The sequence below is a fragment of the Trichosurus vulpecula genome, chromosome 4 (assembly GCF_011100635.1).
Source record: "Trichosurus vulpecula isolate mTriVul1 chromosome 4, mTriVul1.pri, whole genome shotgun sequence".
Classification (NCBI taxonomy): Eukaryota; Metazoa; Chordata; class Mammalia; order Diprotodontia; family Phalangeridae; genus Trichosurus; species Trichosurus vulpecula.
In genome coordinates, this window is record NC_050576.1 from 251,153,766 (window position 1) to 251,442,123 (window position 288,358).

At 40.5% G+C, this 288,358-nt stretch overlaps 1 protein-coding gene across 3 annotated transcripts; it reads right to left on the bottom strand.

The window, feature by feature from the left end:
- Positions 1-79,139: 79,139 nt before the first annotated feature.
- Positions 79,140-236,473, bottom strand: TBL1XR1 (TBL1X receptor 1). Of its 3 annotated transcripts, XM_036753643.1 has the most exons (17): positions 236,350-236,473; positions 170,883-170,948; positions 139,958-140,026; positions 119,232-119,334; positions 107,578-107,723; positions 104,526-104,751; positions 102,010-102,142; positions 101,614-101,755; positions 99,535-99,598; positions 99,331-99,428; positions 94,859-94,919; positions 93,488-93,609; positions 93,264-93,338; positions 91,736-91,863; positions 90,738-90,903; positions 84,779-84,880; positions 79,140-84,037 (listed from the first exon to the last, which is right to left on the bottom strand). In XM_036753643.1, exons 4-17 carry the CDS (start codon positions 119,287-119,289, stop codon positions 84,011-84,013), a joined length of 1,548 nt encoding a protein of 515 aa, XP_036609538.1. In that variant the 5' UTR covers positions 119,290-119,334; positions 139,958-140,026; positions 170,883-170,948; positions 236,350-236,473; the 3' UTR covers positions 79,140-84,010. The 3 variants fall into 3 exon arrangements, with proteins under 3 accessions (XP_036609538.1, XP_036609537.1, XP_036609539.1); XM_036753642.1 differs by lacking the exon at positions 139,958-140,026; XM_036753644.1 differs by lacking the exons at positions 119,232-119,334; positions 139,958-140,026; positions 236,350-236,473 and having other exon boundaries at positions 170,883-170,909.
- Between the last annotated feature and the right edge of the window lie 51,885 nt (positions 236,474-288,358).

Below are 288,358 nucleotides of genomic sequence, written 5' to 3' on the forward strand. Positions count from 1 at the left end.
TACATGCTGTCTTGGGTGGGAAGGGAGATTAGAGGGAGGGAGTGAAAATTTGGAACCCAACAACTTATGGAACTGAGTGTTATAAACTAGAAATAAAAAATAAATTTATTATCAAAAAATAAGTACCTACTACATGCCAGTCTGCACTAAGTGCTGGGGATAGAAAGAAGGCAAAAGAACAGTCCCCGTTTTCAAGGAGCTCATAGGAGACAACATGCAAACAGCTATGTAGAAACAAAATATAGCTAGATAAATAGATATACATACATATGCAATTTATCATATAAGTGCATGTATAAACTTATGATAAATGATGTGTGTTATTTATTGCATCACATAAGTACATATATAAATGTATATATACACATATGTGATAAAATGAAAATAATCACAAAAAGAAGGCATGGAGATTAAGAATCACTGGCAAAGGCTTTTTGCAGAAGGTGAGATTTAACTGGAACTTGATGGAAGCCAAGGAAGCCAAGAGGCAGACACAAGGAGTGAGGGATGGGATTAGCCAGTGACAATGTTTGTATTCAGGAGATGGGGTATCTTATAGGAGAAACATCAAGGAGGCCAGTACCACTGAATGATAGAAGATGTGGAGAGTGAGGTGTAAGAGGAATGGAAAGGCAGGAAGTGACCAGGTGACAGATTTCATCCTGGAGATTATACAGAACCACTGAAATTAAGTGAAGAGAGGTGGTGACATGCATCTTAGGAAGATCACTGACAGCTGAGTAGAGGATGGCCTAAAGTAAGGAGAAACCTAAAGTATGGAGGCTAACTAGTAGTCCATTGCAATAACCAAGGTGACAAGGGCCTCATCAGGGTGGTAGCAGTGTCAGAAGAGAAGGGGGCACACACCAGAGAGGTTACAAGGGTAGATTTGTCAGGACCTAGCAACTAATTACACATTGGGGGGGGGGTATCAAGGATGACACCTAGATCATGAACCTGGGTGATTGGTGATAATTCCCTTGACAGTAACAGGTAAATTGGGAAGTGGGGAAGATTTGGAGGGGGGGAGAGAAAACTGAATCATTTATCTTCCCAGTGTCTCAGCCAACTCTTTAAGACTCTAAGTTGCAAAAGAGCTATTGTTCTGCTTTGGTAAAAGGAGCTTCCTCACTGGAAGCTCCCTATGCCAGTGAAATCAGATGTCTGATCCAAAAATGATCATCATCATCATCATCATCAACGTCATCGTCATCATCTTTATCCTTACAACTATTATCTCTGCTATCGCCACTCTTGTTCTCATACTTGTTCCATAATTTCAGAGGGGTTTGTTAGAACATCCTTGTGACTTTATGGAAATAAAAGGCTATTTTTGGTATGAAGAGAGTTAAACGAAGTAGAAAGGCTAATCATCTTGATTATGAAAGGGCACAGAAAATGAGGTGACTCTCATCTCCATCACCAAAAGGGAAAAAAAAGAAATTCACACATTTTAAAGATGATGGAATGAAACTTTGAACGAAAAGGGAACTGACTCTGGCATGTTGGGGATGCTTAGGCTTTTAGTCAACTGAGGGAGGGAGAGAGACCCTGAAGTCTGGAAGATGAACATTAGGTATACCCCAAAAGGTCATATGGGGGTCTGCTGTCTAATATAACTAACTACATTTGGTCCTTAAAATAATAGACAGTGGGATCACAGTTAATAAGCTTCATATTTTGGGGTGGAGTGGGGGGGAGAGAATCACATTAAAGCAACCTGAGAGTTTCTTTGCGACTGTGCCAAAATTCACAAATGGAGCACAGTAGGTGTTGATTTTATCCTATTTTAAGTTAAGCCTTTTGTTTGCAGGCAGGGAATGAAAAATAAATATCAAACCAGCCTGACCCTATCCTCTGATTTAATACTTGAATTTCGTGAAATGCCAGGGGAGAAAAACCTGCACAAATGTTTGGCCAGGCCCATTTCTCTTTGTTATACTTCCCCGTTTGTCCCTTTTTCATCACAAGAAAAACAGCACCTAATGAGACTTCATTAAGTTTATATTTGAGAGCAGGAGCACATGTTTGTTACCTTAGCTGAGAAATCTTTTTGCCAAGAAAGGGCAAAAGAGGAGAAGTGGACAAGAGGCAGATTGAGGCTTTTTACTGCTATCAAGAGGAATCTGGGTAGCCTGTGTCCAGCTGTATGGAATCAGGATGGTAAACAGCTTTTAGAAATGTCTTATGAGGATTGATTGGTGGAACCAATGAGGAAATTCTCTTTGGAAAAGCTGGAGTTCTGGGAAGGATTTTGTTAGAACAAGTAAGAAAATCCATCTCACTTCTCTGGAGAAATTAGGAGACCCATTTTTCTGGTCCTATAAACAGGTTCCTCCTGGAGAATCTTTGGAAAGCCATAATTTTCAGAACTCTATCCCACCGGAGCTTCCCCCTTATTAGAGTCTAATTTGGATTTTTTTCCATTCCTCTCTCCTCTATCCAAGATGCACGTCACCACCATTTCCTCTTCTATAATATGAGGGTGGTTGTATTAGAAGTTCCTTTGAGCTCTAACTCTATGATCTTGTGACCCAACATTTATCCTGCAGAAGAGTCCAGGAACACATGATAGCTATCTTTAAGCACTTGAAGGATGAGACTTATCATGACATTATAGACCCAAAGATGGAAGAGAACTTTAAAGCCACCAAGTTTGGGGTTTTTCTTGGCAAAGATACCGAAATTGTTTGCCATTTCCTTTTCCAGCTCATTTTACAAATGAGCAAATTGAGGTAAACAGGATTGAGTGACTTGCTCAAGATCACACAGCTAGCGTCTGAAACAAGACTTGAACTCAGGTCTTCCTGACTCCAGGCCCAGCATTCTATCTACTGTACCACCTACCTGCTCCCAAACCTGTCCAAAAGTGAAACAACCTTCTTAGAGATCATAGATTCCCACTCACAAGAGGTCTTCAAGTAAAAGCTAGGTGATTTCTTTTCAGGTATATTGTGGTGGGGATTTTTTTTCAGGTATAAGTTTAATTACATAACATCTGAGCTTGCTTCCAACACTAAGATTCCATGATCAAAAATTTCTTTAATATCCATTGCTAATGCATTTCTAAATTTGCATGAGAGCTCCAAGTCATTTTATGGCTGATGGATAAATGTATCAAAGAGGGCTTTTGTTTTTTTCATATGTATGATCAAACTATGAGTTGAAACTAAGGTAAATTTGAAGTGGAAATAATTTATCTGTGTTCTCAAGTATTTCAATTAAAATTGCTAGTGGTTCCATAAGATCATGGGCTCTTAAATGTAGAGCTGGAAAGAACCTCACAGGCCATCTGGTCCAATTAACTCACTAAATATGAGGAAAATTAGGCCCAGGGAGGTTATATGATTTGCCTAAGATCATGCAGGTAGTGTCAAAGATGAATTCATCTGTAGTTATGATGACAATTTCCTACTAGCATATGCATGGAATATATACATATATGTATATGTGTGTGCATACATACATTCATACATACATCCATATGTGTGTGTACACGCACACACACGTACACACACACACGTATAAGTAATAAGTTATCTCCACCCCAAAAGGAGTAGTGGGGTTTGTTTTTGTCTTCTTTTTAACATTGCTGAAAGTGTCATGTGTCATGGAACTCCTTCAAGGTAAGAAATGCAGAAAATGAAATTTTATTCCATCAGAGCAGGTAGTTCAAGGCATCAGCAATTCAGTCATGATAACAATGGTACACATTCACTAATATTTTTCAAGTGCATTGTCCTGACCACAGTAAAGTGACCATATCCCTGTCTGAGCAACATGTAATACCCTCGTTCAAGGGCAGATTCATGTCAGGCACTTAATTCAATTGGGAATAACAGCAGGAAGTATTATTTTGATTGGCAGGAAGGGAGGGACAAGGGCACAGATTCCTTTTTTCCCCTTCCCTTTTTGTGGAGCCTAACGGTAACACCATGAAAACGTACCCATGCTCTCCACAGTCATAAGCATATGTTAAAAAATAGCTATTACTTGTGAGTTAAAGCATCACCTTTCATAGCAGTCTTCAGGGCTCTAGACAACAACACATGAGAGCTAAGAGAGACCTAGAGAACTCTATTAATCTTCTTGACTTTCTAGGAATAGCTAAACATATTCAGGTCATTGGATGGCATTGAGAAACTACCTTCCATTCAACAAAAAGGGACCAAGCCAAATATATAGTACATATATATATGTACTATATATGTATGTACATATATGTAGTACAGAAACCTCAATTCAACTCAATTCACCAAACAATGATTAAGTCATCCATTATGCATAAAACACTCTGGGGGGCTATGAATACAAAGAAAAAATTATACAGTCCTTGCCCTCAAAAAGATTACATTTTACTGGGGAGAGACAACATGTGGACAGAGAAATAAAGACAAAATATATGCAAATAATTTGGGGGAAGACTAAAAATTCCAAGGGAATCAATCAAGGATGATTTCATCAGAAGATCTCCCTTGAGGTGAGTTTTGGTGTGCTGGGGATTCTAAAAGAATGGGGTGCCTTTCAGGCATGTGAGACTGCCTATGCAAAGATAGAGGCCGGATACAGTATGTCAGGTGGAAAAATAAGTAGCATCTTCATCAAGGGTTCAGACCAACTTCCTGGATTCTCCTCTTTTACCACTGAGGAAAGTGTATTGGAAAATTTTTAAGTCATTTTTTTCAGGGTCATTATAGAGAATCAGGAGTAGTTAAGATACAAAAATTTCCAACATCCTAGGTCCTCCCACTTGTGATTTCCCCATAGACTCTTACCTCTACCTAATCCTAATAATGCCCATTATGATGAAGAGACATTTAGAGAACCTTTGAACTACTGGATGGTCAGTGTGGTCACTTAGTGAACTAACACCTCTAGGATTTGTCATTTCTATCCCCCATCTTTCTAATAAAGGCAAGCCCTGACCTGGCCAGCTAGCTAGCTTCATGAACAAGTCCCTTGTGCTTTGGTTTCTTCATCTATAAAAGAAATAAATTAACATCTTTCCTCCCTATGATGATAATAGCCTTTGATATAGCAATTCATGCTTACAAAGCTCTTTAAAAATATATCTTATTGGATCTTCGCAAGCATCCTGTGAGGAAGGTGCTCTTATTATCCCCATTTTTACGGATGAATAAATCGAGGTAATACAAATTTAGTAGTATAATAGCTAGCATTTACATAGCACTTTAAGGTTTGCAAAGGACTTTACGAATATGATTTCATATGATCCTCGCAACAATCCCGGGAGGTAGGTGTTAATATTAACTCCATTTTAATGAGGAAACTGAGGCAGATAGTAATTAAGTAACCCTTGCCTAGGGTCATATAGCTAGTAAATACCTAAGACTGAAATTGCACTCAGATTCCCAACTCCAGGTCTAGAAAATTATCCACTGGAATGCCTACCTCCCTCACCTGTTTGCATGCTTTAACCCCTCTCCCAAATGAGAAGTAAGTTCCTTGAGAGTAGGACATAGTTTTCATCTCTTTCTGCATCTCTTTAAAAAATAAACCTTTAATAAATGCTGATTGGATTGAATGATATCACCCCCTCTCCTTGGCCCCTCCCTGTTTAGCGTTTTTTTTTTTTAATCAGTGTCTTCAATGAAGGCATAAATGGCATGCTCATCCCATTTTCTGAAGGAACTAATTGGGAGGGAAAACAAATGTGGTGAGTAGCAAAACTGTGATACAAAAATCTCTAGGTAAGCTAGAAAACAAATAGTCAAATTCATTCTTAATTTTATTAATATATTTTGCTTAGACATAATGTTGTGAGAAAAAACATAATGTTATGAGATCATAAGATTGAGATCCAGAATTGAAAGGAACCTTAGCAGTCAACAAGTCCAACGCTCTCATTTAGAGATGAGAAAACTGAGGTTGGGAAGAGTTAAGTGAAAAGACCATGGTTAGACAGCTAGTGAGTGTCTGAAGCAGGATTTGAACCCAGGTCTTCCTAATTCCAAATCCAATACTATGTCCACTATACCACACTGAGGCTCACAGACCTCATCTTGAAAATGGAGATGATGATGATGATGATGATGATGATGATGATGATGATGGAGAAAGAGAAGGAGAAGGAGAAGGAGGAGGAGGAGGAGGAGGAGAACAAGAACAAGAGCAAGAACAAGAAGAATAGCATTACCTACCAAAGTTGTTGTGAGGACCAAATGAGATAATGTATTTGTAAACTTTAAGACATTACACAGATGTGAGCTATTATTATTATTATTAATGTGATATCTTTTATGCAACTTCTTATGCATAACTCATCAGGACATTGCAGAGCCTTTGAAAGAAGCTTCCTCATCACTCAAGAGAGTTTAACCTAACAATCAAAACCATTACTCACATTTATTGCCCTTTAAAGTTTGCAAAAAGTGAAAAAGCAAGTGGATGGAATGTGCCATTGTCCAAACTGTGCCATAGAGCTAGGGATACAAGCCATAGAGTTGCTCCATCCTAGAAGCCTGCATTTAGAGCTGGAAGAGTCCCTAGAGGTCAAGTCCAACTGCCTTACTTTACAAATGAAGGAACTAAGGCCTAGAGAGCTTAAGTGACTTGCCCAAGTTCACATAGGTCATGTCAAAGGCGGGATTTGAACCCAGGTCCTTTGACTCCAAAACCAGTGTGCTTGCTACTGCCCCCCGAGGTATCCTCACATATCCTGAGCAGACACTGTAGATGAACGGTGATCCAAGCTTGGAATTGAATGGAAGAAGCACATCTGGGAAACTTTACAACACTATCAATCAGTTGTTGGGATCTTTGAGGTGGGGTGGGGGCAGAGAAATTAACAAATTCTAGGGTGTTTAGATCAGTTATCTGATGCTGGATCATCCAATAGGACAGAGGTACTCTTAACTTATTTTCATCATAATGGGCATATGAGTTAGGCAGCTACAGATAGGTTTTGATCTATATCCTTGGAAAGAATGTCCACACCGTTGAGTTCCCAGGTCCATTGGAGAATTCTCTCATATTATTATAACTGCAAGTCATGGAATACTAGTCTCCAAAGAATCAAAATTTCAGGTCATCCAAAAGGGAATATGATATATATATATATATATATAGATAGATAGATAGATAGATAGATATAGATATAGATATAGATATATATATACAAAATAGCACAAGTATACAAGACAGAAGCAAGCCAAGTGTTCTTGAGTGTGTGGTATAGTGGAAAGTATGCAGAATTTGAAGCTAAAGAACCCAACTTCAAATTCCAGCTATGCCACTTCCTAGCTGTGTAACCTTGGGCAAATCATTTAATGTCTCTGGACCTCAGTTTCCTCATCAATAACATAAGGAATGTGGCACAAGAAGGCTCCCTTTCAAACTAACAATCTATGCTCTTCTGGCTATATGGGAGCAATGTCACCATGATGGGAAGGGCTTTCTGGACATGAGATGATCCCAGAAAGGTAGTACACCATGACTTATTGTTAGAATGTCAGCTCTATGAGGACAAGGACTGGTTTTGCCTTTCTTTGTTTTCTCAGAACTTGGCACATAGTAAGAGCTTAATAACTGACAGTTAATTGATTGATTGATGACTGGTGGTAGAGGTAATAGTTTAGCAATAAGAAGTCCACAGCTCATATTCTATAAGTGGCCATCTCTTCCTCCTTATAAAGCCAGCTTTCCTGGAGGTCTTTAGAGTCATGACAGAAAAACCAGCTTGTGTGCCCCAGAGTGACTGACCACCTCAAGGATTTTCTTTGCCTGGCCTAGGCTCCTCCTTCCTTCTCTCCCGTCACTGGGAGACTGACCCTGCTCTGAGAAATGACACAGCAATTGTACTTAAAGTAGCCAGGCAAAGGAAATGGTAATTAGTCACAATTGACCAGGAGATTTTGCAGATCTCCAGGTCATTACCAGAGTCAGACACTTCAGGTTGGCAGTTTCCTTATTAAGCGGCTTCTCAGCAGTTTGAAGCGGCAGGAGAGATACCAAATTACTGGGTGATGTGGCAGGAATTCCTGGCTCTTCTCCTTGTATTGGAATTTAATTTCTGTCTTAAACAAATCTCACTCTCTAAAGGGGTTTGACAGGACCTGGGCCATTAAATGAGGGGGAAAAAACCAGGAAATCTAATTATCAGCTCAAAAGATATGCAGGGACAGCTCTGGCTGGCAAAGAAGGTGTGAGATCTGTCTGGAGGAGATTTCTGTACTCTGGCTGTGTCTGAGGCAGCAGTTAATGCAATTATTTTCCTCCAAGCATCGTGTCTTCAAAGAGTGGCATTTAAAGTGGCCAGGGAGTGAATTAGAGAAAAGAAGTTGCAAGTTTTACACAGACATCATCAAAAAGAGATCAGGGTGTGCTTATAAAGAGGTCAGTCCTTAGAACCCAGTTGTTGGTTACTCAGAGACACGTGACCTTTGTGGAGAAGGACACAGATAGCCCTTCCACAGGAGGGTGTGGGGAGGAGGATGCTGGCAGTAATAAGATTCTCCAACTCAATTACATTGGCTCTTCTGCTGAAATAAAGGTTTCCACTGACATGAAGCAGCTTTCTGAAAGATGCGGGTTACTAGTCCTTTTATCCACAGGTTCTTGTCTATAAGAGCCATTTCATTCTCTATTGTAGCAGTAACCAGGGTGGGGAGATCTGATCTTTGCCCTGGTGTGTGGATATGGAGAGGGTAATGACAGCACTTGGATTCCCTCAGCAGCTAGAAACCACTGAGCTTAGCTTCAAGTTAAAAAGCATAGCAAGTTAACATGAGGAGTTCCCAAATGCTGACTTCCTCTCCATCTCAGGGAGGTGCATGCCAGGTGAATGCCTTTCTGGCCTGTCTCCATGCTGGCCCCTCTTCTCCTATCAGAGCCTCATTCTTTCCTTCTTCTTTCTTCCCTCTTCCTCCTTTTTTCTTCCTTTCTTTTTGTTTATTCCTTCCTTATTTCTTTCTTCCTTTTCTTCTTCCTTTCTTTTTTCTTTCTTTCTTTATTTCTTCCTTCTTTCCTTATTTCTTCCTTCCTCTTTCTTCCTTCCTTTCTTTCTTCCTTTCTCTTTCTTTTTTTCTTTCTTTCTTTCTTCTTGCCTTCCTTCCTTATTAAGTATTGGTACTATGAAGCAGTTATAATTCTAGGTCCTGGAGATAAAAAGATAAAATCCAAGTAGCTTTTGCTCTAGAGGAGCTTACTTTCTTTTCAACAGAAGCAATAATCTCCTGTTGTCCCAAGGTCTCCATTTACAGAGACCAATGTCTCAAGATTTCTGCCTTCCTCCAAGGAATCTTGGGATGTGTTCTGGGGTCTCTTCCTTACATATGGAGCCTGATGGAGCCCAGGGTCCCTCCCATCCTGGCTTGACAGAATTTGTCTTCAAAAGCTGCTTTAAAGGACTGTTTTGTCCCTCTTGCACTGAGAACCAAGATTGCTAGTTGAACTGCTTCCTACTGTGAAGAAGAAAGAGCTCTGGCTTAAAAGTCAAGCTCTGAGTTCAAGTCCTGGTTATCCAACTTATTAGCTGACATTGGACAAGTCATTGGGGCTCATTGTCCCCAACTATAAAACAAGGTGGTTAGACTATATGACTTCTAATATCTCTTCCATTTCTGAAGGCCTATGATCTTAATCTACGGGGATTGCTGTGTAATTAGACATTCCTTTTGTGGGGCCTTTTTTCTGAATCGTCTTTGACAAGCTCTCCTCAGATCACTGAATAATACAAGTATTTTGCAGAAAGAATCCAGCCCAGAGACAGACCTGAAAAGACCTGCTTGTAGGAATGTCGCCATCAGCCTTCATAATGAGGATGAAGCTACAAAAGACCCTTCAGAGCCTCTGGTTGTCCCTTACTCTTGAATGATTTTTGCTGGCCATGTCTATGTAGACCAGCACATATGGGTGGAAAGTCAAAAGCCCAGCTGGTCATCCAGAGAGTTGGTTGTTTCCATGATTTCAAACCTCCATGGAAATGTCTGGATGATTATGGGCAAAGCCCAGTTGAGTTCCAAAGGCTCATTGCTGGAAGACTGGCCACAATGTAAGGAATTCCTTTAACTATGGCATCCCTCAAAGGTCTTCTAGAATTAGAAACTGACACTGGATAGTCATTAGTTATGTGATCCTGAGCAAATCATTTAACTTTTCTGTGTCTGTTTCCTCATCTATAAAGTGAAGTTATGGGACTCTATGTTCCCTTTGAGTTATAAATCTATGACTGTATGCTCTGCTAAAACATGGAAGGGCTGCAATTGACCTTGATGCAAGCAATGGCAACATTCTCACAAATCCTTGAAGCAGAGGAGAAAGTTTGGTGACCTTTTCCTTCTAATGTCCCACCATGGCTCACTTTTTCTCTAGTAAGCAATATGGAAAATCATGGGCTTCCATCGTCCTATAGAACATTCTGTACAAATAGTCAGATCCATACCTAGCATTTGGGCATAGAACCCAAGTAAAATCCTCGTATTTATGCTAGAAGAACTACCCTTCCAGGGGCTTGACTCAAGCAATGTGAAGGAGTATAGTTGAAGTCACCTACTTCTACAAGAGAGGAACCAGTCACTCACTCCACCATTCAGCCAATGTTTCCTGAGGGCTCCATGAACTGAGTGCCAGACATTGGGGAGGGGAAGAAGGGTGTTACAAAGATGAAGAAAATTCAATTCCTTCCTAACAGGTACTTAACATTTAAAGTATCATCTACTGAGATACAGCTAAAATGAGAACCATGAGAAAAGTGAATGGGTCATAGGATCTGAGATTCAACTGAAAGGGACCCCAGATGTCCTCTGGTCCAACCCCCTCACTTCACAGATGAGGAAATTGAGTCTCCAGAGGAGCAAAACCACCAACTAAGTGGCAGAGCTGACTTGGATCCTAAATGCAGTCTTTTTTTCACTAGGTCGCTGAAAAATTGACAATTATCTAGGACATTAAGGTCAGAAATGACAATAAAATTTGAGCTGGAAAGAATTGTAGAGGTCAACTAGGCCCACAGGTGTGATGGCTCCCTCAAAGTCAGCCATCTAGTCAGTGGCAGAGCAAGGTTCTGAAGCCAGGTGGTCTGAATGCAAACCTATCATTCTTTTCACTGTTTATTTGCAAGTACCTTATTTCATTTAGTTCTTACTACAACCCTGAGGGGTATTATTCCCTTCATTTTACGTATGAGGAAACTGAGGCTCAGAGAGGAGCTGTGACTCCAAACCCAATGTTGTTTCCACATTTGCAAGGTGACTTATGTATATTACCTTATTCAATTCTCACTACAGTCGTAGGAGGAGAGTATTATCATCCCTCATTTTACAGATGAGAAATTGAGACCCAGAGAGAAGTAACTTGCAAACAGTAAATATCAAAGGTAAAATTCAATCCCAGTTCCCTGGACTTGTCCAAGATGCCACATGTACCAGTGAGTGAAAACACTCAGAAGTCCTAAAAGCTTGTGTTCTTGGTATAGTGGTATAGGGGCTTAAAGATACCACTGGGGCACCATGAAAGGAAGTTGTACACAAGAGGCAGGTGGATGGCAAGGCACTACATGTTCCTACTCTGCTCTCAGAAGAAACATTTATCTTTTATGATCTTAAACCTGCCAATCTATCACAGTTCAAACTGATGGATGCCTCCTGGCAGTTCTGCAAAGCCGCCTGTATTTCCCACTCCCACCCCCAAGATATCCCACCATGTCCTCCTTCAGTGAGAAACAAAGGACAAGGGAGCTAGCTTTGCGTAGGACATCACCAGTTCCAGTTTGCTTCTTCTCTGTCCTTTTTCTTCCAATACACTCAGCCCTTATATATTTCCCATTCCTCAACAGAAAACTTCAAGTCAAAGCCGCCCTTCAGTATGTTCTGTACAAGGAGCTGTGTGGGTGGGGAAGGAACATTTCTTGTAAAGAAAGCTCTCCCTTGTCAGTAAATGGATGCTAATAGTACCTCCCTATCCAACTATCCTCCCTTTAGAAAACTTTCATCCCTCCCATAGATAATTTTTGATGAAAGTTTTGCTATTTAAGTGACTGCCAGCAGGTTACAAGCTGGTATGATTGCAATTTACAGGATTCCATAAATCACTCGGAGATTGAAAAGCTTTGTAATGGAAAAGGTTTAAATTGACATCCTGTCTTTTGATGGGGAGTGGAAAACTTGATCTCATGACATGCTCCCCAGTTGTATCCTGAGGCCTCAGGCAAACATCCTTGCACTATAGGACAACAGAGAGGCACAGCCATCTTAAAAGATGACCAGCAGCCTTCCACACTAATGGCAGAGAAAGGGTGAGGGGGCCCAAAGTACTGTGAATTAGTTTGAAGGGTAGGATTCATAAATACCAGCAGAGAAAGCTTCCATTTCTCCTCCAATGTGAGCTTGGAGATGACGGGTATTCTATGAAGCCTTAGAAAGCCCAAATCTGTCCAAGACTTTGAAGGAGAATCCTAGCCAGAAGATTCAGTGCTACAATACCCAGCAGGGGTCTAACAATAGTTCTACTAATCAAAATCCTAATGAACTGGCTGCAGTCCATATGTTAATGGCTCTAATACAGGAATTCTTAACCTGGGGTCTACAGACCCTAAAGGGATCTGTAAATAGACCAGAGCGTTCATGAACTTGAATAGGAAAAAATTACATCTTTATTCCAAAGCAATTGGTTTCCTTTGTAATCCTGTGTATTTTTTCTTTTACAAAATATTTAAATGTTTTAAAATAAATTTAAAAATATTATCCTGAGAAGAGGTCCATTGGTCCAAAGGTCCATGACACAGGCAGAGTTAAGATGCCCTGACCTACTGAGAGCCGTGTTTCAAGCTAACTTCTTGAGTTCATTCCAATCATGGAATGTTTTTTGAGCTAGAAGAGGCCTTAGAGATCACAGAATGAGAGTGAGAAGTGGTGGTCATCCAACCAACTTATACACCAAATGAATCCCCGTGATAAGATGTCAGACAAGTTTTCATTCACTCTGCTTAAGGAAGTCCAAGCAAGGGGAACCTACCACTTCTCATGCTTTCTTTCCTCTATGTTCCTCTATGGAACAAGGTCACTGAGTCCAACTCCTTTGTTTTTTACCAATGAGGAAAGGGGAGCTCAGAATAGTAAATTCTCTTGCCAAAGATGACCCAGCCACTTTCAATTTAAGCTAGAACCTGAATTTCTATCTCCCTGGCTCCCAAACTAAGTCCACTTCCAATGAACATATGTAATAATATTCCCTTTGTTCTGTGTTTATGTTTGCAAAATCCTACAGTTGAAAGGTCCCTCAGAGGTCATATAGTCCAACCTAAACAAACAAACATCACCTGTACGTCATTCCTGACAAGCTTCCATTCCACCTTTGCTGGAAGACCTCCAGTGGGGTTTTATATGAGATCCATCTCCTTCAGACCACTGAATCCATGGAGAGTCCTTATAGACTTGTCATCTCTTGCAAAACTAGGGAAAGCCAGACTTTTTGAAAAAGGGTCCCATTCATCCTTGTGAGGATGAGGGTTGGGGCCTAATCTTTTAAAGACGAGGGAGAGAAAAGAAAGAGTACAGCTGGAAAAGCCCTGCATTTGAAGCCAGAGGACCTAACTTCAAAACCCTGTCACTTGTTTACTGTCTGTGGGACCTTGGGCAAGTCACTTAATTGCTCTCTAACTCAGTTTCCTCATCTGTAAAATGAGTGTTTTGGACCAGCAGTTCTCAAATTTTTTGGTCTCAGGACCTATTTATACTATTAAAAACTGTTGAAGACCTTGCAAAAAGCTTCTGTGTATGTGGACTATATAAATAGTTGCCATATTAGCAATTAAAATATCTTAGTATTACTATAAAACTAGCTTTGACCTCACAACCCCCTTTCCCCAAACCATACATTGTGAACCACTGGATTTGCTGAAATAGCATCTGAGGCCCTTTCCAGTTCTAAGCTCTAAGTTCCAGTTCTTGCTCTGTGGAGTCAGAAACCAAGCTGATAATGGGATAATGAGAAGCATGAAGTTATTGCCTTAAAATGCACAATAAATAACATCGTAAGATGTATGAAAAGCTCAACTCAATTTGTGAATAACTGGCTACATTTGAGGCACTCTGCTCGGTGCTGGACATGCCACATAAAGCATATAGGATCATAGGCCTGGAGCTGGAGGGGACCTCAAGGGTCATTAAGTCTAACACCTTCATTTTACAGGTGAGGAAACTGATACAGGGATGTGCTGGTAAATGTTTAGTGACTTGCTCTCTTTTTTCAAAAAATGTATTGTGACACTTTTAAATTGAGCAACAACAATCAAAATTTTCTACAATACTCTCTTAAGGCAAGACAATCGACAAAACAATAAATCAAGCCTTCATTGAGAATGTTTGCTGATTTGCAAGATATATATGCTAATACTGACCATTTAAAGATGGCTCCAACAACACCCTCGAAACGGAGAACCTAAGAGGTTATGACTGGCCACACTCCAAAAATAAAAACCGGACTCATCTTCAAAGAGTTTACATTCTACAACCAGTAACTCTCAGAATTCAAGTTGTAAAGACCAGACAATTCATCTTCTCCTCTTACTACATGCTCGCTGTAAAACAGGGACCATTAAGCTAACTTAGGGGCTGCCCTACAAACATCCTCACTAGGACTCCAGTAGGTATCAACTCTACTTGATTTAGGGGCTCAGGATATTCAAGGGTATAATCTTATTTGAATGGTGGAAGAGAGAGTAATGGACTACAGGCTCATATCACTAGAATGTACCTTAGATACCATTTAGTTACATATAAGAAAACTGAGGCACAAAGAAGTTCAGTGACTTGCCCAAGGTCACACAGATAGTAAGAGTCCTAGGCAGGACCTGAATCCAGATCTTCCTGACTCCAAGGACAGTAGTACCCTATCATTTAAGCCATGCTTCCTGCTTTTCAAAACATGGAGTATTGGGACAGCAAATTAACATAGCCAAGAAAGGGAAAGAAAGGAATATTCTCACTCCATCTCAAGCTGTAGCAGGAAGGCATATCAGGGGAAGCAGCTGGTCCAAAGTGGAGAAGAAACCCAAATCTCATACTTGTCATTAACAGGCAGAGAAAGGTCATGGAAAGCACTGTCCTCTCCTCCTCTTCTTGTATTGCAGCTTGTTAGGGAGGAATAAAGGGGGGAAAAGCAGAAACTGATACGCTCAATTTATGGTGGCCCCCCTGTTATGTCATCATACATCTCAGGTCTACTCCCTAATATCTAAGCTCTTTGGATTCCAAGCATCATAGATTTAGAACTGGAAGGAACCTCTGAAGACACATAATACAATTCCCTTCCTTTTACAGATGAGGATACTGAGTCCCCGAGCAATCAAAAAACATTTATTATGCTCCTACTGTGTGCTATGGACTGGGAGTAGTTAAGTACCTTGCTCGTAGCAAGTAGAAGAGTTGGGGTTTGATCTCTGCTCTCCACCAGATTAATGGAAAAGTATAATAGTGGCACCCACAAATAATATCTTCTTGTTTAAGAAGTATTAGTTCAAGCACATGACAAGTCACCCAAAACCTCTGCTGCCCACTTCCCTATTTTTATACACTGAGTTGAGTTTTCTCAGATACCGCAGGACTAGTTAAGTGGCATCCCTCCAGGTGAATAACCCATTTCAAACCTATGGGCTCAATATTGATTCCCCCAGCATTAATATATGACTGTAACTTGGGCATCATTCACTCTAAGCCTTCACTTGACTTTGGTATCACAGAATAGGGCATTCTGGTTCATTTTTTCTGACCATTGACAGTGGTAATTGACCCAAGATAGAAGTGCCAGGAAAGAAAGAAGGGAAGTGTCCTCTGCCCCTTCATCTGACAATAAAACTGCCACCAACACTAATTATGACTCCCAGGTGAGGGTGTGTGCAGATCCATTTTCTCTAGGAATTAATTTAAAGTGGTCTAATTTCTACATACTTATTTCTGTTGCTAGTTTATCAATTCTGAGGCAGTTTTGCTTTGTGGGGAATGGGCAAACAATGGAATGAAATTTCTCTCACCGGAACCTCCAACCACATCACAGAATCTAAATTTGTTTCGTTTATATCAAAAGTCAAGGTAGGAAATGTTTTGATTCTGTACAAGTCATGCTAATCAGGTAGAGGTAATTTCATCAAGATTAACAGAGAAGAAAATACATAGACTTTATAATTCAGATGGAACAAGATGGAAACTATTGCTAGTTTGTTAAATCTATTTGGCCATAATGTACAAGCCAGAAGATGAATTTATTACAAGAAAAATGTATTACATGGAAGGAAGAGGGGACAATATTAACCTTAGAACACCAAGTACATTTTCTATCTATGCCCCCGGTCCCATTTTTTTGTTTGCATTATGTCATTTACTTTCATCACACCTCACATTGTTATTTTTCATATGATGGCCATAAGATTTTATTTCAGGAAATTCGAATGCATTTTTAATAAAAATCTGTAATTGAAAACAAAATTATTCAATTCGTGGATATGACTTATTTTACACAAATCGATGAATGTGTTTTCAAGGACATTTTAAGGTAATTGTACCAAAGTAACCATACCACACTTTTTCAGTGCACACTATCAAAAAAAATGATAATAACCAACATTCACACAATGATTTAAGACTTGCAAAGCACTTCAGAGATTCTATCCCATTTGAGCATCCCAATAATCTTGTGAGAGCACATGCTATAGGGATCATCAACCCCATGTGTATGTGAAGTGCCTTGTAAATTTTAAAATGTTCTATAAATATTGTCTGTCATATTATCAATATGCTGCATGGTGTCAAACTCAAATATAAACAGAGACCACTAATCCCTACATAATGATCTCTGTGGACCTCAAATTGACTTAGAAAACCACACATTAACATTATGTTCTATTGTGTATTTGTTTGTTAAAGCTTTCCCCGTTACATTTTAATTTGGTTCCTGACACCCTCAGGAGTGTTGTGTGTTTGACACCTCTGACACACTATAACCTAACTATACTCACTCTAGATCTCTCTGTTGTCCTTTGATCCTCCCTGCCAAATGAAAATGAACAATGTAAGATATTGCAACTCCAAGAAAACTAGTACTGGAAGGGACCTTTGAAGACATCTAATACAACTTCCCTCATTTTGTGGATGAGGTTACTGAGTCCCTGAGCCATCAAAAAAACATTTATTATGCTCCTACTGTATGCCATGTACTGGGAGTAGTTAAGTACCTTGCTTTTAGCAAGTAGAAGAGTTGGGGTTTGATCCCTGCTCTCCTGACTCCAAGTCCACCAGATTAATGGAAAAGTATAATCATGACACCCACAAATAGTATCTTCTTCTTGCTTAACAAGTGTTAGTTCAAGCGCCTGAAAGTCACCCAATACCTCTGCTGCCTGGGCCAGAGAAATGGAGCCTAAGAGAGCTAAGTTATTTTCCCAAAAATGCACACCTAATAACTGCCGATGGAGGGATATGAACCCACGGCTTCTTGACTCTGAGGCCAATGTTCTATATGCTCTGCCACATTGTCTCTGTATGATCTAGAGAGAAGAGGGTCTATATATGTGGTTACTGTAATGCCTAAGGTCTTTGCCACCCAACTAGGAATACAAATGAGTTATTTCCATTAAAGCACAAAATTTTTAGTTGAAATAATGTTTGATTCTACATACCAAAGAGCTACATTTCTATCATAGTTTAATCCAACAAGCACTTCACCTATAACCCTCTGTGTGCAGAGCACTGTTCTAGGCACTGGTGATACAAGTTTTAACGAGTCCTGGTTCCTGCTCTCATGGAACCTATATTTTGTAAGAGAATGTGACCAAATAGAGATAACTATAACATATCATCTTGCATGATATATACATCAGAGGAGTGCAAAACAAAAGAGTTTGTGGGATCCAGGGAAAAGATTTGTACCAATTAATGGAATAGATAAGGCTCCCTCCAAGCACTAGCATTCCAGCTGGGCTATGAAGGAAGGCTTAGAATACAACACCTGAGGAAAGGCAGAAGTGGCATTTCAAGCACAGCATGAACAAAAGCGTGGAAGCCAGAAAGCACAAAGCATGTTTGGAGAACTGAGACTGTGGTTCCAGTTTGGCTGGAGCATATAGTATTCAGTGGAGAGTAATATTAAAAGAAAACTGGAAAAGCAGGGTGGTGCAGTTTGGGGAAGGCCTTGAATGCCTAGCAAAGGAGTAAAGTTGTCTGTTTATTCCATCAAGTTTCCCCGAGGGGCCTAAGGATGGACGCAATTAGGATGAATAAGACCTGAGGATGGAGAGAACAAAATGGCACTTGTAACAAAAGACAGTACCATCATTGTGCCCATCTTCCTTACCCCCAAGTGGGGTGTGAAATGACCTAAAGAAGTCTCCCAGCTTTTGATTTCTTTAGGTCATTTAACATCCCATGGGTAGTAGTGTCAGATGCCAGATGTCCCTGTAAGTCATTGCTCTTGTAGGGCAGGCCCACCTCTTGTCCATAACACATTTATTGATCTCTTTTAAATCACTCCTTACGTGCAACAGAGTAGTAATAAAAACGGCTAGTATTTTTATACCATTTTAAGGTCTATAAAGCATTTTATATATGTTATCTCAATTGATCCTCACAATAGTCCTGGGAGGTGGGTATTATTTTTACCTCCATTATATAGAGGGAAAAACTGAGGCTATATTGGTTAATTGACTTGCCCAGGACCACACAGCTAGTGTCCGAGGCAGGATTCAAGCATATCTTTCTGACTCCAATTCTGGGGTTGTACCTACTATGCCACCTAACTACCTCAAAGTCTCAGCAGTCTTCAAGTCCTGAAGGCTTGGATTCAAATCAAGCTTTAAGTATATACTTGCTTTGTGACCCTTGTCTAGTCAATAAACATCTCTGAACTCCAGTACAATCATTGGTAAAATAGAGACAATACCTCAGGCATCTGTTTCACAGGATGTTCAAATAACTGTGTAAGTAAAGCACTTTGCAAAATTTAAGGTTCTAGGTAAATAGCAGCAGTTATGTATTTCAGGACAATACCTGGCACATCGTAGGTGTTTAATAAATGTAGTTGATCGGTTGACTGGATGGACGAGGTTCCTGCAGCCTAAGTACACTCACCATACATCTCTCCACTGTCTTTGGACAGCCCAAAATATTAAAATGGACAACAACAGGTTATGACAACTCCACTGAACTGAAGTGGAGGCTGCTCGCTAATCTAGAAAAAAAAATGCTACCAGTCTTTTTTCAGAATATGAAGCCAATCCATTGACACTCACAGCAGTTTCTGCAAAGTTTTCTCAACACTTGTACAAAGTCACACTTACTCCTCACCATGACGTGGAAGTGACCTTGAGTTCTCCAAGGCTATTCCAGTGGATGCATGGTGGGAATAATTTCTTAACCTTCCCTGCACCCCCATGCAATTTATGCTAGTTTTTCCTTAAAGGCTTGAAGCCATTCTTGAGACTTAATTGGCTTGGGGAACCAAAGACTAGGACTATTGGCACTACTTCCAAGTCACTGCAGTATAAAAAATGGACAAGGATTTCCAGGCACTCTCTGATGTTGGGCTAGAAGCCCACCATGGGTGTTTCAGGAAGGGGAGCTTAGGTCAGCTAAATTACCTCACAGTCTCCGCTGTGGGTAACTCTCGTTGAATATTCTTCCCTAGTTATGGCTAAGTAATCTGTTGGCAGCTGTTGGATGACCTACAAGCATTTCACTTCCAATATTGGATTTAAACTCTAAGCGGATAGACCTGAGTAAAGCCCCAACCAGAATACAAACTAAGGCAGATTCTACCATGCTAGAAAAGTTTTGAGTACAGTCTCAGCTGCAGTATCTTTTCTGAAGACCAGCCTGATTAAGAATAGAGATTCACTTGTCTATAGAAAATGCTACAGATCATGTTCAGGGTTTGAAACTGACCCCCTTGCTCAGATCAATTTCTGGAAAGTTGTCTCCACACAGTTTTGTTGGTGGTAGGTTTTTTTAAAGTCTAAATGACAAGGCTAAGAAAAAAATGGGTGGAACCAATCTTCATGATAAAGCACTGCTGCCCTCAACTGGTTTATTCCTTCTTTTTGTTATACAAACCCCAACTTCCCCAGTGAGGATTCCTCAGCTAAGTGTTTTTGTTTTCTTTTCAAGCAAAAACATTTCTCCTTTTAGCCAACTGAGCTCAAGACAATGTGAAAATCAGTTCAAGTCAAGTGGATGCAATTATAAGTACTTATTTCCAGTTTGCAATACTTCAAATGCTATGATCATTATAATGGATTTTTCCACGTGGTTTACAGAGCTTGAGACGGACACTATTCTCTCCTCTCCCCACCCTTCCAAGAAATGACAATCAACTAGGTAGATGAAATGGACTGATACACAGATGAGATCATAATCATGTGTTTAAGTGTTTCCTACTGAGTTTAATTTGTCCTCATTTAGACAATGATCAAAATACTACAATAGGAAGCATAAGTGACATTTATATACCACGCAGTCAAAGTATCTATTCATGAAGACAAAAAAATGCCCTAGCATTTGCAGAGTAGAATTGAAAACCAAGGTACAACAGCATTGGAGAGAAAGATGGAAGGACAGAACATTTTCCCTAAATGAATGAAAGCCCCTGGGAGTCAGGACTATTTTGTTCTCATCTTTGAATCTCTACCATTCAGCACAATGTCTGGCACATAGTAGGTATTCAATAAATGCTTACTTGGCTAACTAAATAGACAACTTTAAAAGACATTCCCAGTAAAGAGGTGCCAAAGTAAGATCAATTCCATTTATTCAACCATGCCTAGAGAATTAGGGTAACCCAAAGGGGTAAAACAATTCTAGGGGCACCTTCTAAAGAAGGACAACACAAGAATGTAAACACTTTGAGCAAAGGGACTGATTACATTTTTATCTTTGTATTCCAGCACCTAACACAGTTCCTGGCTCATAGTAGGTACTTAATAAATGTTTACTGATTGATTGACTGAAGAAATCTAGAAATATTCATCTTTTCTCCTTTTTACAACCTCACTCTAAAGTTTAGTTGGACCGGGAGATTTCTAAAATGTTATGGTTAGACCAACCAACCAAATTTTATTATGGGTTAAGACTATCTGTTTCAGGACATGAAAGTTTAAGCACTATGACCAAGATTTGAATTAGATAGCATTAGTCATTCACTGTGAATCAAGGCCACAGAGCAAAAGAGAAACTTAAAGTTTAGTCTGAGATCTAAAGTGGTATGTAGGGAGTTCACCAGGTAAGGTTAGTGAGCATTTATTGAGGGCCTACTCCATGTAAGGTAATTTGCTAAGTGGTGCATAAGTGGTGAATCAGAAGGGATTAGTATCAAAAGGTTAAAGCATCAAGACTGTCTGGAGCCTGTAGCCACAGCCTCCAAGAGAGATCCATAGCAATAGTTACCAGGACAGCTGCCAAGGGGCCTGTTGCTGCCTTTTAAGGCAGAGCCATTCAGGCCTCTCTGTTTATCCCTCTCTTGCCTATTCAGCCAGTATGGATTTAAAGGGTTCTTTCCAGTTTCTGAACAGGGCTCCCTTATTCATTTTTCTCTGGCAAGAATTTCTTCTTTGAAAAGGGTGAGATAAGAATAGAGGGAAAGTTGTAAGCAGGCAAAGTTGGGTTTGAGGTCAGGAAAACCTTCCTAACAAGGAGAGCTGTCCCACAGTGAACTTGGATGCTTGAAGACGTGATAGGTCCCCCATCTTGGAAATCTTCAAATGGAGCCTGGATGGCCATTTGGGATTACTGTCAGGCACAAGGTTGACTAGATGTAAGGATGTGCTGAAGCCAGTTTGAGCTGACTCAAGGAAGCAAATTATTAAATGTTCCGTATGAGCCTTTAAACCTTAGAAATTGGCAAATTCTATAAACCAAGGCTTGATTTATTCATTTGCTGATTGTCTAGACTTAAGAAAGTGATGCAGAAAATGTTATTAATGCAGATTAAATTTAAAAGTGTTCCATGGATACTTCTTTTTGGATTTCTGGTTGTTAAACATTTACCAGCACACTGCTGAATAGATGGCTGTTGGTGTCCCTTCAAGTTCTGAAATTCTGTGATCCACCAACTCTGTGATTGGATTAGAGTTGACTCAACTCTTCTGGAGGACAAAGAGAGAGGCAGGACTTCCTTGGCTCTTCTCCCAGAAGTCTGATGGCAGCTTGATTTAAAATTACAGAGAAGAATAAAAAACACAGTTTCACTCCTCTTTTCCTTGCCTTCCAATTGCTCTCCTTCTTTTCTGTCACTGTCCTGGCACCCTACCTGAGGTGTCACCTTTTGCTCTTCCTGTCCTCCAATTACCAGAACAATTAGCTAGATGTGATTATCTCCGTCCAAAAGTCTCTAAAATATTTCAAGCCCCAGACACTCACTAATATTAGTAACAGATTTAATCTCAAGTATCCTTTTGTATTTTCATAGATTATAAAAAGGAATTTATACAGGATGAGACAGGGTGCTTCTTTTCCCATTAAAATGAGTATAAATAGCTTATGAAAGATTGTTCTCTATAACAATTTGCATAACAAATACACTTCATAAGGAACTGCATAATATACACCCAGTATTATAAACTCATGAATACTTTGGATAATTAAGTAGAGTACAGAATATAAATAGACCCAGAAAATTTAAATAATTTTGCTGAAGCTTATCTATAAATTGAAGCTTGAGAATTAGGGGGAGGAAGGGGTGGGTGTTATTGTTTTATTATCCATAGGACAAGAGGTAGATGTAAAGCTGGAAGAGACCTCAGAAGCCATCTAGTCCAGCCCATTCAGTTTATAGATGGGGGAAACAGAGACCTAGGAAGGTTAAATGACTTACCTATGGTCACCCAGGGTTCCATGTATCCAGGATTTAAACCTGAGTACTATGATTCAATTAGAGTATGTTGAATCACTTAAAGATGTGTTTGCTTGAAGTTTTAGAGCAATTTAAAAAATAATTAATGGCAATCAATAGTCTATTTTACCAGGTTATTTAGTATTCTAGGCAATTCAGTTCAATTTAACCAACATTTGTTGAGTATCTTCTGCTCAAAATTTTGTGCCAGAGGCTGAGTATACAAGAGACAAAAACAAAACAATCCCGGCTCCTACTGAGCCTACATCTGACTGGAGTGATCAAATATGTGCCCAAATAACTTTGGGTTTTTTAAAGTATTTACAAATTGTGCAAAGTTCTTTCCAAACAGAGAGGGTTCTATTAACAGAAGGGTTCAGGAAAGACCTATATGAAGTGGCATCGGAGCTATCATATCCTTTGAAGGAATGGTGGGAGAGAATCAAAGAGACAGAAATAAAGATGGAAAGCCTTCCAGGCCTGGCCACTTGTGCAAAAAAAAAAAAAAGGCACGGAAACAAAAGATGAAATGTCATAGAAATCAGCTAGTTTCACCACCCTATACTGCCAGGAGACTGGGCGATATTTCACTCACCTTTTTTCTATGCCTGTGTTATCACAAAAATCATAAATCTAGCAGGATGCCTGGATTTGATTTGATTCGATTCAAATGTTTTATTGATGCCTTTTGGCTTTTTTCTTCACTATCACTTTGGGATATACTTCCCTCCCTTCTCCCCCCACCCCACACAATACACACATACTACAATCCTCCTTCATAATAAAGAAAAAGAGTTCAGCAAAAACAACCTCTACGATGATCCCAACTCACAATGCATGGAACATTCTGTCCTCCTAGTCGGCTATCTCTCTGCTAGTGCTCATCTATCTTTTGCAAATTCCTGGAGACACTGTGCTATGTCATGGAAGGAACCATGGTGAAAGTGACAGATATAAAATTAATCAGTCACACTTCTAACTGGTTTATCTGCCCCAATATACATGAGCAAAATGCAATTTTGTCTAAAGAACAATAGAAGTTTTCAAGATTTCATATGCGAATCCAATTCGAAATCACCCTCAGTGCATGGAATTACAATCAAAACATGCAAAACTGTCCATAATTTCCCTTTCTTTTCTTCCCAATACAGAGCCTTTCCTCACTAAAGATCTAGAGAAATATACAAACAGCTGCATTATGTTTCTGCAAACCACAAATAGTCTCCTGCCAGTAGCCCTGGAGGGCAAGGATTCTTGCATTTTTTGCCTTTGCACCCCAGCAACAAGCATAGTGGTTCATAGATCATAGACCTTCAAAAATGTTCATAGAGTTGAATTGACGGTTAGAATTTATGGAAGGGTGTGTCAAATGTCATGAGGACAGGGGTTAGAGGCACAGCTCATGCTGTCTCTCATTGCCTATGTGTCTCGAGGACAAGGCACTTCTTTCACCACATGTATAAGATGATAGTGCTGTGATAACTGCTTCTTGCTGCTGAAACCTTAGTCAGTTTCCCAATGATCCAAGAAACTTCCTCCTGCTTTAGTCAGCGATTACACCCTGAAGCCCAGCCAGTCATCCTGTAAAAATGAGGTAGTGGGGGTGAATCTGAGAAAACATTAAAATCCGTTCATTAAGTGCCTACTGCATGCTGGTCTGTGCTAGGCCTGCAAGAAATACAAAAATAAATGACACTTCTTGTGTCTTAGCTGAGGCAGGGTCCACCCTAGTGTGGGCACACACAGTGTGTGCAGATAAGGGAGAGGGAAGGAAAAGATACAGGGTCCAAATGAAGAGATAGCAAAAGTCAGGTTGAATTGGTAGCAGGATATCTTCAGGATGCCAAAACGAAGAAGAAAGCAGCACAGGCACAGGAACAGGCCAAGAGGCGAGTATGAGCTCAGCAAGCATGCTCTAAGGAAAGCCATAGAGCTAGCCATTGGTCTGAACCAGGCTGTGTCCCCAAAGCTTTGGTCTTTTTCAGGTGATGGCTTTCATTTCCTGTCCCTGCTCCACATATTTCAAAAGTAGGTTTTGCCCCCTCCTGCCATAACCATCCCTATCCTCCTGGGGGCTCATACAATGCCATCCTTCACCTTGAGATCTCTCATGGGAGATCAGATCTTTCTGATCCTACCCATCTCCAAACAACGTTGCCATCATCCAACCCTGTTCCTAACTCTAGCTCTATATATGCTTCTCCTTCAAAACATAAGCTCCATGAAGGAAGGAACGTGTATCCCCCAGTGCTTAGCGTAGTTCTTGATATTTAATGCTTTTCTTCATTGATTCACTTAAAAATATTAATACAGAGAATAATATGGCACAGGCATAAGTAAGTTTTATAGTGCAATGAGGTTTCTGAGCTGAGGAAGACGTCTTAGAGGATCATCACCACTAGAAAAAAAAACAAACAACCTCCTTATAGTTACTCAGACGTGCTGGAAAGTATTGAGTTCACTTGTTTTTATGAGCTTTGTAGCATGCTATTCAGGTGGTACAATGGATAGAGGACCAGGCCTGGAGTTAGAAAGACCTGACTTTAAATCCAGCCTCAGGCACTTACTAGCTGTATGACCCTGGGCAAGTCACTTAACCTTGTTTGCCTCAGTTTCTTCATCTGTAAAATGAGCTGGAGAAAGAAATGGCATATTATTCTAGTATCTTTGCCAAGAAAACTACAAATGGAATTATGAAAAGTCAGACACGACTGAGCAACAGTAACAACATTCTGATTATTACATATAGTTTATAGGATCAGATCAGAGAGGTAGAATTGGTAGGAATTCTAGAATTCAACTATTCCAATCTCTTTTTACAGCTGAGAAAACTGGGATTTCAGAGGGAAATAACTTCTCATCGGCCATATGGGTAACAGGTAGCAGAGCTAAAATTTGAACCCAAATGAAAGATGCTAGATAACAGAGCTGGAAAAAAGCTCAGAAGCCATCTCATCTAACCTTTACATTTTACAAATAAGGAAACGGAGCCTCAGAGAGTTTAAGTGCCTTGCCCAACGTCACAATGGGAAATAAGTGGTAGAAGCAGTCTCTTCATACATGTATCTTGGGCTGACTCTGAGCATGGATGAGGAGCAGGCTCTTGACAAATAGGAGGAAGAACGCTGATTAGATGACCTTTAGCAAATTGCAATGATCCCTAGCTTTTCTCTGGAACAAAGGTCCCACCCTTTTAATGGTAATATTCTCATGATGCACTGGAATATTTCTGTGTTATAAGAAAAAAATGAATGTGATAAAACAGAAAAGCCTAGAAGACATATAAACTGCGACAAAGTGAAGTAAGCAGAACCAGGAAAACAACATACACCAGCATTGCAACACTGGAAATGAAATGAACAACAAAACAATAGAAACTGAATCTTGAGAAATTAGAATGATGAAATCTGGTCCCAAAGAAGATATGTAGGAAAACCCTCCCTATTATACACACACACACACACACACACACACACACACACACACACACACCCTTGTGCAGAAGTAGGGGCCCATGAGTAAGGAAAATTAATACAATGTCGGATTTTTCTTAATATGTTGGTTTTAATTAGCTCTTTCTGTTTTTCTTACTCATTCTTTGTTGTAAAAGATGGCTTTCTTGGAAGGGGAAAAGAAAGAGAAATATTGAGAAATTCAGGTGATATCAACAAAATATGTAAATAAAAATGTACTTTTGATATGTATGCATTCTTTGAGTATTTTGGTGTGGCTTTAGAGGATACCATACCACAGTTGCCAAAGGTGTAAAATTGCAAGGGGCCCAAAGAGAAATGGAGAAGTGATGGGGAGGGCTGAGTAGATTGCAGTATTTTACCAACAAGATTGCATAAAATAAGTGGCATGCAAGGTATCAGTGGGATGAATGACCAGGAAAAAAATCATCAAGCACCAAAAGTAACATACAAGCAATGAACAGTGGTATCTACACAATGTCAGCAACTCTAAAGAAAAGCCTCTACCACACTAGCATACTTCAAGGGATTTATGGGAACACATAAACAAGAGTCAACCGAAAAGAGAAGGCATGCCGTGGATGGGCCATGACCACCATCATTGGAAGGAGTACCTCCATTGAGGAGATCATGGATCTCACTGATGAGTCCACCAAGCAGTTAGTGTGTTAGGACTAGTATTGATTTCCATCTCTACCTTTGCATCACTTCATCACTGTTTCCTTTCAACAAATTAAAAAAAAAACCTCTACTTGCTATTCATTGGTTCACTTCTTAGTTGCCTTTCTAGAGTTGAGTATTTTTTTTAATACATAAAAGCTGTGCCTGTGACCCAGCAGACAGGCATTAAAGGTGGCATTTGCAAACTTCATTGTTTCACTCCCCAGTTCATGGGCTTTTTGACAAGTGAAAATATGAACTTTCAGTCATTTCAGGGCAAACATTCCAAAACTAAATGGTTGACACAGTAACAGCCAAAGGTTAAATTCACATATTTCATAGCCATCTTGATGAATCTTAACCTTTGAAGTTTTCTTATGGAAATCTTTAGCCTTTCCATACAAAATACATACACATAAAAGAGTGTTGTGAGGCTCATCTTACCAGTCAGGGGGCTACCAAGGGATGAATGATTTCAAGCACAGAACTCATGAGGATTGTCTGGTGAGGTGGAGCAAGCTTGACAGCTGCATCAGTTGAGGAATTATTCATACTAATCATATCATCGGCACTTTAAGGATTAAAGTGTGTGCAAGTGTGTGTGTGAGTGTGTGTGTGAGTATCAGCACTAGAGCCTTAAGTATATCCTAGAACCTTCCCACTCCTACTCCAGGTAAAGCCCAGGACTATCCTTTCCCTGTTCTTGGTCAGTGAGATCCTGAGCCTTTCCTTATTAGGATTTTCAGAGTAATTTAAAGTCCATGACCCAGGTGTTTCCCATTAAGCCTGAAAGGCTCACCAGGATGGAATCCTCCTTTACCCTGGAATGGAAGGTATGCAAAGGCTACCTCCATCCCTAATATATTTATCATTATTATTTTCATGTGATGATTCTAATAGTAATAAAAAAATTATATAGTGCTGTAAGGATTGCAATGGCATATTACATAAATTATCTCATTTAAGTTTCAAAACAATACAGATGAGGAAACTGAGGCTAAAAGAAATTAAATGACCTGCCCAGGGTCAACCAGGTAGTAAGTGTCTGAGGCAGGATTTGAATTAAGGAATTAGTGACATCATGTTCAGAAATCTAGCTTCTATACCACCTAAGAAATAACATATTTATTGATTCCAAAACCCCTGCACTCTCCAAGCCCCTTGAGGAGGTAACTAAAGGGATCTCTGATGGAAGTGTTCCTACTATTTCTTTCTTTGAAAGATCAAGAACCTTAACAACAAAAATTCTCGATTTATCCTGCTTCAGAAGGAATACATTTGCAAAATTATCTTTTAGGAAAAAAAAGAGTTGATTAGTTACATTAGCTATTCTGTCAACAAATCCAACTCCTCCTAATCAGTCATAATTAGCTCTGATGTGATGATGAGAGCTATAAGTGGAGAGTAAGTTGATGTTCTGGACATCTCCCCTGGGGAGCTGGGTAAAGTCGATTGTGATCGCCAATTTGGAAAGGGAGTGGGCTTGCCTTGGCCAAATTGGCAAAAGAAATGTGTGCCTAAGATCAACTAGACATTAGAATATTTGGATACATTTTGCAAACTTGGCATCCAGTGCCTGAATTTCCCTAAGAATAAGTTTTTAGATCCTAGAATCCAGACACTTTTAGGACAGTCACACACAAACCATATTCAGAATTTCCTTTGTGTTCTCCCACAGACAGGGGAAAATATGAATATGAAAAAACCAAGACACTGATGGGAAGACATATGAACTGATGCAGAATATAGTAAGTAGAACCAGAAAAACACTATATACACAATGATTACAATGGTATAATTTTTTTTAAAACCCTGAAAACTATGTAGTTATAACAACAAAAAAAATAGTGATTTTTTTCTGTACTTACTCTGCATTTTAAGTACAAGCCTGCCAGAAGCAACTATATTTAATTTAACATCAATCTATCTCCAAGCCATTTCTAGCATACTGGCATAGTTACTCCATGCCTTCAGGTAACAGAATTAGTTGAGGTAGAGAAGAGGACAGGGAGGAGGAAGTTCACCCAGCCTTGTATTTGGCAGCTTTATATTTTAACTAGTTGTTTTGGCTATCTAGGTTCAAATGTCTGTGGTTTTTATTATAGGACTTCTGTCAGCACCCTCTAAATTTGGTACCTTGGGACCAAGCACTGATTGTCCCACCATAGTTACAGCTCTGAATTTAGACATAAAAGCAGATAGAGTAAAACTTTTATAGGAGGTAGTTAATTCCACAATAATAGTGTTACAAACATCATAACTGGGTAATAGATTAACCTAATTATTTCTTATGTCCACCTATATTCTTAAACATTCTTAGAAGAGGAGAACACAAAGGAAAACCTGAATGTGGTTTGTGTTTGACTGCCCTAAAAGTGTCTGGATTCCAGGATTTGAAAACGTATTTGTTGGTTTGAATGTTGATGGGTTCTGTTACGATGTTTTATCATTAGGCCAAGGCAACCTCATGTGTGCTTATGCCATTACCACTAAGGCCAGAACTAATGAAGACAACTTACCTATGAGTGACCTGTGAACATGATGTCATTGGATAAATCTGGAGTGAGCAAGAAGCAGACTGTATAGTAACACAGGTCTGGGAGGGAGAGGAAGGAAATGAAAAATGTACCAGGCCATCCAAGAAGACAAGAGGCCTTCTAGAGCTAACTCCTCTCTCCATGTAATACTATTCCCTTCACCCCTGCTTCATCCTGTGATATTAACAGAGATCCTTTATTCTTAACCATTGCATTCGGCCTAATGCCTTTACACTCTCCAAGAAGATAAAATACAGATAGCAGGGACAATACTTTTTTACCATCCAGAGATTGAAATATAATACTCAGACCCTCAGTCACACTCTCAGCGTTTACCGAAACTCTTGTGTTTCTATAGATCATTTTTTTTCAAAACCCACACCTGTGAGCATTCACAAATTCCTGGCAAGTGTCAACATCATCTTTCTTGTATGGGAAGAAACTAAATTAAGCTTTCACCAGTTAACTCTCCGAAAATCTGGAGGAACAATACCTTTGTCCTTAAATTCCACCTGCTCTTTTGTTTCCAGGAAGGTTCTGCTCCATCAGCTTTATGTACGACAGGGCATCCTTGCTGAAGCAGATAAAGGTCTAATTTCATCTTAACTGCCGCCTTTTCCAAGTCACCTCATGGCCACTGAGACCCTTAAGCCTATTGGATTTCCATATATGTGTGTTTCTTTGCTTCTGTGTGATCTCAGCAGGGATAAATGAACCCAGGATATTAAAATGTAATTTGTTCAGATCTTTGCCTTCGGGGTGAGCATAAAGATGCTGCTATCAGCCAGAAAATTTGTGATCTAATTTAGAAGCAGTGAAGCATGCTCTCTTTTCTTAGAGACTCCAGAAAGCTGAACTCAGTTCCCACTTTTATGCAGTTTTGTTAAGAGGCTCGCTTTTAAGCAGTAAACAGTGGATGTCTCTCCCATCCCCCAAGGTGACATGTGCCCATTCATAGGAATACTCACTCATTCAGTGGCAGCTGCTAGTGGAAACCATATCCTTTCATTATTGGCCTATTGAAATACCATATTGTATGTAGGACCTGTATTTACAAAGGCTCTTCCCAAGCCATTCTGCATGGGAATTACAACCAGGAACTATTTTGGTTACACCCAGTCTATTCCGGTTCTTCAACCAGCAATCATACTTAGCCTGCAAAGCAGTGGTCATAGAGCAAAAAGAGACTGGATTACAAAGAGGAAAATGTAGACTTAATGTCAGAAAAAGCTTTTTAGGGGGAAGGCTTAAGGCCTTCCAGAGAGCCTCTCATGTGCCAGGCATTGTGCTCAGAGCTGTTTACAAATATTCTCTCATTTGATCCTCACAACGACCTTGAAAGGTAGATGCTATTAGTGTCCTCATTTTATGATCGAGTACAGAGGCAAACTGAAATTAATTGACTTCCTCAGGATCACACAGATAGTGTTTGAGGCTAGATTTGAATGTGTCTTCCTGGCTCCAGGCCTCAGTCTCTATCCACCATGCCACCAGCTGTCACCTAACATATAGGGCTGCCTCAAAGTGGAATGAACTGTATCAGGACCCATACTCACTGGAGAGCTTTAAGCAAGAGTTGGATGACACAGTCTTAGAGCTGGAAGGGAAGTCAGTGGCTATGTACTCTAAGCAAAACCCCCAAGGGACTCTCCTCTACAGTATACTCAAGCAGCTTTCATCAAGCCTCTGCTTGAAGACCGCCAGTAAGACTTTGTTTCAGAGGACATTCCTGTTCACATGTGGATTGGATGAGATGTCCAGTAAGGTTGCTTCCAACTCTGAAATTTTGTGATTCTGTGACACCCAAAAAGTAGTTATCCAACTTTTGCTTGCAGACTTCCATTAAGGGGAAACAAACTGCCTCCTAAGGCACCCCATTCAATTTTTAGAGTGCACCAATTTTTAGGAAGGTTTTCCTGACATCAAACCTAAACTTGACTCCTTAGAATTTCCACCCATTGCCCCTGGCTCTCCTTAATGAGGCTAAATAGAGTATGCCTAATCTATGTGGCCTGTAATGGGGGGTGACTCTCATGTCCCTTCTAAGTCTTCCCATCCCCAGTTCTTTCAACCCATCCTCAAATGACATGTATTCAAGATCTGTCACCACTCTAGCTGTTCATCCTGTGGATACAATCTAGGTTATCAAAGCCTTTCTTAAAATGTAGCACCCAGCATGCTCCCCACAAGTAGAATGAGCAGGACAGTGTACAAAGGGACCATCACCACCTTATTCTAGAAAGTGGTATCTCTTTTGCTACAGCCTAAGATTGCACAAGCTTTCTTGATTGCTAAATTGACAGATCTCACAATGATTTAAGGAAAGCAATTTATTCACAGTTAAAAGCTCCAGGGGGTATACCCTAAACCCAAATCCAAAGAGCAATCTTTATTGAACATTTGGAATTTTACAGTACTTAATCCACATGCTTTCTTCTATCTGCGCATATGAGGAGCTGACATAGTATAGTAGAAAGTATGCTAGCCTTGGATCCAGGAGAAGCCTGAGTCTAAATCTCAGCCTCTGATGAAATGCTCTAAATCACTACTGATTAGAGAAATGCAAATCAAAACAACTCTTAGGTACCACATCTCTCCTGCCAGATTGGCTAAAATGACAAAACAGGAAAATGATAAATGCTGGAGAGGATGCGGGAAAATTGGAACATCGTTACATTGCTGGTAGAGTTGTGAACTGATCCAGCCATTCTGGAGAGCAATTTGGAAGTATGCCCAAGGGGCTATAAAAATGTTCATACCCTTTGACCCAGCAATACCACTTCTAGGGTTGTATCCCAAAGAGATCACACAAGTGGGAAAAGGACCCATGTATACAAAAATATTTATAGCGGCTCTTTTTGTAGTAGCAAAGAATTGGAAATCAAAGGGATGCCCATCAATTGGGGAATGGCTGAACAAGTTGTGGTATATGAAGGTAATGGAATATTATTGTGTTTTAAGAAATGGGGATGATATGGACTTCATAATAACCTGGAAAAACCTACATGATATAATGTTTAGTGAGCACAGCAGAGCCAGGGGATCATTATACACAACCACAGATATATGGATTCTGTGATGACTAACCCTGAAAGACTTCACTCTTCTCAGCAATACAAGGTTTAAAGATAACTCCAAAGGACTCACGATGGAGAGAGCTATCTACATCCAGAGAAAGAACTGTGGAGTCAGAATGCAGATTGAGGCACACTTTATGCTTGCCTTTTTTTCCCTTTGTTTTTTTTTTTCTCTTTTGTTTTGGTTTTGGTTTTGGTTCTGTATCTTCTTTCTCATGATTCATTCCATTGGTCATAATTCTTCTTTACAACATGACTATTGTGTAAATAAGTTCAATACGAAGTTATATATGAAGACATATCAGATTCCATGCTGTCTTAGGAAGGGAGAGGGGAGGGAAGAAAGTCTGGAACTCAAAATTATGTAGAGCTGAGTGTTGTAAACTAAAAATAAAAAATCTCAAAAAAAAAGTTCCTTGGGCTTGGATGAGCCTAATACTTCTCAGAGTATCAGTTCTTTTATCTATAAAATAGGAATAAAAATCTTGGAATTCTTGTATCACATGACTGCTTTGAGGAATACATTAAATATATTCAAAACACTTTGAAAACCTGAAGGTGCTCAAGATGCTTTTATGGTTGTTGTACTTTATCCATTTTCATCCCAGGCTAAAGATACCTTGCTAAAAGTTGGACTTGGTCCACTGACTGTCAAGCTTTTTTTCTTCTATATTACAGATGAATTTGTCTGTAAATGTTTGACCCAATGGTTTAATCGAGGCATATGCTCTGAGACCTTTCAGAACTAATTATGGAGGAGACTGGATTCTGGTGTTTCTTTTAGCTTCTGATGAGCTAACAAGAATGGAAGTAGGTGATAATAGGAGTCAACAGGAGTCAATTAAAGAAATCTAGAGAAGATAGCTTCATAAAAACACAAAGAAAAGCAACAGGGATTTGAGGTAGATGGGTGTCTGTCAATGAGTAGGAAGAAGACCTCTCATTCCGAAGGAACCCAGAAAAGCCCCAAATTGCTTACAGAGAAACTCTTAAAAATAAGCAACAGTAATCTCAACAGGATTGTTTATTTTTATAAGCTGTCACCCTGAAAAGAAAATGAGAGCAGTACCTTAGAATCTAAATCTGTCTTTAATACTGTGGTTTTCAAATACACAGTCAGTTCCAAGAGACATCATGGCTTTTTAGAAAGTGTATAGGTTTTAGAATCAAATAAATGAGTGAATGAATGAACAGATGAATGGAAAAGCATGAAGTCCTACATGCCAATTACTGTGCTGGACATACAAATACAAGCTAACATGGTTCCCACCCTCAGGAAACTTACAGTATAATAGGAAGAACCAAAACATAAAGGTAGCCAAAAAGAAGTGTTTCATCTTATAAAGTTGCAGGGATGTCGAGCAGAAGTATCGGGAAGTGTCAGATTCTTTCCTACAACAATGCTAGAATTGATCTGATTACCTCTTCAGGATTGGAAATGGGCTGAGGGAAGCATAAGGCCCAAATCCAGTGCCAAGAAAACTGAAGAATAAAGTGAAATATAGCTGCAACTAACCTATCATTTTCATATCAGGTCATGTGAGGCACTCACCAATCAGAAAAGAAAGACCCCAGAACTAAAGTTATGCAGATTAAAGAGTTGAGTATGCCAGTGCATGATCTTTGATCCTCTTAGTAAGGCAGATGACCCGTGTTCAAGTCCTGACTTTGATATTTACTACCTGAGTGATCATGAGCAAATTAGTTTATTTCTTTGAGCTTTAGTTTCCTCAGTTGTAAAATCAAGACATATATACTCGTTTCTTCCAAGGGTTACGAGGAAAGCGCATTGTAAAACAAAGTTTTGTCAATGTGAATTATCATCATCTTCATTACCATCATAATTGAACATTAAGAATAAGACATCTCCTTCCTGAACTGATCACCAAACTCCAAATGGAAGTTGGATAGTATTTTAATTCCAATTTCTTACATTTTGAGAGGCTGATATACAGGGAGTTCTAATAAATCAAGGAAAAATATGAAAGACAACTCTAATGTGACAGCATTTGGCCTAGTAATCATGTTTAGAGCTGATCTGGACCTTCGAGGCTATTTTATCCAACCCCCTCATTTCAAAGATGAACAAAGTGAGGCCCATAAAAATTAAGTGACTTTCCTGTGGTCACATAGGTAGTAAGTGAGCGACCAGATTAAGTCTAGTGATACAGTGGGTAGCAGAGTGGCCATAGAATCAGAAATACTTGGGTTCAGTTTCTACCTTGGACACATAGTAGTTGTGGGACCTTGGGCAATTCGCTTAATATCTGAGTGCCCCAGGCATTCAGAAATGCTAAACTACAGATTAGTTGCTGAAGAGTAGAAGAAATTCCCCACACCAATGAAATCATAGGTCAGGGTCAAAAATTATTTATTCCCAGTACGCATACATAGGTATATACAAGCACACACTCACAAAGTAGTTGGAAAGAAGAAAAAAGAATCAATATTTCTGAATTAACTCCTGAGTAATCCAATAAGAAAATGCTAGGCCAGCAGCTGATATTCATAAGAGGTCAGCATTTCATTTACAAAAGTCTAGTAACTGTCATAAAAAACAACTTTTTCCCAAATTAGATACAGACTAACCAAGAGAGCTGGAAGTGCCATGTTTTCAAGTTTAAAAGTACATAAGTCAGAGATTCATTGGATTTGGTAGACGACTGAATCCTATAGCTGAATACTAATTTCCTAAGAGATTCTTAATGATACAATAAAAAAGAGCCTTGAGGCTTTTTTATATTCTCCCCTGCAATTCAGCCATGATGCCGGTAGGAAGGTAAATAAAATTCCGGGCAAATGTATTGTGGTAATGTATTAACAAGTGAGAAATAAGTGTTGCCTATTTGTGTGGCAGACAACGTCTGCACCTTCAGACACCCTCGGCAGTGACAACAGGAATCCATCAGAACACATCTTAGAATTCTGTTCACCTAGGACCCAAGTTCTGTCTTGATTAAACTCTCTCTCCCTCCCTCCTCCCCTTCTTTTTCTTCTTTCCTCTACCCCCTACTTCCCTCCCTCTCCTCCTCTTCCCTTTCTTCTCTTGTTCTCCCCCTCCTTCCCTCCTTCTCTCTTCAATACTCTCCTCTCCTTTCCTCTTTTCTTCCCTTCCCTTCTTTTCTCTTCTCCTCTGTCTCTCTGTTTCTCTGTGTCTATCTCAGTCTGTCTATCTATGTCTCGGCATGTCTCCGTGTCTGTATCTCTGTCTCTGTTTCCCTTTACCTTTGACAGCAGGCACAAAATCCTTCCAGTGAACATTTACATGTCTTATCCCTCTTAAATAAGATTTACAAAAGAGTGATTCTTTGGGAGATCTTGGCAAGATCATAGCTTGAGCCAAGAAGAGAAGACCCCACGCGCCCCAGTAATTTTGATATGAAATGTTCATGATGAAATCTCCTTTTCTTTTCATGGAATCATGGAATTTAGACAATTCCTAAGAAGACACCTTGATGTCATAGATTTAAAGCTTAAAGGGGCCATTTTATAAATTAGGAAAGTGAGGCCCAGCTACCCACTTAGAAAATGGCAGAGTTAATACTCTAAAAGGCCTTAAGATTATATTTAAAGAAACATCAGACATTGTATTGCCCAATTTCTTCACCTTCCAGATAAAAAGCATAGGATCTTACACAGATTAGACCGACCTGGAAGAGACTGCCCAGACCATGTAACAGGAGTTCTTAACCTAGGGGTCCACAAACTATGATGGGGTTCATGGATGGATTTCAAGAGGTCAATGGACTTACATATGAAAAATAATTACATCCTAATTTTACTAATCCTCTAACTGAAATTCAATATTTCTTTCTATTAAAATGTAAATAACATCATGTAGGGGTCCAGAGGCTGCAGTAGACTGCCGCAGGGGTCTATAACACAAAAAAAACATGAAGAACCCCTATTCTAGACCAAACCACTCATTTTACAGATAAGGGAACGCAGGCAAACTGGCCTCCTGAAAATCAACTAGTGGCAGGCAGGCAGTCAACACTTATTAAGTGCCTACTATGTGCCAAACACTGTGCTAATCACTAGAGATACAAAGAGAGGTCAAAGTCCTTGCTCTCAGGGAGCTCACAGTCTAGTGGAGGAGATAAAATGCAAGCAACTATGAGCAAACAAGTTAGGAGAAGAATAAATTCAAGATAATCAATAGAGTGAAGGTCCTATGGATAAGGAGAGCAGGAAAAACTATCTGTAGAAGGTAGAATTTTAGCTGGGACTTGAAGGAATCCTGGGAAACCAGGAGGTAGAGAGAAAGAGGAAAAGCAATCCAGGCATGAGGTATACCCAGTGAGAAGGCTTGGAGTCAAGAGATGATCTTTTGTTCAAAGAAAAGCAAGAAGGCCAGATGAAAGCTTATCTGGGAAGGGGGCGTTGTAAAGCATTAGAAGACTAGAAGAGGGGCAGATTTTGAAGGGTTTTGAATTCCAAGCAGAGGATTTTATATTTGATACTAAAAGTAATAAGGAACTACTGGAGTTTATGGGAGGTGGGGGCAGTGCTGACATGGTCAGACTTCTAGAGTGGGGAGAGACTTGTGGAAGGGATACCAACCAACAAGTTATTGCACTTGTCTAGGCATGAGGTGATAAGAGTCTGGACTAATGTGATAACAGTGTCAGAGGATAGAAGGGAATTATTCCAATGATATTACATCTAGGCTCTTTTTTTGATCATGGCTTTCAGGTAGTCCAATAATTTTTAAATTATCTCTCCTGGATCTATTTTCCAGGTCAGTGGTTTTTCCAATGAGATATTCCACATTATCTTCCATTTTTTCATTCCTTTGGTTCTGTTTTATAATATCTTGATTTCTCATAAAATCACTAGCTTCCACTTGCTCCAATCTAATTTTTAAAGTAGTATTTTCTTCAGTGGTCTTTTGGACCTCCTTTTCCATTTGGCTAATTCTGCCTTTCAAGGCATTCTTCTCCTCATTGGCTTTTTGGAGCTCTTTTGCCATTTGAGTTAGTCTGTTTTTTAAGGTGTTGTTTTCTTCAGTGTATTTTTCGGTATTTTTTTGGGTCTCCTTTAGCAAGTCATTGACTTGTTTTTCATGGTTTTCTCGCATCCTTCTAATTTCTCTTCCCAATTTTTCCTCTACTTCTCTAACTTGCTTTTCCAAATCCTTTTTGAGCTCTTCCATGGCCTGGGATCAGTTCATGTTTTTCTTGGAGGCTTTTGGTGTAGGCTCTTGCACTTTATTGACTTCTTTAGGCTGTATGTTTTGGTCTTCTTTGTCAGCAAAGAAAGAATGCAAAGTCTGAGACTGAATCTCGGTGCGTTTTCGCTGCCTGGCCATATTCCCAGCCAACTAACTTGACCTTTGAGTTTTTCAGTGGAGTATGACTGCTTGTAGACTAACGAGTTCTATGTTCCACGTTTGGGGGGGAGGTGCCAGCTCTGCCACACCAGCACTGCTCCTTCCCCAAGAACCCCCAACCCGAACTGGGCTTAGATCTTCAGCAGGCTGTGCACCCCTGCTCTGATCCGCCACTTAATTCCTCCCACCAGGTGGGCCTGGAGCCGGAAGTAACAACAGCTGTAGCTGCCCCACCTCCGCTGCCCCCGGGGCTGGAAGCTGAACCGCGAACTCCTTCTACTCCCGCAGCTTTTCCCACTAACCTTCTCCGCAGTCTTTGGTGTTTGTAGGTTAAGGAGTCTGGTAACTGCCGCAGCTCACTGATTCAGGGCGCTAGGGCCCCCTCCACCCGGCTTCTGGTCTGGATGGTCTACGCCTTTCAGGCTGGGTTCTGCTCCACTCCATTCCCAGCTCCCAGCTCCGTGTGCAATAGACCTCACCCAGAGACCATCCAGGCTGTCCTGGGCTGGAGCCCTGCTTCCCTCTGCTGTTTGGTGGGTTCTGCCATTCTAGAATTGGTTCAGAGTCATTTTTATAGGTTTTTGGAGGGACTCGGTAGGGAGCTCACACTAGTCCCTGCTTACCAGCCGCCATCTGTAGCCAGAATGGCCTTTGTTTTCTTTGAATGACTCAGCTTACCTCATTGAGCCTCTGGACACTGTGGCTTGCTCTTCCGGGGCAGGACCAGACAACTTCCTGTGTGATGAGTCATGGGGCTGGCTGAGGGGAGGTGTTAACGGCTACGCTAGGGGGAGGGGCCAAGTCAAGAACCAATCGGCCCTGGTCGTTCAGGCGGTGCTTGATGATGTCAAAAACTCTATAAGAGGGGAGAGGACAGCTTGAAGATCCTTTTTTCCTTTTCCGGTTGGAGCCAGAGACAGTTACAGCGACAGTTACAGAGGCAGTTACGACAGTTACGTCAGTTACAGTTACAGACACAGACACAGCTGAAGCAGGAGCTGCCAGTAGCAGAGCTGACCTACGGGAGAAAGCTGAACAAAGACTTCAGGCCAGTGGGTAATCTTATTACCATAGAGGGGGAAACATGATTTTGCTTTACGCAATCATGCTTCTCTGTAGCCTCCTGGTTACTCTTTCAAGGCGTACTTATTGGGCCTGGAAGCTTTTGATCAATATATCAAAATGGGGTTGCTGGTTCATGGGTTGGTTACTGTGGAGCCTAAATAAATGTTTTGATTCTTCTGCCTTCTACTTTGAGAGTTTCTTATATCCGGCGGTTCCGAACGTTTCAGACATGTTTATGATCCTCTTTGAGATTATAAACTCTGCCCTCCTAATACATTTGGCGACGAGGATGGGATCGCTAGGTATAAGATCTCTATTTAGAAGCAGAACAATTCCAGAGGAAGAGATGAATATCCCAGGATGGGAGGATCCATTTTATTCCTCCCTAGCAAAAGAATTGGCTAAAAAAGCTGGACCCTGTGAAAACTGGGAACCAAGGCTACGGAGAGGAGATCCTAGGGATTTGGAAAAGTGTTTACGAGAAGTTGGGATTCAGTCAGGGGCATCACTATCTAGGCAAAGCTGGATAGTGTTATCAGCCTACCGGCTAGTATATGAAAGATTGAGATTAAGTGAAAGACATGGGGGCACTCCTACCCCACAGGAAGAAGGGGAATCTCAGATAGCAGGAGACCAAACTGACTCAAATGAGAACTTTTCTATTAATGTGGCTAAGAGCAACAGGAGACCAAAAAAGCCCAGAGTGCATTTCAACCCAGCCCAGAAAGAGCCTGACTGCCTGCTTCGTCCTAGCCATGGTGGCAGAGGAAGTGAGTGGGGGGAGAATGAGACAATGTTAGGGGCTGAGGCACAAAACACTACTGGGGTTCAGGATGTGCCTCACACAGAGAATAGGAGATGGTTAAATGATCAGACAAGGGCTCGACCCATACAAAGGAGGAAGACAGAAACCCGAGGTGAAGATTCAGTTACAAGGGAAATTCAGGAAGATTTCTCACCGCAAGAGGTCACAGATATTTTGAGTAGATTCAGCCAAAGAATAGGAGAACCATTGATATCTTGGATGGTAAGACTCAGTGATCAAGGGGCCAGTGGAATATCAGTAGATGGGACAGACTGCATGAGATTCATAGGTATCAGCCATGATCCTCTAGTTCAACAAGCTTTTAGGGAACATCATCAGCAAGGAGATGGTGATAGCAGGACTACTCTGTTGGCATTAGCCGCTGTGGGATGCAATAAGAGATATGCTACTGATTCTATGTGGCCCACTGAGCACAGACCCTGGTATTCACTTAGAGATTGTATCATGAGACTAAAGGAGGAGGTAATGAAGACTGCCATTATGACAGGAACTGCAGACAAATATTACAATGATCCAATGGGACTGCCTCATAGGAATTTAATAATTAGGACAGCTCCCCCTGCTTATAAACAACTAATTTTGAATTTATTACTTGGAGAAGTAGGGAGCCGTCTTACAACAGTGATAAATAAGATTTTACAGTTACATGACTTAGGTGACTGGGGAAGGGATAGATCTCCTCGAGAGAGAAGGGTGAATAACCAGCAAACTTGGCGCCAAAGGAGAGTAACAAGGAAAGAAATGTTTACTGCTTTATTGAGAGCAGGGGTAGGTTTTGAAATGATAGATGGAATTCCAACCAATGAATTATACAGAATGTATAGAGGACTTGATAACACAAGAAATAGGGAAATAAGAACTGCTCCTGCAAGCCCACAAGCCACTCAGACTGAAGGTGACCTTGTGTGATTAACGGATGAAAACTTGTACATTTGGGGAAAGGCTGGGAGGACAATCTTAGTCTCTATCTAGGGTGGGATCCTCTTGGCTTCCTCATTATGTTCCTTTTGAAAAGAAACATTTCCCACCTGAGTTTGGCTCTGATGTTGGATCTTTGCATAACTGAAATCTCAACCAAACTTGAGATGATTTTATTTGAAGAATTATAGTCCATACTTGTCTATTCTTTTTGGCCTTTGTTTTGGCTAACCTTGTTGCTAGTTTTGTTTCCTTCAGGCTTAAGCACCCTGCACTTTCCGGTGACTGCCTAAGCATGTAGCATTCTTGGAATTCCTGCCAGCTTGTTAAAGAAATGACCTCTGGAATGGGACTTTTTGGGGGCAGGGCCATCTCTACATCCAATTTCAGCATGAAGAAGCTATGGAAAATGAGACCTTCACCCCTCACCCCAAGATTTTGAGCCCCAATCGTTCAAGGGGGGTGGAAATGATGATAGTGTTCTGTTTACTTATTTTGTGTTATCCTTGCTGTGTTGTTTTATTGTTATGATATTATTGATCCTATGTAATGGATACAAGGATTTAGGGGTGGACATTTGAATTATTAATAATTATTTTGGGGATGATTGATTGAAGAGATTATCTTGCTGGGACCTAGGGGTGGATCACATTTGAATCGTAAACCAATATTTAGGAATGTCACCAAATGATATGTTTTGCTTTATAATGAATGATATGTTTTGCTTTTCCTTTGTAATTGGATCACAATGTATGTTCTAGGATACATGGCTGATTAGATTATGTATCCTATAACAAGGGGTGGAGTGTAGCCAGAATGGCCTTTGTTTTCTTTGAATGACTCAGCTTACCTCATTGAGCCTCTGGACACTGTGGCTTGCTCTTCCGGGGCAGGACCAGACAACTTCCTGTGTGATGAGTCATGGGGCTGGCTGAGGGGAGGTGTTAACGGCTACGCTAGGGGGAGGGGCCAAGTCAAGAACCAATCGGCCCTGGTCGTTCAGGCGGTGCTTGATGATGTCAAAAACTCTATAAGAGGGGAGAGGACAGCTTGAAGATCCTTTTTTCCTTTTCCGGTTGGAGCCAGAGACAGTTACAGCGACAGTTACAGCGACAGTTACAGAGGCAGTTACGACAGTTACGTCAGTTACAGTTACAGACACAGACACAGCTGAAGCAGGAGCTGCCAGTAGCAGAGCTGACCTATGGGAGAAAGCTGAACAAAGACTTCAGGCCAGTGGGTAATCTTATTACCATAGAGGGGGAAACATGATTTTGCTTTACGCAATCATGCTTCTCTGTAGCCTCCTGGTTACTCTTTCAAGGCGTACTTATTGGGCCTGGAAGCTTTTGATCAATATATCAAAATGGGGTTGCTGGTTCATGGGTTGGTTACTGTGGAGCCTAAATAAATGTTTTGATTCTTCTGCCTTCTACTTTGAGAGTTTCTTATATCCGGCGGTTCCGAACGTTTCAGACATGTTTATGATCCTCTTTGAGATTATAAACTCTGCCCTCCTAATACACCATCTTGGCTCCACCCCCATCCAATGATATTACAGAGATAGAATCGATAGGCCTTAGCAACAGTATTGATATGGGGAATGAGAAAGAGGAGTCAAGAATAACACCTAGGTTGGGAGTCTCTGTGACTGAGACCATAGAGACTCAACAGTAGAAGGGATATTTAGAAGGGGAAGGTGTTGGGAGAGAAAGATATTCAGTTTTATTCAGCTATATTAAGTTTAAGATGTCTACAAAACATGAAATTTGAGATGAGAGACTGGAGGTCAGCAGAGTAGTTAGGGCTGGATAAGGGAATTTCAGAATCATTGGTACAGAGATGCTAATTGAATCTATGGGAACTGATAAGATTACCAAATGAAATAGTATAGAAGCAAAAGAGAAGAAAGCCCAGGACAGAGTCCTATAGGAAAGCCAGTGCTAGTGGGCATGACTTGGATGAATATCTAGCAAAGGAGACTGAGTAGTGGTCAGATAGGCAAGAGAACTAGGGGAGAATATTATCACAAAAACACAGAGGGAAGAGAGAATCAAGGAGAAGAGGATGAATAACAGTGTCAAACACTGAACAGAGGTCGAGAAGATAAGTACTAAGAAAATATCATTAGATTTGACAATTAAGGGAAAATTAACAACTTTGGAGAAAGCAATTTCAGTTGAATGATGAGGTTGGAAGCCAGTATGGTTAGAGGTAAGAAGAGAGTGAGGGGAAAGGAAATGGAGACCTTCTCAAGGAGTTTAGTCTCAAAAAGGAGAAAAGATTTAGGATGATAGCTAGTGGGGAATGAATAAAACAAATGCAGGTTTAGAGGGGGAGGAGAGAAGAAAGAGATCTGAGCAAAGGCCTCAATTTTTGCAGTAAAACATGAGGCAAGGTTCTCATTTGGGGGGAAGTGGAATCATGGAAAGTTTGAGGAGGGTTGAAAAAGGTTTGGAAGAATTGCTGTAGTGAATGGGATGGTGAGCTCATTAGGGAGGTGTCAAAGGATTACCTTGCAACAGTGAGCTCCCAGTTGAGTTTAGGCAACATAAATTTATTGTGGACCCAGTCAGAACAATTTGATGATTTTTCTCCAGCTTTGTTCAGAAGCCTATGTAAGAGCAATGTCTGCATGTAGTGGGAGTGATCCAAGGCCAAGGCTTGACAGGTCAAGATCAATGGTATGACAAGGGAACAAGGGACTCAAGTGAACTGGTTCATCAAGGGGTCAAGATGGGGAAAGGAGGAAAGTGTCACTGGTAATCCCTAGAGTCCAGGGCCTTTCCTTCTCTACTACTTTGTTTCTTTTTCCTTCCCAGAAAAAAACAACAGAATATATATATACATTTTCTCCCTTCTTGAAAATAGCAAAAGTTCTCTAGTTATTAGAATCAATTTCTAGGAGCAGGTTTTATTTTTCATTTTTATTTTCCTCTGCAAAAACTCTATTAGGTTCTCAACTCAAAATACGTCCTGACCATATAATTTAGCCGAATACTGTACTTCCAGAAGCCTATTTTCATCGTGGAGTCAATTGTTCATCATGAATATAAATATAAGCCATATGCCCCAACTAGAAGTGCTATATCTTCAAGCTTGCATTAAAATCAAAGTTGCATACATCGGACCTGGAAATTATACAGCCCCATTACCCGAATTCGAAATGGTACTGATTAAGTCCTTTCTAGGCCCAGCCCATTTCTGTGGAGATAATTAACTAACAGAGGAAGCTCTAACATTATAATGTCAAAAACTTCAGTATCGTTGTGAACTCTAACTGCCAATCAGGCTGACTGCAAGGAGGTTTGCAAGACGGCAGTGCCACCTACTGGCCAGGCTGTAGAGTGCATGATCGCTGACCACGGTGCTGAAGGACAGATTCAGGAGTTATTTTGCATTGATTTGGCCTTTGCAGGATGGTGATTATGTCTTTGCTTAGCCCTGCCCTAAGATTGAGCACCCTGAGAAGGGGGAATAGAACTGTTTTGCTCTCTAGATTCAATAACACGTGGGAAGATTACACGGGAGAAGGAACACACAATCCTCAAATTTTATTATCTCTTCCTTACTCTCCACTCAACCAGGCAATTTAATCAAAACCTGATCAGGACATTTAAGTAGTTTTATCTTTCATTGCATGACTCAAAGCTAAGAATAACTCTTTTCCCATTACCCTTTCCTTGACTCCAGTCTTCATATGGAATGGAAAAATCCTGGATGTGTGGAAATCTTTGTGTCAATTTGACATATGCCCTACTGAACAAATCTGAAGGTCTGACAGCATACCCCAAATTCAACTATAACATAATGTTTCAACATACAACATCACATGAGGATCATTATTCCAGTGAGCTCATCCACATGAGCAATTCTGTAGTACTTAAATTGGTCAGGATTCCTGGAAAGTTCTTAGATAGATAGCTATTTTGTACTTAGTCTGAATAAGATCTGCATATATCCCCACTAAGATGTCAGCTCCTTGAAAGCAGGGATTCTCTCACTTTTTTGTCTCTGTATCCCCAGCATTTGGCACAATCCTGGCACACAGTAGGCATTAAATACTTGTCAACTGACTTAGTTGAACAGAAATTTGAAGTAGAACTATAATGACCACTCAGAAATAATATTGTTGCTTTTATATTTCCATTTTTTTCAGCTGCTAAGAAGCATTGTTTGCAGAGAGAAGCATCACATTAGCACACACCTGTATACTGCTGATTTCTTTAAAAACAACATATCTGAGCATGCTAAGGAGCTCCCATTCTGACCCTCCTGACTTTCTAGCTAAGAAATTTTGGATGAATTAATTCAAATGCTTGACTGCAGGAACAGATATACCTTAAACTGACCATATTATGACTTCCTACCTCTCTGATGCCTATAAATTTGCAGAATTAAAACTATTGTATTTGAAGAATTAATGCAGTGGATCATCCAAAGAGCAATGAAAAGGTACATGGTAGGCATGAACTGGCTACAACCCATCACTAACAAAGAACTGAGAAAGAAGACAAGAGTAAGAGGGAAAGGGCAAGAATTATACAAAGATAACAAACTCATAGTGCATAATAAGACATATTTTGCACATGGCCAATGTGGGAATTTGTTTTGCTTCATTCTTCATATTTGTTACTAGACTTCTGGCCTTTTTTAAAAGGGGGACTAGGGGAAAAGAATACAGATTTTTGTTCATTGGAAAAATAAGTTAAATTTTTTAAAGAATCATGCCAAGAAGTCACTGGACCATACATATTGTTTCACCTAGACCTGGATTCAACTTCCACTTCTGCAACACACCTAGGCCAGCTCACTTAACCTCAGGTAACTCTTTAAGCCTATATATGTCAGAGAATGTATTAATCTGCATCAATAGATGAAGCTACTCACTGGGAGCTCCTTAAACTGATAAAAAAATCACCATCCTGTCCCCCCCCCCAAAAAAGCAATTTTGTCATAGCAAAATAACTGGGGAAAAGTGGGTGCCTATTGTTAAACATGTATAAAAATGTGTATGTAATGGAACATTATTATGTCATATAAAATTATGACTACAAAGAATTCAGAGAAACATAAGAAGACTTGTATGTACTGATGCAGAAGAAAGTAAGCAGGAGCAAGAAAACAATTAGCACAATGCTACAATAATGTAGGGCAGCTAGGTGGTGCAGTGGATAGAGCACTGGGCTTGGAATCAAGAATATTCATCTTCCTGAATTAAAATCTGGCCTCAGACACCGAATAGCTGTATGATCCTGGGTAAGTCACTTGACCCTGTTTGCCTTTTTTTCATGGCTTTTCACAAGTTGTCCCCACACATTAAATGCATTTCCTTTTCATCTCTATCTCGCAGAATCTCTGGTTTCCTTCACAGGTGAGCTGAGTTCTAAAGCAATCTCCTGCGTGAGGCTTTTCTTGATTACCTCAGGATGCTATCTCCTCCCCACCCCCACCCCCACCCCCCTAAAAATTTACCTTGGGCTAATTGTTTATGTGTCTTTTGTTGTGCCTTTTCTCTTCCCCCAATAGAATGCAAGGTCCTCGAAAGAAGGAATAGTTTTGTTTTTCTTTCCATCCTCAGTACTTAATCCAATGTCTCATATATAGTACATGATTAATAAAATCTTACTGATTAATTGATGTGCCAGATGCTGGAAATGAAAACAAAGAGTCTTAGACAAGAATCACATGGGTAGATAGGGTGCAGTTGGGTTGTGATCTACACCAATAGAGGGAGGGAGAGAGGGAGGAGTGAAGGAAGGGAAGGAGGGAAAAAGGCAAAGAGGAAAGAGAGAGGGAGAAAAAGAGGATGAGACAGAGACAGGGACAGAGAGACAGAGAAAGAGATGAGTGACAACAAGATACAGAAAAAGAAATGGACAGAAAGAGAGGAGGGAAGAAAGAAGGAGGAGCAGAAGAAAGAAGAAAGGAGAGATAGAATTGGCAGTGCAATGTTGTAATCAAAGATCTATGTGGCCAGAAAAAAATCGAAAGTCATTTTGCAAAAGCATGAGGTTGCCACTGGAGAATGTACAACCTCTACTGGGGCCCACAATATGTCCATAGAATTAGAAAATGACCCCCAAACATACTGAATGGACCCTTTGTAGAATATTTATTGTAGGACATGGGCAAGCACCCCAGAGGAGGAAATAACATGAATGTATCTTAATATTTATCATCAGAGAGAATGCTCTCAATGACAATAATTGCAGATCATGTTTATATAGTACATTAAGGTTTACAATACACATTCAACCTTCGTGAGGTTAAGTGACTTGTCAACTCAGCTACTGTCAGAAGTAAGATTTGAACCTAGGTATTTTGGACTCCAGATTCCTTTCTCTATCCATGACACCAGGCTTCAATGGATCACAAATATAATGACAAATCTAACTGTCCTTATAACGATCATATCATGTGTTGAAAACCTCCAAAAGAATATCAGACTGCCTCTCACACACATTGTTTCTAACCTTAATTACTCGAAATTTTTAAAATACTTTCAATTGTTAATTCTGCCCCCCAAATTCATACCAGTTTATACAATAGTGCTGGTAAACATCCTTCGGTAGACACTTTCCCCACCCTTCCAATTACCAAAGTGCCTTTTGATCTGTGACCTCCATTTATAAACTGACATCTGGTGGTTAGTGAGGCAATTAGACATCATTTATATATTATTTCTGCCTTGTTAACTGAGTTACTGTGTGATCAAATTATGGGATAATTTCAAGGAACTCAGACACATTTATGGTATAATCTATAATGTGTGTAATTAATAAGTACCCCCCTCCTGAGCTCTGTCGAAGAGACACTTTAGCTTCTATTTAGAGAAATTAGACACACAGGAGATGCTTTCCCATTACCACCTGTGAATAAAAGTTATCATGTAGGATAGGGGGGCAGAGCCAAGATGGTGGCTAGAAAGCATGAACTTGCTTAAGCTCTCCCCCAAATCCCCCCAAACACCTGTAAAAAATGGCTCTGAACAAATTCTAGAGTTGTAGAACCCATGAAATAGCAGAGGGAAACAGGTCTCCAGCCCAGGAGAGCCTGGATGGTCACTGGGAAGGGTCTATTGCATGGTGCTGAGAGCAGAGGGCAGTCCGGCATGAGCCCCACCAGGACAGACCAGATCCAGAATTAGCCAGTTGGAACAGGCCTTGGGGTCATGAAACCGTGATCTGTGGGAGTTACCAGGCTTCTCAACCCACAGATGCCAAAGAGCAGGTTAGGGGGAAACTGCGGAATCAAGTTCAGAGCAGTCTGATCACCAGCCCAAGGGGTGGCAGTGGCAGCAGCAGGAAAATCCTGAGGCTGCTTCCAGAGCTACAGTGTCAGCTGCTTCCTGAGTCCCTGGCTCACATGGTGGGGGGATTCTAGCCGCAGATCAGAGTAGGAGTGCAAGGAGCGCTTTGTCAGCACAAAGGCAGATTCTCTTGCTGTGCCCTGCTTGGATCTGGACTGCGGTCCTGGTTGGCGGTTCTTGGAGAAGGAAGAGTGCTGCAGTGACAGAGCCTGGTGTGGTGGTGGAGTAGAAGTAGCTCTGAAAACAGCAGTGCTTAGACCCTAAAGCTTGGGACAAAGTGCTCTCTATCCTACAAGCAGTCATATCCTGACAAAAAGCTCAAGGGTCAAGTAATTGTCTGGGAACATGAACAGGCAGCAAAAATTAACTCAGACTCAAATGCAGACACAAATTCAAACTCTGGATTCCTTTTTTGGTGACAAAGATCTAAACATACAGCCACAAGAAGTCATCAAAGTCAAAGAGCCTACATCAAAAGCCTCCAAGAAAAATACAAATTGGTCTCAGGCCGTGGAAGAGCTCAAAAAGGATTTGGAAAAGCAAGTTAGAGAAGTGGAGGAAAAATTCGGACCAGAAATGAGAGTGATGCAAGAACACCATGAAAACCAAGTCAACAACTTGCTAAAGAAGACCCAAAAAAATACTGAAGAAAATAACACCTTAGAGAACAGACTAACCCAAATGTCAAAAGAGCTCCAAAAAGCCAATAGGAGAAGAATACCCTGAAAGGCAGAATTGGCCAAATGGAAAAGGAGGTCCAAAAGACCATTGAAGAAAATACTACCTTAAAAATTAGATTAGGGGCAGCTAGGTGGCGCAGTGAGTAGAGCACTGGCCCTGGAGTCAGGAGGACCTGAGTTCAAATCCGGCCTCAGACACTTGACACATGTACTAGCTGTGTGACCTTGGGCAAGTCACTTAACCCCAACTGCCCTGCCAAAAAGCAAAAAAAAAAAAAAATTAGATTGGAGCAAGTGGAAGCTAGTGACTTTATGAGAAATCAAGATAGTATAAAACAGAACCAAAGGAATGAAAAAATGGAAGACAATATGAAATATCTCATTGGAAAAATCAATGATCTGGAGAATAGATCCAGGAGAGATAATTTAAAAATTATTGGACTACCTGAAAGCCATGATCAAAAAAAAAGCCTAGATTTCATCTTTCAAGAAATTATCAAAGAAAACTGCCCTGATATTCTAGAACCAGAGAGTAAAATAGAAATTGAAAGAATCCACCGATCACCTCTTGAAAAAGATCCCAAAAAGAAAACTCCTAGGAATATTGTCACCAAATTCCAGAGTTCCTAGGCAAAGGAAAAAATACTACAAGCAGCCAGAAAGAAACAATTTGAATATTGTGGAAACACAATGAGGATAACACAAGATCTAGCAGCTTCTACATTAAGGGATCGAAGGGACTTACTAAAGTTGAACTGTCATGTTTACATTCCTACATGGAAAGATGATGTGTGTGATTCATGAGACCTTTATCAGTATTAGGGGAGTTGAAGGGAATATAGACAGAGGGCATAGGATGAGTTGAATATGAAGGAATGATATCAAAAAAATGAAATAAATGAAATGAAATAAATTTAAGGGGTGAGAGAGGAACTTATTGAAAGGAGAAATGGAGAGATAGAATGGGGCAAATTATCTCACATAGAAGTGGCAAGAAAAAGCAGTTCTTTTGGAAGGGAAGAGGGGGCAGGTGAGGGGGAATGAGTGAATTTTACTCTCATGAGATTCAACTTGAGGAGGAAATTACATACACATTCAGTTGGGTATCTTACTCCACAGGAAAGTAAAGGGAAGGGGACAAAAAGGGGTGGATGATAAAAGGGAGGGCAGATAGTGGGAGGAGGTAATCAAAAGCAAACACTTTTGAAAAGGGACAGGGTCAAGAGAGAAAATTGAATAAAGGGGGACAGGATAGAATGGAAGGAAATATAGTTAGCCTTTTACAACATAAGCATTGTGGAAGTGTTTTGCATAATGACACATGTGTGATCTATGTTGAATTGCTTGCCTTCCTAGGGAGGGTGGGTGGGAAGGGAAGAAAGGAGAGAATTTGGAACTCAAAGTTTTAAAAGCAGATGCTTAAAAAAAAAGTTGTTTTTTGCATACAGCTGGGAAACAAGATATATAGGGAAGGGGCATAGAAATCTATCCTGCCCTACAAGAAAATAAGGGGAAAGGGAATGGGGGGGAAGTGGGGTGAAAGAAGGGAGGGCTAACTGGGGAATGAGGCAATAAGAATATATGTCATCTTGGAATGGGGGGAGGGTAGAAATGGGGAGAAAATTTGTAACTCTAAATCTTATGGAAATAAATGTCAAAAACTAAAATATTAAATAAAAATGATAAAATTAAGGGAAAAAGTTATCATGTAGGATTATAGACCTAGAGCTGGAAGGAACCATTGGTAACATTTTGTCCAGCTCATTCATTTCACGAATGAGGAAATTAGAGCCAAGAATGGTTAAATGATGTGCTCGAGGTTACACAGGTAGGAAGAGAGCTGAGATTTGAACCCCTATCTTCTTCATTCCAAGTCCAGCATTCTAACTTATCATACATACAAATGCATCGATTGTGCAGATCCCAGATTTTAGAGGTGGAAGAGATCAGAATTATGGTCTAATCCAACAACTTCATTTAACAATTGGAGAAACTGAGCCCTAGAGAGGCAAAATGGCATGTCCACAGTCACATAGTTTGATTGAATGAGAACTAGAATCAGTTCTCTTGAGTTCCTCAGTGAGGGCTTTCCCATCGTGTCACTATACTCGTTCTATCATTCTTTGGTTTACATTTTTTCTGCCCCACAGAAGCCAGAATTTTGAGAGATCATAGGCATCTGCTTGGCCACAAGACCATTAACCAATTAGAATTTGAAGCTTAGTGTATTAGAATAAAATTTCAAATGATACACGAAAACTCTTAGACCAAGTCCTATTTGGTGGGATTTCTAAAAGAGGACATCATTAATCCCCTAACAATCTACAATTAAGGCCTTCAGCTGAAAAAAAATGGGCTTTCCATGCCCAAAGTAAAAAGGCTGCTAAATAACGTATGCTCATTTTAAAAGCTTTTTTTTTCACCTTCACATCAATATCTTCTGTCGATTCAAAAGCCATTTCTTCTATCTATGAAAAACTAACTAAACTTTCTTTTGGGCTGTGTGTCTGGCAAGAATAATCTTCTCAAGAAGGATGAATAACAACATTCCTACCCTAGAATATACTGGCTAATACAGGCATGGGAAGACATCCTTTGCTAAATATCCACTCTTGCTAAATAGCCAGTTGGACAATGAAAAAGTCCAGCTGTGTCTAAGAATTAGCTAGATAGCATAAGGTGTGAGCTAGGGCACCCCAAGCTCTAAGTTTACACAGACCAGGCCCAATATCAGCATGGTACTAAAAAGTGAAGTCAACAAGTACATATTAAGAAGCCACTAAGTGTCAGGCACCATGCTAAACTCTCAGGATACAAAGCAGGGGGAAAAGAATAGCCCTGCTCACAAAGAGTTCATAGTCTAATGAGAGAAACAATATTCAAACAACTATGTGCAAACAAGCTATACACAAGATTAATCAGGGATAATCTCAGAGGGAAGGACCAACAACAACAGAGGGAAGGCACTAAGATTAAGGAGAGCTGAGAAAGACTTCTTGGAGAAGGCAGTCAGGGAAGCCAGGTCAAGATACATTTTCCTTGACTTGTTTTGCCCTCACTCAGAGTTTGCTCTGGGACATATCTAAGATTCTAGACCTCCACAAATGATGGTTAATAGTGTACTTTAGATTCTGGAGAAGCATTCAAGGTGACAGTTTTGTGGGGCACAGAACAGCCATTATTTCAAAAGAAAATTCAAAGACAAAAAAGGCTCAGAGACCATAAAAATGCAGAAATCATATGAAAGAATTCTCCACAGCCTATAAAGATTCAAAATAATTCTCCTTCCTCTGTAGCGAATTCTGCTTTTCCATAAAGTCCTAATGCCTTTCCAACTCAGTACCCTGTGATTTAGACACTTTTGAAAAGGGAATGATCTTGGGGTTGCCGCCTAGTCAACATTCTGACTTCCAGGGAATTCTTCTTTACCATAGGGTCCCCACCCAATCCTATTTCCCCAAAGAAAACTTCTATGAACTGATACAGAAGAAGGTTGGCAGAACCAAAAGTTATACAATGACTACAATGGTATAACAAAAAACAATTTAGAAAGACTTAAGATGTAAGGTGGGTCAATGCAATGATCCACAGCTCCAGAGAACCAATGATGGAGCATGCTACCCACCCCTAGATAAAGAGGTTACATGCTAGAGGTGCAGGATGAGCTCTACAATGTCAAGCATGGCCAAAGAGTGGATTTGTTTTGCCTGACTCTACTAACTTACTACAAAAGAGGACTCTTTGGGGAAGAAGGGGGGACAATTGGAGTGGTAGTGATGCCCCCCAAAAGGAAAGAGTATTAATGAAGTATTTAAAGAAATGCAAAGAAGAGATCTAAGGGTTCAGAGGGCAGTACAATCAGAAAGATTTTGAACTAATGTGCTAAACTGAGTACATACTTCATAGAAAACAAGCCACATGTAATGAAATTGTGGTTTCATATAAAATCCTCTTTTTCTGTTCTCTTTTTGTATGTAGAAATATTCATTTTTGTTGATGTCACATTCAGATTAACAAAAAAAATTAAGCACACCTTAATCCCCTTATTTTAAAAATTCTATTCTATGTTCAGCACAGAAAAGACCTCTAACAAAAGGAATGATTCTGAAGTTGCTACCAAGCTATAAAGGCTTCTGATATAAGCTCAGATAAAGATTGTGTATCTGTCTTCTAATCAGCTAGCTGTGTGGAAAGACAATAAGTAAAGGCTAGGAATCAGGGGATGGAATATTTTTGGCCCATTCAATTCATGAAGCTCTGTGCTAAGCTCTTTACAATGAAAAAGTCTTTTGTAATTGCTCCTGAAGAACTTTTAAGTCCTGTGATTCCTAAGAAAATATTAACTTTTGTATTTGGGTCATCATCTAAAATTCTGGAAAAATCTTGAAATTTTCTTAGGTGAAAATATTCACTGGCAAATAACTTGCCACTTCCTGATCCACTTTAGGAAGAAGGAAATAAATAAATGGGAAAAAACTAAATTCCAAAGCCTTCTGAATTCAGAGAGAGAGTTTGCCACTGAAATGATCAGCACAAGAGTATACTGCCTACACAGAGGAGGTGTTGGGTAGATGCCTTACTGTAAACTTGGTAGCATAACAAAAAACATTTCTCTATAAAGAACTTTGTGCCCCCAAATACTGAGTATGAAATGGATAGAAATGGGTTTTTCTTTCTTTCTTTTCTTTTCTTCCTTCCTTCCTTTCTTTCTCTCTCTTCTTTTCTTTCTTTCCTTGTATTTGTATTCCCAGAGGTTCACACATTACTTGGCACTTGGTAAGTGTGTAATAATTGCTTGTTGACTGGCATCTCCAATACTTTACCCACCAGATTCTCCTCTTAGCTATAGACCAGAAGTTGAATGCTGAGTTCAAGAGCTGAACTCCAGAGGAATACGGGAAAGCTCATATGAAGAGACAAAGAAGAAAGTGCGCTCAGAAGAACAATCTGCCACCAGACTATATGCATAAAACCTACATAGAAAGTACATTCAAAAGGCGATATGGAACCAGCATGATGACTTTGTTACTTCTATGGTCATTGTAACATACATTTTATTTAAATAACCAGCAAATAACAGTTACATGTATAATCATTTACAATCCTTTTTTTTTGTCTTTTGCTTTTTTTCTATTTTTTCTTGATTTCCCTTGTTGAATTCCCATTTGAATACTTGTACTCATCACCGGGAGTTCAAATAAACTGTATTTTAAATACAATAAAATAAGGCTCAGTAGAGAACAAAATATGACCTTACCTAGCCACTGAACCTTCTAGCCAAGCCAGACTATTTTCTGTCCCTTAAACCTACTTTGCTCTTTCCTTCTTCCAAGCTTTGGTTTATCCTGTTCCTGACACCCAACATTCCCTCTCCCTTTCCCTCTTCAACTGTTGAATTCTTGATCAATCTGAAAACCCAAATCAAATGCTAGCTTCTCTGGAAAGCCTGTCCTGAGAGTTTATAGCAAAATAACAATCTTTTCCCCACTGAGCTTTATATGGTACTTAATCCTGTGACTATTCCATTGATTTCATAAAATTGCCTCATTGTCTGCAATGATGGCTCATTCCCTTGCTATACTGTAAGCTCCATGTGGGCAGGAACCATGTCTCATCCGCGGTTTGTAGTGCTCCCAGTTCTTGGCCCACAGTAAGCAACTAATAAATATTTCTTGAATTTAATTTCTTAAATTGAATCAATTTGTCCTAAAACCAAGGAAAGATTGAGTGTAAAATGCTAAATCTTCCTTATTGGCAATTTTAGAAACATGTGTGGTACATAGTAAGTGCTAATAAACATTTCTTCTGTCTATACCAATTTAGTACATAACTTGCCAATCCCTTCCTAATACATTTTAAATGGCCATATTATAATTGTTTATAATAACTTAATAATCAGCAATAAAACAATCATTCAGATACAAGAGCAAGAAAAATTTTGCGTGAAACTCTAATCATCCTTTTTTCCAGTTTTTATAATATTGCTAACTTTTAATGTGTTAATTTTAACAAGATGGTAATAGATACGTACATTGTCTGCCCCCTCATCAAAATTGTTTCTTTTGTGTATTTTTTCTGGATTTTGTTACTGTGGTTTAATTACTACATAGGGATGATAACAATAATAATAAATAACTAGTTAGGGTTTTAAAATTTGCAAAGTCCTTCATATATATAATCTCATTTTAGGCTCATGAGAACCTTTCAAGGTAAGAACTACTAATATTATCCCCATTTGACAGATACAGAAACTGAGGCTTAGAGAGGTTAAGTGATCAGGATCCATGATCACACAGGCTAGTGCCTGAGGCAGGCTTTTAACCTAAATCTGTTTCTGCTTTCTCTACACTGCATCACTTCAAGTAAAGTTTCTCAAATTTTTTTGTATTCTTCATATGTATCATTGGGGGTGAGGGGATTATATTCTATCACATTTCTATGCTACCATGCCCCAACTGTTGAATACAGGGATTACTTCCAGTGTTTTGCCATCATAAATAGTTCTCCAAAAAAATATTTTTGTACAGCTAGGTCTTTCTCCCTCTCTTCACCCCCCCCCCAACCCACTCAATAGTATTCTTGATGCATAATTCACGTAATGAGTTCACTGGGCGAAAAAAAGTGGGAACAAAGTTCTGGCCCCTATTTTACTAAGTCATATATTGCTTTACAAAAAGATTACACAAAGTCACTGTTCCAGCATTATTACAATAACTTGGGTTGTTCCCTTACTGTCCCGCTAACATCGAGTTATATCATTTTAACTATCTTTGCCAGCCTAGTGGGTATAAGATGGCATCATAGAGTTGTTTTAATATGCATTTCTCTTATTACTGGAGAGTCTGAATAATTTTTCAGGTGATTATTATTTCACTTATTCTTTCTGGAACTGCTTTCTAATATCTGTCGATTATCTATTGGGTAATAGATCTGATTCATAAATTCCTTAGAGTGACATATATAAGCAAAGGGCTTTTTTGTTTATTTGTATTAATTTTTTTGCCCATCCTGTTTCTTTTTTATTCCAAGTGAATTGTTTTTTGTAGTGCAGAGATGTTTCATTTTATGTAATCAAATCTGTCTATTTTATATTCTGCATTTCCTTTCTTTTTGTTAGATACTGAAAATATTCCTTCACTTCATATTTGTGCAGTAGGTTGGATTGACAGTAACACCTTGTGTGTTGCTCAGGTTCCAAATGTCTTAACAATTTGCATACACCTCACAGAAAGAAAGAATCATGGGCCTCAAAGAGTAAATGAGAAGTTTAGCCCCTTCCTGCTGTTAGGAAGAGCAATATTCAAATCATTTGAAAATTATGTGGGATTTTACTTTATTTGAATGTAAAATCTGTCATTTGGGTTCTAAAAAATCACTAATACAGGATGGGCCAGGATGCCTAAATAACAATTCTAAAGAAACAAAGCTAGGGTTTTAATGGACTGCAAATAGTCCCAAAGGTTAGTGTAATCTTAAGGCAATCTAAGAAAGTCATAACTCCCAGGGATAAGGAGCTGACAGTCCTACTAAGTGCTTGCTTTGGTCACATCCTAATTTTGTGCTTGGTTCTAGATGCCACAATTTATGAAGAATTGTATTTAGAGAATATTCAGGGTAAAGCAATGAGAACCATACAGAAGCTGGATAGCATTTCACATAAGGATCATTTGAAAGCCCTGGGATGTTTAACTTTGGAGAAGAGAAGACGCCAGAGGGACATGATAGCTTCCTGCAAGTATGTGAAGAAAGGTTGTCATATGGAAAAAGGATTAGATACGTTCTGTTTGGCCCTAGACAGCAGAACTGGGAGCACTAGGCAAAGAATTCAGCAGGGCAGATTTAGACTTGGTGTCAGGAAAAAAACTTTCTAATGATTAGAGATATCCCAGGATATCATCAGTTGCCTCTGGAGACCTCCACATCATAGGGACATAGATCTTTGGATCATAAGTTAAGAGCTAAACCTTAGAAATTGTTCTAGAGATGAGGATATTGAGATACACAGAAGTAAGTGCCTTTGCCAAGGTCATACAGACGGTAAATGCAGAGCCAGGATTTGAACCTGGTTCTCTGATTCCAAATGGAGCACTCCTTCTACTACCCTGCGCTTTCTTCTTAACATCACTAGAAGTCACATAGTGGAGGAGGGACAACTGGAGACATAATAAAGTGTGTTCCTACTTAGGAAGAGACTGGACAACAGAGCCTCTCAGGTCCCATTCAACTCTGAAATCCCACAGTTCTATGATTAGTGTTGAATAATCACCTAGAATCAGGGTGTCTTATTATTTCTCATTCCTTTGCCTATGGCAGCATTGTACATAGATTACTAGTTTCCTCATCAAATTATCATTCAGTTAGGAGTACTGACAAGAAATGTATTTAACAATTAAAATTCCATGGTAATTTCACACTCAACAATGTCTTGTGTTCATAATTTCATTATTAAATCTGATTGAATATGATTAAATATGGCCTCTACTTTCCAAAACGGGTTGCATGATGGATTTAAATGAACTCATTAGTGGTTAATGCCGCAGAGCTCTTTCTAAATGCTAATGTTTAGCAGCCTTTGGCTCATTAATTAATTTAAAGATGGTGCCATAATCAGAGCTTTCAGTCAATGCCCATCTACTATTTTTTATTATTGGATAATGCTTGTTTGCATGTGAAGGGAAGAAAATAAATTAACTCAATAATAGAAATGTGACACAAAAATGTTCCCCAACTATCAGACAGAATGTGGGAAAAGCATTTTGTTTTTTATAAAGGGGATGAGGGTAGGGAAAAGACAGGAGAAATAGTCAAGTAAGCAATAGCTTTAGAAATTACATAGCCTACAATATTCTCTTGGTCTTATTCAGTTACACAATATAATAAATATTTATTAGGCACCTCCTATATGCCAGGCACTGTGCTAAGGTACTGGGAATACAAATAAGAAAAAGCAGGGCAGACCCTGCCCTCAGACAATTTACAATCTAATGGGGGAAAATAACACACAAAAGGAAGCTCAAAAGGGAGGTAGTAGTGAAGGGTACCTGGAGTAGGGATATGATGATGCTAAGTGGAAACCAAGTAATGCACTTGGTCCAGTGACCTCCAGAGCAAAGCATTTCAAACCAAACAATAAGATGGCATATGGTAATCATCCAATATTGAGGAGCTATGAAACTGTTAGAGCAGGTTATCCTAGAACATTGTTTCCTACCTTGTGGGTCACATTCCCCAGGAGGTGGAATAATCCTAGCAAAACAGAATCATTAATTTAGAGCTGGTAGGAATAATAAAGGTTACCTAATCTAAGCCTCTCATTTTATAGTCACCACTGAGGCTCAGTCAAGTGACTCATCCAAGGTCACACAGGAAGTCAATAGCAATGTCAGGACTCAAACCCCAGGCCCCCGACTCGAAATCCGGCACCCTCTACTGTGAATCCATTAATAAGCCAACTTATCTTCTGTAGACTAAATAATGTGACTCATACATATGTATTTCTATTTTTAATGCATGTAGAAGTTGCTGTAGTGAACAAAATACAATTCCACTTAAAAACAGAGCTGAATTCCTAGTAGCTTTCAATCGTTCATGTGCTCAGTCAACAGAAAATAATAGAAAAGCTCCAATCCACTAGGGGTCTGTGAAATCCCTTGATGTAATAGAGTTTCTCAGACTTAGAAAGGTTGGAAACCATTAGCCTATTGCTCTTATGGCCAAAAGCTTTGATCCAATTAAAATTTTCCTTTTCCAGCCAGGGCCAAGCTATAGATAGTCATCATACTGTGGAATCTGAGGAATATCCTGTCCCTAAGTCAATCAACAAGCATTTATTAAGTGCTCGCTATGTCCCAGGCATCAGGGACACAACTACAAAAACCAAAGTCCCTGCATTCAAGGAGTTTGCATTCTAGGAAAAGGAACAAAAAGTGTGCATATTAATAAATAAAAATGGGGGGGGGATTGGTTGAACCATTATTGAAAGTAATGATGAGATTCTAGGCCCCAAACCTCAGGGAAGACAATCCATCAATCAATGAGAAGTGCAAACAAAGTCTAGACACCTCTTGTCAATAACGGTCAATAATCAATAAACATGTATTAAGCATCTAATATGTGCCAGGCATTGTGCTAAACTAGGGATGTAAATAAGAAAAAGACAGCCCCTGCCTCCAAGGAGACTGCAATCAGATGCGGCAAGACAATGCCCAAAAAGAAACTGAAAGGGGAGGGGGAGCCAGGAGGTACCCAAAGTGGGGACATGATGTTCATGGAGAGGCACTGATGGAAAAAATGATTGTTTTGGATCAATTAATATATCATAGACATAATGTGGGAGACTGTCTTGCTTGACTATGTATATTTGGCGCACAGAATTTTCTTTATTTTTAATAGGAATGGGAGTGAGAGAAAATAAATGGTAATTGAAAAAACATTTAAATTTTTAAAATATATAGGTATATATATTATATATACAAATATGTATGTGAATATATATATTGTATGTATGTATATATACAAATATACACATATTATATATTCATATGGTATCCCAAAAATCTTAGTAAAGACTTTTAAAACTGTACCAAAACTTTTGGGACAAGATAGATAGATAGATAGATAGATAGATCAATCTATCAGTCTGTCAGTGGATAGAGCACTTCTTCCTGAATTCAAATCCACTTTCAGACACTTACTAGCTGTGTTACCTTGGGCAAGTCAATTAACCCTATTTGCCTCAGTTTCTCCATCTGTCAAATGAGCTGGAGAAGAAAATGGCAAACCATTCTAGTACCTTTACCAAAAAAAAAAAAAACAACCCAATTGGGGTCATGGAGAATCAGACATGACTGAAACAACTCAAGATAGATAGATAGATAGATAAGAGAGAGGGAGAGAAAAAGAGAGAGAAGGAGAGGGAGAGAGGGAGAGAGAGGGAGAGGGAGAGGGAGAGAGGGAGAGAGGAAGAGAGAGGGAGAGCGAGCCTTTAGAAAAGTCCTTGATTGATTTCAAAGGATCTGAAAGCCATTAAAGGACATGAAATTGTACCACACAGAGAAAGTGTTCAGGATGGTTGAGAAGACTGGTTATGTTCTGTGGGTTTTGTATAAAGTAACAAGCCAACTCAAGAACCAAGGATTGCAAGTGCTTGGCAGCTCGGGGTGGAAATCTCACCCCCAAGCTCCTAAGCCAGAAGCAGTCGGGGACAGGTGAGAAAGTGCTCTTTGCTGGACCTGCGATGTCAGGGATAAAGAAACCCAACAGCACCTGACTCCAAGCAGGAACTTCTCAGACTTAGAAAATTCTGTTTCTATTTTCATTTAGTTTACGTGATTTGTTTTCCCCTCAAATTCCTGAATTCACATAAATCTTTCCAACATTGAACAGGAAACCTATTTGTCTTCAATATCTCATTTCTACCAAATACCGGATTTATGGGAGCAATCATCAGAAGCCGGCATCTGCACACGGAAGGGGGCTGCAGTGGTCCAGTCTCATGCTCAAGAACACAATCTGAGGCCTCCTCCAAAAGGGTCCTGGAGCAAACAGCTGTGAGCAGGAAGCTGTGCCAATATTCTGAGGGAAAAATGAGGCCCATTAAGAGATTATTGCATTTCTAGAGAGATTGGAGATCTTACTGTGTGCCAATATTGGACTTGATAATTAAAAACAACAAAGTGTGTAATTTACAAAGCAATGAAATTCCACTCTTAAAGGTCATATTATAATTTATGACTGTGCTTAATTTTTCCCTTTCATTTTAAGAAAAGGGTGAAAATAAACAACCCTAAATTAGGACACAAAAATCCATCTTTTGATTTTCTATTTAATGTGAGTGGCAGTTTGGCGCTAAAAGAGACTTCCTCTATCCTTGCTGAGCAATCCTGAGTAAGTTACTGAACTTGTCAGTGCTCTAAACATGCGGAAGGTAGGGTAAACTTGGTTTCTGTTTATAAACAAAGATGGAAGGAGCTGGTAGCTAGAGAAAGATTGAAGATTACAGGCAGTTCTTACTTGCTGTGTAAGCTTGGGCAAATCATGTTACTCCTCTGATACGGTTTTCTTATCTGTAAAATGAGAGCATTGGCCTAGATGATCTCCAAGGTACCTTCCAACCCTAATGGTCTATGCTGATTGATTTGATCCACAAGAAAAGCTGGGGATTGAAATCTATTGGCACAGTTATCCCAGCCCACTAATCTAATCGGCACCCTTCCCATTCTCCCTCAGTCCTCAAATTCCACAATCTTGACACTTCATATTTATTGGTAATTTTAAATATTTATGTAAAATGTATTTTTAATTTCATTCTTAATATATCATCATTATTTTGCAATTCACTGCTCTTATTGTCTTTGAAAACTACTAAGCAGCAATTGGCCTAAATCCCACAAGTAATTAGGTTAATGTGCCTTGATGACTTACAGGATTCACTCAGTCCATCCCAGGAATTTAAAAGAAGAATAAAAAGTATCAAAGTGTTTACAAGCCCACGCTTGGACTTGAACAATGCACAGTTCCATTGCATTTCTATTGGGAAAATTCTCTTAGAAATTGCACCCAAGCATAATGAGATATGTGTGTCATTCCTTCTGGATGTGGGGGATGGGGAGAGGGATTTAGCTTCATGCCCCCAGGTTATAGTTACTCTCAAAAATTGTTGATATTTTTTGTTTTCTATCATCCTTTTCAAATATATCCCCTCCCCTTTTCCTACTCTTGCAGCCATCCCTTGTTAGTAAAAAGTAAAATAAAGAAAAAAATTCAGCAAAACCAACCAACACATCAACTGAATTTGATAGTATATTCACTTTTCCACATCCCTAGTTCCTCACCTCTGTAAGAAGGGAGGTCTATTTTCTCATCTCTTCTTGAGCCAAGGTTAGTCATTATAATTATATAAACATATATAATTATAATTGCAGAACTTTTATTTTCATTTTGTCGCTGCAGTTCTACTCATTTACATTGCCATAGTCACTGTATAAAGGCAGCTGGGGGTGGCTCAGCGGATAGAGGACTGGTTCTGGAGTCAGGAAGACCTAAGTTCAAATCCATCCTCGGACACTTCCTAGTTATGTGACCCCGAACAAGTCATTTAACCTCTCCTTGTCTGACAAAATGGATCTACTGGAGAAAGAAATGGCAGACCACTCCAGAATCTTTGCCGAGAAAACCTCAAATGGGATCACGAAGAGCTGGACATCACTAAAATGACTCAACAACATTAAGTCATCGTATTTGCTGATTTCCTGATTCTGCTAACTTTATCAGGTCTTCCCATGTTTCTTCATATTCGTGGTTTCTTAGGGCTAGACACTCTTATTTGCTTGTTAGACCCATCCCACTGGAAATCCCCCGTTCCTCTTAGATCTAGATGTGATAACAAATTACTTGGATCTCAGATCAGTAGTAAAGATCAAAAGCAATTTACCTAAAAGAGTGGGCATCATGATATCAACCATTTCTTAAGCACCTACTATGTGGCAAGCACTGTGCCAGGTCCTGGAGCCATGTAGGAAATACAATAGCAATACTCTTCACATGTGTAGTTCAGGCAAACCTCCTCCCACCCTCCCTAGGCATGGAAAGTTGCAAGTCCTGTCCTAAGCCCATCTGGGGGTCTTGAGGCAAAGGGAAAAAGAAGACAGTGACTTCTCGTAAAACCATTAGAAATAGGAGATTGCTAAGTCATTCAGTGTACTTTCTAGGAAAGATGAGGACCACTGCTTGGGGGACAAGGAGCTTGACTTGGGAATTAGATGATCACAGTTACTCTGTTTAGGAGTAGGTTCAGCATCAACGAGATGGAAGGATGCTGAGCAGAAGCCGTTTGGCTCCGTACACAAATTAGCCTTTTCGCCTCCCACTCCACATTCCTACCATACATCTCTACCATCACCAGCTTCCCCTCAAGGCACTTCCTCCAAATCAGAGGACTTTTCCCCATTTTACAGATGAGGACACTGAGGCTGAGAGGAGTTAAATTACTTGCCCAAAGTCACCCAGACCTCTTTTGGGGCAGTAAGCCCTTTGGCACCATAAAGCGATGGGGCACTCACCAGAGGAGTGGTGCCCTGAGTATGCCTACATCAACACGTCCTGCCCTGTACCACAGAAAGCCAGCAGCTGAGGGGCAGCATGGACCCTGGACTTGGAGAGAGGAGGACCTGTGTTCAAATTCCACCTCAGTTACAGACTGGCTATGTGAATATGGGCAAGTCATTGTGTGCATCAGCTTCTCCACCTATTAAATATGGAGGTTGGACTTAATGGCTATTATTTATCGTTCAGTCATGTCCACCTCTTCATGACCCCGTGGACCATACTGTCCATGGGTTTGGGGGGATATTTTTGACAAAGACACGAGAGTGGTTTGCCATTTTCTTCTCTAACGAATTAAGGCAAAAAGAGGTTAAGTGACTTGCCCAGGGCCACACAGCTAGTAAGTGTCTGAGGTCAGATTTGAACTTAGGTCATCCTGACTCTATCCACTGAGCCACCTAGCTGCACCCTAATGGTTGCTAAGGTCCCTTCCAACTCTACATTCCCATGAGTGAGGACAGAGATTGGGTTTTTTTTTTATTTTGTTTTGGTTTGTTTGTTTTGCTCTTCTTTGTATCCTCAGCACACAGTAGGCCTGGCTTATAGTAAGTGCTTAATAAATAAATAATTATTATTTCATGGCCTACTGTGATTATACTGCTGATAGGCTCTTCATTTGTGTGTCTTTGAAGTGTCTCTTCCCTCTTTATCCTTAAGTCTCTTAGGTAGCCTGTTCTCACACCCAATTGAAACCCTAGCTCTGGTTGGCTGTTCTGTCAAGCTAACAAAATATTGTATGTCAAAGCAATACATGATGTGACAGCACATTTGGGGTGTGCTTATTTCCCAAGGATTGTCTTTAACAAAATGCACATGCTCATGCCCCAAAGAATTTCACAGAATAACAACATGTCCGGGTTAAAAGGGACCCCAGCAACTGTCTAAGATAATCCAGAGGTTCTTACCTTGGCTCTGTGAATTCGGTTTTTATTGTCTATAATTGTGCTTCAATATAATTTGTTTCCTTTGTAATCTCACATATTTTATTTATGCTTTTAAAGACATGATTCTGAAAAGTGGTCCACAGGCTTCCTTCATCAAACTACCAAAGGGGTCCATGCCACAAAAAAAGGTTAAAAGCCCAATCCAGTTGGAGCCATATCCCAAAATGAATCCTCACTACATTCCTCTAGCAAGTGGTCATTCAGCCTTTGTTTAAAGATTTTCCATAAGAGGGAATCCATTTTCTCCAAAGGCAGCTCAATCGACTAAATGACTCAAACTAACATGTTGTACAAGTCCGCCGTCTCTAGCTGTTTCATGATCTTAATGGTTTTTTTTTAAATCATACATTTCTTGCCCCAAATAGGGATTCTCCAACCCTTTGATTCAGACTCATGGCTATATTTTCTGCTTTTACTCAACTTAAATAGGGAGAATTTAGAGTTCATCCCTTCTTTAAAGACCTCTCTAATTTTAGTCCTAGAGTTCAGAGACAAAACAAGCTGGCATCATTACACTGTTAGTCTAAAACACCATCATTAACTGACAAGAAGGCATCTTGAGGAATTGTGGATGTGTATATATATTTTGTCAAATACAGTCAAGTAGGAAATTCATCAAATTTTGACCTTCTTGACATCAGCCTGTGTTTTTTTGCTAAAATTTTAGTCTGAAAATCAACTGTCTCCAAATGCAAAGTGCATGTTTGTACACAGTAAGTTAGGGGAAAGAGCACTGGAAGTAGCCTAGGAAGAACTGAGTTCAAATTATGCATCCGAATCTCTGTAAATTTTGAAACTGTAGGCAAATCACTTCACGTGGCAGGGTCCCAATTTTTCTGGGTCTATTAAAAATTATTAATCTCTTTTGTGTTTAATATCACTTTTATTTCTCATTATATCTTTCCCTCCTCCCCCACCCAGAAAGCCAGTGCTTGGAATAAAAAAAGAGGGAGAGAAAAGCAGTTCAGCAAAGCTAATTTACACATTGACTCAATTTGGTCGTATATGCAGTATATATCCAACATCAGGAGTATCAAACTCAAGTGGAAATAGGGACCAAGAAATTATTTACAAGGATCCCTATCGGTCACATATTGATTTGGGAAACCACACATGTTTATATATTCTTTTATTATTTACATCAACACATTAAAATCAAATAAAAACTATCTTTTGGTTTGGGCCACACGTAGGAGTGTTGTTAGCTACATCTGGCCTATTTACACTGTTTCTGACCCCTCTGTGCACCCATAAGCTCCCACGTCTGCGAAAAACAGAAATAATTTATCATATGGCATGACCTTTTCCCCTTGTAGTTTGCAGTTGTTAAAAGTATAGATTAAATTTAACAGCAGTAGCAACAACATTGTCCAGGTGTCTACTTCCAGACTTTATCTTTTCTTTGGAGTATTTTTTTATTTTATGAATACCTTTTTGTTTTTTTTTCCTTGTATCCTTATCACTAGTCACTAACTCCCTCCCCAACTCCAAAAGAACCCTTCCCTTTCAACCAATAAAAATAGCTATCTTTCATATTGTTCTTTAAGGTTTGTGAAGCTCTTTGTGAACATCATCTAACTGATCTTCATAACAATCTTATTAGGTAAGTGCAAGTATTATGCTCATTTTAAAGATTAAGAAACTGAGACTGAGACAAGTTAAATGACACAACCAAGGTCACCCAGTTCTGAAGTAAGCTTTGAATTTAGTTCTTCCTGACTCTAAAGTCCAGTAGTCTAGCCTACACGCCATCTAGCAGCTTCTTAAATTGAGTCAATGAAAATAACTCAACGCATTGACCAGGTCTGAAAATGCACGTCTCTTTTCACATCTCTAGTCCATGGCATCTCTGCCAAAAGGAGGGTCCCTCATCATCAGTCTTCCAAAGTCAGGATTGAGGCATGATTTATCCTTGACAAAGCTACATGACTACCGTTTCCTTTTCTAGGTCTTCACTCACCATCCCTCTAAATCATGCCCTTCCTAAGTCATTTCTAGCTTGGATGTTGCCATTTTCTTTTGAAGTTAGGGATTTTAAGGAGGGCTCAGTTCTTTGGGGGAGTTGGACAAAAGAGGATTTTTTTCCACTTGATCTGTGATTTCACTGATGTAGGGAGTTCCTAACGAGACAGGTGCTCCACCAATGCAGATGACTTTTCCACTTATATCTTAGAGAGCTGCCATAGAGCTATTAAGAACTTAAGTGACTTAGCCAGCCAGGAGGTATCAAAGGAGGAACTTCAGATCTTCCTGAATCTGAGACCAGCTACATATCCACTCCACTGTGCTACCAATGGAGATCAATATGTATAATTAAATTTGAGGGACAGGGATTCATGCTCAACAGCTCTCAGCATTCATTGAGAATTCACTTGTCCTGTTAACTCTGTCAGCACTGAGTCACATAAAATGTAAACTATCCAATATTTTGAATTTATACTAGTTGGGTGGAACATCCTGGATCCTTAGATTCCGCCCCCCACCCACCTGCCCCAGAGGCTCTTAAAAATAGCTGAGTTTATTTACATTTTTGGATAATGACTGTGTCAGAAACATACAGAGGTTTATAAAACAACAACCACCACCCTGTAATTTGAGGGCAGGGAACAGAATGATTCTCCCAATCTGCCTCTTTTTTTTTTTTAAATTATGCCCTTCTTTATAGTTGAGCATTTGAATTATCTGCAATCTTTTGGAGGCATCTTTGTCTGAATAGGACTGTGGGCTGCTATTTTACACTGTGAAGATTAGATGGAAGCATGAAAATTGACTTTAAAAGGAAAGAAAAATACTGCTTTTACACTCAATCTGCCAGCGTTTACTTTCGATTTCCAATGTGTATTTCCTTTTCCAGTTTATTGCCAGCTTCATCTTAAAGTATGTGTTTTGTTTGTTTGAGGAGTAACTGTAGAATGCTTGGAGAAGCCATTGCCTTCTGCATGGGCATAAGTGGGGGGGGGGGGTGCGGTACCCAAAGGTCTGTCCTCACCTCCTCTCCACACTCTACCTTGTCCCCAATCTCAATCATATCCATGGTTTCACCTAACATAGTTAGGCAGGTGATTCCCAACTCTACAAATCCAGCCCTGATCTTTCTTCTGAGCTTCAGATCTACATCTTCAAAAGAATACAAAGCTCTAAGATTTAAATGTTTCATCGATACCTCAAACTCAGCATGCCAGAAGCTGAGTTTATCTTTTCTGCCAAATCTCTTCCTGACTTCACTATTTCTAACATTGGCATTACTTGTTTCTCAGTCCGGCTCACTGGTCTTGTTTACCTCCTATATCTAGTGACCAAGACTTATTGATTCTGTATTTGCTTCCCTCTGTTCTTATTGCCACCATTCCAATGCAACCTCCAATGACCATTAGCCAAGATGGTTTCAATAGCTCCATAACTGGCCTTCTTTCCTACAAACTATGTCCCTCCAATTCATCCTTCACAAATGCCATTGGATCATAGGATCATAGATGTAGAGCTGGGAGAGACCTTAGAGACAATCTCATTCAACTGCCAAAGTTTATCAATGAGAACTCTACGGATCAAGGCAGTGACTTGCCCGAGGTCACACAGGTACTAACGTACAAATCTGAAATGCTTATACTTTTGTTCTTATGTCTAGTTGTGAGCCCAAAACAGGGTTAGCGATCTAATTTGTCATCTTGAATAATGGAAAATTATCAATATTAAGCTTAACATCCTCTATGCAGACTGATCTGATTAGTTTAATTAGGACTGAATTCATTCTGATATTAATTAATAATAGTAGTCATCATAATAATATTAGCCAGCATTCATACAGCACTTACTGTATACCAAGCACTTTACAGATATTATCTCATTTGCTCCTCACAGCAACCCTGTGAAGTAGGGTTATGCTGTTATTACCTTCATGTTGTATTTGTGGATACTGAGGCAAATAGAGGTTAAATGATTTGCCCAGGGTCATTCAACTATTAAATGTCTGAGGCTAGATTTGAACTCAGGCCTTCCTAACTTCAAGACTATCTGTTTCAGCTTTATTTCCAATAATTTAGTTTTTTGACAGAGGAAATTTTAAAATGGCAAAATTCTGAAGTCCTGAAAATCCTCCTTCCAAATGGGGTAAGGAAGGGGTCCTCTACCCTTCCCCCTGTTCTGAAGGGCAGACATGGCTGTTCACATTACTTAGATGAGCTGGAAATCACCACCTACAGTCCTTCTGGGAAGATGATCACTTACCATCTACCTCGCCCCTGCATTCTGAAGTCCTTCCAGCACTTACTGCAGTGCCTGATGCATGGTAGATGTTAACTAGGCATTTATTGACTGACTCTAGGTCTCCTCTACCCACCTCCTCGGCCCTCCTGACTCCTAGGCACTGCCATTTGACATACGCCAGTGTACCCTAAGGATCCCCTGGACCTTACCATCCTCCCCATTGCTGGACTCTCAGGACTCCCAGCCTTTCTCATTTGACCTTCAGCGCCACCTTTCTACGTGTATTAATGTGTGAGTTCCTTGAAAACCAGGCTATCTTATTTTTCTATGTGTAACCCCAGAGCTCAGCACAGTGCTTGGTACATAGACAGTCCTTTGTAAATGCTTTTCAATTCATTCATTCATTCATTCAAAACATCCTCATTTTCTCCTCTGAGATTCCCTAATTCTCTCCAAAGCTCAATTCAAGGGCTGCCTCCTAAATGAGGTTCCTCCAGGTCTACCCCCTCCAAATCCCTCAAATTATTTTCTTTTTAATTTGTACACATTGTGCGCATGTCACCTCCCTCTCGAAAGAAGGTAAAGTCCCTGAGGGAAAGGGAGGGCTTTGGTTTTGCTAGTGGATGGCCACTAGCATGGTGTGTGGCCCCCACTAGGTACTTAATAACTGCTCACTGATTGACTGAACTCAGGTCTTGTGACCCCAAGTTTTGTTTTCCTATCTACTGCACTCTGACGTGCAGATCTGGTCATGCCACCATTGTAGGACATTTGGATTTAAAAGAGACATCCTCCCCCATCACAAGGGAAGAAAATACTCCAGTGGATCTGCATCCCCCTGCAGTGATGAAGGCAGCAACCCAGCCATGCCAACCCAGCCATGCCAACCCATCCTGATGGTTGTCCTTGTTCTCCCATTGGTTCACCACAGGTTCTACCACGGCCACCCAACCCAGGGAAGTTGCCTGGCTATAACGTATTAACCTACATAGGAAGAGCTGGTACCAGCCAGCAACTCCAGTCACCTCGAGTTGCTTTTTTGTGCTGATTTGGGATACACCTAAACTTAGTCAATGGAGATCCCATGGAGTTGGGCTCCAAAGGCTCTGTGAATGTTGTTGCTTTCAACTGAAGAAGTAAAAATGACCATATAAACCTCTTTGTTATGAACCACAATAACTAAGTATGCATCAGTTCACATTATCTAGCTCTCTGTGGAGATGTCTTATCATCCTACTCAACTACGTGGTCCTGGATCTGAGTCTTCTCTAAAAAGTTGTAACTCTCCCAATGCCTAGCACAGTACCCTGCACATAGGAGGCGTCCAATAAAAATGTTGATTGACTTTTTTAAAGGATCATAGAGCTAGATCTGCAAAGGATCTTAGAAAGATTCTACTCCCGTTCTTTATCTTACAAAAAAAAATCTGGGGCCCAGTTGACCAAAATCACACAGGAAGAATTGAATTCAAATAAACCCAGGTCACCAAATAACAGAATCTTAGAATTAGAAGGGACCTCTGAAATGATTCCGTACAACCTACAGCTGAACAGGAGCACATAACATCATGGTCAGGTTCTCACTAAGCCCTCCCCCTTGTGTGGAATGCTCTCCCTCCTCCCTTCTGTGTCCTGGCTTCCCTTTCATATCTCACCTTCAACAAGATCACCTTCCTATTCCATCACTTCCCTTTCCCCACCCTTTCCCTCTGAGATTCCCTTTCATTTACACTAAATATATTATTATCTATATTATTTTTATGTTATCCTATTAGAACATAATCCTCTTGAGAGGAGGGATTACATTTTTAACTTCTCTTTACCCCAACACTTAGCCCTGCTATATTTAAAAAGTTTGAGAGATAATTTCTGGGCACTCATTTTATTAATAATGCTAGTATTTTATTAATAAAAGGAATGATCATTCGGCCATCTCTCTTGGACCAAAGACAATCATGGTGGGGTTCATGGCTTAAATGCCTTATGGAAAAGATGGTGTTCCAGAGGGTGGCAATCCTCTAATTAGTTAAAAATTAATTATAGGTGGCTCGGAAAATAGACCACCCACAGCCTTGAGCAACCTAGACAGAGGATCTACCTCTGCCCAAAGCAGCTAGAGTGTAACACAACGGGCAGGAATTAATTTTCGATTAGAAATCTGATCTAGTTCAGTGGAGTTGCTGTTTGTCCTTCATTCTGGAAAAAAGAGGATCATGACATCGGGGAGGTGATGCCATGACATGCAAGTGAAGGGAGGGCTGTACAAAGTCACCAGCCTCACTTTCTACTCTGGAGCCATCTGGGTCCAGTGGCAAGACGTAGATTAGGAAGACTGGAGATGGCCCCAGATGTTGTGGGAAAACTTGCCCTTTTTAAGATAAGGTCTTTAACAGGTCTCAGTTTGACTGAGGCAAAGCCCTTTCAGTGATTAAGGCTAGGTAAGAAATGAGGCAGAGAATGGCCTTTTTTACCAAGTCAAAAAAAAAAATCAATCTGGAAGGGGAAGATCCTCAGGGTTTCCACCCCAACCAATGACTAAGTGGGGCTTGGCCTGGGACCTATTGTTGGCCAGTCTATGAGAGGCAGAGTGATTTGATTTTAAGGCATGGTCCTTAAGAAAGAAATCTAGCACATAAACTCCAGGTAATCAAAATTTACATTCCTTTGGGGAGAGACACAGAGAGAAAGAGACAGAGAGAGAGGGGTGGGGGGAGGGAAGGCTGGCCAGTTCCAGGTCTCACAAAGGTGGCTGTTGTTTGTCCTTCATTCTCCAAGAGGACAATGACATCAGGGAGGTGATACCAAGACATGCAAGTGAATTGGATTTAAATGAGGGAGGGCTGTGCAAAGTCACCAGCCTTGCTTTCTCCAGAATGAGAATGTTAATCCTATCTCTCCTATCAGCCCTGTCCTTGAAAGACTAGACTTTGAAGGTGGAAATGGGACAGGGAAAAAAGCTTGGGCATCCCCAGTTTTAATAATTGGCTATTAATACAAGAGAGAAGTAATCACTTCTCTCAGTCCCATGGCTAGAATGTAGGAAGGGTTTAATAGATGCTTGTTGAGTGATCACATCTCTGGCTTGAAGATATTCAGTAGGAGATTCACTACCTTCCAAGGCAGCCATTTTTTGATAACTAGTTGTTAGGGAGATTTTTCTAACTTTGCTTCAAGTCAGTCTCTCCTTCACTTCCATCCAATGGTCGGATTTCTTTTCTCTGCAGCAGAACAGAACAAGTCTATTCAAAGAGATGACAAGACGGGACAGCACTATATGCTCATTCTTCAAAAGTAACTATAAGACTTTACTGCTATTACTCAAATTCAAAGTGACGCTGTCTATAATATAAACAACAAAACCGATTTTTAAAGTCTGAATATAGTTTTGTGATATTATGCTAAAATTCAAACAACTGCTCCACATAATAGGTATTCTAACCTCTAATTATACAGCATTGGAAACATATTAGTCTGACTTTAAAAAAATTATGGTTTTTTTCATCCAGTCAACTAGCACTTTATTAAACACTTACTATGTAGCTAAGTGCTGGGGATACAAAAACAAGTAGAAAGATAGAAATACAGAACCCTTTTATCATATAAGCATAGTCAAGCAAAACAAATTCCCACATTGGACACTTCCAAAACAATGTGTTTCTCATTTTGCCCATCATCTCTTTGTCACAAAGTGGTCGGCTGGACTCGGGTTAGGAAGACCTGAGTTCACATCCTGCCTCTGACACTTACCAGTTGTGTGACCCTCGGCAGGTCACTTACCTCAGCCTCAGTTTCATGCTCTGTAAGATGGCAAAATAATGGCATCTACCCCTGAAGTTAGTGGTGAGAAACAAATGAGATAACATAAGTAAAGTGCTTTGTAAACCTTAAAGTGCATATAAATACTAGCTAATGTCCTGAGGCTAGTTAGATTAAAATTTGGATTAAATTGTTAGCTGATTTTTAAATCCTGGTCTTCAAGGGAAACAAGCTAGTAATAATCCATGTCGATTTACCAAAAAAAAAAAACAAAAAAAAAAAACTCCACGAGCTATCAATTCATCATTTTTGTTGATTTCATTCAGTTGCTTTCTTGGATGTTAATGACTATGAGGCATCGAGGTGGCATAGTTAAAAAAGACAGCAGGATTTGGAGTCTGGAAGACCCCAGTTCGAATCCTATCTCAGACCCCTAGTACCCCTGAGACCCAGGGCAAGTCATACCCTCTCATTCTGTTTTTTCATTTGCAAAATGTGGATAATTGCTCCTGAAGATCACAAGAGAGAATGTGTATAAATCTGTACAGTTAAAGCTCCAAGATAATTATTATGCAAGCAACAGATGCACGTATCACCTCAGGCATCCAAGAATCTGATAAAATAGAGATCCGTTAAAAAGGAAATCAATCAGAAATTAGGTATTTATTAAAGACCTATCTGCCAAGCATTGGATAAAGGCACAAAAATAAATCACCCCAGAGCTCTGGGTTGTCATCTCACAGGAGAAAGGAGGTGGAAGGTTTGCACCCCTCAGTACAGAGTGTAGATTCAGAACCTGATTGGGTCAAACCCCGACTCTGCTACTGAATATCTCTGTAGGGGCAGAGGGGGAAGCAGGCTAGTCCATCTCTGGGTCAATCTGCAGTAGGAGGGAGTTAACCTAGACGGATCCATTCTATCTTCAAGTAATAAGGCGTAAGTTGGGAGAGAAAACAAAGAATGGCCTGGTCCCTCCTATTTAACTAGACCAAGACAAAAGGAGACCCAGAAGCATCAGATACAAACTGTATTCTTGGAATTCTAGATAATGAGAAACCAAGTGAGACAAGGAGATCAGTTGATGATGACAATTATTTTAATTAAAACCAGCGGTTTCTGTATCTCCTACCTTTTTATGGCAGTTGACATAATTGGTGTCTGGTAGGACTCCATGTGGAGAGGAAAGGCTCTGGCCAGTTGATCATAGATTGGGTCTAATTGGTCATCATTTTCTGGGGTCAGATAGCCCATGATGGTGGTCATAGGATTAGTGGATCTTCTCTTCAACCCACCTGACAAGTGGTCATCCTCCTTTCCATGTCAGCTTGAAAAAGTTTTCTATGTGTAATACCCCAGTGTGCAAGGCCATGGACCATGGCCAACATATTTGCCCTATCAATTATTTGGTTAAGGATATAAATGATGGGGCTATCAAACTGGTTGTTGGCACAAAGCTAAGAGGGATAGTTAACACACTTCATAATTCATGATCCACAAACCTCAATAGGCTAGAATAGACGGTTGAATCAAATGAGATTTAGGTATAAATCTAAACTCCTATGCTTGGGTTCAAAGAATTAACTTCTAAAGTAGAAGGTCCAGGGGAATGGTAGTAAGTTAAAGGTTTGTCAAGAGAGGAAAAAAAAGGATATGGGGTCCTTAGTGAACACCAAGCCCAATGTGTCCAAGATGTGATAAGGCAGCTAAAAATGCTAACAAATAATAAAATAGTTGGCTACATTTAAGGGCATGGTGTCCAGGATCAAAAGGGGGATAACTCCAAGGTATACATAAGGTCAGGACATTTCTAAAGAATCAGTTTGGAACACTATATATCAGGAAAGAGTTGGTAAGCTGGAGATGACTCAGGGATGGGGCAATAAAACATAGTGAGGAGCTTTGAGTCGATGGGGTATAAGGTGAAGATACTCAGGCTGTTCCATCCAGAGGATAGAAGACTTGGGGACAGGGCAGGAGGTCACAATCACTTAAGAATTAGAAGAGCTATCATGTGGAAGATGGTTTAGACATGTCCTGCCTGACCATGGAGAGCTCAAGGATGAACTTCCAAAGGCAGATTTAGACTCATCAAGAAATTCTTTCAAACCGCTATCCCCAAATGGGATTGGTTGCTCCAAGAGGTAGTGAATTCCTATTTTACTGGAGGTCTTCAAGGAAATGCTGGACAGAACATAATTCTCACCCTTGCCCCCATCCATTTTAGGGGTTTGTAAGAAGTATTTCATGTCCTATTAGTTGTCTTTGAAGTGCCTTCCAAATCCTGCTGGGGAAAAGAATGCTATGGCTGACAAATCATCAAGAAGACTGCCTGATAGGAAGGTGGACTGAGAAGTGGGACACGTGTGGTCCAGTGGAAAGAGCATTGCGTGGACCTCAGGAGACTTCAGGTCAAATCCTGGCTCTGCCACTTACTCAATGTGATCTTGTTCAGTCCCTTCCTTTGAAAAATCGCATAAAGACTGGATGACTGTTTAGATTTCCTGTAGCTGGCGGAGCCAAGATGGTGGCTGGAAAGCAGAGACTTGCTTAAGCTCTCCCCCAAAACCCTCCAAACACCTGTAAAAAATGGCTCTGAACAAATTCTAGAGCTGCAGGACCCATGAAATAGCAGAGCGAAACAAGTCTCCAGCCCAGGAGAGCCTGGATGGTCACCGGGAAGGGTCTATCGCACAGTGATGGGAACAGAGCACAGCCCCATGTGGGCTGCGCCAGGACAGACCAGACCTGGAGTCAGCCGGCAGAACAGGCCCTAGGGCCATGAATCATTCATCTGTGGCAGTTACCAGACTTCTCAACCCACAGATGCCAAAGAGCAGGTTGGGGAAAACTGTGGGATCAAGTTCAAAGTGGTCAGGCTGCCAGCCCTGGGGGTGGCGGAGGTGGTGCAGCAGTGGCAGTGGCAGCAGCAGGAAGCTCCTGAGGCTGCTTCCCGAGTCCCTGGCTCACACAGTGAGAGGACTCTAGCAGCAGATCACAGCAGGAATGCAAGGAGCGCTTTGTCAGCACAAAGGCAGATTCTCTTGCTGTACCTTGCTTGGATCTGTGTTGCAGTCCTGGTTGGCAGCTCATGGGGGAGGAGGAGCGCTGCAGTGACAGAGCCTGGGGTGATGGTGGAGTAGAAGTAGCCCTGAAAACAGCAGTGCTTGGACCCTAAAGCTTGGGACAAAGTACTCTCTACTCTACAAGCATTCATACACCGACAAAAAGCTCAAGGGTCAAGTAGTTGGCTGGGAACATGAACAGGCAGCGAAAACGAATTCAGACTCAAACTCAAACTCTAGATTTCTTGTAGCTATGTGAGTCTCTTTGTTCAACTCAGAACTCATATGCATGAATGAATGAATCGTCGGGGCAGTGAGGGCCATCTAATGCATATCCTTGGTTTCTTCATTTGTCCAAATGATTTGTTCCAAATCCGGATAATGTCTTAAATTGGTTGTAATTACCTGTCCTAGTGCCCACAGAAGGTTAAAAGCATTTGAACTGTACAAGCTCTTCCTTAAAGTTGTTGGCAAAAATCACTGCCTCTTTGTGTAAGGTCAGTATCAAGATGACAAGACAGGTTGAGGTTTAGCATTGAAGTACCTGCTGACTTTCTCTGGTTGGCTCCTAGATGGCAAGTGAGACATGAGTCCACCTCAAAGTCTGCTAAGGCAGTTAAGACCCCAGAATGTGACCCAAAGACTCACAACACAAAGACAAAATTGTTTCATTTTGATTTCTATTAAGGTGGCTAATATTTACGTTCTCAGTGAAGGAAATTCCCCATCAACATCCTATGATTTTGAGTCTTCTCTCCAACTCGTAGATCTCACCCTGTCTATAACTTGGTGGATTAGAAAACCGTCACAGGCTCAGGGAGGTTTAACATCTTGGCCAAGCTATACAAGTGTCAGGGGCCAACTCTGAACTTATGTGTTCCTGACTCCCAAGTCTAGCACCTCTGCACACAAACACTAAGCTGTGTGCCACAAAGGGCATGCCAGAGTGAAGTGGTTAGATGGCTGATGTTGGTAAGAACTGAGGCCTACACAAAGGACGATGTGATTAGTCACCTTCCCCAATAACGGATAGCAGAATTGAATTGATGCTATTGGAGCTGTAAACAAGACATTTTCCAATCTTAGATGACATCCAGGAAGAGCACAGAGAGACAAAAATAATCACGAAAAAGAACAATCTTTTGCCCTAAATACAATAGGTTTAACAACAGTCCTGGATAACAAATTCTACATTCTGGTCAAGCTGAGTTAATTGCTGTCCACTGCTCCATTCTCCTCTCTTTTTCTGACCTACTCTGCCTTTTCAAACAAACACTTCCCATCTCCAAGGCCCAGCAGCTCAGAAGAAAACACTCCCTAAAATTTCTCTGAGCACCTTGCACAGGTACTTTTATCTCCCCTTACTAGACAGTCTTGGGGGCAAGGGCAGTCTCACAGCATTTTGTAAACTTTAACAAACCATATAATTGGGCATAATTTCATCTTTGCCTCCCCAGTGATCCTACAAAGCAGGAGCCAATGGAATGCAAGATTAATTGAGGGTAGACATGCACTTAGCATAATGCCTTGTATATGGCAGGTAATAACAAATATACCTGAAGGATTGGATAGTAGGTACTTGCTGAAGGGCATCCAGTGATAGTGCCTTATTAAAGTGGCTGTGAATAAATTTTCTTCAACAATGGGGCCTAACACCTTTCCGCATACCTGTTCTAAATCACCCTATAAAAGCTCCCAAATGAGTGTGTGCACGTCACATAATCTAAATAAAACCCACCTAGATCACTCACGTAAACAGCATGCAAGAAGTTTGGATAAAGCGAGGAAGAAACAGGGGCTACTGATAAATAACAGACAGGACCACTCCTTCCTTTACTTGAGGGGTTTGAAGGTTCTCTCTCATTGGTGGTCATCTCTATAGACTAGGAATCTAATTTAGGATCTGCGGGTGCCTTAAGAGACTTTCTACTTCAGGCTTCTTACGTTTTTGTTTTTGCATCATGGACCCCTTTGGCAGTCCGATAATGTCTATGGACCCCTTCTCACAAGGTTTTTAAATGCATAAAATGAAGTACGTAGAATTATAAAAGAAACTAGTTATAGTGGAATGTAGTTATCAAAACCTAAAAGAAGTTCACAGATTCTTAGTTAAGGACCCCTCCTCCCCTGCCCAGCTAGTCCAACTCCATTTTACAGATAAACTACAATATCTTCCTGACCATTCAATTTATTAAGTGCCTGCTATCTGCCAGACACCGTGTCAGGTGCAAGACAGACTGTGCCCTCAAGGACCTCTTCTTCTGACAAACATGGCATCACTCGATTTATCTAGCAAATAACACTTAAGTACAACTTACATATGTATGTCTGTGTATATACGACAAATCTCCTCAAAACATGCTACATATTTTGCCTGGCCTCTAAAACAGAGGACTGGATAGGATTTAACCCTTTCTTGATGACCGAGCATCTTCATCACAACCTTGTCTTCCTGGGGTGTAATCCAATTCTGCCCTGTTGGACCCCGGTCTCAAGATGTCAGAAGGCCTATCTCTCTGGCAGTTCCTCTGCATTCTGCAACCTGTTTTGCTATTTTTTAATGTGCCGTGGACTAAGAAATTAACTAACCAAGCTTATTAAACCTGGCCATCAGGTAAGTCAAGCAGGTGGATGAGGGCCTAAGAAGCCAAGAGCACACTTTTGCTGGAAGATGTGGGCTTTGTGGCTTCCAGGCATAGGAAACTGTTCTGGTGAGATGGTTATTTTGAGTAGAGGCTGCAGCTAAGTGATGGCATCGTTATGTTTCTCTTGCTTTCTTCCTTCCTTCTTTCTTTCTTATATTGATATTGCCTGCCTACAGAACTCTGCCAGTGGCCAAAAAAAACCCCAGGATTTCTGTTTCCGACACGCTATCAAATACTTTGTTGAATGTATTTTAAAAGATAAAGAAATTTCAAGGAATTCCTATAAAAATTTTAATACAAAATATTACAAGCTAGAACAAATCAGCGTGGAGATATGACATTTGATAAGAAGCACAGAAACACAAGTAGAGGGTTAACATTTCATTAATGACTTGGAGATACTAATAATAAGCCTAGATACTGCAGTGAGAGGCACCATAAAACTTATTTGCACACAAATATACTGGGAAAATAGTAAAAACCTAATCGACATATAAGAACTATGATTTATAATAGGGAGGAAACCAAAAATATCCCTATCTTTGCTTATGATTGGAAGCAATTAGTTGTACCATGTGTATATGTGGACTTCTCCACTAGTGATCCTCAGTTCCATTTCGAAGGCTTAATATGTAATGGATTGGCTACAGTCTGTGTCATGCAATCAAAGGTAAGCCACTGATTGAGAAGGGCTGCCTGGAAAAAAATAACTGTAGTTTTCCTAACATAGGCTAAGGTTATGGTCAAGTAATAGCTGTAAACAGTTATGCTTTTATTAGAGTACTGAATGAATTCAACTGAAAAGTCTTAAGGGAAAGGATGATTACGTAAACATTCACATGCACGCAAGGACCAATGGTATGGAAATACCTCCATGGGAGAGTTAAAAAGGTTTCGATTAACTTCAATGGAAAATCAGAAACTAATGACTGATGGATGACGTCTTCAGACACAGTGCTGAATCATCATTTAGTATGTTTTAAAGGGAACAGTACACCTAGCCAGTGGAAGATGGCGCCAAAAGATGGTATTGATTTTAAACTTTCACAGGGAGTTGAGCCAAAGAAGCTGTAAGGGGGAACACAACATCTTGAACACAAGAAAGGTCCTTTCTTGTAAATCTAGTAGAGCTCGGGAAGATTGAGCCCAAGGACCCTTCAGTGCTACATGACACAGTTAAGAGCTCATTAACGTAACACTGAAAATAATTCATAGCAACTAACTGTTCCTCAAATGACTAGATGCTCTCTTTAGTTTTATAGTACAAAAGAAAGTGAAATCCAGATTAAGATACTTTCTCTTAATCCTCAGCGGTTCAAAAATACTAATTGTATCGTAGGAAATGGAAAAGTGTCAATTTGCAATTTGATCTAAGGGGTTGGATTGTTTTGAAATTGTGCTCATGCATCTTGAAAAAACACCATGACAGTTTCTAATTTCTTGGTGGAAGTTCTTATCTATTTTACATGGGTACATGTGAGACAATCGACATGCTTTGTTATGATAGCTAACTTAGAGCAAAATAAGTTTATTCTACAATAGAACATTAAAGGAATAAAAATCAAGTCAAATGTAAACAAGAAAGTGTAAACAAGAAAAAATTATAACACCCCTCTCTCTTGACCAGTAAATATTCTATACAAACTACATATGTATCAAAAATTTTATATTTATATTTATATTTTATATATATATGTATATATATACACAGCCAACATAATATCAAAATATATTTTATTCTGGACCTCTTTCAGATCTGATTCAAATTACAGTTGTCAGAGCAATACAATGCAAATGGAAACTGCAACAGGGACATATGCCTCCGAGGGATGGGGGCATGGGGGGTAAGCCATTGTGATGGAGAACCCAAATACATCCTAAGTGTAATTCACATGAGCCAGGACAGCCTAGAACATCTCTATCAGTCTTCCTTAGACAATAATCATGAAAACTGAATAAAAGTCTTTTGACAAGTACAAAAAACTGTCATGGGCTGGTTTACACTTGACAACAGTTGTAAGTTAACTGGATAACTAAAGAAATGATGCAGACGTTCGAATCCAGTGCTACAGGCAAGCTCACAGAATTAGACGCAAAGGATTTGTAAAACCAAAATTAAACCATTACAACTACAATGTCAAAGTCAGGAGAGAAAAAAAAATTACTTCTGTATTCAAGGATTATAAAGCCACAGAATGCAGCCTTAAAAAAAAAGAAAAAGAAAAAGAAAGAACTGAATAAGTAGTACACGGGACTAGATACAACATGCAGAGTGTTTTCCTGAACTTATCCGCAAATTCCAAAAAAAATTATGAAATAGCTTACTAGGTAAAAAGGCATGCCCTAAGTCATCACCCTGCATCAACACTGTAAACTTAGAGGCGGAAACAGAATGGGAAACCTCCTCAGACTACTGATCTAAGATGCTCTATCTCTAAATCAGTGTATGGAAAAAAAAAACAGAACAAAAACCCAACGTAACTTGAACTTCTCCTCACTTAAAAAATTCTCTTTTCTACCTTTAACCAGATTTATGTTTAAGAAAGAAACTCTTGATACTGAATTGTGATACTTGAGAGCTATCACTGGAAGAAAAGGTCATTTTTCACTTCCCTCCCCCACCTTCCACCCCTTTTGACCCAAGAGAAAACTTTCAGGGTCTCTTGTTGATTTGCTGCTGTTCCCTAAATATGGGCATTTGCTGCCGTGCCACAATGTTGGTCCGCCAAAAAGAGGGTTTCCTGGGAACTTTCAGATGTGATCTACTAGCACGTATCTGTCACCTAAGTACTGTCTGCTACACACGAGAGCGGAACACAGGATATGCAGAGAAACACGACGTGCCCTGAGCTGAGGAAAATGAGCATCGCTCCTGAGTAAATGGCACTGAGCAACAACTGAGACACCGTTTCTGCTCATCTAGTGAAACCCCAATCCCCCCGTGCCCGCATCAGCTCCATGTGATTCACACAGAATCCCTCTGCAGAGCCCTTCAGGACTGTCTATTCCACAACTATAATTATACCCTCAACCAAACCATTCTACCTAAACAAAGCTAGCTCCTTAAAAATAGTCATCTCTCATTAAATAATCTATTTGGACATAAAGCAGGGAAAGGAAAAAAGGAGTGCTTTACAAGTGAAGGTAAATCAGCACAAATCTTTGGCCTTTCTCTTGACATTTGTACATGCCAAAAAGCAAGAAACCTTCCTGTACTTCTTCTATCTGGTGATTCCTGCATTTTGCACCATAATTAGTTGTTAAACCACAAAGGGAGGCACTTTTAGTATTTGTAAAAGATGTTTCATCCTAAATCACATCTAACACTAGAGAATTGCTCATCACAACTGGATTATCAATAATAACCTAAGACCTACTTAAAATTTATCATGGCCTAAAATACATCAGAAAGTCAAGGATGGGACCTGATCCATATTAATAGAAAAGGGAACAAACACATGAAAACGTGGCTTCCTTCCCTACATGGATATGAACAATGAGATTCCTGCATAAGCTTTAGGAATGAATGGGAAATATGACGGCTCCTCTGACTTTACTTTCTCCATAAACCGATGAGTCCCCCAAGTTTTCAGCTCCTTCTTCCCCATGGTAACAAATTCATCAGCGTGGCTTATACTAAAATGATCAGAGTGTAAATCCTACTCAGGTCACAGTATGATCATAACCTCCTAGAAGAACTACCAACATTTCAATTACCAGCCCTTGGGAAAAACAGGGGGGAAGGGAGAGGGGGAGAAAACAAACAAACCAGGAACTCCATAAATACAGTACTTCACAAGGCTGTGAACTTAGTCTCTGGCCAGTACATTTATGCTCTAGACTCTTTTTTTTTTTTAAACAGCTTAGGAGCAGCATCGTGGCACATCAGCAGGCAATGATGATATTGAGAACAGCAGCAAAAAATAAATAAATAGTCCAATGTTCCTTAAGAGCCCAGGCCTACTATGTGGATACCTCCCAGTAAGACGAGACTTCAGGGTAACAAAGCTCTGTATTTATAACTGTGTAGGGTTCCTATTATGGATGGTTTTTTTTGTAAGGAAAATAGCCAAAGATCAAAAAAGGAAAACTAACAATGGCATAAAAATGTAGCTGTCTATTCTGGCAGCCATATTGCAGAATTCCTTGACTATCTTTTTATAATCAGCTGAAAAAACCAGTCAATAACTGTATGCAAATGAATAAACTGTCCATATCAAAATACAAAAGTACTATCGATAATCACCTCTGACTTTCAGATTTAAATTCAGTGCAATTGACAAATGCATCGCTAAAGGAAAACGCAGCTTAAACATATTCAAAACATTTGTGTCTATTCCTGGGAGCACATTTAAAAATTATTGCACAGATTTTTTTTATTTTTTACTTTTTTTTTTTTAAACAACAACAGAGGTCAGCCATGGACACAGACCTCCACCAATAAAAGCAGGATGTCCAAGTGCCAGATACTCAGTCTATGGTTTCCTACGTGACTCACAAGGTAATTGTTCTAGACATCTGTCATATGTTCCAAAACCCTAAAAAGAGCTGGCACGGAACCATCACGAATGACTGCCTTTCTGGATGTGAATTAAAAAAAAAATTCTGTGATTTAGAATGGATTCCCCACTCATAATTGGGGTACATAGAACAATGAATATGGAATTAAGTGTATTCTCTTTACCAAGGGCCAATGCTATCCTACCTCAGCAAAATGAAGACTTGCTTCAAGTCACATTAGTTTGTAAAAATAGCAGAAAATCAATGGCAAAAAAGCTGCATTATTTGGGTTAAATCAATTTATGCCTAAACTAAGAACAGAGTAGATTAACTTTTTTTTAAAGCAATAATAGTCACAAAATTATTAGTGATTGAAATAGTGTTATAAAATGGTTAACTTTGCAAAGCTCTGTGATAGAAGCCATTCCTTAATTAAAACATCTGTGACATAAATTTAACAACTAACTCTTTGAAATTTATAGTCTTGGAATCTGGCACAAAACATGAAGTGACCCCCTTTTTCAACAGCACACACAAACAAGATGTGCATAATTTACAAAGGAAATTTCGGTGTACCCTCGTCACGTGAGCGTGACAAAAGCTTGCTATCTGTTGAGAAAAGTACTTGATACTGTAAACAGACTAAAGGACAATGTGGTAGTGATTAATAAAATAGCAGCTCACGCCTACTTATGCTTGAAAAAAACCGCCATAAGTTACAACAAACTGCAGAATCGGAGCAGCAGAGACATTAGTGCAAGTATCACTATTCTTGAACAAGCCGAATCGCTGCTATTTACACACACCTTAAAGCAAGTCTTCTGTTCTCAAGATCTCTTTTGAAACTAAGGTAGCAAACATTTTGCCACATAATGGCAGTGTTATCAAATATATGCCAAAGGTATTATGATTTCTATAAAGAAAACTGACTTGAGTTTTTTTTTAATACTGGAATTTTGGTTACATTATATATCAGAGCTCCTACACATATGATGGATACTCATGGTAGAAGCTAATAAACCCTTGTCCAGAAAGATTTTTATCTCTTAAAAACAAAACAAAAAAAAACCCAGAATGCTACTTTGCTCCTTTTCACAATAGTGCACAACTAAACCATAATTACCTATGGTCTTGAAGCAACAAGAATTTTTTTTTAATGCAGCTCTTGTATTTGTAAATTTAAAAAAAAAATTTTTTTTGTGCCCTTCGATTCTTAAGTTTGGCAGAAATATGTCCCAAATAAGAAACTTCTGCATTTCAGCCACACCACCAGAAAAACCAGAGCAGAATACCCTTTACAAATAATGTCCTTTCTTGATTAACATGACCAATGTCACATTTTAGATACAGTTTTCTAAAATCACCCCTCACCCCAACACAACCAATGGAAAATGTGCTCTGAGAGCCACAGAATGGACCAAACATCACTTGGCCTCTTTAAAAGAATGCATTAAAATATTTTTTAAAAGATTTTTTTTATATTTAAAAGGTGAAAAAATAAAAACAAGAAACAGATGTACTCCCTTACTTCCTGCATCCATAAAAACAAACAAACAAAAACAAAACAAAAAGAATGTTTGAAAAGCAAGAAACAACCCATGGCGGCACGTTTATATATGTCCATTTTCTCTGTACACATTAAACTGCTCGACTATTGAGGGAAATTAAAAAAAAAATAAGGAATATGATCCATCATATTGATTAGATGGGGGAGGGTAGGGGGAGGACAGGGAGGGAAGGCTGCCATTTGTCTCCCGATTTGGTGCACGTATGGTCTGCTTCTGTACAGTCTCGTTCCTTTCTTCTTCTGCTTTTCATATCCCAAGCTTCTAAATGCTATTTGGGGGCACAGCAGATAAGATGCCAGCACTTGGTGAACAGGATTCACAAGCTGTGACAAAACTCTGTCATCCTCTTCAGGGTGTAATTTTGCTTTGTTTCTATACAGTGTAAATGGAGATTTCTTTTCGGTTTGGCTGTAGTGGACTGGCCATGGTTCCAGTGGGACTAGAGCAGTACATGGGTCAGGGACAGTCATTTTGGCTATGTACACATTCATAGTCGGTCCATGGCTTCCAACTAGTAGCACTATTTCCGTAGGTCTAGTACACAAACCTGTAACAAACAAAGTTTTTTACAAGTTAAATTGACCTGGGTATTTTAGAGAACCTTATGTCCCCATGACTTATTTGAGTGTGACAATTCCAAAACCACGGTTGAGTTCTAAACCAATCCTGGCCACACGTACTGGCCAGTGCTGGGAGGTACCTAATGCCTGAGAAGAGGCAGGAGGGTACAAGTGATCACTGCAGAAGGCTAGGGGCCTCAGGCTTGCTGAACCAGGGACAAGTGAAGCTGGATTCAGAGTTGGGCTCGAGCAGCGAGTCCTGCAGGACCAGTGCGGGCGTTACGTGACTGCCCAGGAGCTACAGGCTACTATCATCCACCCTATGAGACACACAAGGCAGCAACATCCGCCCCTCCAGCCTAACACCATTTTTTGAAAACTGGGAGTAGTAAATAAACGCATTTTACCAGCAGAGTTGCTATGCAGTAAATGTTCAACTCACTGTTTGCTCTCTCACATTAAAAGACCATTTAACTAGTGAAGCTTTAGGTCAGATTAACAGTCAATCGCTTGATCATAAAGAATAACTAAGGCACACAAAAGCACCTCATTTGCAGTATTGTAGTATACTGCCCACAAAGACAACACAGTCCTTAGGAAAAGGCCAAAGACACATTTTAAAAGTAATGACTTTCAACACTGCAACAAGACCCATTTCCGCACCCCCTTCCTCCCCCCACCACCCCCGTGCATGGAAGTTGCCCTCTCACAAACGCTGTCATACTTACTGAACCATCTGATGCACTGGCTCCAACTTTGTCTCCTGCTGCATTCCAGCAAACCTCAAATATTCCACCTGTTCCCCTATAGCTATGAACTAGGGCACCCGTCTAAAAAGAAAGAGACCATCAAAAAAATAATGATATCTATGAGTTAAAGTACAGCACCATAAATGCATACATAAAGGCAAAGAAGGGTTACAGTATTTCATTGCAGTCACAGAAATTAATTAAGACAGCTAGAAACTGAGCACTCGGAGCCTCAGCAAATTACCTGAAACATATCAATAGGAACCTATGAAAGAACTGCAAAGGAGCCTGTAGCGCTCACGACCAAATGCTGGAAATGTATTTCCTGCGGCTCATCTAAGATAACCCCACTAACAGAACACACATAGCTTCTCCAGTACTGGGGAAGGAGCCCTCACTGCTATACCCAACTCCTGGTGTGAAGAGCAGAAGACAACTCTGAGAAAGCAAGGGTCTGAGACAGGCGAACATCAGCAGCTGTGGGTAAAACCACCCGGGCCTCAGAGATCTCAAATGAAGACCAGTGGTCTTAGAATAGATCTTAGAGTTCTAGTCCAACCCCCTCATTTTGCGGAAGAAGAAACTGAGCCACACAAAGAGGTCAAATGATTTGCCCAAGGTCACTCCATTAAAAAAGAGGCAGAGTTGGGATTTTAACTCAGATCCTCTCATGTCAAACGATCCACTCCAAGTTATCTGGAGTCTTTAAGGCTTCATTAGGTGGACACATGATAAAAAAGAATAAAGTAATTCTTAACAAAGCAAGAAAGGTGTAACAAGGGAAAATAAAGAGTATGAAAAAAATGTTAATTCAAGTCAATGAGTTACTTCACCACATCTCCCAGTACTCCCTCTGCTACGGTAATTACCAAGGAAGTAAAGCATGGTCATTATCCCTGAGAAGCTTACAGTGAAACAATAAAGGACAATACAGAACACTAAGCATCAAAGGGGAAAATTCCGGGGAGATCCCATTTATTTTAAAATGAACATTGAGAAAGACTGAGTCTGACAGAGATAGGAATAAACAGTTTGTGCCTATTCCAGGGACACTTCCTATACTATCTCCCCTAAAGAAAACTTCCCACATGCCTACATCAAATGGGGCCACAGCAGGAAGGCAGGAGTCACAGACTGGTGAAGATGAGATAGAGTGCTGGACCTGAAGACACGAATTTGAATCCTGAGAGGAACACAATGATCCATAAGGTCTTTCTTAACTTTAAATCTGTAACCCTATGAAGTGCATTATAATTTTCCCTCTACAAACATCAAATAATGCTAAGGCAAATTCAAACCAACTGCCACAGAAGTATCATTTATCACTGATGATTGACTCACTACCAGGCTGCATGGCCAGAGATAGAATGTGGTATTTCCTATGGTGTCAGCCACAAAACCACCTTCTGAAGGATTAGAAGCCCTGCTCAGAAACCAGGAGCAATGTTCTTCCAGCATCAGGCCCTGGGAAGTCACATCTGATTGCTTCATGGGGGATGGAAGGAAGGTCTAGGTTTGCCAGTGACAATATTAGGGCAGCCAAGGGGGCTTTGCTGCCTGCCCCACTGCCCCACAGAGCACACTCAAAAGAGAGCTTCCCCTATTTTTCCTTTCCCTCTTCTCATTTTCCAACATCCAGCTTCAATAATCTCCGTTGGAACAACAGCCCTACTCCTGCTAGCAAGGCAGCTGCCAGGGTTGAACAACTATCCTCCTCTCTATTGCCCGGAAATTCAGCAATTCATCAATCATGAGGAGAATATCAAGCACCCACTGCAAACTTGTTACAAAACCCAAAATGGGCTTTCCTTCCTACAAGGCGAATCCCTTTACATTTCCCTGAATGGCTCACTACCATACCCATCTTCTGAGCCTCCTCCTTTCTCAAACCTCCCATGAGTCCCTTCCTACACTGAGCTGAGAACCTTGCCTCATGTTCTACCGAAAAAATCAAGGCCATTAGCCAAGAGTCGCCTCTCCTCCTCATCTCCTGTCACCCAGATGCCTTGTGCCATCCTCTCCTCCTTTATTTCCCCCTTCCTAGAATGAGGTGGCCCTTTCTCCTTGGCAAGACAAACTCCTCTACATGTCCCATCTTCTCCAAAAGATTGGCCCCTCTCTCATCCCTATTTTCTCATTTATCTTTAATCTCTCCCTGTCTCCTGGCTGCTTCCCTACAGAGGAGAAATATGCCTGTGGCTCCCCCTTCCTCCACTTGGTCCCCACAGCCTTGCTCAGCAGCACTCCATACATCTCCTCCCTTTTGTGACCAAACTCCTAGAGAAGGCCATCTACAACAGGAGCCTCTGCTTCCTCTCTCTGTAACTCTCACCATTCCACTAAAACTGCTCTCTCCAAGTTGACCCATGACCTCTTAATTGCCAACAGCCTTCTCTTCATATTCATCTTTCTTCATCTCTCTACAGTCTTTAACAATGTTGATCATGTGACACTCTTGGAAATGCTCTTCTCTCTAAACTTTCCTGACACAGTCTCACCAGGTTCTACTCCTACCTAGGTGGCACCATGGTGCACAGACCATCCTTCGGGCATCAGAAAGACCTCATTTCAAATCTGGGCTGAGACATTTACAGGCTATGTTACTTAACCCGTTTGCCTTAATTTCCTCACCTGTAAAATGGGGTAGCAACAGCATCTCTTTCCAGGGTTGTTGTGAGGATCAAATGAGATAAATATTTACAAAGCACTCAGCACAGTGCTTGGCACATGTTAGCTATTATGACCTATCTTCTTCTCAGTCCCCTCTGCTGGATTTTCATTCACATCATCCCACAGGGTCCTATCCTGGGACCCTTTTGTATTCACTAGATCCCATCACCTCCTACGAATTCAACTATTATCTATAACTTGATTATTTTCAAGTCTCCTTATTCAGCACTAATCTCTCTGCTGACCTCCAGACTCAAATCGCCAATTATTTATTATACCTCTTGAAATAGCTGTCCTGTAGACATTTCAACTCCATGTGACTAGAATTGAATTCATTATCTTTCCCCCATACCCTCCCCCCTCTCCCTAACATTGCCATTCCTCTCCCAGCCCCCAAACTGAGAACCTAGGTGTCATCTTCAACTCCTCTCTATCCCTCAAACCGCGCCCCCCAATATCTAATCAAGTCTATGATTTCACCTTTGCAACATCCCCAGAATATGTTCCCCTTTCTCTCCTGATACAGCCATCACTCTGATCCAGGCTTTCATCATCTCATGTCAGGATTACTGCAATAGCCTGACTGGTCTCCCTGCCACAAATCTTTTCTCCTTCAATTCAGCTACCAAAGTCTAGATCTGACCATGTAATCCCAATACTCCAGTGGCTCCCCGGCAATAACCAGTATAAAACATAAAATTCTCTGGCACTCAAAGCCCTTTATCACCCATCCTCCCACTTCCGGTCTTTTGATACCTTATATTCCCTCCCCCCTGCCAGGGGATATGAAGCCTTCGGGGAGGAACAGCACCACTGGTGTGAGGGCTTATGGAGCCCTGCTCATCTACTCTTTGGTGTCCACCTTCCCCCAACTCTCATCTGTGGCTCCCAGAAGCTGTAGCATGTGCAGTGGCCACCTCCCAGTAAACCATCTCAGTAGATGAGCTAAACGAGGTTGAGGACAACCAAAAGGCCTCAAACCTGTGAGTTAGGAGGGGTGACTACCCCAAGCATGTAAAAACCTTCCCCGGCAGAATGGGAAGATGAGAACAATTTGATATAACAGCCATGAAGGCAGCTGAAGCAGGTGCTGTGGAGCGCTCAGAGGTTGGTCAGACATCAAAGATGCCAAGGTCAGCCACTGCATCCTGGGCCATCACTAGTTTCTTGATTTTTGTCCTGCCACTGGACTTTGATGACGCAGGAAGAGAAAATGAAGTTGATGACTTTGCACAGCTCTGTCTCACTTAATCCCATTTCACATGTGAGTCAAGCAAGATGTGACCTGTGATGTCATTAGTCCTTTTCAAAAAGTGAAGGTCAAACAGCAATGCCCTCCCTCACCTCAAACCTCCCTGAAATCCATCCCCAGACTCCAAAGGACTTCAAATTAAGGGCATGTACTCTCTATCCTATTTCTTGCCTTCTCTCTCTCCTTTTTAATTGAACTTTATAATGAAACAATTTTAACATTCTTGTTTCAAATTCTCACTCCTCCTTTCTTTCCCTTGAGACTGCCTTCTCTCTTTTAAAAAAAGATCATTATTTTTTATTTTCAGTTCCAAATTCTCTTTCTCCTTCTACCCCCCCCCACCCACTGAGAAGGCAAGAAATACAATATCTATTACACATACGAAGTCATGCAAAGCCATTTCCACATTAGTTATATTGGATGGGGGGGAAGCGATTTCTTGCTTGTGGCAAGGGGATAGGTTTGAGAGAATTTGGAACTGAAAAAAATCAAATTAAAAAAACAAGCAAATAAAGAATATCTCCCCTAAGCAGGATGAAAATTCCTTGGAGGGCAGGTACTATCTCACTTTTGTATCTGCATACTGAGAACCTTATTTATTCAGAAGGTGCCTAATAAATTCTGATGGATAGTGATTTCCAGTGAAAACAAGCAAATTTCTGGCTGTTTATGTATGTGGATAGCTTAAGGTAAAAGGAAAGAATGGCAATCACAAATTCTAACCAGCAGAGGTAGGAAAAGTAGCTAAAAACTGACGGGAAGTCATTTTTTGAAAATCAAATTCCAAGTCTATATTAGAGAGTTGGGAGTTACTTCAGAACTGCTCCCTAAGGCAAGAGTCTTCAACCTAAGATCCACTGGTGCCATAGATCTAGTTCACATTATTAACTGATTTGTGAAATTTGGGGGAAAACACACTAAATGTGCAAGGAAAGAGAAAAATTAGCTGTATGTCAAATACAAACTGTACAATGACCTACTTACATCTCCAAATGTCATCTTATTAGAAAGTGATGGTGGATTGTTTTCAGTAACAACTACTCCTATTTAGGCAGTGGATGGAAATGGATAACATATTTCCCCATCACAACAATGTTGTGGAGGATGTAGCTGTCAATAAGTTGTGTGGGACTCATCCAATCATCTGAGCATTAGCTCAATAGCATTTATAGTCTGGTAATCTAGATGGTTTTTCATTACCAGGTAAGACACTTAACAGCTGATTAAGCCTGATTTAATCATAACGGAATCAGTCAAGGGAAAATCTAAAGGGGGTATAAGCTAGGTGCAGGTTAAATGCCAAGGATATTCATCAGACATAAATATAGAAATGATCTAGAATTTCTTTAGCATAGAGAATCCCCATTACGGGAACTTCTTTCATTAAAGCAGATGGAAACCTATCACTTAGTAGGTTAAGTACCGAGGAGGTGGCCACCTGTTCTAGGATACTACAACTACTAAAGTGCCCCACAACAGATTTAAATTATGGTCTTCCTGCTCCAACTCTCCCAGCATTTATGGACATTCATTACACACCAAGCCTGGGAATGAAAAGACAAACACAAAACATTCCCTACCCTTAAGGAGTTTATATTTTTTTAAGGGACATTATTCCCCCTGATGCATTCATTCATAATCAAAAACAGACTAGAAAAATGGGGTCCCAGAAGGAAGGAAAAGATTCATAATTGCTGGGCCACTGTTCTGAAGTAGCATGGGTCTAACTGGGACTTTGAATCCTGAATTAATAACAATTTGTGAGCAAACTTTTTCACGGTGCCCGTGCCTTCAGTTATTAAAAGGGAAAAGTCACAAACAGTAGCCAAAGCCCATACAACCACCAAGATGAGCAGTAGCAACACGTCTTTACTCTATGACTAGATACTGTCTCATCTGTTATCTGAAAAAAGAATTTTAATTCTAACTACTGCTCTTAATGGGTTTATCCCACAGACATGTTCAATATTAGTGTAGTTAGGCATTTAAATCCAAGGCCAAGATACGAAAGCTTACCTGAGTGTTCCAGATGTGCACACATTTGTCAAAGGAGCCGCTCGCCAGGTACCTGCCATCAGGACTGAAAGCCACACTGTACACAGGCTCTTGGTGTTTTGTCAAAGTGTGGATGCAGATGCCCCGGTCCACATCCCATAACCGAACAGTAGAATCAAAGGATGCACTGTCAGGGTCAGAAAGAGGAAGAGAGAGAAAGAAGGTTTCACCACAAAGGTAAAATGATATTTCTCTTTACTCCTGCCATGTCCAGGAAACATGTGCCTTAGTGACTAGGGGAGATAAGTGGCCTCCTTGCAGCTCGGCTCCAGGAGTGAGCGGCCTACTCAGGATTCAAGGAAACGACCAAGAGGCTCCCTGGAGAAAGCACATGGCCCCTGAGTGCTGGGAGCTAAGGGAGCCTGTGGGGCCCTGGGCTCTGTAGAGGCTGGGGTTCAGATTACAATAACATCAATTCTACTCCCTTAAAATCCCAGAGAATGGCCCCAAGGAATCATTCCAACTGAGGCCAGTCATGCTGGTGTTGTTGAGAAAAAAGTGCCTTCAACTAGGACCATGATATCTATATTTTAATAATTATTCTATACAACTTGAGAAATAAAACAGTATCCCTCAATTTCCATAAGGATGCTTTCTTAAAATACATTTTGAAAAGTATACAACTCTCGAAGTTTTCCTGCATGGTGAGGCAGATAATATACTGAAGTCTCTCTCTAATTCTCCATTTCCTTATTATAGACTTTAGAGCTAGAATAGACCTTAGAGAACACCTAAGCTAACACACTCATTTTGCAAAGAAATTGAGGAGGAAGGAGAGAGCCTGGATCACCAGCCAGCTCTTCTTGTCTTGAAACTCAAGCTGGTGTGCTGTCTCTGCAGACAGAGAATGCTGAATTCTGGAATTTTATATGAAGGAACCACATTTGGAAAAAAAAAAAACAAGAACAGCAACAACAAGCACCAAAAACCCCACTGTTTTGCAGTTCATGAAATCTCACCTGGCTAGCATGAGGTTGGCATTTGGATTGTTTGTTCCTGGTCCTGTTGGACTCCATTTGATAGTATAAATTTCTTTATTATGTGCTTGCAAATCATGGACACAACTCTCTTGTTTCATACTCCATATCTAAAAGGGGAAAAAAGAAGATGAACTCTCTTCCAGTACCAGATTGTTAGAGGGATGGAGTTGAAAGGTCACCGAGGGTGACACCCTCACATTTTACAGATGAGAGAACTGAGGCCTATGGCCCTGAAGGCAGCCAAATGGCTGAGCACAGGCTACAAAGGCCACGTTTAAATACCCGGTTGGTTCAAAGCTGTGAGTGAGCATAGATGAAAAATGATTGAATCTCTGGGGCTGGGAGTTGGGTGAAGACCTCCAGCTTTCCAGCTGGCTGGTGCCCAGAGAGCAGGAGAGGTTCTCCCATGTGCAATGCCCAGCTCTTTCCAACCGGGCCTACCTCCAGGTGCTGGGATGGAGGGAGAAGTTGAGACAGGATGGGCAGAATGAAAGGTAATAGCCCTTCTGCCCCACACCAGTTATGGGCCTTAAACCCTTTTAACTTGACTGTTGGATGTGGTACATTTCTGCTTCCCCTGCATAAGTGCCCAGAACTCTTCACCCCCGAAGGTAGTCAAGCACAGTTTGAGAGATTTCATTTCTTCACTGCAAATACAGGTCAATAATCACGGGCAGGCACCAAACAAGGCAGATACACTGCTCCTTTCCTGTCTTTCCACATATTTCACAGCTCAAGGCAGAGAAGGAAAGGCCAAGAGCTCAGTTTTTATGGTGATGACTAATGGTGATGGTAACATGAGAAAGCCCTGTTTGCAGTCAGGATGAGGATGCTCTAAAGTGACTTCAGTCAGGTGACTTAACCAGCCAGAGTACCAGCCAGACATGAAGAAAATATTGGTGTGATCCACAGCTCAGTAAATCTATGACTTGAAGAAGTAGGGATTTAAAATGCCCTTTCTCAAAAGGTGAGTGTCTATATGGCTATAAAATGTGGTAGGAGAAAACAAAGATCGCTAAGTACTGGTAAACCTTTACCAATGCAGCTTTTATCTTAGCCTATATATTAAAACATTCTCAAAAATATTCTGACATTTCAGTGTTATATTTAGAAGCCAAAAATATTAACAGTGCCAATCAACTTCTGTAGTAGTGCAAAGACAATCTCAAAACTGTTCTATAACCAATCATCATTTTGCACACTGTCATATGCTTGTCACAAAGTCACAAGGTGAAGTGACTTCCAGTGAGACAAGGAGCCCTTCTACTGAAAGGGTGACTGAAATCAATAACCTTTACATATACTTCAGCAAGAGAAATGTGGAAGAGATAAAACAGAAAAGACTAAACTACCCAAGAGGAAAGCAGATCCTAATGGCTAGGCTTGAAAACACCACATCGGAAATTCTCAAATCTGAGAACTTTAGAATAATCTCCATGGTCATATCTCCCCACCTCCACGCACCCCCAAAGAAACAAACAAAAATAAAATCCTACATTTAAATTACCTTTAAAGTCATGTCATCAGAACAGGAGGCCAGAAGGTTACCAGTTGGGTCCCATTTGATAGCATTTACTTCATTCTAAAAATAATTATTCATACTTAATTTTTCATCATATGCATAAATACAAAGTTCAGTTTAACTTCCTTAACTTTCCCAAACATTGACAACCATACATCTAAAAACATCTATGTCCAAATCCCATGAAGAAAGACAAAAGGGTTTCTTACTGTGTGTCCCTGGAATGTTTTAATAGGCCTGTCTTGTCCTAATTTACAGACATGAATGCACATGTCAGTGCTGCAAGAGGCAAAGGTGTTGTTGCTCTGCCAGTCCACGTCCAGTGCCGGCGCTGGGAAGCATAGGGACAAAGTGTTATTGCACAGGTATGGTTCTCAAAAACAAGAGACTAAAAAGACAACAAAAAGGTCAACTCTTCATAATTCATTTTACAGTTTTTAAGGTGTTCAGAAGAGGAGATGTTTTTCAAGGTATCCACCTGCTGCTCTAAAAAATTACCTCCACTCAGTCTGTGCTTATCATCCATACAGGACAGATGGCACATGATAGGGTCAATACCTTATTAGTCTAAATAAAAGATAGTTTTCTCTATGCTGAAATACAAGAAAAGGCTATGATGAAGACAGCTATGTACTTTACCAGTACATAGTACATACTCCCTAAAAATGGGGGCATTGTAGCAACCCAGCTAAATCATGCGGAAAATACCACACAAGTGGCCCAGGACCTAAGCTACAGGTTTTGAAAAAGAAGCTGTGAGGTCTTTAGGCTTAGAGACAGAAAGCTGCCCTCAATGGAATTTTGGAAAACACAGACCACTATGCCCAGGCTGTCAGTATCTCCTCCTGTAGCTGGCATGTAAAAAAAAAAAAATCTTCAAAGATACATGTTCTTCTCCTGAACTATCTGGCAAAACTTCCTAGCATTTGCCATTATGATCAACCAACATTCATAGTGACTGTAGAGCTAAGGGCCCACAGCACACCTTGATTATTAGCAGGTGTTTGTATAATCTGAGTTCTATTGGGGGAAAACAAACCCATCAACCACATGTTCCCTGTTTCTCATTTCTTTGTGTTCAGAGCAATGAAACACCTACTGAGTTTCCAACAAAATGCTTACGAACCATGTGCCACACATGAAGTATCCAGGCAACATCACATGAATGGACTGTCCATTTGGTTGATATGCTCTGAGATAGTGAAAGTGAGTCACACTAAAGGTCAGTGTCATGATTTCTGTGTGGGTATTATGTGTTGAGTACCAAATAGTCTTATGATAGAAATATATAGACAGATAGGTAGAAAGACATACTTGTTTTAAACCATATACAATGCTATTCAGGAACGTATCCAAGGGGAAAAGTTTGGGCTGTTGGTCCTGGACATTATAAGAAATTTTCTGTTATTATTTTCCGTATTTCAGGTAGCAAGGAAGAAATAACCCTTTGAGAGTCTAGGTTTTGGATTCTAAAATGTTCATGATAAATTAAAGGTGGGAGGGGAGGGGGGAGGAGGGAGAGACAGAGACAGACAGACAGAAAACAAAAAGGTCCATGTGAGTTATAAAGGAAATTTTACCTGAATGAAAAGGGAACTGCTGCTTGGCTTCACCGGTATGTGCATCCCAGATAATCGTGGTCTATATTTTTTATTTTCAAAATAAAAAAAAAATTAATGGAATTACAAAATTGAAAAGTGAAAAACTGCAATATTGATGTCCCCTCCAAAGTACACAGCAAACTTTACTCACATGATATAAAACAACTACAAATTCTATTTGTAAACTTTTAACTTATTGTAAAGAAGACAATCATTCCAAGTACTTTTGGAAAGAAGTCTAATATTTGGGGACCACTTTTTTCCTATGTAATGTGTAAGCTTCAGACTCAATGGTCAAGACACACAGTGGGTCACTAGGCTGCAATATGTCTATTCTGGACTGCGTGGCTCCAGGAGCAGGCTCGTCCCCATCTCTGACTCCTCATCCCTACCCCCAAGCTCTCCCTCTAAAAAAACTGCGATAATCAAGTTTCAAAAGCTAGGAACTGCTGAAAAATCACCTCTTCTCTAGGAAACCTTCCAGACTCAAGTCTCCCTAGATCCTTCCCTTTTCCCCTCTGCTGGGCCTTCCCACAGTACTTTGCTTCTATCTCCTCTGAACTTCTGGATTATTCTCAATATATCCCTTGCTAGACTAAAAATCAGAGTAGGCCCTGTTACCTTCAACACTCTACTTAAGACACACCTACATGGAGCCTTTCCCAAAGGAGACCTTATTATCTCCCTATTTATTTCTGTAGATGCTGCTTCTCATTCACCCTCCCAATAGAATGACAGCCTGTCAGAGGCAGGCAGGAACTGTTTCAAATCTTTGTCTCTATATGCCCAGTGCTTGGCCCAAAAGGTAGTACAAAGTAGGCCCTTGAAGAATGCTTGATCCCTTCTAGTGATAAACAGAATATTCTATGCGTAACTTATACTTAATAAACACTTGCTGAATAATCATTACAAAAGGCTGACCTGCATAAACAAACAAAAAAAAAAAAACACCATGGTTTTAATACATTTCTTCAATATCTGAATTCACTCACACAACAGCATTTAAAAAAAAAAACAAATCTTCACTCTACTACCATTCATCTGGTAGCCTGAGGTGTCAACCAGATGACCTGCAGAGACCTCTGGTGACTGTTTTAAGTTCTTGTAGAACCTATTTCTGAGTAGTGTGTGATGATATTTCAAGGTGGACACACTTATGATGGGGCTAGACTAACACAGGCCACTCTGACTCATGAGGGACATGGGCCAAACATGTGTTGGGCAAACACTAAAGTCTGTTTTCCAAAGTGCTGTCCCAGGGGCTGAGGGAGAGACAAGGAGGAAGAAGGAACTGAGAATCTGGTAAGGGAAATAACGTGCACTCAAAGAATCGCCACCCCCTCAAAAAGATCCAAAAAGAAAACTCCTAGGAATGTTATTGCCAAATTCCAGAGCTGCCAGATCAAGGAGAAAATGATGCAAGCAGCCAGAAGTAAACAATTTGAGTACTGTGGAAACACAATCAGAATAACACAAGATCTACCAGCTTCTACATTAAGGGATCGAAGGGCTTGGAATACAATATTCCAGAGATCAATGGAGCTAGGATTAAAACCAAGAATCACCTACCCAGCAAAACTGAGTATCATGCTCCAAGGTAAAACATGGACTTTCAGTAAAATAGAGGACTTTCAAGTTTCTCAGTGAAAAGACCAGAGCTGAATAGAAAATTTGACTTTCAAACACAAGAATCAAGAGAAGCATGAGAAGGTAAACAAGAAAGAGAAATCACAAGGGACTCACTAAAGTTGATGATGTATATGATTCATGAGACCTCAGTATTAGGGTAGCTGAAGGGAATATACATATATGTGTATGTATGTGTGTGTGTGTATACATATACACACACACGTACATGTTACATACGTGTATGTATTTGTATATGCGTGTGTATATATATAGACAGAGGGCACAGGGTGAGTTGAATATGAAGGGATGATATCTAAAAAAATCAAATTCAGAGATGAGAGAGGAATATATTGAGAAAGGGAGAGATAGAATGAGGTAAATTATTTTGCATAAAAGTGGCAAGAAAAAGCAGTTCTGTAGGAAGGGAAGAGGGGGCAGGTTGGGGGGGAACGAGTGAATCTTGCTCTCATCGGCTTTGACCTGAGGAGGGAATAACATACACACTCAATTGGGTTTCTTACCCCACGGGAAAGAAGGAGGAAGAAGATAAAAGAGGGGGGATGATAGAAGAGAGAACAGATAGAGGGAGGAGGTAATCAAAAACAAACACTTTTGAAAAGGGACAGAGTCACGGAAGAAAATTCAATAAAAGGCATAGGTTAGGAAAGAGCAAAATATAGTCAGTCTTTTACAACATGAGTATTGTGGAAGGGTTTTACATGACAGGCATGTGGCCTATGTTGAATTGCCTGCCTTCTTAGGGAGGGTGGGTGGGGAGGGAAGAGGGGAGAGAATTTAGAACTCAAAATTTTAAAAGCAGATGTTCAAAAAAAGTTTTTGCACGCTACTAGGAAATCAGATATACAGGCAATGGGGCATAGAAATTTATCTTGCCCTACAAGAAAGTAAGGGAAAAGGGGATGGGAGGGGAGTGGGGTGACAGAAGGGAGGGCTGACCAGGGAACGGCACAACCAGAATATATGTCACCTTGGAGTGGGTGGGAGGGTAGAAATGGGGAGAAAATTCGTAATTCAAACTCTCGTGAAAATCAGTGCTGAAAACTTAATATATTAAATAAATTTAAAAAATATGCTTTAAAAGAATAAAAATTAAAAAAAAAAAAGAACCACCACCCACAGAAGGACGGAAGAACAGGATAGCTGGCCCACAATAAGCAGTCATTGTGCTTTCCAGTTACCAAGCACTTTGTAGATACAAGTGATACCTCATGACTCAATCAACAGGCAAAGCAGGTATCATTATCCCCATTTGTAAAATAGAGAAATGGAAGAACTGGGAATGGCAGTGACTTGCCCAAGGCCTCAAAACTACTAAGTGGCAGAGGAAGAATTTTAAATCAGGTCAGCCCCAACAACTTAAACCTAACAACTCAAAACTCAATCTATTTTCTATTGCTGCATAGTAAAAGCTATACTATAAAACAAATCACTTTTAAAAAATATAAGTACAAATACTGAGGTACTTATGAAAACATCCTTTCATTCCAGGTCAAAATATAAGAATATAAATGTTTTCCTGTGTGCTTGTGTCTGGCATGTTGTTTGTTTGTTTCCCTTTGCATACTGAACTCAAGGTGAGAGAATTCCTTCTACCAGTGCAAATCAGAAGCTACCTTGGAGCACCAAGTCTCAGAGAGGTGCTGAGCTGAGAGGTCAAGTAACACAAGCCCGGGGTCACAAAGTCAGTGTATATCACAGGGGGGCAGCTTGAATCCAGGTCTTTCTAACTCCAAAAAGAGCTCTCTGTTTCCTGTGGCACACTTCCTTCATTTCAAAAAAAGGAGCAAAACTTGAAAAAAAAAAAAAAAAGGTGACCAAAGGAAAAAGTGACCTGTGATAAGGAGACTGGCTAGGCTGGGATTTCTCGAAACCCCATTTTAAAGAGGAGCTGAGTGGTCCGTGGAGGCCTGAGCTATGAAGGCTCATGTCAGTTCTTGGCCTACCCTTCTGAACCACATGCCACTTTTCCTTCATTTCTCTGCTGGCATGGTCCCCAGAGAAGATAATCACCACTTCCACTCACTAACGTCACACCGAGATGACTTCTTATTGAATCCCCACCCCCAGGAGAGGCTAAGCTCTTTGAAGGCACACACTGTTTTTGTGCCTAGGACAGTGGCTGCCACAAAGGAGCTCTGTAATAAATGTCTATTTAATTGAAGGAGCCTGCCTCTGTTAACCCCAGATTTAAAGGACCTAGCCTTCTCCTTTTACAAGAGAAATTCTACCATGTTTCTATCACTGCCTCCTCCACAGCTGAGGGAGGGTAAGAGGAAATTTGGGGGATAAGGAAAAAGTTAATTATAGGCTGAAACTACTCCAGATTAATTGGCCTTGCTGAAGTTAGAATACACTGAATCTACTATTGCATCAGAAAAGGGCTTAGTTATTTTTAGCCATGGTACTGGCAAGTAGCTGAGAGGCATGACCCCCCAGGAGCCTTCATAGCAAGCACTCAGGGTGCCTCTAGGCTTTGTCTAAGGGGTCATCCCAGATAGGTTATAAGAGAGGAAGTGGGACCCACCCCCTCCTGCTCACATTGCAACCAGAGTAAAACATGTCCCTAAAGATTAAAGGTGAAGGATGGTCTGCATAGAAGTATTTCTGGGGATAGGTCCATGGATAATTAAAAATATCTTCACCTATGCTATCAGGCTGCATAAAATACTTGTTTTTCACAAATATAAACTACTTTGCATCCTAACCATTTATTATTTGCAATGTCATTGACAGGATAGGAAAAAAAACTTTCACTAATCCTTCACAGATATTAACCTCCACAGAATCTAATTTTCTCTTACCTTGTCCACTCCTGCACTCAGAATGAAATTTCCTTTCTTGTTCCATTTTAATGCAAAAATAGGACCTTTATGTTGCCCCAAGGTGCTAGCAAGATTACCTGATGTTTAAGCAGACAAAAACATTTTAACTATTTGGAAGCGTGTAATGCACAATAGGAAAAATGAACAGAAAATATAACTTTTTTGTTCGTTTATTTGTTTTACCATCTTTAGTCCATATTCTGGCAAATCCATCATATGACCCAGTGGCGAGCAGTGTGCCTTCACTCTGTTAGGAAAAAAAGGATTACGTTCTTCACTGATGGAATCCCAAACCGGTATGCACATTTTTAAAGTGACTATGCTTACATCATGCCAAGGTATTCAAATGTTTTATAGGATACCCTTATTTTATTTTTTTCTTCAGGTTCTGTGGGTATGGGGCCCTCACCTCCTGCCACATATATACAAACACGAAACTTTTCTTAAAAGCACAAGTATGTAATGGCAAAAAGACAAAACTTGTGAAGTGAACAATGCTGGATACAGTAAAGGAAGAAAATTAAACTAATTCCATTACTGTTGAAAGAAAAAAAAACTTCAGAAGAAAACACTTCAAGGTGAAGAGAAACAACAAACTGTCCTTCATTAGTTCTTTCCACTGCTATTGAAATCAGAAAGAATAAAAACATGGGAGAAAAAAGAAAAAGAAAAGCTGGCAGCTGATTTTATCACTACTAAAATGAATAAACCAAGATTTTTAGAGTGGGAGAACAGCAGGTGAAATCTTTTCTAGGCGTAGAGAGCTTAACTCTGCCCTCACAGGTGCAGCCTGCAAAAAGAGAACCAACCAGCCTGATGTGTGAGCTGAAACTCTGAAGCCACAATGTGTCCTGGGACTCCACTGAATAAACTTGGGGAGAGAGAATGAATGTTAAACCACATCTTTCAGTGGACCCTTCTCAAAACTCCGGGAAAGTAATGAGTAATTTGGGACCTCAAAAGATCACCTAGCTCTGAAGTCTGGTCCAAGGACCCTGGGCTCTTCCATACTATGTGATCAGGAAGACCATTTGTTTGTCTAGAAACCAATACATCAATACTTACAGGAGCCAGATCTAAAGGCAGAAGGGCTTTCAGAGGCTATCTAATGCAAACACTCATTTTATAAAGGAGGAGACTGGAAGCCAGGCCTGTTAAGTGACCTGCTCAAGGAGCTGCCAGCAAAAAGTGGCAGGGCTAGAGTTCAAGGTCAGAGCTTGTGACTACTCGGCGAGCACTCTGCCCCACATGTTTCTGCTTGAAGCACCTTTCTCTAAACTAAATACTTAAAATCCTTTTCCTAGCCATCTCCCTAATAGGCTTGATTTCCATCACACACACAAAAACTAAAACAAAACCAAAAACCCACTGGTTTGTAAAACTTTGGCCAGGGCAAAGACCCTATTGCTTTGAGCAGATGTCTGTCCTTTTGGAGGTGGATCCAAATATACAGCCAAAGATACACTTTATGATACTAGGCCCCCATCTCAGTTTGCATATTCTTGCATTTTTGAACAGCTGGTGGACTGCCTAGTGAAATGCTTCAGTATCATGTCCTAAAAGTTCTAAAAGGCTGCTCTCTCTCTCTAGGTCCTAGGGAATCAGTTTTAAAGCAGATGTCAATGTATTACCCCCTTGAAGTAAGCTCAGGAAGATGCTGTAGGGAAACCTGAGAAAGCTGTTGCAAAAAGTCAAGAGTTCAGAAAAAGATTGGATGGTCACATGCTGAAGAAATGGCATGGATATTTAGACAACAGTCATAATCTAAGTCTGGGGAACTCCCTTCTCCCCTCCCTCCCCCTTCTCCCAAGGATAACAGTCTTCTGAGAAAGCCTTCTGGGGATGTGCAGCCTGTTGGAGTTGACACAAAAATAAAGACAAACACAGCAGTGGGCCATGTGTGAAAATCTATATTCTACAGACTTTAAATTACTGCAGTTTTCAACATAACCTAGCCAGGAATCAACAGTTCAAAAATGAGGAATTAGATAAGGGAGTTCCTATTTTCCCATGAAAATTTTACCCTCTTGCTCTTCTAACCTGACGTAGCAAAGACTTCTTAGCACAAAGAAGATAACTATGACCCTGACGGGGACAGTCAAAGAATGCTAAAGCTGGACCTCCAAAATCCACTCAGTCCATTTGACCTTTTATTTTACCAAGAAATTAGGCAAATAACCTATGGTTAGCAAATCTGGGTAATTTTAGGAAGCACTTCTAGCTTATCTGTTCCGATGTGCATGTGTGTGCTTGTGTACTTACATTCCAATCGAGGGAGGTCACATCTTTGTTGCTGGGCACATCCTGCCCACCTTCCCTTATACAATGGCGGAGGACTAACTGAGTCGAGCCACTTGTGCTGTTCTCACTCAGATTCCATATTCTTGCTGTTGAGTCACCAGACCTAGAGATCAGGAACAATGGCTCACCATCCTCATCAAGTTAGAGTGTAGCATTTACAAACTAGTACGGTCTGAAGGAAGAGTAAATAGCAAACATTTCCTTCCAGAAGAGCTCAGCGCTCCCTAAATATGAGAACCTTGAAGACTCCAGAAATCCCAGGGAAATATTTCCCCAATCAACACTCTGGGTTGAAGCCACAGATTTACAAAATTTTTAAGACTGAATCATAGCTTTGCTTCATCATGAGAGACATACCCTGAGGCTAGAAGGTCACTAACAGGATTCCAGGCGCAGATGAATACTTCTGACTCATGACCCCGTAATACCACAGCTTTGTTTGGGGGGATTTCAACATCTCCATCCACCTCCATCATATCTGTGTGGTTATCTGTAAGAGAATTAGTAGCAGCACTATTTGACAAAAACTGCTGGGAACACTGGAAAACAGTATGGCAGAAACTGGGCATAGACCAACATCTTATACCGTATATATACCAAAACAAAGTCAAAAAGAGGTACATGATTTAGATTATAAAGGCTGGTACTACAAGCAAACTGGGAGAACAAGAAATAGTTTACCTGTCAGATTTATGGAGAAAGGAAGAATTTATGACCAAACGAGATAGAGACCATTATGAAATGCAAAATGGATAATTCTGATTACATTAAATTGAAAAGTTTTTGCACAAAGCCAATGCAACCAAGATTAGGAGGGAAGCAGAAAATTGGGAAAGAATTTTTACCACCGGTGTCTCTGACAAAGGCCTCATTTATAAACTATATAGAGAACTGAGTCAAATTTATAAGAGTATAAGTCATTTCCCAATTGACAAATGGTCAAAGGATATCAACAGGCAGTTTTCAGAGGAAGAAATTAAAGTTATCTATAGTCATGAAAAAATGCTCTAAATCACCACTAATTAGAGAAATGCAAATTAAAACAACTCTTAGGTACCACATCTCTCCTGTCAGCTTGGCTAACATGACAAAACAGGAAAATTATAAATGCTGAAAAAAGATGTGGGAAAATTGGAACACTAATGCATTGATGGTGGAGTTATGAACTAATCCAACCATTCTGGAGAGCAATTTGGAACTATGCCTAAAGGGCTATAAAAATGTGCATACCCTTTGACCAAGAATATCACTTCTAGGACTATATCCCAAAGATATCATAAAAATGGGAAGAGGACCCACATGTACAAAAGTATTTATAGCAGCTCCTTTTATGGTAGCAAAGAACCGGAAACGGAGTGGATGCCCATTAATTGGGGAATGGCTGAACAAGTTGTGGTATATGAATATAATGGAATACTACTATGTTATAAGAACTGGTGAGTAGGCAGATTTCAGAAAAACCTGTAAAGACTTACATGAACTGATGCTGAGTGAAGTGAGCAGAATACAGCTACAGCAACATTGTGCGATCGCTAACTTTGATAGCTTTAGCTCTTCTCAGCAATGCAAGGTTCTAAGACAACTCCAAAAGGCTCATGATGCAAAATGCTATCCACATCCAGAGAAAGAACTATAGAGTCTGAATGCAGATCGAAGCAGACTATTTGCTCACTTGCTCTCTCTTTTTTTGTTTTTGCTTTGTTTTGTTTCTTCTTTCTCATGGTTCATCCCATTGGTGCTAATTCTTCTTTACAACATGACTAATGTGAAAATGTTTAATATGAATGTATATGTAGAGCCTATATCAGATTGCACACCATCTTGCGGAGGGGGAAAGAAGGGAGATGGAGAAATTTAAAGCAATATGTACCATGTAACTAGAACTTGTTGCTCTTAAAGTGTAAAAGTTAGGAAAATCTGTGATGTTTGCTGCTTTTTTTCATAAAATATATCAAGTATAACAAGTATCTTTGATGATGAAATAGGATTTTTTTCCCTGTCTTTATACTCCCAATGTCTCACACATACAGCAAGTACTTAATAGATATTGAGTTGAACAGAATTAAATACCAATAATGAGAGTATAATGTCATGTGCCTAAAATATAAACAAAGGTTGTTGGGCTTTTTTCATCTGCTTTTTCAGGGGCGGATAATAACAATGAAAAATGTCTGTCACATTTAAAGGTAGCAAATGCTTCAGTTGATTATACAATTTTAATATTTCAAACATTAAAGCTAGACAGAGCTAGTAGAGGGACAGGGACATTTCACCTCAACATTGCTATCCAAACCAATACACATCTCCTGGAAAGGTAATCCATGCCAATACCATGCTTTTTTTCTGCCAGTAGGGGTTGCTGATATATCATTCTTACAGTGTGTTGGAAGAAACAGCTGGGTTATATTTAGAGCTTCCTAAGGTGGTGGTGTTTTTTTTATAAACTTAGAAATGTAAAAAGGGGGCTAGGAATTTTACAGGAAAAACACATTTTCCATCTTTTTAAATAAGCCAAAGCGATAACCCCTAACTGATGCTTTGGCATAATAATAAATTACTGGGTAATAAGCAAAGTAATGCCAGAAAAACAAAGGCCCTTGCCCAAACTGCAATGTATTCAGTCATGCGACAGTTAGCTTAGAAGCTGACACAGGCAGTAACTGGAAAAGCATCTCCTGCCAGAATTAAACAGCTCTCTAAGTACACTTTCAAATCTTTAAAATGACTGAAAGAAACATGGGTTTTATTATCTATATTTACGCTGCCTGACCCACATAGAGAATTTCACTGAAGTTTGAGAATTTCACTCTCCACCGGATGCGATCTGAAACTGCCTGCGATGTCCATCAGACCGTGCCTGGGGCTCAGCTTACTTGCTATACTATGGGCTCCATTTTCTTCTCCATTTGCAGTATTTTCTCCGTTTTTTGCTGAACCCTGCTGATTGGTTGTGGCGGCAGCAGCAGCAGCAGCAGCTGCAGCCTGTTGTTGGGCAAGTTTATCTCTGTATGCTTGCTGTCTGGTTTGTACCACGTCAGGCATCACGGCATCGATCAGTGACAAAGACTCTATAGGTCGTCCATCAAACAAGGTACCATCCTAAGTTTGAAAAGTCAGAGGGAAGAAAAATAAAGAGAACATTAAAGGACAAATTGTTCTTATATTGACAGCATTTGAAAATTTTAGAACTGAAAACAATTCCAAAGGCAACCCATGTGGATGCTGATCTATACTGTACAAAAGGACTGTGATCATGTTCTAGCAAGCACATCTTAGGATTCCTAAGAGGAAGGGAAAAGTGGAAGGAGGAAGGGACAGAAGGAAAAGATACCAAACAATCAACTAGCATTTATTTATTAAATGCCTGCTATAGGCCAAACACTATGCTATATAATAAGGATACAAGGACAAAAACTAAACAGTCCCTGCCCTCAAGGAGCTGACATTCAATAAAAACCGTGACTAACAATGTTTAATGCTTTTAGTGTAATATAGACATAGCTAACATGGAAATCTGTGCCTATTTCTGAAGGAAAATATTCAAGTACCAATGTAAAAAAAAATATGTATCTGGTTAGATATCACAGAATTAGAGCTGGAAGGAATCTCGGGGCCATTAGATCCAATCCCTTCACTTTAAAAATGAAGAAATTAAGGCCTAGAGGGGTTAAAGTAACTTGCTCAACGTCACATACAAGAGTTAAATGACAGATCTGGGAATTGAACTGAAGCTGTTTTCCAATTCCAAATACAACACTCATTGCACTGTACCAAGTTTTATTTATGATTCATCTTAGATAGTTCAATGTTGGGGCAGCTAGGAGGCGCAGTGAATAGAACACCAGCCCTAGAGTCAGGAGGACCTCAGTTCAAATCCAGCCTCAGACATCTGACATACTTACTAGCTGTGTGACCCTGGGCAAGTCACTTAACCCCAGTTGCCCTGCCTTCCCCCCTCCGAAAAAAAAATAGTTTAATGTCAAGTAAAAGAAAACAGGGTCAGCTAGGTGGCTCAGATACTTAGAAGCTACGTGACCCTGGGCAAATCACTTAACCCTGTTTGCCTCTGTTTCCTCATCTGTAAAACAAGCTGGAGAAGGAAATGGCAAACCACTCCAGTATCTCTGCCAAGAAAACCCTAAATGAGGTCACAAAGGGTTGGACACAACTGAACAATGACAACAAAACTACAATACTGGTATCTCAAAAGGCATGATCATCATAGGATAATGACACCCTAGCACTTGAAAAGAAATGAACACAGGCCATAGATGTACACTGGAATGTTTGTTTAAAAGTTAGGTCTGGTCAAAATAATCTTTTAGGATGATTCACTAGAATCAGAGAATTTCACACTAGAAATACACTGTTTGGTGTGGGGGTTCTTAGACTGGGTTCTGCAAATGTGTTTTTTTAATTATTTAAATATATTTGTTTTCCTTTGTAATCTTATGTATTTTGTCTTAGGCATTTAAAAACATGATTCTGGAAAGAGGCCACAGGGCTTCCGATGGTGTCAAAGGGGGTCTACATCCTGAGAAAAGGTCAAGAATTCCAGATCTAGTAAAACTGCCTTATTCTACAGCTGAAGAAACTACTGTTTCAAATGGTTAGGAAGCTTTCCTGAGGTCAAAAAAGAGAGTTACAAGCAGATTAGAATTTTATTCTCTTGACTCCTAAACTCCCGTGTTTTGTTTTAGCTTAATGGAATTTTTATAAAGTTACAAGCTTGAAGAGTTCATCCATTTTCTTTGTGATTATATACAGATACCTGGGTTTGTTTGCTGAGGCTATCTGGGTAATATAAAAGCAAACCACTTTCTTATTAGAGGGTTTTTCAGCTACAGAAATTACAGATAACATAACAGGACTCTGTTCAAGGTTAACTAGCTCAGGAAGTCTCCTTATTTAGTGAGATTCCCCTAATCTATCTACTAAAATGAATATTCTTGGCAGGAAACAATAATAAGAAAATATGGTTGCTTTATTCTAAAAACATTTGGAGAAACAAAACTGAGTAATAACTTTAAATCTAATCTCTCCAACGACCAAGTATCAAATTTCACAACACTCGAGTCCTATTCAGGAAATGCCCTTGCCAGAGAAGCCTGCAGAGGAAAGCAACCCTGTGTCTGAGACAGATGGGCAGGAGTAAGAAGACTGACCATAGACTCTCTAACAAATCAGCTGACCACCAGTCTTAATATTCCAAAAAGATTACTCTTCAGATGAATGGTCAATAAAAAAAAAAGAAGAATCAGTCTTATTATTCAAATACAAAAATATCTTGTTAAGGAGAAGGATCATTCATTCAGCAAATAACTGGAAAATGGCAATTGTACAGGCAAGGCTGTGTTAGATGGTTAGCTAAAATCCTCAACTCTCCCTTCATAGATTTTACAGTCTAAGGGAATGATAAGACACAAATACAAATGATATTTTATACTACAGTTATCTAAGTACATTAGAGAGTTATGAAACAAATCACTACGTGAAGTCTGAAGGGAAATCAGGGAAGCTTTTATGAAGAAGGAAACAAGTGAATTTGGAAAAAATTCAACAGGTAAAGAAGACAATGAGAAAAGATTTAGAGGCTTAGGAAATAGTGTGACCCAACAAAGAGGCAGGAAAGTCAAGGGCACTCCACAGTCTGGCGAATGTGCACAAGCATGGGAGGGGCCACATGGGGAAGGCCCTAAACATCAGGCCGGAGTCTCCACCTCCCTGCACCAAGGCAAGACACCTTGCCAGGCTGACAGAGCCTTCCACAGCTAGATAGACCCCTGCACTTCCGGAGATTGGTTGGCATGGGCATCATCAATGAGGAACATGAAGTAAATCAATCAGATACTGGAATATTTTTTTTAATGGTACTCAAATGGAATATAGAGGAAAAACCATTTTATTTAAAGAAAGCAACCATACCTCATTAATACTGACTTCTGCCTCTACATACTGCAGGCCTTTCTGGATGATAGAAATCAGAGCAGCAGGTGGAACCAGGGCACCATTGATATTAGACTGGCTGATATGGCTTTCTATACCAAAGGTAAATGCTGAATGAGAAAACCCTAAAGACAAGAGGAAAATCATAAGCATGTATTTCTTGAGAAGCAACATAATAAATGATAGGATGAAAGAATCTTGTAACATTTTAAACAAACTACTGAAGTGAATAATAATTATAAAACACTATATGAAATTACATTCCTAACATTAATAACTCCAATCATATACTTCTTTTCTGAGATTTAATTTTTTTTTTGATGAAGGATATTTAAAATGTCATTTAAATACGTTCATCTTCACAATTCTATTCTCCATTCTCCTTAAAGGCTTTATTGCCTTTTTGATATTTATAGTATATGTAGTTACATATCTTCGAGTTTTATGTAAGTTGGAAGGTCTTGAACTGGTAGGAGTTATGCATCAATGAAAAGAGACAAATCACAGAATTTTAGTACTGGAAAAGGGAATTGTCTATTACAAATATTTCATTTCACAGATGAAGAAAACTGAGGCTTGGGGACCTTCACTGGCTTGCTCAAAGTTACATTAGGCTTATTATTTATAGCACAGTAAAACACTTATGTTTTATTCATATAAATTATAAAACCTATTTGGGACAATCAATGAGTACTTATTTTTATACTAATTATGAAATAAAACAACCAATTTACATAAAACAGGAAATGCTGCTTCTTAAGAATGAAAGAAAATTGTTTTTAAGCTTTTGAAAAATCATTCTGTATGCAAACTAAATGTAAACAATAAATGTGCTAATCACAAAATACGTCTTGCTTATAAGATTATCTAGAGTCTAAAAATAGAGAGTCCGAGTGAGCATTGGAAATTCTAGCCCTCTCCTTTCATCAGTGTTAAGATTCAGTCTCTTTCAACAGAGACTTATTGATTGCTTCTTGCCAAGTACTGTTGGGCTCTAGGTGGAGAACAATGAGGAAGGTGGGCCTGCCCTAAGCTTACAAATCCAGAATAGGGCAGGCCAGCCTTAGACTCAAATAACTACTATATGAAGCACAATGTGAGAGTGCCCTAAGATGTCACTTGGCTTCCTTTTAAATGCAATTTAGGCTTTTCAAATCTATGTACCTTTAATTACTTGTTAATTATTGTTCATTAAAAGGGCCAATCTGTATACATCTGAAACTAAAACAGGTAATTCAGCAAGAAGCTATTTTCTTTACAAAAGAAGCCAGAGTCTTTATACTGTACTTTATGTAAGACATCTATTAGTTTAAAATTACACATAAATATTAATCTAATTACACACAACTTTAAATAACACATCTCTCACATAAAGAATCACATTGATGTTTGCTTATTTCAGGATTTAACCATTTAAGCTCTTTTCTGTCTGGTCTACCCCAATTTCTAAGTATACAAAGAAAGAATGTTGCCCTCCTTTATGTGTCACCAATGTTTACTAACAGTGCCGACTGATGTTGAATGTAATTAAATTAATTTCTCATGCTACATTTAGTCAGCAGTATTTCACCTGTGCTCCAATGCCCTTCTTTGATGTTCAGTCCACTCTGACTTCTTAAACAGTCCCCTCTCCCTTTCTGTCCCCATACTGATAGAGATCAGGGCAAATGACAATGGCTAACACCATGCTTTTGGTTCATGGTCTCACAATAGCCTGGATAGGAATTTAGCGCATGGAGAGATGATTTCAGCTTAGCTTTTTTTCCCCCCTTTTTACAAGAAGGGCTCTGAGGATCTTTGCCAAAAGCCAGCAGCCCCCAAATGTTTTTGGGTAGAGCCCTGCTTTTCATGTTCCCTATGTCTTGAGATCTGTGTAGTGGGGAGAGAGAGGGAGAAGGAGGGAAGTTCTAGTTCTTGAACAAAATAAGGAGGCTCCTAATGTCAGTCAAAATTGCCTCCTGTCTGCAAGAGCCCTGGCAAATCACAAAGAAAACATGGTGGCAGTGCGCAGTTTAGATAGCTACCAGATGAAGTTTCAAGATGTTCTGGTATGCAATCAATGCCTATGGGGGAAAAAATCGAAATATATTCTGTTAATCTTATGGAGTGCCTTTTTTGGTTCCCTTGTATTCTTAATGCAAACAGGAGTGCCTATACATCAGTGGAGGACAACAAAATACTGAGTTTTTCTTCTCATTTAAGTACAGGGACTCAGAAGCAAGCAAGCCTCACTAGTGGCCAAAGGAAGTTTGATGAATGACTCTAGCATCCGTCAAAGCCCTCCTCCCCCAGTCAGCAGTGCACATTCCTCTTGAAACTACTTTGTGTGATGCGTAGACAGAAAAGACAAGATTTGGCAACATACTAGATCTAGGAGTGAGGATGAGGAGTCAAGGATCAGAATAAGGATCCACAGTGACTGGAAGGTTGACGGTGCTCTTGACAGCAACATGGAAGTTTATAAGTAGGGCAGTTTTGGGGGGAAAGAGGAGTTTCTGACATGTTGAATTGAAGATGTCTCTGAGACATCCAGTTTTATTTTAAATGAAGACACCTGATGATGTGGGACTGAAGCTCAGAAGAGATACCAGAGCTGGATCTAGAGATCTGGGAGGCACAGAGATGACCACTGAATTCATGGGAGATGGTAAGATTATCAAGAAAGACAGTATAACAGAGAAAAAAAAGGTCACAATTGCCTGTACTCCATTCTGAAATTTCCTTTTGCTCTTTTCTGTGTATTTGCTTAATGCAAGGTTTTTCGTTCAGCTCCCTGAAATCATTAACAGTCTTTTCTTCTTTACTATTTACTCCCCCTTTCCCCTACTCCATCTCCCATGTTCTTTTTTCCCCAGGCCTCAACCACCTTGACCTATTACATCAGATGCTACTGACCACCAGAAGGTACCCTCTTGGATACTCTCCATCCTCTCCAGGTGTTCACAGTACGATATTCTAATTTTAATTTCTTTGCTAGCTGTATGACCCCTCCTTCCCTCTCCTCCATGCCATGCCCCAACTGTGGGGCTATCATGAGGGTCTCTCTCTCTCTTCCCCCTCCCCTCCCATCATCTCTTGTGCTTTTGTCTTTCTGAGGCAAATGACCCACAAATTTAGGTACTGAGGCAGTAGCCCCCCTGAACTTCAGTTAGTTGCTAACTGGATGTCCCAGAGATATCTCAAACTTATCATGTCCAACAGTCCATTATTTTTCCTAATAACCCATTCATCTTCCAAACTTCCTTATTTCTGTCAAGGATACTAACCCTTCTTCCAGCCTCTCACATCTGTAACCTCAGCTTATTCTCTCTCACCCCTTACACATCCACTTCATTGTCAAATCTTGCTATGTCTCTTTCCCCCCTTTCTTCTACTCACACAGCTACCAACTTAAACCACGCCCTCACCACCTCTCATCTAGAAAATTACAACAGCTTCCTAGTTGGTTTTCCTGCCTCAGTCTCTCCTGACTGGTATATCCTATGTGCATTTACCAATTTGATTTCCCTGAAGTGTAGGATCTCTTCACGTCACCAACTACTCAAGCTTCAGTGACTTCCTATTACCTCTAGGAAAAAATAGAAACTTCACACCCTGGTCATAGCCTCTTTCCAGATTCATGAGACATTCTTCCCCCTTCTTGTACTTGGATAATCCAATAAATTGGTCTTCCCTTTGCTTCTCACACAAGACCCTCCATCTCCTGTCTCTGTGCTTTTGTCCTAGCTATTCCCCATGCCTAGAATTCATTCCCATCTCATTGCTTCCTCAGAGAACCTAAGACTCAACGTAAGCTCTGTTAAATGAAGCCTTGTCTGCACTTCCCAATTGCTATTGCCCTTGTATTGACTGTCTTTATGTTTATTCTGCATCTATTCTTTCTATATATATACTAGCCTTCCTCACTGAAACGTAGACATATTTGAGAGTAAGGATCATTTCCTTCTTTGTAGTTGTAGCCACAGTGCCCAATCTTGACACAGTTCCATCAGTCCAACTTTGTACTGACTTCAGTTATCTCTATCTCCATCCTTTGACAATTTCCACTATCTATGCCCCCCATGCCTCCATTCAAAAATCATTTGTGTTGCCAAATGGTGCTGAAAGACACCACATAATCACAAGGTCCACTACAAACTTACATTACCTATTCTCAACTAGGTCAACGATGCTACAAAAAAATCTTTTATTCTTCCCTACAGCAGCTTCCAAACCTCTGTTCCCAAGTCTTTCCTTTCCTTCCCCTCAGAGAACTTCACTGCCTACTTTATTGAGAAAACAGACACCCTTATTCTTCTGAGCTCCCTCTTCCTCCCTACTTTATATCTCAAAATCCCTTGACATCATCCCTGTTCCCCAACCATCCTCCTTTACTCCAGTGTGATGAAGAGGCGGGGCCCTTCTCCTTGTCAAAGCTACTATGACTTCTTTGTATTCTTAATCCAGCAAATTGCCTCTATAATCAATCCCTCCCCTAATCTTTACTATCTCCCTCCCCAAAGCTCCCTCTGTGGCTGCCTACGAAAATCACTAGCTCTTTCTCATCCTTACATTTTCACTTGCTCCTACTATCCTCCACTGTATCTCTCTTCTTTTTCACAGATAAATTCCTAGAAAAAGCTATTTACTCGCCTTGCATATATATTCTCATTTTCTTCTCAACCCTTTGCAGTCTGGCAGCTAACATCGTTCAAATGAAACTGCTCTGAAGTTACCAACAATCTCTTACTTGCCAAATACAATATCCTCTTCTCAGATCTCATCCTTCTTGACCTCTCAATAGCATCTGATACCATTGATCACCTCCTAGATTCTTTCTCCTCTAGGTATTCAAAATGCTGCTCTTTCTGGGTACTTCTACCTGTTGGATAGCCTTCTCAGTATCCTTTGCTGTATAATCACCCATATCTAACATATCCTACATGTGGGAGTACCCCAAGGCTATATATGCTTTTTCTACCTGTTCTAAGTGGGCTCTCATCAGATCCCACAGGTTCAATTATCATCTCTATCCAAGTCCCAAATCTATCCCTTCAGCTTCAATCCTGCATCACCCCCTGCCCATTGGACATGTCCTTCTAGATGTGTGGGAGGTATAAAACAGAACTCATTAACTGTACCACTACCCCCCAAACCAGCCCAACTACTCAATCCCCAGTCATCATCAACTCCTTGCTCTAGTTCCCCATGGCACAGCTAATCAGCTTCTTATCAATTCTAATTCCAAAACAGCTCTCACCCCTTTCTCTCTTTAGACCTTCACCCCCTACCAGGACTATAAAATAGCCTTCTAAAGGATCTTCCTGCTCTCCAAAGTATCCTGAACAGAGCTCCCAAAGTCCTGTGCAAGGTAGATCATGTCATATATCATGCTCAAAACCCTCCAGGGGACCTGCATTACCTTCAGGATCCAATACAAACCCCTCTGCTGGAACATTGAAGGCCCTTTACAATCTGTCTCCAGCCTGCCTTTACGTCTTATGATGTATCACTGCCCTACTTGTTTCTTCTTCTGTGCAACATTCTATCTTTTATCTCAGGACCATTATGGAGGCTCCCTGTGCCCGAAATAAATGCTTGCCCTCCCTCTGCTTCTAGATTCACCATGTTAAATTTGAGTGCACACATCTTTTAAAAGCCAGACTAACTCTGCACAGTAGCAGCTCCTGAACTACTCATATTGATGTTTAAGTTCATAATAAAAAAAGACTGGGAACAATCTCTAGCTTCCTTCAGAACTCAGCTCAAGAACAGACTTTCTAGAAGGCCCTTTCCTAATTCCTCCCGTTACTTACATCTACTTTATATCAGCTAGGACCTGTGAGTCTGCATATTGTTTTGTCTTTGTATCCTAACAGCCTAGAAGAGGACTGGGCATGCAGAAGGTGCTTAACAGATCCTTAACTGATTCAACTCTGTTTTACAATGTTCATAATTTCCAGGGCTGTCAGGCAGTGCTATGGATGCTATTATATTTTTGAAGGCATCACCTATGATTACTTGTGATATAGACATGAGATACCTGAGGCTGGTGCAATTAAAGGTCACCAGGCTTGCCAGAAGTAAATTTCTGAAAAAATAGTCTTTCCTTGGTTCCTTGGCTTCATGCACAATATCTATTTAAATAAAACTGTATCAGATTAATTTTTAAGCTTTATTTGATTACATCACTAAATCCCGAACGTTTGTTCAGTCTCCTATGCTCACAGAGCCTTGTCATTTCACAACTGTAAAGACTTAAAAGCCATATTGATGTCAGGCATACCAACAGCTGAGCCCCCTCCACCCCCAGCTCTGAGCAGCTGCACAAAGCTCCACTACAGGCAGTTAAGCTTGACCCAGCCTGCTGCTAAAATCAGCTCTTACTGGTCTAGGGTGGGAAAAGCAATGGTGATCTCAGCCCAATAGCAGCTGCACAAATAAAAGCAGGAGGAAGCCGAGTTGCCTATTCCTTGCAGCTGCTGAGAATGACAGTTCAACACGGGCTGGCCTAGAGAGTAATTATGGGCCAAAACACTAATTTTTTAAAGAAAAATCAGGTTGACCTATACACTAAGTTGGCTTATACCCAGTCACATATGGAATCCTTACAAGTAGACCCAAGGAAATATATGACAATTCTGTAAAATCATAACCCAAGGGACCATTTCTCTGACATATAATGTATAAGATATTGTAGTTCCATTAATAAGAAGGTCAAAGTGAGTTCTCGACTTTGGTCACGTCAAGAAAAGTTTCCTCAAACTCCAGCTATTCATTTAATTCTAAAGACTAAAACACTTCACTTCCCAAAACTGTCAAGGAAATTCTAAACAGACGAATTCTGGAGATTTATGTATGCAAGTAGCAGCTAGCTCTAAAAAATAAATTAATTTTAAAATTCAGGGTGGAGGTGGGGGTGCTAAGTCAGCTCATTTAATAGCCGGTTTAAGACAGGGATGACCACATCCTACACAAAGCTTTTTAAAAACCATCAAATAGTTCAAACACAATACCTAGAGATAGTCTTATAAGTAAAAAAAAGAAAGAAGCCTACAAATGGCCAAATACAAAAACATCAGCGACAGCTGAAAAAATTCTTTAAAAAAATAAAATCCAAAGCAGAATTGTGCTAGTAGAGAATAAACAATGTGAAGTTATCTGATTTGTTGGTCAGAATTTAACACAAAGTAGTCATGTTCATCAGTTGTTAAGACAATCAAATATGTTCTTAACACCCTTCTGGCAGATGTTAAAGACAGTATGGTAGATAAAGTCAATCTTTGCTTACTCGATTCTGGAACATAAGACACATACTGTATGTACTCCAATTTGTCAAGCCACCACAAAACTGTCAAACCCAGTGCCAGGGAAAATTTGACTATGTAGAGTATAAAGCTATTGATGAATCATTCTAAAAAGTAAGGGGTAAACTGTACTTAAGATAAGTTCTCTGAGGAGGCACAGGAGAGGAAAAATACTCAATCATTGCAGCTTTTATATTCAAAGGATGCCTCAAAAGGAGATTCCATTTGAAGTAAAATATTTTTTAAAAATGGAAAGAAGAGGTGATGACCAATTATTAGGATCCTCTCATGGTTATATAATCCATGTTTCTAAAATCCAATTGTAATCCAAGGAACAATTCTTTGAAGTTGCAATGAGTAAAAAAAAAAAGATGGTCTCCTTGACTAGGAAAACCTATTCCAAAAGTTATTATTACAATAGTTCTCCATGTGAGAAGAAAGGCTGAAAAAGGTGTAGTTAGATAAAAATGCAGTTAATTCTTTTGAAGAAAGTTGATAATAATGAATGTATGTTTTAATGTGTGTATTCTATACATTAAAAATTAATTTTTCAAAGTCTGTAGCCTCAATAGATTAAATCTTAAAGTCTCAGTAAAAACACAAAATAAAGTTCACCCAAATTTAACACAGGCCACAGACAAAAACAATCTGAGCGCTCCTTGTAGAGACACAATCTTGCACATTTACATTACTTTCCCTGGTTTTCAAAGCACTTTTTTCCCAACCCCATGAGACAACCTATCATCAGCGGTCAAATATATGTAGATAAAAATTAATATTTAAGGAATCTTTGCACTGGAAGACTTGCACTTAATATAGTCCTTTAAATGGGAAAAAAAAAAAAGGGCAGTGGGAGAGATAAATAAATAGCAAGTTCATAACCTGTTAAGCATAGGTTCCCAAAGTGGGCAATACCACCACCACCACCACCACCACCCGGGGGGGGGGGGGGGGGGGGGGGAGAACATTCCAGTGATCCAGGGGGTAGTATTTTTTTGAAATGATGCAAATTTCAAAAAAAAAAAAAAAAAAAATTAAAGGGTTAAAAAAAAAAAGTAGATTTCCATGGAGGTGCTGAGTGATTTTTCTTTTTAAAAAGGAGGTGGAAGGCCAAGTAAGTTTGGGAACCTCTGTTTAGAACCTAAGATACCTCTAAAGAAAAAAAAAATGAGAATTTGCTGACATGCTCCTCTAGTGGTTTTTAGAAATGCCATGTGCCTCAGTTTGTCTGCAATGGCTAACGTACAACTCTACCAAAATGTGAGAGATGGAAAAGATCTTAAGAGCTTTCAGTCCTCAAATTCAAATCCTTAGGAGGGTCCCATCTCTGCTGCTCCAAACTTTTACTATAAAGGTTCCCTACCTGTTAAAAGGCGCAATATTAACTAAGTTATCAAGTTTCTTTCTTGTCTTATTTTTTTAACCTTCAATCAGTTACTTTATAAGAAAGGACTGATAATGGCAGAACAGAATTAACCAGCTTCGTACAACAAATAAGACTACCCTGGCCAACGTGCAGACAAGTTTCATGATTAACACGTTAAAACTAAATACCACCACAAAGTTGCCAATCTTCTCTATACAATTTGGCCAATGACCCACATATGACAGTTATTCCCAGGGAAATAAGGCACGAAAAGTACATCTCTGAATCACGGTGATTGTGTAATCAACACAAACTGGGGGTCCAAAAACAAAAACAAAACCTAGACTATTAAAAAAAAGCACAAGAACACAGGATCAAGTCTAGTGTGGGTGTGGCTCAGAGCTACACTGTGTAAAGCATTGTGACACAACTTGTTCCTAACATTCATTCATAAGTCTTTTTCTTTTCTCATGGCCATTCCTAATCTTCTCATACAAGGCACAGACTAGGTGGCAGTCCTTGAGCCCATATGTAGTAGGCTACGTTCCTATAAAAATGATACAAAATGAAGGGTGATAAATCTTATTATCCCATGGGCAGAAAAATGTTATAACGGGGTCTGATGCCAAACCATTTGTGTTAAGGACAAAGAACAGAATAATCAACTTAAATAAAATATTGATTCATTCTATAGTATAAAGTGAACATAACTAAAACAGGGGAATAGTAACCAATGATAAAATTCACCAACCTACATATCAAGTTCTCATCTTCTCCATTACTCCTGTTCCCATCCCCCACCTTTTAAAACTACAACTAGTTAGGAGGAGAAGGAATATGCTTAGCTGTGTCATGGAATGTGAAAGTGTCTTCAGATATATTCTGACAAGCATCTTTAAGACGTTTGAGGAGAGAGGTTTAAGTCTAATAAATAAATCTGACAAATAGGACTCATGAAGTCTGTTGTACTGCCCTCTTGTTCATTGTGAAAACTCCCTGGGGCAGACACAGGCATTAGTTATCTTTCTGTATTTGATAGCAGGAAGTCTGCCACCTTTTTAGCCCTAGCAGGCCTGCCCCGCACCCTGCTGCTATTCATACAGGGCACACCTGCCTTCAGAATTTATGGCACTCAACTTACATGCTGGGTTCCCTCATCAAGTTGTTGCTTTACAATCAAAAAGCCTCCAAGCTGTGGCCTGACTCAACTCTAAGGCTCATACTCACAGAACCTATTGTAACCCTATAAAAGTAAGCTTTCCCATCTCCATTAAGTCCTACGTGAGGACTGTATGCCTGTGAATCTGAGTTTCTCTCACATTTACACATTTTGGAAACTTTAGGCCCAAATCAGGTATGAATATAATGTAGTGGGGCTGGTTTGCTTTCCCTAATAAACCAGACCTACATTTTGACGGACATCCTATTTCAAATACTGTGGCTACTTTAACCCAGACACTTTTTCTTCTTTAGGAACAACCTTTAGAAAGACCATTAGTAGCTACAAAAAAAAAATCTGGGAAGGGCCAATTGAAACTGGGCAGGAGAAGAGAAAGAACGTACAAGGGGAAGCAAACTTACTGAGGTGAGTATATTTGGGGGCTGCTTATTTGCCTAAAGGCTGTAATGTAAATTGTTCCCCGGGCCCTGTGGGTCATACTTTCCCCTACTCCTACACTATATTACCTGAAAGCTGAAAAAGTTTATCTTTTTATAGATGGCTTTACCATAGGACTACACTACTTTCAAAAACAATTTTTAACACTCATTTTTTAAAACTTTGAGTTTCAAATTCTCTCCATTCTACCCCCCCTACCCCTGCCACATTGAGAAGGCAAGCAATTCAACATAGGTTATATATGTGCAGTCATGCAAAACATGTCCACGTTAGTCATGCTGTGAAAGAAACATAAAGAAAAAAAAACACCTCAAGAAAAATAAATAAAGCAAAAAAAGTATGCTTCAATCTGTAAGGACTACACTACTTAAAAGCAAACACTGCAGAAGTTCTAGGTCATATTCCTTAGCTCTGAGGGTCTGGGCTACTTGATGACCGCACCTTGAATGCACAACCTGAACCTGCTCTTGAAATCATAAAACTCTGCCATCATCCCTTCCGTATATACATTTTCCCCCTCACTTCTAAGCATCTGTTAGGATGTTCCTTGGAAACATCCTTCCCTTATTGCTGCTTTCTTTCTTGACTCAGTTCTGATCACCAGAAAAGGGGAAGCACACACAGTCACATGTTTTGCCAAGGCCTCAGGAGAACTTACTCGCATAACACGTGCTTGAAATCACAGCATCCCAAGTGCAGAACTGGGATGGCCCTAAGATCCCAGAGAATCCAGCCTCTCACTTTTACAGATGAGGTTATTTGGGAAATATCCTGAGTTCAAAGCCAAGCCCCTCTGACACCAAATCTAGTGCTCTCCCTACTTGATATTTACATATGTGTCTATATTGAAATTGACAGTATGAACACATAAGTTTCCTATATTTCTCCAGATTTCAGGTTTGATGAGCTAATCCAATGGGATAACACGAAAAACTATTGATGGTTAACTGGGCTGCCTTTGCATGATGACCCCACACTCCTAGTGCCTGGCACATTCTAATTCTTCTCAAAAGCCAACTGAAGATTCTGAATAAGGATAGCCAAACTCTGGAGAACAGCAGTCTTATGGTAAGCATGCATCTAATAACTTCTCCCAATTAGATGAAAATCACAGAAGTCATCTTTAAATTTGGAAAGTCAAAGCTTTTGTGTCAAATATATGCCTGAAATGATTCCAATATATTTGAAAGAGTCAGAGAGTTAAACCATGCAGCAGTACATAGGCTAAAAATAAATGGCAGTCCATTCATTAAAGAAACATATAAAGTTGAACAATTTGGACTGGTACAGACGTCAAATGCATGAAAGATGATTGAGAATATTAAAGGAATTTGAGGCCTATTTATTCCATATAAGTACTCACCTGACTCTTGCAAGTATCTATATACCAAGAAGTTGACCTCATCACTGCTTATACTCATCTTTATTCCCACTTAAACCATGAGGTCACAACACAGGATATAACCCTAAAAATAAAACAAAGTAAATTATTTTCTCAATTATTTTAAAACAATGTAAGAAATGATGAAAACACTGTTCTAATTTAATTGATATAAGGTGAAGGTTATCTAATATCTTTTAACAAATGCTGATAAACAAAGTAACTTTAAAAAATTACGTAACCAAGCCTTGACCAATTACCACCTCTCCTTTCCCCTCCTCCCCCAAGACCAATCAAAAGTACATGGAGTTGACATAAACAAAAGATTTCAAATGTTTCCAAAAAAGGTATCTAGAGACCCTTCTATAATTTTACTTTTGCTTTTGTTCAGCTGTTGGGTTTTCTTGGCAAAGATACTGCAGTGGTTTGCCGTTTTCCTTCTGCAGTGGATTATGGAAACAGAAGTTAAGTGACTTGCCGCTAGTGAGTATCTGAGGCTGAATTTGAACTCAAGTCTTCCTGACCACATTAGCACAAAACCTAAATAATATGGGGAAACAAACTTTTTTTCCTTATTAGCAAGATGTATGAATTCAGATAATTAAAATATGCTAGCCTTGCATTTTATGAGATATGGGTAAAACCATTTCATATATGATGTAAAGAACTATCCATTAAATCATCTTTACTCACATCGAAGAATTGCTTTAAGAAATAGCATTAGAGTCCTAGAGTGCAAACAGAAAAACTGACTCAGTATTACCCGCCCCTACTGAGCTCCTGATATTCCCTTCTCCCTCCCCTTTATGAAAGCAGTCAATAAAAGTTAAAGAACCCTTAGAGTAAATGGTAAAATCAAATGGTCTTGGCACAGTCACTTTTATATACTTTAGCAGAACCAGTGCATGTTTTAGAAACACCAAAAAATAACAGTGGATGGAAAATGTAATAAATTAACACATAACTAGAACAATTCAGTTTTACTTTCTCAGGCACATTCTTTTGAACAGACACTTGTCCTCAAGAGGCATTCATTCACCACATTCACATAAGAAATGGGCATGTTTATTTTCACAAAGAGTGGTAGAATTCAACAGTCTGCACTTTGATGGTGATGAGTGGTGGTGGTGGTGGTAAAGGTTTGCAAAAAGCTTTACAAATAACATCTCATTTGATCCTCATAACAACCACTACAGCTGGGCACTATTATTATACCTATTTTAGAGATGAAGAAACTAAGGTAGAAACAGGGAAGGTGACACAGCTAGTGTCTGAGACCACATTTAAACTCCTATCTTCCTGACTTCAGGTCCAGAGCTCTAAGCACTGTGCATGTTGGAGTTCTCTCTGCCTCTTTAGAGTATGGATTCAATTGTACATTTCCAGACCATGAGCCTAGAGGCACAATTTGAATCTGTGTAAGCCAAGTGAATTACAAAATTCAAGAGATGCTTTTTTGGGCCTGGACTCCAGGGCTAAAGGTCAAGCTCTAGCCTCTGCCTGCTCCTCCAGCAGCATATGGGCGGATCCCAGTGGTTGGGTTGGGGAACTCTGGGATCAGGGGCTGCTCTAATCCTTCCTGTCCCCCTACATAGGGCAGCTATCTAAGAAAAGCATTCAAGCCAAAATATCCCACCCCAGTCTCATCTGGATGGAACTCAGTACACAAAAGGGAAGAAAACAAAATATGGCTGATAAAACAGACACAGGCCAGAAAGATTTTTATTTTTATTTACGATTTTTATTTTATTTTATTTTAATTGTAATTTTTTCTAAGAGGCAAAAGGAAGCCAACAAAGGCTTCTGAACAGGGGAATGAATGAGAGAATCAAAGCTATGTTTTAGGCCTTTTCGATGTGTGTGAAAAAACAGAAGAAGCAGAGACTCCATGGGAACGATTAAAGGTAATCTAGTACAGTATAAAAAGTGTTGACCTTGCAATCAAAGAAATCTGAGTTCAAATCCTGCCTTAGAGCAAGGCTGTGTGTGTGATGTTGGACAAATCATTTAACCTTTCTGAACTCAGTTTTTTCGTCTGTAAAAATGGGAAATAATTCAAGATGTTACCCGGGGGGAATCTATTGGTAAATCAGGAAGTTTAGAGAGAAAGATGATGAGTTCAATTTTGGATATGTTCAATTTGAAATGTAGATGGTACTTTCAGTAAAGAGGGAAAGCCGGCAGCAGATGATTTGGGGATTGTAGTTCAGGGAGAGAGATTAAGGCTAGATACACCAATTTGGGAGTTATCTGCTTATTTGAGATTACCAAGGGAGGGATATAGAATAAGAAGACTGGTATGCACGCCGTCTGTTAAGGGGTTTGTAACCTCTTATGGGAAACTGTTATAAATAATAATAATAATCGCTAGCAACACTTGAAGGTATTTTACAGATAAGGACAAAGGTTCATAGACATTAAGCGCCTGGCCTGGGGATACAAAACTAGTAGGTGTCTGAGAAAGGATTTGAACACAGGTTTCCCTTGACTCCCAATTCCCGGTCTCATTCACTGTGTGACCCAGCCACCTCGCCACAGGGAAGGAGATGCACATACAAAGGACAATCAGATTTGAGACACCTGCTGACTAACCTGGCAGGCCAGGGTCATGGGTCCCTGTGCTTTCTATCATACCACATCTCTTACAGAAAGAGCCAAGATTTTAAAAGGACAAAAAAAAAACTCTTAAAGAAATGCCTATCAGAGGTGTTGAGTGGGATGTTAAAAATAGGCTCTATCAACTTTATTTCTACACTAATTTACCTGGGAAAAAGATAGAGCAGCCTAACGCCTAGGGCGCTCTCCTCAGGCCATCGGCCTGCGCTCCCCTACAAAGTTTGTTGTTTCAAATAGCACCCTCTGGAGAGGCGAGGTGAATTACTGAATACGGTGGGTCTCTACCTCAAGTGACATTCCATTATATTCTCAGAGGTCATTTCAGACTACTTGGTCCTTATCTCAACCATCTCACTGCTTCCCACAAGCACATCATCTTGGGCATTCCCTGACAATGATAAATGAATTTATTCTCAACTTCGGAAAATGACTGGTGAAGCATTAAACTGAACATTAGCGACACAGCAATGAATAAGGCAGATTCTTGTCCTCTAGAGGTCTCATTCTTAATGTATTTGTGGGCAAAGTTTTAATATAGTTCATTTCTCTGAGCTTAGTTTCCTCATTTGTGAGGCTAGCTGTTCAGAGACTTACCTCCCAACTCTAAATCCTATAAATCAATGACTCCCCTCAACATCCCAGAGAACAAAGTAACATCTAATAAGCTTTTTGAGGGAGTGTTTGAAATAATCGCATGTTCAAAGATACTGAATAACTTGCACAAGTCCCCAAAGAGCTAGGCATGATCAATTGGTACACATTCAAGGCTTATCAGGTGGATCACAACATGAAGGTCACTTTGGGAAAGTGAAAAAATATAACTTCTCATGGAAGAAGGTCAGATGTTACAAAATTTTAACGATTTCTTCATCCAGCCCCACTTTAATTTGATTATACGTAGGCAGAGACCTATTCTACTTTGTAGCCTCAACATCCTGACCCTGGTTTATTTGTATACTACTACCATACACCAAATAAGTTATAATCTTCTTATCAACATACATGCACATAAACATATTATCTTTTTATAACTCCTTTTGAAAAAATTCTCTACTCTCCTTATCTTACAAAAACAATTTGGTCCAAAAGCACCTTGAATGGACGTTGGAGGGATTTACAACACAGCTGGAGTTCAATTGTTAAAGCTTCAATGTTTAAGCTACCTGTTTTATTAGCCAAACCCTAGGAGGTAAGAATGTACTAAGCTTTCGCAATAACTAACAATGAACCCCAACTTAGAAAGAAACTTTTAATAACAATAATTTCAATTCCCTGGCCACCACACACTAGAGGTCTCCAATTAGTTGACTGCAAAGCTATACACCTGAAGTTGCCAGTCAACTGCTAAAACCTGTTGAGTCTTAATATTTTTGTACTTGTAAACTCAGTAACTGGCACATACTAGACACCTGACAAAAGCTTGTTAGATGACCGATCCTCACAATATCCTCATGAGGAAGGAACCACAGTATTATCCCCATTTTATGGATGGGAAAACTGTGGTTTCAAGAGACTAGAGAACCTTATTCCTACACATGCCATTCTCCTCCTCAACAAACTCCAGTGGCTCCCTATCACCTGCAGGAGCATATACAAAATTGTAACTGTTGCTCAAAGCCCTTCATAAGCTGGCTCCCTCCTGCCTTTCCAGTTTTCTTACACTGGTCTCCTGGCTATTCTACAAACAAGTCCCCCCTTCTACCAGCTCTGTGTCTGTGCCTGGCTGTGCCTCTGGCCTGCTCTCCCTCCCCATCTCAGCCTCCTAGATACCCTGCCTTCCTTCTAGTACTAAATCAAATCCCACCTTCTGCAGGAAGCTTTGCCCAACCTCTCTTTTCTGACTCAAATCAGCAAGCGATAAAGTTTTAAAAGTTAGTTACCCTTGTTAGTTCAAAAGAAAATGGCAAAGTGTTCAAATTGGCTAATGTTCAGAAATGAATGTTGAGAGTATTTCTAAAGAAGCAGTTTTAAAAAAAACTCACCAAAACATTTATTAAAAAAAAGGATAACTGTCAGTTTCCTAAAGATTCAGTGGCTAGCCAATAACTGTTCCTGACAAACAATCTTGATTCTATCTTAAGAAATCTCAGGTCCCATCTTGTCTCTGACCAACTGTGTGACTCGGAGCCTCTTTCCTAACTGTATGAGAAGGCTGAACTAGATGCCAAGCTCCTTTCCTGACCTAAAATTGAATCTATTCTAAAGCATCAAAGTGCAAAAGCAAGAGATAGACAGCGCCAAGGATTGAGAGAAGGGAAGGGTCACTGTGTGCTAGGGAGGCTTGCTGGGAAACAGAACCTGACTGCGACCCTGAAGGACAAGGAGGAAGGAGGCCATGTAAGGATGGAATTCTAGACCAGTGGAACAGCACAGGTTAGGACAAGGTGATGTCATACAGCGGCCACTAGTTATGGCCACCTTTAACTGCTGCCGTTACTACTCCTGTATCAGTGAAAGATCACACCAGAGGGCGAAAGTGAAATGGAGAGCAGAAGAATGGCAAAGAGGAGCAACAATCAAAGACAGGCACATAAGCTCAAGCACACATGCATCTCAACTTAAGACCTGGGTTGAATTCTTAGCTCTATGTGACCTTGGATAATTCATTTACTCCCTTGGGTTTGAGTTTCCTTACCTGTAAGATCAAGGAATTGGGCTAGATGATTCTTCTAATTCTAAATTTATAATCCTATGAAGAGGGCTAGCACCCACAGAAGGGGAGTTGCCAAGAAAACATGACTCATGGTTTATATCCGATGTGTCCCTCTAGGGATCAGAGAATCCCACAACTTGTTTGGGACAATCCCACAAATTGTTTGGACAATTCTGGGCAAGTTCAAATCAAGAAGTAGGGCCCCAACTTCATCCCGAGTGTTTGATAGGAATGGAAAATAATGCCAAACAGCAAATGATGGGCTCCAGCTTTGTGCTCTATTAGGCAGGAACCAGACATGTGGAATAAAATGATCATGACAGTCTATGAGTCTAAAACTCCAAGTCAGCTTTAAAAAGGACTGAGAAAGATAAGTAGGTGAGAATTCTTGCAGATAATGAATTACAGAAATAAGCACAAGGGTCCTTGACTACAACAGATTCTTTTTCTCTAGAAGGGCATCCTGAAGGATATCAGATAAGTACAAATACAGTTACTTGTGAATTTCATGATTATTAACACAAGGCTTATATTACTGATGAGTTATTTACTTAAAAAGGTCTCATTTATGAAGGAGGGGGCACTTAAGTATTTCAAAAATCCCTGCTTTGGGAAGGTTTAAAAAAAATCCAGTTATAAAGTACTAATCCCAAAAAAGCCAAAGGAAATGCTTTTAAAGGTTTGGGTTTGTTTTTTTTTTTTTTAAAGGAGTTTCATTAAGTGGTTAAAAAAAATTTTTAACAGCAATGACTGCTTAACATCACAATCCTGTGCACTATTATATACTGCAGGAAAATGCCTTAGAAAGTGATGAGTCACATTAGGGTCATAAGCCCAAATCTAATCTTTAGCTGAAACTTTCCCTATGTAGGTCAATGGTGACAATTTTAAGGATGATGGACTAGGAGCATGAACATGAGTTGATGGGTGTATTTCAAGGAGAAGATTACCAAGAATGAAGAATGAGAAAGAATAGTTGTGGAGACACCATGCTGAGATCTCACAGGGAAGGAGCTCCTCAGCCTAAGGTTTGGCAAGAACATAATAAGCACACTGCCTGTGGCTGTGCTATATCCTCTCCTGTTAGTCCCCCCTCCGCCTCCCCCCGCCCCCCTCTGCCTCGCTAAGCCATGGGACAGAAGGCATGACAAAGAACAGAAGACTGGCTCCCTTCCAGGTCATCTTACGCATGATGCTTGCTGGCAATTTCATGCTAAGCATGCCTTGCCGCTAAGGCTCTGAAGTGCAACAAAAAAATACAAATGGCATCTCCATTCTGATGACGGTAATAGCCTGCCACATAGTAGGTGCTTAATAAATGCATGTTAGCTAAAGTCCATCTCTTCTTTATTTGACCTACACCTGCTTTTCAAGAGTCAAAGCTATCCACCCCCCTTAAAGATGATATTTGAACGTGGTTTATAATCCTCATTTGTGTAATAACTACAGATATTATTAAAAAGTGCTTTCACATGGTCACTTCTGTCCCACAAAAATATATTTCTTTTTCTCCCTGGTTACTTACTGTGAGCTCCTTCCTCCCTTCCCTCCACACCTCCCATGCCAGTTGGTTTTTCACATTTAAATGTTTATTTTGAGTTTTGTTTTAGAAGAAACCTTAGAGCGGGAGTTCTTAACCTGGGATCCTTGTTTATTTTATTGTTGTGATTATATTTTAATATAATTGATCTCCTTTGTAAACCTATGTATTTTGTGTTTTTAAAAACATTTTGCCAAGGGGATCCATGACACAAAAAGAGGGTAGGTAATCTACTTCAACACCCTCCCCCTTCATTTTACAGATAAAAGAACTAAGGCCTAGAGAGGTTGAAAGATCTGCCCAAGTTCCCGAAGCTACTAAAGAGCAGTCCTGGGCCTTCTGAATCTGCCCGTGACGGTTTTTTTCTATTACTCCATGGTGCTTAAAGTGGTTGACAATGCACTTTTGCAATCATCTCACTGGAGCCAATCAACAACCACAGGAGGTGAATACAACAGAAATACTCCTATTTTACAGAGGAGGACACTAAGACACACAGAGGCTGAGTCCATGCTGAGCATTCTAGCTACTGCTGTATCAACACTGCTTTGTGTACTTTATTCTTAAGATCACTTATTTTGTTGTTGTTTATGCATCTCTAAGGCCAAATTTGAACTCAGGAGTCATCCTGACTCCAAGTCCCACACTCTACCCACTGTGCAACCCAGCTACCCTGTTAAGATAACACAGATACCTCATCTCTTCACTATAAACACAACTTTCCTAAAAAGTAAGTTTCAAAGTTCAATTCCATATTGAAATTTGTTTTCTTAGGAAATATGATTATTAAATTGTATGTTTATTTTGAGTGGAGTAGAACAAATTTTGAGGGTTAGTAGAACAAAATCAGGAAAATCTAGGTCACCAAAAACTGCAGGTAGCAAAAGAAGGACCGACTTTGATAACTACAGCCTAATTTGTTTGCAGCAGTAAGCAAATGGCTAACCCCTGCCTCCTCCGCTATTACCAAAATAGGTAACTGGGACACTTGAGACAACTGCCTACCAGCATTTAGCTCTATGATGAGTTAAAAGTGGGAGGTCCCCCCAGGTACGTGGGACAACCAGCAGTGGCAAACTGGAGAGCCTTTCGACACTCCCTCTCCCCCTCCACTATTATCTCCTAGTTTACCTACTACCTGTTTTATTCGGTTCATCACCCATCACGCCCTTACATCTTAGGACTCTTCCGAGATTCTGTTCTCAGACTGGTTTACTATGATCTGACTGATACAAGAGGCTAGGAGTTTCTGCTGCCGGGGAAGACAACTCCTCATCCTAGGCAGGATGCCCAGAGGAGTCACCAAAGTTCAAGGCACCTGGGGCAGAGGCAGAGGTCACCAAAAGGGCAGCAATTCCCTCCATTTCCTTCAACCTTCTCTGTATTATGTTGCCGTGCCTTATTTGTGTGCATATGCTCCTCCTACCCCATCCCAGAGCACATTTTCTCTAAAGTGCTCCATGCCACTAGTTAGGAAGGAAATTGCAATCAGCAACCTGAGTGGGGAGGGGAGGCCACTGGATTTCTTTCTGGATTATAACCCAGCCCTTAAATGCTTGGTATTAATGTTGAAAGAAGCTAACGCATTTAATGATAATCATATAGTAAACACGGTAATCAACAAATATCTAGTGAGTATCTACTACGTACAAGAGACATTGTAAAGAATATGTTACTCAAAGAATTTATAACTGCCTTCAGGAACCAGTGACCATAAGAAAACAAAGTGGGCAAGATCTCATGTTGTGAGCCATTTAGGGGCTCATCTAAGAAGAAAAAGAAGCAAACAGCAGATCTAGCAGTGGGATGACCATGTTTAGTGCAAGTAAGCTGATAGGTGACACTCATTTCACAATCTTGGCTCCTACACACCTTTCCAGTCTCACACATTCATGATGCCAATCCTACGGCTCACCTCCCATCCCCATAAGTGCACAAGTGGTCCCCATATTTGGAAACCTCTCAAAGCATGGCTCTAGAGCCTCCTCTGAACAAGACCCTTCTGGATTTTCAGATGGCCCATTATTAGCATCAGATTCCTCCTTTCTGAAATGACTTTGATAATGTTGTATTTCACTATTCTGTGTACATACGCTGCCTCACCCACTCAGAGTCAAGAGTCTTTAAGACCAAGAAAACGTTTCCTTTGTATCTGGTCTCAAAGGTCTCTCAGAAATTGAATTAACAATTACACTTCATCCCTATAACAACTTTTGGTAGCCTTTAAGAAAATACGATAATAGGGCACTGTGAAATATAAAAAATACAAGCTGAACCATACGCATATCTATAATATGAATACTAAAAGCCCTACAAAATGCATACCAGCAATAGAATGCCCATGCTAGTAGGGCTACCTCATAACAAAATCATTTTGGTAATTCAACAATTTGGAAAACAAAAAATCTAGGATACATTTCAAGACTGGCCCACTGACCTAGTTCGAGAGTGAATTCTTCTCTATTGCCAAGTGTGAGAACCAGATTCTAGCAGACAGTTAAGAGGGGGAAAAAAATCTTCGAATTCACTCACCTTACCCATAAAGTCATTCAAAGAGACAAGAGCACTCACATCCCCACCAAGACAAAACTACTTAAGCTGACAATACTACCTGTTCTTCCTTTTCAGGTCCATAAAGCCTGAGTGGCCTTTACTAATCCCATCTCATAGTGCTTCAAGCTACCCAAGCTTGCCAACTCCAACAGGTAAATAAATTCCTGATCAAAATTCACTTTGGTTGAATCACACTAGGTGACAGTGGGGCTAAACTGATACACCAACTTATCACAAAATAATTGCAGCATAAGAAAAAGAAGAACAAAGAAGAATTTAAACCCTCTGTGTCAAAAAAAGTATTGGAACTTAATTTTTATGCATATACATTCATAAATGATTGGCTGTTTGGTTTGGTTTTGGGGGGAGGAGGAAAGAGGTTGTTTCAGACCTATGATTCTCCTCTCCAATGGCAAAGGTGTCAAACAGAGGGGTGTGGGAGAGGAGAGGGGAAGGGAAAGCAAATTAAAATATGATTAGGAAATATCTGACAAAATAAAAATACAACAGATCATAGATAATTTTAATGTGTGGTTTTCTAAGGCACTATGGGTAGGCAAGAATCCTGTTTTCAGTTTGGTAGCCCCAGTTTTATTTGAGTTTCACACCAATACTTCAGGGGAATTCCAAGATTAGGAAATCCTTCCACCACCCAGAAATACTATCCTATAATTGATAGTTTCAGTGAGGCGTCTGGGGACCATGAGAAGTTTGGTAACTCAGTCATGAACAGTAAGACAACTAGTATGGAATAGGGCAGAACGTGAACAAAGGTTATCCTCACTCTAGGACTGGCCTACTCTTCAGTGAGTCAAGCTGACTCAGCATTTTGGAAAAATATCATTAGCATACTTTTTTTTTTCAGGGATGTCCTTTATACAACATGCAGAAAATTGAGGTTCTCCAGCACAAGATTTCAAACATTTACTAAATGCCTACCATGTAGCAGGCATTATGCTAAGTGCTAGAGATACAAAGGCAATCCCTGCTCTCAAAGAGCTCACTGCCTACTGAAAGAGAAAACTGGCAAGCAACAATACAGCAATAAGCAGTGCAGACAGAAGGCCCGAACACTATGGGGCAGTAGAAAGACAGTACTCTAGCTGAGACTTGAAGGAAGCCAGAAAAGCTAGGAGTCAGAGATGAGAAGAGAAAGCATTCCAGGCATGGGGGACAGGAAGAGAAAAAGCCCAGAGCCAAGAGATGGAGGGTCTTGTTAGCGAAGTAGCAAGGAGGCCAGTGTCACTGGATCAAAGAATATATGAGGAGAGATAAGGTATAAAAAGCCTGGTAAGGTGGGGGAGGGGGATTATGAAGGGCTTCAAATGCCACACAGAGAATTTATATTAGATCCTGAGGGTAATAAGAAGCCACTGGCGTTCATTAAGTGCAGGGCTGAAGTGGTCCGACCTGCACTTTAGGAAGATCACTGTGACAGCTGAACAGAGGGTAGAATGGAGAAGGGAAAGGAGAGAAGGGGGCATGAGCAAGAGCATTTATGAAGGTCAAATCTTGGCAACTGATTGAATGTGTGGGATGGGATAAGAAGGGGTAAGGAACCAGGCAGAGATGGGAGCCTGGAAGACTGGGATGATGATAGTAATCCTCAACAGTGGGAGTTTGGAAGGAAGGAAAGTTTAGGAGAAAAGATAATGATTTCAGTTTGGACATCCTGAGTTTAAGATGTCTTTGGCATATCCAGTTAGAAATGTTCAACAGGCAGTTAGAAATGTGAGAATGAAGGTCAGCAGATGTTAAAGTTGGATAAACACATCTGCAACTCATCTACAAAGACACAATCACAGAATCTATGGGAAATGATGAGAGCACTACGTGAAATGTCATAAAGGAGAAGAGGGCCTGGGCGGAGCCCTGTGGGACACACTGGGGTAACAGGCACGACTGAAAGAAGATCCAAGAGAGCTAGGAATGAACGGAGAGGTAAAAGAATCCAGAGAGAACAGTGTCAGGGAAACCTAGAAACAACAGAGTATCAAGGAGAAGAGGATGATCTATAGTGCCAGAAGCCACAGAGAAGTCAAGAATGAAAAAAGACCTTGGAGAGAGAGCAGTTTAAGTTGAGTGAGGAGGCTGGCTATTCTGATATCGTTCCTACACCAGGCTGCCTTTTGCTAACGGCTTGCTCATCTAAAATGTACTGATTTATGTGACAATTACTAGGTTTTGAATTTTAGACATTATAGGAGGAGACGCAATATAGCAAAGGACCTGAGGGGTGGAGAAAGGAGAAGGGGAGACAAAAGAGACCAACAAAGAAAGGAGGTGGGAAGAGAGAGGAGGAAAGGAGGGGAGAAGGAAGAAAAGGGGCAGCTGGGTGGTGCCGTGAATAGAAAGCTGGGCCTGGAGTCAGAAAACCTGAGTTCAAATCTGGCCTCAGACACTTACTAGCTATGTTATCCTTAACCCTGTTTGCCTCACTTTTCTCATCTGTAAAATGAGGTAGAGAAAAATGGCAAACCACTAGTATCTTTGCTAAGAAAATCCCAAATGGGGTCACAAAGATTCAGAGACAACTGAAAGAAATGTACAACAATAACACAGAAAGGAGAAAGAGAATTTTAAATATTTTATCTCTAGGTTAACAGTTCAGCTATCTAAAAGAAGTTGAAGAGTTCTGCCATCTGATATCACTCTGATGACATGTACTTGAAATGTGATTTGGAGGAAGAGAAATAGCACACCAGTTCAACAACCAGACTAGACATAAACCTCCGAGATGTGGCCATCCTCTGGAATGTTCATTTCTGGCAAGAAAGAAGAGGTACACGGACACTTTCAGGAGAACTGGTCATGGGAGAAGAATGAGGTGAAAATGCCAACAAATGGTGAACCAAACCCCACGCACCCAACTTTTTTAACCCTTCCCTATTCATCAAAACACCTGGGAAGCACGGCAGATAGAAAGCTGGATTTCAAATTGGGAAGACCTTCGGATCTTCACACACTTACCAGTCACATGACACTGAGCAGCTTAGCCTCATTTTCCTCATTTGAAAAGTACTCATTGTAATAGCAGCTAACCTCACAGGGGTGTTGTGAAGATCAAACGAGCATGTATAGTTACATCTACATCTGCATCTGCATCTACATCTGTAAAAACCTTTGCAGTGACTTCAGAGCTACAGCAACACTAAGTAACAGCACTAAGAAAAGTTCAGTAAGAGCTTGGAATAAAGAGCACAAGAGCCCAGTGACAAAAGGAAAGCAGGACACAAACAGCTGAGATTCTGATAATACCATTAAAAGGGAGAAGGACATTAGGAAGCAGGAGATATCTACTGCTTTTTCCACCTCTACAGATTCTGCCCATGCCTGGAATGCCCTGTCTCAGCACCTTCGCCTTGGGCTCAGCTTAGGTGCCAGGAGGCCTGTTCAGATCTCCCTGTCACTGCTCTCCCTGCTCTTCAAATGATTTTGTGCTTATCTGTGTATCCATTCCTGTCTTCCTCTACCCATCACAATGAGAACGCAGGACAAGAATGTCCTGAAAAATTGAGGATAAGAACAATTTCATATCTGTCTTTAGTTGGTACTAGTTAACTCCAACACCCTTAGTACACATCATGAAACACAGTCAACACCTAAGTGAATTTACACAGAGGGCATCACCATTTCCTACATGAGCGAGGTCAGTTTTAATCAAGCAAATGCTCTGTGCTACAGAAGAAATCTGAGCTCCTTGAGAACAAAGAGGGTTTTGCTTTGGTTCGGGGGGAAGGGGAGAGATTCCTAGAACCTAGAAACATTCTAGACACTAAGTATAAGTTTAGTTGACTTCAAAGCAGAAGAATTCTTTAAATAAAAAAATTAAGTTAAATTTTTTAAGCTAAATTTAAATTTAAGTTAAATTTAATTTAGGTTAAATTTTTAAGTTTAATTGAAGGTTTAGTTACATTGAAGTTAAATTTAACTTTAAATTAAATTCAACATTTATTAAGCATATTTTAATAAATATTATTTTAAATTTTTATCCACAAGTATACATACTGAATTATATAAAGAAATATATAAAGAAAATAGGGGGAAAACTAATTTTAACTCGTATTTGTAACAGTATACTTGTTATTTTAGGACTATTAAATAAAATTTTAAGACTATTAACTTTGACAAGGGAATAAAATTGTCTTATATAGTTGACGTAGTATTGTTACTGTTAATGATGCCTTTATGTATTTGTATTTTGAGTACCGGGTGCTCTTTTCTTTCTTATTAAGTGCATCATTTCAGGTAAATCTTCCCCTATTTATCTAATTTCTCATATTTATCATTTCTTGTGTTGAAAATTTCATTATTCATTTTGTCAATTACGGCCAGTGTTAACAGACACCTTCCTCTGTGGTCGGGTCCTTTTATTCGTGTCAATAAACATCCTTAAGGTATAAGCTATTTTTTTTTGTCAATAAAAAAACAAAGATAAAACCTAGTTGTTGAGATTAGTCAAAGCACGTAGATATTAGAGGGGATAATCTTCTGGGAACAACAGGATAGAATGGCATCTCTTGGACATGAAGAAGTGTTAGCCTTGGCAAGAAGAGTCACCTCTTCATCTGCTGTCACAGTGAAGGAAGAGAGAGTGAGAGAGAGACATGTGAGTGATGTGAGATGAGGAAGTGTTCTTGGGGAAAGGCCTAGATTTTTTCAGTGAAGACACAATTCAAGTGGTTTGGTTTGTTGTCCTTTTTTTCTTGAAGAGGACCAAAATGTTGGGGTCAAGGTATAGTGTGTCCCACTATGGATGATCAGACCAATATGAGCTCAGAAGACTCTAACACAGGTCAGGTACAAATACTCCATACGAATATCTGGAGTGGAGACAGCTCTAAATATGCACATCTCACATTTCTTTTGAGCTACTGCAATTCTGCTTCACTCACAGAGAACAGCACCTTCTTTGATGCAGGCATACCATGCTAGGTGATCCTGTCTCAGTATGTCTTATGTCTCACAATCAATTCCAAAGTTCTTCAGAGACCATGAGAGGGTCCCTGTATTGCTTCTTCTTACCTCCAGGTGAGCACTTGCCTTGTGAGTTCTCCATAAAACAGTATATTTGTTTAGGCAAATATACGTTTGGCATTCTAACCATGTGGCCAACCCATCAGAGTTGCACTCTCTACAGTTGACTTTTAAATGCTTGGCAGTTCAGCTTGAAAAAGCAACTCAGTGACTGGTACCTTCTCTTGCCAGGTGATCTTCAGAGCCTTCCTAAGACCATTCAAATGGAAACAATTCAGTTTCCTGGCATGTCACTAGTACACTGTCTAGGCTTCACAAGCATATAACCAACAATGAGGTCAGCACAATGGCTCTGTAGACCTTCAGTTTGATACGTAGTCTAATGCCTTTTCTCTCCCACACGTTCATTCTGAGCCTCCCAATCACTGAGCTAGCTCAGGCAATGCATGCATCAACCTCATCATCTATGTGTACATCCCTGGAAACTATACTGAGAAGGTTAAGTGAACTTATCCACAGCATTCAAAATTTCTCCATCTGCTGTTAATTGATAGCTCCATGTACGTATGGTGTGGTGCTGGCTAGTGGAGAACCTTTGGTTTCTTGGTGTTCTCAAGCTAAAATTACCACAAGTGGCAGAGAACCAAGTCATACTTTGTGGCACCTCAGCCTCAAAATCTGCACTGAGTGCACAATCATCTGCAAATAAAAAGTTGTGCACCAACTCTCCCTCCACTTTAGTCTTGGCTTGTAGCTTCTTCAGGTTAAATAATTTACCATCAGTGCAGGAGATGACCTTAATGCTGTTTTTGTCCTTCTTGAAGGCTTCTGACAACAAAGCTCAAAACACCATGCTACAAAGCTTGCAAAGCATAAGAGCACTATCCGTTATCCAGAACACCACTGGTTATCCAGAACAGGCAATCAAATTTTGCCATGATTTTCCACAAGCCCTCACAACTGAGAGTATCCAAAGGCCCTGGTCAGATAAACACTGTATACAGACCTTGAGTTGTCAGGCAGCAAACACGCTATCGACTGTTCATTAGCTCTTTTTGAAGCCACAGTGACTCTCAGGTAGATGACCAAATTCCAGGTGAAGGATCAGCCTATTAAGGAGGACCCTAGCAATAATCTACCTGGCATTGACTAAGAGAAAGAAGGACAACCTATTTCCTTTTCCTTTACAGAAAAAGATGGGGGGATCACCTCCTCTTGCCATATAACCTGAAAGATCTCAGTCAGTTTTTGTATTAACAGTGAACCCCCTGCCTTGTAAATTTCAGCTAGAACAGAATCAGCACCAGGCACTCTGCCACATGAGAGGAACCTAACGGCATTTAAAACCTCTTCTTCAATTGGAAGTTTGGCTAGAGAGGGACTGACTTGAGATATATGGTTAATGGTTTTGGCATTGATTGATGAGGGTCCATTGAGAACACTATAGAAGTATTCAGCTCCTATCTCCAGGATCATGTCCTTATCGCTAATCAATGTGGCTCCATCATTGCTGAGTAGTTGAAATGCACCATAGATCACTGGTCTATAAATAGCTTTCAGGACATCACAAAAGTGCTTTGGATTGTTACTATTAGCATAAAACTGAATTTCATCTGCCTTCTTACTAAGCCAAGAATCCTGCATCTCTCTAATCTTCCTTTACACTTTACTTTTGATAGAGTTAAATGCTGCCTTTTTAGAGACAGATAAAACTATCCTGCTAGTAAACCCTGTGGAGTTATTTTTCATTTGGCAGATTCTGAATTTCCCCATCATTTTCATCAAACCAATCTTGATGTTTGTGAGTGTTCCGGCCCAGATAAGTAAATGTGGTGCTATATACCAAATCTCTGAAAGCTACCCACTCCTTTTCTCCTTCAATGTTGCCAGCCATGTGTTGGCTTAGTCTTCCCTCCATGTTAGCAACAAACTGTTCACACACAGTAAGATGTTTTAGTCTGTTGACCTTAAGTCTTTTGGTAGTTGTCTTACCTACTGGCCTCTACTTTTGTGGAATGCCAGTGTTTAGCTTGGAGGATGAGTCTGTGATTGGTCCAGCACTCTGCACCACACACTGACTTCATTACACTCACATCCTATCTCTTCTTACAATGACATAGTCTATTAAATGCCAATGTTTGCTATGAGGGTGCATTTGCAAAGTTTTATTGCATTTCGGTAAACAGAAAACACTATTGGTGATGAGGAGGTCACGAGATGCATAAGTCTTTAGTAGTAAGTGCCCATCATTCTTCCTGTTTCCTACTCTATTCTTCCCAAGGACTCCCTGTCATGTCTGATAGTCTGTGCCTACTTGGGCATTAAAGTCACCCAGAATTACGAACTTGTCCTCTTTTAGCACATTGATGATGAGGGTCTCCAGAGCTTCATAAAATTTTTCTTTGACTTCAGGGTTTGTCATGGTAGAAGCGCATGCACTGATAATGGTGGCATGGCTCTTTCCTGTAAGTGACAATCGTACTGTTATGAGCCTTGATGGTCATTCTTTTGGGGAGGCATGCCAACCTGTTCACTAGATTCATTTTGATTGTAAAAGGTTCATGGTGTTCCCCATCACTGCAGCCAGTCAAGAAAGATGTGCATCAAGCTCTGACTTCAGTAAGCTGGCCTTCATTCGCCAGGCTTGTTTAACTCAGAGTTGCTATGTGGATGTGATACCTGCTGAGTTCTCTCACAAGAGCTGCTCATCTTTCAGGCCTAATGGATTTCATGCTGTCCATAAGTATGCACATATACCATGTACCAATGGTGAGAGAAATCATCTTTGCAAAAGTTTTTGTACATTTATTTTGTGTGTATTTCAAACACAGGGTAGGATCCCCATGTGCTATGGTAAACTGTCCAGAGTTAGGATAGGTAAAGCAGACAACTTTCCAGAGTACCCTTTCCAGCCCCTTCCTTATGACAGGAGGTAAGCATTACAGTCCTTCAAAAAGGCTGCCCAGATACCCAGGAGACCGCTGAATCCCGCTGCTTCTTCCACCCAGTGAGAAGACAACCCTATGGCCACGAATGCCTTTCTGTAAGGCTGTGACTAAAGCTCCCAGTGTACCCACACCCGCTGCTTCATTACTTGCCCGTTGCCATATGACTTTGAGGCAGATGGTACGTCTGATGTCTTTTGACTCGCACACAAGTTGGATTTAAGTGAGGCAGAGTTGCTAGAAGTAGTTGGCCTTGCTCTCTCCCAGAGTCATCCAAGGCGAGTGGCAGGACAAAAGTCAAGGTAATTGGGGATGGCTCAGAATATAGTGGATGACCTTGGTGTCTTCAACTCTAACCAAGGTCTAAGCACTCCAAAGCAGCTACTTCCACTGTCTTCATGGCCCATTGGAACAAACTGTTTACCCCTGCCCATTCCACTGGGGAAGTCTAGAAATGCTTGGGATAGATACCTAAGTCAATGATGGATCTGAATACCCTCAACCTGGTTTAGCCTGTCTGCCAAAACAGTTTACCAGGGCGTGGCCACTGAGCATACTCTAGCTTCCTGGAGCCACAGGTAAGAGATGAGCACCAGGTGGACACCAGAGGTGGAAAGCAACCCTGAAAAGGGCTCAATAGCCCTCACACCAGAGGTGCTAGTTTTCCCTGACACTTGTAGACCCCTGCAATTCAGCTAAGAGGGTTGGGGAAGGTTATACTCTGGGAGATTTTAGAAGAATTAAAACAGTATGGAATAATTATTGCAGAGGAAATATGAAAGTGGCAGAAGTGTAAAAGGCCTGCCTTGCTGATGGGAGGACCCAATGGAGAGGAAATAATAGACATTGTGGTGGACCCAGGCAACATGGTTTTGCTATTTTCTCCAGCTCTGTTCAGCAGCACATTTGGGAAGCAGCAAACACAGGGTCATGGTGGGAGCAGTAAAAGGATGAGCTCAACAAGGCACGGTCAGCAATAGGATCAGGGGCAAGGGACTTAGGAAAAGGATGATGTAGAGCTTAAGTGTTTCACCAAGGATCAAGACAGGAAAGGAAGCAAGGGTGTGTCCAACACAAGCATGCTAACCTAGGGAAGAACTGTTTGGTGACAATCTCTGTCTTCTGTCCAAGGACCAGCCTAGCCAAGTATGAAGATGCTTATTATGAGCCGCTTAGTCAATAAGAGAGGAATTCTTTAGCCATAGCAAACAAAGTAAGAAAAAACAAAAGTCACATGACCAGTCCTGCTCTGAGGCAAAGTAGCGGGAAAGAGTGGAGAAAGCTAAGAGAAGTTCCAAAAAGCTTGTAGACCTTCTAAAAGCAACGGATACTCTAAATGTGTCCCTTTTGTCCAAGATACTGCTGCAGGAAGGGAACCACACATCAGTATTCATTATTCATGCTACAAATCAGACCAGCATAGAGTGGGTTTCATCATCAAGAAACATCGTATCATGGAACATTTGGTCTTCTCACTTTGTAATGCTCATGATGAGCTCACAAAATGACTCCTAAGAAGATATTTGCAGCACAGGTGACAAACGTACAAAAATTTTAAACTACCCCTGGCCAGAGAGACTTTTCAGACAGCAAGTAGGCAAAGTAGCCCACATTATAAAGGAAGTTCAGAGGTACAGAAAACCGCCAGAGGTCACAGTGATAGCCACACTCTACCTGTCACCTTTGATTCAGGATTTTTACCAAAAATAAGCAAAATTTTAAAACTTCAACCCAAGACCAAATATAGAACTAAAAAATAAAAAGGTGTGGCTTCAGAGTTAAATGAAAAAAATTAACTGTTCTGATCATAAAGTTTCTAATATATCCTAGAACAAGAGCTTTTATCCCTGACAGGTCACTAGATTACAAAGCAAAAAAAAAAAAAAACTAAGAAAATAAAGTTATTTTCCTTGTGCTAGAAAGATCTATTTTTATCAAAATTACTAACATCTTAACATTGACATTCTCCCAGAAGAAAAAGTAACCACTAAAGATACAATGATAAGTTAAAAATACTACAAGTTCTCTTTACCTTTCAGGATGAAAATTATTGCCATTTACCTGAAAATCCCAGTATTCTAGAAACTAATGACAAATGGCTATCCTCTTTAATTAATTACATGCTAGACTAAACAAAAATAATTTCTTCATATAATTGAACATGAATATAAATTTCATTTCCTTGATGAAAATATGGCTATCTCAAAGAGAATCCTATCTATTTTAGAATTTTTGGCTACAGGTTGAAGCCCAAGTATAGCCCAATTTTGGAGATCTACTTCCAACAGTAGTTTGTGCCTACTCGTTGTGGAACCTTGGATAAGTCACTTGCCTGGATAAGTTTTAATTTTCTAAATTATGAAACAAGGAGATTAAGCTACAATGATCACTAATGAGCCCTTCTAGTACTAAAGTTCTATGACTATCAAACCATACACTTGCAATGACAGGTACAAAAGGTAAGTACAAAGCAAGAGTACAGAGGGGGTGCAGAAAAGTTCTTCATGCTGCACATGGCTGTTACTTGTACTGGTAGAAGGCTAAAGATTTCCAAAAACGATCCCAGCTTAAGTGACTACACTGTAGAACAGTGAGTTTCCAGACAATTTAATTTTCAGGTTTAGTGATGAGTGCACAACTACACTAAAAACTTCGAATTAAACAGTCATTCACACCCACTGCACTGTCTTCAGCTCATCTGTCTGGCTCTCAGTAACCTTCTAAAGACAAACCCAGGAAGTTCCTTTCCTCATTCGTTATTTCTACATTTTTTCTCTTGGCAAAATGGTAGCCCAAATTCCGGAATTCTAAAGGAGGCCCTGACCAGAGAAAGAACACTGTCATGTGGTCTAGGTCCCCATGGTTGTAACAATACCCTCAAAACTCGGCTCTGCACATAACTTGTAAACTTACAGGTAAAAGACTCCTGATGTCCACAGGCATAAGATATGTCCCTTTGCCTGGACTACTACTGTGAGTAACTTTAGAGGCTGGTAAGAGACAAAGGCCAGGGAATATTTTTGAACATAAATAAATAGAAAAGGCTAATGCATCTACAAAAATCAGGTAGCATGGTCATCTAGTTGCCAAGTCAGTATCTGCAATTACCAGCAAAGGCCCAATAACCATGAACTTCAAGTCCAAATAACACTATATCTGTGAGGGAAAGACAGACTGCTAATAATTCTTTCAAGTGTTCTTTGAATAACATTTTCAAATGAAGTGCTCATCTCAAAAAGGGCTCTCATGTTGCTTTTTTGTTAATTTTATTTGATAAAATGTTCTGCTTTAAAAATATTGAGAGGAAAAAAAAAGGATCCCCAACCCAAAAGGGGGATTTAATAACGTTTCAAGTTCATTTATACCAACGTATTGGTCTCTATCTTCTTTATATACACATATATAAATTATTGGAAGTCCTTACCAGAACTACTCTCTCAAAGTCCCATAAATCTCTGATGTGGTAGCAGTACAAACTTTGGTTTTACACCACCTGAAAAACAAACCACATTATGTCACTTTCCCCCCCCACTCTCATTCCTTTCAGATGAAATGTTCTATTTAATGGAACACTGCCTACAAAACCAAGCCCACTTTGCCACTTGTCTCTGACAGTGATGAATCTTTAAGATGTCCTGTTATGACCCTTTTGATGTGTGTCAAATTATATTAGTCTAGAAACTATTCATAAATTAGCTAAATGAGCTAAAGTAACCCTTAACAGGCCTGAGGTTAAGTGCACATATGAACACCCTCCCCCCACCCTACATGGGTACAACAAAAGTTGGGAAGGCTATGGGCAGGTAAAGTGGAAATCAATTTAAATGCAAATGCTAACTGTAAATTCTTTTTCCAGAAAGCAAAAATAAGCTTTGCTATGATATTCTACATCTGTATTTTGAAAAGAGGAGCATGTCTCTGTGCTTTAATAAAAAAAAAAAAAAGTCAATTTGCCTTTAATAAAGGCTACAAGTTTGCTCTCCATTAAACATATAAACTTGATTCTTTTTAAGTTCAATGAAGATAAAACTGGGGTCAGGAGATACATTCATTGTTAAATGGATCTTTATGACTATTCTTTAAAAGGCCAGTCTAGAGTCACCATGGGGCTCTCGAATGTACCCAAACTTTGGAAATTATCTAATATCCCACCTCCCACTTCCCACCTCCAAATTTAATATTTGTAGTTTGAAGCTACTATTCCTAGGAAAATGTGCTTTAGTCTACAAAGGAATTTAAGACCCACTGAGGACCAGAGTGCTCTATTTACCCTCTCCAGCCCTCCAGCAAGGTGTTCAGTGGCTCCTTCAATGAGCCCCAGCCTGCCAAGCAACTGAGCCCCTCCTCAACGAGCTTGAGAAGGAGCTAGAGGCCCATATCTTTTGTCTTCTGATGCCCAACTTGCTAACTTCCATTACTCTAGTCCAACTATTAAAGTTTGCTATTAAAGACAAAGATCTTTTCAGCCATGTGCAATTTTAGCAATGGTGCAGTTTCTCCACCAATGAAGATCACACCCTGTTTCAACAATCTGGCTGACAGCTGTTGTGGGGGTGAAAGACCAACACAAGCCCAACAACAAGCACCATACCAGCACGCTGCAAAAGCCCAGGTTCTTTTGATCTGCTTTACTAAGGAAAGCAACGTTAAGGGGTTAACAAGCTTACTTTAATTCAGCATACAAATACCACTCACTTAGTTCAGGGGTAAAAGCCAGAACCCTGAACTTCGGAGCAAATACAAACAAATTGCAAACATTGACAGACAGACCAAATACAATTCACAGTTACCAAGAAAACCAAGTCCGGACATCCAGGCAAGCTGGAGGGCTCTTAACTACAGCTGCCCGGAGTCTCCACATCAGCACGCCACCAAGAGTGAGAGCCCAAGCAAAGTTCTGTCTTCTCTTTTTATACCGTTTCAGACGTCACCAACCCGTCATCTGAATGACCAGAACTTAGGCTGCTATGATTGGTTCTGGAGTTAGCACCTCCCCTTAGGACCCTGGAAGCTTCACACCCACATAGGCTTAGCACCTAGTAATTAGGGGTTTGGGGCAAACTGAAGAGCAAAGATCTAATCAGGCCTCCCTTAGTTGGCCCCACCTTAGTTACTAATCCATACCCACATAAGTTTAGCACCTAATAGGGGTTTGGGCCTGGGGCTTAGCACCTAGTAAGACTCAAAGACACAATTAATCATTTTAGAACAGTAAGAAAGCCCCAACTTAATTGATATTACACACCCCTCTAAATACAACCTGATTTCTACAAGTTGCTGTGGCTAAACACGTATCATCTGGCAGTCAGGCTAGCATAGGGCCTCTCCCAAATTTGACAGGATGGCCCTTGGGTGGCAAACAGCCTGTCCATGAATCACCTAGATCAAAGCCTTGACATCTGTTAGGCTCTGTCAAAATTTACACTCCCCTGGAATAAATTCAGGAAACCCAAAGTTGTACCTTCACAACAATAAAGAATCAAAAGAACACTTTAATGGGAGAAATCTTAAAATTAACTCAAAGCTATATTTAGTCAAGAGGAAAAATGTTGGCAGCAGCCATTCAGAACCTCCTGCTAGTTGGAGTTCTTTTGTCTCTGTCTCTGGGGGGAGAGAGGGGGAGACAGAGAGAGAGAGAAAGAGAGAGAGAGAGAGGGAGAGAGATACACCTTATTATTACCTCCTTAAGCAATGACTCATCTCTTGCTTTTATTTTATTCCTGACTCCTACCCTATGCCGTGGCCAGTTTTGAAGCCCAGCTCAAACCATTCAGACATCATTCACAACCCTGTTCTATGATGCCCTAGAAGAGCTCTTTGCCACTCTTCTGAATGCCCATATTACTTTCTGGATCTCTTAATACACTTTTACATCACACTCTGAATTAAGAGTTTATGGACATGTCTGGGAGCTCCACAAGGCCAACAGTGAACAGGTCCATTCCCTCTGATGTCTAGAAACTCAGTGAATATATGAGGATTTAGTGATAATTTTACCTCCCTCCCTCTACAAGGGAGTGCTGGAAGCATCACACAGAACGCACTAGAAACAGGAGACTGAATCTCACTGCCACCATTTCCCATTCCCCCAAAACAACAACAGCAATGGCAACTTTACCTTTGCTACCCTTCCCTTCTCTTTTGTCCCTTTCCCTTCCTTCACTTCTTTTCTCTAGACTAACACAAAGAGCATCTTACCTCACAATTCACTGGGAATACAAGTTAAATAATGTGAGATTCCTCTTTCATAAAATGTATTCTACATTCTTAAAGCCCCCAATTGTCTCCTCCTCTACGAAATGTAGCCCTTTTGCCCAAGACCGAGCCCTCTGCTTGGACTCTAATCCAAATCCCTCCCAAATCATCTCCTTTAGAAGGTTACCACTTAACTTACTAACTCTTCTCATTAATATCTCCCTATTTACTCCTTCCTTCCCTTCCACCTACAAACATGAACAGGTCTTGGCCATCTTTCTGAAAAAGAAAAAAAGGAAATAAAGTGACCTTCACTGGATGCTGCATCCTCTCAAGCTCTCATCCAATATCACAGCCTGGTCTTTCACAAAGACTTACCAAAACTATGTTGCTGCTTCCGCTTTTTCCTTCTAACTTTTCTAAACCCTCCACAATAATCAGATTAGAGCAGTCCTGTACCCCAAGTGATCATCCTTCACCTTTTACTCTTCTCAACAAAACCCCTTAGAGAAAAGTCACCTAAGCTAGATGTCTCCATTCCCTCTCCTCTCCTCTCCTCTCCCTCTCTTCTAAACCCTCTGTAAGCTGGGTCCAAAGGCATCATTCAACTGAAACTGCTCTCCCCATAGTTACTAAATGATCTCTTGGCTGCCACCTTTACTCACTTCTCCTTGACCACTCTGCAGCTTTTCATGCGGACCTCCCCCTTCAACCTGGATTACTTTTTCTCCTCTCTGGTTTTTTTGTGAAACTTTCCTCTTTCGAGTCTTCCTGCCAGTTTGGTTGTTCTTACATCGCCTTTCTTGAGTCATCATTCACGGCTCCCACTACCACCAAACCCACCTACATAGGTGTCTATCCAGACTGTCCCCTGCTTTCTTGTATTCTCTTTCTATAATCTCTCTGATCTCATTTCCCATGAATTTAAAAATTAAATCTATTGAATTGAGTCCCACATCTATAAATCTTTCGTTTCCCTCTCTAGAGTCATATTCTACCAACTAAGCAAGTTATCTACTGACAATTTCCCACTGCGTGTCCTGTAGACCAAGGCCAGAACCACACTGAAATGTGAATGGCAAATGTTAAGTAAAACAAATAAAAATATAACATAGATAATGTTAATTTGTGGTATTCTAGGTCAATATGTAGCTGGAAAGATTTGTTTCTATTTGAGTCTGACACCCCTGCTGTGGACAATTGAAAGAGATACTTAAAACACAACTCATTATCTTTTCCTCCAGACTCATGCCCTCCTACAGAGCTTTGCCATTCCTGTCCTCTTACCAGCCTTGCTGTCACCCAGGTTTCCAAGCTCTGAGAAAACCTTCATGTTCTTGCTCACTTTCCCCATCCATACAACCACCTCTTCTCTACCTCTTGAAAGCAATCCAGTCTTCTAACCTACAGAGCCACCACCAGATGATGGCAATAACTTCACCCATTGAAGACACCTGGTCTGGTCATAAGTCATTCTCCAAGAGGCCACCCAAGAGATCTTTCTAATGCACACCCTCTGATCAAGTCACTCCAGCTACTCCACAAGCTTCGGGGCTTCCCCAATACATTTAGGATCACAAACTTTTGCTGGGCACTTGAAACCATCACAATTTGGCTCTACGCTACCTCTGTAGGCTTTTAACATAGGCTTTCCCTTCTCTCAAAGGAATCTATGAGCTCACCAATTCAGGAGTGGTCTCCCCACCTTCCAGGATTCAAATGTGCCCATCCTGTGGGACTCTTGTCCATATTCTACATGTGAATGTACTCCAGGGGTCGGGAAGACCATCTTCACTTCCTTGTGCTTCACTAAAGTACCAGGGGAGCACTCGAGCAATTTATGTGTCACTCCTCCTTCCCTGTCCCATGACAAGTCCATCAAATTCAATGACACCCTCTTTTGCTCTGATTCTCCAGGAAACCCAATATGCTGCTACACACTGCAGGCCACTTATGCCTGCCAAACACTTCTAACCCACCATGTACCTCTTCAATGCCCTCTGCATGACAGTCATTTTTAAATTCTTCAAAAGCAATTATATTATGTTTCGTTGCCAGAAAGCAACACTTGTAGAATGTTAGTATTGATAAAAATATGGACCTTTGCTTTCAAAGAAAGCTCGAGGTAAGTAATGGAGTTCTGCAATGTTTTCTAAAGCAGTCCAGTCTGTTTTTCCCCTGAGATTTAACTAAACCTAACTCACTCAACTGTACCATCTGTCTTATATATGCATGTATATTCTACAGGGCATCCATCTTTGGATCCCTTTCCACACAGTCTATTCTAGCTAAATTAGCCTCCTTGCTGTTCCTCATATATCTCCCATCTGCATCTTTTTGCAAAATCTGCTCCCATCTCTGAAATGCCCTCTTTCCTAACTATTATAATCCCTGGATTATGAGTTATTATCCTTTCAATTCCTTTATACTTTCAATGTTTGGTTCAAGTGCCACCTCCACATGAAGCCCTCACACATAAATACACACACACTCTCTGTCTGTCTGTCTCTCTCTCCCCTTACAAGTGCCTCCTTAAACTACTTTGTATTACTTGGGTGCGTATGTATCATTTCCCCAGATACAATGCAAGTTCTTTGAGGGCAGGGACAGTCATCTTTGTCTTTATGGCTGAAATACTTCACAGTGTCTGTCACATAGTAAGTACTTATCAAATGCTTGATTGACATTTTAATCCATGTAGTAGAGAATGTCAACATCTATGCTGACAATACTTAAAATCTTTCTCTCCCCAACTCTACTAACTTAAGTGGATATAGTCTGATACACTTCCTTTATTTTCTTTTATAAATTATATATTCTTGATATATTAATGAAGAAATAAAATAAAAAAAAATTATTTCATGTGCCAACCAAAACAACTGCCTAAGTAATACAGGAAAATATATAGATATAGATAATGTCCTAAATTTATATAATAAACTCAATTATCACTGGTAACAGGTACTGAACAGTACAAAGACAACACAAAAGTACATCTATTCTACTTAGCCCTGCTCTGAGAATGATCTACAGATAGAAAAGAGTTATGATCCAGACAAGAATCTCAGTTCTGAATAAAAGATCTTGTTGCTTTTATCATGTTCTTCTCTCAAAACCTCTGCAAAAGGTCACGGCTCAACATGGCCCACAGGAGGTGGATCGGGGGCAGAGCTCTTCTCTCATCCACCAGAAACGCTCATGTTTAGCCATTTCTCAAGTTAATTCTTCTCATCACAGAAAACAACAGCAGATGCCTAACTATATGAAGGTCATCAACAAACAGAAAATTCTGACTTCATCGTACTCCTCTCCTAACATTTACAAAGAGTCCATGCTTGAAGACAGCAAATGAAATAAATGATTTTAATAGATAGTGATATTGCAACGGGAAGTCACTGCCCTCTGATATATTCAAGGCATTTCTATAAGAGAAAGGAAGGGGGAAAAAAGAGGTTCAGATTCCTTGTTTGTTTCAGATAGTGCAAGGTGATCATCCTAAAAGCTTTATGGGATGCAGACGCATAGAAAAATACAAAACTGCATTATCAAGCATTACAAAAACCTCAGAAAAATTAGATGGGCAAAGTTCAACCTAAAAAGGTTTCCAAGTCATTAAAAAAAAAAAAGCACAGACCAATTTGAATGACTTTTGAATCAAAGAATGTACCAGAATAGGCAAAGATCTACCCTTTCAGTAGTATGCAGAGTTCCATCCCCTACCCCGATAAAATGAAATCATTTGGAAAATAAAGGAATATATACATGCTGAGCAAAAAGTAAAGTTTTCACATAAAATAACGCTGACATGAGAAAAAAAAAAACATTACTTTTTCAAAAAGTAAATAAGTTCTGAATGACAGCATCTAAGGCAGCAGCGCAAATGAAAAATAACCCAGAAAAACTTGGAAACATAAAATGGAAAACCTAAGTTAGGATTAAAATTTGAAATTCTTTTAAACAGAAAAAATCCAAAGCATATGCTTATACTGAAATATTAATACTTACTTCACATAAAATATTTTTATATTCAACAAACATAGAGGATACAACTTCTTCATAAAATACCCGAACAGCTGCCAGTTTCCCTCTTCACTTTAGACTAAGATCTTGGTCACTAGCAAACAAATAGCCTGAATGCACCAAATTATTGAATTTCTGGCTGTAATTTCATGAAACTTCTAGGTTTAGCCTGGTATAATCATCCAACCAAAGCCAAAGTTAAACCAAAAAGAGAGGAGACAAAATACCTTCCTTGAAATGAAATGAATTCCTATAAATGCCACCAATTTTAAGACTTGCCCAAATCTAAATTCTAGCCTAGGCAAGTCATTTACCTTCTCCAACTCCTCTGAAAAATGGGTATAGGGATAACAACACCTACCTCCCAGAGTTGTTGGGTGGAAGACATGAGATCACGTATGTCAAATGCTTTGCAGGAGAGGTTCTCCTCTTTTTGCTTGTGGTACAGTGAAGAGTGCCTGGCCTGGAGTCAGAAGACCCAAGTTCAAATCCAGCTTCAGACACTAATTAGCTGTGTGACCCTGGGCAAGTCACTTAACTTCTGTTTGTCTTAGTTTCTTCATCTGTAAAATAGGGGTAAGAGCACCTCTACCTTCCAGGGTTATGATAAGGATCATATGAGCTAAAATTTGTAACGTGCTTAGCTGCTCTGGGGGTGCTCCCCTTTGACTGAGTCCAAGTTTTACAGAACAAATCCTTTTATTAAGGGGATCTGTTCTGTCAAGTTTGGATTCAGTCAAATGGCTGCACTTGAAGACCTAGAGGGCTACATGTGGCCTCAAGATCTCAGGTTCCCCAGCCCTGGCTTAGCACAATGCCTAGCACATAGTAGGTGCTATACTCACATGATTAAATATAAGCAGTAGTTATTGTTTATTATTATTAATAGTGGTAGTGACGATGTCATTATAGTTTTTCCATGTTCCTAAAAGTGTGGGACCTTGTCACTCCTCTCTAATTCATAGGATATCCAGATGTCTTATCCCTTCTGCTGACATTCAACTATATGCCCCAAACATCCAGATCATTTGTGAAAACTGTGCTACACCGAGGAGAGGGGGAGGTGATGCTCAGGTACACTCCTTGGGAGAAACATCTTCCCTGTCTTCTCTCCTCCCCATCTCCCTCTATCAATCTCTGTGCACTTTAACACTAGGGGTGACCCAACTGGAGGTAGAGTCAATGCTCGCACCTCTGCTCTCTCCATCTCTAACTTCCCAGCCATCCCCCAGGATGAAGATCATCTCGTCTACTTCCTCTTGCTCAGGGAGCAATAATCAAATCAACATTACCACTCCTCTTGTAAAGAGAACAGTGGCGTGCTGCCAGAGGGGCTCGGCTGGCCGCCTTCTTAGTGCCTGTCCAGAGCCACACTGTTTGTTGCACATTAACTATCCCTGGACTCTTGCTCAACTCCTTACAATGGAAAGCTCCTTGAGGGCACAAATCCCTTTGGCATTTGTTTCTTTTGCATTAACCACTCAGTCGATGTTTAATAATGCTCGTGGATTGGTTTTCTCAGTATCCTGCCACTTTATTTTTGAGATACAACATTCTGGGGCAACAGGTAAGTCCCTCTTACGTGCCTTCTTTTACCACTACTAATCTAATGCCCCTCCATCCCAGCCTCCTTTTCTGCTCCAGGACATTAAGGCCCAAGACAGGTGAACTGCATCCGACAAGGTTAGATTAAGAGGGTGCACAAAGATTACCACCAAGTGGAGGAAAAAAATGCTAAGCTGGGACAATACAGTCCCTCTCATGTCCATTACAGACACACAGCCAAATAATTACGATACAAAGCCCTCCCCATAATGCACAGATTTAGAACTACAGAAAAGAACTTCAATGCAAGCAGGTACCACACCTACAAGAGGTGAATCTGTTGACTGACTTTGCAGGGAGATCCCCATTTTTGCAAGCTCTTAGTTCTTCCTCATGCCCCACAACCCTAATAGCTCAGGTAGGGCAAGCTGCTGTATGTACATGTGCCTATTCTTGACCTGGGTCTCTGTGGGCCTGTTTACTCACCTGAAATTGATGGTGTTGGACTAGATCATCTCTGAGGTTCTTTGCAACTCAGAAACATAGGACTTTCTATGATTCTTACAACACCTTTTCTTTTTCCCAGATTGATTTAACTTGGCACTGAACGTGGGGGAGCGTAGAGAGTGGGAAAAGTAAAAAGCCCCCAAAGGAAATAGGAAAGTGTCATTGGCTCATTCTATGTTTTACTTAGGGTCTGACCTTTCGTTAACCACAGGCACATGTATATAGAACTGGCCTGCTCTGCTAGCTAGCTATAAGGTGGCCCCATATGGTTAGTGACATTTTCATGTGCCTTATAACTACTTCTAGGCCACCATCATCACCATAAAATCCTGTGTGCAGGCTACTTAGAATAAAACTCAATTACCATTTGACTGTCAGGTACCTGACACTACTAAGTTCTCAACAGGGAGCTAAGAAACTGTGACTATTCTCTCAGATCCCACACAAATGCCTAGCATACTTCCTTTCACCCAGGAGGGGCTTATGGTGTGAATGACTGACACTACTGGAACACATTTCAAGATTAGTGTCAAATATAATCTCAAACATCCCATAAGTGCTGCTTTCTACATTCCTTTTCAGAAGGTTATTTGTAGAACAGGTCATGGTACATATATATCTCATCTGGTAGGGCAGGCATTTTGACTTGTGTCAAAATTAAAAAATGAAGTTAAAATCACATTAAAAAAACCTTAAGTGCAGAATACAAAACTCTGACTACCAAACAGCCTAAACATTTAATGTTTAAAATTGGGAAGTTCTTAGAAAAATTAAATGTGAAAGGAACTAAGGGGAAAATAAAATAAGCCAAGAAACTGTTTTCATATAAACCACAGAAAATGCTTCAAAGAAATGAAAGGAAAACCCATCTTCAAAGACAAAAACGTCACTGGTTTCAAATTTACAAACTCATTTCAAATTCTGGATTGTAAAACAAAGGAGAAAATATTAAATTAGATACAATAAACTAAGGATTGGCAATGTTCAGAACTTAAAACATTCAAGCTATTCTGCTATTCCCAGAAACTAAGGTTGTACCTATGATCACATGGCTATTTTCTATTTTATGAGTCATCAATCAAATAGTCCAAAACAATCACCGCAGTTGTTATTTCTATGTCCTATGGAGGAAATGTTCCATCCAAGTACCACTCGGCTGCCTCCCTATGACTTGGAGAACACTAAAGGGCAGAAGACAAACAGGCTTCCAGGATGGGTTCTGGGACAGGCCCTAGGTAGGTATATAACACAAAAAGTACCCTCAGCTTGCATTCCCCTTCTGCTTCCATACCAACCAGAGCAGGCAGCAGAATCACACTATTGCTTAGCCAGGAAAAAAACAGTGGTACTCTGTACTCTTAATACGAAATCTTTGATAACAAATTAGTCAAGAGGAACTGAACCCCACTCCTAGTGACATTCTAAGAACAACAAGAAAAAGGCAGGTGAACATTCCACATAGTTAGAATGACCCACTCTTGGCCCCAAAGAAGAGACAAGCAAACTTTCCACCATCCCTTCCATGAAGAAGTATGACTCCAGGGTATAGGATATGCATGTACTTCAACTAATTCAACTAATGAACTGGTTAGTTTTGCTGAAATGTATTGTTTTATTTTAAATAAAGTAACAAAAGTTGGAGAAATTTTCCCAAGGTTTTAGGATCTTTCCCCTCTCTAATTCTCTCAAAGCCATGCTGGTCTACCAAAGCTCTTCCTGTATTGCCCTGGCACATGCCCATTTGATTTTCCCATCTTTGTTTTCTTTAATTCCATTTTTAGTTCCACCTGCAGGAAAGCCAGGGGCTGCGATGCTGAAGCTAAATGTCATGGCGACCCTGTCGTGATGGTGAAAAGTTGACTATAAATGTCTTCATAGATTTATTTCATTTTTCTTCTGTTATCTTCTGGTTTCATCTTTAAATGCCATACTAGCGCCTGAGATATTAAAAACAGAAGAAGGCCTCCAGCATATTACAGCATCTCTGAATGATTTATGGAAAGACATGGTCAAAAAGGGCAGCCAGAAGGTAGAGGGAGGCTGTGATAAGCCTGACTGCATTAAGTACTCCAATGGACGAAATCACATTTTGATCGAATCTATAAACACCACATTAAATCATGCAATACTGTACAGAGAATCATAAAACTTGGAATTATAACAGACTTCAAAAGAGTTTCTCATTCAGGCAAAAGTCCAATCTTTAGGTAACCAATTAGCTTAATTTTAAAATGTGAAATAATGAAAATTCACACCAAAAAAAAGCTTCTGGGTTAAGAAGAAAAACGAAATCTCTGAGCCTGATGAAACACAGGACATTGATATTATATAAAAATAAGTCATGTAGATTTGGTGTGATCTTGAGAGAAAATAATAAGATTTCAGGAAAATGGACCTGTTGCAAGTTCAATATAGTACAAAGGGAGGGGAAAGTACCTAAAAGGGTTTTTCCTTTTTTCCAGTTATTAAATTCACAGTGGATCATCTAGGAAAAATATTAATCCCAGAATGAATGATGCTGGTCCAACAACTCCCTCTACCATCAATTAGCCTGAACACAGTTACCATATAAATCTACATTCTGAGCTACTGCTATGAAAAGGAATGTTCTCATTCTTTTTTATTTTTATTTTTATTTTTGTTGCAGGGGGGAAGGCAAGGCAATTGGGGTTAAGTAACTTGCCAAAGGTCACACAGCTAGTGAGTCATGTGTCTGAGGCCGCATTTGAACTCAGGTCCTCCTGACTCCAGGGCTGGCGCTCTACTCACTGCACCACCTAGCTGCCCCTGAATGTTCTCATTCTTAACTGCCAATCTCCAGTAGAGATGGATCGCTCTAATATTTCCCCTACCACTAACCTTGAGGTCAGATGAGGGCAGAGGAAAAAGCACTTTGGGGTAACATTTACTCAAAATGGAATCACAATATTTTAGTAAGAGCAAAAAAATTTAGAATTCCAATTCTATTGCAAACCAAATCACTTATTTTTGAATCCAGTTGATATTAGTTTGGGATTATCTGCACCAATGCTCTGGATAAATGAGGCAAGAAGGCAAATTTAAAGAGTTCCTGGAAAAAGCAAGATTTCAGTATTAGTAATGCCTCAATTTGACAACTCCTTAGGAAAGGAAGTTTTTTGCATTTTAAAAATCTACAAAAATCTCACTAAGCTGATGGAACAGCCTCTGGAACTTAGGGGGCTCACCCCCTTGCTCCAACTTTGTATATCACTCCCTATTAAATAGTTTCCTTCTGTCACCTCCAGTATAAAAGTATAAAGAGCCTAGCTAAGGAGAGAGAGAATGAGGGGGGAAAAATTACACACACACACACACACACACACACACACACACACACACACACACACGTATATCTCCTTATTTGTAGTTGGCCTTCACTTGCCTCACCAGCATCAGCCCACTGTTATATGAGAGCAGTCATTGTCATTCTCTGCAATCAGGCCAGGCCTCCATCTTTGGTCCATTTCTTTTCTAAATCTAGGCTGGTTGGTGAGTCTCTTGTGCATGGACATCCATCTCTTGACAAATCCTATTTTTTCTCCTCACTGGAGTCATTTCCTTCTGTGTTTTCATTTTAGAAGCTATGTGGAAGATGTGCTAGGATGGGGAGAGGCTGGAGGTAGAGAGACCAGAGAATAACTGTCGTGGGGATAAGGACCAGAAGTAGGATCAGCAGCCATCTAAGTGGAAAGATGAGGGTAGATGTCAAGAGATTAAGTCCTCTAATCAGAGGTGTCCCACAGGGTTTCATGCTGGGCCCCTTCTCTTCTTCTATACTACTTCACTTGGTAATCTCATCAATTCCCATGGATTTAAATTACCATCCCTAAAGTGATTCTCAAATATACCTATCCTGCCCTAACCTCTCTGCTAACCTCCAGTCTGACATTTCCAACTATCTTCCAGACATCTTGAACTGGATGACCAGAAGACATCAGAAATTCAACACATCTAAAATGGAACTCATTATCTTTTCCCCTAAATCTCCAGTATCCTACCTTCCTTGCACGTCCATCCTCCCAGGCCCTCAGGCTCACAGACTAGCGGTTGGCCTACTTCTCACTATCTCTAACCAACTCCATCCCTAGAGCCAAACTATTGCCAGGGACTGTTGATTTCAACTTTGCCACATTTTCCAAATAAGCACCCTTCTCCCCTCAGATACTACCATCACTCTAGTACAGGTCCCTATCACGTCATGCACCTAGATTATTGCAATAGTCTGCAAGTGGGTCACCCTGCCACAAGTGTCCACTCCCATCCTCCACTCAGCTGGCAAAGTGATTCTTCTAAAGCCGGGGAACTGTCTAGGTTAACTCCACCCTCCACACACCCCCTCATTAAACAGCAGCGGTTCCCAATTGTCCCTAGGATGAAATAAAAAATGTTCTGTTTGGTATTCAAAGACCTCCATAATCTAGCCCCCTCCTACCTTTTCAGTCTTCTTACACCCTACTTCGCTCCTACCACATATTCTTCAATCTAGTGACAATGGCCTCCTGGCTGTTCCAAGAACAAGACACTCCATCTCTTGGCTCTAGGAATTTTCTCTGGCTGTACCCCATTCCTAGAATGTTCTCCCTTCTCATCTCCACTCCCTGGCTTCCCTGGCTTCCTTCAAGTACCAATTAAAATCCTATCTTCTATAGGAAAGCTTTCCCAAGCCTTCCTTAATTTTAGTGTCTGCCATCTTTTAATTATTTTCCATTTATCCCACACACAGCTTGTTTGTACATTGTTTGGTTGTTCTCTCCCTAGTTAGACTCTGAGCTCCTTGAGAGAGGAACTGTCTTTTGCCTGTTCATATATCCCCAAAGTTTATTTAGCACAGTGCCCAGCACTTAATGCTGCCCTCTATTCAACAACATCCTCTGGTTCCCCAATACCTCCAGAATCAAATAGAAAATGATCTGTCCAGCTTTTAGAGCCCTTCACAACCTGGTCCCTCCCTACTATTCCAGTGTTCCATTTTATCCTCCAAATGTTCTCCAATCCAGAGAGCCTGGACCCCTTACACTCTATCTCAGATGAGCATTACTTTGGCTGTCCCCCACTCCTGGAATGCTCCCCTTGCTCATCTCTACCTCCTGGCTTCCCTAGGTTCCTGGAGGTTACAACTAAAATCCACCTTCTACCAGAGCTTTTCTGGGCTCCCATTAGTTCTAGTGCCTTCTTCTGAGAATGCCTCCAATAGAGCCTGTAGATATCCTGGTTGTACATCTCCTCTATTACACTGTGAGCTCCTTGCAGGCAGATCCTGTTCTTGTCTTGGTATCCCCAGTGCTTAACACAGTCCCCGACACACAGGAGGCACTTAATAAATGCTTAATAACTTCACCAAGAACATATCTGAAACTGGTTTTAGAATGGTAGAACAGAGCCTTACACTTTGCACTTATCACCTTTAAGACACTAAGAGGCAATATCACCTCAGCCAGCAAACACCACAGATTGATGCTGTATATATGCTTGTTTCCCCTTTAATGTAAGCTCCTCCCAAGAGGGGATTATTCCATTCCATGTACTAGTAGCCCCAATGCATAGGACAGTGCCTAGCACATAGTAGCCACCAAAAAAAAATACTACTTGCTGATTGTGACTGAATGACTTCACACAACCTATGGGCTGCAAAGTAACTATAAGTAACTCCCATGAGATTCCAGAACCAGCCATGAAATGTGTTTAGTCCCTAACTTCTTTTCCAGCCCTTTTCTCACCACTCCACATTGCAACTCAGGCAAACAGAATTAGCATATACAGTAAATAAATGCATTAAAGAATAACAAAACGAAACACTATTTAAGCTCTGAGGGGAAACGCAGTCATCAACTGGTTAAATCAAAGAAGACTTCATGAAGGAAATGGCCTTTGAGTTAGCTTTTAAAGAATGGGTAGGAATCCAACAGGTAAAAGGGGGGAGGGGGAGGCATTCGAGGCATAAGAAAAAAGATGAGCAAAGGCAGAAAGGTCAAAGGTCTTGTTTTCTTACATTCCTTATACTGAGCTGGAGTGAGTAAAATATGAAATACGTTTGGGACAGGATGGCAATGGGGAGCAAAAGGCACTGGTGCCAAGTAGGGTTTGAACTTCACTGCATTCAGCTGATCTGACATCTCTGAGTGGAACCTTCAGGGTCTGTCACTCCAGCAGATTCCACCAGAATACCAGCAGTAAGAAATCTGTAGTTCAAAAGCACTACCCAGAATAGCTAAAGCCATCGTCATTTAAATCTATGAGCTTATTTATTCTTTAAGATTGTACTTTGGGGAAACCTTCCCTGAGTACTCCCACGCCAAAGTGATCTTCTCCCCAACAGAATTTGCTTTCTTTACCACTCAGTGTTTATGTTCTTGCATTCTTAAATAACCTTTTCCCATGTTTACTGAGTATAAGTACATAAGGACTACCTCTATATCCTTCATGGTGCCCAGCCCAGGAGCTCACACAGAGAAGGTGAATATTTGAGTACTTCCTGTTAAAGTTATTCTTGTCATCTTTTGTCAGTGACTGCAACATACAAACAGGTTCTCATTCCTACAAGAGGGAGGAAGGAGGTTTGGACTGGGGAGTTAGGCTGGCAGTATGAGATGTATGGAAACAGGACAATTTTTACAGGCAAAGCATTTTTAAGTTGACATCAATCTGTTAAGTAAAAAAAAAAACAAAACAAAACTATAAACAACTGAGAGCATTTTCCATTTCTATATATTGATGAAACGCAGTCATCTAAATTTGAATACTAGACGCCAACCCTCACCAAAAAAACAACATACTCTGAGATTCAAAATGCAAGTACAACATAAAAAGAAAGTCTAACAAGGAAGCTGATAGGCACTGGTGAAAGAAAATGGCTTCTCTTCCTTCCCAGTCCCACACCAATGAAGCCTTCAGAATCAGGGGAAGATGGAACCAAGCCACTCCACTCATCTGTACTACCTTGATTTTTAAACTTGATTTCTTCTATCCTTCTACTTCACTGTGTAGAGTTCGAATTCCTCACGTAATAAACACCCTAAGAACTGCAAATTCATTATCACTCACCAACCAATAGGCCATAACAGTTTTGTCAAGAGCTAGGAGGGAAAAAATTCTTTTGGAGATTTGTAGAACACTTTTACGTACATCACTTCATTTGATCTTAACAACTCTGAAATATCCTTTCCCCGCCTCTGTCCTTTTTTAAGACTTCAGTTTGCAAAATGCTGGTGTTGGAAACCCTACCACTGATGCCGATAGGCAACTCTGTCTTAGAAAGCTTCCTGGACCATAGATTTGTCCATGGTCACAGGCTTTCCTTTGTCCAAAACCTATCCTCTAGCCAGTGTGGCTGTCTTCATCTCTATTTTATAACCCAGAGATTGACTTGTCCACAATCAGAAACTATATAAGATTTCAAATCCTGGTCTCTCCTGACTATGAGTCTAGTACCCTCTCTCCACCAGACTTTCAAATTAACTGAATCTAAGAGATATCCTAGGGAGGGGGAGCTCTTTGTTTGAGATACTCCACTAATCTTCTGAGCTCTGAGGAACTTACTGCAAAGAACAGTAAAATTATGTTGCCCATCAGTTTTAGCTTGCTATGATTAATTTTTATTTCAGGGGTTAATATACTCCTGTGCTCCCTATTCAATAATTTTAAAACCCTGCTGTGCAAACTAGTTTACTATCTGACCACAAAAAGGGTCACTGTGCTGCAGTGTCTAAATGAGCAGGAAAAGATACTCATCTGCCAAGGTAAGCCCCTGGTTTAGAACTTCTCTCTCTCCTCTATCCTCCCACTACAGCATCACACGCTGTATAGCCCACCTCCTAGTTGTCATATCTAGACAGTATATTCAAAAGAAACACTTTTCTTAGACTAGGGAGGGGAGAGGAAATCCCAGATTCTTCATCATCTTCACCAATGTCAATGTTCTATCAAATAAAATAAACACATTTCTCCCTCTCTTTAAATCATATTTATTTTATTTTCAGTTCCAAATTGTCTTCCTCTTTCCACTCCCACTCCAGTCCATTGAGAAGGCAAGAAATATAACTCATTACATATATGAAGTCATGCAAAACATGCTTCTGAATTAGCGGAAGGAAGGAAATTAAAAGGAGAAAAAAAATGCTTCAATCTGCACTCTGAGCCTATCATCTCTCTCTGGAGATGGATAGCGTTTTTCATTGGGAATGCTTTGGAATTGTGATGGATCATTACACTGATCAGAGAGGCAAAGTCTTTCACAGTTGATTGTAATTTCAATATTGCTGTCAGTGTGTACAATGTTCTCCCGGTTCTGCTTAATTCACTTTCTATCATTTCAGAATCTTCCCTGGTTTTCTAAAACCATCCCCTCCCTTCATCATTTCTTATAGCACAAGAGTACTGAAACACATTCATACACCATAACCTGTTCAATCATTCCCCAATTTGGGGGCTTCTGCTCAGTTTCTAATTCTGTAACACCAAAAAAAAAGCTGCTATAATTATTTTTCTTAATATACGGGTCTTTTACTTTTTTCTTTAATTTCTTTAGAACACAGACCTAGTAGGGCATTGCCAGGTCTAAAGGTATGCACAATTTCATAGCTTTGGGAACTTAGACCCAAACTGCTCTCCAGAACAGGCAGGCTAGTTCACAACTCCATGAACAATGAATTCTGTACCTAATCTCCCACATTGCCTCCAGCAGTTATCATTTTCCCGTTTTGTCATCTTAGTCAACCTGATGGGTATGAGGTCATACCTTAGAACTGTTTTAATTTACATTTTTCTAATTATTAGTGATTTAGAGCATTTTTTCATATGATTATTGATAGCATAGGTTTCCTCCTCTGAAAACTACCTGTTTGTTATTTATCAGTAATTGGGAGATGGTTCTTATTCTTATAAATGTGGCTTAGAAATGTTAAAGCTTTATTAGAGAAACTTGTGGCTAAGATTATTTCCCCTAGTTTCTTGCTTTTTTCTAATTTTGGCTACATTGGTTTTGTTTTACCCCCCCCCCCAAAAAAAAAAAACGCTGTTTTAAATTTAGGTAATCAAAATTATCCATTTTACCTCCCATCATCCTCTCTATCTCTTGCTGGGTGATGAACTCTTTCCCTACCTATAGGTCTATAGACTCTTTCCCTACCTATAGAGCCATAATCTCCTCCATACTCCACTAATTTGATAGGATATCACTCTTTATGTCTAAATTATGTACCCATTTTGATCCTAGCTTGGAGTACAGTTTAAGATGTTGGTCTATGCCTAATTTCCACCTGATCGTTGCAGTTTTCCCAGCAGTTTTTGTCATAGTGAGTTCTTGCCCGAGTAGCTGGGATCTTTGGGATTTATCATATACTAGATTACAGTACACATTTACTTCTACATCTTGTATACCTAATCTCTTCCATTGATCAACCGCTCCATTTCTTGTCCAGTATCACATTTCTCCCCTTTTCGAATCAGAAATCCATTAATATTTAAAACCTCTTTAAAGATATATTGATGAAATATGCTAATGACTTTGAATCAGTTTAAATATAATGGTAAAGGAAACTTAAAGCTCATACTGAGTTTCAGTTTCAACAGGTCATTGTGGACTGAGAAAATAATATCAGCCTCATAGAACTTCCCTAATTCACAGGAACAGCAGACAGATTTAGAGCTGGGGGGGACCTCCCAAGTCATCCAGTCAAACCTTTCCACATTTCATACACAAGGAAAACTAGGACCCAGAGGCAGGAAGTGATTTGCTCAAAATCATATAAGCAATAAAAGGCAGAGGCAGGATCTAAAGAATTTCAATCTGCACCTGAAACAGGAATCCCATCTACAACACGTCAAGTGACTATACTCCCTCTGCTCTCTTTGGCCTTTTAAACGTCCATGGCATGTTTGATCCACTATATTCTACTGTCTCAGGACACAAAGCATCGAGTGAGCAAACCCAGGGTCCTGAGATTCCAAATCCTTCAGCATTTCCACTGCATTAGACTGCTGTTCCCACTTAGCTTTTTTGCAGTCTTCTCTGGGGATAGGGGACAAAGAAGTAATTAAACCTGGCAGTAACTAGAGGCCACTGAAGCTTCTCAGAAGTCTCCCTCCCTAGCCCAAGGTGCTCCTTCTTTTCTCCCAGTATCTGAAAACTGCATACTGAAGCTACTCTGGGATGCTTATGGACCCCTCTAAATACCCTCCACCACCACCAATAAACACATAAATGCTATTATTACTCAGCCATGTGCCGCACACAGGTATATTTAAAGTACGTATCGCTGAGAAGTAAAAAGTAAACGGTGATGGAATACACAAATTAGTGATCAGAGCTTCAATTTAAAAATTCAACTTGAGTTTTTTAAGGAACATTCGTTTCATAATTAATCATGTAATACTGCTGCCTAGCAGTGTTATTTCTCAAATCCTCATTTATCAGGAATTTGCCTTTGCCTTTATCCAGGTTTTAAGTTCCTAGAGGACAAGTTCTGTACCTTACCCTTCCTTCCCTCCACAGTGCCTAGCAAAAAATCCTGCACAAAGTAAATGTTCACTAAATATTTGTTGATCGATCATATTTTCTTGAGCCACAGTGGTACCCTTGAATGTGCACCATGGGTCAGCAAGGAACATGGCTTCACTATGTGTTCATTCATTAGCTACTAGAAGGTCTTGCCAACAGAGTAAATGTTACTTTATGACTACTTTATTCCACAGCAGGAGTACTAAGTCAACTCCTTTAACTACCCATCACATGTGTGAACTCTGGCTTTGAGCTTTTGTAGCTCTGCTTTAAGTTACTATTTACCTGGCAATCAGTGTCTTTTAGACCCAAGTAGCCTATCATAAATCAAATTCTTCCAACTACCCCTCCACTCCCAGTCTTTATAGAGATGCCCTGCACAACCAAGTCCCAGGAAATATCTGAGGCCCCTGCTGGTATTTTTCCATTCAAACCTCCTCTGGGGCATAAAACCTTCTTCACCCAGAAGGGCACTGACTCACTTAGCACATGGGTTTCTTGCTCCAACTTCCTCCCAAACACTGTTAATCTTTTTGCTGATGACCCTCACCATGTCCACAAAAATAAAGAATAAGGGGTCTGGGATAAAGCCCAGTTGGTTGGACTTGCTGACTCAGGACCTGCTGGGGCTGCATCGCCACTGGCCCCAGGGGCTGCTGAATGGTATTTGCTGCTGTGTCCTGCCAATAAATCTCATTTCACCCTATAAATCTAACTCTTTCTTGTAGGCACTTTCTGCATTTCTTAACTTTAAACTAATTAGCTTTTGTCCAGCATCCTAAAACAATTATAACACATGCAGATTCAGGCTGTCTGATCTGTATTTATTTTCTGTACTTCTGAACAGCATGAATGCTCTATCTATAATGCTATTAGCATTTAAGCCAGAAAAAGGCTTTTAAAAAAAAGAATACAAGGAAATAAAAGAGAATAAACAGATGTTTATGATGGGGCAGAGAAAGGAGGGGGAAGAGGAAAAGAGTATGAAGGGAGGGAAAATCCCACTTAAGATTAAAACCTAAAAGATACCATGTACTACAGTGGATTTAAAAAAAAATATCTGTCAACTATGGGCAAGACACGACATCTCCATACCTCCTGCCCAAAATGACTTTCATTTCCCCAGAAGCAGTTTTCATATCTTGAATTCTCTGCCCTGATAAACTCACAGGTCTGGAAAAAAGGAAGGTGGGGGAAATGGATGCACTACTACTGATTCCAAAGGAAAGCAGGGAAGCTTTGGGGAAGGGGGTGAGGGAGAGAGAAGAAAACATTCTCCCTCTCCCTCTCCCTCCCTCTCCCTCTCCCTCTCTCTCCTCTCTCTCCTGTCTCTCTCTCCTCTCTCTCCTACTTTAACTACCATGCAGGTGTTTTTTCCCTAATTTTCTTATCTTCAGTTTAGAAGATGACAGAAAACAGGAGCTGCGGTCAACTTCAAAGCCTGAGTCCCAGCACTCTTTCATATGAGCTAGTTGCACAGGTATCAGTCAAACTTAGATCAATGCAGAGTATTGGCCAGAACGGGCTGCGAAGCTAAGAAAACCTGGGTTCAAGTCCCTCCCAATCACTTCTTCTCAGTGGGCCAGTCAGTTAGTATACATATTAAGCTCTATGATAGGGATTTCAAGAATGGGGAGGTGGGAGAGAAGGGAGGGTGCTCTCAGCACTCAGCCCAAATCAGATTAAAACGCTAATTAGGAAATATTTAACAAATAAAAATACAATAAAATATAGATAACTTTACACTTTAAAGCAAAATCAATATGCAGACCTCAGGATTCTTCTGTGCTCCTCCCCCCTTTCTACTTGAGTCAGACACCACTGCTGCAGGCAACTCTCCCAGATTCCACATGCTGGTCCTTGCCAGGGAGCTCCCTAAACCAACAGAATCACAGACCCAGCCCCAGTGTCTCCCGTGCCCACACGACCCACTTCAAATGAAGCTCAAAGGCTGTGTCTTCTCTAAGTTGTCGTCCGGAACTGGACAACCTTAAATATAACAAATGCACAAATGATGATAGCAAAGTACCACTTCCTGTTCCATGTCTAAGTCCTAACCTTGGTAGCTCAGTTTTCTAGACTATATTTTCATGTGGCATAAGGAAAGAGGGAGCCCCTGAGTGTAGCCTAGTAAACAGAACATGGCGGCCCTAGTGGGGGATCCTTGTTCCGCTGCTTCCTTACTCCCTATGTCACATGACCTGGGGCAAATCATCTAAATCCTCTGAGCTTCAATTTCCTAGTCCTGGAGTAGGTGGCCTCAAAGGTTCCTTCCAGTTCTAAAACTATGATCTTACAAAATTAAGCTGTCAGAGGTTTTGTGGTCCATTTCCTCAAAAAGGCAGCTGTTCGAATTTCATATTAAAAAAAATATAAGAGAGGAGAACAGAAAAGTGAAAATTTCCTAAAGTGGCATATTGTTTGTGGCCTCTCAGACACAGAAGGCAATTAATCTAAATAAAAACAGAAATGATAGCATGTGATTCATTAATGAAATCAAATTTTACTACATCTTCTCCAAACTTCACATAAATGTTTGATACCAAGTTTGGTTTCATAATTCTAAGTTACTGACCTTTTCAATCACACGGACAATTCATGCAAAGTGTGTGACAGGATCACAGACTGAGAACTAGAAGGGCCCTCAGAAGCCAGCCAGTCCAGCCTCTCTCATTTTTTGGAGATGAGAACATTGAGGCTTGCACTATGTAACAAATATCCAAAGTTTCTTCCATCTCTGGCTGTAGGCCTAGTAATCAAATCAGCATTACTTTGGCTTCCGAAAAAGGCTGGTTCCCAGGCCAGCTACTCCCTCTTTAGGTATCTCCCCCTTTAGGTATCAACTGCTCCTTTACTATGTGTCAGGTCTCGTGCAATGCACTGGGAATGCAAATAAAATGCAAAATGAGGCCTTCAAGGAACTAACAACTTACATTATGTGTACATATAAGGCTCTCCTGAATAAAGAAGGGAGAAAGTAGGCAGCAACCTTAGTGGGGAGACAAGGAAAGGCAGACTTTGAGCTGAGTTCTGAAAGAATCCAGGCATTCTAAAAGGCAAAGGTGAAAAGGGAAAGCATGTCAGGCATGAAGAACAACCAGTGCAAAGGAGGTGGAGTGTGAGCAACAGCGTAGTGCATCAAGATGTCTGGCCTGTCCAGTATGTGGAGAAGAGTAATGTGGGTGGAGATGAGAAAAGCCCTGGAGCCAAGGGAAAGGCTTTCAATGCCAAAAGATGCGACCAGGATAAGAGATTTAAATGCCAAAAAGATCCTAGAGGTAATAGAAAGGCATGAACTTGCAACAGTCAGATCTAGGAAAATCACTTTGGCAGCTGAGTGGAGAATAAATTGGGAGTGGGGTGAGACTTACAGCAGGGGAGTCCAATTAAGAGGCCACTGGAATAGTGCTGGCAAGAAGTGGTGACAGCCTGAACTAGAGAGGTGGCTGTCAGTGGAGAAAAGGGATGAATTTGAGAGAGGTGGTGGATCTGGGAACTAACTAGCTATGTGTGAGGACTGAGTCAGGTAAGGAGAGCAGGATGACACCTGGTACCTTTGACAGTAACTAACAGGAAAGTTCAGAAGACTAGAGGATCTGACTAGAAGAGATGATGAGCTGTGTTTTGGACATATTGAGCACGAAACACTGATGAGACATCAAATTCAAGATGTGGTGATGTCATTCTGGGCTACCAGACAGAAGAGTGACTGGGTAGGACTGGATGATAGCTCTGGGAATCATCTGCATAAAGAAAATAATTGAACCCAAGAGAGATGGTGAGATCAGCAAACAAGATAAGTACAGAGAGTCCCAGGAAGAGAAATGGGCCTAGGATAGAGCCACGGGGACCGCCACAGCAGGAATAGAGTATATCATTGAGAATGGGGGCCTGGGTGACTGGGCACATAGAGACAGCCGCACCTATTTTATCTGTAAACCTAGAACTTAACACAATGCTTGTCACATGCTAAATATTTAATGTTTTTTTCTTTCCTTAATTTATTTGTTTTATTAAGATTATCATTTTATTAATCCACAATGGCCTTGAAGTAACAGATTTAATATACATTTTTTGTGGGATGGGGATGGAGGAATAAGGAGGCAAACATTTGACTTCACCCATATGGGATTTCCCAGTGTGGAAATTCCCTCTACTGACACAGAAAGAAAACTCCCCAATTGATTATCTTATTGACTTGCCTTAGACACTCATATGCTCAGTCACTTGCCCATGGGAGCCACAAACTTAAGCTAGACAAATACTTGCAAGTTTATAAGCAGCATTGCTTGGCAGGAGTTCACTGATCTGTCTACATAACAGATATCTTAAAAGACACAGTGAAGTAGATACTTTGACAAATATTTATTGATTGATAAGGATTGTAGATTTGAATTCAATCTCAAACATTAATTATTACCTATGTGAAAAAATACTGGGCTGAGTGCTGGGGATATAGACATCCTTGAAGGGCTTCCATTCCACATGAGGAATGCAACATACATACAGAGAAGGCTCCAGCCGAGGCTTCAGACATGACTCACTTCACTCAACTCGATTTAACCGGGTGCTATACGGTCCCATTGGGGAACGAGGGGAAATAAGTATAAAAAGGCAGGCTAGAATCAGTTTTAAAAGAATTATCCTTCATAACAGAAATAAACAGAATCCTTGTAAAACAGACTGCACAAACATATCTTGTCTATCCTTACTAAGGGTGCCCCACCTTAAAGTTTGGCAAGCTACTACAAATTAGAACAGCTGGCAGTTTTTTGAAACTTCTTTCCAAGGCTGTCCTATTGAGATGATAATTTCTTTCTACACATCCTAAGGGGAAAAAAAGGACAATTACAGATTTAGCATCCAGGATGCTTTCACATGTTTTGGTTCCTGGCAACAACTTCTTCCTATAGATGTAACAGAGAAAAAGCATGAAAATTGGCTGTAATCCCAGGTTTGTCCCCAATTATAGCTGTCTAGTACTCTTCATTACTAATCTAATTAGCTACTAATCTTTATGGAAACTGATGGGCTCCCCAAGTCATAGGCTTGAAGATGATCCACAAATTTTATTGCAATGCTCTTCAGTCCTATTAGAAAGGGGTACAAAGCAAGAACCACTGTCCCAAAATTAACTGGTAGTAGAGAAGGTTAATATTTTTCTCAGGCTCATATCTTTGACTAACCTTTCAAATGAGACATATCTATTAGAAAATGGATAGACTCCCAAGCTCAGAATAATCACTTGCTCTTGGGTTCTTCAACAGTGCCACACTCCCTCTGGAAACCCTCTACACCTATGGAGGCAGCTTCCTGAGAAAATTATCACTTAGCAACAGATGGGACAATGTACCTTGCCTAGCCAAGTTGGGCTGCAGCCGGTACCACCGCTAGCAAGTCCATGACTGTGACTCAGGTAACATGCCAGGGGCTTGTCCTCCACTGACATGGCCTCAAATAGCTAAGGGTCATCCCCACACCACTGATGAAACATTGAAACAGGACTGGGTGACTGATGTCCTAAGTCATGCGGTTGACTCCCAATGTCCTTTATAGTAAATAATTCCATTTCACCTAGATTTTATTCTAAATGGGGGATGGTTCAGATCTACATCTGTGGAGATTCCCCTTTTATCACAATCCCATGGGAGTTTCATTCACAGGAGCATATAATTTAAGAATATCAGCTTTGGAGGAATGGGTTCCCATCTGTATCCTCTAACCCTAGTCTTTGAAAACAGCACATTCACTAAACATTATTATGATAATGTATATCTCTTGAAGTTTTAGAACCCTCTCCCTTTATGTTTTCAAAAAATACCCTTCATGTGGTTAATGTTAATGTATACATGTCATAAGCTCAATTTTTCCCCTTGTTCCAGTAAAAGCTTATTTTTTTTTGTGAAGAGTAACAAGTTTCCTATAGTTCCTTCTAAGTAGATGCTCTCCCATCTCACAGACTAAGTAACAGTAAGTAATATGTTTTACTTCGAAAAAGAATAGTATGGTTCCCATTCCCTCACAGTTCATATGCCTTGATACCAACTCTCTTAACAGGCCCATTTCTACCACTGACCAAACCCATACTACAGATACCCTCAATTCAGATAGGCCATTTTCATTCATCAATTTAATGATGAGATTCATGGGTTAACTTCCTTCTCTTCGAACAAAAAACTACCCTGGAGATAGAAATGACATGCCCTTTACTCTGACATTTCATTCCCAAGAAAGACGAAGAAAGGAATTCTCTTGTACCTTCCAGGGACCATACTCCCCATTTGTTAGCCATAAGTACACCTTAAGTGTTGTCATTTTACATAAGCATCTGAACAAAACTACAGGAAGGTTTCTCTATCAGAGCTAAGTTCTACTGGTACAATATAACTAGAATAGGAGGCTAGCATAGAATTTTATTAACTTAAAACATGGTGTCAGGCTTTATATCATGTAATGTTAATACAATTTGACGATCTTCCTTGCCCCTTAATAAGCTCATGTGACCTGCTTTGAACATGAGTCACATGGAAGCCTGAATCACATGAGACTGGGTCACGAGGGTTGTGATGCCCTCTGGCCCTGAAGAAGAGTATATATACTCTGAGGGTAGCATTTTGCTTTAGGGTTCACTCATTGGAAGAATGTTTGTGTGATTTAGCCAGATGAGACTCTGGGTAGCCGTTAAGGAGTCCCCCAGGTTTGAAAAACCTAGATGTTGGTATGTATTGCTTTTGGTCAGACAGTTGGAAGCCGTATCTGTTGGTCTTGGCTGTTTGTATTTGCTCTGTTTATATAATTTCTGCTTGTGATTTCTGTTTGTATTTTCTCTGAAGTTCAGGGTGATGACTTTTCCCCTGAACTAAGTGAATGATATATACATATATATATATATATACACACACATACATACACACACACACACATAGATATATATGCTTGATTAAAGTAAGATTGTTGGCCCCTTTAAAGTCGCTTTCCTTAGAAAAGCAGATTAAAGAACCTGTGATAGCAGCCCTCCTGTGTGCTGGTGTTATTGGTCTTACACTCCCACAGCAGCTGCAAGTAGCAGTTGTTACACATCAAATAAATGAATACGTTCATTTTTCTAAGGTCATCTGTTTGAGGTCATTAATGTAGCCTTCGTTAATAAAAATTTATGATAACTGGATATGGTCAAGTTTGAGGCTCATTGCTACCAAGTAAATAAATCCTTTCCTCTACATAATCCTCTACTTTATCCAACACTTATGAAAAGTTGCCAAATCTTATCAATTCTATCCTCCTCAAAAGCCCCTCACACCCTTCTCCACTCCCTTGGCCACCATCCTAGTTCAGCTTTTCACTCTGGTCAGTCATTACAAGGTTAAATAAACTCAGAATGAAAGAATCTGAGTTGGAAGAGACCCCTCAGAAGTTAACCTAAAGCAAACCTGTTTGAGAATTCTATCTTCAATACACCCAACATGCAGGCCATCAGAGATTACATTCTTACAGTATTGTATAAGATCCCACTGTGTTTGTTTGCTGACTAAAAATAAAATAAGATATGGAAGAGCAAAATACTCTATCCTCCAACCAGGTATCTCCAATGCATATATTAAAATACATAAGACTCCTTGAAACACAACAGAGGACTTTGTGAAGTGAGGCATAAAACTGGCAGTCACATTGGCAAAAAGTGTTCACCACCATCACAACAAATACCCAGCACGCAGCTGAAATAGGAAATCTCCAGAGGACATTGTACTAAATGACACTAAATCCTGCAACATTACAGAGCCTCCAAAATGAAATCCAGAATCACCCTCAAGGAGTTTGCCTTAATTCTTCACAAAGGACAATTAGCTTCTGGATTGGATAGCCTGCTCAAAAGTTCCAGTGGTTTTTCTGAGTAAACTGCCAATCTCTTCTAGGACATCAGAGAAACCAAATAAATTCCAGCTCTGGAGAGCACTCGGCTTCTCCTATGTAGCCTGTCAGCTTGCCCGTACATTTTTAACGAGGAACATCACACTAATCTTTTGTTAGATATCAAACCACCTTTTCAATTTGCCAAAATGTCATTTTGGCGCATCTCCTGCACATTTAAAAATCTCTCCACTTTCATCCATGTATATTAAGTTGGTTTCTCTTACTGTCCAAATTAACATAATTGACAATAAAAAAAGGGATCTCACTTGACAGGTCACTGTAAGTTGAGATAAACTGAACTTAATAGAATGATGATAACAGTTTACCATATGATCCCAGAGTCCTGAGTTCAATGCCCAGAACAGATACTTATTTACTAGGTCTGTGATTGTGGGTAAGTCAAGTAATTTCTTGGAGCCTCGGTTTCCCTGTCCATAAATTCTCAATGCATCAAAGGCTGAGGATGGGAGAAGGATTAGGAAAGGAAGTCACTTTGCCAATCACTGAAAGCATTATATAAATACAGGCTATTATTAGTGTTACAGAAAAGCTACATGCAAGTAGGAAGGATACTATAACATAGGAGAGAAATTTTAGTTTTTCTCAAGTGCTTAAAAGACTTTCTTCCCCACAGGTCATAAAATATGTTAATATGATAGAAAAATGGTTTAGATTTCAATGAATTAAGCCCAACAACAGAAAGCCTAGAATAGAAATTAATATAGTCAAGAGAAAAAAGCTTTAAACTGAAAAAGTAGTGAAACTGGGCCTAAACGGACCTGGAAATCTCACTAGTTTTCATGTCAAATGTCCCTCTGAATGCCCATCACAAAATGCTTTCTTGAGAATCCCAAATGCTCCGTACACCGAAGTTATTGGCTCTTTAATGACCCAATAGAGTTTTTAAATCCTACTAATGGAAAAACTGCACAGGAAATGCAACTCCATGCCCAATGAAAGAAAGAGCTGTTCTTTTGACCATCAATGACAGGACCATTCAGCTCACAAATGTTTTTCCTTTTAAAAAAAAATAGTAATAATAACCAAAACACCTGTCTTTCTGAATGAAGACAAAAATTAATGAAAGCAAATTAGGCCATGAGACCACAGAAATTCCACACCTCACCCCACCCCCACCCCCCACCCCCAAAAAAGAGAAATGGATTTGGAGTCAGAGACTGAATTCTAATTCCAGCTCAATCTCCTCTGACCTCTGAGAGACTCAAGGCCTTAGGTGCCTCATCCAGGCAATACAGAGATTGGTTTTACTTTTATGATCCTAGTATGATCCTGAAGGGCAGCAGGAGTTTAATGATAAGGAGCCGACTCCTGAAGACCTGGGATCAAATTCCACCTTTGACACATAAGGGGTCTGGGAAAGTCACTTAACCTCTCGATGGTCCCAGCAAAGAGAAGCTAGAGCACAGGGTGATCTGCATGGGTAGGATTTCCGATAATCAGGAAATCATAGGTCCCATACCTTCCCCTAACCATCCCCCAAAAGAAAGATACTATTAAACACTCAGTGGTGGGGAGTAGGAATGATCTCTGTAGCAGAGCAGGGTGATCATAAAGTGAAAAGTCATGAAGTTGATTGTGGTATTTAATTCTATTCAACGAAAAATTCATTTCACTTTTCAATAAATAAAAATAAAATAGTGACAGACAACCATATCAACCAAACAGACCACAAAGTGAGCAAGACAGAAATAAGTAAATGATATTTCAACTCAGACATAATTGCTCTCCTGTCCTTTGGCCTAATAAAAGCTTCTTGAATATTTGCCTTAACACCCAAGCATTTTTCTGAAGGGCTCTGTCATTAGTAGAGGACTGACAGCTGTTTACAAATTTTTATTACTTTTTACAAAAAACCAGCAGCATTAGTAGAAGCAGCCTAGTCACACCACACTGGCAGTCGTCGATCTACCCTCTCCTCCTCGATCCTAAATCTGATTTTGACTTTGGTTTAACCACAGCATGACAGAGGAGCACATCAAAACACAACTGCCCACTGTCTAGGGGTCTGGGTGGACTGATGTGTGTAAAAGATGGAGGGGGAAGGAGTCTTGGGTTTGTCTTAAAAATGGAGGCAGTCTATATTTTCCCAAAGGCTCACTTTCTTGGGTGAAATGCATGACCCTCTGAAGCTTCTTTGGGATTCTCACCTGTCATTATATGCTCCTTTGCTTCCTGGAAAAGTAGCCCATCAGTTTAAGAAGTTTTGGATTTAATGTTTAAATGTGTTAACATGGAATCCCCCCCAGAAAGGTCAAGTCTTGACTAAAGGATGAATTTAAGAATTTCAGCTAATACACTGTATTTCTCACAAATTATTTAGCTGTCATTCATTTTCCCAGTAAATTGTATTTTATAGAAGAAAAAATGATGCATAATTTAAGTTGCTGACAAGCCCCAAAAGTATCTGCAACAAATAGCACAAAATCCTCTCTGAACTGAGCTAGGCTGGTCCTCCTCAACAGATAAGCCATGAAGTACCAAATTCAAACTTGAAGCCTTGTTCACTTGGTAGACTCTGACAAAGTATACAGCAGGAATTTATTAGTGGTGTGTATGTATGCAGCAAGTTTTTAAAAGCACTGCAAAATGCTACCTACTATGGAAAATACTTTTTATATAAATATGATCAGTTTGCTCAATGTGGTAAAGATTACCATTCTGCTGTCTGGTGGCAACCACAATATTAAGAGAAAATTACTACCTGGGTGTTGGCAGAGAGTTATTAGAATGGTACAGTTTGATGACAAGGAATAAATATGAATGCAACTTTATCCGTAACTAATTGTGACATAAATAAAACAGACCAAATTGAGACAAAAGGGTACAGTATAGCTCCACCCCCTCATTTCATGTGTCCCAGAGGAACACGCAGTTTCACCTGATTAGGTCACCTGAGGAGACGGTGGAACAACCTGTACAAGAAACCTTGGTCCATTCCACTCTCTCCTCTGCCGCCTTCTTCAGTTACATTTAACACGGGCAGCTCTTCCTTTCAATCCAACATTCAATAAAGCTTTATTTCCCCACAAAGATCATCTTGAGCATGGCAGGGACTGTGCCCGATGCACCTAGAAAAGGCTTCATTCCTGCCTGTTGAGCTGATCTAAATCAAAAGAAAGGCTTTTTTTTAAGTACCCAAAGCTTAGCTTTGCACTCATTCACCAAATCCAAAATCAGACAGAGATGGGACAGAAAGGAAAGGGTTTTACTACTAAAATGGCACTATTTCACTCCCCCATATACTACGCCAAAGGCAATCAGTGCAGCGTGACAGAAGATGATCCTGAATGTTATTCATAAGAGGTACAAATTGGATGGAAAGCAATAAAATTACACAGCAGGTACAACACAATTTTTTAAATCTGACCAGAAAATTCCATTTGTAAACTCAGAGTGATGAACCCAACTTTCAAAACATAAATATGATCATCATTAAATACCAGGTGTTTCTTCATCCTCTCCAAATCAGAAGGAAGAAGTTCAAAAAGCTCCACTTTAAAAAATCTGGTAAACATTTAAAATCTATAGTTTCTGCTTTGTTATATTACTTATTATCATTACTTAAATATGTAAGTAACTTTAAGCATAAATCATCATACTCTGATTCCAACCAGAAAGACAGTTATTCTCTTACCATTGGCAGTACATTGATGTGGGGAAGCTCAACTTATTTGGTACTTCCAATCACATGGAGTTGATACTAAAGGAAAAAGAAAATAAGGTATTGAGTGTGTCTTAACAAAAGGAAATTTAAGAAATACATGAACAAGCAGATAAAACAACATCCCATTTGTCTGGTAGTCAGAGATTTAAAAAAATAAACGAATCTTAGCACTAAAGGGGAACCTCAGAGGCTTAGACAGACTAAGGCCAAGTCATCCTGAAAAAGAATGCCCTCTTCAGCAGAGCAAAGAGCTGGGGAACAAGGCATCTGGGGGAAACCCATTACTTCCCAAGGTAGCCCATTTCACGTTTGGATAACTCTAATCATTAGAAGGTTGTTTCATAGAGATGCCAAACTCAGTAGCCTGCAAAACTGCCATGGAGCCCTAAGCAGATTAAAATGTAATTGGGAACTCCTTAAAGTTAATTTATGGTTTTCTAAGTCAATATGTCACTGGGACAGCTCGGTGGCACAACAGATAGAGCTAGGCCTGGAGTCAGGAAGACCTGAGTTCAAAGAGCCTCAGATACTTAATAGCTGTGTGACCCTGGGCAAGTCATTTGGCCCTGTTTGCCTCAGTTTCCTCATCTGTAAAATGAGTTAGAGAAGGAAATGGCAAAGCCCTCCAGTATCTTTGCCAAGACAACCCCAAGTAGGGTCATGAAGAGTCAGATACAAACAAAAGGAATGAACAATAAGTCAATACGCTGCCAGCATTTCTATTTGATTTTGGCATCACTCACTGCCTCAGATCCTGAATCTAACAACCTTCAACCCTACGCCCCTGCTACTCTTCTGTCCCTGGGGACAAAAAGAACAAGGACAATCCTCCTTCTCCATGATAGCTCTTCAAATACTTGAAGAGAGTGATGCTATTCCCCTCAAGTCTTCTATTCTCCAAAACTAAAGAGCCTCAAAGGAGTCAATGGATCCCCACATAGCTCAATCTTGAGGCCCCTCACCACCTGCATCATCTCCCTCTAAAGTAACATTTATAGTGCTTAGTACATACTTAGCACTTAATAAATGCTTGTTTCCTTCCTTTCCCACTTCCCCCTTCCTCTCTTACCCCCCAGCTTAACAATGCCCTTCATTAGATATGGCGGCCAGAACCAAATATAATATTGCTAATGTGGTCTGATCAGGAAACAGACTATCCTCAGGGGTAGAGAACCTGTGGCCTTCTAGGTCCTTGAGTGTAGCCATTAGCCTGTGTCCAAGTTTTACAGAACAAATCCTTTTATTAAGGGGATTTGTTCTCTGAAGTTTGGATTGTGTCAAAGGACTGAACTTTGGCCACATGTGTCCTCAAGGCTGCAGTTTCTGGGCTATCACCTCCCTAGCTCCAAATGTCCTATTAATGTAGTCTAAGATTGCACTGCCCTTTTAGGACTACAACATTACACTTCTGACTTACCTGCTTTCCAGGTAAACCACTGTCTAGCAACATGTTACCAGCCTGGTATTTGGGAAGCATATTTAAAAAAAAAATACAAGACTTTAGGTCTATTACCAAAAATTTCAAATTCCTATGTTCAAGCCAATTCTTTAGATCTTCAAGATCTTTGTGAGTCCTGAGCCAGTTTTCCAGGCCTTCATACCAGCTCTGTGTCATCTGAATATTTATCAAGAGTGTGTTCTATTGTTCTATGATTTTGTTCAAGTCATATAAACAAATGTTCCCAACATAGGGAACAGCATAGGCCTCCTAAGCATGGCTCTCCATGGAGCTCCAATGTTCTCAGTAGTCCTGGACCCAGAAATGAGGAAAAGACAAGGGACCAAAAATGAGCACAGACCCAAAGAAAGGGGTCACTGAATGGCCCAGAAAGGAGGGTTCTCGCTGGTCAGCGGTGACTGTGAGAGCTGGATGGAACTGGAGCTAAAGCTGAAATGTGCAGGAAAGTTGTAGTAAAGAGGGAAGAAGGGAAAAGGGCAATGCGGTGACAGAAAGCAGAACCAACAACAACCACAACCAGAGTAGGTAAGAAAAGAAACACGCGACTAGAGGACTACTGGCTACCACAAAGTGCCTGCAAATACATGTGTCTTACACACTACATGTACAAACTGAGGCATGAAAGGGCTCCCATTAGTTATCTGGAAATCAGACGTGTCCAGAGCTCCTATGGACCCCTGACTAGGCCGTTTCTGAGCCGGTCTTTCAGGGACTCAGAGAGGAGGGAAGATCTGAACAGGCCTCTCTAATCTAAATGTTAGGCTATACCACTCTACAGTTAATCCATATCACCTGCCCAGGCAGGGCCTTTCAGGCCCTGAAGCTCAGACCTGTGAACCTGTAAGTAATCTAAACTAGCCTGGCTCTCGATCTTTCTGGGGACAAATGAAGATGGAGATAGATAAAAAATGAGTCTGAATTGGGCCTGATGGATTTGCAAAAGCCAAATCACTATTCAAAGGCTTTAGCTCTGGGACACTTAGATAAATAAGAAAGCCTATTCAGGAGCGCTCCATTATGCACATATAAATTCAATCACAACTGCACTGACACCAGAAATGAGCAGTGTTCTGGCCTCCCCCCTTAGCTGCTTCTTCATAGACAGCTCGTTTATACAGTCCTACAAAAAACAGCTAAAGAACAAACACAAAGTATGAACAGTTAAATGCACCGGATATAAGAAAAATATGGTCCTCAGTACACCACAAAAAGAATCTCTGTTAGGGATTTTTTTTTAAACAAGCCTTTAGTTTCAAGTATTCAGTTTAAAGTTTGCTGCTGCTGAGCAAGGATGCTACAATAATGACTCCCTGCAAATGAAGTGATCACTGGGAGAGGCAGCCTTCAGCCCTTCCAACTACCTGAGCTAAAGAATCATGCCCCTCCTAGCTCCAGGAGGAAAGAGAAAGAAGGCAAGGCATTGCTAGGCCTGGCCCAGGGGCAGGCCCAGCTGGAGTCAGTAGGGGAGGAAAGTCCAAGCAGCAGGTTCTCTGGACAGGAGCAGTCAGATCCTCCCCTGGGGAAAAAAACCAAGGCTAGGGATGTAAGATCTAACCCCATATCATGGGAGGTAACAGAGGCAGGCCTAGGACAAACAAAACATATCTCACCTCATCAGAAAAAGAGCCAGCCTAGGATGCACCCACCACTCCACCACATCATGGGTTGAAGGATGGGGTAGAGTAACAACTCAAAGTTAACTGGGAGGCAGAGATATCAGCAGCGGCCAAGCCCTTGAGAAGACCAGGATGGAAACAGGAAACTCAAAAGAAGACTAGCAATAAGCCAGTAACAGAAAAGGCATACAGGAGGTGTCCCTAAATTCACACGTGACAAAGGATAAGCTTTTTTAAGCATATCAATTAACAACTGGTCTTTCCAAAGAGGTCTGGCCAGAATGGACAGTCAGCTCAGTGCCCTACAACAGATTTGGTATCAGAAAACCTGGACTCCAGCAGGCCTTCACAGCTAACTTCTGGCAAGTTCCTCCACTCCTAAGACCCAGTCTTTTCGTATCAGAAATGAAGCCACCAAAGGAAGGAAGGACACTTCAAGGACCCTAAAAAACCTGCCCAGGAATCAGCGTTCTCTTAAGGAAAGATTCTCCACTCCACCCAGAACTGGGAGAAGGAGAAAGGCAAGGGAAAGAGCTATGGATCAAGTCCTCCTGGTTTCCCTGGCTTCTTTCAGGCCCCAACTAAAAACCCCAACTTCTGCCAGAAGCTTTTCCTGATTTGCCTTAATAATAGTGGTGCCTTCCCTCTGTGACTACCGCCCTTTATCTTGTATGTGTCTTGTTTATACATAGCAGTCTGCATGCTGTCTCCCCCATTGGACTATGAGGAGATTCTTGAAAACAGGGACTGTCTTTTTGGCCTTTTTCTGTAACCACAGCACTTAGTAGGTGCTTAATAGATGCTTGCTGCTTTGACTACTTGATCCAAACCAGCACATATGTAAATAGAAGCTGCTAATAAAGAATCCCAAGATTTCAGAGTTGGAAAGAATATCATCAGCCATTAATGTCATCCAACTCATGCTAATAAGTACACGTCCCATGCAGATTACGTGCCCCTCACCCCCCAGGGAGCCAGGGAGCAATTCTACCAACTTCAGGAGAATGGGCAGGGAAAATCAAGAAAGAGGAGCGACACTTCCTCCAGAGGCTAGTAATGAGCCAATCCCATTGCTTTCTCTGCCACCACGACGGCCGCTAATCTAACGCTGAGGAACCAGAAAAGTTCCAGTCCCTCCAAGCCCAGGTCGACAGGGTTCTCAGAGTGTTTATGAGTGAAGATAAAATGATCCACAATGAACTGTTCTATTGTAAGAGACCTACCCACAGGCCAGCTGCAAGTAACATTTCTCTAAGACAACAGTGTTGGCCTTACCTCAAACTTCTGACATGTCTATTGCAAGAACACTGTTTAACAAAGCATGGAACACATGCCAGTGGGAGAAAAATAGATCGTTCACATTTTTTGATAGTTCATATTTATAAAGTAGATTCTGTCTCATTGTGACAACTCTGAGTGACAGAAGACAATTCTGAGAGTCCACCTGGTGCTCTAGTCTAAGCCTGGTTGGGGAAAATTCCACTGTGATTTTTTTGAATGTTGGCTGCCTTTTCTTCCGTTGATGCTCAAGGAGCCCCTCTGACCTGCCCATCAGAGAAGAGAGGAAGAAAGGAGCAGAGGGAAAAAGGAGGAAGAAACAAGAGAAAAGGGAAGGCAGAGAAGGGTGGAAATGATCTCCTACCCCCCATCATAGTTTATAAACTTTTAAAGTCCAAGTCTGGGCCATCCCAAAGCCTATCCCATTTATAATACTGTTCCTATAAAAACAACTCTGGCTAGTGTTCTTATGCCACCTAAACCCATGCTTTCAAGGAACTAGTTACTCAAAGGAAAAGGAAGCCTGCCTGGACACTAAGTGTAAAAGGGGAAATTTGAACCATATCATGAGCAAATCCCTATGGGATAAAAGCATTTTATAATATAATGTTTTATTTTATCCCGAAAATGCCTGTGCTTGTTTAGTGCTACAAGTATTTTTCAAACATTTTTGCCAGGCATCCATTAGGTTCATGAAAATTCTCAACCAATTTAAACAAAAAAAAAAAAAAAAAAAAAAAAGCTTTTAAGGACACATGAACACTTTGTGAAATCATCTGTAAAAATTTCTAACAGTGCTGGTGTTCTAAAAGAGTTTCATCTTTATTTTGATTTAATTTTCTCAAACACAATTTTTTTTAATTGCTCAAACAAATGCTTTAGCACATCTGATTTGAAATAGGGAGAGGGGACAACAAAAAACTTTAGTTTTAGAAAACAAGAGTCATTAAGACTTAAATAAAATTAACTTAAAGTTTCTCTAAACAAAGAGACCACTAAATTCTACCTTAGCACAGAGAAGTCAGTTCTGCTAACTCTTCCTATTATTGAGCCCCTGTCCATCCCCTTCCACATCCTGCTCACAAGCCATTTCCCCAAAGACACAGTCATGTCCCTGATGCCTCCAGCACAGAATGGCTCCTCCTCCTCAAAACTCTTACAAAGTCTTCTTTGGATCTCTCACCATATTCTACTTTATGTCTGAAGTAATCTGTTTTTCGCCAATCACTTGTGAGGTATGGGCTGGCATGTGTCTTATCTTTGACGGTTGGTACTTCACGTAATGAATGCTTGGCATGTTCTAAGCTCTTAAAAACTTCTCCATTCAACTGTGTTGAACTTGTGCACAACAATCCCTTCATTCTCTAACAAAAACTTGAAAATTTGATGTTTGCTGAAGTGAGAACTTGTTCACATACTCATCACTCTGCATAAGTGTTTACAGAATCGGTGAAAGAAACGAAGAAGGAAAATGTGTAAGCATTTACTTTGTGCAAAGCTCCAGGGACACAAACAGGGGAGGGGAGAAAGGACAACCTATGTCATCAAGGAGTGTGAGCCGGATTGGCTAGAGAACAGCAGCAAAGCACAAGGCGCGTAGCTCCTTCCACACTGTTTCAACAATAAAAACTATTTCCAATTCAGATATTTAACCATTTGACAGTATCAAGGACTGGTGGCAAAAGCTTCCTTTTCCAGGTCTTCCGTAGCTGTTGTTGCTTCAAAGGCAGGAGCCTCAGGACCAGTAGAAGAGTACTTCCACAAGCATTGCTTCCCTGAATGACTGGCTGCAGGAGCTGAGAGTCTTGCTCTTCTTGGAGTTCTTGATTTCAGGATCCTTGCCGGTCTCCACTGGGAGGTAGGAGAGAAGGTGACAGGAGTGATAGGATTTAACTATCATGTGCCACCTCTATCTCTTCTTTAGGATGACTTGCTGCTTCAGCTAGACTGGTTTGCTTTCTCTATCAAGTGACACAAGGTCAATGGTTATTTAAGATGGTTTGCCCCTTCTCAAAAGAGTTTGCTGTAGTGCTCTGGACTGGAAGCAGGGCCAATAGTCTGGGAGTTCTATTGTTCCCAGGGCTCTTGCTGATCAATGGTTGACGTTGCTAGTGGAAAGGATGGCAGGTCCACTCCCCAACAGATTTCAATCAAGTAAGATTATCTCTCTCAGGCTCTCAAACACAAGTAAGATTCACAAACCAAGCCAAAGGGAAGTCTTTAGCAAAGGTTTGCCAGCACACTAAACAGACATCAACTGCCACGAGAGCAATGCAAACAGGAATCTTCTCAATTCTATTTAATCGCCTCCAGCTTTATTAATACCTGCCCCTACTTAGTCTTCTCTACCATATTCAAAAATAAAATGTTTAATCCACAGTAATACTGCAAATGGTGCTGCCTTTCCCAACACAGAAATGCTTCCCCATGCCCATGGAAATTCTTTCCAGTGGTTGAATAAATAACTGTGAGGAGACAGAAGAAAAAAAAATACTAATAACCTAGATGTCCTGTGACCTTATAAAAATCCTCAGCGGATCTACTTAGGAGTACATAGTGATCACTACCATTCCCCAGTTCCCCAGAGAATGAAGTATCGGGCCTTACTATCTGATTGGTAGCTGAGAACATCTGTCTATGCTGCTATCTCTCTACAGAAATGTGACCTCCTTGAAAACAGGCAAATCATCCCCCTCTTCTCTAGGTACTCATAGCTTAGCAGAGCTTTGCTTTCTCATTCATAAACATCTATGAAATCAAGACTGACATTTAGCCTATTAACTTCTGTTCAACAAATGTAGTTAGCCTTCCCAATCATTCTTCTAAGTAAACTAAAACAGCTCATGTCAAGGAAGTTTCATTTTTATATTACCAGGTACCTGAAACCCAGGAACCTGCAAAGGGGACCAGTAAAATTTATATTTGTGCCTGTAAAAGCCAAGCTCATTAGAATCAGTAATTGTCTGCTCATTCAGCTTTTCTTTCATTTCCACACTTTTCTAATGGAACACGTCAATGCCTACACAAAAGCAGCCAAAGATTTTTTTTTAAATCAACAAGAGCTAAAATAGCTAAACAAATCCCGCTACCCAGTGATATAATGAAACTGAAGTGGGAAACAAACTGAAAAGGCCTCAAAGTCCCTCAAGAGGATAGCAAGCAATATACTTCTCACCGTAAAAAATACTAGCTCCAAACCAAATCAAATTATATGTGGTTGTCTGGCCTGTACTGTCACAGACTTCTAGCTTTTTGCCATTTTGACAGCCTCATTGAAACCCCTCTTAATCTATAATGAGTACCAACCACAATGAGGTAGGGCAGCTCAACTCGTTTGCCAATAATGCTTAGTGCATTCCAGTAGCACACAAAGAAAGCACAGAAGCTGAATGCTAGGGCAGCAGCTGGCTCCAGACCCCGCTGCCCGCTCTCAGGAAAGCCGAACTTCACTCGTTATCCATCCTTGGCCATACCCAGATCCATATCTCCACTCCAAACCCTGGCCATTCTGACATCTCCACCATGCCTACCTTCCTCTCCTCATTCAAATGTAAATTCCTTGAGGGCAAGGACTGTCTTATTTGCTTTTATTTGTCTTCCCAGCACTTGGCACAGTGCCTGGCACACAGTAAATGCTTAACAAAAGCTCTACTGGAAAAAAGGCATTAGAAACCCTAAATGGACAACAACAAATGACGCGGTATAGCTGTAGAACATGAAGAACCATCTTACAAAGAAAGATGGATCCCTCTAGCATAAAAGAAACACTGATAAAAGACAGCCTGAGAGTCGGGGCACAACCACACACACTCAAAACATATGGTGCTAGAGAAATGAAGACTTCACACGGAAACAATATGGAGGAAAAGATGGGTCACAATAAACATGCCCAGACCTATGATAGAAAGATCCCAGGACAAAGTCTATTTCCACATTCAAAAAATACATGACAATGCTCAATATATTCAAGCTTTCCTAACAGTAAAATGGTAAAGGAATCTGCTGTCTCCTCTACATATCATGAATATTACTGGGGATAAAACTATTTGCAAGATGGGCTAGAATACCTTGATTTTCAGCATTTTTAAATCACATTTGGAAGACAGCTGGTCTATAGTTAGAAAGAAGGCATGAGTTGTGGTGCCAGATCTGAGTTGGGTATTAAGTGGCTTTAATATTAGTGTCAATTTCCTCATCTGTAAAACATGCACAATACTTAGGATCACCAACCTCACGTTTGCTGTGAGAATCAAGTGGCATATGTTAAGTGTCTTATAAATCTTTAAGCAACATATCACCTATTGATTTTAATAGCTTTTAAAATGGTTCAGGAAAGAGAAAGCATCTATTGTTAATGTGGAGAAAAATGTGGGAGTTTATTCCAGATTAACTTGTCTCAACCTAATTCCAATCATTTAGTCTACTGAGCAAACAATCTTGCTATTTCTTTTCAAAACAATGTCATTATAGCACTCTAATTTTTTTTTATTAAGCATAGAAAAATTAATTGATGGTAACTGAAGTGTTTGGAAGCATATTAAGGACCTATAACATTTACATTAAACAACTTGAAAATGGAATCCATTAGAGATTCCACTAGGTAGTTAAGATCAAACTGTGTCATATACCTACCATCATTAATCACATAAGATTTCATTATATACTTCATCAATTACATTAAAAGGAATCAATTAGTAGAAAGTCCACTTCATTTATTCTAATTAATTTTTAATTCCTTCAGTTACAGCAGAAGCTTGATTATCTGCCTTTAGGATTACCATTTTGAAAGTAAAATATCCTATTATTTATGTCTAGAGGAGGCCTCCAACCTTCTCTGCTGAGAAAAGGCTATTTCAAAACTCATAGAATCTAGAGCTACAAGAGACCTGAGAAAGCACATACATTTTATATAGAAACCCAACTCTTATTCTATATAGAAGAGGTCCAGAGAGATTATGTTATTTACCTCAAGTCACTCGAATAGTAAGTAGCAAAACCAGGATTTGAACCCAAGAATTCTGACTCCAAATCTGTGATATCAGTGTGGGTAATTCCCTCCAATAAGCAGATCACATCACATTCTTTCCTGGCCTTTTTCCAATTACTCTGGCAGCTGTGTGGCAAAGAGACGGGAGGCTATTTTCACAGCCCAGTCCTTAGGTGACATAGGCCTGAATTAAGGTTGTGGCTGTGGCCATGTGAGTAGAGATAAGATGTATGTGAGAGGTTCTGTGGAAGAAGACTCAATAAAACTTGGCTCTCTGACTGGATCCAAGGGATGAGAGAATGTAAGGATGACCACTCTGGGGTTGCAAACTTGGGTGACAAGTTGGATGGTGGTGCCCCCAATAAAAGAGGTAAGTTACAAAGAAAGGTAAACTGAAAAAGAGAGGGAGGAAATAAAATGAGTGCTCTTATGAACAAGATACATTTGACTTTGAAATGTCCAAAAGCAATCAATCATCAATGCAAGAGTGAAGCTCAAGAGAGAGACCAAGTACAGATCCTGACATCTGAAAGTCATCTTAAGAAATCATTAAAACCCATGGGAGCTAAAAAAAAAAAAAAAGGGACCTGAAGAGAGCCGAATGAGGTTTTAGTTCAGAGACTTGGGAGAGGCCCACAGTTGGGGACCATGAAATTCAGACAGACACAAAAAGGAAAATCAAAAGAAAACAGAATCACAAACAAAAACTAAAAGGAAAAAGGCAGGGGTATCCAAGTATCCAGGAAGAGGATAATAAACAGTGTGCACTCAAGTCATGAAGTATCAAATAAGTTGATTTAATTTGGAACGTACAGTTGAATTCTTCATATAATTTCTCTACCATTTCATCCTGCAACAAGTGTTGGCACATAAGCTGCAAATATTGTCCTGATTCTTTTTTTGGAGGGGGAAAGGGGATGATGGTCACAAGTATTATAAGAAATGACCAAATACTTCACTAAAACGTAATTTTTTGTTGCCTTTGGATGCAGGATAAAACCACCATCACTAGCTGCTTTATTTTCCTCTGCAAGGAGAGCTATGAACCGTCCTTCCATTGAACAGGAACTCTACCCACAAGGGAAAAAAATTAACATTAACATATACATATATCCATATAACAAAAAGATTTCCAATTCCTGACCACTCACTTAAAAAAAAAAAATCACAGATGCTCAAAGCTTGAAAAGATTTTTTTACAGCTAGGTAACAGGCACAAGGAATAAGTAACTTGTCAGAGGTGATTCGGAGAGTTGACAAGGTGAGGATGAGAACCGAGCTGGCAGAACTCCCTCAGTGAGCTCTAGTTCTACTTCACCAACAGTAACTTACATGACAATATGACAACGCAAAATTTAATTTTGCAAATTAACTATTCCAGATCTAATGGGAGAGGTAGGGTTTTACTTGTATCATAAACACTAACAACCTTACACAGGCTACTGATATATGAACTTCAACCTCTGGAGAAGTCTATGAATCCTGAACTCAATTCTGGATTTATTCCCAAAGGTTAAAACCTCATCAGGGACTGTTTTAGAATTCTTATACAGGAAGAGGAAATCTGATATGGCACGTGGGAAGGAAGGATAGCCAGATGCCAAGTTGGCTAAATATGCAACTATGCAATTAACTGAAAGACAAATGGAAAGGCCACAGCATGGAACTCAAGCTATGTCAATACAGATAGCTGTGAATAAAACAAAATTTAAAAAGAAAGAACAGAGATATGCTCCACAAACAAACTCTAAAAGATGTACTTTGGTTACAAAAAGAACAGGAAACTAAGGATGTTGGATTTGGGAACAGACAGGAAGAGAAAAATAACACAGACATGATAATAAAAAAGTTCGGCCTTTTAAAAAATATTATTTTACTTGTCTCACAAATATATTCAACTATAATAACCAAAGTGAGCAAGAACTGGCAAAGACATTTGAAGGGCTATAATGTATAAATATCTGCACGAGTTGACCACCTATCTGGGGTACCTAAGGAACTGGGAAACAATCCCTCCTTTTCTCTCCAATCTTCAAGCTCTTCATCCACTGGTTCCTTCTCTGCCATCTGGCCATCCTCCCCTCAAGCTATCATTCCTGTAGCTCTTCCCCCTTTCACAAACATCTCAACAAACACCTATCTCTGAAGCCCCTCCCCACTCACCTGGGTCTGCCATGCAGCCCCATTCATTATTCAACTGAAACTGCTCTCTCCGATATTACCACCTATCTACTAATTACCAGATCCAGTCACCTTTTTTCATTCTCATTCCTTTTATTTGCCTGCAACTTTCGACAATGTTAACAAACCCCTCTCTGCTTTCATGACAGTAAGACTCTCCCATTAGATTCTCAGCAAAATATGTCGAATATTTCTGAGATGAAGCAACCTAGTAGGTTTTTCAACAACCTAAAGTGATCTGGACCAATGTGTATGTGCACATGACTGTCCCAAGTTACAGACTTCTTTGGTTTTCTGCTTCATCCTCAGTGTGAGCATCGCAGCACTACTATACATAGTCCAGCAAGGTGGGCAATGTGAAGCAAATCTTCTGATTTTCCACACTGATTCCTATTAGAAAAGACAAAGTATCTGGAGCTCGTAGGATCAGAGGAGTAGAACACAAAGTCCTTGCCCTCTTGGCAATCCTATCTGATGGAGAGACTGGGACGGTTCCCTTAGTTCAGCCCCAACAAGCAGTGTCAATGCAATCCTGGCCCCTTTCCTTACCCCCAAACAAGGCCAGCTTCTAAATGTCACCTTACTTTATGTTACAAACTGAACAACTTGATGTTCCCCGAACTTGGTGTTTTCCTACCTCCCCCTTCTTCCATAGTTGGTCCTCATACTGGCCTGCATTCAATCCTCCTCAGCTCTGTCTTCTATTTCCTTTGCATAGGTGATGCTTCTCCCCTGTCCCAAATCCTGAATGTTCCCTATCTGCTCAAATTACTGTATTTATATTTAGCAGTTTTCATGGCTTATGGCCCCATGGAATGTAAGCTATTAATGGGGAGGTTCTGTTTATCTCTATATTCCTAAGTACCTAACATGATACCCTGAACTTAATAGGCTGTTGAATTAAATTACAGAATTGATATCTAGAAACAAATTCAGTTGTAAGTCATGCCAGTACTTCCACAAAAGTCCTACAACAAGGCTTCACTGTGACATGATGGTGACTCTTGAGTTCTTGAAAATCATGCCAATGAACTGCAAGTTCTAACTGGAAAGGAAGGCTTGGAGCTCCTAGTGTGCAAGCATCAGCCTGGCTAAGTATCAGCTGACTCATCCCCTATAGGCTGAGGACCAAATGACTAACCAGCAGCCCAGCTAACATCTCTCACCTTTAACAGCCATCTCTTGAGAATATGCCAGTGCTAAGCACTGAGGATACAAAGAGAATTCATTTAAGTTAGGGTCCTTTGCAACGAACAGTACTTGCAAATTATCAAGGGACACAAGAACATGCACAAGAAACAACGCGAGAAACAGCTAACAGATCCTGTGGGTGGCTGACAAAACCAAGGCAGCCCCATCTTGCCCGCAATTCCTTGATCTTGCCCCTGACCTTGTTTTTGTTGCAGCCCTCATCCTATCTGCAACCATTTGCTGTGGGTAAAATTTGTAGTGTCCAAACAAACCAGAACCGGAACCAGAAATTTAGGAACCAATGAGGATTATCAGGGAACAAAATTATGAAATTCACATACATTTCAATTTAGGCAGGAAGTGCGCTGGGTTGGGGGCACCTCTGCACTGGACAGGGCCTGTTGCTGGGGCTAGTAACAGAAAAAGCTCTTCTATCTCTGGTAGCCCCACCCTAGGAGAAAAACTATTTCAGATACCTGCTGTTTCAGCAGAAAGAAAGGTTGCAGACAGGGTGGGGGCTGCAATACAAACTGGGTCAGGGCAAGACAGAGGAACTGCAGACATCATGGAGTTGCTTTAGTTTTCTCAGCTACCCATAATTCTAAGTGTAACAATAAGTGATAAAGGCAGAGAAGGGGTTCTCGAGTTCAAGAGCACCGTGGTCCCGTAGCACGAATAGCACATATGAATGGGCCTCCTTAGCTCAGAGAATTCAATATAGTAGTGTTGCCTCTGTGGCCTACACTTTAATCCCTTTTACACAAGCAGGATGTTCCTCATTATAATGTCTATTTTCAAACACACACAACACTATTTTTCATTTTGGGATTTTTGCTTACAGAACTTCATTGTCCTTCCCAACAGGGAGTGGCCTGCTAGAGCTACCATGAGGGCAGTGTGGGTGTAACTACACTAAGCCCAGCACCCATGGATGACTGAATGGCCAGGGTTGGCAATGGGGCCAGACAAAGCTCTCCTGCAGATAAACAGTGAGATCAGGCCCACAAGTGATCAATGCATTTCCATCCCAGGTGAGATGGAGGAAGGGAAGGCAGCAAGCCTGCACAGTATGACCATATAGGTCTTCAGTTATGAGTATTACCATTCTTCTCCTACTAGGAAAAACAAATTTTAAAGTGGGGCATCAGCTTCAATAGTTATCAAAACGTTCCCATGAAAGCTAAGATGTGTGGAATATCCAGAAACTTCTTCCTTTTCTGGTCCTGGAGTAAACACTTGGGCTTTTTCTTCCCTGTGACAATAACTGGGCCTTTTACTGAATGAATGAACGAATGGGCGAGCTTGTTTCAAGGACTTAGTATGTGCCAAGCGCTGTGCTAAAGTAAGTTCAGGGGACCCAAATATAAAAATTCCCAGAGCTTTCCTCACAACATTGTCAGATAGGTGAAAAAAGAAAGACACGAAATACTTTCCAAGCCAAATGACCAATCAGGAATCAAAAACGCTTTGGCTCAGTGCAGTGGCCTGCGACCTCACTTTCTGTTTGTACTCCCCTCCAAACATGCGGAGTAAAAACCCATCATTTTTAGGGTCTTTCATGTCTGCCCTGGGAATCTACCACAGAGGATCCACCCATTATAAAAGGAGTCTTCCTCTGGATCTGCAGAGCCTAGCATGCGTCTGGAACATTGTAGGTCCTTAATAAATGCTAGGACAGAAATGAAGCCCTTTCAAAGGAGAGGCCATCCATCCATTACCCTCTTTCTCACTAGGTGGCTGACCCTGTGTAATGACAATTTAGATCTGAAGATCTTTCCCACCCATTAATAGGCCAGATGACCTGCTTACATCACAGGAAGCCTAAGTCACATGTGGTGGGAGGAGTTTGCTGAGAGGAAAAGTAAAGTATGTCACAGGAAATGCTGAGAGAGAGCGGTTAGAAGGGAGAGAGCAGACTGTGCGGTGCTATAAGTGACTGTTGGTGGCAAGGCCCCAGCAGGGGGTGCATGGCTTTGAGATGGAGTGGTTCTTTGCTGTGATATCATGTATTGAATTCTTTGCTGCTATGATGGATTGGGCTTATTGGTTTTGGGATCTGGTTCTCTAGTGTCTGAATAAATGGTTTACTTTTTCTACCTTCTATATGGAGAGTCTCTTATATTTTGCAATATAGAACCACACAGGCAAAATGACAATTATCGTCTCTATTGTGATTATTGCCTTGCTAATACACTCTGCTATTTCCAGTTATAGATCAATGTGATGGCATTCTTTCAGCCACTACTTCTGAGGTGTATAGGGTGTTGAGAGAGGTCTAGCATCTCTGGTGTGGGGGCTTGCTGAGCCCTTTTCAGGGCTGTTCATTCATGTGTGGTATCCACTTTTCACCCAACTCTCACCTGTGACTCCAAGAAACCATAGCATGCACTGAGGACACACCCCAGCAAACCACCTAGGCAGAAAGGCCAAACCAGGTTGAGGGTAGCCAACGGGCCTCAAACCCATGGGTGAGTCAGGGGGTGCCTACCCCAAGCATGTGAAGACTTCCCTCCCTCCCCCAGCAGAATGGGCAGATGAGGATAATTTGTTCCAACAGCCATAAAGGCAGCACTGTGGAGAGCTTAGAGCTTGGTCAGACATCGAAGTCATTCACTGCATTCCAGCCATTGCCAATCATCCTGACTTTTGTCTTGATGACTCTGGAAGAGTCTCTGGAAGAGAGAGTGAGGCTGACAACTTTATGCAATTGTGCCTCACTTAAATCCAATTCACGCTCTGAGTCAAGGCATCATCCCATGATGTCACTGATACTCTTTCAAAACAAAGAACAACTTCTGCACAGTTCATTTGGAATACGTGTCAGCCCGCTCAGAACCAGCATATGCAAATGTCCTTTGGGTGAAGCCCAGGTGACTCTCAACTTCAAGTCTTCAGAAATTACAGTATTTCACAATTTATAGCTTGAATCACTAGAAGAATAAGCTGCAATTACTTTGGGCTAATAATTTTGCAAATGCTTATCCTAAGCACTGCAAAACATGGCAACCAAATGCCCTGAGAAATGTTTCCTGTTGTCCTGGTTACACAATAAAATCAACTCTTTCAACTCCTTTATCCCTCGGACAAGAATGTATGAGCTCAGCAGGAGTCACAGGATTCTAGGTTTAGTGCTGGGAGGAACCTTAAAAATGATCTAGTCCAAACCCCTCATTCCACATGTGAAGAAACTGGGGCCGCAAGGGTTTAAGTCACATGCTTGAAAGTGGCAGTCAGGACATGAACCCCAACTTCTCTGAAACAAGCACTCTTTTTGCTATAATACTGGTTTTGCTTATTGTTATATTATTAGAAAGAGTATAATGCAAATTTATAAGAACAAGAGTTAATCCCAAACAGTCTTGTGGCCAAAGGATAACAAGGCTATTTTCTAAAGAAATGCAATCAACATCCGTAAGAAAGCCCAAAATGCTCCCCAAAGTTGAAAGAATTAGAGATGTATAGTCTAAGAAAGAAAATGTTGGCAGTGTGGGAGGGAGAGGGTGTTAACTTCCTTCAGGTACCTTAACTGCTGCCCTGTGGAAGAAAGAGTTAAACTTGCTCCGTTTCTCCTCCAAGGGCTCAACTTGAAGCAATGAGGCAAAGACACAAAGGGACAAATTTAGGCTTGATGGAAGGAAAAATGGCACACCAGCCACAAGTGGAATGGGCTGCCTTGGGAGGTAATGGGTTCCCTTTCAATACTGATAATCAAGCAGTATATGAATGACCACTTTGATGTGCTGGAATGCAAAATTAAAACTCTGAGGTTTCACCTCAAAGGTGACATCGCTAAACTGGTGTATGATGGAATGCAGACACTGTTGGTGTAACTGTGAAACCACTCTGGAAAAAGATTTTACTTTTAAAAGTCTAAATTGTAAATGCCTTCTGAGCCAGCAGGTATACACCAAAGACATTGAAAAAGGTCCTAACAAAGATATTTGTTAACAACTTTTTTTATGGTAGCAAAAACCTGGAATGTAGAGTAATTATGAGCCTTTGAACTAGAGAATGACTGAATAAATCATGGTATATAAAAACAATGGAATGTTGTGACACCATGAGAAATTATAAATTAAAAACTTGAGAAAACCTAGAAAGAAATACATAGTTATGAACTTATACAAAGCTAAGTACACAGAAGCAGGAAAGTAATTTAAACAACCACAACATAATAAAAGAAAATAACATTGAAAGACATCAGCACTTTGATCATCAAATGCTAGGATCAACTTTGGCTTCAGAGGGCTCTGTGGCCAGAGGCCCTAGGTTAAAATCCAGCCTCATTTCACCACCACATATGTACCAGTGGACAAATCACAAACTCTCTGGGGCTGCCTCAATTTCCTCATCTATAAAATGGAAAGACTGAACTCCTGACCTCTGAGGTCCCTTCCAGTTCAAAATATACTCTATGACTGAAGTATGTCTCCTCCCTTTTAGGAGACAGGTTTAGGATTATGGGGAGTAGGCAGAATGTGGCATACTTTGGCAGAGAGCCAAAATATTTACTTACTTTGCTTAAATGTACTTTATTAAAAGAAAAGGTATTACTGGAAGAGGAGGAGTCATTGAAAAGTGACGGTTATTTTTAAATGCCAAAAATATTAAAGACTGATACAATTCGAGGTTTTTCCAGTAATGTCATTCATTGGTCACTAAATAAGGATTTCACATTTAGAATACCAAAAGCAAATTCAAATACTATTTACCAGTACAGTTTCAAAATACTTCTTGAAAAGAGAAGGAGAGAGCAGTGGAGAGAGGGAGAGAGATCCTGAGCATTATCTCTCATTCCAGATCTAATTATTAAAAAGAAAACCAAATATTCACCTGCCAAGAAGGACTCCCATGGGTTGTCAGGGACAGGACTAGAGATCCTTTGGGATAAGAGAAGCAGAGAAGTGAAAAGAAAACTTTGGCAAAGCAAAAAGCTCAAAAGAACCGAAGTGGTCCTGGGCTCTGAAGTAAACTGCTCCTACATGCAATTAATTACCCCCTCGAAAAAAAACCATTTTAAAACTTATGAGAGGGACAGTCTCCCCCACTCCCCTTAGAGAATTATGGTTGTCCTAAAGGTCTATTGTGTTTTAGGCCTACTACCAGCAGAAAAGACTACTCTCAGAAAGAAGTGTATTGCATTTTTCAGAGCTTTGGTAAAAGGGGGAGGGGGGAGGGAAGATGACTTTTAATCAAACAAGGGACAGAAGCCACCGCAAAAGATGAAACAGACATTTTTTTCTACACTAACGAAATCAATGTAACTAGTATGAGCAGATGTCGAATGGAAAAAAAACTTGGAATCAAATCTCTGGTAAGGGTCTAATATCCAATATTATAGGGAATATCAAAAAAACACAAGGTCGAGAACAATTCCCCACCACATAAGTAATCGCAGACAATACATAATTCTCCAAAGGAAACCGAAAACTATTAACAATCATACTGATTGTTTTAAATAACTAAGAAGAGAAATGAATACCAAAATAATTTGTTTCACTGCATACTCAGAAAGTGGTGAAGATGACAAAAGGTAAAAATATTTGATGCTGGAAGGGTTACAAGAATACGAGCACATCAATGCACTGCTGCTATTTAAAAAAAAGTCTAAAATGTCCTTAGTCTCAACCCAGAAAAACTTCTGCTAGGCATATACCTCAGGAGATCAAAGACAGACAGACAAACACTGCATCCACCACAATACCCACTGCAATACTTTTTTGTGGTAGCAAATAATACAATAATAGATAGCATTAACACGGCCCTGTTAAGCTCACAACAACCTGTGAGGGAGGCGCTATGATCCACATTTTACAAATAAGGAACCGGAGGCAGACAGAGGTGAAGTGATTTGTTCAGGGTCACACTAATAATAATAATAATAAGCAGGAGCTAACATTTCTATAGCACTAAGCCAAGCACTTTACAACTATCATCTTCGATCCTCACAACCACCCTGCTAGGTAGGTGCTATTATTAGCCCCATTTTACAGGTGAGGAAACCGAGGCAAACAGGGGCTAATTAAGTGACAAGATGAAACAGCTTTTAGGTGTCTGAGGCCATATTTGAACTCGGGTCTTCCTGACTCCAGGCCAGGTGAGCTGTGCAATGTGGTGCCACCAAGGGAGAAGAACCGCCCCCTCAGTATTCAGCTGAATCAGCCAAGATGGGGAGGATAGAAGGAGGGATGGAGGGGCGGTCTCCTTGCAGCAAAAGTTTCATGCTCTCTATCTCTGTCTCATCAGGTCTACAAACGTTACATGTCTGCTATATACGAGGCAAGGCTTGGGGTTCAGTGGACTAGGCAACAAATTAAGAGACATCAATATGAAGGTGATTACAAAATAAATTCCGTTTGAATGTACACAGAAAATTCACTACTTAAGAATCCCCATGGGGGGTGGAGCCAAGATGGCAGCTAGAAAGCAGGGACTAGCGTGAGCTCCCCACTGAGTCCCTCCAAAAACCTATAAAAAATGGCTCTGAACCAATTCTAAAACTGCGGAACCCACAAAACAGCAGAGGGAAGCAGGGCTCCAGCCCAGGACAGCCTGGATGGTCTCTGGGTGAGGTCTATCCCGTATGGAGCTGGGAGCAGAGTGAAGCAGAGCCCAGCGTGAGTGGTGTGGACCAACCAGACCAGGAGCGGGGGGGGCGCGTGCCCTAGCACCCTGAATCAGTGAGCTGCAGCAGTTACCAGACTTCTGAACCCACAAACACCAAAGACAACAGAGAAGGTTAGTGGGAAAAGCTGCGGGAGTGGAAGCAGCTCTTGGTTGGGGGGGGGGGGGGGGGGGAGGTGGCGGAGCCAGGCAGCAGAGGTGGGGCAGCTACAGAACTACAGCTGCAGTTGCTTCCAGCCCCAGGCCCACCTGGTGGGAGGAATTAAGTGCCGGGTCAGAGCAGGAGTGCACAGCCTGCTGAAGATCTAAGCCCAGTCTGGGTTGGGGGTTCTTGGGGAAGGAGGAGTGCTGGTGTGGCAGAGCTGGTGCATCCCCCCAAGCCTGGAACATAGAACTCTTTAGTCTATAAGCAGTCATACCCTGCTGAAAAACTCAAGGGTCAAGTTAGTTGGTTGGGAATATGGCCAGGCAGTGAAAACGCACCCAGATTCAGTCTCAGATTTTGGAATCTTACTTTGGTGACAAAGAAGACCAAAACATACAGCCAGAAAAAGTCAACAAAGTCAAAGAGCTTACAACAAAAGCCTCCAAGAAAAACATGAATGAGTCTCAGGCCATGGAAGAGCTCAAAAAGGATTTGGAAAAGCAAGTCAGAAAAGTAGAGGAAAAATTGGGAAGAGAAATGAGAAGGATGCAAGAAAACCATGAAAAACAAGTCAATGACTTGCTAAAAGAGACCCAAAAAAATGCTGAAAAATACACTGAAGAAAACAACACCTTAAAAAATAGACTAACTCAAGTGACAAAAGAGCTCCAAAAAGCCAATGAGGAGAAGAATGCCTTGAAAGGCAGAATTAGCCAAATGGAAAAGGAGGTCCAAAAGACCACTGAAGAAAATACTACCTTAAAAATGAGATTGGAGCAAGTAGAAGCTAGTGACTTTATGAGAAATAAAGATATTATAAAACAGAACCAAAGGAAGGAAAAAATGGAAGACAATGTAAAATATCTCATTGGAAAAACCACTGACATGGAAAATAGATCCAGGAGAGAGAATTTAAAAATTACTGGACTACCTTGAAAGCCATGATCAAAAACAGAACCTAGATATCATCTTTCAAGAAATTATCAAGGAGACCTGCCCTGATATTCTAGATCCACAGGGCAAAATAGAAATTGAAAGAATCCATCGACCGCCTCCTCAAATAGATCCCAAAAAGAAATCTCCCAGGAATATTGTCGCCAAATTCCAGATCTCCCAGATCAAGGAGAAAATACTGCAAGCAGCCAATAAGAAACAATTTGAGTATTGTGGAAACACAATCAGAATAACCCAAGATCTAGCAGCTTCTACATTAAGAGACTGAAGGGCTTGGAATACGATATTCCGGAGGTCAATGGAGCTAGGATTAAAACCAAGAATCACCTACCCAGCAAAATTGATTATCATGCTCCAAGGCAAAATATGGACTTTCAATAAAAGAGAGGACTTTCAAGCTTTCACAGTGAAAAGACCAGAGCTGAATAGAAAATCTGACTTTCAAACACAAGAATCAAGAGAAGCATGAAAAGGTAATCAAGAAAAAGAACAAGAAAAAGAAATTGCAAGGGACTTACTAAAGTTGAACTGTTTTGTTTACATTCCTACATGGAAAGATGATGTGTATGATTCATGAGACCTCAGTATTAGGGTAGCTGAAGGGAATGTGTGTATATATATATATATATATATACACACACACATATATATGTATATATGTGTATATATGTATATGTATGTATATGTGAGTGTGTATGTATGTATATATGTATGTGTGTGTGTATATATATATAGAGAGAGAGAGAGAGAGAGAAAGAGAGAGAGAGAGCGAGAGTGGGCACAGGGTGAGTTGAAGATGAAGGGAAGATATCTAAAAGAAATAAAATCAAATTAAGGGATGAGAGAGGAATATATTGAGAGAGGGAGATAGGGAAAGATAGAATGGGGTAAATTAACTCGCATAAAAGTGGCAAGAAAAAGCAATTCTGTAGGAAGGGAAGAGAAGTCAGGTGAGGGGGAAGGAGTGAATCTTGCTCTCATCAGATTTGACCTGAGGAGGGAATACCATACATACTCAATTGGGTATCTTACCCCACAGGAAAAAAGGAGGAAGAAGATAAAAAAAGGGGGGGATGATAGAAAGGAGGGCAGATGGGGGTGGAGGTAATCAAAAACAAACACTTTCGAAAGGGGACAGGGTCAAGGGAGAAAATTCAATAGAGGGATAGGTTAGGAAGGAGCAAAATATAGTTAGTCTTTCACTATGTGAGTATTGTGGAAGGGTTATACATAATGATATGCATGTGGCCTATGCTGAATTGCTTGACTTCTTAGGGAGGGTGGGTGGGAAGAGAAGAGGGGAGAGAATTTGAAACTCAAAGTTTTAAAAACAGATGTTCAAAAACAAAAAAAAAATTTCTGCATGCAACTAGAAAATAAGATACACAGGCAATGGGGCGTAGAAATTTATCTTGCCCTACAAGAAAGAAAGAGAAAAGGGAATGGGAGGGGAGTGGGGTGACAGAAGGGAGGGCTGCCTGGGGAACAGGGCAACTAGAATATACACAACCATGGAGTGGGGGGGAGGGTAGAAATGGGGAGAAAATTTGTAATTCAAACTCTTGTGAAAATCAACGCTGAAAACTAAATATATTAAATTAAAAAATTTTAAAAAAGAATCCCCATGGTGAATATATTTGTAAAACAATCACTGATTAATCTCTACCACGTCTATATATCTAGCTTCACATGTCAGATTTGTCAAAAGCAGACTTGCATTAGAAAAGGAAAGCTGTAATTGTAATCTTCTTCGTTACATCTATATATACCAAAACTGAAGCCTTTACATATTTGTTAAAATCATCTTCACAATTTCCCACTTATCAAAGTGCCACAATGAAATCAGTTTCTAATTTCAAGATCTAAGAACTAATTATATCACAACCATTCACTTATTCAACTTTAAATGGCTCTCCTGAAAGTCCACTCAATTATTCCCACAAAGCCTCAAAGAGTATTTTAACATTTTGATTTAGGGATCTAGATAATTTGCCAAATGTAATGTTGTAACCCCCCCCCCAAAAAGTGAACTCATAATTATCTGATCCATTAAACTGTGAGCTTCTTGAGGGTCGGGACTGTTTTTTACCTCCCTTTTTTATGTCCAGCACTTGGCACAGTGCCCAAGTTATTCACACTATATAATCACTCAACAAATATTTATTAAATACCTCCTATATGCATTTACTAACTGTGTGACCCTGGACAAGTCACTTAATCTGTTTGCCTAAAGCCACTGGAGAAGGAAATGGCAAATTACTCCAGTATCCTTGCCAAGAAAACCCCATGGACAGTATGGTCCACTGGGTCATGAAGAGTCAAACAGAATAAACGACAATACGCCAAACACCTTTCTACCTTTCTACCTACTGGAGTACAAAGACAGAAACAAAAGAAAAGGGTGGAGTGGAGAAAGAAGGGAATAAGTCTTTACACAGTGCCTACTATGGGAGAGGATCTGTGCCTAAATTTATGATCCTCAACTCTAAATTTATAATCCTTAGCAAGCATATTCATAGGAACAGAAGTAACAATCGATCCAAATTATACCTTGTGTCTGTGTGTGCATACTAATGGAGAAGAAGAAAGGAAGCATATATGCCCTGCTGTCACAGAGAAGAATGACAAATCCATCACTCAATATTTATTGTCTATTACATGCTGGGCACATGTGCTGAAAAGCAAATGACAGTCCCTACCCTCAAGGAGCTCACAATCTAATGACAGAGACAACGTGCAAATAAACATACACAAAGCAAACACAATACAGGATAACTAGGAAATGATTAATAGAGGAAAGACACTGGAAGCGAACTCAAAAGGGACTGAGCTCAAACCGGGCGTTCCAAGCACCGGAAGAATTCCTCTGACGACAGTCCTTCAATTTTCACAAGGTACCTCCTCTACAAACTATCCTAACAGGATCTGGCAGGTACAGAAATGATGACACTTAGAAACAGAAGAGTTTAGTCGAGAAACTATAATGTAAGAATATCTACATCACAATATTATAAGGGACACATTTTGCAAACTTTATCCAGGGGTGGCGAACATGTAGCCTTCTAGGTCCTTGGGTGTAGCCTTTTGACTGAATCCAAATTGTGAAGTTTGGATTCAGTCAAAGGGCCACACCTGAGAACCTAGAGGGCCACATGTGGCCTCAAGGCTACAGGTTCTCTTCTCTCTTCCCCACCCCGAGTTATACCAAAGCAAATAAGACTGTAAAATCAGATAAGTAATCTCATCCTGGAAAAATCCAGCTCTCTCTAACTAACCTTCCTCCTTCCTCCTCCCCACCGCGCCCCCTCCCCACTCCCAAGCTCACCAGCCCATAATATTGGTTTTTACCAGCTTCTCATCATGTGCTCCCAAAAATAAGTTTTGTAAAGATAAAATGTGTAATGCTGCCCCACACTACCCCCCAAAACTGCCCTACAATTCTGCAGGCATATGATTATCAAACTACGGAGTAATTATAAAAAATAATCAAAACTGAAAAGGTGGCTAATTAATCTAGAACCAAATACTGAATTCTCTTATGTTTGTCTCCGTCGGCAAAGTGTGGACATCTAGTATCCATTTGTATTCTTTTTCCCCCCTTTTATGTCCTTTGTGGGGAGGAGGCTAGGGAGGTACAGTGACTTTTGAGTAAAAAGAGACCTATATTCTACCAACACCTCAGACACTAACTGGGAGACTAACACTTAATCTCTCTAGGCCTTAAGTCCCTCATCTATTAATGAGGGCCAATACCTGTAGCACTGACCTCACTGGCTGTTGTAAATTGATATAATGTTGTGAATTGAGATAATGAAGGCAAAGTGTTGTGTAGACCTTAAAGCATTATACAGAATGCCAACTATCATCACCATCATCACCATCAACATCAGTATTATTATTCTACTAAAATGCCTTCACAACCTAGGCCCCTGCTGTCTGTCTTGTCTTCTTACGCCTTAGCATCCCCCTACCATATGCTCTGATTCAGCAAAGCTGGCCTTGTGGCCATTCCGTAAACAAGACAATACATGTCTGGCTGTCCCCCAGGCCTGGAACACTCTTTTTCCTCCACTCTGACTACTGATCTCCCTGGTTTCAAGTCCCAACTAAAATTCCCCCTTCTACAAGAAGCCTTTCCTAACCCCTCTTACTTCCAATGCCTCCCCCCTGTCAGGTACTTCCTCTTTATCCTGCATAGTTTGTTTTGCATACATCTGTCTGCATGTTGTCTCCCCCATAAGATTATAAGCTCTTTGAAGGCAGAGCCTGTCTTTTGCCTCTTTTTGTATCCTGTCACAGAGTAGGCACTTAATAATAAATGTTTACTGACTGATTGATCTCTTCATAGAGGTGACACGGTCACCAATATTATTATTACCACTAATATTCTCGTTCCAGCAAAATGCCTCATCTCTTCACAGGGAGACACTAGATTCTCAAAGAACCAACAGTGGGGCACATAAACTCTGGTTTTAAAAGCTTCAAGTTCAGCCAAGTCAGACAGTGGCAGGTGGCTAAATTCCAAACACAAGTTCAGCTAAAGTTAGAGCCCCTGCACCAGGCTGATCATACTCAAAACCCAACCGTCTCCAAAAAGGATCAGGAGCCAAGTCCCAAGGAGCACCCACATCAATAAAACAGTGAAAGATTTAAGTATATTGAGGGGGGGGCGGTGTGAGAATCAAAGCTCACTAATGATAATTGGATAAAACTGAAAAATATGAAGCTCAAAGAAGCCCAAGTGTAAGCAACCACAATTCTGACAATGAAATAAAGCGGAAACAAGGCCTAATATTAGCTAACATTCTGTGCCAAACACCAGGACTAAGCATATGTGGATGGACACAAACAGAGAAGGCCCAACAAGAGGAAGTTCAGCTGCAGGGTAGACGGCAGGGCCACGCGGGCCTTCAGCTGCTTCAGCAGGTCAGATGGCAGTGCCAGATGCCAGTGGTCAGACAGCTGGAGGGCAAAGAGGCAGAGCATACAGAGTACCTGGAGATCCTCCATCCCACAGGGAAGACTAGAGTTGGTGACTCTAATCTCATCCAAATGGTGCAGAACAGTGTCTCTGATGGTCTGGTCAGAGCAAGGTTAGACAACAAAGGGATGTCCTATATTCCACCCCACCCCTCCACCTCCCAAGAAAAGATGACGACTGGGGTCTCGCCACTTTGGTCTAATTCTAGCTATCATGATGTACACCAAGTTGCGTTACACTTTTGAAAATCAGCTGCACGATACAAGCAAATTTACAAAGATATTTGTAAACCTCACAGAGAATTTAAAAACAAAACATTAAAATATTTAAATCCAAAATGTGACCAACTAAAATAATTCTTCAACTTGCTGGCTTAGGTCACCTCAGACACAGAGAGGAATCTAGCCATACTCTTGACCTGATTACCACCTGTAACTGCTTGACCTCCCTGAAATTCCTTTCTCAAATTATAACTTCTTAAACTGTAATTTTCCCTCCTCCTCATCATCATCTGCTTCCCTAATTTACCACCTGTGCTGTGACCCCACTTCCCCTCCCTTCCCAATCTTGACCCAAGAGCTAACCATTTTCAACTTTATGGCTGTCCTCTACCCACCAATCCTGTACCTTCTCCTTTCTCTTCTTGATGCCCAACCCGTCACCTGCCTTCAGTGCTCCTATTCCAGCATCATGTGATAGCACTGCAGAAGTCACAACTGTGCCAACTCTATCACTACAACTTTTCATTATTTAATCTCATCTGGGCTCTCACGGCTACTCAGCAATCCTTTCACACTTTCTAAATCAGCTCCCTACTATGTATGCCCCCAACCCTTTCTCCCTCTGAGCAAAAGGCCTCTCTCTAGAGCCAAGAAACTGGAAGCCACCCATCCCGAGTTCCTCTTTCTCCCCAATCCTAGAATAAAACCTCCATCAACTGGAATAAGAGAAAAGTAGTCTCAAGTCGAGAGCACCAGAATTCCATCTTCTTCCTCTGACCCTCACTGCCTAAGTCACTTCTCTTCCCTGGGCCTCAGTTTCTTCAACTGTAAAATGAGTTGTGTGGTCCCAATGCCTTCTGCAGCCCCTTCCAGCCCCTCCAATCAAACCTTGGCGTCATTCCCTTCCCCTTATAAGCTTTGGGAGCTTAGATGCTTCAAAAAGCCCTTTTTCCCCTTAATCTTCCATCTCTCCTGTGGCCTACAAACATGTCCAGGTTTCCCCTCATTTTTAAAAAAACCCTTCACTTGAGCCTGCCATCATTTTAAGGCATAGAGAGCCGGGTAGAGCACTGGACTGAGGACTCAACAAGATCTGGATTTGAATCCTGTCTCTGGCCTTTACCAGATGCATGAATCTTGGGCAAGGCCCAACTTCTTTCTGCCTCATTTTCCTCATCTGTAAAATGAGAGGGTATGACTCGATCTCTACCATCTCTACTAGGTTTGGACATCTGATTCCTGGATCTCTGTCTTTCCCAGGCAAACTCCTCAAAAAAGCTTGCGCCTCTGTCTCCACTTTATCTCCACTGTCACACCTCCTACCTGACTTCACAGCCTTTCAATTTGTCTTCTGACTCACCTAAGGGTCATTGCCCTCCCCAAGTTCACCAACAACTGTTTAACTGCTCGATTCAATGGCCTTTTCTCAGCACTCTCCTGATTTGGTATTTATTCCTGCCTGTTACATGATCTTAAGTATTTCTGAATACTATAAAACACATTAGAAAGTAGCATGCTCATGGGCCAGTGAGATGGAATAAAAATGAGCATTTGTGACTCTGGAGCTCCTGCAGAACACCAGCAGCTAGTGATTAGCTTCGCGCAGAGCTGGAGACCTCGTGCGCCATGCTGAAGTTTACTTAGGAAGGAGTCTTCAGGAATCCCAAACTGCTAGAAACTCAACTGATAAAATTTCACCGGTGACAGCCAGTCCCGGTCCCCACCTGCGTGTTCCAGGGTCTGTGGCCTCTCGCATAAAACAAAGCAGCTGGCCTGCGGTCCTTCCCTGCTCTCAACCGGGGGGGGGTCAGACTCCCCGGCACATCAGAGCCACACTAAATGTCACTGAGAAATATTGAGCAAAATAAATTAAAGCACAACCTATGTTACGTTCATTTGTGTTTTTGAGTCTGACACCACTGCTCTAAGGTGACGACGATAATACTCCTGGCTTATCAGTCTTTAAAGGCATCCACCTTTTGATAATTTTGAAGAGTATTAAGTTCCGCTTTAGGTCTGAGGGACTTAACGAAAAGAAAAAGACACTGTTGGCATGGGATAACAATGTGTGATGTGATGCTGGGGAGGAGAAGCAGGGCAGACGCGACCTGATTCACTTTTCTCTTTCACCATTCCTGGGAACTAACAGACTGAGGCCCGAAGGCTGTATTCTTTGCATCTGCTCTCAAGCAGGCTCCAGAGGACTCACTTGGAGGGTCTTTTAATATTTAGACTCATCTCTCCAGGATGCTATAGAATTAAATCAACAGTTTAAGAAAGAAAATGATTTCCGATTTGTGATAAGTTCCATTTCAACCAAACATTTCAATGCTTCCATATAAGCAGACATTTTTTAATATATCATGAGTGTTCCCAGATAGTCTTTGGCTAATGACCCTAAAAGTTTAAATTCCATGACAAAAAAAACTGCATAATTTGTTTAAAATTATATAATAAAATGATGGCTCATTTATTTCAAGAAATATGAATAACAAAAAATTTCAGCAAACAAATATGGCTGATCCCTTGGAGATCACTCTATCAGGATTTGTTCCATGATTTAAATTATATGTACATATGCTAGATGTTAACAAATACAAAAAGCCTATGCATCTTCGACACTACTGGATGTATACGTGGAAAGAAAGAGATTAATTTTATTTTTCCTACCCTCATAATGTGTCCTTATATCTCTGTTCCCCTATAGAACTCCCTATATAATAACACAGATTCCTTCGGCCTTCCAAATACCCCGGTCCCTAGAGCACTCGCTTGATGATCCCCGCTACAAGCCATTTAACCATAAGAAGAAAACTCTACAAATTCTGTTGTTCCATTTACATTCCATGCTCTCTCAAGTATTCCCACCATCCATACCACTTCACTTACTGGTCCAGATGACAGAAAAAAATAGAGACAAAACCTAAAGCAGATCTAGAAATTTTAAAAACCATCACAGATTTAGGTAGAGGAGGTAGGAAGGGGGAATATGACCTATATTTTCATAGAAATACAGCTAATCACCACGAACAATTACTAGTAACTATATCCAATGTCAAAGTCCAGAAAACTTGGGATGTGTTTTTGCCCCACTCATTATGAATGCTATAAGTCACCAAAAAGATTGGCAATGACATACAATTACAGAAAAGTGTATACATTGTGTAGCCCTACTAAGGCAAATGAAGGATGAAGTAAGGAATGAAAAGTGTAGAAAGGAAAAGCAATGGAGACAGGAAAACCAACATCAAGGTATCACTCTTACACATCTCCTTTCTGTCTACCAATGAGAAACTGGTCAGCCCACATGGCAGCACACACTCATAGAAACAGCACTGATTACATTCTGATTTACTTACTGGTGCTAGGTGCAAAGCTGGGGCCTGGCACTAAATGCCTTGCACGGGGCATCTTATTGCAGTCTTCTAAAACAGGGCTTCTTAAACTTTTTCCATTCACAACTACTTTTGGTCTGAGAAATTTTTGAGACCCCAGGTATATAGGTATATAAAATAGGTACACAAATCAAAAATTTACTGATAATAAATCATAAAGAAATGTATTTTAAAACAATTGATATATACAATTTATTAAAAACGAAAGTAAATTTGCATACTAATGAGATGGATTGCTTGTTTATTTTTACATGAAGAATAAAATCTTGGTGGAATATTTGATACAGGATTTCATTTGATTCAATGATGTGATGTGGGACATAGAGCACCTCGTTTTGCAGATTTGATAGATATTTTGATTTTATAATCATCAATGCTATGTTCAGAACCAAGGCTGCAGTGAAGTCATGCAATACAGATTCATTACCCTTTTGATTTTGAATTAACTCTTGGTCATCGCCTGTTCAGAAACCTTTTACTGTTGCCAGATTTTTTGTGACCCCCACATTCAATTACGTGACCCCAACCCAGCTTAAGAAGCGCTGCTCTAGAATGGGTTTTAAGAAAAAAACCCAAGTCTTATTTTAGGTCTTGAAAGTCAGGTAAGAATAGTTAAATATGTTACAAATTATTTCCCCTCTAAGTGTACACTTAATCAAAATAAGGTAATTTAAAACATCAATAGAAAACAACTTGCAATTTCCTATTCAGTTGCTTCTTTTATGTTGAAAAATGTTTTAAAGTTTTCCCTGGTGTTGCTATTTTGTACAGTTTAATGTGATCTATAAATTCCATTAATATGCCCCCTCCTTTCTTCCCTAGTTCAGCAATAAAGATGTTAATAAGTGGTTAGATAACTGATTAAAGAACTATAGCTATTATTTTTTTGTTTTGAAAGAAATTCACCAATTCCTTTTGGAATTTCAATAAATTCAGCTTTATTTAGATATCACAGAATGAACCAGTGTGAAGAATGGAAGCTTGAATATCTGAGACTCTGGCCAAATCACAACTTCTCTGAACTTCAGTTCCCTCACCTATAAAATGACTAAGTTAAGCTATAGTGGGGGTTCTTAACCTGGACTTCACCCTCTCCCAAAGATCTGTGCATAGATTGCAGGGGGGTCCATAAACCTGGAAGAGTAAAAAAAATACTTCTCTATTTTTACTCACCAATAACAAAAATTTGTATCCCCCCTTCAATGATAATTTTTTTTTCAATACATTATTCTGAGAAGGAATCAATAAGTTTTAGACTGCGGGGTGGAGGGGGGGGGCGGGGAGGAACGACACTATGAGACAAAAAGAGTTAGATGAAGAATCCCCTGGATTGTATGGTCTCTAAGATTTGTTCAATCTCAAAATCCTAAGCTTTCTTCTACTACATTCAAAAGAGCAAAGGGAATATATATTTCATTTTTGGCCCCTCTACACTAAATTTAAAAACAACAACAACCAACCAAGAGTGAAAACTCTCTTGCCCAGATTAAAGTGTACAATGAGATAGTACATCTAATATGTGTGTGAGTGTGTATCTGTGTGTGAAAATTTGAATAAGGGTGTGTGTGGGTGTTTGTGGATATGAGGATGTGTTTATATAATCCTGGACAGGCAGTTTAGAATTAGCAACCCGGACAGATGACCACATGCAGCAACTAGAATAAAATATGGCTATAAGTCATAAGTTTCCACAACAGTAGAAGAATAAAAAATGCAGATAACCCAAATTGGAATTGTTTTAAAAACACAGTGGACATACATAAGCAATAATTTACACATAAGAAGGGATGCATTGTCAACTGAGGCATCATCATGCACGTTTATGACTGGGAAAAAAAAACAAGTCAGTGAATAAAGTAGTGTGATTAAAGGAAAATAAATGGACAGCCCAAGGGTGGCAACAGTGAGAGTAACTAAGGAAAACCACTAGTGCTCACACACCTTCTCTGGTGGCAAAGAAAGACATGGATAAGATTCACTCAGGAGGAAGAGTAGAGGAAAGGAAGGTTACACCAATGCAGGGAGTTTGCTTTAAATTGGTTTTTAGTTTTTGCAAAAGCAAAGTCTATAAAAGCAGAAAGTAGGTTTAGACCAATATCTTCTACTACATACCAAGATAAGCTCCAAAGTGATACATGACTTTGATATAAAAGGTCAAATTCACAAGTGAATTAGGGGCACAAGGATAGAAACACCTTTTACAACTCCAGATAAGGGAAGAGTCCATGACCAAACAAGGGTTAGAGAGAATCAAAAATGGACAATTTGGATTACTTACATACACATATACTTATGTGTATGTTACAACTTCTCTACTAGATTTTAAGTTCCTCAAGGAAAAAATAAGTATATGAGATTACAATAGCTAAGATTTATAAAAGTTTGTAAATTATATGTATTTTTAAGTAACTTAAGGCATTTTATATATATTCTCTTACTTGATGTTCACAGAGGCAGGATGCAAACCTAGGTCCCTGATGGCCAAGTCACAAACTCTCTGGGCATCAGTCTCTTCATCTGTAACCTGAGAGATTTGGACCAGATAAGCCTAGAAGGTTGCTTCCAGTTCCTGCTCTGTGATCCTATGACATCACATCCTATGACATCACATTTTATGTTCTTTACCATGCGGCAAATAATTGTCTGTTTGATATTTCCCCAGTACCTCAAAAACCATGTCCCCACTGTGGAATAACTAATGGCAGAAGCTCTGGATGCAGAGTCAAAGGATGGCAGTGTAATTCTCACATCATATGACTTTGGCCAAGACACTTCCCCATAGCCTTAGTTTCCAAATTTGTAAAACAGAGATACTAATAATGCACTGTCCTATCTCCCAAGGCTGCTGTGAGGAAAAGGCTTTGTACCCCCTTACATCACAGATCTGGGAGCTGTAAGGGGTTATTAGGTTCTTAATAAGGGTAATGCTCTTGAAAGTGAGGGTAATGCTAACATTGAATCTGTGGGTCACTACAAACACAACACCCAATGAATTTCAACATGTTTAATGGGGCTGTTGCAAATTATTCCTAAAAAAGTAAATTAGCTATAGGAAGAAGTCATGCAATAAAAATGACAGAAATAAACACAAGGCCGTATTCAGCTTGTTAGTGCAAATACTAAATGAAAAAAAGTAAAACTAAAGGTATGTACACGCCAAGGAAAAGGAATCCACAATAACCAAAGGTCTGGAGCTCACCTACTCTGTAGCAATCCTTTTGCTTTCTCAAAGAACAACCAAAGAATAAAAGCAAAAATGGAACCTCAGAGAGTCACAGGGTCACAAATATAGAGTTCAAAAGGACCTCAGTGGATATGCATCCAGCCCAGCCCCTTGCAGTCCAGAGGGGTTAAGTGACTTTGCCATGGTAACAAAGTCTTTTAAGTGCAGGAGGCAGGACCGCTCTACTCTACCACACTGCGCAAACAGGCATAGCCACAAATTGTAACTGTTATCATTAATAATAGCTAGTGTTTAAATAGCAATTATTTAAAGTTTGTATTTGATTCTCACAACTGCCCTGTGAGGCAGGTGCTATTATCATCATCACCATTTTAAGATAAGAAAACTGAGGTTAGGCATGATTAAGGGACTTGCCCAGGCCCAAGGATCTCAGCAACTAAGCTCAAAGTCTACTAAAATCCTCTGCCTCCTCACTCCTGGCAGGCTTTATAAAGCTGCTAGCTGTGCCTTTATCTACATCATTGATAAAAATACGAAATAAAAAAAATTTTAAATAAAAATAAGACACAGGGTGTGCCTAAAGTCTGGACACATAGGAAAAATGCATATTTTCAAAAAAAGAAATGAATGAAATTTTCAACAACATTAACAGACCTTAGCCCCCTTGACTTTTTTTTCTGGGGTATGCTAAAGGAGAAGGTGTACTGAATGAAAATCACAGATGCAACACATTTGATTGAACACATAAAGAGTGAATGTGCTAAAATTGAAGGTAATGTGGAGTTATTGCATCAAGTTCACAAGAATCTTGCAAAGTGCATCAACCTTTGCATCACAAATGATGGAAATCATATTGAAGATGTTATCTGTTAATATTCCAATTAAATAAAATGTTGAAAATTTCATTCATTTCATTTCTTGAAAATATGCTTTTTTCCCTATGTGTCCAGACTTTGGGAACCTCCTGTAGTACAGGACCAACCACAAATCCCCAGAGTGCTCCCCGAAGACTTTCTTCCAACTTGACATGGAACCAAGTGATGCCTTCTCTGAATCTAGCCATCTAAAATTGGGTTCTGGGGTACATCCCGCCTCAACCTTCTTAATGACCAGAGGCTAGGTACACATTTCAAATTGGTTTGCAACAGCAGTTCTTTGGACTCCGCACATTTATTTCCTCAATCCCATCAGCCACCATACCCTTCTAGAGCCTTCTAAAGCTTCTCCACAGACCGTCATCATAATAATGGTGATGATGACAGCAATAACAGCAGCCCTTTTATATAGCATTTCACATTTGCTCGAGTGTGATCCCTTTAAGAGGTAGGCAGCAGCACAAGGATGGCACAATGGATGGAGCAAGGGAGTCAGGAAGACCTGAGTTCAAATCTAGCCCTAGGCGTTTACCAGTTGTGTGATCCTGGGCATATCACTTCCTGCCTGTTTGCTTCAGTCTCCTCAACTGTAAAATGTCGTGATTTGGAACACTGCCTGGCACACAGTAGGCACCACATAAAATGCTCATTCCCTTCTCTGATTTTAGAGATGAGCAAAAGGAGGATGAGTAGTTAAGCAGCTTGCCCAGGGTCCTCACCCTAGGGCCAGAGGCAGAACTTGAACTGAGCACCGGGTCCCATCGTTCTTCCTTTCTTTTACCTCTTGTGTCTCCTACCACATACCCAGTCCAGCGGCAGGCTGACGGGATGCCAACCCGACCGCTCTGCAAAGACTGGCCTCCCTGCACCTTCTTCCTTTCAGGACCTTTCCATAGGGGTGTGAAGGGAAGGCATCCCAAGCAGGCAGCGGCCGGCCGGAGGATTTTAACTATTTTCTGCCACTATCCAGCCAAGTATGTATACAAAAGGAATGCTGATGTTTACTTGTTTTTAAAATGGAACTCCTTGATTTCTTTTAAAATAATAGAAAATTATAAAAGATTTGCAGTTTTTGTTCCCTGGTCATCCCTGAGCACACTCTTTCTAGGGAGTTAAGATGCTCCAAGTATGAGCTGTGTGGTTAGTGACAAAGCTCTTTAAGAACATCGTCTAGCAGGACATTGTCATTGTCATTGTCATCTGACAGCTCAAGAGAAAGAAAACACAAGCCATATATGTGGGCGGGGTGGTGTTTAAAACCTCCTCCCTGGTCATGGGGAACATTCCACGCTGTACTTGTTAGCGTTAGGAATCCAAGTAAAGGCCAAATTCTGATGGATTAAAAAAGGATTAACTCGCAATCTTAAAGAGTAGGGTTTAAATCATAGATTCATCTGTCTGGGCCATCAGTAAAGAGTTCTACTTCAAAACAGGAATTTGGAATAGATGCCTTCATAAGCTATGGTTTGAAACGAAGATAACTTAACAAAATCTATAATTTTAGCATGCATTTCTCCTTCCAAGAAGTGGTCATTAAATACAACAAAACAAAAAAGCATTTTTAAGTAATAACCTTAAAGAACAAACTTGTTTTGTGCTTCATAAATATCACCATCATTCTGGTAGAAGTGGTAGATTTTCACAATATAAATTCACTAGGATTTATGGAGCTTCCAGAAGAAATAAACAGATTCCATGCCCTGTACCTAGAAATAAATCTACATGAGGAAAATCACAGACTAGCCCAGAGGCCATCCAGCCTAAGTTCTTTATCTGAACAGGAATTTCTTCCGGAAAGATGAATTCAAATATCCAACAATAACAAATTAAAAGCAAAACCAGGCAAATTGTTACATTGTTATATTGCCACTTATCTCTCTAGCCTCAGTTTCTTTATTTGTAAAATGAGGCTGTTGGAACATGTGGTCAAAAAGACTTCATAAATGGTCCCAGAGGAACCCAACTCTCCCACACGCACGCCAGTAAAGATCTAAAAAGAGCACCAGATCTAATAATGCTCAAGTAATCCAAAAATAAAGTATGGTATATGGTTTCACCCAGCCTAGGACCCCACAAAAAGATAGAAACACCAGGGGCACTCTGTATTGAAGATAGAAAGCCTAGATTAACAGAACAAGAAAATAGAGAATTTAAATATCTCAATCTCAGAAAGAAAACTTGCACAAGCCAAAAATGAATTCACAAAGCAGAGGAAAAAACCCAGCATAAAATACATTTATAAGTGAATTCTATCAAAAGTTCAAATAACAATTTTAATATTAATATTAAATTCTTTGTAGAAAAAGGGCCCTACAAAAATTCTTGAGACAAATATTCTTGCTATCTAAACTATGGAGAGAAAAAGCAAAGAAAATTGGGGTTCCACAATGAATATCAGTGTAAAAATATTTAATAAAATATTAGCCAATTAGCAATTAATATTAAAATCAAAAAATATTACCCAAGGCTGGTTCAATATTAAAAAAATTGTAAACATAAGAGATCATATGAATAACAAATTAAGTGAAAATCTTGACAAAATACAAATTCCCATTTATGTTAAGAACAATAAAATGCTTAGGAGTAAATGGTACCTTTTATATTAATCAAAAGCCAACATTATACAGAGGCTTTTCCAGTAAGAGATCAAGGGGGCAGTTAGGTGGTACAGTAAGTAGAGCACCAGCCCTGGAGTCAGGAGGACCTGAGTTCAAATTTGGCTTCAGACACCTGACACACTTACTAGCTGTGTGACCTTGGGCAAGTCACTTAACCCCAACTGTCCTGCCTTCCCCCCTTCAAAAAAAAAAAAAACCAATAAGAGATCAAAGGTAAAGCAAGGATGTCCATTATCACCATTATCATTTGATCTAATACTAGAAATAAAACAAGTAAAGGAAATTGAGAGAATAAGCATAGGCAATGAGGAAACAAAATTACTATTTTTTGGTCTCTTTTTTTGGAGGAGAGAAGGCAAGGCAATCGGGAGTAAGTGACTTGGCCAAGGTCACACAGCTATTAAGGGTGTCAGGTGTCTGAAGCCACATTTGAACTCAGGTCCTCCTGACTCCAGGGCCACACTCTATTCACTGCACCACCTAGCTGCCCCTACTTTTTGGTCTTCTTACAGAAAAATTAACTACAACAAAAACTTCAATAATACAAAAGGATATAAAATAAACCCACAAAAGCCATTAGCTCTTCTGTATGTCACCAACAAATCCAGCATAAGAGATAGGAGGAATTCTATTCAAAATTGTATACAGGATGTATAAAATATTTGAAAGTCCACATTCCCTTTTCTGCCAAGCTCTCTGGGATGGAACATTTCTATCAGCAAGTCCATACTAAAAGAACTGCCAAATACAATCGACTATCTTCTCCTTTCAAAGTTTGCAAATACAGGTACTATTTTCATTATCATTTGGTTTAAATCACTTCATAGTCATTTGGTTAACACATTTCATTTGTTGGGTAACACTGCTAGTCTATGTATATTTAAGCCCTCCCCCCACCCAAAGATCTTTATGTAAAGAGCTGAAAATCAGCTACCCAGAAAAAAGCCTTTGCACAGCTGCCAAGTATGACTTTCCCTAGGGGCCTAGGCCAAGCCTACATAGAAGGAAATAATGGGGAAGCTTTCTGGAGATCGAGGCTAGATGGCCTTAAGGCCCCCTTCCAATAATGATTTGATGCTGGATAACCAGACTTCTTGTTATGACTACAGCTAAGAAGGAAGGCTAAGGAAGAAGGCCTAGAGGGAGGAGGGAGTGATGTCTGCCTCATAAGTGAGACAAAAGGAAGCAATTTTTTCTAGTACATGGTTTTAACCAAGACACAAATCAAGTATATTTGCAGAATCTGGGAGAAGTCATAACCCACCATGATATAATGTATACACGGAATCCCCAGTGTATGAAGGGTTGGCTTCTCCATAGAAGCAATGTAATGGTGTGGTCTAAGGTGAGCCCACAGATTCTTATTAAAACTATATGAGAACTGAACTTGAAGGCATGAGCTCTGGAATCTCCTACACCAAGCTGGAAAATCTTTAGGTATGGGCACAGCAATGAACTCTATCTTTAGAGAATTAGTCCAGCCAAGCTCAGACAACCTCATCACCAGTTTGGTTTCTGGGTGACGAATTTTTCCCACAACTCTTAAAGATCAGATCTTAAATCATTGAGGAGTTGTGGTAAGCATCAACATTAGCAGTAGAGGGTGGACCCAAAGCTCCCTGAACTGATGAAGCAGGAACTGAACTAGAGTGCACTAAAGAAACAACCTCTTATTTAGACACTGATTTGCAGGAAAATGCATTCAATTTCAATTCAGAACTTGGAACAGCAGAAATATCTCTCAATCTTGCCAGGGTGTCACAAAAGCCAAGGTCTCCTAAGGAAATAATTAGTGTTCTACCATGCAAGTGAGCTTGCCCATTACATTCAAATCAACAAGTATTTATGGACCACTTAATATATTCAAAGGACCTCCCAGTGACTACCTCCACCAAACAGCAAGGGAACAGGGGAGTGGGAAAGAAGCAAATCAATATCATGGAGTAAAAAGAGAAGAAGCTATTATTAACACGCAAGGGTAGTAGCTCTACTATCACACTATCACTATAGTGTAACCTCGAGATACTGAGAGAAGGGAGAAATCAGAAGAGCGTCTTCACTGTCCTGAAGTGACACTAAAGAACATTTTTTACAACTACACTTAAACCAAGGATGGAGAACACATTCAGCTGTTAGATGGTTAAGTACCAAAACTGGAAGGATTCATTTTTACTAATAGTTATGAAAATGTAAAATGGATTTCTATGTTTAAAAGAAATAAAGGACACAATATGGGGCTATTGCTCTATGAAAATGAATGTTTGTTCCTGCCTGTCTATTCTGTGTATGTTTTTTCTATCACATCCTTTCTGACTTCTCTCCCTTTCTCTTCATAGTATGTTTTAACTAGCCCCAACAGAGAACTTATATCAGTGGACCAAGTTACTGGGTAAGATTCTTGAACATGATTTGGGACAGTATAAAAACAAAAGTTACCAACAAAATATATTTTTAAAAACATTTCAATAAAACAAAACATGCCTCTTAAAAAAAAGATTCTTGAACATGTTCTCCATAACACTATCCATCCAATGCACTAGTGGCCTTCGACTATTTCTTACCTTTATCATGGGCACCAATGCAGTATTCAGGCTGTTGTGCCTTGTTTTCATGACATTACTAGCCGACCCCCTTTTCAAACCATAGATGGTTTTTCTTTTACACTTATCCTTGAAAACCAATCATCACAGTTAATACACTATGGCCTTATTATTCTCTAAGGCACCAGCTATCATGATTTTATAGAGACTATAGTGTTCCTTGTTTTATGGTCATACAGCATCATCATATGATTATGGATATTAAAAATAAGTGTTGTAATAGAAATCAATTTGGGATTGTTGGGAAAAAAATACGATTTCTCAAATGTGATTCTGTTGACTTTTCATTTCTAGGTACCATTATCAATGTCTATCTGGCACCCTGCTTTAAGATCTTCATACTGATCAGCTTTGCATCTACTTGCATGCTATAATCAGTTCAACCTAAGTCTTCATCCATTTGGTTTTGCCTGAAACAGACCAATCTCTTAAGTGACCATTTGATCTCATTTCCACCAAGAAATAGGCACTGAGTGTCTTTTGTGACAGACTCAGTTCTAAATTGGGGAAACACAGACTACATACCCCTGGTTATGGAAGCCTATAAAGGTGGTTCTTTATTCTGAAGCAAAAAGCTAAGAGGTCTTTTATTTGTTTATAGGGCTTGATCCAGTCATCTACTCACACAGAAGCACCTGGGAAGCTTCAATATTAATAGAGAATTCTTCCATCTGAACTTTAACAAAGAATTATTGGGTTGAGCTTTTTCACCAAATTTCTTGTATGCAGCTGGATACAAAACCTGACACACTAGTACATCAATATTTCTATTTGTGGGGAAAACATACAGAAGGTGAGACCACAATCAAGGCAGAGGAAATCAGAAAGGATCCAGCAACTTCCAGCATCCCAAACCCTTTCCATAGCAAAAGTCCATCTCTTTAGCACCAGTATTTTCCTGGTGATGCTGATTCTGAATCATGGTACACAATTATCTGCACAAAAGAGAATGTAACACCTCAAAAGGGAAATGGAAAAATGTGTGAACCTGAGCAGGCTTAAGCTTTTCATCAATGATCCCTGAGCAGAGCATCAAAGACATGAGTGATAGGAAGAAGCAGCAAATCTGTCATATAAAAATGTAAGCTTTAGGAGAGCAAGAACTGCTGTATCTTAGCACAGCACCTGGCATGCAGTGGGCATTTAATAAAAGCATGAGTACAAAGAGGTATACACTGGTTCTCTAGAATAAAGAGAAAATTTCTTGTGGCTCTACAGTAAAAACATGGCTGAAAAGGACTGAAGAACTTTGAAAACCACTGAATTTAAAAAAAAAAAAAGAATACTTTCATAATGACTTAGAAAATTACCTCTTCCCAAAGGATGTATAGAGAAAGAGAAGAATTTACTACCTATTCACCTGACCGATTAAGGTCACAATTAAAAAAAATATATATGTATATATATGTGTGTGTGTGTGTGTGTGTGTATATATATACATATATATATATATATATATTTTCAAAGCTAAATATTTATGAAAAGTTCTAAAACCACCAAAAGATACAAAAGGAAATCACAGCTCTAGTTCCTATTCCCTAAGTATTGTCATAAAAGCGTGATGTGGTCTATCAAAAATGTGTAATTATATCTGCTAAACTGCCTCAAAGAACTGTTGTTGAATTAAATTATGTGAGCTAAATTCCACCTTCAATGACTTAATCGATCACAAGCATTCATTCGGTGGTTTAAATATTTTACATGAAGTGGTTCATCTGGGTTTTTCCCCTGAAAGCATCACACAAATACAAGGTAGGATGCATTAAAAAGTCATTTACTTTTATCAACTTACCCTCTCCTTACTTTTAGAATCTCAAAATTTTGGCTAAAGAAAATAGATTCCCTTTCATAGTATCACTTTGGGCCTTTGAATCATAAAATGAGTTCTTCACAGTGGTTTTTGTCTTGGGGTGTTTTTTTTTCCTTAGTGGTCTAATCTAATCCTCAGGATATCAAAAGAAGTCATGGAAGACAATACAGGGGCTGCAAAAGCTAGTCAGGCATGGTTAGATTCAGAGCTTCATCAACTAAAGGAATTAGTCACTTTAAGCAGAACAACAAGCATTTCTTAAACACTCTGCTATGTTCCAGGCACTCTGTTGGACTCTGGGGGGATGTAAATAAAAGTGAAAACACATAAGTTTCTACAATGTCCATAAAGACTGAAGAACCATGGTCTTAGAGAGCTGGGGGATTGAGAAAGGCCCCTGCAGGGGTAGCACTGGAGCTGAATCACCAAGGAGCCCAGGAATTCTGAGACAGAAGTAAGAAAGGTCGGAGGCCATTCCTGGAATGGGAGCTCACCAATGAAAAAGCAAAAAGATGGGAAGGACAGTAAATAAAGAAGTGTGGCTGGACCCTCTGGGGCACAGATCACAGGATGGAAGATTTTGAACTAGAAGGGAATAAGATCAAGTCCAACTCCCTCTTCTTACAGAAAAGGAAATTTGGGAGTAAGGGTGGTTAAGGGTCACACAGTTAGTAAGTATCTGAGGTAATATTCCAACACAGACCTTCTCGCTTTAATGTAAGAAAAGCAATGTGTAAGAAGACTGGGAAAACAGGAAGAAGCCAGGCTGTAGAAGTGTTTTAAATGCCAAACAGAAGAGTCTATATTCTCTTTTAAAGATTAATGGGAGGCACAGAAGTTTTCTGAGTTGGGAGGTAGAGTAAGAGTGGTCAAAACTAGGCCTGAGGAAAAGCACTGAGGCAGGGAAACCAATTAGGAAGCTACTACAATAATTCAGGCCTGAAAGCCTGTACTAACACAGTGGCTGCCTTAATGATGGTGGAAAGTAATTAAAGTATTTGGTACCTGAGATTTCAAAATTAAGTAAATGAGAGAATAATGGTGCCTGCAGAATCCAGAAGAGGTGGGAGTTTCAGAGGAAAGAGAGTGAATTCTGTTTTGGACATGCTGAATTTGAGACAGATGCCTGTAGGATTCAAAATGTCAAAATGTCCATTGGCAGTGGTGAAAGCAGGGCTGGAGATGAATTTCAGGCCCGGAGATGAATTTCAGGCCCTGCAGCCTTCTGAGTCCCCCTCAATCACTGCATTCCCTGCAGGGGAATGGAAGCTCCTAGAGGAGAAACACTTTACTTTTTTTCTCCATATGCCCAACAGCTCCAGGCACAGTATCTTTGAATGAATTTGCAAATATCATTTTTTTAAAGGCATCATCTTCCAGGTAATCCCCAATGATGACTAAGCTCCTGCAGGGAAGGGAAGAACAATATGTTCCTTACTTTTCCTTGTATATCCCTCAGGGCCTAATACAGTAGCTTGCATAGAACATACTTCACAAAAATGTTTGCTCAATCATATATGACAGTCGATGGGCTTATTTGATAATTAGGACAAGAAATACTCCTAAAACTTATGCAAAATGAATTTGCACTTAAATGTGAATGCATGGTTACACAAAGCCTTAATCCTCCAGAATCACAACTACTCCTCTTTCAATTCCAAAAGGGCCAGAATCCAAAAGCTTTAAGAATTAACAATCATTTACAGAATGTAGAGTTTTAGGAACATTTGGGGTTGAGATTAGTTTAAGAAAGTGATTAGTATCAACCTGGAACCTTCTGTCACAAAGTTTATTTTCTTTCTCCAATAGCTACAATTAGAACACATGCTCAAAGAAAAAGTATGTAATGCCTAATTAATTCACACCTGATCATTTCTGAATACATATTATTAAAACCAAAACACTTATTTAATTGATAATTACTGAAATTGCCTTAAAAAGATTCCTATATTGTTTTTTCATTCCATTTATCTTTCCTTGTAAGAAAAAACAAGCATGTTAGGGAAAGTACTGAGAAGCTTTAGCCCTTTTCCGTTCTTGGCCTTCCGAAACCAATTAGCCACATCACCTGGGGAGGGCTCCAAGTGAGCCAGTCAATCATTCTAAATTAAGAGATTTGCTTTTCCTCATTCTACCCTCCACCCAGCTATAAATGCCCCCTTTTCCTTTATATTCCCCTCATTCTACCAGAATAAATTTTCACACATTGAGACATCTGTGTAGACATATAAAAAATATCATAATTGGTACTGTAGCATCTAAATGAGAACTTTTTTCTTCATTTTTAATGCCATGAAAATTACTACAATTACCCTCAAATGTTTGTGGGTGCTACTGCTCCTTCAATCAGCAGGGAGGAAAGTAAGCCTTTATTAGGTCAACATGTCTAAATGTTAGCAGGAGGCCTCATTTTCCAAAGACTTCCATTACAGACCCAATCAATGCTATCCTGCCATAATGTGAGTGATCTGCCACAGGTGAAGAAGCCAGGATCCTCCAAGTCCCTTTGGAGGCCACAAGGAATGCCAGAGGAAGAAAGAAGCTGTCTCCTTCCTCCACAAGACTGTCAAGGCAGTTCATTTTCATTATTAGTGCTTAAAAAAAAAAAACAAACCTGTTCTTACATTAGGCACAGTTTCATACTTAAAAACAAACATTCACCTCACAGTCACTCAGTTCTTTGCACAAAGTCTCACTGGCAGATCACACCCACAGAGGGAGCCACCACCTCACCAACAAACTACCTCTCCAGAGGCCAGCCCACCACCAAAGCAGGGAGGAATCCTTAGAACCCAAGGCTTGGGACCCACCCCTACACATGTGCATGCACGAGCTGAATTGTGCAACATTTCTTTTTATTTCACACAAGAGGCAATAGTATGTATTAATTACACACTAGAGCTTAGACCAAGGGTACCAATCTCAGAGTAGAGGAATTCAGAGGACAAGGGCCAGGAGTGGTATCCAAGAGAACATTTTCTCTGTGCAAAATGCAGAGCAGTTAGAGCCTTCCCACACTGGTCCCCACTACTTAGTATATACAGTAGGGCAGGATCAGCCAGGAGACACGGTGGGCCACAGTGGGGCTGACTTAGCAAGGAGAGCCACCATGGAGTGCAAAGACAAAGTGACTCAACTACAGTGACAAACTCTTATTTCTATTCTAAGGGTAAATCCTGACACTCTGGGCAGGTATCACTTTGGGATAACACTTTTCAAATAAGGCCTGATAAAAACCATTAATGTTTTAAAATACTTTAATTTGGTCTTCCATTAAAAGGATTTAAATTTATATACATATATATGTTTGTGTGTGTGTGTGTATATGTATATACATATATATATCTCAGAGTAATTTTATGACAATTTATCAAAGTAATATTTTCTAAAAAGTTTCTTATTTTGCACTGTGGGAAAAAAGCTGACTTAATCAGCTATATGCTTCCTATAAACCAGAGTTTTCACACACTAGCTACACTATCCCTAGCTCATTTCCACAATACTCCCCATCCAATACTGTCACATCTGTGTCCCTAAGGGTACCTATCAAGGCTGGGGGCTCACCTCCCTGCCACAATCAGTGACAACTCCCACAATGCTCCCACTTTGGAGGGCACGACAGCTGACTGCCCAGCTGGAGGAACTCATCCCTCAAGCAGACTGATCTCCAGCCTTCTCAAGGTGAACAGACACAAAACAGGTTATCTCGGGCGTGGTCAGAACAGCTTCCTCCTTTCCCTCCCCTCAAACAGTTCAGAGCCTAGTCAATCTAATTTAAGGTCTCCTCAACTCCTACTGAAATGTTGCTATTCACTTGGAAGATGAAACAGCGACCCCTCTTCCCCCACACTCCCCATCTGAGGGCTCAGGGCCAAGCCATTAATACTAAAAGCCTTTCAAGAGCACTTCGGCCACCCCATGTTGCTCTAATAAAGAGGACACGGTAAATCCTAATTCAATGTGCTGTACCTCAAAATTCTCAAGTGCCCCCCCCCAAGAGAATTAAATTGCTTTTCCCAAGAAGTCTTCTAGCTATCCTTCCCAACACAAAGGCAAAGAGGATTCTCTAGGGCAGTTTTGGGCCAGTGATGGCCCAGGTACCAAATTCAAAAACGCCCTAAGCTTCAGAGTACAGGCAGACTATAATCAGGGCAAGACACAGAAGGTCAGATGACTATCGGCTTACAAGGAAAAACAACTGAAAGCAAGGGAGGTGGGCTAGGGAAAGAGAGGAGAGCCCTAGGACATTAAATCTAGAGCTAATTAGGGTCGATGAAGGTCAGCCTCAGGCTCTCAAAGGATCTTCAGTAAAGGCTCAGAAAGAGCTTGGCCAACAAGCTCCTCAGAGGATTGGACAGAGAGAGAGAATGATGGAAGTGAGAGGGACAGCAGCTCCACCCCACCTCATCCCCAGTCTGTCTGCCTTCCTGGGCTCTAAGGAGGAAAGGCACCAAGCTGAAGCCTGTGCCCTTGGACCTAACACCACCTAAGGAGCCTGCGAACAGCTCCTCACTTCACCACATATTGAGAAGAGCTGTCTGATCACTTTTCATTTGTAGCAGAACAAAATCCAAAGGAAGCATCAAGAATGGAAAGGCATCCTCTCCTCTTGAGTAATTTTCCATGCACTGATCCAACCTGACAGGCACCGTAGCGACCGACACCTTGAATGGAGCAATAACGAGCCTTCGCCTAAATCCTAAATTGGCTAAGTATTTACCTAGTACCTTTCCAGTTCTGTCCAGTGAATGCACAATGGGATTTGCCCCAAAAATGATGGTCTAGGAGCTTAAAACTTCACTGAGAAGGGAAATGTTTTTCATGTGTCTGTAAGGCAGTTTGTGACTAAATATCAAAATTAGTGCTTCACACAATAATGGTACACAAGTTCAGAAGAGGGAGAAATCAAAGTTAGTCACACATTTATAAGGGGCTTACCATGTGACAGTCACTGTGTTAAGCCCTTTCTACAAATAGTCCCCTGCCCTCAGGAAGCTCTATTCTAACGAAGGAAGACATTAAAAAAAGCTGAAAGGGGGACAGGGACTGTGAAGAGATAGGATACCCCCAAGGCACTTCGCTTAGGGGCAAAGTACCTAAGGTAAAGAAAGTCTAGAGTGCAGTCCAGGGACGAGGAATGAGACTCTACAGCCTCAAGAAGCCAAAAGCTGCTGGGGCAGCCAAGTGGCCTTGTGGCTAGAGCTATGCCACGGACATGATGTCGGGTAGCCCCAAGCTCATCTCTGGCCTCAAACACTAAACAGCTGGGTGATTCTGGGAAGGCCACTGCACTTCTATCTCAGTTTCCCCATATGCAAAATGGGGATAATAACAGCATCTACCCCCCCCAGTTGTAATGAGACTCCAATGAGATCTGACTTGTAAAAGCACTTGGCAAACCTAAAGTGCTACGTAAGTGCCAGCTGTGAGCACTGTTGTTACTTCCAGGGCTAGACTGAGCCTCGGAGACAAAAAGGTCTCAGTGCTGTGGCAGAAAAATTCCAGAGTCGGTCTGGCTGGGCAGAGCCACCTACAAAAGCTGCAGGAAGAAGCAGCTGAGGGATGAGCAGCACCACAGAATCCTAGATTCAGACCTGGAAGAGACCTAAGTAGAGGACACAGAGTCCAACTCTATCCTTTTACAGATGAGGAAACTGAGGCCCACATACAGACGGTAAATATTTGAGGAAGGATTTCAACACTGGTCTTTCAGACTCCAAGTCCGGAGCCCTATCCACCATCCCTGATGCCCACGCAACCCCCTCCCCCCCCCACCCCACGGCTGTAGTAAGGTGGGGCTGTGACCAACACCATAAACACCAAGAGAGGCCAATATGGCTGTCAAATTGACTACAGAACTGGGAGGCAAAGCTGGACAGGCAGAAAAGGGTCTAGATAACAGGGAGATTTGGAAAACCAAAGATGAGTACTGCCACTGTCCTGTAGCTGGTGACAATTCTGAGCAGAGAAGTGACATAATAAAACAGTTGCTTTGGGAACATTAATTTTGTGAATGTGCTGTAAACCATATTAAAAAAAGTTGCAAGATTCAGTGACGAAATTGCCATCAATAGGCTTAAAATTTTATTGAAGAAAATTTATTTCTTGTGTATGCTCATGAGATAGTTATCCCTTCCCCATCTCAGTTTTGGTATACAGCGGGCCAGCATAAGAAATTAAATGGGAATGTTTTTTGGCAGTTTTGCAGAAGCTGAAGATGACACACAAAGGCCAGCAGATGACACAGAGCCTAAGACCAAATACTTAACCCAATTTTTACAATAAGGTACTGTAAACACCCCACAAAAGAAAAAGACAAAAATTCAGACTTCTTCTCTGGTGAGAAGCAACAGGAGTTTCCAGATGGAGGAGGTGCCGAGCCATGCCCCTAAACCCCAAGATGTGGAAGGGATAACTGTAGTTTACAAAGATGTACCTAAACAAGCACTTCACATGGTAAGGTGGAACATTCAGGAGGGGCAGACAGTAAGTGAGAAACCAAGGGCTGGGCAGCAGCGGCCTCTTCACTTCTCATCAACGATTTGGCTTTTAAGCTTCGATGATCAAAATGAGCAGCACGCCTTTATTTCTGTGGCCTGTGATTTTACGTTTGATCCTCACACAACTTTGGGACAGCAGCTATTATGATTACCCCCACAACTGATAGATGAGTGAGCTGGGGCACTGAGAAGTTAAATGATTCAGCTAATTTAGGGGAGGATTCAAACCCGGTCCATCCTGCCTCAAAGTCCGGCACTCTAACCACTACACTATCTTCTACAGATGCTGACCAGAATGAAACTAGAAAAGTGGAGATTTAAATTCACTATACTTTAAAGTTACTAATGCTACAAATCAAAAGGAAATTCTCTGTAGATCAAGGTCAGGAACTCTAAATGCTCCTACTTGTGAATGACATTGTGCCAACTGAAGGGAGCCCTGAAACACAGCAAAATCTAGACACACAATTGCTCCAAAGTTCAAACTAACTAGCTGCTCAGACAAAAACCAAGTGGATGAGCAATGCCTATTGTTCACATTGGGATATGCAGTTGGACATCCCATAAAGTTGGCTCATCTTACACAGACACTGCACAAAGACAATAAATAAGCCGGGCTGAGGACTGCAAATGCTGGCCTGCATTTGGGAAATTTCCCAGGGCTCTTAATAACCTCACAATTCCCCCCCTCCAAAAAAGGAGTCATAATATACCCATCACTGAGGAATGAAATATGGAGGTCAGCCAAAGGGCATGAATAGGTGGAAACTTTGGGCAGAAGTACTGTAAAGGAGGTCAAAGAAAGGTGGGGTGCTGAACATTTAAAAAGAGCAAGGGGCAGTAGATGGGCAGGCCACACACACGTTTCATGTCCAAAGCTCTCAAAAGAGAGTTCCCAGTAGGAGCCCTGGAAAGGAGAAGCAGAACACTTGGAAAAGAGCTGCATAAAGTGAGACAGATGGATGAGTTATCATCTCCCTTCCCAACATCCCTCTCTCCGTTATGGGCACCACCATCCTTCTAGCCTTAACAGTCTCTCTCCCTCTCCCCACAGATCCAGTTAATTGCCAAACGTTAATCTTTCTCTCTTCCCATTCTCTCACACATTCTCTTCTCTGCTCACATGTCCACCACCCCAGTATAGTCCCTCATAATACCTCATCTGAAGACAAAGTAACTTCCCAACTGGTTTTGCCTCAAGCCTCTCCTGTACACAGCTAACAAAGTGGTGTTCCTAAAGTGCAAGACTGCCCATATCATTCCCCAATGCAATAAACCACAAGGGGTCCCTATGGCCCTGAGGAGGAAACATAAGCCCATCACAAGCTGGCCCCAGCCTACCTTTCCAACATCATCATATACAACTACTCTTCCCACATTCTATCCTATGATGAAACTGGTCTTTTCGCTGTTTCTCACACACAACACATCTCCAGTCTTCTACCTCAGACAAAACCTGGTTTCCTTAAAAATTTTGTCCACGAGCCACTTTCCACACTGAGACTTTCCTTATCTCCCAAAAAAACTGTCCTTATATTTAATTTGTATGTATTAGTTTATGTGCATGTGGTTGTCTAAAATGTCATCCTGGTCCCACCACAAGAAGCTTGGACTACATCCCAGGAGAGACACCAGGCCCTTCCTAACTTATTATGTGTTGTCTTCTCTCCATCAGAATGCAAAATTCTTAAGGATGCGTTTCTTGGTTGTTAGTATTTGTATCTCCAATACTTAACCCAGAGCTTAGCACAAAGTAAACACTATAAATGGTTTATCTGTATTCAAGTCTCCTAGAACTATCTCCCTGGGGACAGACTAGGTTGTATCACCAAGTAAGCAGGCTAATGTATCTAAACACAAAAAGTGATAAACATGTGACTTTTGAAGATCTGTACTACCCTAAAACGAAAAAATAGATCAATGATGAATCCCAGAGGCTTTACCCTCTAGGAAACAAATATGGGAACAGAGTATAAAAATATTTACTGAACATGATGCTGGGCTAGGTTACTTGGGGGCTTCAAAGGAAAGTTGATCTATGCCTTCAAAGAGTGCAGCTGTGCACCCAAAATGATAACAATATGAAGCAATATAATGATCATGACTAAAATAGTGCCTTAGGACCTCAGATCATTGTGGATGAAACTGGAGTGGTCAAAGAAGGTTTCACAAAGGCTGGGTCTTTGAAAAGGAGTATTAGCTATAGATATTCAGAAAGGAGAAGACTAAGGTAGACACTCCTTAGAAATGACAGGAATCCACAAGGCATAAAAGGAGGGAAGGGGAGAATGGAGGAAGCCACAATAAATAAACCCAACCTGAAACCCAAACCCAAAGATTCATTTAGAGAAAGTAGCGTGATGGTGTAGAGAAGAACCCTACCAGTCTACGGACCTAGGACTATCAACCCAGGTCCAAGATCTGATTCTGGTCCAACACCCAGCTGTGGGATCTCAGACACAACACCAACAGACATTCTTTGGGGTTCAGTAGCCTCACTTGTAAGATGACTTTTCAAGCCAGCTCTCAAATCTAGAGGCCACATTTTACAGATAAGGAAATTGAAGCCCAAAAGTTTTATGAATCTATGAAAGCCATTCATTGGCCATATACAGCACAAGAAAGAAAGGCACAGGACCTACCAGATACTGTACTACTTCAAGCGGCAGTCACTTGGGGCCACCTCAAAGATCCTCAAGAAGTAAGCAACCCTAAAGCAAGGCATCCCCAGCCTCTGTAGAAAAGATGTTCCTCATCTAGAGAAAATAAGACAGCCAGTAACAGGCAGTACCTCTGGAACCTGACCTCCTGCCCACCCAGACACACAGCAGCAGCACCACTCCTGATTCATGACCAGAAATAGAAGCACATGATTGTGTACAAACTAAACACAAGCTTCTATCCAATCTGTCTCAATCTATTTCAAGTTAAAAGAAAAATAAAATTGACATCTAGGACAAAAGCAAAACCCACTAGAATTAAAGAACCTGGCCCTCATTTAGAACCTAACAGTAAATGGCAAATTAAAGCCATTCTCTCTGAATCTTTGTAAGGAGGAGTATCTCTCCACCCCCACATCAACAAAAGGCTGAGATTATTAAAAAGCATTTTAAATCGGTTTCATCTCATTTAACACCAAGCATTATATAAACAATGCACTGGAATAGTTTTAGGATGTAATCCATTCACTGGTATCCTCCATAGTAACTCCAGAGTTACCCTTCAACATGACCTAAGTGATGGGACTGATTATAGATCTGGTAATAAATACCTAAGTTAGTAAAGCTATCTCAGACCCTCAGACCCTCTTAATGGTGGATAACTTTAAAAATTTACATATGAAAGCAGTTTAAAGTTATTAGCAAATCATAGGAAGTTAAGCCAAGGATTCAAAAATATTCATGTTAAGGAGATTAAAATTTGACAATATTGTCACCAGTTCATTAGCATACTTCCATGCACAATTTATGAAGATAAAGCAATTTTCTTCTTGACACTACCTTTGCTAAAAAACTGGATGGCACTCTTTTATTGATTTTGCAGAGTGAACAAATACTTCCAGGGTCATAACAAGTTGTACTTTCCTCCATAAAAGAAAAGCACTGTGAATGGATACAGAAGAGCATTGAGATGTAAATAGCTCCGATTACCAAAAATAAAAGTACACACAAAGTAAAGCAACTTTCTGAGATGATAATAAATAAGGAGAACCTTTAATCCACACTTGATCCCTACCCTCATTCAAAAGAAGATCTATAAAACCTTTACCCAAACTGCCATTCAATCAAAGTCAAACAGGTATGAAAGAGAAAATTGCTCCAGCCAAAGTCAGCTAAGGTGGTATTTTAAGTGTCAATTTTAGAACAATTAACAAGCCAAGCTTCGTTGAAATTCCCTTATTAACACAGAACAGTATCCAATTCAACAATTATTTATTAAGCACCTACTGTGTGCATAACACTGCAATAGACTTGATGCTCAAACAATCATTATTTGGTATACCATGTTCCCCATGTACAAGACACACCCTTTTCCGAAAAATTTGGGGTCTAAAAACTGGGTGCGTCTTATACAGTGGTTGTAGTTTTTTTTACTTGCATTTCCCACTTTTTTGAGCTTGTTGTCTTTGCCCTCATTGTTTCACATTTGTTACGGGTATATTAGGCTATGTTTTGCCACGTTCTGCCCAGAAACGGCTCAGAAAAGATTTTCGTACAATGCTGAATTCCAGTTAAAAGTGATCCAATTTGCAAAAGTGAATGGAAATCATGCTGCTGGATGTAAGTTTGATCCTCCTCAAACTGAGAAAACAATCCGAGTCTGGCTATGGCAAGAAGAAACTCTACTGAAAACGCCATGGCAGAAGAAGGCCATGAGAGGCAAGAGTGAAGAAACCAACTATAGGAGAAGTCTGTACCTGGGTGAAAAGATCCTGGGGTAATATCAAGACTGAGATCGTTGTCAAGTCATTTAAGAAGCGTGGCATTTCAAATGCCATAGATGGAACTGAGGACGAGGCAATATAAGAAAACAGTGATTCATCATCAAACACAGATGAAGACAAGCTAATGGATGGGAGTTTTGACAGTGATGAGGAGTTGTATGAATTTTATGATGAATAAAATTTGAGTTCAGTAACTTTAACTTTTTTTTTCTATATGCTATTTCCAAGGGGGCTGCAGATATAGCTCTGTTGTACAAAACTAGGATCTCTCGAATGTCCTTGGTTCCGGCAGTACTAGCCCCCCTAGGAGACAAAAAAATAACAATGAAAGTATTCTGTGAAGAGTCTGCAGAACTGGGAAATGCCACATCTTTCCCCTGCTCTCAAGCAATACAAATATTAATGATTCCATTATACTAGAAAACCTCAGACCAAATGATACCAGCTAAACAAAGCTGAAGGAAGTCACTATAAAGACTGGTTCCAACCACTTACCAATCCATTTTCTAATCTCAGCTGGGCCTTCACTGGAGCAAGGCAATACTCCTTTAATCAATTCTTTTATCCTTCATTAATCAATCCTCCAGCCCACTCACTCATCACAGCCTCCTACTTAAACCCTTTCTCCCCACCATGTCAGCTAAGGATCTCACCTCACACTCTGCTAAGAAAGTCAAAGCCATCCACCATCAGCTTTTCTCATTGTCCTCATTTCCTTCACTCCAATTTCTGTAGAAGAAATAACCCTTCTCCCAGCCAAGATCAAGTTCTCTACATTTACACTTAATATGAACTCTTCCATTTCTCCCATTATCGTCCTCGCCAATCTTCACTCTCTCTCAATCGACTGGTTCCTTCTTTAAAAAAGTGGTTCCTATCCTTAAAAAATCAAAAGCTAAACACCTCTCCCCAGACTCTTAGCATCCCTGCTAGCTGTGGTCCAGTATCTCTCCAGCTCTTCAGCCTTTAGAAGAGCTATCCATATTGGTGTCTCCAGTTCTCTCCTTCACTAATTTCCTACCTCATCATTTATGGAGGGACAGAGGGGCCCTCACTGGGGAGAAGAAGGGGCATGTGACTTTGGAGATGATTCAATAATATTTAAGATCAGATGCAGAGCCAAAGGAGAGAGTAGTCAGAGACACAGGAGGAAAGCCAACAGGGTACACACAAAAAACAAGGGGCAGGCTCAGGAGGTGGCTAAGTGACCTCCGAGAGCCATTTCATGGAGTGGTAGGGAAAGAAGGCAGGCTGGGGAAAGGGCTAGGAGGACACAGAAGGCAAGCTAGTGGAGACAGCAGAAGGATTTTCTAAGACCAATTTCATCAAGTACAAACTTATTTTTTTTTTTGCTTTTTGGCAGGGCAATTGGGGTTAAGTGACTTGCCCAAGGTCACACAGCTAGTACATGGGTCAAGTGTCTGAGGCCACATTTGAACTCAGGTCCTCCTGACTCCAGGGCCCGTGCTCTACTCACTGCACCACCTAGCTGCCCCCAAACTTAACTTTCAAGAGGATACAGATCAGGTGGGAAAATAACCTCTGTCCACCTTCACCAGGCAGCCCCTTGAATCTGCAAGGCCTTGGAGAGGGGTAAGATACTTAGTAGGCCCTTCCTCTGGGCAGCAAGGTCCCACCTGCTTTCAAGTACCACTTTCCAGTGGTCCAGTGCCACAAGCGAGGGAAACTCTAAACCCTCTAAAGATGCCTTGGTCACCCCCACAGACAGGCATTTTCATTCTACCCAGGTCGCCTCAACACTATGCCAAGGTGAACCCTTCCCATTTGAGAAGAGAGAAATACTGAGAAAAAGCTAAGCCCAAATCCTAAACCTAGGTAAAACCACCCATGTGTGCTAAATATTGCTTTTCACAGTTGTCTAGAGCTGACAGGCTGGTTAAGCTGTCCTTAGTGAAGAGGTGACCTGAGCTCAGAAACAAGTTAGACACTGGTTCATGGCAGCTCTTTTCCACAGGAAGCATCCACTGCCCAGTCCCATGGGCAGAATGCTCTCACTGGCCTCTGTGGTACACAGTGCCTTCTACCACAAGCATACACCAAACATCTGACCCCATAAAAGGATAATGAAAGACATGAAAGAAGCCTACCTGAGACAGACAGAAGAGGTTCATCAACTGCCCTGTTCACTTTTCAGACACTCAAAGCCTTGCTTCGGTATCATTTAATAGTCACAAAATAAAAAAGAAGAGACAAAATATACACTCTGTCTATCTAACCTGTTCAAATTCAGTCAGATGTAAATGACTCTGACCCATATGGTGTCATGCAGCATTAGCAATTGGAGGAAACCACTACTATCATAATCTGTCTGGCAAAGTAATGTCAAGTATTACCCAGCAATTTGTATTATTCCATAAAAAGACGTCTATTTATTTTCTTCTTTAAAACATACAAAATTAAACATGAAAATTCTGAGGAAGATGTCCCTACAGATACTGGAAAATCAGAAATTTCAACTTATCTATATGATATTAATAATCACAGCTTTGTAGAGAAATGTAAGTGTTTCAGGTTAGGCTGTGTTAAAATGCTGTTCCATAGTCTTAGGCAATGCTGGGCCCTGAGCATGAGCTAAGCATGAATTCCTATGAAGCTAGACATTCTTCACCTTTATTTTTGTAGTATCCTACCTTGATGTCTTCTGGAAAACACAGTGCCAAGAAGATAACACTAATATTTTTTAACCTACCTCAGACAAGACATAAGTGTCATTTGATGTTAGTTTCATTCAGGTGCTTATATCTAAAATTTCTAAATAATATTTCCCCACACCAAACCACCAGCACATACAATTGTTAAAAGATTAAGACATACATAACTACAAATTTATATGGAAAAGTTTCACTAAAAAAAGAGAAACAAAATTCTAAACAAAAAGAAATGCCGAAATATGGCCTGTTTATCAATGCACTGCAGCACCCTTCCCTGTGAAATTTCACTATCTTCTCAATCTCATCTCCTTTACAATCCTTTTCCCTTTCTTCCATGTATTTGAATGTTCATATTTGATGATGCCTATCACATACAGGAAAAAAATGAATTTTTTTTAATAAAGAAATAAAGCCTACTTCATTCAAGAAATTTCTCATAGGTAACAGGAAACCTTAACTCCTAGCCTTAATCAGCTGTACAGAAAAGGCCCTTTCCCCTTTTGTGTAATAATGCATTTTATTTAATTCAGGATTTCTGGAATGTCAACTCAACTTTCCCTACGATCCTTATACTCTGTCCCCAACGCAGCCTGACTCAGTGCACCCTCCTCTAAGAACTGCCAGATGTACAAATGACAAACAATGTGCCCCTCAGCACTACAACTAAAATCTCCAGAATAATACCTCATTTTAGAAGCATGGGCTATTCTCTTTAAAACCGAGGTGTGTGGATTGCAATGAGGCTTTTCTAGTACTCAGCATGGGAAGGGAGGGAGGAAGGGAATGAACAAGCATTTATGTTGCCTCTGCTCAGTCGGGCACTGTGCTAAGCACTCTGCAAACAGGAGCTCATTTGATCTTCACAACAACCCCTCGAGGTAAGCGTTGTTATGATCCTCATGGTACTGTGGAGGAAATGGAGGCAAAAAGAGTTTAAGGGACCTGCCCAGAGTCAAACAGTTGGAAACACCTAGCTTCCTGGGTGGCACAAGAAGAAAATCCACCAAGCAAAAAGACAGCTGGCCAAAACATGCGGCCATGACGACCAGAGGCTCCTTCAGAGGACCACAGCGTCCAATCTAAGAACACCCAGGTGGCGCACTCACATTTGTCAACTCAACTCATTTAAGTAGATAACACAAGAAAAAGAATGGGGAAATCACCAGATGTAAATGCAACAAAATTACTGTGAATTATTTTAACTGGCATATCCACAACTGGAAGGATAAAGAGGCAACTTCTACTACATCTAGGAAATTGTAGAAAGATTTCAGATGTGTAGTAGCAGATGAAGGAACCCTTCTGGATGAACTAAAAACTCGGACCTTTAGATTAGTCTTCCTACTTTCTCAAGGCACTGAGAACTTGGCTTAGCTTTCTTCTCTACCATTATTAACCTGAGAACTTCAAAATACGTGTTGACGTCCACTAGGATAGCCTTGCCTCCCAGGTCTTCAAACTCAGCTACATCATGACTTCTACACACCTCTCTCAAATTTTTTGGCATCAGGACCTCTATTCTTTTAAAAATTATTAAGGACCCCAAAAAAGACTTTGTCTCATATCTATAGATATTTACCACATTTGAAATTAAAATTGATAAAATTTTGAGATATTTATTATTTTAAAAATCCATTGCATATTAACATAATAACATTTCTTACAAAAAAAATAACTACTTTCCTCCAAAAAAACTAATAAGAGTGACATTGTTTTACAGATTTTTTTTTCAAATCTTTGTAACATCTGGCATTATAGAAGACAATCAGCTTCTCATATCTACTTCTGCATTCAATTTGTTATGATCAGTTGTTTAGGTTGAAGCTTATAAAAAAATTCTAATATTATGCAGATACATATTTGGAAAAGAGAGAAGTATTTTAACAGGCAAATTAGTATTATTAGGAAAATAGTTTTGATCTCATGAACCCCCTGAAAGGTTCTGGGGACCCACAAGGTTCAATGACCCCACTTTAGGAACTACTACAGAACATAAAGAAAGTACATTACAATGGAAAAGACAAGTAGGTTTAGAGTCAAGGGAAATGGATTCAAATCCTAGGCCTTCAACTTATTACCCTTGTTTGACCTAAGGCAAGTCACTTATACTCTTTAGCCTTAGTTTTTCCATCTGTAAAATAAAGGGGTATGTACTAAGTGACCTCTGAGGTCTACTGCTACTCAAACTAGGAAACTATGAAAACTCATATGAAAAGTTATTGGATCTACTTGGTGTGTGTCTCTATTACACACCTCGAGTAAGCACGTGCACACGCACCTACACACACACACACACACACACACACACACACACACACACACTCTTCTATAACTCACTTCTCTCCACTCTTGACTATAAAGTTAAGCAATTCAACATTTCACTCTCCTCTCTGGATCCTTGGATCCCCCACTCCCTTTTCATTGGCTATATATGCCCCACCAATCCTCAAGCCTGGTAACCTCCGACAACTCCCCCTTCTCTGCTCCTATTTCTGAAAGGTATAACCATGCTGACTGGACCATCCAGACCTGCCCAGCAATCCTTTTATTCTTCCCTGTTTGACTACACCGCTCCCCAAAGCAGCTATTCCAAACCTCTCTGGAAGACCACACTATGGCCTCACCTCCAACTTTACCAGAAACACTTGGGTCATCCAGAACTCCCTCATACCTGTTACGACTTATCTCCATATCTGTCATTCTCCTTGCCAAAGTTAACCTTCTACTTTTGCCCCTGATATCTCCCCGATCTCACACCTGCTCTAAGAGATTCAATTTTAAGACAGTAGCATCCAAATCTCAATCCATATCTACTCTCTCCCATGTACAAAGAGACCCACATCTATAAATGCCTACGTGACTATGTGGATGTCATTTTCACCTCAAAGTTATAAGATCAAAGATTTAGAGCCAGAAAAGACCTTGAAGGTCTACTTAGACCTATTCCACCCATTTTATAGATGAGGAAGTTGAGTCCAAGAGAGGCTAAATAACTTGCCCAAAAGTCACATACGCAGTAAGGTCCTCTAACTCCAAGCCCAGTGCTCTTTTGACTGCACTAAGACAATACATCCAAAACTGAATTAATCAACTTCCCTTCTAAACCCACTCTTCCTTTAAATGTCCTTGTTTCTGTGGAGGTGTTCAAAACCAAGGCATCCCATGTGAGGATTCCCTCACCACAGCCTCCTATGTGCAAGTTACCACATTTGTCCAATGCATTCTCTCCACTCTCATGACCATCCCCTAATGCAGGTCCTCATCTCTTTCCTGTAAAAGCTTCCTAAAGGGTCTCTCTGCCTTCTGTCTCTCCTTTCTCCAAGCCATCCGTTCTCCACACAGCTGTGTCAAGAAAAGGCTTCCTAAGGAACAGGTCTGTCAGTGGCTCCCTGTTATTTCTAAGATTCCAAGCTTCTTTCCCAGATATGTTTCACACTGCTCCCCTTCACATTATGTTCAACTATTCAACAAATTTTGTTATTCCAGCCAAAACAAACTGCTCATTGTTCTTCAAAATCAAATTGCCTCCTTGCATTCAAACGAGACACCTCACCCAGGAAGGTACTGCCTCCTCATCTTGACTTTTCAGGGGTGTTATCATCCACTGGTGCTCAACATGTCCCCTGTGTGTCTCCTATATTAATACACAGTAAAGTGAAAACTCCTCTGGAGCTATCACTTATGTCTCAATATTCCAAGAATTTAGCACAATGTCTTGCACATACATTAGGTACTTAATAAGGAAGGACTTGGACAGATACAGATGGTTATTGCAGGTAGGATGAAGAACATGAGAAAAAGCATGAGATGAGTCTTGAATGAAAACAAAAAGGTTGTTCCTAACTAGTGAGTGGTGGAAGGGTAGGACCCATAAAATTGTGGTAAGACTTAAAAATCAAGAAGGATTTTAAAAACAAAGTTATTATAGGTTCTGGCAGTAGTGTGTGAATAATGTAATAGAAGAAGCAGAGACAATCTAGGAGGCCATGGCACTAATACGGTCCAAGTCTTAGGTGAAATGGTCGTGATGATTAATAATAATGATAATAGCCAACATTTATATGGTGCTTACTAGGTCTGCCTGCTTTACAATTTTTAATCTCATTTTATCCTCAGAACAACACTAGAAAATAGATGTTATTGTTCTCATTTAAAAGATGAGGAAACTGAGGCAAACATTAAGTGACTTGCCCAAGCACAAAGAGCTAGTCAATGTCTGAGGCCAAATATGAACTCAAGTCTTCCAATCCCAGACCTGGGGATCCATCCACTGTGCCACCTAGCTGCCTATAGTACAGATATGAAATGAGGGAGAAGAAAAGATGTCTTGCAGGTTTGTAGCCTGGAAGACAAAGGATGAAAATAATGAGTAAACTGGTAACAGGCAAATGAGAGAAAGAGAAACAGAGAGAGAGAAAGAGAGAGAGGTGAAAGAGGAGAGGAAAAGACTAATCAACTCAAGAGTTTCACACTGTGAGCTAAGTCAACTATGAACATAAGAAAGTCAGTTCTTTTAGCCAGCTGGAAATAGAAGTATAGTTAAGAACAACTAGAAAAGTTTAACATAACTTCAGGCACAGCCGAAATGATTATGGTAATCAATTCACCAAAATTAAAAGATTCCTTGAAGTCAAAGAAAAGTCACCACCAAAATAACAAATACGCACATGTCAAGATGTAGATATATGCTTTAAAAAAAAAAACCTTAAAAAGAATTGAGATTTTTTTCAAGTGAGGGTATCTTGAGAAGCTGCATTACACGTCAGCCAACAAAGTCCCCACTGCAACCCTATTTGAAGATCTTTGACCATGGGGGCAAGTCAAATAATTCTCAGTTTTCTAAAGTTTAACATGGAAATAAAAACACTTTCACTAAATACTTCACATGATTTTGGGAAGAAAAGCACTTTCTAACTGTTATTAAAGCACTAGAATAACTGATGACATTTATTTTATCATTATAAAAGATTGGTTATTACCCTCCCCATATTGTAAATGAGGAAAACAAACATCAGAAATACTAGGTGATTTGCCCATGGCCATACAGTTAGTAAGAGGGACGATTTGAACTGGGGTCTCTCTCCTGTGACTCCAAGGCCAGCACTTTCTCCACTACATCCCACTGCTCTCACCATTTCAAGGAAACTCAATATATAAAAAGTCACAGAACCTCAGGATTGGAAAGGACCTCAGTGGCCATCAAACCCAAACCCATTCTGAACAAGAATCTCTTCTACACCAGACATCAAGTGTAGACATTTCACTCTCTGCTTTAAGGCCTCTGGTGAAACCATCTGCCTTCCCAGGCAGCCCATTCCACTCATGGTCAGCTCTAATTAATTAATTTGTCCTGAAAACAACCTTTAGTCACTCTTTATTCCTTCAACTCACTGCTCCTTGATCTGCCTTCTGGAGCCAACGTCCTAAGCCTTCTCACTCTCAAGCCTACAAATATCTCAAGAGAGCCAGCCTGTCCCCACCTAAGGCTTCTTTTCTTCAAGCCACACTTCCTCAGTACCTTCAATGGATCCTCATGTGGCATAAGATTGAGACTCCTCACCATCCTGTTGAGTTCCTACGTCCACCCTCCAGTTTGTTAGGAAATGCAGCTCACCTGGCATGACCTGTTCTTGAAGCCACGCTGGTTCTCTGTAAACATTGTTTCCTTCAGTGTCCAAACTTACAAAATGGATTAGAGAAGATTCCATGAGAGACTGAGGGTGAAGGGGAGAAAAGTACTGCATTTACAGTCGGAAAATACGGGTGTGAATTCTGGCTTATATATATACATTTCCCCTCTCTGGAGCCATAAAATGAAGCTGAACTAAAAGATCTCGAAGATCCCTCCCAATTTTAAAGCTATGATCCTACTATTGTTTTCCAATAAACACGATGTTCTCCTAATGATTCTTCTTAATAGGTTCAAATCTTTTGGAAAATTCTGGGGTAGATACCTACTGAATAAAGATACACTCATTTACGTGTGATTTTTAATTATAAGATCTTAATCATAAAACATGCTGGATTTTTTTTTTAAATCAAAGAGATCATTATCCAATTTTTTTCTGGTTCACAATTCGAATCCACTTTCACTGTTTAAGACCAGAGAAGGATGGAAAACAGGCAAGTGAGAAGAAAACAGCCAGGGTTGAGCAGTGTAGGAGGAGAGAAGGTATAGAGAAAAAAACACCAGACTAACTTCGAGTCAAAAAGCACTGGTCCTAGTCCTACCAAGATTATTTACTATCTGTGCGATCTCAGGTCACAGTCACTTCCCCTCCCTATGCAGGCCTCAGTTTCTCCAGCTGTAAAATGAGCAAGCTGGACTACAGGATCTTTAGGGTCCCTTCAAGTTTCAACACTGCTATTCTGGAAATAAGACTAGCACTCAGTGAATTTATTTATTTATTCATTTATTCGGGTCATCATTTGATCCCTTCCACCAAAGCCCTACTCTATAGCCTTCCTCGTAGTGTGCAGTAACCAAGCCTGGGTTCTCAGAAGCTGTGCCAGGGAACACAAACTCGGCTAGTTTTAGTCACCTCTGTTTTCTGAGAACCTACTCCGCTGAGTCAATCAACTGTGGAAGTGGATAGCAATGGGGCCTCAATTTGTTATAAAAATTAAGAAATGATACTTATAACAGTGTCCTGGTCTGAAGCCTTCCCTGGTCTGGTCTCTCAAATATAGAAGGCTTAATCAATTTCAGCAACTGACCTCAATTTTCTGAGTCTCAATCATTAACATTTATTGTGGCCAAACTAAGTGGAAATCATGTGGTTTATGGTGACCAAACTAAGATTGGGAATGTCTTTTTTGTTAATTCATGGAAAGTATCTCCTTTTTTATTGCTGACCAGGCTTTTTAAAAAGGGTACTACCTAAGGGAGAACTCAGTTTGGGGAAGGCATTTTCTCCAAGGGCATACCGTCATTAATGTTACCATTGTTCCATTTGTAAATCGAAAACCCTGAACTTAAACTATGTATCTCTGTTTATGCTGCTGCTCAAATTTATTCATCTTTTGTTTCATGCTAGCTACTGAACGTAAGTTTGAAACTGCTTGGTGGAGAGTGGTCTGTAAGGAGAATACTTGTCCCTTCATTTGCTTGTATGTTAATAAACTGCCTGACAAAATCTGGCCCAAACGCATAGCATAGATTCTTTACTTTCCACCCAAATGATCAACAAGCATCTACTATGTGCACCACTGTGCTAGGCACCAAAACTACAAAAACAAAAGTGAAATAGTCCTTGTTCTTAAGGAGTTTACAGTCTAGCAAAGCAAACAAGGAAAAACTCATCATCAAAAGGTCTGGCAAAAAATAAATGATACATTTTTGGCCATGGCAACTCTTGAAATAAGAAAAAACCCCAAAGCAGCCCATAGTCCTATGAGGCCCTCCCTCCTCTACATGAATGATGGGGATGGCAAAATGGCAAAAAAAAGGAAAAAAAAGACATGACACAAGTGTCATTTGATGTTAATTTAATTCAGGTGCTCATATCAAAAAAAGATCTGAAAAAGGGGTTATGTCTAGTCATGAAGTTAAGAATGAAGTTAAGCAGCTTGAGGACTACTAGAATGAGAAGGTCTCTGGTATATTGGGTTAGATGGATGCCTTATGGAGGGGCTTATGGAAAGACAGACAAGGATTGCACAGGATGAGATCCATTAAAGTACTCAAATCTATCACTTGACCCAGTTAGCAGAAAAGCTGTTACAGTAACATTTTGAGGCCCCTCCAAGCCAAAAAAAAAAAAAAAAAAAACCTAAAAACTGTTCTAAGGAGCTCCACTAAGCAGACAAATAGCTTTGGTAACCAAAGAGATATAACAGGACAAGTAGCAACAGCAGCCACCAGAACCAGAGCACCAACATCATTGCCAAAGGGCTGTACCACTTCAACAATTACTATTTTTCATGACGTTTCCTTTCCTGGGCAATCTTCCTACCTTTGAAGAACTTCAGCTGCTTGGTGAAGAGGGTGAGAAAATGTCACCCCAGCTGCCCCCAAACCACACCAACCCTGGAGGCAAGATTTCACACCCCTCCCAGCTTTCAGCTCTAATGCTTTCATGGTTTTAAGGCTGGAAAGGGCCTTCGAGGTCATCTAGTCCAAAGCTCTCCTTTTACAGAAGAGAAAACCGAAGTCCAGAGAGGTCAAGTAGGGTAATAAACATTTATTATGCAGCTACTATGTGCCCAAGTATTAGACATTTGCCTAAGGTCACACAGCTGGAACTTGAACCCAGGTCCTCTAGCTCCAAACAGCCTCTCACCACTATAATGCCGTTTGGGCCCCCTTTGTCCATGGATTCTTCCCAGACTACAGAAGCTGTGTGGGCAGAATTTAAACCTCTAGCTGATTACACATTAGCTGCCTCCTTCCTCCTCCTTTCAATGGGATCTAACTTTGTATGTTACTTATGGAATGTAGAAAATGACATGCTAGTTCACACACACAGACAGCGAATATGCCGCCTTCCACCTCTCCCCACCTGCCAACAGAATGCCAACAAGTTTCCACTACCAGCCATTTTGTATTGAAGTCAAAATTAAGAGAAGGGAGCAATGTCAATCACATTCTCTCTCCCAACTTTACCCAAACATGCCTAGTCAGAATTTCTTTCTATGCAATAGCACAGTAATCAATTATAAAAGTTGGTTTCCTTTGTCAACCATTCATTTGACAAGGTATTATTTATGTTTCACTGCCATACATGAACAGATGTATTTATTCAACAGGTTGTCATTCAAAAGGTCCATTAATCACATCTCCTTTCTGCGTAATGTGTATGCTTATACCATGCTCCTTTCCTTTCTGGGTATTAGTTTGAAATGCCCTGAGTACATGAAAGTTATTTAATGTAAAGAAAATTGGTTCTCTTGCTATGCATGTACTATTATCAACAATCTTACTTAGATATTAAAAGACAGGAAAGATTTCTGGATGTGTGCAAAAAAAGTTATTAAAGTTTTATGTAATCCTTTAAATAAATATAAAATATACACACAACAAAAGGAACCAATCCATCTCACCAAAGCTAGTCTAAGTAGAAAGCAATGTTAGCTTGGTAGTAACAATTGAGCTCTATAACAAAAAAGTTTAGGGTGTTTTAAAAATATCTGTTAACACTTAGAACTGACCCAAATCTTTAAGATTAAGGAAAATGTTCTTAACATACAAATCATTTTCTTATGGGTACTGATTTTTATTGCCATTTCAAATAGGAAATTTGACACCTCTTTTTCCATTAGTTCCTGTCTAGTTAATCTTCAATGTAATTTATGTTAAAAAAATCAATACTTAAATAATGGTTATGATTTCCTTATCTTTTCAATAAACTGAAATTCACATCTCTCACAAGTACAGGTAACTGTTGATTAGCTGTATGGACTAACTGAAGCAAACTGTTTTTAAAAAATGTAAGGTATTTCAAACAAGTAATGAAAGTACATATGGGAGAAAACTTATAAAAAAGCATCAGGAATCCAACCATTTAAAGTGGTTAGCCAATTTTTCTTTCTACTACTCCTCCTCTGCCATCCTCATTGCCACTCCTCCCCTCCCCAAGAAGCAAATGCTAAATACTTCTAGGAGTTGTCAATGATAATCTGGGAGGCCTGCCATTAAGCTCCCATGGAACACCCTACATAAACCCTGTTTTCATGGAGACAAACAAAGCTGTCCTGACTCCCTTGACTAACAACTTGAGATAGCAAGAACACAGTCTCAGGTGATCTGGGATTAATAACATACACCAAACAGGCACTGTGTCTCACTTAACAACAACAACAAAAAAAAGAAATCACACTGGGAATGTCAGTGTAGACACTAGCATTTGTCTAAAAGCATAAAAAAAAATACACCCCACAATTCCAAATTGGTTTAGGCATGTTCAAGAAAACATCATGAGGACCCCTTATTATCCACACACAAGAGAGAATCCCCAGGAAAGGGAAGAGAGATTATTACTTAATTACAACTTAGCAAAGGGGAAAAAAATTTAAACCAATCAGGTTCAAATAATTACCCATGCCTTCAACAACCCGATTTTATTAAGCATAGTTAGCAAATCAACAAAAGGAATTCTTATTTGGAAAACAAGGAAACTGGACATAACTATTAGTAAAATTTCCAAAGTAAAGCATTTAAATTACAGATAGTAATATGTCACATAACAGACCTATTTTTAAATGAGAAGAGAGGGCTGCATAAAGCAAGTTTTTAATTAACAATAACATTGAAAAATATTACAACCATTTTAAGCATACTTAGGATCTCTCTAATTTGTAATTTGCAAAAGCACGTATAAGAAGAGAATGACATTATTTGAAGGCCCAATGTGAGAAACAGTACCAATCTCAAATAAAGTTTTACCCAAAAGCTTACTAGATACATTTATGCTCACTGCATTAAGTCTATCTTGGCTGAAAATATAAAGTGGTTAATGTTCCAAAATTATAACTTCTCCAAAAGTGATGGTAATGCATTCATGAAATCATTCACACAACAACCTCAGGTTAATTTCTACATGAATAAAAGTCTGCTTCTGCTGAAAAAAAACATATAGGGTAGTTTCCATCGAACTGCAGCTACTTTATACTAACAACGTGGCCTTTACACTGTCAAAAAAAAAAAACCGGTGACCGTTCTAGCCAAAACTTACCAGCAAACTAACAACTTTGCTCAAAATACACTTTTTAAAACAACTTCAAAAGCACTCCTCTCCTGAATACTTCCTGAAGATAAATTTTAAAACAACAACAACTAAGTTACAAAGAAACAGCTCCCAAGAAGAGAAAACAAACCCAAATCACACAGTGGGAAAGTGAGGACAGTGTGTGTATATGCTTTCCCCTCCCCCCCCCTTCAGCATGAGTTCAGGCACTAAGCACATTTTTCATCCTTCCAATTACTTCCCTCGTTTCCTAAAATTTACACGACAGAAAACTATCATAAACCATCCGGGAAATTTACACAGACCAAGGGTCAGTCACTTGGGGGAGGGGGTGGGAAAAAATTTTCCCCCTTAAAAAGTAACAAAAATTTTCTTTCCCCTTGCTGCTGGCGGGTTGCAAAAAATTAATGCTAATAATCATAAATATGCACGGAAAGGCGCCTTCTCCGCTAAAAATAGGCTCTAAAGGAGGCTGCCTAATGATGGCTCCTAGATTCAATCTGCTGCAAATTCTTTTCCTGAAAGCCTTCCCCAAAGGAGGGAAAAGGCACCGAGGGTGGAGGGTGCAGGGGGGGTGGGGAGGATTCAAAAAAACCAAAAAAAAAAAAAAAAAACAACGAAACAGGGAGCGGGATCACCTTGCTGATGTTCGCTGGGGCGGGGGAGGGGAGGCTAAATACCAATAATAATGAGGATAATAATAGCACCCCGTCAAACACCAGCTCCCCAAAGGGCCAAGTTGAAAAATGTGTTACACTTGTGCCCATCCCCCACGCCCGCCACAAGGGACCGGCGCAGACACCCCCGTATAAACACGCAGCCCCCTCCCATAAATAAACAGCCCACCTCCGTAAGCATAGAGCCCCTTCCCAAAAGCAGAGTCCCCCTTCAGGAGCACAAGCCCCCTCCCCAAAACAGCCCTCCTTGATAAGCACCCAGCCCCCTCCATCCCCAAGCACGCGGCCCCCTCCCCACCCCCTCCCGCCCCGCTCAGGCTCCGGCCCTGCTCCCCCTTACCTGGCGCCGCTCCCCGGGCTGGGCTGGGCCGGGCTGGGCCGGGGCTCGGCCGCCCCTCCCGCCCGCAGTGGAGGCCCAGCAAGTGCCCCCCCGCCAGCCGGCCTCAGGCGCCTCGTCGGACCGCGCAGCCCGGGCGGGAGCGGCCTCGGCTCCGGGCTGGGCTCCGGGCGGGCAGCGCGACGACTCCGCCGCCGCCGCCGCCGAGGAGCCCTCCCAGCTGCGCCCGCCTCCCTGCTCCGCGCGGGGGCAGCGGGGGCGGGGGCGGCCGGGGCGGGGGGCGCGAGCCGGGCCGGGGGAGGGGGCGGCCGCCGCGCCGCCGCCGGGCCGCGAGCAGGAGCGGAGCACGGAAGCTGGAGCCCTACGGCTCGGAGCGGGCGGCCAACGGCTCAGAGTCTCCGCGCCGGGGAGCGGGGCGCGGGGCGCGGGGAGCGGGGAGCGAGCGCGGAGGGGGAGGGGAGCGGGCCGGGGGAGGGGGAGGGGGCCGGACCAGCCAGGCGCAAATGAGCTCGCGAGGCCCTCGGCGGCGGCGGCGGCGGCGGCTCCTGCCGCACAGCCAAACAAACCCGAGCGCGGCGCGGAGCAGCGCAGCCGGCGCAGGCAGCCAGCGCCCGCCCGGGGCGGGGAGGGGGAGAAAGCATGGGGGAGGGGAGGGGAGGGGAGGAGAGGGGAAGGAGGGGGAGGGGCGAGGGGGGAGGCGAGGGACGGGGCCGGGTGGGGGAAGGGAGAGAGGCGGAGGGGGAGGGGCAGGGCCGAGGGGAGGAGAAACCAGCCGGGGGAGGGGGAGGGGAAAGGGGAGGAGAAAGGAGCGGGGAAGGGAGGGGAGGGGAAGGAGCAAAGAGGAGGGAGAGGGGGAAGGGAAAGGAGGAGAGAGGGGAAACTAGCGAGGAGACGGGGAGGGAAGAGAAAAGGGGAGGGGAGAAACTGGGGAGTGGGAGGGGAGGCGATCGAGGAGGAGGGAAGGGGGAGGGGAGAGGAAAAGGAGGGACTGGGGAAGTGAAGCTTGGAGAAGGAGAGAGGGGAGGGAATAGGAAGCAGTGGGAGGAGGAGGGGGGAGGGGAAGGGATTTGAAGAGTGAAGGGGAGAAGGAGCTGAGGGAAAGCGAGGGGAGGGGAGGGAGGGAATGGGAAGCGGGAGGAGGCCGGGAAAGAAGGAAGAGCGAGGCGATGGAAGCCTCTCCCCGGGGAGCTTGGCCTCTCGCCAGTTTCCCCCAGCTGCAGGGGCGGCGGGGGGGGGGGGGGGGGGGGAGGGGGAGGAAGGGCACTGGGATGCCCATTCTTTTCTAAAACACACAGAGAACAGAGGCACATTCAAAGATCCAAGCCCCCAAGTGCATTTTCATTTCCGGGGCTTATTTGTTGTTTGCCAGGCAGAAGGAAAGGGGTGGGGGTGGGGAGAAACACCAAGTAGTATCATCAAACATCATTTAACTTTTTATGAAGAATCATACAATCAACTGGACTCCCAAATGCCCAGTGAATACAGCCCTAAGGGTGAGATTGTTCTCCATCTACCTCATCTACACATGTGATCGTATAAAAGATGTGATTACAGAAAATATCTAGTCAGATAATACACGAATATTTCTGTATGTCTCTGCAGCCTATACATTTGTTTGCAAAACTGTAAATACACACACATGTTTGTGTATATACAGTATGTTAACTTATATCTGGAAAGGCATTTCATCTGTAATAAGCCATTGATTTTAAATTTCTATCCAGACCCCAAAAATCAGTAGAGAAAAACAGGAAAAGGGTATACACACACTAAACACCACATTATAATTGAAATGTTTCTGCCCAAATGTATTGTAAATTAGGCATATGGTGGCATTTATCTTAGACTGGGTCTGTTTTAAAGGTTTGTTCGATCATCTCTCATTATTTAGCAAAAATAAAATTTTGCTACATGTTTACCAAATATATGCGTTGACAACAGCAGAGACCAGGGAAGTTTTTCCACCTTATACTTTTGATATGTGTGTATCACATCAGCATAAGTCATAAAATATTACTTAGAAAAGTGATAATGTGTTGGGGTGGTTAAACTGGGGTGGGGGGGTGTGGAGTAGAGGGGCAAGGTTTTGTTGTGGGTTCTATCCTAAAACCTAAGCTCCGTGAAAGGGCTGTTTCTTTTTCACTCCCTGTGTATGAACTTTTAGGACAGTGCCTGGCACATGGTAGACTGTTCGTAAATGTTTATTAATTCGAATTGAAGGAGGTGAATAGTCACCATTTAAAGAAAATAAGATGGTCAGTCTTGCTAAAGTCTTGCTAGAAAAGAAGGGAAAATCTAATGTTTTGTTGCATTATAAGCCTTCAATTCAGTTTTGAAAATATGATTTGTAACAGATTTTGCTTTATTTTGAATAATTACTTTCTTCTAAGAAAAGTAGTTCATTTCTACATGCTTGTTAAGCAAGAGGTTTTGTGTGTTGGACTTTCTTCAAAATGAAAATTCTTACCACTGTTTTCCTCAGCTCATGTACAACAAATTTAATGTAGCTAAAGTAAATCAGAACATACTCATTTAAAATCATTGATAAGTGTTCAGAGACTAACTAAATACCTTGAAGAAATCTTCCAGTTAGATATCTATAGATGCCCATGGTCTGGTAGCTTTTTGGTTAGAGTCCTAGCTAAGGAGGCTAAGGCCAAAGGGTTCAGCCTGTCCCTAGGGGCCACTTAATTTCTCTTTTATGGCCTTAGAGTACACCCCTATCTGTGCCCAGCTAACTTGCAGGTGCACAGCCTTGGTCACCAGAGGAACTGAGAAAAGGAGCATAAATGGAAACTGGCCAAAGCCACTGGGCAGGGGGTGGGGGGAAACCAACTCAAAGCATTTCTATGCCTTATTAATCATGTGTGAGAAGTCATCCTTGTATATGAAAGAGAGAATAGATATGGCATGTTATCTCTAAGTGTATGTCCACAGCACAAAGACTGTCAAGAGTTTTGTAAGCACACAAGACCTCCAGATCACACCATAGAATTAATATTCCAGTAGTCAATTTTATGTTAGTATGATTTTTTTTGAAGGTACAATGGAATCCAGGAAACTCCCTCTACTGATGCTGACCTGTAATCTTACCCATAAATGATAGTCTTAGGTCCTGAGTGTGGTGTAGTGGGGATAGAGAACTAGCCTAATACCTCACTGGTATTTTTAAAACTTTTAATTGTTAGGAGTTAGTTAACAATTTGTATAATATTTGTACTGGAGGAGGAGGGATCCCCTCTCTCAGGCAGACACAGTTTCAGCATTTGGAGAGATGTCAGTGCCAATTAATCTAGTCCATAGTAGGAAAAAAAAGTCCTCCACTGGCCACACAATAGGTAGTCAATCATCCAATCTTTGCTTCAAGACTTCCAGTGAGGGAGTTCTTTGGGGTTCATCATCACAACTCACTTATCTCTCTGGGCCTCAGTTCTCTGATCTTCCAGATGAGGGGGTTGGAGAGGGTAATCTCTCAAGTCTGTTCAGCTCTGCTGTTCTGTGCTTGGTGATCTCAGGACCTCAAAAAACCAGTGAAACGGATTCACTCGTGTTGGGCTTCCAGGCTATCTCGTGTACAGAAATAATTTCTCTGAGTCCTCTTTTCTTGGAGCATGCTATCTTCTGTAATAGAAACTGTTCTTTTAAACCAGAGATTCTAAAGCAGATCAGGATTCAATTCAATTTGTCAAGTGTTTATTGATCACACACACACACACACACACACACACACACACACACATATATATAAACAAGCATTTATCAATCACCTGTGGTGGACCTGGAGCCTGGAAGATGTGAATTCAAAACCAGCCTCCTACACTTTCTAGCCACATGACCCTGAGCAAGTCACTTAAACTCTGACTCAGTTTCCTCATGTGCAAAACAAGGGTAATAGCAACTACCTCCCAGGAGTTTTGGATCAAATGAGAGTAATTGTAAAGCACTTTGCAAGTCATAAAGTACCATGTAAATGCTTATTATACATTATTATTGTTGCTGTTACTACGTGCCAGGCACAGTACTAGAGGGTGAGTGGGGATACAGAGATAGAAATGAACCAATCCCTTGTCTTCCAAGAGCTTACATTTTTTTTCTGGGAGAAAAGGATGCACACTGTGTGGGAAGCAGCATTGCACAGCAGAGAGCAGTGGACCTAAAATGAGTCAGTGGGTCCTGACAGGGGCTCAGAAGCTGGGTCCCTCACCTTTGTGACCTTGGTTAAGTCATAACCCCCCTCACCTTCTCTAGAATGAAGAGATTGAATTAGATGGCCTCCAGTGTCTCTTTCAGCTCTAAATCTGTGATCCTAAGGGGGACAGAGACAGAGAGAGAAGAGGAGAGACAGAAACAGAAAGAGAGAGGAAAGAGAGAGGGCTGAAGTGTGTGGGGAGGGAGGGGAAAGGAAGAGGGAGAGACATAATCCAGAAAGGCTTCTTGTAGGAGATGGCGCCTAAGCTACACTGCTAGAGGTTCTGTGATGTAGAACATTCCAGGCTTGGAGGCAGGAACCTGAGGCCTAAGCAGGTGCAGAGCCTGGTTGCCTCCATGTATCTCCCTCCCGACTTTCTTGCCCTCTCCTTTGCATGAAGCAAAGGCAATAGCAGTGCTCCCGCCGCAGTTTTGTCATAGGATCGGAGATTTCAAGTTTGAGGGGGCTTCAGAGGCCATCTGGTTCCCCCACACTCTCCAGTTGTATAGGGGGGAAACTGAGGCCAGGGAGGTTAAAGGAACTTGCCCGGGGTAGCACAGGTTGGAGATAGAACTGAAAGTCAGGTTCTCTGAGTCCAAGCTAGTACCCTATCCAGTTATCAGTAAACATCTCAGGGGCCTCCCACCCTCCCCCACCAAACAAAAACCTTAAGTCTTAAAGAAAATAAATAAATGGGGCTCATCACCCTTCCCCCTCCCGTTCCCCTGGAAAAAAAGTGAGATCTACTACTGGTATAAAGAATCTCTAAGTGAATCGAATACACCCAGCCCCACCTACCCTCCCTCTGGATAAAGCCTGTTGTACTGGAGTGGGGGAAGGGCAATTCTTTGTAATAATGAAAGTTCCCCAAAATGGCAACTATTCTGCTTTGTGTCTACAGCCATCAGTGACATAAAGAGACCGCAGTTAGGGGTTATGTTTAATTTCTATTATCAGACTACTCATCTGTCGGGACAAGAGGCCTTTAATGTGAACCCCACATAGAGCTACCACAGGCAGGTCATAGGCAATTGTTACTAAACCCTCTCAAGCAGCAACATATCCGGTGTGTGAATTCACAAACTACATTGAAATTCAAGCAATAATTAGGCACCGTGGGGTGAGTTAAGGACAAAGGAGCAACTCTCTTCTGCTCATTTTCAGGGCTGGCTCTCAAAGTGAAAACCTCCCTCTGCCCTGAATATAATGTTAATGTGTTTCTAGCAGGAAGAAACTACTTTGTAACTTTTAAATGAAGCATTCCAAAGACTGGTGCCCACAAGATTAAGAAAGAGCCTGATCTAGTTAATTACCCAACAAAGAGAAACCTCATCCCAGTAACTGTTACCAGAAGTTACATATATGTTGTAAAATGACTAAACAAATCCTAACTTGTTTGATTTTAGCACTATTACACCCAAAGGGTGTGGTATGATGAGATGTCGCACAGCTCTGTAGCTTTGATCCCCAGTGAAATAGTTTTAAGGTGAAAGAGGACTGGATTAACTCAGGTTAAGAGGATCTCATTGTATCGGGTGTTTTTTTTAAGTCCTCAAGATTATGTATTTAAAATTTATCTGTGGTGTCTCCTCCCCTACTAGTAATGTATTAAAACAAACTTGGGTATATAAAATAAGCATTTCATGGAGTCAGATGCTTAGAATTTAAAGAGATGTTGGAGCCCATCGAGTCAAATCCCTTCATTTTACAGATGAGGAAACTGAAGCACAGAGAGTCTAAGTGACCTGCCCGGGGTCACACAACTGGTAAATTTGAACTGAGGTCTTCCAGACTTCAGGTCCTGCATCCTCCCCGCTATACCACATCCCCTCTCTTAGTCCTTCTGCCCCCTCCTCCTTTTACCAATGAGAAAGCTGAGGTTCAGGGTAGTTAAATGACTTGACCAGGGTAACACAGATAAGTGGTAGAACTAGGGTTGACACCGAGGTCCTCTAACTCCAAGCTCAGTATGCTTTCTACTGCACTACATTTCCTAATAATTCTCAACTGACAGATTCAGAGCCAGAAGGAACCTCAAAGGGCATCTGTTCCAACACAATGCCCTTATATTAGAGATGAGGAAATTGAAGCCAATAGAAGCAACATCACCCCACCTGCCCTGCAAACAAGGCTAGGTTGTTTTTTCCTCTGAAAGACAATAAAAGTATCCTGTAGACTTGATTGGGCAGGATTCTAAGGGCTAGAATCAGGACTGGGATGGTTAATGTTTAACAACTGGCTGGGGGGCAGGGAGGGGATGTCCACATGGCATACTTTTTAACCTGCATTATTAACATTTTTTCTATCACTTAAGTCTGGACAATCAACAGGACAATAAACCAGACCCTGAATTTTAGTATTTGCCAATTTCTGAGGTATAAATGCTTTCACTGAAAATTTAACAATTAGCTCTTGTGAGCTTAAATGAGCTCACTCCAGCACCCTGGCAGGCCTACAATCATTGGCAGAGTTTCCTCACTGCTTAGGTAAAAAGTCCAGCAAGTGAAGAAGAGCCAGGGGCTCCTCCAGCTTGACCCACTGTGCTGCCCCAGTATACCACACACCATGGCTAACTAGGAGGCAGGGGAGCTTCCCCCAAGTAAATGGATGTTATGGCCTTGCTGAAAATCTCCATTCTACTGTTAAATAAACTTCCTCTTACTAAATGTTAGGCAGTCAGCGAGAGTCATACTGAACTAATCTGAGTCAGGACAAAGTCTAGGAATGTTAAAAATGATTTACCCAAAGTCTCCCCATAAGAAAATCAGGACCGAACCCAGACCTGCTGATTCCAAATCTAGGATTCTGTCATTTACCACCTGCTGGGAAATTATGTCAATCATATAATTCTTTTTGTGCCTATTACTAACTCAGGAATACAATAAATTAATGCTTTTATTTTCAAAAAAAATCATAAGCCTCTTGTTTTTACCTTTCTCAATGTGTTTGTTTCTTTCTGATTTAACTAGTACAATTCTTTCTTTCTGGTTCTTCCCGCTCTCTCCTTTTGACATCCGGAGGTGGTGATGACCTCAGCCACACATCATAAGATCTTAGCGCATGTGTTTCTTTTTGTCCCTCTGTCCTTAGTATTTGGGTTGTAGCCTTCTTTCTCAAAATGCACTTTGCCACAGTTTTCTATACCTCTATGACTTGATTTCATTGCTATAATGAACTTTACTTAAATCTCCAGAGAAACACAACCATTTTATTTGGACATATTAATGCATGTGCAAATTGCAGAAAATACAGGTCACATCTCAGTGCTAGCCCCCAGAAGTGTGAGTTCTCTCTCTGTCTACTGGTCAGTGCATGGCCCTGCTAAATCTTCCTCTGGTATGTTAGCATTGCCATTATTTTAAGGTGGAAGCTCCTCTGGTCTAGCTTCTCATTTTAAAGAAGAAACTGAAGCCCAGAGAGGTGATTACCTCAAATCATACTGCTGATGGATTACTTATCTCCACCTTTCCTGAGGTGCCTGAGTTGTTAGGGCACTCTGCCCCTCCCCCCCCAGGTACTTTGTATATATTTTTGTATTAATTGTGCACATATTGTTTCCCCACAGGAGAATGTGAACTCTTTCAGGGCAGGTCCATTTCATGTCTGACCTGGCATTCTCAGTGCCTAGCATTCATCCGGCACATAGTAGGTACTTAACAGATACTTGCCAAATGAGGTAGAAACTGTCAAAGTTGGGACTGGAATCCAACATTTTTTTTTCCACTGTCTTTCGGAGTCACAGAATTTGAGTTGTAAGGGATCTCATTGGCCATCTTGTCCAACCAGTACCTGAAGAGAAAACCCGCTACAATATTCCCAACATGTGGCCATCCATCTAGCCTTTACTTAAAGACCTTCAGTGAGAGGAAAGGAATCTGCCTCCAGAAGCAGCTCATTACACTCTAGCATGGACTCCTTCCCCGACACCTTTCATCCAGGCAGATTCTATTTTCAGAAATAATGCCGTCATGGAGATTAGAAATGTTAAAGTCTCATTATATGGGGAAATATTTACCACATAAAGACTCCTGCCTTTCTTTGTTATGAGGTTTGGGGAAGCCATGAGTGGGTAACAGCTTGGAGAAATGAATCTTTTTTGGGTTACTTGAGTGAGAAAAGCAGAAAAATGCCCAAAGGCAGAAAGTTGGTGTAGCCCAGTAAGAGCTCTGAGGATCCTCATTACAATGTTCACTTTCATAAATGAGTCTTGGATCCTGGAACAAAGCTGAATCTCCCCCTCAAGGTTCTAAGGATATCTATGAGAAGTTACAGTGACTCTCTGTGGCTGCTGGATTGAGTCCCCAGAGTGTTCTCCCCAAGATTTTTAGTGGAGAATCATTTCAGTAAGCCAGCCTTAAAGAGCTTTTGGGAAGGGGTATTTTATAAGGTGGACATCTACCCCCAAATGCATAACATCATCTCCCATAAGCACAGAGGAAAGTGGGCTCGAGAGTATATATGGTAACAGGATAACTCATAGCTCATGATTACTGGAAGCCCCTTTCTCCCATTGTAGGTGATCAAGAAGGCCCCCTTTTAGGCATGATGTAGTGCCTTTGTTGGTCCTTGTGGAGCTGTGAGTCTATATCCAGTCTGTCTTTGGTTCTTAATGCAAATTGAAATGCAAAAGCTGACCCAGAGATGCCACTAGTACCCCAATGGGGAAATGGGAAGCCTGACATCATTCAGTTCATAAGGTTCTCCTCTGGCCAAAGGAGGAGGTTGGGGACAGAGGGGTACCTGGAAGGAGACCAAGGCCAAGGCAACTGGTTTCAACTCCACAGAACAAGATGCCACTCCCAGATTAAGCTATCACCTCTAGTCTCATCACCATGCTGCTAAATCGAGCCTTGACTAACACCACCTTCCTCAGCCTCCTCTTCCCTCTGATTGGAGGGCTGGAAAGTGGAGTTCCAACCTCTTCCTAAATGCCTTCCTTTATAGGGGGCAGAACTGGACTTTTTGGCTCACTCCACCTTATATCTGCCCCCCTGCCTGGTTTCAACTCCACAGAACAAGATGCCTCTGAGCCTGTTATGCTCTGCTCTCCCCCCTTCTCTGCTTTCCTGGCTCCTTTTGTGTGTTGTTCCCCCTCCCCATTAGATTCTAAACTCCTTGAGGGCAGGGATTATCTTTCTTTTTAGTAATTGTATCTCTAGTGCTTAGCATAATGCCTGGAACATCATAGAAACTTAGTAAATGTTTATTGGGTTACTGGATATAAACATGAATATACATACATATATATACATAGTTAAATATAACTACATATTTTATATATGTATATATATACCCTATAACACATGTATAACCATATATAGTTATACATACACACAACTATATACATGTGTGTATAACTATACATAATTCTGTACATACACATATGTGTGTGTGTAGTAATATATACAATTTCATTTGATCCTCACAATAATACTGGGAGGAAAGTGCTATGATTTTCCCCATTTTACAGAGAAAGAAACTGAAGCTGAGAGAGGTTAAGTGACTTGCCCAGGGTCACACAGTTTATGAGTATCTGAGGCAGGACTTGAACTCAGGCATTCTTGATTCCAAGTTCCTTACACTCTCCATATGCCTCTGAGTTGCCCCTAAGATCCTTTTAGCTCCAAATCTAAATTTTAGCTTAAAATCAAAATGATAAGTATGTACCTACCAGAGGCAACAGGTGGCACAGTGCTTAGAATACCTGGCCTAGAGTCAGGAAGACCTGAATTCAAATCTGATCTCAGATCCTCACTAGTAGTATGACCCTGGGCAAGTCACTTAACCTCTGTTCGCCTTAGCTTCCTCAACTGGAAAATAATATATTATAAAATAATATATTAATGATTGCTAATAATTATTAATATCGTATTAATAATATGGGATAATGATAGTACTTATCTTGAAGGGTTGTTGTGAAGATTAAATAAGATAATACTTGTAAAACAAATAGCACAGTCCCTGGCACGCAGTAGACTCTACATAATGCTTATCCCCTTCTTTCCTCCTACCAACTTTACCCCAATTGCTTCTGACTTAAAAAAAAATTGTTCACTGACAACAACATGAGCCCAAAACTCTGAAGACTTAGTGAACTCATGTCCTAGCCAAATAAAACAAAGTTCATGTGAGGCCCATTGTAGTCATCATTGTTCTTCATGGTGATTGCAGAATCAGACTCCAGAGTTGGAAGGGACCTCAGAGGCCAATGAGTACAACCTGTAACTGATCAAGAATTGCCACTACAATGTAGTTGAAATTCAAGCCTCTTCTTGAAGACTTTCCCTGTCCTCCAGGGAGGGAGAATCTACCAGCCCCTGAGGAAGCCCATTCCACTTATCCACAACTCGAATTGTTACCAAATATTTCCTGATACGGAGCCTAGATTTTCCTTTTTTTGCAGCTTCCACCCATTGCTCCTGGTTCAGACTCAAGCCTGATCCGTCTTCCATGTGATGGCCCTTCAAATACCTAAAGGCAATGACCAGGTCCCCTTGTAAGTCTTTTCTTCTCCATATTAAATACCCCAGCTCCTTCAGCCAGTTTTACTTACAGCATGAACTAGATACAACTCCGCTTTCTGGTTGTCCTTCTTTGGACAATGTAGCTTATTAACATCCTTCCTAAAATGTGGCACCTAGAACAATAATTTATAAATGGTAAGCAAAGTAGCAAGGACCAAAGGCCATTTTGTCCAGGACCAGCTCATCTGATAGATCATTTTCTACTTCAGATCCCCAGGGGAAAACCCTGCAGTCTGAAGGGAGTCTACCCAAGGCAAGGATTCAATGTATAAGACATGAACATAGTTAGGTCCAGTCCTCACTGAGGAACAGACTTTAATCCAGAGTCCCAGAGAGTCACAACTCAAATGTACAAAAACAGTAGCACAATAAAGATTAGGTTTGAATAGGAAGAAGGCCTGTGAGAGGCTGGAGCCCCAGAGCATTTCTGAGGTAACTAAACTGAACGTATAGTTGGCTTAACATATAAGTTGGCCTTTGAAGACACCTGGATTTAAAAGTTAGGGGCACAAGGGCAAACAGATTTCTGCATATCTCCATTAGGGGTTGCTCATGACTAAGTCCCTAGCTGACGAGTGCATCTTCTGCCATGTGTTGGTAACAGACAGAATGAGTGAAATAAGATCGAGCATCATACTCTTCTCTGTTGAGGGACCGGCTGTCACCCTCTTCCTTGACTATTCTAGAGATGCAGTTGTTCTGGGATGGGTAAGCACATCAGTGGCCTCCTGTCTTTGAAAAGGAAAGGGAATCACACTTGCTGCCTCTACCCCTTTCTGTCCTCCAGCCATAGTAGGGATCAAAGCATACATTTATAAAAGTTCTTCTCATGCCAGGTATGCAAGAACAGTCAGGTTTATTCCCTCTAATAAACAAATTAACACATTCAGCATGGATTAATTTGTCACCTTACTCATTTCTATCTTGAGTAAAGAGAATAGGCTTTAGGATATGTAAATTTTGATTGGGGGTGGTGTAACCAAAAAGTCCACAGCAGTTAGGGGAAGGGAGAGGGTCACAGAGGTGCCTGGGACCAGATCTGGACCCTACTAGCATTCACTATTTCAATGTTCCTTAGATCCAAGGCATCCCTCATTGGTTGAATTACATGATGAGTCATCCCTAGTGAGTAGCTATTTTACATTCTCCTCTAGGAAGAGGAGAGTGAAATTCAATAGGAAACATCAGGAATTACTTTAGTGCTTCAAGTCTGTTGTTTCCTTGGTATCCATGATCACACCTGGCAGCCCCTCTCTGACTCAGTCATGCAGATTGTCCTCCAAAGTTGCTTTGATTGAAACATCGACCCCGTGTTGAAGGTAGCAGTGGCTCTCTGAATTTAGCTAGGCTTGTCCTCAGGTAGCACATCATCACTGAACCTATATGTTGTTCAGGATACTAGACTCCACTAGACCTTATGCTCTGCTGGCATGGCCTTCTAGAACCCAGGGTTGCCTTCACATCACAGTGAGAGATCAAAGGAGGACAAGAGTGAAGTATTAGTTGAGTAATAAATTTGGAGAAATGATCTTAAAAACAACTGATAATAATAATTTAACAGGGATGGGTAGGTATAGATGGATTCCAGTCTCCATCATTGTAGAGAATTCCCAGTTGACATAGTTACAGGTTTGTTGGAGTATAGGAGCATTGGTCTATGTTTCACAATGGCCACAATAATGTAAAGGAACACATTAAAAGGTATCAGAACTCTGATCACTACAATGACCAACTGTGAGAGGTGGCAAACTATGGGTGTGGAATGAGGCATACTTTGTCAGATGTCCATGTGTGGATTTCCTTTGCTTAATTGTAGTTCTTTGTTATAATGAAGAGTTCTATGTTTCATACAAAAGTGAAAGTGATGTTTAAGAAGAGTATCAAGAAGCCATCATTAAAAAGTTTCAAAAGATTATAAAATAAATATATAAAATATATATAAAATACTTCTTAAAAATTCCCCTCATCTCTTTCCCTCCTCCCTTTCCACTGGTGGGAGAGGGAGGGTCAAAATGTTTTAACCTATGGTTAGACTCTTAAGTAGATGCAAGTAAAACCCACAGTTAATTTTTTTTTTCTTGTAGATTCTTATATCCTGAGCCAACATGGAATGGAACATTATTTTCTAAAGGAGATATGCCCAATTTTGAATACCGATCAATATCTCACTGCTTTATAGAAACCCTTTCAGCTCGTAAAAGTGCAAGGCCAGCAGATTTTAAGGAAACCCCAGAAAAAAAAATTGAGGCCTTTCCAGTCAGGCCAGCATCTTGCTGCATAAAACTCTTTAAACGGACTATTAGTAATTTGAACCAGTTCAACCTTAAAGACCCCACTGGGCTCTTCCCCTCCCCCTCTGTAAAAATTCCTACCATGTGATTTATGCTAATTTATTCCAGAGTTTAATAAATAACATCTCATTAATCTTCACAATATCCCTGTAAAGTGAAACCTGCCTAAACATTACAGTTGAAAAAAAGAGGAATGCAGAAATCATCACATGACTCAAATCACACTGTTGTGATTTGGCTAATCTTAGATGTGAATGCTGCTCTTTCTACTTAAATAAAGGCCCCTCAAAACATCTGCTTTCTCAAAAGATGCTGATGCTTGGAAACTGACTCCTGACCTTTTCCTAATGAGGAAGCCTTCTAACTTAACAACCAGATTGAGGTGAGGAAGAAAAACGTGGCTGAAGGAAACGGAAATGGAGCTGAGGCTAATTGATCTTACAAAGGGACTGTTTCCTTCAGGCCCAGTTCTGTGATTCAGCATTTGTAATGTAAAAGGATTTGCAACAATTAAAGCAAAATAAAACCAGATTTATGTGAAACTCTGTCTATATGCAGGGAATGTCTCAAATAAGGACTAGTCTTCTTAGGATCAAACATTAGGGGCCACCACGTCCATCTTCCTGATTTTATAAATGAGAAAACCAAGGCTTAACATGGTTAAATAACTCACTCAAAGTCTCAAAGGAAGTGACAAGAGCTAAGATTTGTTTTTAGTCTCCCCTCCCCCCTTCCCCTTAGAGATCAGGAAGTTTATTTTGTCTGTGACTATCCTCCCCAACCCTCTTAATGTAAACATAGCCTCTCTCTCTCCCATCACGGCCCGCTTCTCTGTCGAGTAGTTTGATGTATTTCTACACCAAGCCATCTTGGCTTTGTTCACTTCAGATAAGGCTGAGGTTCATTTGATGCCAGCTTCCTCACCCCTCAAAATTCCTTCATGTTTGTATCTTCTTTTTCTCACTCATTCCAACTATGAAAAATAGGAAGTTCCATCTTCCTTCTTCCTCTTTTCTGCACTAGTGTATTCCTCCTTTTCATCCTCACTTCAGAGTTAGGATTTGAACCCAGGTTCTCTGATTCCAAATTTATTATTCTTTCCACTACATGCCACACAATCAAGTGCACTGGCCTCTCCACCACATTCCCTTTGCTAACACATCCTTCAAAACTATCTAATATTATACCTCCATTATTCCCATTCTCTAGCAGCACTCTAAGGGCAAACCTCTCCCCTCTTTGATTTCGTCCTGTGTTTTCCTCAAAAAGTCTCAGAAAACTCCCTCTACAAGGCATCTGGGTGGCAAAGTAGATGATCACCAGCCCTAGAGTCAGGAGCACCTGAATTCAAATCTAGCCTTACACACTTACTAGCTGTGTCACCCTGGGCAAGTCACTTAACCCCGATTGCCAAGAAAGAGAGAAAGAAAACTCCCTCCACTCCTAATCACCCTTGTGCTGATCCCATCTATGACTCCTTCAGTTCCTTTGTGAGTTCTTCCACCTGATACCTGAATGATCTTAAGTTAGTCGTTTAATCTCTACAGGTTTCATTTTCGTCATCTGAAAAAAATGAGAAGACAGGACTAGAAGGTTTCTGAAGTCCCTTTCAGTTGTGTGATTCTGAGATGCTCTGATAGCAAACTTACCTCCATTGATTCCCTTTTCTACCAATGCTCCTTTTCTAACAGCCTCACCTTAACTGAAATCTGACTTTGTTTTTGTTTTTGCTTTTGGATGAGGCAGTTGGGATTAAGTGACTTGCTCAAGGTCACACAGCTAGTAAGTGTCAAGTATCTGAGGCCGGCTCAGGTCCTCCTGACTCCGGGGCTGGTGCCCTATCATCTGAGTCACTTAGCTGCCCCCAAATCTGGCTTTGTTCTGATGACACGACTTCCCTTAAACCCTCCCCAATGGAGATCCCTCTGTCTCATTCTCCCCATCTCTTTGGGCAAGAAGGGAGTCTTGGTATGTAGTAGGTCTCTCACCGTCGATTTGATCATGATTTCCCCACCGTCTCTCAACAGCTTCTCCTCCTTTAAAGCCCCAATCATCCGTTTATTCTGCCCTCTCCTCATCTGTGGCACTCACTGCCATCCATCAGCATCCCTCCTACTTTCCTTGAGGACCTTGGTGCCTGGCCCCTTGTCCTCCCTTGTTCTGTTAGCTCCCACCATCCCCCACGTCTTTTACATCCTACTTGATGGCACTTCCAATACCTTGCTCACTGAGGGCCTTCAATTCCTATCATCTCAGTCACCCTTAAGCACAGCTACAACACGGGCCTATTCATTTCTTGGGATTCAAAGGAAAGAGTGCTGCATTTGGAGTCAGAGGATAGGAACTCAAATCCCACCTCTGATGCTCACTGCCCATGTGACCTTGGGTGAGTACTCAACCTCAGTTTCTTCACTTGTTAGAATGAGGGAGTTGGACTAGTAGGCCTCTCAGGTTCTTTCCTATGCTATATCTATGATCCTCTGCTTGTCTCTAGGCTCTTTTATCACGTGAAATCATGTTTTATCTCGTGGAAAAAAAAAAAGGAAGGGTTTTAACCTGATGACTTGTAAGGTCCATTCCAGCTCTAAATCTATGATACTCCCTCTGAAATCTCAAAGTTTGAATTTCCCCTCATGGACCACAACCTTCTGGCCTTCCCTTTCCAACACTTTCACTCCTATTGAACCTACTCTCTTTTTATGGGGAGCTACAAGCCCTCAGAGAAATTTCTAAATTTATTTGACTCTACCAAGTCAGGATCCCAGGGTCGCTCAGTTCACGATAGATCCCCTTACCCACTTATTATTCCAATAGATGCCCCACTAATCTCCAAGGCAAGGAAAATTCTACTATCCTTTTTCTCTGCTCTTCCCCTCTTTGCGACAAGAATTCAAGAAATCTCTTGGATCAACCCTACTATAAGCTCACACTATCTTACCATGTTAGGTGGGCCTCAGGTGCTAAATATTTTTATCATTCCCTCCTTTATCTTTATTTATTTATTTATTTTTGGTCTGGACCTATGATTGTATGAATTCAGGGAACTCTGAGTGAGGAAATCCTCACTACCAGTGCAGATCTGGGGTCACCCCACAACTTCTAGCTGGGCCCTCCCTCATTGGTGTTAGTTAGTCTTTGTTTCTAGGTCTCACTGACTCCCTTACCCTTTCACCAAAACACTGGTTCCATGGCTTTTTAAATCTTCTCCACTCCCTGGTCCAATCCCCATCCTCTCATTTTTCACAGATCCTCGTTCCTGAGCATCATAGGCATTGTGCTAAGCACTGGGGATACAAAGAAAGGCAAAAGATAACCCCTGTTCTTCAGGAGCTTGTGACCTTAAAGGAGAGAAAATATACAAATAACTATGTACAAACAAGCTATGGTTAGTTGTTGTTCAGTTGTGTCTGACACTCTGTAACCCTATTTGGGGTTTTCTTGTCAAAGATATTAGAGCAGTTTGCCATTTCCTTCTCCAGCTCATTTTACAGATGAGGAAACTGAGGCAAACAGTGTTAAGTGACTTGCCCAGGGTCACATAACTAGTAAGTGTCTGAAGCCACATTTGAACTCAGGTCTTCCTGACTCCAGGCCCCTTGCTCTGTCTACTGCACCACCTAGCTGACCACAAATATAAAGGACAGATAGGAAATAATCAACAGATGGGAGGCTTTAGAATTAAGAGGATTTGGGAAAGGGTTTCTGGAGAAAGAAGGATACTGGAAATGCATCCTCTTAGGTTCATATCTTCTCTTTGTTCTGAGTCCTAGCTCTGAAACAGTACAGGATGTGACTATGGCCCCTCATCTCAAGGGGAACAGAAACACACCCCATGAGTTCCTGATTGCTTGTTCCAGAAGGTCTGCAGTCAGAGCACACAAAGCAGATACAGAGAGAAATGAAAGGCAGTCCTAGGCCACACAGCCAAGCTACCACAATCTTCTTAGAGCCTTACCTTATCATTCACCTCCACCCTCTCCTGCAAGCTACATGAACCCCATAAAAATGGGTTGTTTGACAGTTGTACACCAGTGATTCATGCAATGTGAACGTAGCTTAAATAGCCAGCCAGGGTGTGGGTGAAAGCCTCAAAGCTTGTCCAGAGTATGTGGCCTTTCCACTCAAATACTGGCACTCTCCACAGCTCTGGTTTTGTCCCCCTTCTTTCCTCTTCAAATATTTTACCCAATTCTTGGTTCATTTCTGGGATACCACTCCAAAGTGACACTGTTCATTATAAATCCTTATCTCCTCCCTGATCTCTCTCCCAAGCTCCAGACCCAAATTTCTAGCAGCCTCCTGGATATCTCAAACTGGAGGTCACATAATTCCTTACATTCAATAAATACAATCTCTCTCTAAGGCATTTCCTTCTCTTAAATCATTGTCCCCAGTCACCCAGACTGCTACCCCAAGTCATCCCTCACTCTTCCCTCTCTCTTACTCCAAACACAGTCACTAATCCAAACCAATCTGATAATTATCTATTGTTAAATATCACCCAGGCACTGAAACCTGTGGTTTCTCCCTCTGCAATATCTCCCACACTCTGCCCTTCTTGTTATCCCCACTACTGCTATTCTACCTCAAACTCCAATTTTCTCTCACTTGGACTACTGAAATTGTCTCCCTGCCTCCATCCTCCCCCTCTCCCAATGCAAACTACACAGTCCTGCCAGAGTAAATGGCATAAATAGTTCATAAAATCATCTGGAAGCAACCCCAGAGATGATTTGGACCTATCCCCTCATTTTGCAAGTGAAGAAAAGAAAGGCTAAGGGATATCCAGTAAATCCGAGTTCCTAGATTCAAAGCCAGGTCCTTTGACTGAGAATTCAGTGTGTTCTCGACTATATCATGTTTCCTTTTGACCATTAGGATCATAGTGCAGTGAATGCTTCCAGATTATAGAGTGAAGAGGCGCCCCCTCCCCTGACTCCTCTCTGCCCTGCCTGCCTTGCCCGAGACATCTCTTATGGAGTTCCTCTATCCCCCTATCACCGTAGGTTATTTTGATCAGCTAGGCTCCATGCTTTCTTATCTCTGTGACTTTGAGAAATCCTGTATTACAATTGTCTGTCCATTGAGAGCCAGCTCTAGGAGGGGCCTAAGGCAGCACTGACATAGGCTTTTCCCAGTTTCTTCTGCCCCTACGCTTGGGCCAGGTACCCCAAAAGGTCTATTACAATGTTCCTTCATCTGGGCAGAGGAAAACAATGCTAGTAATGGTAACAAGAATGATAACAACTAATATTTCCATAATGTTTTTAGGTTTGCAAAACACTTTCCAAATATTTTCACATCCTATCATCAAAGACCCCCACCCCCACCTCCAGGTAAGCGCTATCCTAATCTCCATGTTGCAGACGAGGAAATGAAAGCAGGAAGAGGTGAAATAGTTTGCTCTACATCACGCAGATAAGTAAATGTCCAAGGCAGGATTGAAAGTCAGGTCTTCCTGGCTCTGGGTCTAGCATTCTATCCACTCAGCCACCCAGCTGCCTTGGAAAAGAAATTTTATTTTCTTCTTCCCTCTTCTGTAAATTACTGCCCCAGAGTCCCACTGGAGCATAGAGCTGATGCTGGAAGGGACCTCAAAAGTCATGTAATTTAACGGCTTCATTTTAAAGATGGAGCAACTGAGGTCTAGAGAAGATAATGGCTTAGCTGAGATTACTACAGGCAGCTGTAGTAATGACCATAATGATAAGAATAGCTAGCATTTATATAGTGTTTTAAAGTTCACAAAGCACTGTACCTTTTATTTCATTGGATGTTCAATCCTGGGAGGTATCCTCATTTTACAGATGAAGAAACTGAGGCAAGCAGAGGTTAAATGACTTGCTTGAGTCACACACAAGTAAGTGTCTGAGGTGGGATTTGAACTCGGGTCCCATTGTACCCCTAACTACTTAGAAAGCTGCCTTACTATTGTGCAAGAAGTAGCAAAATGAGGATCTGAAGGAGGGACAATGTAGTAAGGCGGAAAGGGCATGGACTTGGGGGTCAGCAAACTGAAGTTCAAATCTGGCCCCTAATGTCCCACCAAGGTGGGCTGGGTTCTCCCTGGAGGGATGGTCTTCTGATGCTTCCCACAAATTGGGAGATATATATGATTGCTGGAAGTCAGAGAGATTTGGGGGAGGGAGATGGGATGAGAGACCAGCCATGGCAGTCTTCTTGATACCACAAATATGGAAATCAAATCTCTTCAGAAGGGCAGGGTGGGGCACACATCTCTATAACTGTTTGTAGATTACTCAATCAATTGGTCTATCTGGCCTTTGTAACATGTGGGAGCTTATTCACAGGCATAATTTTTCACTATTTCCAGCTTGGGGGAAAAAAATAAAACATCACAATTTTGTGATGATTCTGAAGCCTTGGTTCACACTTTACCAACGACTTTGATTCAAATAGCCCTGAATTCAGTTTTGCATTTCAGGTTTCAATCTTTTATTTTGTTTGTTTTTTGTTTTTTGGCAGGGGAATTGGGGTTAAGTGACTTGTCCAAGGTAACACAACTAATACATGTGTCAAGTGTCTGAGATTGGATTTGAACTCAGGTCCTCCTGACTCCAGGGCTGGTGCTCTACTCACTGCACCACCTAGCTGCCCCTTTAGGTTTCAATCTTAAGAGGCTGTGTTGTTCTAGGCAGCTAGCTTCTAACCTTTCTGCTTTCACGTTTTAGAATTCAGTGCCTTTTGCTTTAAGATTCCTGTTTTTGCACGTTAGGAGTGGTTTTTTTTTTTAATGGCAATTTTGGGGAGGATTGACCATTACTTATTTTTTCAGGAGGAAAGTTCTTTATCTTCAGCTTTGTTTTATTTTCTTTTGTTTTACTGAATGTGGAATCTTGAAGCCATTTTTTTTTCATAGTTGGCTACTTGATAACCTTAGGTGTTCTTCTTGTGACTGTTGGCTGTTTATTAAATGTTTCTACTTTTTTCTTTTCCACAGGGGCAGTCTTCTCACCTGGTCAAATGGTTGCAATTGTCTCTCAATTTTCTTTTCAACTACCTATAATTCTGAAGTTTTTTTAGAGGGTGAGGGCATAGATTTCATATTGGTACCATAACTCCAGGAATTATTTCCCAGGGAGTTGTTCAGAATGGCCTTATTCATTTTTGATATTATTATTATTATTACATGCTATTACATTTTAGGTTTGCAAAACACTTTCCAAATATTTTCACATCCTATCATCAAAGACCCCCACCCCCACCTCCAGGTAAGCGCTATCATAATCTCCGTGTTGCAGATGAGGAAATGAAAGCAGGAAGAGGTGAAATAGTTTGCTCTACATCATGCAGATAAGTAAATGTCCAAGGCAGGATTGAAAGTCAGGTCTTCCTGGCTCTGGGTCTAGCATTCTATCCACTCAACCACCCAGCTGTTTTGGAAAAGAAATTTATTTACTGGGAGTTTAAGTAGGTTATTCAGACTATTTTGGCTTCATACACTATCTTCTGTTAGCGTGATAATATTGTAATGCAACATACCTGGTATACCTGTGTGCCCTGTGCATGTATATGTATGTATGTGTATATTTGTTTGTATGCATATATATGTATATATAGTGAATGCTTTTTATATGCATCATTGTGTAATAAATGTTGATGCATGGAAAAATTGTTAAGGCTGTTTTTGTGGTTTTGAGTTTAAAGTTGTTGCTTTGAAATTTTGCTATGCACGGTATATTAATCCCAGAGTGCTGCTTGCTATAATAGTGGAAATTTATTGTTTGCATTAATATTTAAATATTGTTGTTGGCATGCATATCTAAAAAAACTCAAATGTTTAATATTTTAATATTAATTTAATATTGTAATATCTTTTTTTCTACTCACTTTATTTTATTTTACCTCTCTTAATAGTACTTTTTTAACATTTACTTTTATAAGATTTTGAGTTCCAAATTTTTTTCCCCCTCACTCCCTCCCCTCTCCCCTCCCTAAGACAACAAGCACTCTTATATAGACTATACATGTACAATCATATGATATCTTTTTTTAAAAGGTGGGGGCTACAAGATTTGAATGCTATCACCCTGAATTTACAATAAGAAAAGAGTAGATGTCTCCTAGAATAATAGACTTTAAGAAAAAGGTCATATTAAGGATACTATACAGAAATGTACATGGCTTTGAAAAATATAATATTGAGACTAATAACGTTAAAGAGGGTGAGAAAACTCAGGAAATTTTTCTGGTCTTATATGAGAATTTTGAGCATGGAAATATACTTGAGAATTGGCAGTAGGAAGTTATAGTGGTCTATCTTCTAAGGACAGAGTTGTTTTAAAAAAGTAAGAGAGGAAGGCCTTTTTCAGAGACTGAAAATCATAGTCAAGTCTAGGGAGGGCACTTTACCTGTAAATAGAGTTGTAAATGAGGCTGTATTCCCGGTGGTAGATACCATAGACCTGAATCGGCATGTTCTTGGACAAGAACCATATCCTCCAGGAGAATGTTGGGAGGTTTGGGCGTTAATTGAAGAAATGTATGCTAATTTTATGACTAATACTATGTAGCCACATTAAGGAGAAAAGCCTGTTGAGTTCCTGCTCAGGGTAGGAACTTACCTGCAAAGACAGAAACAGATAGGTACCATAGATTCTAAGAAAGAAGGTCAACTTGGAGAACTGTGATTAAGACTTGATATAGAACTCTGATGCACCCAGTGTATTTGCTCTATGGAGATACTGAAACCACTCCCCAAAATGCCTACTTGGGATATGGTTCTTGTCCAAGAATATGCCATTTTGGGTCTATGTTATCTACCACAGGAGATATAGACTCAATCACATCTCTATTTATAGGTAAAGTATCCTCTCTAGACCTGACTATGACTTTCAGTCTCTCAAACTGAGAAAGGCAGTCCTGAAGTGGTCAGTCTTTTCTGAAAGAGTCAGAGCCTTAGCAAATTCAAGATCATCTTCTTGAGTGTGAAAACCAATAGCACAAAACCTTAGGCATAGGCCCAATGATGATCTGATGAGAGTGAGAACAGTAGACAAGACCATTCATCTTGGAGAGATAGAGGTCATGAAGGCCTGACACTAAAGCTCTTCCATTAAGTAATCACCACACTAACAGATCCATCATATGATATGACTGTGGATCAAAGGGCCATACACGTATAGAATGTACTAGTGCAAGAAATGCAGAGTTGGTCATACAAAAGCTAATGACTCTTTTTTTCCTCCCAGAATCTGGAAACCAAGATAGGGACAGGGAAGGTCACCCTTTATCATGAGTCACAAAAGAATCATATTACTAGATTTCAAATATCTGGTGTGTAAAAGATACACAGGGGTGTTCCTAAAGTCTGGACACATAGGCAAAAATGCATATTTTCAAGAAATGAAATGAATGAAATTTTCAACAACATTTTATTCAATTGGAATATTAACAAATAACACCTTCAATATGATTTCCATCATTTGTGATGCAAAGGTAGATGCGCTTTGCAAGATTCATGTGAACTTCATGTGATACCTCCACATTGCCTTCAATTTTAGCACATTCACTCTTTGTGCATTCAATCAAGTGTGTTGCATCTGTGATTTTCATTGAGTACACCTTCTCCTTTAGCATACCCCAGAAAAAGAAGTCAAGGGGGCTAAGGTCTGTTAATATTCCAACTATTTCAAAATATGCATTTTTGTCTATGTGTCCAGACTTTAGGGACATCCTGTGATTCTAAGCGCAATAGCCCTCTTGAAATTGGAAGATTAAGGGAGTGATCATTCAGCCACAACCATCATCCTGCAAAGGTGGAAATCCCGGGTCTTTGGATATATAGGGTGGGGGATCACTATACTTGTCTATATATCCAGACTACACATTGGGCCTCTAAAAATCTCTATTACACTCAGGCCAATCAGCCTGTCACATACATTTGTTACCTGTGTAACCTTGGGCAAATCACTAATCTCTGGGCCTTAGGGTCCTTATTTGTAAAATGAAGAAGTTAGATTTAGAAAGTCTTAGAGATTCTTTCTAGATGTATGTATTCAGGTCCTCTGACTCCAAAGCCAATGGGTTTTCTATTATGTCAAGCTCCCTCTCTGCTCCCAGTACATGCACTCTCACTCTGTGCTCTTATGGATAACCCTAGTCACAAAGTGAGCCATGTTAGTGCCTAATGGCAGTGGAGGTAAGGGGGGAGGGGTGGGGAAGGGGAGGTGGTGACATCCCCACAATCAGCTGCTCACTGGGCAGCGTTTGGTATTGCCTTATTATTGGGAAGCACCTTCTAACAGTGCCTGAGGCTTGTTAGCGGCTGAAATGAGTTATTGAGAAAGGTTTAGCATCTCCTCCCTGGAGGTCTTTCAAAGCAAGATAGATTCTCAGCTGTCTGGGATGATTAGGTGTGATTCTGCCTGCAGGCCAGGGCATGGACTAAGCATCCGGAGCAAATATTTATTAAGCTCCTGGGTCTACCCGGTGCTATGCTAGGCTCTCTATATATTAAGAAATAATCATCCAGAAGACACACTTCCTACCCTCAAAGGAGTTTGCAGTCTAGTCAGTGGCAAGATTGATGGGACATTCAAATTAAAAGCAAAGAGCCACTATGCTCCCTCCTCCCATTGGAAAGGCCAAATCAGCTGGCTTTTGGTTGTTTTCCATGAGCTATGCTGTGTTGACCTCGAAGATAATGCCAAGCAAGGACATCAGAAGCTGAATGGAAGAAGATGGAAGAATAAATTAATTGGAAGGGAAAGGGGAAAAGAGGTCAGGGAGAAATGAGTGTTAAGGGGAATGAAGAGTCAAAAGGAGGAGGGGGAATTCCAAAACACCTTCAGGTCTCTTTCCAGCCCATGAATGAACAATTGCCATTCTTCAGGGACATACAATATTTTTGATCCGAGATAGCTTAGCTCTTTTGCCATGTTTCTAAAGTAAGTTAAAGGACATTGGTATTGAAATGAAACCATGCCAAGCTGGGGACAAAAAAACTCTCGAAAACCATTCTAGCTTTACCAATGTAAGTTTAGGTGAAGGAGAATTCAGCAAACACATTTAAATGCCTGCTATATGCCAGGCACTGCACAAAAAGAGGCAAAAGATAGTCTATGTTCTCAAGGAGCTTACAACCCAATGAGGAGGTTATAATCTAAAGAACATAAGGCATATCAGCCCATCCCTTTGGGTGCAGTGGTTTTGCTGATAAATGTTTAACAACCAGCTCTCCAAAAGAAAGTCATGAATGTTAGATACACTTTAAAATTTAACCTACATTATTAATATTCCCCCCCCCCAAACACTTAAGTCTAGAGTCCAGAGCTTCCCAAAGTGGGCAATACCACCTCCTGGAGGGCACTGGAATGATTCAGGGGGGCAGCAATAGCTTTGAGTGCAATTGGGGGGCATTGAATAAAAATGAAGGGGTGGTGGAAGCATAAGGAAAGAAGAGAAGAGAAGAAAATTTTGAAAAACCATTTGTACATGTTTCGTCTGTTGCATAACAGTTAAAGTCATAGCGATTACATTATTTTGCAAATAAATGCACAAAATGCAAGTTATAACGGATCAGTGGTCAAGTCCACTGACAGGCCTTAACAAGTGAGTGTTGGCAGGTGAGAGTATCGCCCATTGTTGGGAAGTCCAGCATTCATTGGCCCGAAGATGTACGTGTAATGACTTGTTTACAGTATGATACTTTATGGTTACATGACACAATATTGTGTCATAAAAATTTCAAAGCAGGAAAACCCCACAAATTTATAATAAATTATTAAATTTAAGATGCATCATTTTTTCAAAAAATATTTTATATTTTTTTGAAATGACACAAATTAAAAAAAAAACCACTAACGGATTAAAGAAAGTAGATTTCCAGGGGGACGCTAATTTTTTTTTTTTTGAAAAGGGAGTGATAAGCCAAATAAGTTTGGGCACCTCTGGTCTAGACAATGAAACAGAAAGTCAAACCCTGATTTGTAGCATCACGTAAGTGCTCACACTGGAACTTTAAACATTGAATCTTGTGAGCCAGTTTGAATTGGCTCCAGCATATCCTTGAGGCCACAGAATTATGCTTTGCTTTAATAATGTGTTTCCCAAGCTTTTTGGTCTCAGAATTCCTTTACACTCAAAAATTATTGTGGATTTCAAAGCATTTTCTTTATGTGGACTAAATCTATGAATATTTACCTTTTTAGAAAGTAAAACTAATAAAATTTCAAAATATTTATTTCTTTAAAATAATAATAAACCCATGTATGTTATCATAAATAACAAAATTTTAATGAAATAGAATATTTCCCAAAACAAAAAAAATTTGTGAGAAGAATAGCATTGTTTTACTCTGCCCCCCCCCATCTCGAATATTTGGCTTAATAGAAAACAGCTGGAATTCTTGTATCTGTTTTGGCATTCAATCTGTTTTAATATGGCATTTTGGTCAAAGTATATGAAGAAAATCTAGTCTCACATGGATATGTAGTTGGAAAAAGGAGAAATGTTTTAATAGGCAGATAATATCTAAATTATTGCGAAACTATTTTAATAGACCCTGAAAGGGTCTCTGGAACTCACTGGCATCCTTGGCCCCATCTTTGAGAACTACTTCTTTAATACGTTTATATTACCAATTGAATGCAAGATCCTATAAGACAGGGACAGTTTGATTTTAGGCTTTGCATTTATCCAGCCTGGCATACAACGGATGCTTAATATATGCCTGTTGGTTTACTATTTAGTATACAGAGCTCAGAATGGACATGCCTAGATGGCCTAGCATAGTAATTGAGTGCTGCACTTGGGACCAGGAAGACCCAGCCTTGAATTTTGCTTCTGAAATTTTCAAGCTGTGTTACTGCAGACAAATTGCCATGCCTTGGTTTCCACCTTTGTAAAACGGGTGTGATGGTGCACATATTAGCTATCTCAGAGGACTGTTGTGAGACTGAAATGAAGTAACGAATATAAAGAATTTTGAACACATTAGAATGTGATAAACATGCCAGTGTTTATTAGGGATATCATCAAGACTTCCATTCCCAGGTCTTATTTCTTGGGGGTGAAGCTTGGGAAACAGTGTGGCATAGTGAGTAGAGAACTGAACCCAGATTTGGGCAGACTTAGGTTCCATACTCTACTCATTATGCCGCATTAATTTCTAAGCTTCACTCCTCAATGATAAGACCTGGGAGTGAAAGTCTATGACACATCAAATAAACACTAGGCTCAAATCTTGTTTCTGTCACTTGTAGTGTGATTCTGGGAAAGTGACAGCCTCTCTAAGCCTCAGTTTCATAGTCAATAAATTGGTAATAATAATACTTGTGGTACCTCCCTCAAAGGATTGTCATGAGGCTTAAGCGAAATAACATATGCATAGAGCTTTGCAAACCTCAAAGGGGTATATAAATACCAAAGGCTGTGCCTCTGTTTAAATGTCAGTTGTCATTATTTCTATTTGCATTTAGAATGTCAGCCCAATTCCTCTTCACTCAGGCATTAGGGGAGAGTCAAGGGAAACTCAGGAAATAGGAATTCCTAAACAAAGAAAAGAACTGAGCTAAATAAACCTTGACTGATCTTTGTCCAGTTTCTCTGAAGAGTGGAGCATCGTCAGTTCTGGGGCATGTGGGAACTGGGTAGCTCCCACCCTCATTTGACAACAGGTTTGAGTACTACATCTAATCCTTTATCCTTACTGCCTAGTCCAAGGAAAGCCCAGACATTGTGTCTAGGAAGCCAGGGAAGTATGTGGAAAGCTATGCCAGTCCACGGAGATCACTTTCTAAGGACATCACATCTGGACAGTGATACTTTAAATTCCTAAGGACACCTCTTCTTTCATCCATCTTTATTGTTTTTGGGTAAACCACATAAGCTAAATCTATACAGCTAAAGGAAAATTGAGTGCTAAGCCAAATAATTTTCCAGATAATTCAGTCCAAAGTGTCTGCTTGTGAAGAAAGAAATAGAAAGCTTAGACTGGATTGGCAGTTCACTTGAGAGTGAATTGGTCAGTTCTTTGCCTTGTCTGCACAGGAGGTCTTTGACTGATAACCCTCCATCTTTGTCTAAGCTTAAAACGAGACTCTTACTGGGTGCCCTATACTAGGGCTTTCTTACATTTTCAGCCATCTAAACCCGTTTCACAGGTAAATGCAGGTCGGCCAAGGTCACTTGGTTGTTCAAGAAGCTTTACTGGTTTCCTATTACCTCTGAGATAAAAGACAAATTCCTCTGTTTGGCATTCAAAGTCCTTTCTCAAGCTTGCTCTAGCATATCTTTCCACACCTAATTCACATTACTCCCCTCATATATTCTGTGTTCCAGACAAATTGTACTACTTGTTCTCCATACAAACCATTCCATATCTTGCCTCCACACTGTCACACAGTACCCTTACCCTGAAATGAATCCAAAGGGTTCTGCCTTCTTATTTCCCCCATATGGACTTCCTAGCTCCCTTCAAGGCTCATCTCGGGTGGCAACTCCTTCATGAAGTCCTTCCTGATCTAGATTAGAATTTCCCCTCACCTTACTTTGTATTTACTTGTTTATATATATTAATTGCCACCACTTCTTTCCATTAGAAGGTAAACTCCTTTTAGACAGGATGCAGTTCATTTTTGTCTTCGTATCTCTACCACCTCGCATGGTGCCTGGCACGTAGTAGGAGTTTAATAAGTGCTCGTTTAATTAAATTCTTTATTTTCAACATTCTTTTTAACATCTCCTAGAATATACATTTAAAAAATCTCCTACATATGCCTCCTGTCATTAAGCAGCTGGGTTTTAAATGATGATTTATAGAAGCCTATGACAGTTCAGAATAATGATTTTTAAAGCAAAGCAAGCTGGGCATTGCTAATGGTGTATGCTTTATAAGACAATAGGATGAATGGCTTCTCCTATCACCAATGTTCACCGGGTGTCTCCAAATCTTAGGCCTGTCTGTCCCATTCTCTCATTGATATGAACCATTGCTCATTCTCAAATTACCGGAACTGGTCCATGAAAACAAGTACTCTGCTATGCCTGCTGTATGGGGTAATGGAAGCAAAAGAACAGAGCTTACACCTTTGATCTTAACCTGAAGCCAGGGGTCTTGCTGGCTGGTCATCCATGCCCTTTGTACAGCTGTCATCCATACCTAGCATATTCTTTCTCCCCATTTCCCCATCCTCTTATTATTTTGTACTTGCTTTTTTTATATGTTGTATTTATTTATATAAATGTTGTGTCTTCCTCTGCTCACCTCCCACTCCCAACGCAGTGGGATGTATCCTCTTTGAGGGCAGAACTGGTTTCATTTCTTTGCATCCCCAGTACCTGAAACATGGTAGGTACTTAATAAAAATGTATTGAATGAATTAAAGCCAGGGTGTGTATGCATGTTGTGACAGAGTGGAATCATGTTCACTGATGTGATCTTCCTTATTTGGGGGGAGTGAAAAACTATATTTCTGTGTTTCAAGCCTTGCTATTTTGGGAGAGTGAAAAAACATATTTCTGGTGTATCAGACTTTGCTATTGGGTCTGAACTCAATTCTTTTGCTTGTTCTTCTTCTTGTTCTTCTTCTTCTCCTCCTCCTCCTTTCCTTCCTCCTCCTCCCCTTTCTCTTCCTCTGCCTCCTCCTCCTTCAGTTCTAAACTCCATATCCCCAGTGTCTAGTACATAGTACATGCTTAATAAGTGCTTGTTAATTGATTGAGCTCATCATTACAGTGTGGAAATTCCCTCCATTGAAGAAGGTTGGCAAGTCTTCAGTTCCTTATAGGCCTAGAGAAGTTTCTGGGGGTACTGTGAGGTTGTGACTTGCCAAGAGCACCACAATGAGGATGCATCAGTGAGAGACTTGAACCCACATCTTCTTGACTCCAAGGCCAGTCCTCTATCAAATCCATTATGCTGCCCTTCTTGTTTTCACATGCACAAATTAATTTACCATCATTTATTTCTAGTTATTTCTAATATGCAAACATTGAAAATTGAGGCAGTTGAAGTCAAGATGAAGATAATGAGAAAAGGTAGTTCCTTTGTTTCATGCCTTTTCACAGTTTATTTCCATCCTTTCATTCCTTCCTCACCCTCCCACTCCTCTTTTTCTTGTATTTGTTTTGTATGCATTTGTTTTGTTTCCTTATGGGTGTAAATGATTGCTTACCCTTAGAAGAATGGGAACTCCTTAAAGGTAGAGAAAATTTTAATTTGGATCTTGACACTAGGTGATATAGTCACATAGGAGGGAGAAGGAACTCTGAAAGAGAGACTAAATAAAGATTGAAGAAATAGTCCCCAGTCAAAACCAAGTGTAGTGTGTCTCAAAGCCTGAGACATTTGTTGTAGGAATTTGTAAAAATTAAATAACCAAAATAAATATCTAATAAATTAAATATTCAATATTAAATTAAATAAAAATAATTGAATGAAATAATTACAACATTAACATTATAGCATTTTAAGAAGGCAGGCCATCCTTAATATTGGACTAGAGAAAACCCTGAACTGCCATACTGTTCATAATGTGAAATATTCCCTAGCCTCTTCTTACTAATGATATTAATATTTGTAGGAGGGTATGCCCTTGGTCTTTGAGGGAAACAACCTAGGCTACATTTCTTTCCATGCTCTTTAATCAAAAAATAAACACATTAATAATGGTTTATAAGCTTTTTGAGATTCTAGGGTCATAGATCTAAAGGTAGAAGGGACCTTAGAGGTAATCTAGTTCAGAGGTATAAAAAATATAGCCACAGGCCCTGCCACAAAACACTCAAGTACATCCAGAACCAAATTAAAATGTGATTGGGAAATATTTAACAGAGTAAATAAAAATACAACAGAACATAGATAATGTTAATACGTTGTTCTCTAAGTCAATATGTGGCCCCCAGGAATCCTTATGTACAGTTAAGTGCCCCTCCCCTCCTTTCTATCTGAATTTGACAACACTAATCTAAGCCAACCCCGCTCATGTTATAGGCAAGGAAACAGATGAAGCTCTCAGAGGTTGGTTCCTATGACTCCAAGGTCAGTTCTCTTTTTACTGTACCACCACCATGAGGGAGGTGAAACCTGGGGTATTTTTCCTAAAGGCTCCACATACAAAAAGGTGGGTCATGCTCTAGTAGGTGTTCCAAGATTATAGAGAACATCAAGCTAGAGGGAAGTCAGGAAAGGAGAGGTTGGAAATGCTGAAGCTGAGTTGAAACAAGCAGTCAGCAGAGGAGATCAGAAGAATTAACAAGCTAGAGTCATAAATACCAAATGAATAGTTCAAACATCAAGAGACGAGGAATGAGTTTTTTATGTATGTTGTATTCTAGGGTAGCTTCCTATTAAGGCTAGGTTTGTGGGGAACCAGGGCCTTGGGCCAAGGATGAATCCCTGCCATGCCCCCTCCTACTCCTTCCAGGAAGGAGTAGATGAGAAATAAGGAGTTGTGATCAGGACTGCTCAGACTGAGCCTCTCAGAGGGTTGGCACACTGATGGAGTTACTCTAGCTCCTAGAGCCTCATCCTCTGCTCTGTAGGACTAGGATAAATTTAATACAAACTGCAGAAGTAACCAAGCTTTCAGGAAACTCATTTGTGCTAACCAAATTTCCAGGAGACTGAGTTCCAAGCCATATAACTTATGGGTTAACTGGCCATACTGCTGACACGAAGGACAGAATTTACCTTTGGGAGCTCATTTATTAATAACCTTCATGACTTATTTGCCTCTCATCAGGGGTCTCTCCCAGGAAGATCAGTATCTGATCCAGTTCTCTCTGAGGCAGGGGGGCTTAACCAGAGCACCATGGATTCCCTAAAAGGTATGTGGACAGATTTCAGAGGATCAAGTTCATCTATGAACTTGGATGGGGAAAAAATTAATTACATCTTTTTTTTTCCAGCAGCCTCTAACTGAAATTTAGCATTTCTTTCAATCATGAATTCTTAAAACCTAACAATGATAGCGAGTAACAATGATATTCACAATTATAGCTAGCACTTATAAAGAACTTTTACATATGTTATCTCATTTGATCCTTACAACAACCCTGTGAAATAGGTGCTACTATTTACCCCTATTTCACAGATGGAGAAACTGAGACTGAGAAAGGAGTCATGAACTGCAAAAGGAATCCATAACACAAGAGAGGCTAAGAACTCCTGTTTTATGGAGACAGCAAAATTTCCCTGCCTGCACATAGGCTAACAAGTAGTCCAATATAGGACAAATTTTACTTATTTCATACAAGAAAATAGAAGGAGATTGTCCCTGAACCCTGCGGTAGACAGGAAAACTCTCCTACTACTTATGTGAAATGAAATAGAATGAAGTAAGCCAAACCAGGAGAATTATTTATACAATGACTACATTACTAAGGAAAAAATCTACAGAAGTCATAGGAACTCTCATCCATGCAATGACTTGGGAAGACTGATGATGTTTCCCACCTCTTTGTAGGGAATCAATGGACTATAGGTTCAGACAGCGGCATACATTTTAGACATACCTCCCTGCCCCTTACCGTAGCACTGAGTCACTCACATGTGGTCAGCTAAAGCAGACAGGCAATCTCCAATCATACTCTGAGAAGCTCCGTCTTCTAATTTTCCAAATTCTAGCAAAGTCCTTCTGTTGGCTGACAATTCAGATTTAAAAGTCTCATATAAGTTTGATTCAGTTTTGACACTCCAGCTAAGGGACTTCTGAACTGGTTCGCTCTTGAAGACAACCCAAACAGGCTTTGATTACTTTCCCTCATAAAGGGGATCATTGGAGTGGATAATTGAAATCAGCAGATAATTGCCCAGCTGGGTTCCATTGCCAAATCCTAAAGCAAAGACGTGGGCTCCTCTGTGGGGAGCCAGAATGTGGCACCAGTCCATTTGGGTCAGGGGATGCTAGGATAGAATTATACTTTGATCTGTCATAAATCCCAGGTGGCTTAATGTTGTGCTAACTCTCTTCCTTCAGGGCTATGGATGGTAAACAACACGGGCCAAAGGCAGCCAGGTGAGAGAGACCTTGGTATCAGAAATTTTCCTTCTTCGTGGCAGGATTCTTTCTTTCCGATGGCCACACTATCCAATTGGTTAGAGATCACCTTCTTGCCCTTCTGCAGCTAGGGTCCTTATCACTCAATCGAATTGGGCAGAATCTCAGAGCTAAAAGGAACCTTAGTACTATGTCACTCAACTTCTTACTACCTATGTGACTTTGGGTAAGTCACTTAACCTCCATGTTCCTCACTTTCCTATTCTGTGAAATGAAGGGGTTGAAGTAGAAGACTTTGATCAAGAACACTATGATCAAGTGAATACATGAACAAGAGTCTCTTCTGAACCATCCCCTGCTAGGGGATAGGTCATTCAGCCTCTTCTTGGAGATTTCCAGAGAAGGGAAATCATTACTTCTCAGGTAGCCCATTTCTATTTTTGGAGACCTCTAGGGAACTTATTTTTTATTATTACTATTATTATTCAAATTGAAATAGGGACAGGTTAGCACTAGAGTCCCAAGACATGGAATTTTTGCATTCTATCTCCTACTTTTCTCAAGTACCTAAGAAAATGGGTGGGAAGAGCATGGATGCTAGAGTCAGAGTGCCTGGATTCAACCCCGTCCCCCCATGATATATACTACCTGAGTTTTCAGACCAGATCAACCATGGAGCCAACTTCCCTGGCATGAAGGCACTTAGATTTTTAATTGATAAGACTTACTAAAGAACAGAGAAATCAATGCATATCATCCTGAATTGGCAATGATTTTGGTATTATTCCTAATGATAGTGTAGAAATGAAAATACAGGATCCCAAGGATGATTTTATTTTATTCACACAGAATGAAGTGGAAAAATAGAGTGATTATCCAGAGAATTCAGGTTCTAAAAACGTGCTTTTGCCAAGAAATATCCAGATAATTGAAATAAGAGCACATTTTTAAAAATAATGAATTAATCTGGATGATTACTTTGATTCTCTTCTTCACTTGTGTGTCTCTTATTACAACTGAAGTGTATTTAGAATTTCACCCTTAAGAGGAACATGATAGGAAATGGCAAAAACACAATCTTATTCCTCTCTTCTTCTCTCTTGCTCTTAAAACAACATTAATTGGTGTCTGCCCAGTGTTTCAGGGTCACACAATGCCATAATGCTTGAGCTGGAAAGAGAGTGATTCTTCATCCTTCTACCTCTAGACACACCCAAACTGTCTAACTCCAAACAAGGACTAAGTGTTGTCTCAGCACATTTATGACAGCCTGTTCCCCACTAAACAATGGGGAGTAATAACTGGGTTCTTTGACGAAAGTGTACATTCAATTCCTTGAAACTACACTGAAACCAAGAGCTATTGTTACTGGTGACCCATTAGAAAAGTTCTGGTCTCACTTGGACTGGGTTGACCTTGAGCACTTCTCAATAATTATGCTATTTGGCTCATGCCCCACCCAAACATCTTCCCTGGAAACACTAGAATTTGACTTATGGCTAGGCTTCATGAGAATAGGGACAGGGTCCTTAGTTCAGGTGCAAGCACTCAGGCTAACAGAGCATTGGCTATGGGACATACTTCATTTAATCAGATTGAAAAAAAAAAAAGCAAAGGACTATTGCCTGAGCCTACAAATAATCAAGCCATCTCTTCTTCCCTCTCTGCTGGACCTCTAACTCTGGACTTATAGTACTATTCTGGGTGGGCACTTCCTGCCTTCATGTGACTTTTTCCAAGTGTAGACCCTGTGGTATAGCTTACATACACTCCCATCCAGGAGGTTTAATGGGAAGGTGAATTAGTTTTACTTCCCCAGGGCATGCCTGAGCTCACCCGATACAATACCAAAAGTATCTGGAACTAAACTCAGGCAGCCAATAGAAGATCTTTCCAACAACAAATTCACTTAATGCTTGTTAGACGGGCCATAAAACAATTTAAAAACTCTCGTATGTCTAAATAGCACCAATGGAACAACATACACAATGACTATAAGAACATGAACAAAAACAATCCTAAAAGGCAATTTGAATTAATTGTAGTAAGCAATCTTGGTTTTGAAGAACAGATAATGAAATATAGCTCTCTTCTCTTATCTGAGAGGTGGGAAACTACTTGGGTAGAGTGTGGCACATGGTGTCAGATGTGGCTGCTATATTGGTTAATTCTAACTAATTATTTTCTTTTGCTTACAAAGCAGGGTTTAATGGGTAGGGAACTATATCAGGAAATGATTGGTGTAAAAACAAATGACATGAATAAAATTGAAAAATTTGAAATCTTTAATCTGAGACCACGTCAGGAATACTATTTGTACCCATATATTTAATTAAAACACTGTATAGAATGTAGTAATTTGATTATAACTGCTTCTGACTTCCTAGTGCTGGCACCAGATAATAAAAGACAATAATATATGTCCCATAAAGTCATATATGTATCTACATTTATAGTTAATCTTTATGTTCATTGGAAGTTTCAGTCTATTCTGTGTAAATATGTACCACTTCCTTATTGGGCCATTATAGATAAATCATTAATAGACTCAGTATAAGGAGAGGCTCCTCCACTGAGATCCTTCCCAATTTGGCCCTAGCCTACCTTTCCAGGCTGATTGCACATGATTTCCTCACTTTCATTCACTCAATGGTCCTGTCAAACTTTCCTACTTATTCCTTGTTCATAACATTCTATCTCTTGCCTCCCTGCTTGGTACATATTCTCTTATCATCTATCTCCTAGACTCCTTAACTTCTTTCAACATCCTGCTCAAGTGGCGCCTTCTACCTGAGGCTATTCCTGACACCACCACACCCCTTAGCTTCTGGTGTTCCCCCCAATTACTTTGTACTGACTTTTATGAGTACATGCTGTTTAGCTCAATAGAACGTAAGGCCCTTGAGGGCAACATCTGTTTCATTATTATCCCAGGGTACCTGACACATACTTAATAAAACCTTGTTAATTGATTAATGAGTTCTAATCAAGGATATGCTGGTAATAATAATAATGATAGCTAACATTTATATAACACTTACTACGTACCAGGTACTGTGCTAAGGGCTCTACAATGATTATTTCATTTGATCCTCACAACAACTCTGGTAAATATTATTAACTGGCATTCTGGGGGGAAAATGTACCCATGGCACATCTCCTTAATCTTGTTCTTAAATGTAGGAGATCAGCAAAATAACAAATCAAGTTCTGATTTGTAGCATTTTGAAAACGTAACAATTGGTTCTCTTGAGCCCGCTCCAGTATACCCTATGTTGTCATCTTGCTTTGATGCCACCCCATTGATTACAAAGATCAAGTGTGATAACATACATAACGTGTGTTGAAAACCTTAAACCACTATATAAATGCCAGTGATGATGACGATGATGAAGATGATGATAGGGTAGAGGTGACCCTGAGTTCTTAAAGGCTCTACCAACAGAGCACAAGTTTTGGCAAGACCAATCAAATCAGAAAGGTTTTGAGTAAATCCCTGTGATGGACTCTATTTCTATTGCCTGACAACCAGCCAAGTTAAAGGCAGAGAGGCTCAACCAACAAAAATGTTGACTACCGGGTGATGAGTATTTTTACATAATTACAGAACTTCAAATCTGGAAGAAGCCTCAGATGTCATCCAAGTCTAAACCATTTCTGAATAGGAATCTATTTTTAAAAACAATCTCAATGAGCAGCTATCCAGATTCTGATAGGATATCTCCAGGGAAAGGAACTCATTACCCCAAGATAACTGATTGGAGGATGAGAGGGTGGAGCAATAAACTTCTCCCACAGCTTTCCTTTATAGAGGACTCAGAACTTTCTAGTTAAAACTCCATTTTTTGGTCAGTTGTTCCACTTGGTTTTAAATTCTATGAACATTGTGCGCACACCAAGTACTCTTTGAACACCCTCTTTGGAGCTTTGAACAGTTCATTTAGAGGGACAGAGCCTGTTTTTGTCTGCCTGTATAATTTGGGTAGATGCCTTCTGGGTCACAAAACGTGGCAAGTCCTTGAAGAGATAGGAGTACCAGATTATCTTTCTTTTCTCCTGAGGAACCTGTATGAAGATCACAAAGCAACAGATGGAAATCAATATGGAACAATTGATTGATTTAGGATTAGAAACGGAACACAACAAAGCTGTTTGTTGTCACCTTATTTAGTTAACTTATATGAGAAATGCCAGGCTGGGCAAAACAAAAGTTAGAATTAAGATTGCCAGGAGAAATAGCAACAATATCAGATATGCAGACAATACCACTCTGATGACGGAAAGTGGAGAATTAAGAAACCACTTGATGAGGGTGAAAGAAGAGATTATAAAAACTGGCTTAAACTTAACATAAAAATAACTAAGATCTTGGCAACTGGTCCCAGCACTTCCTGGCAAATAGAGGGAGAAGAAGTGGAAGCAGCATCAAATTTTATATTCTTGGGCTCAAAGATCACTGCAGACAGTGAATGCAGCCATGAAATTAAAAGACACTTGCTCTTTGGAAGGAAAACTATGACAAATCTGGATAGCATACAGAGACATCACCTTGCCAACAAAGGTCTGTATAGCCAAAACTATGAGTTTTTACAGTAGCAATGTATGGCTGTGAGAGTTGGACTGTGGGAACCACAGAATTGATGTTTTCAAATTGTGATACAGGAGAGGAATTTCTAGAGTCCCTTGAACAGCAAGAAGATCAGATCAGTCAATACTTAAAAAATTAATTCAGACTAATCATTGGAAGGTCAAATACTAAAGCTGAAGCTTAAATACTTTGGCCACATAGCGAGAAGACAGGACTCATTGGGAAAGACCCTAATGTTGAGCAAGATTGATGGCAAAAGGAAAAAGGTAGAAGTTGAGATAGACAGATAGTGTCATGGAAGCAATGAGCATGAATTTGGGCAGACTCTGGGAGACAAAGGAGGATAGAAGGGCCTAGTGTGCTACATCCATGGTCACAACCACAATAGCACCTTCTGGGGTGGCTCTTTCCTTGGGCATCTTTGGTGTTTTTATTATTTTTAAAAATTATTTTATTTTTTTTCTCTGAAACAAAGACAGAACTCAAAGCATTATTTTTATGACCATTTTCACAACTTATAAAAACAGGAAAGTTTGCATTTCTATATTCATATAGATGTTTATAACTTGAAGGTGCATCTTTCTGAAAATTCATTTTCTACTCATATTTCCTATTTTGTGATGTGGTACTGTTGGAAATCTACTATCATCTTCACAACATATTGTATATTAGTCTGTATATTAAACAATTTTGCCCTAGGTTGTCATGATTTTCTACCTGGCAAGGAAATAAAGTTTTTCCTCCTAAAGAATGGTGTCTTCTGGATTCTTTTGCTCTCCTCATTGTGGTGATTGCTATGTATTAGTTAACTTTCTATAAAAAATAGTGACAGTCCATATCAATTTCTTTTCTTATGTCCATTTTCCATTTTAATCATAAACAAATTATTTGAATAGGTCAGGTCAGAGTGATTTTAGATACCTATATTATCTTCATCTGGGTTTTATACTTTCATTTTATTTGCTATTGATTCTGGCTTTGGTTCTAATTGGTCTATGGTCTGCCTGCACTCAGATAACCAAATCTGCAGGGTCTCCCATATTAGCAATCAGGTGTTTGTTTTCTATAAGATATAGTTAAATTCTTTTTTAAAATGATGTTGCTTAGTGCTCACCATTTCTAGGGTCTTCCCACTTTTCCCTAATATACAGGTTTGAGGTTTCTGTGTAGTTACAAGCGTTTGGCCTTTGCTTCTTGATCAAGGCCATTTGATTTATATTCAGAGGACCTGAGTTATCAAGTCCTCTGGATCTAAGGTCCCTGATTAGCAATGTAAAAGCTGACTCCTTTTGGAGGACCTTGTTGAGTTCTTTGTCAAATTTCTCTACCACCCCATCCCCTACAACAGATGTTTGCACATAAGGTACAATTATCTTCCTGGTGGTATTTTTGTTTATGCTTATTATGAACTCTGAAAATGTTTGTTGAGGATTTGAAAAAAAACACTTAACTCAGTAAAACAAAATACAACTTTAAAGGCTCTACCAGTTCTGCCACTTACAACTTGTGTGACCTTAGAAAGTCGCTGAATCTCATCTGTAAAGTAAAGGGGTTGGTTGGACCAGATGATCTTTAAATATCTGCTCTTATGATCCTTTCATAAGATACTTCCCATGCACATTTCAAGATCATACAAGAATCTTTGACAGATACAAAAATGTTGCTCAGGGATTTATCAATAATCAGTGTCAAAGGAGATACGTATATACAAAAGATATTTACCATAACCGTGGAGGGAGTTCTGTGCAGTCTCTAAGGGAAGAAGGATCCCATATCAAGAGTGAAGTCTTCTATGCATTCTTGCTTGTTGATGACTTGATGCTGACTGTATCAAGACCCCCAATATCTCTGAGTCACCTCACTCCTCAGAACTGCCCCAAGAAATTAAGCTAATGACCCTCATGGGTCATGAAGTAGATGAAAAATGTCAATTGTCTAGACCATGACATTGCAATTATATGGGCAGTCCATTGAGGTACTCCATTTATGTACATTAGGCGTTGCAGATGAACTATGAACTGGACCCTTAGTTGGATAAGTATATTACAGAGGCATTTGGGAAACTGCCTAAGGTTTTTATATCCCTTATAAGCTCAGGGCTTTCCTATCCCAACGCCTACTCTCACTGATAGGTACCAGGTTCCCAAGCAACCTTAGATCTCCTCCACCTGAGGGGTTGGAGTTGATTCTGATGTTTTCTCCCTATCGTTAATCACCATTGATTAACACCCCAGTTTCACTTAACCAATTAACATCCATTAACCTTTACAGAGTAATATTTACTGTGAAGATGTAGCAAAAACAGGAAAAAAATAGAACACCTTTCCTCTCCCCAATACCTGGGACACAATCTTCCCTATAACGCTTTGGTCATTGAGGATAGTAGGCTTGATCTTAAAAGCGGTTTTTACAAATCATTCACTCCACCAAGTGACTTTTGAATCCATCATAGCCAATAGATGAATGACTAGTGCTCCCTATTGGCTGCCTTTGATCTATGCTGAATTAAGTAGGTTGCTCAGGACTTTGCTCCTCACCATCATTGCCTCCAGCCCCCAGACTTTGGCACTCACTATTCTAACCTTTTGAAGCTCACAGGGTCATGGATACCTCTACTATTCCTTTGCTTCAAAGAAAGAATGAACAAATGCCCCAAAGACAAACATATAGAGTGTTGTTCACAGGCTGCGTGTCATTTCTGGTGGGGACATCCCGAGGCTTCTTCTCCTCCAGAGGCTTGCACATCTCTCTCATTCTCAGAGTAACTAGTCAGGAAGAATAAGAGATTCTCTTTGACTGGTCAGTCCCTTTGGAATCTTCTCCAGTTTTGGATCAGCACCCAACCAACGGTCTAGCTCTTCACCCTAAGATTAGCAGACCAGAACCAGTTACAGAACGCTTGTGCCTGCTCCAAGCTGGGGAACAGGGCCCTTCTATTACTGGTCATTACATCTTTCGGGGAGTAGGCCCTGCAGTCTCTTTCATCTGATTTGGACTCAGGTAGGTGATGCTGCCCAAGCTCTGGGACGGGGCTCCATTGACCAGGCCTCGGTTATTCTTTCAAGGATTCAGAGCTGCTGCCCTACTGAAAACAACTTTTTTTAATACTGTTATTCTTTCAGGGGTGCTATTCAGTTATGTAATGTGATAGTACAATCTCTAAAGGGTCTCTAAATCCTTATGTGATAATATAATCTCTAAAGGGTTACGACTTTGGGTGATGAATGAGACACATGCTGGACAGAAGCAAGGGTGTGCTGGTAAATGTTTAACAACTGGCTCTCTGAAAACATAACACATTTTAAAATTTAATCTGCATTATTAGTATTATCTCTGTCACTTTATTAAGTCTAGAAATCAACAAAACAATAAATCAAATCCTCATTTGTAACATTTGCCAACTTCCAAAGTGTTCACACTGATTCCAGCATACCCCTAGACTTCTAGCACAATGTGTGGCACATAGTAGGCACTCAACAATTAACCAACAAGTTTTTATTTAGCGCTCCTATGTGCTAGGCAACATGCTAGGTGCTGGGGATACCTAGACAAAAGTTAGACAACTCTTGTCCTGAAGGAGCTTACATTCTATGGGGAGGAGAAAGCAAATTCATATATAAGTGCATGTAGAAAAGTATAAAATAAATACCAGATTGTTTGGGAGGGAGGACACTAGTGTTGGGGGTGGGGAGGAATCCAGAAAGGCTTTGTGTAAAAAGTAGGCCTCAGAGATGCATTTTGAAAGAAAGGAGAGTGATGAGATAAGAGTGCATTCAGGCAGTGGGGATGCAAAGGCCCAGAGATGGGAGATGAGTGCTATGTGTGAGGAAAAAATAGAGAGATTGTTTGGTTGGACCATAGAGTGTGGCAGGGGGAGTAATATATACTGAGACTGAAAAGTTAGGGATGGTCTTGATAGACAAATCATTGGGGTACTCCTCACAATAACCCTTTGAGTTAGGTACCATAGGAATTATCATTCCCACTGAGAGCTGAACTCGACTTGCCCACAGTCACACAACTCGTAAAAGTCGGCAGTAGCATTTGAACTCAGATCTTCCTGAATATAAGTCCAACCATCTTGCCACTACTCCACAGAGGCCCTCAAATCACATGAGGAGGTGAGCATCTATTACCTTTAACCTCCAAAGCTGAGATATAATTCTGGTAAGTATACAATGTCTGACACATAACACATGCTTAGGGAATGTTTGTTGAATTGAAATGAATTGAATCCAACCAGCCAACCTCCCTCTCTCCCCTCCAAGAGTAAAAGCCAGGGTTCTATTTGGTTTAGGACCCAATGCTGCTCCATAGTGTCTGTCTTGTCTGGGGCAGGATCGAAGGGGCTTTGAACTAGCCCAGGATCAGCAGTGACTTGACTTGGCTAAGGTTATGCCAGGGTGGGGGAAGGGCCAAGCCCAAAGGGGCTATTGAGAAGCACAGTCTATGAGAGTTGGGTCAGAGATCTGAAATGCCAGGAACCCTGCCAACGGGGAAGTGATGGGAGTCGTGTGCGGAGTCTTTGGAGGGAATGCTGGTATTAGAGCCAGAGGTTTAAAATGCCAGAGGATCTACTGCAGGGGAGGGGTAGGAGCTGTATGCCATGTACCAACAGAGTGGCCCCAGGGAAATAGCCTGTGTTCTTCTTGCTGACCCACCAGCCCAATGTCTCTCCCTCGAGTGCTGACCTCACCCCGGGTGGGCAGCTGGCCTCCTTGGCCAGTTGGAAAAATGTTTCATTCAACTGTACAAATCTTTCAAGGACTAGAATATCATGCTTTAGAAAACTGTGGTCAGTTCTGGGATCACTTATGCGTGCTATGTATGAAGAAGGATATGATAAAAAGGACCATGGCCGGAGGCTGGCAACTAGACTCGCCAGGGATGTGGAAATCACCACCCATCCTTCTGGTTACCCAAGTCTCATGGCCTCAGAGATATCCTTGACTCTCGATGTCCCTCATCATCCATACTTAATAAGTTGCCAAGTCCCATCAATTCTATCTCCCATCAGTGATTAACATTCCAGTTTCATTTAACCAAATAGCATCTATTAGTCTTTACAGAGTGATGTTTACTGTGAAGATACAGTAAAAACAGGAAAACACACATTCTCTCCTCCTACCCCCAATACCTAAGAAACATTCTTCTCTATAACCTGGGGACAGTACTTGACCTTAAAAGTGGTTTTCATGAATCTTTCACCCTATCAAGTGACTTCCAAATCCAGCACGGCCAATTGTTGCTGTTGAGTCATTTTTCAGTCATATCCGACTCTCTGCGACCCCATTTGAGGTTTTCTTGGCCAAGTTAATGGAGTGCTTTGCCATTTCCTTTGCCAGCTCATTTTACAGGTGGACAAACTGAAGTAAACAGGGTTAAGTGACTTGCCTGGGATCACGCAGCTCATCAGCATCTGAGGCCAGATTTGAACTCAGGAAGATGAGTCACGTAGCTACTCCAGCATAACCTATAGACGATCTGTTATAAAATCACTTATCTCCACTTACATGACTAATATCCTCATTCAGGACAGCTATTGCCTGGGCTACGTCAACAACCTCTTAATTGTTCTCCCTGCCTTCATTTCTCTTCTCTCTTATCCATCCTCTATGGAACTGCCAAATTAATATTCCTAAACCATAGGTCTGACCATGTAACTCCTTTCAGCAAGAATCTTTAGTGGTTTCTTATTGCTTCTGGGACAAAATACAAACTCCTCTATTTGTCATTTAAAATTCTTTACAACTGGACTTTTAACTCATCTTTCTAGACTGAATGCACATCTTTTCCTCCCTGCTCTTTCCCCCAAATACCCTATGAAATGGCAAGGCACCCTGAGAGACTAGAAGTGATAGGTTCCAGGTGAGTTAAGGGACTGTCACCACCTTGCCTTAAACTATAACAGCGGCAACCCAGAATCCTGAGCTACAAACCTCCTGAAATAGCAGCGATCCCTAGCTCCCTGGTGCTTTCCAGCCCCATCAGCCACCATTAGGGGAATCAAGCTTTTTGGAGAAGTAATCTGGTGACTGTTCCATGCCTCCTCAGTAGCCACAGTCCCAGGGGAAAGGAAGTTCTTGCTCCCAAAGTCTTTGGCCCTGCCAGGTGCTCCAACATCAGAAACTGATAAAGTTTTATCTATATAAATTAGATTAAAGGAGAGGCCTGACCTCTGCTTTGCCACTGAACCCTAAGGACCAGGCAATCTTTCCATCTGACTCGTGGCTAAAACTTTCCATATGTGTTACCTCTCCCAGAGGAATGTGAGTTTCATGAGTGGAAGGACTGTCTCCCTTTTGTACTTTGCATCTCCTGTGCTTGGCACAAAGTACATACTTAAGAAAAGCTTTTTCATTCATTTACCCAGCCAAACAAGCCTGCTTCCTGGCCCTGTACCTCACGTTGCATCTCTCATCTTTGCCTTTGTACAGACAGTCCAGGAAGACCCCAGTTTATAATCCCACCTAAGATAATTACTAGGACAACCTGCTTAACCACCTCAGCCTCAGTTTCTTTGTGGGAATGATAATAGAATTTACCTCCCAAGGTTGTTGGGAGGATCAGATGGGATTAGAGTGCTACAACAACGGCAGCTCTTGTCTTCGGGAGGGTGTGGGAACATCCTTGCTTAGCCACACTTCCCAGAGGAAGACATTTCTGCGTTCTCCGGATGCTCATCAACGAATGTGTCTGAGCGCCAGCAACCACTGGGGACTGGCCTGATTCCACAAGTGTTTCACGGCACCTGCCTTTACTTCTGGCTCCAACTAATCCAGTCTTAGAGGATTCAGCCCTAGAAATGTGGCAAAAGCAAAGGCATTTGGAGCAGGTGTGGGGGGCCTCACTCTGACAGGGAGAGGGAGCTGTTCTGTTCATTGTTCCTGAGATGCTTCAGCCACACACCCGGCCCTCATCTATGTCCTGAGATCCGATCCCACATCACCAGCTGCCTGCTGGGTGTCTCCACCTGTTTGTCCCAGAGGCATCTCAAACTCAGCTTCTGAAATGGGGTTTATCCACTTTCCCCTATGGTAGACCCTGAACGAAGCTTTCTTCCAGAGAAAACTTGGTGTGTCACTTCCTATTCATCCAGATTTGCAATGTTGGAGTCATAGAATCATAGATTTAAAGTTGGGAGGGATTTTTGAGGTCATGAAGCACCCCCCCCCCCCGGCTCATTTTACAGATGAGGAAGCAGAGCCTTAGAAAGGTCGCAGGATTATAAAATCATAGATCAAGAGCTGCATGGAATCTTAGAAGTGACTTACTCCAACCTTCATTATTCTGCAGATGAAGAAACTGGAGCCCAGAGAGGCTGTGATTTGCCTTGAGTCATGGAGATGGGGTGGGATTCCAACCCAGGTCTTCCTGACGCTAGGCTTTCTGCGAAACCTTTCCATTTTCAGCTCTTTCTTCTTCCCCACACCCCTACCCATTATATAGATTACACACACCGTATCATAACACAACATAACACAACACGACATAATACTACACTATATTATACGGGGTGTTCCTAAATGCACTCTGGACACATAGGCAAAAATGCATATTTTCAAGAAATGAAAGGCATGAAAATTTCAACCACATTTTATTTAATTGGAATTAACAAATAACACCTTCAATATGATTTCCATCATCTGTGATGCAAAGGTTGATTCACTTTGCAAGAGTCACGTGAACTCAATGCAATAGCTCCACATTGCGGTCAATTTTCCTACGTGTCCAGACTTTAGGGACACCCTGTATTACACTATTTCATATTATACTATCCTATATTATATATTATGTAATATGATATGATACAATGTTGTGTGATCAGTGTGGCACAGCCGGAGGGCTGGAGTTCCAGTCACGTAGAGCTTGGTCTGCATCTCACCTTACATTTATTAGTCATGTGGCTGGGACAAGTGTCAGAGCCTCAGTTTCCTCATCTGTAAAGCTAGGATAAAAACGCTTGTAGTGCCTGCCTCACAGGGTTGCTTACGAGGACAGAAGGAAGCCATGCATGTCAAGTGCTATGCAAAGGTCAGTTCTTGCCTAATCGGTTGCCAAGGATTGTCCATTCTCTCTCTCCATCACCTGAGTTATCACCTTGCATGGCCTCTATTCTCATTCAGCCCTCATTAACTTACACATGGATTATTGCCGTAATGTCTGCATTGATTTTCTTGCTTTCAGTTTCCTTTCCAACCCATCCTCCACACAGCTGACAAATGAATATTTTTAGAACATGGACCCGACCATGTGTTCCCCTCTCTCGAAAAATCCTTGGTGGTTCCCTGTTACCTCTGGGATAAAACACAGAATCTGCATTTCAAGTCCTCCACAAAATGGCTCCCTAGTTAGGGCTTCGATGGGGGGGATTGGCCAGATGTAGTGGGTACCCTGAGGAAAGCCAGCATGGCCTAGCATCTGAGATCTGGAATCAAAAAGACCCGGGTTCATGCTGTGGAAGCACATGAGTTGTATGACCACATAAGTTATGAAGCCTCTTTAAGATCCAGGCCACCTGTTAGGGCAACTGTTTTTAACCTGAGGTCCCTGAACTTTTTTTAAAAAATATATCAGCAAGTGTATTTGTATATAAGGTTTCCTTTGTAATCCTATGTTTTTATTTTATCCATTTAACAGCATTGTTCTGAGTAGTAGGTCCATACGCTTCACCAGACTTCTCAAGAGGTCCATGGCACAAGGAAGGTTAAGAACCCAGCCTGGACTAAGGTTAGAAATCATAGACAGGTTGCTCAACTCTCTCCGTTGACTGTTAAAATAACAGGTCTAGACAAATTAAACATATGTACATATTCATATATTATTGGGTATGTGTACATTACTGAATATATATGTATAACACACATAGATCCACAGTATGTACACACACACATATACCAACACAACCACACACATGTATACATGTGTGTATATTTGTATGAATATACAGATACATACTATGTAGATATATACATATATGTATGTGTATGTGCATATACATATGTGTTTATAATTGGATTGGAAAGGGAGTAGAAAGCCATATATATACACACACAGACACACACACACACACATACATATGCATATACCTATAGGCACATATACACACATACATACACGTGTGTATGGCTTTCCACCCCCTTTCAAGTTGAAGTTCCTTTTCCTTGACTTTGTGTGCTTTCCATTCCAGTCAAGGGGCCTGCTATCTATTCTCTCTACTCATATTTTTTCCCACCTCTATGCCTTTGCATCTGGAATGTATTTCCTCCCCCTCTCCTCTTTTGTAGCCTCCTTCAAAGCCCAGCTCTGGTTCCACCTCCTACATGAAGCTTTCCTAGATTGCCCTGGTTGTAATATTCTCATTATTCATTCTTTGAAAATAGGCAGATATATTTGTTCCTCATCTTCAGGCTCTTACCCATCTTTACACTGAGCCCACCAAATATGAGATGAATCAAAGACACATTTTAGAGCAGAAGGTTGAAGCTGTCTAGCCTGCATTAAGTATCATTTAGCATGAGGAGTAGTTTCCCTATGCCAACTGCTTTTCTATTTGGTTAAGTAACATTCTATTTCTTTTTAAGGTCTGAGAGAAATAAGGGCTTGAGATCTTCAAAAATTTAATGTATTAAGTGCAAAGATGTTTATTAGGAAAGTACCATAACTTTCTGAATTGCTGTCTCTGTCAATCACCAGTCTATGGCCTAGGTGGAAGTCACCTCTCATTAGTGGCCACCAGTTGGAAAACCTGATCAGCTCAAGATCTGCTCTAAGTCCCTTCAGCTAGACAGACGGACAAACAGACAGGCAGATAGATAATAGATAAATGATAGATACAACATCTATTGAATATAGAAGGAAGATAGGCCCTACCCTCCCTAAGCTTATATTCTAAAAGGACAAGACAATCCATAAAAGGATCTGGGAGGGGGAAAAGAACAGTACCTAAGTAGGGGACTCCAGAGAGAATGTCTAGGCCTGGGTGAGGAGATGTATAACTGGAATCTTTCCTAAAATGTGGTCCCAGGGAGTTATCGATCAGGAGAGGAGGGCCTCTCCTGTACCCAGAAATATGCAGGAAAGCTCTACTCCCTCAGGAACATAAAGGAACAAACTGGATTTTGTGGGCCACAGCCTCAACTGGTCCAGAAGGAAGAACATAGACTTACAATGCAAGGGGAAGGGGACCTGGTTACCAAATCGCTGTGGTGAGAGACCTAGGCCTGAGCTTTCCTAGCGTTGTGCCTCAGAGGAACCACTTTGTAACTAACTCTTCAGCTGGCTGGTGAGAGGTGGGGTTCTTAATAAATGGCACAAAGGTGGCAGAAGTGTGTCTCCTGTAGAAAGCTGGCCAGGTGCTCCATTTACTCTGTGCCAAGCTCCAGGGGACCTTCAAATTTAGTAGGACATAATATGCGTGTATTTTCAAATCACTGTTCAACTATGGAACAAGAGTTTTGGAATCAATCGCTCCATCAATAAACAATTAGTAAGCACTTACTGTGTACCAGGCACTGAGCTAAGTGGTAGAGATACAAAAAGGGGCAAAAGAGAGTCCCTGCCCTCAGGAGTAAGGTGTAAGAAGACTGAAAACATAGAAAGGGGCTGGGTCATGAAGGGCTTTGAATCAGTCATCATGGCACAATGGAAAGACTGCTGAATTTAGGGCAATTCTGATTGACCCTGGGCAAGTCACTTTTTTAAAAAAGTTTTTTTTATTTATTTTGTGGGGAGGGAGGCAATTGGGGTTAAGTGACTTGCCCAGGGTCACACAACTAGTAAGTATCTGAGGAATCACCTCTTTCTAGGCCTCACTTTTCCTGATCTATAAAATAAGGAGGTTGGATTCAAGGTCCTAGCTCTTAGATCCATGATCCTGTAAACTGTTTCACTATGTTTAATTATCAGCTATGACACTGCATGTTTATTTCAGTTACGCTTCTAGGATAAAATTCAGACTCTTCTGTTTAGCATTTAAAGTCTTTCCCAACCTGCCTCCACTCTATATTTCCAGGCTGATTACATGTTATTCCCATTTGAGCACTTTGTGTTCCGGCTGAGCTGGCCTGTTTTTGGTTTCCTGTACACAACATTCTGTGCCTTTGTCTATGCCTAGAAAAATCTCCGTCTTCTCCTCTGCTACTTGGAACCTTTAATTCCCTTCAAGGTTCAGCTAGCGTTCCCCCTTGTGATCCCCCTGTCATTTGTTCCCCTTCCCCTCCCTAGAATCCTGAGCTGACTCTGTTATAATGAAATTTCATAGGATTAAATGTGAATCTTACACCATGTTTAAAAAATAAAATTCACTAATAAAAAATAGGAAGGGGAAAGAGATGGGGGTGTTTCTGGGTAAGCTTAAGAGTCAGTAGTAGCAGTGCCAGTGTCTGGCACATAGTAGGCACTTAATAAATGTTAGTTGACTGTGAAATGATGGTTAAAAAAGGTGAATGACCTTAGGATACACTTTTTCAAAGTGAACCTATGAGTTTATTGGCATAGGAAACTAACTCCTAGTGAGGAAACTCCTACTATCAGTGCAGATTGGCATTTGCTCTACAATTTGTACAATTTATGATCTTAGAGACTCACCTGGGGACATGGAGAGGGTAAATGACTTACCTAAGGTAATACAGCCAGAATTCATCCTAGGTGGTACTTGAAAGAGATCTTTGTAACTCAGATGCCTACCATGCCATGGTGTCCATGGGTCCCATTCAGGATGAAGGAGGTGACGATGCCACTTTACTCTGCCTTGGTCAGATAGCACCCAGAGGGTTGTGTTTAGTTTGGGATTTATCATATTAGGAAGGATATAGATCAGTTCAAAGTTGTCCATAGGGCTTAATGTCATGCAATATGAGAGTTGGTTGAGGGAAATGAGGATGTTTAGTCAGGAGAAGAATACATTTTGAGGGCCATGAAAGTTGTTCTTAAGGAATTAATGAATTGTCTCTTGGAAGAATGATTAGACTTAGTCCATTTGGCCTCAGAGGGCAGAATCAGTGGCAGTGGCAAGGACAGCAATCTTAGCTTGTCAGGAAGAACTTCCTAATAAGCAGAGCTGACCCCAAGAGGAATCAGCTGCTTCAGGAGGTGGTGGGGTTCCCCTCAGTAGGGGCAGGGGGAATGGACGACTAATTGTTGGTCATATCTTATAGAGGAGTCGTTCAGGTATGGGTTAGGATAACCCTCCTTAGTCCTTCCAGCTTCAGGATTCTTTGATCCTGATTCAATAGGAATCCCTTAATACTCAGGGCATTTGCCTAGGAAAAACATTTGTTATATTGGAGAAAAGACCAAATTTACATTTCACTGTTTTTCTGATTTTCTATTCTGTGTCCAGGTACTTTTTTTTTTTTTTTTTTTTTTAGTTTCTAGGAATCTCAGAATCTGGAAATGCCCTGAGTCTTCCTAGACCTCTGACAGAGCTTGTTGTCATTTCACTGTTACTTCCCACTGGGTGGTCCCCCTTTTGGGTGTTTACTGTCACTTAGGAGCAGCTGTTTCCTGAGAGTAGCAGACATCACTCACAGATTCTAACCCAAACTGGGGGAGTTGGATTCTGAGACAGTCTGACCACTGCTATGTTCCCACCTGAGTTGTATTAGCAGGAGGATATGGCAAAGGAAAGGAATTGAAGCCTTCTAACAAACATCCCTAATTATAGAGCATTCTGCTTCTCTAACTCCCCTACTCTAACTCCTCATTACATCATCGGATACAATCAACCATTTGGCCCAGAATCAAAATCCCCATGAAACTGAGCCCAGCTCCAGAGGTCTTTCAAGGTGCTGATTGGTTGAGGAGTTTTCTGCCGTGGCCTACATTTAAAAATGTAATATCCTGGAACTGAAGGATGATCTTTCCTGTTCCTGAAGGCTATTTATCTATAGCTTTAATAACCAAGCTGCTATTAAATATGAAGTCATTCATACAATTCACTATGGGAAGTAATATGAGAACTCCAGAATTCCAATAGAAACTCAGAGAACAGAAGGAAACTCTTGGGTTAGAAAGTTCTATATGGTCCTAGGGCTGAGGGCTGGAAGAAATAGGAGAGGTCATCTAATCAAGTCTGTATGTCTGTCTGTTTCTCTATTTTTCTCTCTGTTTTTTTTCTCCCTTTGTTTCTCTCTGTCTCTGTCTCTGTGTCTCTGCCTGTCTTTGTGTGTCTCTATCTCTATTTGTCTCTGTCTCTGTCTGTCTCTCAGAATAGAGGGCAAGTAATTTGCCTAAGATCACACAATATTAAGTAGACTTTATTATTAACTATACTTTGAACCCAGGTTCTCTGACTCTGAGCTCTGTCCTCTTCTTTTCCCCAAATTCAGAAGGGTTTCAAGAGTGAAATCCCTGACTGGGGGATGGAATAGGAAGTGGGAGAGGGGTTGCTGATAGAAAATCCAAGAGTGGGGGGAGGGCTCATCTCTATCCTAGGGGTTCTTAACTTGAAGTTCCTGAATTTATTAACCTTTTAAAAAACCCAACTATTTCTATATAGTTGATTTCTTTGTAATCCTATATATTTTATTTTATTCTTTTAAAAATTGCATTCTCAAAAGGGGGTCCCCAGATTGCCAAAGTTTCCTTATCTGTAAAATGGGGATGGTAACAGAGTTGGATGAGGATCAAATGACAATACATCTTTGCAAACCTTAAAGTAGTATATGAAGTTAACTATTATTATCATATTTGTCCAGCATTATGCATTCTTCTGACATTATAATTTAAACTAGATATCATGAGGACAGGCAGATTTACCAAAGATAGGGATCACTGGATTTTTTTAAATGAAGAAAATATGAATATTTATGGTTTGTCCAGGTAAAAGGTAATTATATTTGAAGGGCTATGCATGAGAAAGACACCGATGGAGTGTTGTCTTCAGATAGGTTGAGGTTGGTCTGAATCGCCTCTGTGATGAAACTAGCTCAAACCTCATTTGACCATCTGTTCACCAGTGAAGTTCTCTGGTAAGGGATTGAGGACCTTGAAGCACACGGTCTGAAAGGACTGAGGAGGCAATTTGCATCTGATAACTGCTGGTTGCAACAAAATCATAAACATGTAACTTTACCATCGTAGTTAAATTAAGCCAAATGCTTCTGCTGATGCAGGCTAGTATTTAGGAGCCAGGCAGGACCTAAGAAAACTAGAAGGAATTGGGAGGAAGAAGTCACAGAGGCTTTACATCTTCAGCATCCAGAATCCTTATGTAACCTTTTTCTTCTTTTTCTCAAAGGAGAAAGGAAACACTAGAGTTGGGATCATCGGACAGGTAAATGAAAGCCTTCTGTAGATTAATTCAAAATAATTAGGTGCCTACTGCTAGCAATCAGCACTGGGTCATGGACAGCTGAAAAGTGAGACCAATTAGGAGGGACCAAGAGCAGATGAGGAGTCCAACAACCGGATTTCATGGATCGGTAAGTATAAAATGAGTGTAGAAAAGAAAAGTTCTAAGATCTGGTGAAATGAAGCAATCCCATTCCTCAAGGAGCTTACATTTTAGTAAGGAATGCTGCTGATTTATGCAAAGTATATTCAGAATAAATTGTTGTTCGTCCTTCATTCTTGAAGAGGAACAGTGACATTAGGAGGGTGATGTCCTGACTCCCAAGTGAATTGGATTTAAGTGAGTCAGAGCTGTACAAAGTCATCAGCATCACCTTCTCTTCCAGAAAATAAAAAGTAATCTATAGGGGTGAGAAGATCAGGAAGGGCTTCCCTTAAGAAGTGAGGTCTGAGTTGTGTGTTTTGAAGGAAACTAGAGATTCTATAAGACAGAAGTGAGAAGGCAGAGCATTCTTAGCACGGTGGACAGCCTGGGCAAAGACACGAAGGGAGAAGGTGGCGTTTTGCATATGGGGAATAAATACTGGTCTTGATGAATACATAGTTGAATGATAGGAAACTATCAGTTGCTAACAAATGTCAGTTTCTTCAGTCCAAAGACTAAGGTTGGTTAATCAACACTCATGTGGGAATGAGGTAGTGCAGTGGATAAAACTCTGGGCCTGAAATCAGGAAGACCTGAGTTCAAAGCCAGCCCCAGACACTTATTAGCTGGGTAACCCTGAACAAATAAATTAACCTCTGTCTGTTTCATTCTCCTCCACTGTAAAATAAGAATCATAATAGCAATTATTTAATTAAATGATATAATATTAGTAAAGAGCTTAGTAGAGCATACATAGTAGGTGCTTAATAAATGCTTCCTTCCTTCTTTCTATTTATTAAGTACTTACTTTTTGCCAGATGCTGTGCCCCCCCCTTAAATGGGGGTTCTGGAAGGAGCAATCCAGTCACAGAGGGGGGCCATAGGGTATATTTCAGTTATTTTAACTGTTCCTCATACCACTCACTATCCATTGGCCCTCTGTGGTTTGCTAATATCTCTTATAGAGTTTGTGTGTCTCAAACTGGAAATCATTTTTCAGATGCTGTCTGACCCT

Coding starts and splice junctions, on each gene's coding strand:
- TBL1XR1 (XM_036753642.1), bottom strand. CDS start 119,289: ATGAGTATAAGCAGTGATGAGGTCAACTTCTTGGTATATAGATACTTG. Junction 104,752..107,577: donor CAGAAGTCAGTATTAATGAG/GTATGGTTGCTT, acceptor TTTCAAACTTAG/GATGGTACCTTGTTTGATGG. Junction 94,920..99,330: donor TGAGTGCAGGAGTGGACAAG/GTAAGAGAAAAT, acceptor TAAAAAATATAG/ACCACGATTATCTGGGATGC.